The sequence below is a fragment of the Sus scrofa genome, chromosome 6 (genome assembly GCF_054392235.1).
Source record: "Sus scrofa isolate SSC_HxYL_T2T_F1_AM1 chromosome 6, Sscrofa_HxYL_maternal_Yorkshire_Landrace_v2.0, whole genome shotgun sequence".
Taxonomy (NCBI): domain Eukaryota; kingdom Metazoa; phylum Chordata; class Mammalia; order Artiodactyla; family Suidae; genus Sus; species Sus scrofa.
The window spans coordinates 85,061,919-85,332,766 of NC_139388.1; the positions used below are offsets into that span (position 1 = coordinate 85,061,919).

A 270,848-nucleotide genomic window follows, 5' to 3' on the forward strand; every position below is an offset into this window, starting at 1 on the left:
CCTTCTGATTCACCCCCATATGTTCTCCCTCCCAATATCCTCTCAGCCTGGCCCAAGCTCAGTCATGGCACTCCCCTGCTCAATAACCTTCAGTGGCTCCCTACTGCCACTTGGACATAGGCTCTGCCCATGATCCTGGCATTCAAGGCTCTCTATGGATTGGACTTCCCTCCTCTCCTGGACAGAGACTATCTCACTCCACCCCTTTCTGTCTTCTAGGAGAGACCCAGGCTTTCCTGCCTCAGTACCCTTACTCTTGCTGTTCCCCTTCCACTCTGCCTATCTAACCATCCTTCAAAACCTCATTCAAGCCACATCTTCTCCCTACAGCTGGACAATTCCAGCCTCACAGCTCTCATTCCTCTGACCTCCTCTAACCTACTTCTCACTTGTTCAGGTCTGAGCATGCACTGCCTGCATCTGGCTCTTCACTCATGCTCACCCCACCTCCCCTGCTAAGCTGTGAGCCCTTTACCCAGCTCACCTCTGAGCCCCTCCCAGCCCTGCACCTGCTCTCTGCAGCTGCTCTTACCAGCCCCACCCACAAAGACTTTCAACCAATCCTGACCTAAGGTAGGAGGGATTTAACACACCTCAGCCAATCACTTATGGCCATGGCACCAGCCTAGCCTCCTGCTTGGCTAGCCTGTTTCTCAGGATTCCATTCTTTGGGCACAGTTTCTGCCCCATCTCCTGGGCTTCAAGGCTGCTCCCAACCTCAGAATCCCCTACAGGGACCTGGCTCAAGTCTTTTCTCCAGGGGCTGGGCTTTCTTACTGCCACTCAATGCTTTTGGTACAAACTGTCTGCCTGGCCTTTGAGGCTAGTGATAGTTGTTGCAATAATAATAACCATCCAGTTACTATGTACTTAGTATTTTGTGTGCATTAGCTCCCTCACTCTCCACCATAAACCCTGGGAGGCACATATTTTATCTTCATTATAAATAAGAATCTGAGGCTCAGAGAGGACAAGGGATTTTCCCAGGGTCACATGGTAGCAAGTGCACATCCAAGATCGGAGCCTGCTTCTGTTTGTCTCAAAGTTCTTGCTAAACCTGTAGACATACCACCTCCTTGCCACCCTCTCCTGTTGGAATTCCCTTCGGCAAACCCCCAGCCTCTCACCTGAACCAGTCAGACCTCAGGAGTCCACATTCTTGAGCCTCTACCAGTGGGTTTGTCTATACAGAGCTACACTTCACCCTAAGGGCAGATCTGGCTGCTGGTGTTGAGCACATCATGCAGGGCGCCCAACTCACTACAAGGACACAGGCAAAGTGGGCCAAGGTCAAGGAGTCAGAGCTTGTCTCTTGTGCTGCCTCAAGCCGAATGAACTGCTCCAACTCCTGACCCACAAACCCTGACCCTGCTGCCTTTCCTCTACCAGACCCCCCCCAAAAAAAAACACTCAGAAGGGTGCCCCTTTTGTGCCTCCCACCCAGCTTCCAGATCTGCCAGAAACCCAGGGCTGTCACTGCATGTTCAGCCACCCCCACTGCAATCAGACATACCTTGCTTTACACAAACATGAACATATCTAAACCCTTTACCTTTCTTATCACTCTTTTCCACCCCGTGGGGAGGGTTCACCTCTACAGTTCTCAGGAAGATCCCTGAGGTTTCATCACAGGAACAGGACCAAGAATAATGGGGGAGCCTGGCGGTGACCTCAGATGGGTCTCATGTCCATCAATGTCCAGACTTGCTGTTTCCCCTTCGCCCCTTCTCCGAGGGGATGGGGTTGAAACTCAGATCTCTTGGCTAGACTAGCAGTTGGGCAGGGGCAGAAGAGGAAGTGGTCTCCTTAGTCCTATGACCCTTGACCTTCATGCATCCACCTTGACCCTGACCCCCAACTTTCAACATGCCAGAGCCCTTTTAGTTCCAAGTGACAGAAACTTCCTAGAACCAATTTAGGAGAAAAGGAGGGACTTATCAGGAGAGCCCAGAGGTGTCCTGCAGGACCCAGCTGCCCACGGGACGGCCTGGCTTCAATGGACATGGCATTCAGACCTGGATGTCCCCCAGCCAGGGCTGCTGTGTTCCCCTCTGAGACCACTCGGCTCCGAGCCTCTCTCTGCAGATCGGCCTTCTCAACTGTTAAAGCCAGTGGAGAAAGGTGAATGCCCCCAAGGACAGCCTTGACCACCAAGTCAGCCCCCACCTCTCAAGGAAGCCTCATGGAGACTAACATCTCCAATTCCCAGTTCCCAGGAGAGGGGAAGTGATGGGCCCAGCTTGGAGCAAGGATACTCCTGACCCAATCGGCAGAGGCCAAGGAGGAGCAGCCCCATAATAATCGCAGCTCTGGATTATCGAGCTCAACACCCAATAAGTATTCTCTCCTGTTCTCGTACTAGTCACAACAAGCCTTAGGAGCAAGTCTTCTAATCCTGTGGTTCCCAAACTTCAGCAGGCATCGCCGTCACCAGGAGGGCTTCTTAGAATTGGATTTCCTAAGAGTCCCCACCTGCTTCTGCTGCTGCTGCCTGAGCGACCACACGTCAAAAACCATAGATCTAACCTTTTCTTTGGGGGGGTGGGGGTGCACCTGCAGCATATAGAAGTTCCCGGGCCAGGGATGGAATCCAAGCTTCGACCTATGCCACAGCTGTGGCAACACCAGATCCTTAACATGCGCTTCAGCAGCTATCTGAGCTGCTGCAGAGCCAGGGCCAGATCCTTAACCCACTACCCAGCAGAGGGAACTCCCACAGGTCTAATCTTATGGCTACCATTCCAGAGATAAGTTTTGTTTTTTGTTTTTTGTTTGTTTTGTTTTGCTCTTTTGGGTTTTTTTTTTTTTTTTTGGTTTTTTTTTTTTTGGCTGTGCCCATGACATGTGGAGGTTCCCATACCACAGGAGCAACCTGAGCCACAGTAGGGACAATGCCAGATCCTTAACATGCTGAAGCACCAGAGAACTCCTTGGTAAGACTATTGAGGCTCAGGGAGGGGCTGTTTCTTGCCCATGTGACACGGAAGATTTAGGATTTAGATCCAGGCCTATGTACCTCAGGGACCCCTGCGTCCTCCTGCCCAGACTACAGGGTAGGCGGGGCAGTTCCCAGAGCAGTATGGGCATCCCTACTAGATCTGCCACCTCCTGGCTTTGAGCCAGTTAAGAAGAAAGGGGGGTGAAGGCAAAGAAGGAAGATAGGGGCTTGATAAGTAATAATAATAACAGTTCACAGAGTGCCTGATGCTCCGTGACTTTTACAATCATATTCCCCTTTTACAGAGGGGAACCCTGAGACACAGAGCAGTTAAGTGGCTTGCCTGACATTCCACAACTAGTAAGTGACACAAGGCAGTTCGGCTTCAGAGTTACTGCTCCCCGCAGTAGGCAGGAAGCCCCTCGAGGGTCTGTGTGGGGTGGCAGTGGAGGGCACTGGGTCTTGAGTCAGACAGACTCAAGATCCAATCCTGCCTGACTCTTTACCAGCTGTGCAACCACGTCCAGTGACTGCCCTGGTCTGCAGTGTTACCTCTGATAAATGATGCAGTACACATCCTGATACACAGCCGTGATTCTCCTGGATTAAATTCCTAGAAGAGGACTCCCCAGGAGAAAGGATGTACAAACTGAAGCCTTTGAGATGTGTTTCCAAGTGGAAGGATGGGCTGTGAAGGAAGAACACACCGGCTGGCTCCAGGCTTGCTGCCACCAGGGGGGAGCAGACACCAGGAGAAGGACAGCCTGGAAGAGGAGCTGGTGGATGGGCAGCTGGGAGAGGACTTGGAGCTCCTGCCTTCTCCCTCTCTTCTCTCCAAGCCTATCCCACTCCCTGGGGTGGGGGGGGGCGCTACCATCTTCTGGGGTGGGGGAGCACTACCATCTTCTGGGGTGGGGCTTAGCATCTGTTCCAAAGACCAGGGTACCTCTAAACCAGGGTTCCAGCCTCAGTATCACCTAAGACCTTGTTAGAACTGGAGACTCTTGGTACCCACCCCAGGTCAGATGAATCAGAAAATCTAGGGATGGGGCCCAGCAGTTTGTGTGTGTTTTATTTTTTTCTTCTTTGGTATATAGAGGTCCCAGGGATCAGATCTGAGCCACAGTTGCAACCTACGCCACAGCTGCAGCCACACAGGGTATCAAACCTGTGTCCTGGCGCTGCAGAGATGCCACTGACCCCTCGTTGTGCCACAGTGGGAGCTCCCACAGGTTGTGTTTTAAAATAAGCCCTGCAGGTGATTTTGATGCAGCTAACAGCTGAGAATCACTGCTGTAGACCAGGGGCTGTCAAACTTTTTCTGTAAAGGGCGTGATAGGAATTCTTTTAGGTTTGGGGGCCTTACAATCTCTGTGGAAAGTACTCAACCCTGCTCTGTAGCAGGAAAACAGCCCCAGACGATATATAAATAAATGAGCATGGCTCAGTTCCAAACAATCTTTAAGGACACTGGAATTCAAATTTTAGGTAATTTTCACGTCACACAATATTTCTCTTGCTTTTTTTCCAACCATTTAGAAAATGTAAAAACCATTCTTAGCTCGCAAGCTGCACATGAACCTATGGGCTGGATTTGCCGTCCTGCTCTAGACCCAGATATGGCTCCAGGCTCAGACAGGGAAGAACAGGAGCTTGAACACAGTCCACTCCATTAGGCTAGTCTGCCCGGTTCCAACCTTGGGACATTGACAGAAAAATTCTCTGGGCCTAGTTTTCTTTGTCTGTAAAATGGGCGTTGTACTCGCTACCCTGAGAGGTTGGAGGCACTGGGTCTCCAATTTTAGTAAACAACAAAACTCCCTGGAAACTTGCTGGTGTCTAGGCTCTGTCCCAGGTCCCAGAGAGTCTGATTCCTTAGGACCTGGAGGCCCCAGGAATCTGCACTTTTCTCAAACACCTGAGGTGATGCCAATGCAGGTGGCCCTCTACCCCTAGTGAGAAGGCTGAGCTGATGGACGTGAAAGCGGTGACCAGTTGTAGCCCAGTTTCTGCTCACAGGAGTCTGTGGGGTACACAGCGTTGAGGGAAGAAGGGAAACAAGATGAGAAACTCAGCGGGGAGGAAAGCCTGGGGCTCAGGAATTAGAAGAACAGAGAGGCTCTATTCAATCCCCACCTCCTCCACTTACAGGCTGTGTGTTCTCAGGATAATTGCTTAACCTCTCTGGGTTACAGTTGCCTCCTCTATAACATGAGGGTGATAATCATACACATGCCACAAAGTGGTTGAGGGTTGAATGGGGTTCTACGTGAAGAGCCCCTCACACAAAGAAAGTTCTCCGAAAGCATGAGGTATAGTAATTGATGGTGGTTGTCATCAGAACTGGGGTGCCATGATGGTGCATGACTTCTCAAATTTTAATGTGCCTGAAACCCACCCGGAGTCTTGGTAAAATGCATATTCTAATTCAGTGGGCCCAGGGTGGGACCCAAGAATTAGCTTTTCTAACACACTCCCCAGGGAAGTTGATGGTGCTGAACCCAGGACTTTAAGTGGCCAGGGTTAGAGACCCTGGTTCAGTATGTTGATCTGCTGTGAGCTGGAATTCTCTGGATCATGGGCAGCAGTTAGCACAGGAGCTGGCAGCTGGCAAGTGCTTTGTGATAAACCTCTTACTGTTATTGCTCCCATTGTGGTCATGGTTATTATGGGGGTTTTTGGTGTGTGTGTATGTGTGTGTGTGTTTTGTTTGTTTGTTTTTCTTTTTTCTTTTTCTTTTTTTGTCTATGCCCACAGCATGTGGAAGTTCCTGCGTTAGGGATCCAACCTGAGCCTTAGCAGTGACAACACTGGATCCTTAACCTGCTGAGCCACCAGGGAACTCCATGGTGATTGTGCTCTGATGGTGATGGTGAGTTCACAGGCAGACAAAGAAAGGATGAAGGGCAAAGAGTCCATCTCCCTGGATGCCAAGCACCTCTTTCCCTGAGCGCTGTGGGTCTGGCTCCCATGTCTCCTCCACATCCTTGCCTTTCCAGTCTCCTGCTGACAAGGGTGCCAGGTGCCCTGCCTTAACCCCTCACTACCCAACACACACACAAACACACGCCCTCCTTTCAGAGCAGGCTGCAAGCTGTGTTTATTTTTGCACACAGCCAGTAGGCATTCTCACAGACAACCCTGTTGACCAGATGCAGGAGAAAAAGGTGTTTTTTCAAGAAATCCAGCCAGGCCCACCCAGGGAGGGACACCCATCATGAGGGGACCTGGCTGAGCAGGAAGTGCCCTGGATGGGAAGTCAAGAGCTCCCAGCTTTAGGCTAGCCTTGGAATCTGACTTACTGTGTGACCTCAGACAAGTTGCTACCCCTCTCTGAGCCTCAGACTTCCCCATCGAAGAAGGGGGTTGACCTAGATCAACTGCGTTAGTCTAACTTGTGACAGAGATTCTCAGGCCTTCCCCAAGCCTACTGGTTACAGCATCCAGGGAGTTGTAACCCCCGTAGGAAAAGGGAGAAGAGTCATTATGAGGTCACTGACCAGGGATGATGTAGTGGCTAAGTCCACCATCACAGCCAACCTATCCAGACCACAGCCGGGACCCAGAAGGAAAGAGTAGAGGGCAGAAACAGACATGGCACAGCTCAGAGAGCCCAGAAGATGCATGTTTATCAAATGGATGAACGAAGGCACTGTGTGAATTAACGAATTGATTGATGAATCTTTCTTACTCCAAAGAGTCCAGGGACTGGAGAAAGATATATAAGAGAGGCTCAGCAAATAGCTGTTGAATGCAAGGAAGAAAGGCATGCCGGAAGGAATGGCATAATCATTCTGCCCAGCAAGAGGGGGAATGAAATCATGTTCCCTAGACCCTTGGGGCGATTTCCCTGCGAAGGCCTGACATTTCCGGGAGAAACAAAAGCAGGCAGGTGGGAGCAACTTAAGTGAGATCATGAATATCATACAGACATTAAACCATTTAATGCTCATGACAACCCCACTGGGCCCTGCCCAGATGTAGGCATTGTCGCCCCCATTCAGAAGCAAGGAGACTGGGGCTTAGTCCTCGATGGGGCAAAGAGACCCGAGACGCTGGCGTCTCCAGAGATGCACCAGCAGCCGATGGGCACATCTGATGGAACAGATTCTCTTGGAAGTCTCCTTCCTCACTTCTGTTCCAGATCTTCCTGCCTCCCCTACCTACATTCCCCTGTTGTCTTTTGCGGATTTTTCTCATCTGTGCCATCTTGTCATGTATTTGTCCCTATAAGCTCTTCCAGCATCCAGGGAGCGGGGAGAATATAAACAAGCCGACAGCAGAAAGACAGCAGAAGAAGTGGAGTCCAGTATATAAGGTACCTACTGTGCACCAGGCACCATGCCTGATGCTTTGTGTATGTTTCCTCATTGGCTTCTCAGAGCCCCACTGGGTTCAAAGCTGGCTCCTGGGTGACCTTGGGCAAGGAAGTCACCTCAACCCTGAGCTTTTATTTCCTTGGCTGTAAGATGGAGCTGTATTGGCTAATGTTGGCATGAGTGCTAAATGAGCTGGCGCATGTTAAGTGCCTTCTTGGTGCATAGTAGACACACAATCAAGAATGGTTTTTATAGGAGTTCCCATTGCAGCTCAGATACTAGTCAGGCTAAGAACCTGACTAGTATCCATGAGGATGTGGGTTCGATCCCAGGCCTTGCTCAGTGATTTAAAGGATCCGATGTTTCTGAGAGCTGCCATGTAGGTTGCAGACATGGCTCAGATCCTGTGTTGCTGTGGCGTAGGCTGGCAGCTGCAGCTATCAATTGATCCCTAGCCTGGGAACTTCCATATCCCACAGGTGCGGCCCTAAAATGAAAAAAAAAAAAAGTTTTTTTTTTTTTGTTTTTTTTGTTTTTGTTTTTGTTTTTGTCTTTTTCCCATTTATTGGGCCGCACCCGCGGCATATGGAGGTTCGCCACTAGGGGTCGAATCAGAGCTGTAGCCACCAGCCTACGCCACAGCCACAGCAACTCAGGATCCGAGCTGCATCTACAACCTACACCACGGCTCACAGCAACATTGGATCCTTAACCCACTGAGCAAGGCCAGGGATCAAACCTGCAACGTCATGGTTCCTAGTCGGATTTATTAACCACTGAGCCACAACGGGAACTCCAAGAGTGGTTTTTGTAAGAACCACCTGCCACATGGAACGCTTAGTAGGTCCTCAACAAACATCTGCATCCTCATCTGAAAAACGAGACTATTGGTTATTGTGGGGTCCAGAGAAGCTGCAAGAGGCAAAAAAGCTTTGCACATGGAAAAGTCTTGTGCCTACCTTGGGCAAGTTTTCTCCCTCCCCCCAGCCTGGGTTTGCAGCAGGCATGTGGGCTGCACCGAGGTGCGGGCCTGTCTGCAGGCTCCTGCTCCTGAATTTGCACCTCTCGGGGCAGCTCTCCCCGCAGGCACAGGTTTCCATGGGAGAGACAGCTGCGCCCTCGTTAAAAAGTCGTCTGCAGTCCTTGTTTGGAACACGTCAGCTAATGTGATTAAAGACAGGACATAAATGTCAGCCTCGCCGGGACCCGCCCCAGCTGGTTTCCAGGGAAGGAGACCTGAAAAACGTGTCTTCATTCCTCCTGTTTCTCTGCGTTGGGAACCCTACAGGGCCTGCAAGGGGTGATGAGCCGAACGGTCTGCCCCCCGTCCAGGCTGATAATCCTGTGACGTGGAGTCACCTATGTCCTGCCCTTTTCCTCATCTGTAAAATAAGGGTAATAATCTATGTGCCACAGGCTCTTAAGAAGGTACCCAGGATAATGCCTGGCATGGAGCAGGTGCCCACAGCAACCAGGAAAGTAGAAACGTGGACACTGGGGAATTGAGATGCATACTTTGTCTACAGAGATACTCAGAGAATGTTCCTTCAACTGGATCCAAACTGGTAGGGACTGTGAGACACTCAGTAAAATGAGGCTGAAAATAGGTCATGGAGGAGTTCCCTCATGGTGCAACACGTTAAGAATCTGGTATTGTCACTGCAGCGGCTTGGGTTGCTGCTGTGGCATGGGTTTGATCCATGGCCTAGGAACTTCCGTGTGTCTTGAACAAGGACAAAAAAAAAAAAAAAAAAAAAAAAAAGTAAGTAATGGAGGCAGAGTAAGATGCTGGTACCTTGGTCCCAGGATTATTGACCCACTCTGACTGCAGCTAAGTGACTCTACCCTCTGGAACTATAAAATGATGGGCTTATCCCTGTCCTTTCCTGGCTCTTCTTTCTGGAGCACATGATGAGGCTGAAGCTGCCCAGGTCCTTGCTGGCCCTGGTGGACAGGTCATAGAGCTACTCAGATTCTTAGGATCCCTGGGCCTGGATTTCACTCCTGGCCACCCCACCCCATCCCCAGGCTGTGGGCTGTGGGACTGTGGGCCAGTCCCCTCACATTTCTGGGCCTCCATGTGCTCATCAGTAGGAAGGGCTGCTAATTATAGCCAGGCCCCCAGAGGCAACATGGCACAGAGGAATGTACTGGACTGGGAGCCAGAGACCAGGGTTCAGGATCTAACCTGAGCTTGCTGTGAGGGTTTAAGAACCATCCTTTCTCCCTTGAGCCTTAGTTTCCCCACCTGTAACATGAGGAGGCTGGCCCAGATGATCTCTGGGTCACCTCAGCGCAAAGACATTGGATTTCTTCCAGAAAGTGAAACAATGGTTGGGCCTGGGCTGCAGGGAAAGGGCAGCTTAATAATTAACCAAAGGGCAGAATTGCATGTGGGGAGAAGCCCCTGGACACCTTGGAGTTCCCCAGCCAGGCTGAACGATAAACCCAGAGCAGGGAGTGAGCTCACCAGGCTGCAGCCCCAAACCCCTGATAAAGGCGGCCAGACCCAGGAATGGGGGGATGAGGATGGGGAGGGGAGTTGAGAGTCCTTCTCACCAATTGCTTCTTAAGCTCAGAAGAGGATAATAGCAGCTGGCATTGCCTGTGCTCCTCCTTTGTTCCAGGCTCTGTTCTAGACGTTTTCTATAGCTTAATTCCTTCCATTCCCATGAGCAGGTACTAATATTGCGCCCACTCCATGGATATGGAAACTGAGGTACAGGGAGGTTACATAGCTTGGCCAAAGCAGGGCTGGTTCGTGGACTAAGAGAGGGTGGCCCCTGAGTTGCTCTCTTGAAGTACTGATGATGAAAAATCATTTAATAAGCACCTACTGTGTACCAGGCGCTCAGCTATCTTCTGTACAGCATGATCTTCATCAATTGCAAGAGGAAGGTGTTTCATTCATATTTTACAGAGGAGGAAATAAAGGCGCGGAGATGAAGTTATCTCTAGAATGTGGCTGAACAGAAAACTGACCCAGATCTCTGTCCAGGACCTGTGCCCCTTCTATGCCACCAAGTTGGACAGGACCCCTCCCCCAAGCCCCAGGGAGGGGAGAGGATTCTAAAGCTGGTGTCAGGAGGAGACACAACCATGGCTGTGAGAAATGTGACAAAAGCCCTTCAGGCCCCACTCAGGGCCAGGGAGGAGGGGGCCAGGATGTAGCTAGGTGGTGGGGACACCCCCACAAAGGAAGTTCGGGAGCTTCAAAGAACTGTTGTGAGGTTCACATGGCATCTGAGTTGTTGGGGTCAGGTCTCTTTATTGAGCACCTGCTGTGTCCCAGGCACCACACTGAATTCTTTGTATTTATTGTCACCAATTCTTATCTGTGATGAAAGTGGCATTAGTCATCAGCCCCATTTTATGGATAAGGAAACTAAGGCTCAGATTATGGAGTCACTAGTCCAGGGTCACACACTTAGCAGGAGCCAAACTCAGTTCCATGGGTCTCAAAGGCAGTCCCTCTCCCACAGGGCACACTTTGCTATTCAAGTGCCCCACCCATGGAAAGGGCACAGCAGCACAGTATATGGTGCATAGTGGGTACAGCCAGAATGAAGCCTGCCCAGCCCTCTTAGCTCCCTCCCAGGGCCCTTAATGGGTTAACTTCCCTGAGGCCCCTGGTCGTCCCTGTCAGTCTAGCATCCTCTCCCCTGCATTATGAGGACCAGACCCGCTTCTTGCTCCGGGCAGCTGACGGGTTCTCTGCTCAGTGGTTCGCGCTCCAGATATTAAATTACTCATAAAATATTTGGCCTGTCCCCAGAGCGGCTGCCGCCTCCTCCCTGCACCCGCGGCTCACCTCCTACTACAAGGTCAAGTTCTTCAAGTGGAGGGGGGGAATGTGAACCGAACTTCATCTGGAAATAGCCTTCAATGGGGAGCTGGGAGCCCTGGAAGGAGGCTCTGGTAGGGTTGGGATTTTCCAGGGGAGGGGAACCTGCCTGTGACCCCCATTCTGGGTTCTGTAGACCTGGCCTGAGCTGAAGACTGCTCCCCCAAATCCTGATACTGCAGTGTTTGAAGAACCCATAATTCCTGATTGCCCCAAGGTCCTCAGGACAAGGCCAAGGGTGACCGGGAATAGGTTCCCATTGTCTGAGGGGCAAGTGGTCTCTCCTCTTCTCCTCCCGCCTCCACGTGGTTGTCATGGCAACTACAGTGGGGGGTGGGAGGCTGGACCGCTCAGCTCCTGGCCGGGCTACCCAGCATGCTCTGCTTTCACCCAGTTTTCTCCCTCGCTGCCCTTCGGCAGGCAAGGGCCAGGGCGGGGGGCGCGGGGGTGGGGGGCAATCTTGCCCTGTCACCAGCCTGCAGAGGGTTTACATCCAAGGGTCACCCCCCTCCAGTCCCCTGACTTCATATAAGAGGTTTTCCTACACAACCCTCAGGAACGGGACTTTTATGAACGTGGTTGACAGAATGATTTGGGGGGGTGGGTCTCTCTGGAGCTCCCTGGAGCTAATGAAGTCAGTTAAGCCCTGGGATTAGAAGGTCGGGGTCATGGGTACAGCCCATGTTTGCAGAGTATCACCCCACCCCGCCCCTAGCTCCCACCAGCTGTTTCAGAAATGCCTAATGCTGGTCGTCTGGGGAACTGGTGAAGGAGTGTATATGGGGTCTGGAGAGCCCATCCCAAATACCCACATTCACAGTCCTCAGGGACATACCCTGCAGCCTGGTCTTTGGGAGCCTCGACTCCTTCTTCCTCCCCAACAAATAATACATTTTCATAATAGTAATACCTCTATTAGCAAGCTCTCATCACCCTGGCCTGGGGTTTCACAAATTCAACACACAAAGAAGCTGGGCTCAGCCTTTGTCAGAGCATCTCCTTTTGGGGTACACTGCCACCAGGTGGCGGCAGCCACTACCAAGGTGTAGGATTTCCCTGAGATTCCAGAAAGTGATTTTCCAGTTTATATCCCCCCCACCACAACCTATGCAATACAATCCCACTGCTTTTTTTTTTTCACTTTTATATTAAGGTTACAGGGCTATATATATAGCTGAAGCTAAGGAGGCTGTAAACAAACTCCACATTTTGGCAGCATTACAGCAGAAAGCATAAACTCTGGAGCCAGTCTGCCTGAGTTCAAACCCTAGCTCAACAGCTTTCTAGCTATATAACCTTGGGCAAGTTACTTATTCTCTCTGTACCTCAGTTCTTTCTCGGTAAAATGAGGATGATAAAAATTATCTCCCTTGTAGGGCTGTTGTGAGGACTTAACGAGTTAATGCAGATGGAGTGCTTAGAACAGTGCCTGGAACAGCATTAAGCTCTTTAAAAATGTTAGTTATTAATATTTAAAGATGATGCATGAGAGCAAAGTTTCAAAAATAATTTGCATCCTGAGATTCACAGGCATATCTTTCTCTGCTTGGTCTTTTATCTGCTGATTCGTATCAGGGCTGCACTGCTTAGACACCCATAATCTACCCAGATGCCGCCTCCAGCTCCCTCAGCCCCACATTCAAGCCCATATCTTAATGCTTTCACCTCCTAAGTGTCTGTGGCATCTGTCCTCTCCACTCCAGATTCCTGCCAGCCTGATCTCACTCCTGAACCTCCACAACTGTCCCCTGCCTCTCGTTCTGCCACAGATCCAATCTCACTGCAGTCACAGTTATTGTTCTCTCTTTTTTTAGGGCCACATCTGTGGCATATGGAGGTTCCCAGGCTAGGGGTTGGATCAGAGCTGCAGCTGCCAGCCTACACCACAGCGACAGCAATGCCAGATCTGAGCTGCATCTGCGAATTACACCACAGCTCATGGCAATGCCAGATCCCCAACCCACTGAGCAAGGCCAGGGATCAAACTTGCAACCTCATGGATACTGGTCAGGTTTGTTATCACTGAGCCACAACAGGAACTTCCCACAGTGATTTTTCTAAAATAAAAATACAGCCTGCTCAGATGCCCTCCATGGCTCCCCAGCACCTCCAGGATAAAGCCTGGCTCTTTAGCTGACTCCCTCTCCCCTGCATCTCAGTCCAGCCTCCTCTCCCTCCTCGAGCTGTCCAAATGCTATACTCCTACCTTAGCAGCTTCCTTTCAGTTCCCCCAAAACCTCAGGCTCTCTCAGGCTCTAGGGCCCATGCAGGACCTGTTCCCTCTTCCCCCATCTCCCCTTCCCCACCACAACCCCCAACCTGACTCCCTCCTACCTGCTCAGCCTCAAGGCTTGTCTGCTGTCGCTCCTTCTCTAGGAAGCCCTTCCTGATGCCGCTGAAGCCTCCGTCCAGGCGGAGACCCTTCTTGGGATGCTCTGAACCCTCTGTACACCAGATGGGGCCTGTTGTGGTCCATCTGTATCCCCAGAGATGCCCTGCATGCAGCAGGCCCTCTGCGAACCTCTGCAGAGCAAATGCAGGACAACCACTCCATCCTGTTCAGCCTGGCATGTACCCTTGCCCACCTTTGCTGTTCTAGGACCTTCTATTCATCCTTCCAGGCCCAGGGAAATGTCACCTCCTCCAAGAGCCTTTGGTAGCCCTGGCCCCCATCTCCTTCCTGCATGAAAGATGTTACTCCCTCCTCCAGCAGGGAACTATAATGGGCATAAACTTGACTCCTGTAACTCTACCGCTGTATCCTCGGACCCTTGAAGAGCACCTGGCACACACTCAGACCTCAAGAAGCGAGCTGAGTGAAGGAACAGACAAATGACCAGGATAGAGACCAGTGGCTCTCTGCCGAGCTGGTTTCCCTCCTAGAAGACTTTGAGCCATGTCCGGAGACATTTTTGGTTGTCACAGCAGCAGGGAGGGGGTGCCACTAAAATCTAGTGGGGAGAGGTCCAGGAAATGGTTAGATGTCCTACAATGCCCAGGACAGGACCGCCCCCACATCAAAGAATTATGTGTCCCAAGTTGTGAGTAGCACCAAAGCTGAGAAGCCCTAGTCTAGAGACTGCCACATAGCAATCTGTCCCCCTAGCACACTGAGGACCCTCCGAATGGACCTTGAACTTACTTCTCTGTGCCGTTCTCAGCACCCATGAGGAAGGCGATGGTCAATGAATAATTTTTTTTAACCAATGAGGTGGGATCATTCCTGTGCTTTCCTCTCCCCAGTTGCCACCTCTCACTTGGAGCTTGGCCTGGAACATGGCTGGTCCTGGGTCTCCAGGCTTCGGTTTGCCAAGTCTCTTCAGTTTCTCCTGGCCTTAGCTTTCCTTTTCTTGGGTGGAAAGGGAGACCACATTTTCAAGATCACAGGGAGCTTTGCTGGTCATGGGGGACCTGAGAGCAATTCCTGATTGGTTACCTACTTGCTAGGTGATGGGAGGCAGATAAGACACCCTCCGGGCCTGCCCCGCCTACTTCCAGAGAAGCCTGGGGTGTGGACTTCCTGCCCTTCTTGGAACCTGGGTGCTCCCAACTCTCCCACTCACACAGGGTGCCACCGCCGTCTCCAAGGGCGCCGCTGTCAGCTGTGACCCCTGCACCCCCAGAGGCGGCCAAACAAGCAGCCTTTGTGGTCTGGGCACAGGCAGCCATGGGGAGCAGCACAAAGGGTGGGAAGAAAGGCGCCAATCCTCTTAGGACCAGCAGCGCGCTTTCCCACTGCGGCCCATCTGCTCCCGGGGAGCCGGCAGAGCCGGCGCCTGGCCCCACAGCGGAAAGCAAGCAAAAGCTGCCCAGGAATGAAAGACGGGCCGGGCCAGCCCAGATCCCCACGGCAAACACAGGCCTGGCCCGGGGCCTGGGAGGGGGCAGAGCTGATCCCGGGGGAGAACACAGTTAAAAGCACAGCCCCAGGAGGGGGACCCGGGGCTAATCCCCGCCTGCCCTGTGCCTTCCCTTCCCACACCCCTGCGGGTGGCGGGGGCAAGGGACAGGAGGGGGCAGGGACGGGGATCCAAGCTCCTGTCTCAAGTGCCAGGCCCTCAGTGGGCCCCTTTATAAGCCTCCCTTATCTTTTCCTTGCAGCACCCCATTTCATGAATGGACTCAGCAAAGCTAAGTCACTAGCCCAAGGTCACCCAGCTGTTTCATGGCAGAGCTGGAATCTCAACTTGGGGCTGAATATAAATTCATTCATCCAGGTGACTCTCAAGTTTGCTGAGCCTCTCTATGCCAGGGCTCTACAACCATCCCTATTTCTCACTGCAACCATTAGACAGAAGGGGAAACTGAGGCCCAAGAGCAGAAGGTGATTTGCTCAAGGTCACAGACCAGATAAAGTCCTGGCTCTACCCTGCATTTTGGTGCCATCCCTCCTAACTCCGTGTGCAACCTTGGACAAGTTAGCATCTATGAGCCTCAGGATCTTCACCTGTAAAATGGGCGCAAGATTAACCATCTCATAGGGTTGTTGTGAGCATTCAATCAATTAGATCATTACAGTCACTTAAAATGGTGCCTAGTTCATGTTTAAGTGCCTCCAGATGTTAGTTATCATTAGTTGTCGAACTGTTTGCAACAGTTTTGATGAGTTTACAGATCATATGTGTTCCATTTTGTTGATGAAGAAACTGAGGTTCCAGGTGGGGAGGTGACGGACTTAAGGGTCATAGCAGAACAAGACCTGGATTCACCTCGCTGACTGCTCATCCTGTAGTCCGGTGTTGGGGTGTTGCTGGGGAAGAGGGGGGTCTTTAGATTCATCTAGACCCGGGTTCCAGGCCTAGCTCTGCCACCTTCTGGCTTACAGCTTCAGGCTGGTCACTTCAGCCCTTGGAGACTTGACTTCCTGTACATGAGCTTCTATGAAGAGGGTAACTCTGGGGATTTGATAAGCTAATCAATGAAGATTTTAACTCAGGCCTGGCACACAGTAGGTGGCCAATAACAGTATTAAATGGCTCAGAGGAGGATGGAGGCCAGAACTGGAAGAGAAGGAGACAATGAGTTTCTGTCCATTAATGGCTGGTCCGAACACTCATCTTTTCCATGGTTGGGGTTTGTCTGGCAGAGCGAGGAAGGAGCCAGAGTGAGGGCGAGGGAGGCAGCAGCTGGGGCCCAGGCTGAATCCCTTCCATGGAGGGGACTGTGGACCAGCTGCCCCAGTCCCCCACCCCTCTTGAGGCCCAGAGCCTGGGGGTAGTGGAATTCAGAATATCAGAGCCCAGATGCTGTCCCTACACACACACACACACACACACACACACACACACACACACACACACACACACACACACACACACACGACCCAACTCTGACCATTTTACAGATGCCTCAACTGAGGCTCAGGAAGGAGGCTGTGAAGATCACCCAGCTACTGAGCATAGCCCAGGTCCCAGCCACCCTCTCCCCTTCCTTGAGGGGATCTGGCTCTGAATCCATGCCTTCCCACCAAGGAGCAAGCCGGCCAGTGTTTCTACACTCCTGTCAAAACAGGTAGAGTAGAGTTTCGGCTGTGGTGCAACAGGATTGGTGGCATCTCTGCAGGGCTAGGGCACAGATTCCATCCCCGGCCTGGCACCATGGGTTAAAGATCCGGTGTTGCGGCATCTGTGGCTTGAATTTGATCCCTGGCCCAGGAAACCTTCATGCCATGGGGCAGCCAAAAAAAAAAAAAAAAAAAAAAAAAAAAAACATGGCAGAGTGAGCCATCGCCCCTTCCATTTCCCCAGATCTGGAGATGGACTCTGTTCAGAAGATTGATGGTTTTCTTTTCTCTCCTCCCACCCTCAACTCCCTCCTTTCTGTTTTGCCCTGCGTGCTCTCTGTTTCTGTCTCTCCTTCTCTCACTCATACTGTCTCTCTCTCTCCCCGTTGCTCTCCCTGCCCCCACCCCAGCTGGCGACACAATTTACCAGGGAATCTGACTGTGCATCCCTTTCCATGTACCAGGGGCTCTCCTGGGAGCTTCCTTCACTGACGGTGTCCCCCCTCTGGGGCAGGGTTTATAGTCAGTGTAAGGTCATTATCTGGGGCCAGTTCCAGCTCTGTCGCCAAACCCAGGCGATCCCTCTCGCCTCTCGGAGCCTCCATCTTCCTCTGCGCACAGGGCCAGGGACAAGATGGGCAGGAGCCTGCAAACATTCCCATCCCCAAGAAGCACAGCCACGGAGTGATTTGAGGAGCTATGGAAGAACTTTGCTCGCCTTTGAAAATGGTCTTTCCGGAGTTCCTGCCGTGGTGCAGCAGAAACGAATCCGACTGGGAACCATGAGGTTGTGGGTTCCATCTCTGGCCTCGCTCAGTGGGTTAAAGATCTGGCGTTGCCATGAGCTGTGGTATAGGTCGCAGAGGCAGCTCAGATCTGGCATTGCTGTGGCTGTGGCATAGGCTGACAGCAACAGCTCCAATTCGACCCCTAGCCTGGGAACCTCCATATGCTGCGGGTGCAGCCCAAAAAAGACAAAAAAGACAAAAAAAGAAAAGAAAATGGTCCTTCCTCCAAATCCTGTGTCTTCCATCCCTCCCCCCACAAACCTCCCATGCCCTGTGGCCCCCAGGAGCCCCCATCTCAACCTCCCGGCCTTACCGCCAGCCCTGAGCTCTCAGACTGCCCCTCCCAGAGCACAGTAGGGCTGTGGGTCCTGATTCGGATTCACCTTGAGGTGTCACCAAATGACAACGACATTCCTATTTCACTTTGGCCTGGAGGTTACCAGGAGTCTAGTCAACCTGGGTTCAAATCCCACCTCTGTCCCTTCACTGGTTGAGAGTGTTGAGCAAGTTACTTTACCTCTCTTGGCCTTATTTTTCCTCATCAGTGAGATGGGGTAATTACTGATTTGTAGTTGAAATTTAAGAAAGCGATGTCACAGAAGAAACTGGGCCTAGTGTGACATGTTGCTGAATTTGTGGACGGGCTACTTTGCATACCACAGAAAGACTGCTCTGAGAGGACCCTTTATACTTACGGGGAAACTGAGGCTGGGAGAAGGGAGGTCCCCTGCTGAGGATCCGAGAACGAGAGGCAGTGGTGCCCAGACTTGAATTCTGGCCTGGCTCTCAGCAGTTACTCAGTGCAGATTATCAAAGACAGCCGATTCCAGAAGGGAGATCAAAGGCCTGCTTCTTTATTCACAAAGAGAAATCCTCATTAAAACATGGCCAACGGCTGAGGCAGCCAGGGAGACGGGCCACGTATGCACAAAAAGAGAATTAATGATCCCAGGCTGACTGTGTCGAACAGCAAGGGAGCCATTCAGAGCTGGGAGAGCTGGGGCCAGGGGGGCCAGGGCAGGGGTGGTCTGGGAGGGCTTCCTGCAGGAGGAAGGGACTCTGGCCAGCTTTGTGAGGAAGACAGGAGGTCCAGAGAGAGGTGACTGGCGCCACTATTCATTGAGCACCTACTGTGCTCCAGGAGTGATAAAGGATGGGATTCTATTCCCATTTTCCAGAGGCGATAACTGAGAGATAAAGGAACTGAGCGATGCCTCAGGGCAAGCCAGGGCCAGTTTTGCATGCCTGGGGTCCCCACACCTACTAGCTCATGACCAGGGCTATGCTGCCCGTGGAGGAATAGTGTGTTTGCTTCTGTGTTGCCAAGGATGAGAAGGGGATGAGGACGTGGCTTTTCACTAGAGCAATTTGTCAAAAGCAAAATGTTTGGGAAGTGGGGTGGAAATGCCTCAGAAGAGCCTGCCTAGCACAGCAGGTTGGGGCCAGTCTGAGAAAAGGTGCTTTGAAAACACCAGTTGAAGGCTTCACGCTCTCACCTATTCTTTGATTCGACCAAATCTTTCATGAGCATCTACTACGCAATAGATATTATTCAAAAACCCTAGGGACACAGCAGTGACAGAAACAGACGCTAGCTGGTCTCATGGAGCTGATCCCTTGGGGGAAAGGATGGAGAATAAACAGAGAAATAAATAGAATCGTTTCAGATGGTGTGTTAGTCTCCTAGCATGGCTCAAACAAACTGCCACAAACCGAGTGGCTTAAAACAACAGAAATTTATCATCTCAGTTTTGGAAGCCAAAAGTCTGAAATCAAAGGGTGGTGGGGCTTTGCTTCCTCTGAAGACTCTAGGGAAAAATTCCCTCGCCTCTTTTAGCTTCTGGTGGCTCCTGGCATTTCTTGGCTTGTGGCAGCATCCTTCCAACCTCCACCTCTGTCTGCACATGGCCTTCTCTTCTCTGTGTCCTTTCCTCTTCTTCTTCTTCTTTTTTTTTTTTTTGGCTTTTTAGGGCCACACCTGCAGCATATGGAAGTTCCCAGGCTAAAGGTCGAATAGGAGCTACAGCTGCCAGCCTGTGCCACAACCACAGCAACACTGTGTGATCCAAGCCACATCTGCAACCTACACCACAGTTCATGGCAACACAGATCCTTAACCCACTGAGCAAGGCCAGGGATGGAACCTGCATCCTGATGGATGCTAGTCAGCTTCATTACCACTGAGACACAGCAGGAACTCCCTCCTCTCCTCTTCCTATAAAGACTTGCCCCATTTTACAGAGAAAACTGAGGCTCAGAGAAAGGAAATGACACACTCGAGGTCACACAGCCAGGAGGTAGGGAGCCAAGTCTAATTGATTCCCCCAGGACTCAATGGTGGGCACCTGGTGGGCACCCCAGGACTCAATGGTGGGTGCCTGGTGGGCACCCCAGCTCAAGACTTCATGTAGGGGGTCTGGACACTCATGACTTCCACAGGAGGAAGGCCGTCCACTTTGGGGGCATCCACCCTGGGGGAACGGCCCTCACCTGTGTAACTCAGCCCCTTCCCCAGGCAGCAGCCTCCTGGTTTTCCTTTGGGGGAGCCCCCACCCTATTCTCCTCACTGTCTCTGCAACTTGGGAGGGGCTGATTCTGCTGCCCCCACCCATCCCACCTCCTGCTCCAAGACTGGGCACATATCCCAGACCCAGCCAATCCGGATAGGCCATTCTCCTATGGCTGTGGTGACTGGTTCAGAAATGGACACGTGACTCATGTCAGGCCAATGAGAGTCTACCCAGGAATCCTGTGGGTGAATACTGGGGAAAAGGAGCCCGCTTTTTTACTGAGCTCGCTACACAGGAAGCAGATTTGCCAACACACTGGGGAGAGAATGCTTGGAGATAAAGCACTTGAGGAGGAAAACAGAGGTAAGAGACAGGTGGCTGAAGACATCACTGGAGGGCCTGGATTCAGCCATGCCCGCATGGGGCTAGCCCATGGGCAGAACTCACCCCATTGCCTAAGGAAGGATGGGGTAGCCTGGGATTGACATTCTTACAACCTAGACCAACCATAAGAGACCTCCCAGAATGGTATCAGAGCATAGGACTGAGGCCAGGCTCATGGCTTGAAGTGGAAGGGCCCACACTGAGGTCATCTGGCCACCAGGCGGGTGTCCGGATTCTTAAAACTCAGCAGAGGTTCAAAAGTGAGGAGAAGGCCCTTTGGTGTCTTTCTCCCTGACACCCCTAACAGGCCGCTCCCCTGAATTTCCCCACAGCCATCTGGGTACCTTGTGCACTGCCCGCCCCCCCCCACCGCCCCCAGAACACCCACCCAGCTCCTGGGCCTGCAGCCACCAGTTCCTCTCTTGTCCCCAATTCCCCTCTGGGCTGAGCCCTCGCTAAGCCTCTCCTTGGCTGCTCCTCCTTGGAGTTGGCTGGGACTGTGCAGTGTTTGCTCAGCAAGGCCGGGATCAGGCAGACCTGGGCCCCCATCCCTGAGCTCAGCCTCTAGTCTGCATACCTCATCCCACCTCCCTGTTGGTCTCACAACAGCAGTGGGTGCCCCAGGCTTGGGAACCTTCCCCTTGACCCTGGCAGCTCTGTTTTCAGTGACAGTTTCCCTCCCATACAAACTCATGCCCCCTCACAGCCCCATCTCTGGATGCTGCACCAGCGGGGGCCGAGCTGGGGGAGTGTGTGTATACAGACACATTGAACCCAAGTCGTTCCAAACACGATTTACCATCTCCTCCACAAATAGTTCTGGCTCAGAACCCTGGCTAGGTGGCCAGCACTCAGGCACCTGAGCTGGAGCTGGAGCCCCCGCCTGCCTCCCAGTCCTGCAGCCAAAACCATGCCCCAGACCCTTCCTCTGAGCCCCACTAACACCTCTCAACACTGACCCTCCTCTCCAGGCCCTCAGTCTGCTCTCCCTCAGCTCCTGAGGGCACGGGATGCAAAAGCTGCCTCTGCCTCCAGGATCCCCTTATCCTGTTCATCCTTCCTCGAGGTGTGCTCCAGGGACCCCCCTTTCAGGGAGTTGGCAAGGTCAAATTTCTTTCATGACAAATCGGTCATAAAAGAGATTTACAAAAGTGTAAAACAATGCCACTCTGCCCAGGAAATACTTTTATTTTGGAAAATACAGTATCTTTCATTAAGAGGTATTGTTTATTTTAACATAGAGTGGGTTAATTATTATAACTTTGAAATGAACTGATGAATAAAGTTTTCTCAGTCTACTGGATTGAATCCAAGCCTAGTGGCCTTTGTAAAATTCCCTGAAGACGCAGTTTCCTCTTTGTCTCCAGATCTCTGTCCACGCTGTTCCTGCTTTGTCCTTCTTCACCTAGCTATCACCTACTCCTTCTTCAAGAGAAGAGTCAGATGTCATTTCCTCCAGGAAGCCTGCCCTGATGCCTCTCATCTCCCCCGTGCTCCCACCACACTCACACTGACCTCTTTCAGATCACCTGTCAGGTCTGCTATGGTCTTTCTCCTCCACTGGATGGCAAACTCCTTTCTCATCTCTGTATGCCCCAGCCCTGGCATCAAGCCTGGCACTCAGTAGGTGCTCAGTGAATTTTGTAGCTGAATGAAGAGGCTGTGACAGGTGGGTAGATATTATTGATGGGGCCAGAGTTTCTGTGTAGGAGAAGCTTCGAAGCAGTCATCTGGTTGGAAGGCATTTTGGAGGGTGGCTGGGGGATTTGTCTGAAGTTGTAGTGGTTCTTAGAGAGTAAGCCATTTGAGCTCTCTGAGGCTCTGTTTGCGCATTTGTAGATCCATTAATGACCATCCTCTCCTCCTACTTCCCAGAAATGTTTTGTAAACTGTAAGAGCAGTATGCAAGCAAGATTTTCATTGTAACTCTTAGAAATGGGAAGGAACTTGGAGGTGGCAGATAACCTTAATCTTTGAGCTGAGAAGGGTCTGAGCAATTGACTCATCCAAGATCCTCTATTACAGGTGAGAAAACTGAGCCTTGGACAGAAATTACTTATCTAATGTCACATAGTGTCATGGACCACAGATATTTTTCATTCTCCACTCCTAACCCTGTGTCTCTCTCTGTCAACTCAAGGGACCCTGGATTCATGGGAAAACTTGCTCACCTGGGCATCAGCTACTCAGTTTCCATTCTGGTCTGTCCCTAACTTGCTTGCAAAAGAAGCTCTTCCTCTCTTTGCCTGTTTCACAGCTATCAAAGTAAACGGCTAGATGGATAAGCTCCAAAATACGTTTCATTGTAATTGGCCAATAAGAAAAACACGTCCAATGTCCTATAAAGAAATGAAAATTAAATAACAATGAACTGAAAAGTGGTAATACCCAGTGTTAGCAGGCAGGTGCTAAAATGAGCACTCTTGATGCTTTTGATGACAGTGCCAGTCAATACTATTAAACCTTATAGCCTAAGTCTTCTAAGTGTGGTGTGCATATCCTTTGGCCTAGACAACCCCACTTCTGGGATTTTATTGTACGAAAGTAATGAAAACATTGCATGTTGTTCATTGTTTATAATAGCAAGAGAGAGACAGGGAGAGGGAGAAAGAGAGAGAGAAGTGTCCAATCAAAGGACACTGGTCCTGGCAATTTCCAAAGATACACACAATGGAATAATTCTGCAACTACTCAAACTGATGATGTAGCAGTGCCTATATAGACGAAAGATATTGAATGGGAAAAGCAGATGATAAACAGTTTAGGTAGTACATTCCTATTAATGTTGTTGTTTTAAAATGTATGTTAAGAGAGTTCCCACCGTGGCTCAGTGGTAATGAACCAGACTAGTATCCTTGAGGATGCAGGTTCGATCCCTGGCCTCACTCAGTAGGTTAAGGATCCGGCATTGCCATGAGCTGTGGTGTAGGTCGAAGATGCAGCTTGGATCCTGCATTGCTATGGTTGTGGTGTTGGCCAACAGATACAGCACCAGTTCCATCCCTAGCCTGGAAACTTACATATGCCATGGGTGTGGACCTAAAAAGACCAAAAAAAAAAAAAAAAAAAAGTATGTTAAAAAAACAAGCAGGAGTTCCTGTTGTGGCTCAGTGGTTAACGAATCTGACTAGGAACCATGAGGTTTCGGGTTCAATCCCTGGCCTCGCTCAGTGCGTTAAGGATCCAGCGTTGCTGTGAGCTGTGATGTAGGTCAAAGCTGCGGCTTGGATCCTGCATTGCTGTGGCTGTGGTGTGGCCAGCAGATGCAACTCCAATTCAATCCCTAGCCTGGGAACCTCCGTATGCTGCAGGTGAGGCCCTAAAAGGACAAAAAGACAAAAAAAAAGAAAACAAAAAAAAAACCAACAAGCGAAATATTCACTAACATTAAAAGTGGTTATCATTGGATGCTGGGATTATGGGTGAGATATATATATATATACACTTTTGGGGTTGTTTTGCAGTAATTGCCTAATGCTTGTAAAATAAGACTACAAATAGAATCAAGTTCCTTTCAGCTCTGAAATTTGAGAATGTGAGGCCCCTCCCAAGTTGCATCCTCATTAATATCAACTTGTTCTTTTCAGCTCTAGTGTTAATCACGGAAAACAGGAGTGACAGTCAACCAAAGAGGAATGTGGCTTCGGTGGGGAAATGCTTTAAACCTTTGGCCAGGACATGAGCAGTGGAAATTGTCATCACTGAGAAGGCCCTTCTGTGATTGCAGAGGCAGGAAACCAGGTGTCAGTGGAGACCAGAGAAATTCTCAGGTGTGAAAAGGGACTTGGAGCAGGGCCCACAGGGAGGGGACAAAGGGTGGCTGCCCAGCAGGATAACCAGTCCCAAAACGGGGAATTCCAACAACCAGAGCCTCCCAGGGCAATTTGGCTGCAAGGTCTTCAGAGCATTGCTGCTCTATCACCCCTTTCATTACTTTTTTTTTTTTTTTTTGGCTTTTTAGGGCCATACCCGTGGCATATGGAAGTTCCCAGGTCAGGGGTCGAATGGGAGCTGTAGCTGCTGGCCTACACCACAGCCACAGCAATGCCAGATCTGAGCTGTATCTGCAACCTGCAACACCGGAAACTTAACCCACTGAATGAGGCCAGGGATCGAACCTGCATCCTCATGATTACTAGTTGGGTTCTTTACTGCTGAGCCACAACGGAAACTCCTCATTAAAATTTTTATGACCACACCCACAGGACACATAAGTTCCAGGGCCAGGGATTAAACCTGTACCACAGCAGCAACTGGAGACACAGCAGTGACAATGCCGGATCCTTAACCCGCTGGGCTACCTGGGAACTCTGCATCACCCTTTTTTCACACCCAAGGAAACTGAGGTCCAGCAAACTGGATCAGAAATGCCTTTAGACTTACCTGGACAAGAGGGGCCTTGGCTTTAGGCCCTGCGCTTTGCAAGCAGTGCTCTCAAATTATCTACTGCAGGAGTTCCTGTTGTGTCTCAGTGGTGATGAACCCAACTAGTATCCATGAGGATGCAGGTTCAATCCCTGGCCTTGCTCAGAGGTTAAGGATCTGGCGTTGCCATGAGCTGTGGTGTAGGCTACAGACACCACTTGGATCCTGCATTGCTGTGGCCGTGGCTATGGCCAGCAGCTGCAGCTCCAATTTGACCCCCTATCCTGGGAACTTCTACATGCCATGGGCATGGCCCTAAAAAGCAAAAAAAAAAAAAAAAAAAAAAAAAAAAAAAAAATTATCTATTGCAAAGGACCATTTAAAATTTCTAATCTGTCACAGATAGAGCCTTATCTAAAAGACAATAAAAATGAATTACTACAATAAAGGTATCTAAAATAGTCTAATTCATAGAAACAGAGAGTAGAAGGGTGATCACCAGGGCCTGTGAGCGGGGATGGGAATGGAGAATTGTTTAAAGGGAATAAAGTTTCCATCTTGAGGTAAAAAAGTACAAGAGATCTGTTTTACAACCCTGTGAATATACATAACACTACTGAGCTGTACATTTTTAAATGGTTAAGAAAAATAAATTTACGATTTTTTATCTCAAGAAAAAAGTGTCATAGCTTGTAGTGTTATAGATGTCAATACATAAGTTCTATTTTGAAATGACAGTCAGGGCTTCATAAAGCAATGGTACTAAAATTGTGCAGGAAATGAGAGAAACATATTGTTTTTATCTTAGAACATTTTATAAAACAATTACAAAAAATGAATTACCAGGGAAATGAGCAGGAGCTTGGATGGAACCGCAGTGCTAGATGGCTGTGAACGTTTTGAAACACTTTCGGTTTCTGCACAGCTCCTGCACCAGCCATGGTCCACCAGACTGCATGCGTGTTGTCCAAAGACCTGCATGTCACAAGGCAAACAATTTGTTAAGGAACCCTGGCACCTCCATCACTGGGCACAGCACACCCCATCCGCTCTAGTGACTGACACTGCTCAGGTCCCAGGGAGGGAAGGGAAGCCTGCCCATCCTTTGCTCTGTGTCCTCAACACGAAGAATGGCTATGCCCAAATGCCACCAAAGCTTGTGGCTACTGACGTTGCAAATGCTCCCTGCTTTGGAGCACTGGGAGGCTTTGAACAGTGGAAGAAAAGTCTTTGCTCTTCTGTAAGCGAAAAGACCAGTTAACTTAGAGCCTTCCTCTTGGCACAAATGAGGGACATTCCTGGTAGCATGGAGCATCCCTTTCCTTGCTCCTTTTCATGTTTCACTTTGTGGTTCCAGAGGTACTCAGAAAAGGGCAGGGTATCCAAAAGCGTTGCACAAGGCAGCTGAGGAACAGTTTGCAATATTAAATAACTCATATTATTCTTAAATTGGTATATATGCAGGCCCAGACGTAACGTGCTTAAAGCCTGACACCAATCACTTGTGTGAGTGCTATATCTAGCTCTTGCTTTGAGAGACAGTAAAAATTAAGATATACATGGTGGGGCAACAGGTTAAGGATCTGATGTCACCTTGGGTCACTGCTGTGGCGGGGATTTGATCCCTGGCCCAGGATCTTTCACATGTCTCAGCTGTGGCCAAAAAAAAAAAAAAAAAAAAAAAAAAAAAAAAAAAAAAAATCAAAGAAAGAAAGATATATGTGATAGGATTTATATATGAGGAACTTAAGGAGTTTTCAATATTTTCCACATGATCATAATTTATCATATGCAATCCCATGACAACATTTCAGCTTGCAATGTGAAACTCACAGCTCATTTCTAAATCTAAATATTACTTTAAGAATGTTATTGACAATTGCTTCCTGCATCCTCAACAGAGCAAGTGTTTCCCAATTGAAATTAGTTAAAAACTATCTGGGAAGTACAATGACTTGAGAAAGTTTGCCTAATTTCACATTACTATCAACAGAACAGAAATTATGTGGAAATCTTGATCATAACAACACAATTATTGATTTTGCTGAAATAAAGGCAGGAAAAACAAAATTGATAGAATGTGTAATAACTTATGAATCATGTCTGTTTTTATTTTATCCCTCAACTCAAACATCATCAGCCCATCAAGAGACAAGCCAGGCAAGTACAGTCATCTTTGATACTTGGCTGATGTGCAGTGGTATGAAAATGATAGCTTTACCCATGTTGTGTGTTGTGTTGTAATGAACCTATATTTGTCATAACTCTTTTACTATTGATTAGTTTGATTTACAACTTTAAATTATTCAGATACATGGTATACCAAGCTCCATTTATATCTTGCCCTGGACCCCACAAATGTTTGCATGAGTTTGGACAAGGGAACTGCCCAGGGCCACACATGATCCAGATGCCTTGTCTCTTATTCAAACATACATTTAATGAGCACCTACTGGTTACTGGGCATGGGGATTAGGCCAAGGTGTGTAGTTTATAGCCCCTGTTCTCAGGAGTGCACCAGCTCCTAATGGAGCCCAGAAAGGCTTGTATTCAGCCATTGGAGATGTCTGGTACGTGATTCCACATGGACCAGTTTTTTTTTTTTTTTTTTTTTTGTCTTTTTGTCTTTTTTGTTGTTGCTATTTCTTGGGCCGCTCCCGCGGCATATGGAGGTTCCCAGGCTAGGGGTCTAATCGGAGCTGTAGCCACCGGCCTACGCCAGAGCCACAGCAACGCGGGATCCGAGCCGCGTCTGCAACCTACACCACAGCTCACGGCAACGCCAGATCATTAACCCACTGAGCAAGTGCAGGGATCGAACCTGCAACCTCATGGTTCCTAGTCGGATTCGTTAACCACTGCGCCATGACGGGAACTCCGGACCAGCTTTTAATTCAAATGGATGAGGGCTGAGGTGTTGAGTCTACTACATCCTTACTGAGTGGCCTTAGGCAAGTGTCATCTCCTCTCTGAGTCCTGGTTTTCTCATCTGTAAAGTGAAAATATTAACCATACCTACATTCTAGGGTTATGAGAATGAAAAGAGATTATGTATTTCAGTTTTTTTGTTTTGTTTTGTCTTTTTAGGGCCGTTCCCATGGCATATGCAAGTTCCTAGTCTAGGGATCAAATCAGAGCTACAGCTTCCAGCCTACGCTATAGCCACAGCTACAGCAATGCCAGATCCAAGCCACATCCTAAACACTCATCCCAGTCTGCAGCAACACCAGAACCTTAATCCATTGAGAAAGGCCAGGGATCAAACCCGAGTCCTCATAGATACTAGTCAGGTTCTTAACCCACTGAGCCACAACAGGAACTCCCTATACATGTTAGGGAGTTTCTGTGCAACAAATTATCCCCCAAACTTCATGGCTTAAATAACAAACAGTTATTATTTCACAGTGCCTGTGGGTCAGGAATTCAGAAGTGGCTTCGCCGGGTGGCTCTGGCTCAAGGCTTCTCACCAGGTTGCAGTCAAAATGTCGGCAGGGGCTGCACTCATCTGAAGGTTTGACTGAGGCCGGAAAATCTACTTCCCAGCTGGCTCCCTTGTGTGGCTGTTGGCAGGAGCCTCAGTTCCTCGCTGCTGCATAGGAGGCCTTCATTCCTTACCACCCAGGGCCTCCCAAAATGTACCCAAGTGTCCTCAAGACATGGCCACTCACTTCCCCCAAAGTGAGTGATCCAAGCAAGAGGAGAGAGGCATGGTGCTTTTTTATGACCAAGTCTCCAAAGATGCACATCATCACTTCTGCTTTATTCTATTAGCTAGAAGGAAGTCAGAGTTCCCACTGGGATACAGTGGGTTAAGTATCCAGTGTTGCTGCAGCTGCGGCCTAAGTCACAGCTCCAGTTTGGATTCAATCCCTGACCCAGGGAACTTCCATATGTTGCAAGGGTGACCAAAAAAGAAAAAGAGAGAAGTCACTAAGTCCAGACTGCCTTCAAGGGGCGGCAGTGACTAGGCTCCATCTCCTGAAGGGAGGAGGATATCAGCATTGGGGGACATATTTTCAAACCACGAGAGCCGGAAAATGCTTAGAGGATCTGGTAAGTAAGTGGTCACCATTAGCGCCATGATTATTTCCCATGTCTGTATTTCATTTTAGAGTTAACAGGGCTCTTGGCAGCCTTTGCTACCTTAAATGTTCACAAGAACCCCATGGTATCATTATTTTCGTTGTACAGATGAGGAACCAAGCTCAGAGAGAAGTGACTTACCTAGAATCAAACCGACATTGGGGACAGAGCAGGGCTGGAATCCAGCCCACTGTCAGCCTGGTAGGATAGCAGCAAGCCTGGCAGCTGCTCACGCTGCTTCCACACACGATGGGGGTTCAGGTTCTGCCTTCTAAAGCACTGGGAAGGGGAGTTCCCGTTGTGGCTCAGCAGTAATGAACCCAATTAGTATCCATGAGGATGTGGATTTGATCCCTGGCCTTGCGCAGTGGGTTAAGGATCCGGCATTGCCACAAGCTGTGGTGTAGGTCACAGACACAGCTCAGATCTGGTGTTGCTGTGGCTGTGATATAGGCCGGCAGCTATAGCTCAATTCAACCCCTAGCCTGGGAACCTCCATATGCTGCAGGTGCGACCCCCCCAAATTAAAAAATGAATAAGTAAGTAAGTAAGTATTGGGAAGTCCAAGAAGCCATAGAAATCTAGCAGGCTGCTGGCAAAGGCAGCGACTTTTCTGGGAGGAGTCTGGTGCGGGTGCAGGAGGGCTGGGTCCAGACAGGGTGTGACTGGCTGATGCAGGGAAGCTGCCATTGGAGCATGAAGTGCTGGGAGATGAGAGCAGGGAAGGAGTGCTGGAGAAGGAGGTATCAGCAGTACCTGATGACAGACGACGCAAGTGACCACACTGGGGGGTTTCCAGCAGGGTGATGGCAGACTGGATGGGCTCCAGGTTGGGATGGTGCCGAGGTGTAAGCCCTAGAGGGGGCTCCCAGGTGACAGTTTCCCCAGCAGAGGAGGCAGCAAATCTTTTTCTTTTCTTCTTTTGTTTTTTTTTTGTCTTTTTGCCATTTTCTTGGGCCGCTCCCTCAGCATATGGAGGTTCCCAGGCTAGGGGTCTAATCGGAGCTGTAGCCGCTGGCCTACACCAGAGCCACAGCAGCACAGGATCCGAGCTGCGTCTGCAACTACCCCACAACTCATGGCAACGCCAGATCCTTAACCCACTGAGCAAGGCCAGGGATGGAACCCGCAACCTCATGGTTCCTAGTCAGATTCATTAGCCACTGAGCCACAACGGGAACTCCGAGGCAGCAAATCTTGACGATCCACCTGGGACTTGGAGTAGAGCCAAACCTTGAGTCTACCACCTCCAAGCTGTGTGCCGTTGTGTAATCTCTAAACCTCTCTGAGTCTCTGTTGCCACAAATACAATGGAGACTAATACCCACCGACCTCCTCCTTGTGCCCCCCATATCTAGTACAAACACAGCTATCAGGACACCTGTAACACGCAGTGGTGCTTGTTTGCACAGGGCAGAAAAACAGAATTGTCTAGAGCTGTGCTGGTCCAGTGCAGTAGCCACATGTGGCCACTTAAATTCAAATGTAAACTAATTTAAATGAAATCAAATTAAACAGTCACAATAGTCTTATTTCACATTCTTAACAGCCACACAGGACTTAGTGGCCACCGTCCTGGACCAGGCAGAAGAGAACATGAGTAACATCACCGAAAGTTCTATTGGCAGCACTGACATTAAAGCAACGTGTCCAATAGAACTATAAAGCAAGCCACAAGAGTAATTTAAAAGTTTCTGGTAGCCACATTAAAAAATGTAAAAATAGGGAGATCCCATCGTGGCTCAGCAGTTAACAAACCCAACTAGGATCCATGAAGAAGCAGGTTGGATCCCTGGCCTCACTCAGTGGGTTAAGAATCTGATGTTGTTATGAGCTGTGGTGCAGGTTCGACCTCCAGCCTGGGAACTTCCATATGCCGTGTGTTCGGCCCTAAAAAGAAAAACGAAAATAAAAATAAACAGGTCACATTATTTCTAATAACATATTCTATTTAAACCAATATATTCCAAATTCTATTTCAACATACAAATACCATATGATGTCACTTATATGTGGAATCTAAAATGTGGCACAAATGAACCTACCTGCAGCACCAAAACAAACTCACAGACATGGGGAACAGACTGTGATTGCCAAGGGGGAGTGGGGGGGGGAGTGGGATGGACTGAGGGTTTGGGGTTAGTAGATGCAAATTATTACATTAACAATGGATAAGCAGGAGTTCCCATCGTGGCACAGTGGTTAATGAATCCGACTAGGAACCATGAGGTTGCGGGTTCCATCCCTGGCCTTGCTCAGTGGGTTAACGATCTGGTGTTGCCGTGAGCTGTGGTGTAGGTTGCAGATGCGGCTCGGATCCTGCGTTGCTGTGGCTCTGGCATAGGCTGGCGGCTACAGCTCCGATTAGACCCCTAGCCTGGGAACCTCCATATGCCGCAGGAGCGGCCCAAGAAAATGGCAAAAAGACAAAAAAAAAAAAAAAAAAAAAAAAAAAGAATGGATAAGCAATGAGATGCTGCTGTTTAGCACAGGGAACTATATCCAGTCTCTTGGGATAGACCATGATGGAAGATAATATGGAAAAAGAGTATATATATATATATATATATATATATATATATATATATATATGTGTGTGTGACTGGGTCACTTTGCTGTACAGCAGAAATTGATACAACATTGTAAATCAACTATGCTGTAATGAAAAAAATTTTAAAAACCCACTAATGAGATATCTTTACATTCCTTTTTTTTTTTCCTCTCTTACCAAGGCTTTGAAATCTGGTGTGTATTTCACATTTATGGCACATCTCAATTCCCACCAGCCAAATTTCGAAGGCTCAAAAGCCACATGTGGCCAGTGACTAATGTATTGGCAGAGTGATAGAACGCAGACAGAACTGGGTGTGAATGCTACGTCCTCTACCTGATGCAGTGCTGTGTGATTTGGGGCAAGTTACTTAGTGTCTCTGAGCCTCAATGCCCTCATCTGTAAGCTAGCTATGGTATTCTACATGTGATAGTATTGTACAGGCGACACTATTATACTCTACGTGATATCATCATATTACATCATCATTTATATCTTCTTATAGCAGCCAGTGACCACTGAGAAGACTGGTGAAGAGACTGAGTATAAACCTGTAACACGACACCTGCTACAGGGGCAGCTGCTGATAAATGCCACAGTGATGGTGGTAGCTGTCACTAGGACAGGTATGACTTCACCAGACTGTGACTTCCTGGAGGGCAGAGCTTAGGGTCTGTCCCCTCCCCCCATCCTCCCACCCCCGTCCCCTGCACCTGACCCAGAGCTCCCCTCTGTCTGGGCCTCCCTCTGCGATTAGACAAGTATGAAGGCTGTTCAACTTTTGCACTTGCCCTCATCCCCAGGACCTAGCTCAGAGCTCGTGATTCAGGTTCAGCAAACATCTCCAGCCCATGAGGTAGTTGGTGGTTCAGAAATCAATTCCCGGCGCCGAGTGGGGGCTGGAGAGGCAAGAATGCTCTGGGCTGGGAGATGGGAGACCTGCTGGTAATGCCATCTGCTCCCTCAGATGGATGCCTTTCCCTCTCTAGGCTTCAGTTTCCCAAAGGAAAAATGGGCAGGTTAAACCTGATGAATGTCAGGGCCCTCCTGTGGCAGCTGTATGGCTGCTAATGAGGCCCCTGTCCAGCCAGCCTCTGCTCAGGGGCAGGAGCACAACAGACATGTCCTTCCTGACACACCCACTTCCAGGGACCCCAGATCAGAATGCCCAGCCTATGCACTCTGAGGGGAAGCCAGGCCTGGACCCCAGACCTCCTGACCCCAAGGTAATTGCCACCCACCTCCCTCCACTGAGGAAGGTGAGAGATGGCACAAGGAGCCAGTTTGTTCTGGTTTGGCCACTCACCAACTGTGTGGCCTTTAGCATCTTAACTTACCTCAGTTTCCTCATCCATAAAATGGGTCTATGACTACTGACCTCACAGTATTGTTGCGAGCCTTAAATAAGTTGATGTCGATAAAGAGCTCAGAACAGACCCCAGCTCTTTAGGTGTTCTTCAAGTGTTCACTGTCACATTATTTTTCACTGGTGTGTGTGTGTGTGTGTACACAGAGTTTGATGTTCTATTACCACATTATCTTCCTTACTGATGTTATATTACATGAGCTACTGTAACAGGCATCCCACATGAAGCAAGTGGAAGAGGAGGGACACTTGGTACTACTGAGCCATCCCAGGCAGTTAATGGACCTTATCTCACATCAATTCTATGCAGGTGCTGTCACTGCCTCCATTTCACAGATGAGGAGACAGAGGCTTAGGGGTGAAACGACTCCCCTAGGGCCACAGAGCCAGCAAGTAGCAGAATGGGGATTTGAACACAGTTCGGACTCCAAAGGTCTCGCCCTTTCTCCCAGGCCTCTGCTTTCTTGGAAAAGAACTAAGCTCTGGGTTCCATGGCTGGGTTCCCCTGGGAGGACCGGTCCAAGCACCTCTCTGCTAAGAAAACCTACCCTCAGACTCCCTGCAGAAGTTCTGGCCCCAAGCTGGGCTCTGTTAAGTCAGGGTCCTTCCAACCACCTCCCCCATGGTTCTAGTTGCAGCTTTGGCCTTAGTGGGTGTTTAACGCCAGCCAGAAATGGCCCTTTCCATGGTCTCATTTGCATAATCCCCACAATCCAATGCAGACTCAGCTTCCTTTTGTGATATTAATTAAGTGGAGGAAATTGTCCTGGTCAAGGAGAACTGGCTCTTAATTTGCAGCCATTGTCCCCTCATGCCACCCCCTCCCTGCTCACCCTTCCCAAATATACCATGGCTATGGTGCAGAATTGAGACTGAAGATGAGAAATGAGAACTGGCTGCTGTGTCCCCCCTCGCCCCCATTCCTGCATTCCCCTGGGGCTGCCTGGGCCCCTCGAACCACAAACCGCTGGAGGAAGGAAGGCCTGACCCCTGCTCAGAGATCAGCCCTCAGTAGATGTTGAATGTTCAACTGTGTGATAAAACATACTATCTGCATTTTAAAATTAATCCCAGAGGAAAATCATAGACTATTAGTTAATAGGCAGAATTGACAAGCTGGCTACTTTCCAATGCCATGGCAGGCAGTACACTGCTGAGTTCTGCCTAGCCCTTGAGATGGTCCTAGAAAAGTGAAAACCCCCTGCCTAGTCTCCTTGGACTCCATTTGAGCTCCCTGTCTCAGTCCCGAGGTTTGAGTTGGGAAGACAATTGCCAAGTCTGCTCCATAACCTGAAAATCATCTCACCACTGTCACCCACTAAATTACTGTGCACCTTGAATTAGTTGCTTTCCTTCTCTGAGACTCGGTTTCCTCATTTATAACATGAAAGGGGTGCAGAAGCTGATGTCCAGCTCTTCTGAATTTGAAAATTCTGGGGTTCTGTTGTCATTGACATCAAACACTTGCACCGAGGCACAGCCCTTTGCGGGCCTCTTCTCAGGAAGTGTCTGTCCAATGGCAAGTCTGGGAAGGCTGAGAAGTTTGGACTCACTACCTCAAGCCCCCTCTCCTTTCCTCTTCTCAGAACCTCTCCTGGACCCCGATGTCCAGGACGCAGATTAGAAAAGCACCAGGTAGGAGTTCCTGTTGTGGCTCAGTGGTAACAAACCTGACTAGTATCTACAAGGATGTAGGTCCGATCCCTGGCCCTGCTCAGTGGTTTAAGGATCCATCATTGCCATGAGCTGTGGTGTAGGTCACAGATGCGGCTCAGGTCCCACGTTGCTGTGGCTGTGATATAGGTCAGCAGCTGTGGCTCCAAATTGACCCCTAGCCCGAGAACTTCCATATGGTGAGGGTGTAGCCTTAAAAAGACAAAAAAGAAAGCACCAGGTGATCGGTGTTCTTGTCCTGAGGCCCTGGGCAGAGCTGTTCCCTCTCCCATGAGACCCAGGGGCAGCGGACTTTGGACTGACAAGGGACCCATGTGGCGGCACGGATGCTGTGCCTACGCTGGGCTGAAATGCTGGCTGGCCCACCCAATCCCAGGCTTCTCCCGATAAGCACAGAGGCAGCTGGTCAAGGTGTGTGCAGAGGGGAAAAACCTGCAGAGAGAAGAAAGGGCCCTGAAAGCAAGCAGCCTAAGAGCATCTTTTGAGGGGTGAATGGGCTCACATGTGTACAATGCTCAGCACAGCCTCTGGCAGCTAGTCTTATTAATGCCATTATCTCAATGGTCAGAGATGCCTCAGATTCTAAATAATCACAGGTCAGGTTTGGGCCTCTTGAGACATTTGCTGGGTTTTATTAAGGCCTGATTATAGAGATTCCTGTTTTTTTGATTGCCAGGTGTGTCCTTCCAAAAACTCCTGAGTCAATTGCTTGTAATCCAGAGAATTGTCACAGCTCCAATGTCACCACCTCCAGGAAGCCTGCCTGCTTGTCACTATCTTCCCTCCTCTTTATCCATCTATCCAACCATCCACTCATCCATTTGGTAAATGCTTCTATAACACCTCCTTGGGCCTGGTCCTAATTTAAAAATGAACCAGCTGTAATCTTTGTCCCAGTTGGGGCTTCGCTGTTAACACAGAGAGCTCAGCTATTACCTGGTTCTATGACTTCTTTTCCTGTACAAGGGTCCTTAAAGAATGCCTTAGCCTTCTGTGGGTTCCCCCAGCCCCAGAGCCCATCCCACTCTGAGTCTTTTCTGAAAGGGGGCCGCTCTCCTAGGGCTCCACACCCAGCTCACCAGCCTAGCAACCCCACCCCTGTTGCCAGGCACCTATCAAAACAGCTCTCTCAAACTCCAAGAAAGAGGCAAATTGGGAAATGGCCAGCCAAGTGAGCAGCCATAAAACCCTTGTGTACTCCCGTTGTGGCGCCAAGATCAAAGCATCCTGTTATCAAGCTCTGTAGTCAACTGTAACAACCTAACCTTTCACCTGGATGTGGCACTCCACAATTTACAGAAGCAATTCCTATCCCCTGGCTCCTTTCAGCTCCCAAAAGGGCCCCCTGCCACAAGGAAACTGAGGCTCAGGAAGTGACACAACCACTCCAAGCCATGGCCTTGGGATTTGAACTCAGGCCTCCTAACAAGTAATCCGGTGCCACATCACAGCTCCAGCCTCAAAAGGGCCTTTGTCTGGGGGTCAGGACACCTGGCGTCCAGCCCAACATTCTTGCATGAGTCTGTTGAGTGACCTTAGCTAAGTCACTTCCTTTCTTGGCCGCTGTTTCCTCCAGTACAATATGGGGAGGGCTGCCGGGCTCACTAGATTGTTGCAAGGATCAAAGCAATGACGGGTGGGACAGGCTGTGGAGACAGGCTGACCACTGCAAGCCAAAAGCGCCCCCTCTTCCAGGACCCTCGGCTATGAGCTGGATAATTTGGGCCCTCCCACCTCCCAGGAGGAAATGATGCTGGTTCTGAGTGGTAATTCCTATGGCTTAGGGATGCTGAATAGTACTTCACCACCTGTTCCCAATGCCAGGAAGTATTTTTTTTTTTTTCTTTTTAGGGCCGCACCTATGGCATATGGAAGTTCCCAGGCTCAGGGTCAAATTGGAGCTACGGCGCAGGATCCAAGCCACACTGGCAACCTACACCACAGCTCACAGCAATGCCAGATCCTTAACCCACTGAGTGAGGCCAGGGATTGATCCCAAATCCTCATGGATACTAGTCCATGATAACCTGCTTACAACCGGGTTTGTAACCTGCTAAGCCACAATGGGAAGAAGGTTCTTTCTGCCGGTGGGAGAGACGTTTTGGTTCACTATAGCAAGCCCTTACCCAGAGCCTTTGAGCCAGGCCCTCTGGATTCCGAGGTGAACTGGATGCAGTCTGCCACAAAGGGGCTCCCAGCTAGAGGAAGCAGGAGTTATCAGGGAACAAATCAAACGGCTCCTAGGTATCTGCAGGTGGCAGGCGTTTTGTGTGTGTCCTCGCCTACACTCATAACAAACCTGTAAGGATTAGGATCATGTTCACACAAAGAAACTGAGGTTCCAAGAGGCTAACTATCAGCCCTGCTCAAGATCACACAGGATTTGAACATATACCTCCTTAACCCCAAAGCCCAGACTCTTTCCATCCCCTGAGGCTCTTTACAAGAATACAAGATGAAGGAAATTGATGTGTGGGCCAACAGCACGCTGGGGAGCTTTAAAGGATAGATCTATAGTAGGATTCCTGGAGGAGGTGGTGTCCAGGTCTTTGGTGGATGGGGAGAATCTGGTCCAGGGAGAAGCTGAGCATGAGAGGAGCATGGAGGTGGGGAAACGGAGGATGCCCCTGGAGCTCTGAGGTCAATAGTTTGGCTGGAGCAGTGGGGACCTGGAGGTGAATAATGTGAAATGAGACAGGGAAGGTGAGTTGGGTCCTGTTCCTCAGGGTCTCGGGTGCCAGGCAAGAGCATTTGTCTTTATCACAGGGAGCAGTGGGGAGCCATTAAAGACCTCTGAGCAGGAAAGTGGCTCAATTGGAGACTTCACGTTTCAGGAAAACCTTCCAGGGGTTGGAGGCATATGAGCAGAGAGCTAGAGAAAGAGGATGGGGCAAAATAAGACCCACCCTGTACATTGCATTTAATTTCCCTCTGATGTCAAATAATTAAAACATCAAGCACTTACTGCCACCAGGCTCAGGAAGTTTCTTGTATTACCTCATTTCAGACTCAGTACTCAAGGAGACAGACACTATTATTATCCCATGTTACAGATGAGGAAACTGAGGCGGAGAAAAGTGCAGTAGCTACCCAAGGTCCCAGGACTAACAGGTAGGGCTAGAGTTGAACCTGGGCAATCTCTCTCCCAAAACAACCTCCCTTCAAAATGAAAGCAAGAAGGAAGCCCTTCTCCAGAATAAAACCTCAGACTTCCTCCACTGCAGAAGGCTGGTTTGTCACAGAGTTGGGTAGAGACCCAGGGGTCAAAAGCGGAAACCCAGGACCCCAGTACTTCCTGACACAGGCCACCTGGATTGTGCTGTGCTTCGAGAGGGTGCATTTACTTCTAGGACCACCAGGTGGCAGTGGGGAGACCGGCTGCTCCAAGCCAAAGCCCAGCCCAGCCCAGCGTTCTCTCCAGCTCCAAGTCACAAAAGCGCAGGACCGGTAGAGAAGAGTGAGGCATAGTATGGCTTTCAGGGCACCTGAACCTCCTGGTTACTCCTTACTGCAATCCCCGCAATTTCTACTCAGAGGGGTATCTAAAGTAGAGCTGGAATTGCAGGAATTCATCCCTTAAGTAAAGCAGGAAGGTACAAAGGTTTTATGGCCAGTCCTTCCATGGAGTAGTACACAGCCAATAGCAATACTGATGCATGAAGGTTTTTAACAACCCAGGGAGATGCTTGCTCCACAGAGCTGGTGGGAAAAAAGAGCACATAGCACTGTGCATACAGCAAGATTATATGCAGTTATATGCGAAATACTTCTGCCTAGAAAATGCCTGAAAGGAAATGGATTGAAACATTAACAGTGCCTCTCAGGCTGCAGAAATTATGAGTAGTTTGTTTCTCTCTCTTTTTTCTTTCTTTCTTTTTTTTTAAGGCCACATCTGCAGCATATGGAAGTTCCCAGGCTAGAGGTCAAATCAGAGCTGCAGCTGCTGGTCTACACCACAGCCACAGCAATGGCAGATCCGACTCCAATCTGTGATCGACGCCACAGCTTGCAGCAACACCGGATACTTAACCCACTGAGCAAGGCCAGGGATCGAAGCTGCACCCTCATGGATACTAGTTGGGTTCTTAACCCACTGAGCCAAAACAGGAACTCCTGTCTCCCTTCTTTTTTTTTTTTTTTTTTTTTTTTTTGAGTTTTCTAGGGCTGCACATAGCATATGGAGGTCTCCAGGCAAGGGGTCCAAACGGAGCTATAGCCGCCAGCCTACGCCATAGCCACAGCAACATGGGATCTGAGCTGCTTCTGCAACCTACACCACAGGTCACAGCAACGCCAGATCCTCAACCCACTGAGCAAGGCCAGGGATCAAACCACTTGGTTTCTAGTCGGATTCACTAACCACTGAGCCATGACAGGAACTCCCCTGTCTCTCTTCTTAACTCTTCTATATCGCCTTTATTTTTACCAAAGAACACAAGCTACTTTTATCATGGGGTCGATAAAAGTAGCTTGTGTTCTTTTTTTGGCCACACCCAAAGCATGCAAAGTTCCTGGGCCAGGGATCAAACCCAAGCCACAGCAGTAACCAAAGCAGTGACAACTCGGAGTCCTTAACTTCTAGGCTTAGGGAGCTCCTCAATAAGATTTTTTTGTCTTTCAGTTGTCACCTCCTCCCAGAAGCCTTCCTTCCTTCTCCAGGTGGAGGTAGTGACTTCCTTCTCTGTGCCCCTGGATGGTTTAAGCAGTGTTTATAAAAGTGCCTTTTTCACTCCATGGGGTAATTATTGATGACAGTGTCTAAATCCATGCTATTCAATATGGTAGCCAAAGCCACTTGCTTTGTGTGTGGCTATTAAGCATTTTAAATGTGGCTGGTGCAAAGTGAGAGATGCTGAAACATAAAATACACACCAGACTTCAAAGACAGTATGGGAGTTCCCCCTGTGGTGCGGGGGGTTAAACAATCCAGCTTGTCTCTGTGGCTGTGCCAGTTCCGGTTCGATCCCCAGCCCAGCGCAGTGGGTGAAAGATCTAGTGTTGCCGCAGCTGTGGCATATGTCTCAGCTCTGGCTTGGATTCCATCCCTGGCCTGGGAACTTCCATATGCTGCTAGTGCAGCCAAAAAAAAAAAATTACAAAAAAAAAGTTCATGAATTACATGTTGAAATAATAATATTTTGTATATATTCAGTTATATAAATATATTAAAATTAACTTCACTTGTTTATGTTTTTTAATGTGGCTACTGGAAATTAAAAATTACATATGCAGTGTGTATTTGTGTATATATACATATATATTTTTTTAATGGCCTCACCTGTGGCATATGGAATTTTCCAGGCTAAGGGTCAAACACAGCACAGCAACGCCAGATGCAAACCGCATCTGCGACCTACACACAGCTCATGGCAACACTGATCCTTAGGCCACTGAACAGGGCCAGGAATTGAACCTGCATCCTCATGGATACTCATCGGGTTTGTTACCGCTAAACCACAATGGGAACTCCTGTATTCTACTGAACAGTGCTTGTCTGTGAGCTGCATAAGGGTATATCTGAAACTTCCAACTCAGGCCCAGAGAGGGGAAAGGTCCTGTCTGAGGTCACACAGCAGCAGAATTAGAACTGGAGGCAAGTCTCTATTAAGAAACTTCCCCTGCCTTGGCACTGGCTCCAGGTGGGGTCTAACCCACAACTGGCCATGTGCCCTCACCATTCCTGCATCTGGGCAGGGAAGGGGCACTGGGACTGGAATCAGAGACCTGGGTACACTGAGAGGTGACCTACCTCTACATTCTCACCAGGCTCCCACTCAGCATAACACGCGACCCTTTCAGAAGCCCCTCCCTCCCTCTCCCCCCCCCCCCCAGGAGGAAGGCCTCAGGGAAAGCCAAGGGGGCCCAGAACACACTGGCATCACCTGGTGTGGCTGAGATGAGGACACAGGTCCTGTGGTCCCCACCGAATCCACAACCTTGAGAGAGTCAGGGCTGACAGTGGCCTCAGAGAAACCACCTTGGCCACTGCCCTCATTTTACATGTATGGTGAGTGGGGCCCAGAGAAGGTGAGTGCCCTGCCCAAGCTCACACAGCAAATTAGGGGAGGGAGACTCAGTCAAGGGGTATAGAGGCCAGGGCTAGTCCCCCAGACCAGGAAAACGGTGGCGTGGATTAGTTCTCAGGCTGCCGCCAGACCCTCCCTGCTGAACCAGCCTCAGGCTTCTTCCTCTATCTCAGCCAGTTCCCTCTCTACGTACAATCTGCTCCCTATTGTGCTTAAAATACAATCATATTCCTCCTCCATGACCTACTCGCCTCCACACTCCAGGTGCTTGCTGTACTTCAGCTATAATTCCTAGCAGCTACCCTGTATATTCCTACCCCAGGGCCTTTGCATTTGCAAATCCTTCCACCTGGAACTCTTTTTCTACACTTTTGCATAATGGACCCCCACCTCCCAATCCTCCAGCTTTTAGCTCTCATGTTCGTTCTTCAGAGAGGTCTTCTCTGATCCCCCTGGCTAGAGAAGCCCCCTCCTCTCAGTCACCCTCTGTCCCAGCGCCCGTTTTAGTTTCTTCCTAACATTTATCTTAATTATCTTGGCCATATATAGGTCTTTCACAGCGGAATGTAAGTTCCAGAAGAGCAGAGCCTTGTCAGGAAGGTCCACAGCTGTGTCCTTGCCTCCCCAGTAACTGGCATGTAGGAAGTGCCCAATTAGTGTTTATTAATCAAATTTGATTGAAAGCGGCATGGACAAATCAGATCATCGCTGAAGCCTAGTTCCAGCTGCACACTGCCCTCCGCCCCCCCCAACCCAAATTTACCATATGTCCTTGGGCACGTACTTTTTCCCTCTCTGGGCCCCAATTTCCCCTTCTGAAAAATGGAGCTCCCACTGCTGCCAGCCTGGCTGGCAGGATAGGCTGGTTGAATTAGCATCAGTCGAGCTGATGGGTGTGAACACTGCTTTGTAAACTGTTAAAGCGTGATTGCAAATGCGAGTAGCTGTTGTCATTAGACAAATGAAGCTTAAGCCGCCTCTTCCTCTGCTGGGAAGGGGATTGGGTCGGATGCTCTCTGGGGCCCACCTGCCCAGGGAGTGTATTGTTCAGCGTTCAGGCACTGCCTACAGGCAGCTCACTGTCTGAAGGGGCGGCAGAGATAACATGCAAATCAGAAACAAACAATCGGAGACTCCAGCAACTCCGAAGGTACAGTGTAGGGCTCACCATATTTCAGGAAACTGATAACAAGTGCCAACGGTCTGAGGAGGGTGAGGCCAATGTCAATTAAAGCTCTTGGTGGGGGGTGGGGGTGGGGCCAAATCCAAGCCCCTGGAATGGAGAGGGCGACCAGGTGGAGCGCTGCTGGGACAAAGGCACAGCTGAAGGCAGTTGCCACAGAGACCAGTGAGGAGGGGCCACCCTCTGGGATCCCAAATGGGGAATAAAATACATGCAAGGAGAAAAAGGTGGGAGAGAAGGGGGCTTTATGTTATTATTATCATTATTTTTTCTTTTTCGGCCACACTTGCTGCATTTGGAAGTTCCCAGGCCAAGGATCAAATCTGAGCTACAGCCGGGACCTATGCCACAGAGGTGGCAACGCCGGATCCTTAAGCCACTGAGCTGGGCTGGGGATCTAACCTGTGCTGCCACAGAGACAACATTGGACCCTTAACCCTCTGTGCCACAGCAGGAACTCCTATTGTGACTCTTTTTCTCCTGAGCCAGTTAAAGGCCCTGGACCGACATCTGTTCAATTATTTACTGTTGAGAGAGCTACTTTCCTCTTTAGGCCTCAGTTTCCCTATCTGTGAAAAGGGGATGTGGGAAGCTGGGCCCAAGATTGAATCCAGGCTCTGACTTGTTGTGTGACCTTGGACAAATTGTTTGGTCCTCAATTTCATCACCTGAAAAGGTTAGCACCTACCTCATAGGGTTGAAAGAGTAAGAGGAACAATGCATGAACAAAGCTTAGCCTAGTGCGGGTAGCAGATCCTTAATAAATGCCACTGCTGTTCCTGTTTGCATTAAAGAGGGAGGTACGAAACTGGGGTGGGAAGGTGGGGATAAGGGACCCAGAGGATAGGAACAGAGCTGAAAAGCTGATTCCCCCCAGCACATAACAGGTGCTCACGAAATATTTCTTGAATTGGGAAAGGGCAGGGTACCTGGATGAAGGTGTTGGTGAGTGCAATAGCTTGGAGCCACTCTGCCCAGGAGAGGGAGTTTTGACCCACCCAGGATGGGTCCCTTAAACCCCGGGTCCCCTGCAAAGGCTGGGAAGCAGGAACTAAAAATAAAGTCCAGCCACACCCTAGTGGATTTTGACCCTGGTCCTGAAGGAGTCTGCAGCTTACCAGGGGACAACCCCCCGCCCCATTTCCTCCCTCTGCTCACTTCTGCTCCATCCCTTCCCAGGCAGTCTCTTCCTCCAGGCAGGCCTTCCAGGATGCTGCCCATTTCAGTTGGACTCTTGAAGCTTCAAAAGATGACCCACTTTTCCAAACCTTAAATGGGGTCTCAGAGTCTGTGGTATCCTTTTCTTGGTATGAACCATAGGGTGGGCCTGAAGGGAGGGGATGGCTGGGACGTTTCAACAGTTTGTGGGACAAAGGGAGAGGAGAGGTCTGGGTGGCATAGATGGAATTTAAACTATCAGTTCCTCCACTGGGCTCTTCCACTCACTCCACAGGGCGGAAAGCTCCTGTTTCAGTCACTCCTGGTTAAGTCTTGCTTGTTCAGAGGTGAAGCTCCCAAAGGCCAGAAGCCCTGCCTGGGTGATTCCTGGAGCCGCCCTGCAGTTCGCCCACCATCCGGCCTCAGCAAAGCCCCGTTAATGATGACGGTGATGAAGGCTGTCAGAGCAGGGATGGAACAAGGGGTTATGTCCTCCCTGAGGGGACAGCCACAGCACAAAACCATGGCTGCACAGACAGGTCCATTCCAGGGGAGGGGTGGCCGCCTCCCCAGACACCCTCCATCTTTACCACCCCAAACTGCATCGGGAACCAGACGAACAGAGAGGGAGAAATGCAATGTACAGATGAAAGGGTCTGCAGGGAGGAGCTCGTGGGCTCGCTCAGAACAAGCCAGGGAGGGTAGGCCTGGGGTCTGCCTGCCAGGGCCCGGGCCCGCCCCTGCCGGAGTGACCCCCACCCCCCACCTCCCCAGGCCCTTGTGTCAGCGCCAAGGCCCACTCTCCCAGGCGGAGGCCCCAGCCCAGCCCCAGCGCCTGGGAAAGCCGCCTGTTTTGTTCCCATCTCCACTACCCACCCACCTCCCCCCCACCTCTTTTTTCTTCATTCATTGCAGTTCGGTCCCTTTCCGAGCCGCAGGGACCCGGGTGGCAGAGCTGAGGCGAGGGGGTGGCACCCCCCGGCCCTGACAGGTAGGGCCAGCCCCACTTTGGGCAGCCCCTTCCCCCGCCCTCCCCCCGGGTCCCCTTTCCCTGCCCCTGTCAGCCGCGCCAGACGCTCTCCGGCTTTGCAGCATTCAATAAAAATTCAGAAACATTTGGGCTGAAATCGCTGCTTTATCTGGAGGAGCCACAGCGCCGGGAGAGACCACTGCTGCGCAGGGGGAGCCAGGGGTCTCCGTCGCCCCGACGCGCGAGGTGTCCGCGCTCTGGCGCCCGCGCGGCCCCCGGGTGGCCCCGCGGACGCTGGGGGCTGGGGCTCCGGGGGCGCGCGCGGCCAGCTGGGGTCCCGGGCGCGCGCGGGGGGCGGTGTTCCGGCTGGGCTCCCCCCGCGCCCGCGGCTCAGGTGGGCCGCGCCCAGCGCTGGCGGAGCCCGGGTCCCCGTTCTGCCCGGGCTGGATGGCTCATTCTGCTGGCTGCGCGGTGGCGGCGGTTGTGTGTGCGCCGCGCCTCGCCGCTCCCCCCGGCCCCCCGAGCCCGGGGCGCGCGCTCCCGCCCGGGCCGCCCGGGCCCCGCGGCGCCGCGGCCCGAGGCTCCGGGAAGCGCAGCCATGGCCCTGCGGAGGCTGGGGGCCGCGCTGCTGCTGCTGCCGCTGCTCGCCGCCGTGGAAGGTGAGCGGGGCGGGCGGGCGATGGGGGCGGGGAGCGGCCGGGCACGGGCGGCCGCCGGCGCCCACCTCCGCCCCGCGGCCCGCAAAGTTTGCCCCGGGGCTCGCGCCGGGCGCAGGTGGCCGCGGGGAGGTGTGTCCGGCCGCGCCGGGAGGCGCGGGCCCCGCGGGCGCCCGGGAGCGGCGGGCGCTGATTGACTGTGCCAGGAGGAGGCGAAGGGACCATCTTGCCGAGGCTTTGTAGCCAGCCCGGCGAGCGCCGCCCAGGGCCGGGGGCTGCCCACGCGCGCTCGCCGCCCCCGGCCCGCGCACCCCCTGCGCGCGGGCCTGGCCTTGCTCGGAACCGGGTGGAGGGGCGCCGGCCGGGGGGCCCGGCGCGCAGTCGGGGCTGGAAAGTTTGGCAGGGAGCGAGGGAGGGAGGCACTGCGACTGGCCGCGGTGGGGGCTCCGGGTCCGCGCCCCCGGGATGGGATCGGAGCCCCGAAGAGCCGGGACTGGCAGAGTAGAAGTGAGAGCGCCAGCCCTCCGCGCTGGTGCCTGCCCATCGCCCGCGGCGTACAATGGGGTCCCCTCCCCTGGAGGGCTACGGGGGGATGGGTCCGTGGGCATCTTGGCTGCGCGAGGTCTCCGGGCACCCCTGCCGGCCACCGCCCCGCTGGCGGCAGAGCTCAGCGTGGCCGCTGGAGCCCCGGGAACTCTCCAGCTGCCGCCGGGGCCGGACCAGATGCTCTTGCCATGTGTTGGCCTTGGCCAGGGTCGCTGGGCCCTCTCCCCATGGCGTCGTGTGTTGGTCCCACCCGACCCCGGAGGGGACAGGGGTGGCTTCCAAGTCTCCTGAGCCAGTTTGCTCTGGAGGGAAAGTTAGTGGGGTCTGGGTGTGTCCACCAGAAATGGCTGAGCCTGTAGGGCAAGAAATGAATATGAATAATGGTTCTCATGTGTACTGCACTTTACAGTTTTCAAACCGCTTTACAGTTTATGAAGTACTTTACACTATATGCGGCTCTCTGTGGTTTACAACGTGCTGCACAGTTGACAAGGTACTTTAAGCTTTACAAAGTGCTTTCCCACCCACAATTTTGTTGGATTTCCCCAAAATAAGTCTTCCACGGAAGCCAGGTGGGGATGATTCTTACTTCCTTTTAATAGAAAGGGAAACCAAGGCTCGGAGAGTCAGTGTCTCTGCAGTGGTCGTTGGGTGATGAGAATAGAAAGGGATCTGAAGTCTCTGAAGCTTGTGCTCTGTTCTGTTTGCTGGGGTCGTCTTGTTCCTAAACAGAGTGACCTCTTCCAGGATTCTGCCACCATAGGGCTGAGGGGGTACTCTCATCTCGGGCCATTTTGGGGTGATGTGAACCCCTTGCCCTCTTGCAGCTCAATAAATGCATACATACGAACGGAAAACAAACAAAAACCCGGACTGGACCAGGCATGGAGGCCTCTGGGAAAGGCACGATGGGGGAGCCTGGGCTCTAACTTTAGTTTCTCTCTCAGTAATGAGTGCTTTAGTGACCACAGTTCAGGAGGTGGAGGGGTGTCCCTGGGTGGCAGCCATAGTTTCTGGCACCGAGGCAGCTGTTCTCCGGCTCCTCGAGGATTTGGCGGCTGCCTGAGGTTTCCCGGAGTGGGGCCATGGGGGCACGGAGGGTGCTACGGGCCCTGGGTGTGGAGGGCAGCCCCTGAGGCCTGGCCGCTGGCGGGAGCTCCCTGGAATATGGCTGAGGTACCACTTATTAGCTCTGGCTTTGGGGAAATGACTCATGCGTTGGCCCGCTATACATTGGGATGTTTACAGTATTATGGGGAGCTTGGCATAAATATTGCTATTTGGGTTGTAGTCAGCGGTGCTGGAGGGGAAGAAAATTGGCCCCTCTCACGTTGGAAACGGCTTGGGTGTGTTTTTAATTACTGTGAGGTAGATGGAAGGGCCACGTCTGTCCAGCCACGGTCCTGGCCGGGAGTGGTTGGAACCTGGTGGGCTCTGGCCGGACTGGACCCCGAGCCCTGGACACAGGGCTGATGGGCAGCTGACATCACAGGAAGGGATGGCTGCCTGGGCTGCCGCTTGGGGGGCAGGGTGGGAGGAGGGCTGCAGTGGGCACCCCAAACCTTGCTTTAGACTATTCCTTCGCCTCCGGGGACACTAAGGAGTCTAGTTCATTAAGGGTTAAGAAGGAGCTGGCCTCCTGGGGCCATGGTGTGAGGTGGAGGTCAGAGGCCCCACTTCTCATTTACTGGGGGACCCAGGGTCAGCTCCCTTCCTTAGAGGGGGCTCAGTTTCTCTGGATATAACATGCCCGACCTACCCTCTTCGGGTGCCATCACATGCACCCCACCGCCCCTCCCAGAGCCTCCGTTTTCTCCTGTGTCGAGTGAGGGTCATCACGCCAGTCCCGCCTGTCTCCCAGGCATGTTTGTGAGCTTTAGACCCAAAACGGATGGGAAAAAGTCACCTTGAAGAGACGTGTGGCCTTTAGGGGACGGAAGATGGGGATGGGCAGTGCTGCTTGTGACACAACTCCCAGAAGAGACAGGATCCCCTGGGAGCAGCGCGGTCTGTGGAAACAGATCTGAAGCTTGAGATGATGGGAGGGCAGCCCTGGGGACTCCTGGTACCCAGAGACATGTGGCCACCACCCCTTGCCCTTCCGCCTCCTTGTGCCCTGTAGTAACAAGGCTGTCCTGAGCATCAGGGACTAGGAAGTCCCCAGCCTTTGAGAGAGGAGAGGGTATGTGTGTGATTTTGGGGGGTTTCTTTTGGGGGGGTGGGGGTGTAGGTTGGGTTAGGATGGTGAGCATCGTGTCTCCTCCAAACCATGAGACCTTCCAAAGGAAACCCAAGCCTGGGGCACCTGGAATGGGCACATGAGGAGCATGGAAGTGCCCTGGGGACACGTCCCACAGAAGAAGAGGCCAGTGATGATGGAATCCAAAAGCTGAAGTCTAGAGAAAACCAGACTCCTCCGTGCATTTGTTCTTTGGATTTCCAAACAGTCACAGAGCTGCTCCTCGAGTGAGTGTGGTGCTGGGCCCTGGGACGGGCGGGGAGGTAGGGGACAAGTGACGGGGAAACAGTTGGCAAGGTATAATGTGATAAGTGTGTTCCGAGGGCTGCCAGGACGAAGTTGTGAACCACCTGGGGCAGCAGAAGCTGTTGAGGATGGAAGACGATTGCCTTGTTTCTCATGGCTTTCCTCTTTGCCTCACTTTCTCACTTCCCACTCTCTCTGCCACGACACCCTCTCAGCCACCTGTCACTAATGAACTGTGCTCCCTCAAAGTTAAGGAAGTTGTGTTTGGGACCAAGAGGATGAGGGGAATCTTGCCTGGAAGAAGAAAGCGTGTGTGTAAAGACCCAGACGCATGATCAGGTCCTTGCTTGGGTGTACCTGAGGGAGATGGGTGCCGAGGGCAGCAAAGGGGGCAGGAGGCTGAGAATGGAGAGCAGGGCTTGGGTGGAAGGCTGAGGAGCTGGACTTGATGCTGAGGGCAGTGGGGAGCTCTTGAAGGTTCTGGAGCCATTGAGGGAGCCATTGGCTTTGGGATGGTCACTGCCTTCTAGTGGGTGGGCTGTTTAGGTGAACCAGACCTTGTCCTGCACAGTCAAGAAAAGGCCAGCTTGTCTGTGCCTTGCTAGACTGTGAGCTCTCTGAGGGAGCTTGTTTGGCTCATCTGTCTGGCCACAGTTGTGGTAAAAAAGAGCCCTGTTCAAATGCCGTCGCCCAGAGGCCTTCCCTGATGACCTCCTGTGAAACAGACCCAGTTCAGACACTTTCTGTCCCTCCTGCTTTGTTTTACTTCCTAGTACCCACTGCCACCTGAAATGGTATCAGAGATCTGTTGGTTTCCTTGCTGAGTGTCCTTCTTGCCCACTAGACTCTGGGAGGGAAGCGGTTATTAATTTGCCATGTTTGCTGCAACAGCCCAGCGCCTTGAACTCGTCTCAGCCGCATGGGTGGCCAGTAACTGAAAGAGTCAGCTAAGGAACGTTGAATGAATGAATGTTGAGTGAATGAATAAGTGAACATATCGCACTGGGTTATACAGTAAGTTTCAGGAGAGTGATACAGGGGTGGAGGAGAGAGTCATCTGGCCACAGAGATGAAGGAAATCTTCCCAGAGGAAGGCAGAAGGGATGGTGTGAGTGGGGATCCAGGATGCAGGAAGTGCCTGGGAATAATGAAGAGACCCGTACAGCCAGAGCTAAGGGTTCAAATGGGCCGGCAGCAGCTGTATGCTAGGCAGGTCTCCTTCTTACAGGGGTGGAGGGTGCCTGCCTGCACCCTCCCCCAAACACTTCTTGTCTCCCCCACCCCCAGCCCAGCCCTCTGCTGGACCCGCCTCTTGGGCATTCCCTATCTAAGACCCAGCGACCTTCAGTGGGATTAATTTAGAATTGGTTTTCCTTTTATGTTTATTTCTCCTGCTTCTCATTTTTAAAGGAGGCTGCTTTCATGTATTCCTCTTAGCCAGGAAATCAGGGCTTAGATTTAAAGCCCGAACGCTCTAGAATTCAAAAGCCAGTTGACTTATTCATTCATCCATCCTTATATTTTAAAAGAGTCACCAAGCACTTCCTCCATGTCAGGTGCAGGGGTGGGAGAAGGGGTTCTGCCTTTGCTGGGAAACAAGGGCAGTCGGCTTCACAGACAGGGTGGAACAGAGGAAAGGCGCAGCCTTAGGGGCAGTCAGACTTGAGCTCGAATCCCAGCACTGCACACCGTGTGCCCTGGGCCAGGAGCTAGACTGCATTGCCTCAGGGGTTCCTGTGGACACTACATAAAGCCAGGCTCATGGCTGTGGACAAAAGAGGCTGCTCTCAGCCCCTCCAAGGTCCTTATCCTGGGAAGGCCTGGGAGTGTGGTCAGTGGTGGCTGTGTCCTAATTTGCTCCCCCTTGGGGAAGATTTTTTTTTTTCTCCTTTTTAGGCTTGCACCTGTGGCATATGGAAGTTCTCAGGCTAGGGGTCCAATCAGAACTGCAGCCATTGGCCTACACCACAGCCACAGCCATGCTAGATCTGAGCCCAATCTGTGACCTACACCACAGCTTGCAGCAACAATGGATCCTTTAACCCATGGAGTGAGGCCAGGGATTGGAACCGCATCCTCATGGATACTAGTCAGGTTCTTAACCCACTGAGCCACAGTGGGAACTCCTGACCCCCTGACTTGGCCCTTAGATTGTTCAGGCAGCAGATCAGCCCTCAGTGTCTCCCCCAACCCATCACACCAGGCTCCCAACTGCCCCCAGCCTTGGGATGGCAGCCCCACAAGTGTGGGCAGGCCCAGAGCCCCCATCTCCACCTCCTGCTTCAGGGCCCTGTCAGGGGCAAATACTTGGTTCTTGCAATGGCAGCCAGTTGTGTGTGGTGGGGGGTTTTCAGCTGGGGTCCACAGGCCTTCTTAGTCATGGGGCTCTGGGATCACCCTGAAATTATAGTAGAATGTTGAATGTTAATATGGGTTTTCTTAGGAAGAGGGGCCTTAGCTTTCGAGATTCTCAAAACAGTTGTGAAAACACAAGCCTATACTCAGGCTCACAGTGGGGGGCCTGAGTCCAGTGGCCCCGCTGCCAGCCCCTCTGCCCTGCTGTGGCCCTGGTCCCTCCTGGGGGCTGTCCTTACAGGTGCTTTTGGCCCCCTCCACTTCTTCGAGGTTTTGCATTGGCCCCAAAGCAGGGGGCAGGGGGTGGTGTGTGCAGGTTCTCTGGGCAGCTGTGCTGGCTACTCAGCAAGGCCCAGGGTAGCAGCTGGTCAGCTCTGCCTGCCCAGAGCTCAGCTAGGTGCTTCGTCTGGAGCTTGGACCCCTGCATGCAAAAAGACCCCTACAGGAAGGGGCAGATGGAGCTAGCTGGTGACAGGAGGCCTGGGCTAGAGAAGGCAGAGGAGCTCGGCTTCCTCTGAGGCTGGAGGGGTGAGATCAGGATGACCTCCTGGCAGAAGTGGACCTGGCCTGCACCTCTGACCAAGGGCCCCATCCTGTCTCGCGGCCCGACCTGCTTGCCTGACTTAGTTGGAGATTGGGTAGCTTAGGATCGAGGCCAGGGATCTGTATTTTTAACACACTCCCCAGGCCTTTCAATTGGGCAGGCACATTTGCTCCCCAGCGGCCTAAGATAAAACACCGGACTCCTGGGAAAGAGGAAGAGAAGCCTCAGCAGGAAACTGGAAAAGACTGAAATGAAGTGAAATCAATCAGAGTTAGTGCCCACCAGCCCATTCGGCCTGCCTGCTGGTGAACCGAGGAAGGCTGGGCTGGGCTGGGCTGGGCTGGGCTGGGGGGAGGGTGGGGCAGAGAATATTTGCACACCTCTCAGGGGTGGGGGGGCCCAAGAGCGCAGCTTCCTGATTGGGATCAGCTGTCTGATAAGGCTGCCTTGAAAGCATTTTAGGGTTTTAGGACCTTTTAAAGCAGGTGCCTTCCGGAAGGTGGAGGGGGGAGACACGTCTCCTGAGCACATCTGTGTTCCCCGGAGGGGCTTTCTTAGCCCACCTTTGTCTGGGCTGTGCTAAGTGAGCTTCCTGAAGCCATCTGTAGCCCTGCTGCAGCCACTGGAGATAGGGGTGTCCTCAAGGAGGAGACGTCTGCTCTGTGGCCTTGAGCAAGTGATGTGCTCTCTGAGCCTCAGTTTCCTGTTCTGTCAGCTGGAGATACGGCCTGTTGGTGGCCCGTGGGGAGGATTCAGGGAGAACCTGTATAAAGTGGCCAGCAGAACAGCCTGACCCGTGTCTGGGCTGGTATTTGTCAGTTGTCCATTGCTGTGAAATGTCAGCACCCTACTCCTTGCCAGAGGACTTGCTCCTTTCTCTGAAATCCCAGAGCCCTTTGGCCAAGCCTGACCACTTTCTCCCTTGCTTCATAAGCAGCATAGCCTGGGGGTTACAAGGATGTCTGAAGTCGGACTGTCCCTTACTGTGTGTCCTCTGGCCGGTTACTTAACCTCTCTGAGCCCTGGTTCCTTCATCTCAAAAACAGGGATAATAAGAGTTCTTGAGAGGGTTGTGAGGAGTGAATGGTTTAATCCATGAAAGATGACACAGACTGAGTGTGTATATCTCTGTGTGATGAGCACACAGTAAATATTAGCTGTGGCTGTTTTTCGGTACCAGTGGGAAACCAGATTTAGGGTCCAGGGACATGGGTGCTATTTTACTAGAGGACTCTGCCTCCACTCCCCTTGCTCCCTCTTCACTTAACTCCAGGAAAAAGCGAAAGATACAGGTGGGGTTTTTTTGTTGCTTTTTAGGGCCGCACTCATGGCACATGGAGGTTCCCAGACAAGGGGTCAAATCAGAGCTACAGCTGCTGGCCTGCGCCGCAGCCATAGCCACGCTGGATCTGAGCCACGTCTGTGACCTACATCATAGCTCAAGGTAATGTCAGATCCTTAACCCACTGAGTGAGGCCAGGGATTGAACCCACAACCTCATGGATGCTAGTCGGATTCGTTTCCGCTGTGCCACGATGGGAACTCCCAAAGATACAGAAGTAACTTCTGAGTCTGACTCTTGTTGAGTAGATGGCGGGCCCCTCCAGCCTGCCCCTGTAGTTCCCTTTGAGGTTTTCCTTAAGGGTCCATACCCACCCCAATTCGGCCCCCCTAATCCCAGAAAAGGAACAGGATCTTCTGTGGCTCTGCCCTCCTTCTTGGCCCTGTGCCTGCCAGCCACCAGCTTCCATATGTGATAATGATAACAGCTGCCTGTTCTCGTGCCTGATGCTCTGCTAAGGGCATGGTACATGCCGTCTCATGTAGCTGCCCCGACACCTGGTGGCTTTGTATTACACCCATTTTATAGATGTGGAAACCGAAGCTCAGAAAGTGACTTGCCCAAGGACACATAACTAGGGAATGAGAGGCAGTGATTCGAACCCAGGTCTGGGGGGCTTTGAAGCTCATGCTGTTCACTGCCACGCAAGCGACCTCTGGAATGTACCTCCGGGCTCAGAGGAAAGGCTTGGCTCTGGCGGGGGTCTCCAAGGCAGCCATCCAGCCTCTGACTCCATCAACATCCTGAGATAATGCAAGCGGGAGGGTTCTGGAACTCACAAACCTGCCATAAAAATGCAATCTCTGTCATAATGGTCAGAATAATGTTGTTGTAACTTAGACAAATCGAGTGTTAACTCATTGCATTGCGAGGGGCGACTCCACAGAGAACTGGGGCTATAGAACAGTTACAGGGCCATCCGTAGCTTGTATTTCTAAACCGATTAGCTCATCAGCTTTTCACAGCCACCCGGTAAGGGGGCAGGAGCCACGGGTCCCATTTTAGAGATGGGGAAACTGAGGCCTGGGGGGAGAACACAACTCACCCAAGGTCAGTGGCCAGACCGAGCCTGGAGCCCACGGCCAGTCTCAGTGGCCCAGAGATCGTCAATCTAATTTGAATTCTTAGCCAGCATTTTAAAATCAAGAGCATTTACAGTGAAATCCTGTTCCTGGCTTTGTGAAAAGTCAGACAATCTGGCTTCACGAGGCCCACATTCCCACATGGCCACAGTTGGCTGGAGCCGAATAGTGGCTGCCTCTTCAGACAGAACACGTGAACACGGGGGTAGCTCAACACCAGTTTGCATCTCTCATTTGTGTTACTTGTCTGGCTCTTGTAGGGTTCAAGTTTGCCTCCGAGATCTACCCCTGTGTCTCTGTGTGATCGGAGGAAATTGTTTCTTCTCCCGGGGCCTCAACTGCCTCTTCTCTAAAATAAGGAGGTGGGACCCAGTGGTTTCAGAGGCCCCTTCCAGCTCCAAGATCCAACACTCCAGGCAGGGGAGGGGAGAGCTAGAAAAGTCCAGGGCTCTGCCCCGGGAAGTTGCTTAGTTATCTATTGTGCCTAATAAGCCACCCCAAGATTTAGTATCTTAAAACAACTGTGGTTTGTTATTTCTCCCGATTCAGTGGTTGGTTGAGTTTCACTGGGCATTTATTCTGCTCCATGTGGTGTCAGCTGGGATCTCTCATGGGCATGCTTGCACTCAGCTAGGCTGGGCTGGAAGGCCCTGCTGGGGAGGGCTGGCAGGCTGCCCCCCCCCTCTGCCTCACTCCTCAAGATCTCTCACCCATCCTTAGTCCAGATGGAGCTGCTCTCTGTGGCGGCTGGCTCCCAAGACAGTAATGTAGAAACTGGAAGACTTCTTGAGGCCTCGGCTGAAATGTCCACAAAACGTCACCCCTGCAGCTGGAGCAAGCCACAGAGCCATCTCAGATTCATCCCAGGCTTGTGCATCCAGTTCAGGGAGAGCGGAAATAACACTGGCCTTGACTTTCTGTTCAGTCATTAAAGGGAAGTACCGCTTCCTGCTAAGGGTTTACCATACACCTGCCTATGTGTTGCCTGTAGTCTTCAGCAAGTATTTGAAGGTGACGTTCAGAGCTCTGTCCTCCACCTGCCCGCTTCACTGCACACATCACTTCGTACTCTGGGCCAACCTGTGGTCCAAACTTAGCTGTAGGCCCCCTTCGTGGGAGGTGGCTTTGTGTTTAGCAACAGCAGGTAGAGCTGGTGGCCACACTGGGAGACGACCTGCCCCAGGGAGTTTCTAGTCTAGTGCAGGGTAGGGGTAGCAGGAAGCCAGAATCCTCACTTCCTACCTCTCTTCCCTCCTCTCCCACCCCGTGCTTGGTTCCCTACATTGGCTTTGCATGCTCTCTGCCTCTCCTGAGAAGACAGGGTCTCTCCAGTTCAAGGTCATGGCCTGGAGTAGGTCGCATCACCCCTCTGAGCCTCGGTTTTCTTATTGCCACATAAGGAGTCGTAATTTAACCACCTCAGAAGGCTGTGCCAAGGAGCAACTGTGTCCTTCATTCAACTATAAAAGAACCTGTAATGGTGTGACTGTGGTTTGTCACTCCCGCCTTGGCCGGGGGCCACTGTAGAAGCAGGAAAGCCCTGGAGGAAACCAGAATGTCTAAAGGTATTGGTTGGCCAGTTGCTATGAGATGTAAGTGTGAGCCCCAGATTGGCCCAGAGCACATAGTGAAGTAAGTGAGTGGGGGACCCCGAACTCTAGGCATCCCCTCCAAAGCCGTGTGGAAGACTATGGGCAACCCCCAGGCAGATTTTCTGGTCAAAGCATCGGCAGGAGACAGGGCTTTTCTTTGCTGACTGACAGGAACCAAACCTATACAGATACTATCCATACAGATAGGAAACCATCAGAGTCCTGGCCGGAGACCCCAGCCTCGCGAGCTGGCCAGGTTGTGAATTAGTGAAGTGAGCTGATTGCTCCACAGATAGCAGTGCCCCACCCACCCCCGGAGAGGGTGTGTCGTGTCTAAAGAAGGCAGGTGCTGCCCACTCCTGACCATGTTACTGTGCCAGGATCAAGGCTTTGCCAGATTTTCTGATTTCCAAGTTCTGATGTTTGTGGAAAAACTGGTTTTTAAATGTTTGCTCGTTTTATTCTAAAATACAGTCCTGGCCAAACCAAATCGTGTTTGCTGGCTGGATTTGGCGCACTGGCTGGCAGCTTACAATCTCTAGCTGAGGTGTTTGGGGGAGAGACGTAGCGAGGGAGTTGCTACCTCCACTTTTCAGATGGAGGCGTTGAAGTTCAGAGAAGTGAAGTGACTTACCCAGGCTCACACAGCCCGTAGGTGGTGAAAGGGCCTTGAACTTCCCTCTGGGGTTTCTGCTTGCTACCTTCCAGAACAGTCCAGGAGCAGAAGCTCCTGCTTGTAGGCATCTATCATGTTTGAACGCAGGGAGCATATCTTCCTTTAGTTTCTCCTTTGAGGGTAGAGTTGGTGGAATGGAAGACACGTGGTCTTGGATTCGAACCACGCCGGCTTGGACACTTACAGCCTGACCTTGGCCCTTTTGACTCCTTTGAGCCTTAGCTCTTTGAGCCCCAGTTTCTTCCGTGGTATAATGTTAGAAAAGTTTCCTGGAAGAGGTGGCTTCTAAGATGCTCAGGAAGGAATAGCCGAGCAAAGAGGCAGCAAGGCAGGCATTCCAGGCAACGGGACAGCATCTGCACAGATCCGAATGGGAGGCCCATGAGTGCAATGTATTGGGGGAGCTGGAGAGAGTCCTGTGTGGCTGAGAACAGGGCATGCCAAGCACCGGGGTGGGGTGCAAGCTGCCTGGCCCCAGCAGGGAGAGAGCGTGGGGTCAACATTCCCATTATGGCGACGACATATGTCCACAGCACCAACTTGTCACTTGGCCTGAGTCCATGGGAAGCCGGAAGGACAAAAAGCATCTGAAACGTGTAAGTGGGGAGAAAGCGGCTTAGCGCACAGTGGGATGCGTCCCGCCTGAATGGGGCTTCTCCGCCTCTCACAGGGAGGCAGAGCCTGGGAACAGCCTCGGCCAGAGCCTGTGGGGCCTTTCTGGAACCCACGAAAGGCTGTGGCCCAGGGAGTCTGTTCAAGTCAGGGCCCTGGCCGGTGTGTCCTCTTGCCCGTCCCCATCAGTGTCAGCTGTCACTCCCCACAGCCTCAGATGGCAGCTCCCGCGGCTCTTGGGAGAACAATCGAAAGCACTCCTGAGATGCCAAGGAGGCCCTGTCACTGGGTGTCCCTGAGCCGCCCCAAAACCCAGCCACACCAGCAAAGCTTGGGACTCCCTTCTGACCGGCCCCTTCTGGAGTTAAAGGGTTCCGACGAGGCCAGGCCCCTTGGCCTGGGTCCAGGGACATAGGAGAGGCAGGAGACGCTGGAGGGGAGATCTGGGACTTTGGAGATAGGCAGACTGTCCAAATTCTGGCTTCTCCACTCACCAGCTGTGTCACCTTGGGTGAGTCATTTCCCTCCTCGGCCTTGGTTTCTTGTCTGGAACATGAGGATAATATCACCTGCCCCATGGTGGTGTTTCGGGAATTCAGAGAGACAGTGTATGAGAAGCAGGTGTTTACCCAGTCCGTGTTAGTCTCAGTTCCCAACCGTTCAATGATTAGTAATTGTAGCAGTAATAATAATAGTAGCAACTAGCGTTTATTGAGGGTTTAGGTGTTTGCTATTGTTACCTACATCCTGGAGACAAACAAAATTAAGGCTTAGAGAAAGTAAATAATTTGCCCACGGTCATTCAGCCAGTAATGGTGGAGCCAGAATTCCAATTCAGGCAGCTTGACTTCAAGATAGATCAATTACTTTCCTTCTTTTAATCTTTCAGATATACAGGACATTTTAAGGTGTAGGAAACAGCCACACATCCTTCCCCGAGATCCAACAATTGTGAACATTTTGCCACATTTGCACCCCTCTTGTACATGTGTGTGTATATATATCTGTGTATTTTTTTCTGAACTATTTGAACATAAATTGCTGACATCAACAAACTGATGTTGATTGAGAATTGATCCATATTATGTCTAAGACTTAACAGCTATATGATTGGGGTTTTTTTGCCACATCTGCAGCGTGAGGAAGTTCCCAGGCCAGGGACTGAACCCGTGCCGTAGCAGCAACTCATTGCCACACCAGTGACAACACCAGGTCCTTAACCCACTGTGCCCCCCAGGGAATGCCTTAACTGCTGTTTCAGATTACTTTCCTGGCACACAGTAGGGCTTGAATGTTGGCAGCAGCTGGGAAGAATCGCTGGCATTACCTTGGCCTGATCAGAAGCTCCCCCTGTATTGACCTCATTTGGTCCTTGCCGTGGCTTAGAAGGGAACTGGTCGTGGTGTCTTCATTTTCAGAGGGAGGAAGACAGACTCAGAGATCGAGGAACTTAGAGCAGAATGTGAGACTGGGGTTTGCACCTGAGTCTACTCGACAGCAAGGCCGGATCCACTTTTCTCCCTTTTAGGTTTACGCCTGTTTCAGCCACCAGAGCACAGGCCGGGGCGGCACGTGGCAACTTCACTCCCAGCTGTAGTTGGGCACAGCCCTTTCTCTCTGGGAATCAAGGGAGAATTATAGAAGCCAGTGGGCTTGATGAAATTGAGGACCAGCCCACGGTCCACATTTAATCAAGTGCTTATGAGGGACTCAGGTGTCTAGGGATTTAGAGCTTCTAGAATCCACCATGCTTATTCATGTTGCTCCCTTGCCTGGGTATCCTTCTCACCTGCTTTCTCCGGCTAATTCCTGCTGCTTCTTAGGACCAAGCTTGAGTGTCTCCTCCTATTTGAAACCTGCCCTGACCTCTCTGATCCCTCCCCCTTCTGTGTATAGTGTTGAACTGCCCGTGGCGGCTTCTCTGTTCTTGATGGCCCCTTGTATGTACCTCTTTTATATTGCCTAGGTTAGACCATACTGGGTATTGTGTCAGTAGGTCTGGTTTACTCCCCAGCCATACTGGGAGATCCTCAGTCATACTGGCTGAATAGTGTACAATTGGAGAGGTGAGCAGTTGGGTAGGAAATTGAGTGATTGATGGCTAGATGGATAGATGCTGAGTGCCTGCCTGGATGGTTGGATGAATGATGGACAGATTGAGAGATGGATATAGGAATAGAGAGAAATAGAGATAGAGAAGGGATGGTTTGATGGGGATTGCATGGGTCGGAGGGATGGTTAAATGGGTGGATGGATGGATGGTTGGGTGGATGGATGGATAATGGCAACATCGTTGCCTGTTTTAGATTGTTGGATATATGGATGGAAGAATGAACAAACAGGAAAAACCAGAGTGCATTTCTCCCCCTCAGATTCCCTTTGGCATCTAGACTGTGATATTTCCTTATTTTCCACCTTCTGGACTTAGAGAGAACTGGCAAACAGCACACTCCCCAGGTTTCAAGAAACCTTCTGAGCCACTGACTATGGATTTGCCAAAGTTTCTGCACTGGGGAGTTCCAGAGAAGTTGGCCCCCAAAGTGAATTTCTGTAAAGTAAATCCTATTTTCCCATTGACTTGGTTCACACTTTGGGAGCTACTATGTTCCTGCTGTCAGGGGCTGGTGCTCTCCGAGGCTGGTGACAGGTGGGGGAAGAGCTGGAACTCCCGGGGGCATCAGCTGCCCTCAGCTTCCACTCACTCAACCCTGAGAGAAGACTGATGCTGGCCAGGAGCATAGGAGCTTGGAGCCAGGGGGAACAGATTTGGCATCTGGTCCCAGAAGCCTTAGCTGCCAGTAGGATACTGTGTTGCTAGGCTTCTGGGATAGCACACTCAGCCTCCTCCAGGCTTACCCATTTCCATTCATCTGTCCATGCATCCTTCCGTCTTTCCCATCGTCCTAGCTTCCTTCCTTCTATCCATCCATCCATGCTTTCTTCCGTCTGTCTGTCCATTCAGCATTCATTTCTGAAAGCCTCCGGGATGCTGGGGGACCCAGAGGGGAATTGATCAGAATTGACGTTCTCATGTCAAAGAGTTATATCTCAGAGTGATAGGCGATGTCTCCTTCCTCTTCCTCCTTGTCCATCCCTTCTTTTCCTTCCCCTTCTCTTCTCTTTCTCTTCTTTTCTCTTCCATTTTCAACATCATCATCATCATAGCAGCCTCTCACCATCGAGTTGCTATTAAGGACTAGGGACCACACTAGCTGCTTTTCTGACATGTTCTCATTTATTTCCCTCAACAACCCTGCCTAATAGTTACTAACAGTGATTTTGCCAATAAAGAGGTTTAGAGATATTCGATGATGTGATCGATACACACCTGGGTGTGAAATGGAATTTGTTGAGTGCAAAGGGGAAATGTCTTCTAGCCTGGGCAGGCGGAAGGTGTATTTGGCCAGGTAGGACTTTTGACACACAGTGAATGGATGGAGGGCGTTCTTAAAAGAGGGAACAGCTTGAGGCTGGAGAGGAGCAAATTTGTAGAAGTCACAGTGAATGAAGTTGTACAAAGGAAAAAGGGTGATGAGGCTGAGTCAGGTAAGAGAGGCCTTGAATGATAAGCTATGGTGTTTGAACTTGATGCTGGAGGCGGTAGGGAGCCAGGGAAGGAAATCAGACGCAGGGAAGGATGCAGGAGGAGGTCACCGAGGCTGGTGTGGAGGGAGGATACAGAGTGGGGAGAGGCAGGCTCCGGGCTGGGGGGGGCCGTGTGGGTCTGGCCGTGTGGGTCTGGCCTGGATTAAGCCAGACCCTGGGTGCAGGCTAATCCTGCCCACTCTGGTCATGGGAGAGGCGGGAATGTAGGGAACATACTGGGAGGGGGGCTGGAATGACGGGGATCCTTACAGAGTGAACATGTCAGGGAAGGTAGCTGCCTGGTCCCTTGCTCCCCTCCCGGAAGCTCTCCAGCTTCTCCAGGGAGCCCCCAGGAGCCTGCCCCACCCCCACCCACTTCACCCCTTGGTGCCAGTGAAATGTGGTGGGCGCCTGGCTGGGGCTCGGCAATCCCGCAGAGCCTGGGCAAGCCCAGCAGCACGCCAGGAACCATCCCAGCATGCAGGGAGGGTACTAGACCTGGGCATGTGGGGACACGGAGGCCCATAAGGGGAGAGTACCTGCCCGGGGTCACACAAGGCCAGCTGCAGGCCTGGAACTAGGTCTGTAGCTGCTAAAAGTCTTTCCAACAGAGATAAGACCTTTCAAGCCCATGGTTCCCTCTTCGAGCAGTAGAGATTTGGGTGAATAATTTAACATCTGCCTCTAGCCCTTTAGAGAATATGATGGGATAAAAATAAATGATGGACATCTAAAAACTGACTTAACCATTCTGACCTTCAGCTTGCCCTTCTGTAAAATGGCAATAGTGATAGTGACACAAACAAAACATCATTTAGTCATTGTCCTCCCCATAAGAATGTCAGCTTCGTAAAGGCAGGGATGTTTGTCTCTTGTTTACTAGTGTTCAGCGTGGTGCCTAGGACGTAGTAATTGTAATCAGTTTCATTCAGTTATCAATGAATGAATGAATGGATCGTGTACGGGCTCCCTCCAGTGTGCCAGGCACTCAGCCCTTTCCATGTCGAGTCCTCCCTAATCCTCACAACAACCCTGTGGGTAGGTATGATTATCCCCACTTTACAGATGAGGAAACTAAGGCTCAGAGAGGTGACACAGGACTTGCCCATGGTCACAGGGTTCCTGGGTGACGGGACTGAGAGTAAAACCCTGCTCTGGAGTTCCCAATTGTGGCACAGCAGAAGTGAATCCAACTAGTTACCATGAGGTTGTGGGTTCAACCCCTGGCCTTGCTAAGTGGGTTAAGGATCCAACCTTGCCGTGAGCTGTGGTGTAGGTCACAGATGCGGCTCAGATCTGGCGTTGTTGTGGCTGTGGTGTAGGCCAGCGCCTGTAGCCGATTCGACCCCTATCCTGGGAACCTCCATGTGCTGCGGGTGTGGCCCTAAAAAGACCAAAAACAAACAAACAAACAAAAAAAACCCCCCAAATCCCCTGCTCTGTGTGGCCTTGCAGGCTGCACAGTTGCTAGAGTTGAATGAACACTGTGGTGTTTGGGGACCTATTTCAGAGCTTGGCACAGTGCAGGGGCTGGCTGTTTGGTGTTCCTTGCCCCGTTCTTCCCAGGTCCCTTCCATGGACCTCAGTTTTCCCATCTTGAAAGCTCTGGGGCTGGATTCTGATCTTCTCATGGTCCTCCCACATGGACCTGCCACCCTCAGGAGGATGCTCTCGAAGCTGACAACTCTAGATTGTTCCAGGGATTGTGACCAACCCTTACCCCAAAGGGAAAAGACCTGGAGGTTTCTCCACACTCCCTCCCTCTCCCAGGACTGTAGCCCCTCCGTGGTCTCGCCCCTTGCTTCCCGAGGGGCCCCAAAGTGGCGTCCAGACAGATCCGCCTGGATAACCGCACCCAGAGGCCTTCCGGGAGGGGCGTGTTCCCCGCTCCCCGACGGCGTCCGTCCCGAGGTGCGAGGCTCCAGCTGCACGCGGCGGGCCGGGCTGCTGCTCTGTCTGGAGCACTGCTCAGAGAAACAAACACAGCTGTGTTTATTCCAGAAATTACACATCCTGATAATCTGCTCACTCGGGGTAATGCCTCCCAGTTAGGATCACAGGGGGAGCCAGGCCGAGTTTCCTGAATTTCTGGGCAGATTTTAATTCTCTGTGACAACTGTGCTGTGAGGCAGACAGACCTTGGCCAGCGGGTAGACCTCAGCCAGCGGGCACCTCGACTGTTACTTTGGAAGGTTTAGTCCTGAAGATGATGGGTGGAATCACCTGGGCATGAGATGCCGGGAGGAGGGGACCTTTTGCCTGACACCTCCAAATCAGGAGGCTTGAGCCTGATGCCCCCTGCCCCATCCCTGGCCACACTGAGACAGAGACACAGGGACCTCTTTTAGGGTAACATGACCTGGGATTGGATTTTGAATCTAATCATACTGTTTCTCTAAAGCATTTCCATGACCTCCTAGTGCTTTCAGGATAAAGACCCACCCTCTCCAGGGTCCAGAGGCCCTCTTAGTCTGGCTGCTGCCCATTCTCTGGCCCATACCCCTCACCCACCTCAGTCTAGCACTCTCCCCCATTCTGGCCTTTCAGTTCCTTACACCCCCTAGGCCTCCTCCTACCACAGGGCCTTTGCACAGACCGGTTCCTCTACCTGGGACACTGTTCCCCTCACTCATCACCTGGATGACGCTTACCCACCCTCTACTTTTTCAAAGACGTTTTCCCTGAGCTCTTAAAAGCTCTACAGGCTGATCTTTTAAACTCATAATTGTACAATAATTAATGTTATTTTTTTGATTCTCCCACCGCTCCTCTCTCTTCTGCCCGATTATACACCCCACAAGAGCAGGAACTGTGATTCAGTTGCTTCATCACTAGAGGCCTGGGCCTCTCATACTGCCTGGTCCGTAGGAGGTGTTCAGGAGCCATGTGTGGATTGGGAGAGAAGGAAGCAAGGAAGGCATGGTTCTCGGGAGAAGTGAAAGGAGGATACGCTTCTGTTTATTCTTTTGGGTGACAGTTGGCAGAGTGCTGTGACATCCATCATCTCCCTTTAATTGAACAGACTGGTATTGAAGTCTGCGGGGGACTTGGCACAGGGCCAGGCCCCAGGGTGGGGGGTGGGGATCCGAAGTGAATCAGGCATCACGGGTCTTGCCTTCGGGAGCTCGCGCGCTGGATGTGCACAGCCCCCTGGGAGGAAGGCCCGCTGGGATTGTGCTTCTGGATGGACGGATGAGGCTTCTGATACACAGCGAGGGGAAGTGGCTTGGTGGGGCCACTCAGTGGGTAAGTCCATTCATCCGGTGGACATCAAGTCTGCCGACCCTTCCCCGCCTTCTCTCTGACACTCTGATGGGTGGTCCTAAGGGGTCCCTGGCCTCTGGGGCCCTGCAGCCAGCCTGGTGCCTTGACATCTAAGCCTCTTACCAGCCACGTGATGTGGACGAGTTACAGCGGGCCCTGCAGGCTGTCCTGCCCTGTGGTGCTCTCCTTCTATTTTCCTTCCAAGACTGGAAATACTATCTAGCGAGCAGGTGAGATGGTGATGGAGGGAAAGGGAGCCATGACCAGGACGTGGTTTCTACCTTGAGCAAGGCTGGAGCCGTGGAGAGTTTTGAGGAAAGTGGCAGATCTGACCTTTGGATGGAAAGCATTGCTCTGGCTGCAGTGAAAGGGAGACGCTGGGGGCACGGGTAAGGCAGGGGTCGGGGAGGAGCTTCTGCAGAGTCCAGGCAGGTCGTAGTGCTGGGACAGAGGTGGGGGAGAGAGGGCCTTGGTTTTGCTGGTTTGCAGAGGGTAGGGGAACGGGGCAAGGGAGTACCATGCGTCTCTTCTTGCTCTGACCCATCACCTCCTCCACCTGCCCCAGGAAGGCCCGGTTGGTGTTTGTAATGTGGAAGCATCTGTCTTTGTTTCTATCATAGATTAATAATTTATTGACAGCTCAATCCCCTGGCAGCTGTGTTGGCAACTCAGGCATGTGCTGGACCATTCTGGGGGGCTGCAGGGCAAGGGGGGAGGGCATGGGGAAAGGGCCTGGCTCGGGTCCAGGTCCAGCCAGGGTCGGGACCCTCTGGGTGACTTGGCACAAGCCCCTTCCCCAGCTCGGATGATGGTTTGTCCATCTGTAGAATAGGAGGATGAGACTTGGCACCTTCTGCCCTGGCCACCATAACCTCACGGCCAGCATCCTTAGGTCACACATTTTAAGCACCTGCTGTGTGCTGGGATCCTTAGAGCAATGTGGAGAGGACTGTGCCTTTTTGCCATTCTTAAGGAGATCAGAGTCACAGTGAGAAGACTGGGTGAAAAAGACATGTGTTGGGCCCAAGATGATTAACAAATGCATGGCCAGGGGCTACAGTGGAGGGCCACAGGTTGAGGGGCTCTGCACATGCACCAGCTGGGTTCAAGTCCTGATCCAGCTCTTACTCCATGTGATCGCCCTGGAGCCTCAGTCTCTTTATCTGTAAAATGGGGGTAATAGTTCTTACCTATTGAGGTTGTGACACGTAGTAAGTGCTCCGTAAATGGTCATCATTGTGTAGAACGTGGCACAGAAGCAGAGCTGGGAATGGCTTTGTCCAGGCTATACCCCTGACCTCGTCTGCACCCAAGGAGAATGTGCCTGATCCTTGGTTCCATCAGTCCTAGGGTTCCCCGTTGGGTCTCTTGACCTACAGAGCCAGGCAGCAGTGACCCGGGAGATAGCGCCCTCTAGAGGAAAGGACTTGGCTCCAGGGCTGGATAGACCATTGGCAGGCTGTGTGACCTCAGGCTGGGAACACAGCCTCTCTGAGCTCCAGAGGATGATGTGTGTCCCCATCTGTACCTCCCAGGGTTGCTTAGGGATAAAGCAAGAACCCATTTGGAAAGGGCTTGGAGGGTGGGGCTCAGTGAGTTCTGGCTCCCTTCCACCCAGATGTGTGGGCCAGTTGCCTCCCGGGGGTGGGACCTGAGAGCTGTGGGGCCTGGGAAAGGAGTGGGGGTGGGGGTGGGGGTGTGGAGAAGGTGGTGGGCAGATGCCTGGAGGTGGGAGGCAGGAGGATTTGGAGGAGGGCCTGGGAGGGGCCAGAGGGCAGTTCTAACAGTTCTCTTTAATTTTTGAGAAAACCTTTCCCCCATCTTCATATAATTAAGAGTATTTTTAAAATGCTGTGTTGAAATAAAAATAGACCATTTCCATATGACCTCATTTCATTCCACGCCCCCCAACACACACACACACACACACACACACACGACTTGGATTTTAAGTCTGCTTTTTGTGCCTCTACTAGAGGGTTCTTATTTTTGTGCAACAGGTAAAAAACCCCTTTGTGTTCTGATTTGCAATTGGAGACCCTTTGGGGGCCTTTGACAATAGCTGACCGTGCAGCTGTCTGCCGTTTATAAGGTGTGTTCATAGGCACTGTCTCAGTTGCTCCTTTCACGGTCGTAGGAAAGGAGGGTGTCCCTATGATCTGTCACTTGAAAGCAGGACCATGCCAACTCCATCTTTTTATCAGTAGCATCTGGCCCAGGACCTGGCACATTCCACAAACTCATTAGATGTCAACTGAATATACAGGAAGGATGAGGCCCATAACAGAGGAGAAAACTGAGAGGTAAAAGGATTCACCCAAGTGGATTTTTCTTCAGTTTCAAGCCCAGATTCTCTGTGTGCTTCTCTCCTCAACTGCCTTTCTAGTCCATCCTTTCACTTCAAGGCCAGGAGACCCAGCACCAAAGAGGACAGAGAACCCGTGCTGGGTCCCACAGGGAAGAGTGACGATGTGACCCACAAAAAATAATAACACAGCGTCGACTTTACAAAGTGGGTTCCCACCATAGGAACTGACATACCTGCCGCCTCACTCTGTGCTAATGACAGTGCCTTGTTGAATCCCCCACTCTGAGGCAGGACCCTGTTACCTTTGTGTTATCTTCGTGTTATCTTTGAGATAAGTGACTCTCCAGGAGGTTCAGTAACTTGCCAAAGGCCAGTAAGTGACAGCACTAGGATTTGAATTCAGCATCTTCTGACCCTAAAGCTCATGCTCGGGCTGCTGCATCAGCCTGGCTGGACTGGGTGGGGACCTGGCCGGGAACGCAGGACTCCAGACTCTTGGCCTCCTGGTCTCCAAAAACAAAACTACCGCCAAGAGGCCACCCCCACTGGGAGCTACCGAGTTGGGGGTGGCAGAGCCCTGCCCTGCCCTCCCCCCCCCCCGCCCCCGACTCCGAGGCCCGCCAAGGGTGAGACAGGGGCCTGGTGTCTCTCTCAGGTCTGCGTGGAACCTGGGGGCAGCCGCTGTGGTGGACAGGGCGCAGCCTTTTCAGCAGGACCAGGTACCCCTCCCCTCCCCCCAAGCCCTGTACACTTTCACCCTCTACCTCCACAGTCCTGACTGAGCCCCCCAAATATCCTCATGACACAGGCGGTCAGGGATCCCCAGTCTTCGGATGGAGAAACTGAGGCCCAGAGGTGTGCACACCTCAAGCGTGCTGCAGGAATGGCAGCGCTGCATGTCCCCCGGCAGGAGGAGCCTGGAGAAGCTGACAAAATCAATGCACTCTCCACCTCCCAGGAAACTGGACACACACACACACACACACACATCCTTTTGTATGTAAGTTCCAGGGGCTCACAGATTGAAAGCTTCTGTGGTTTTGCCCTGGGGTGGTGATGACAAGAGGACCTGCTACTCTGTGGCAGGCAGGGTGTTTGATGCTTTACACACACTGCTGCGCTGAAGCCTCATACTGTCCCCGCAGGGTGGGGATGCTGAGGCTCAGAGAGGGCAGCGCTCACTAAGCCCGCACAGCAGGGCTCCGAACCAGTTCTGTTCGACCCTGAAGGTTGTGCTCTTCCCGCAGCCGCTGGCCCGGGGCCGCCCATGTGGCAGCACGTCCCTCAGAGGCAGTTATCCAGAGCCCGGGACTCTGAGGAAGTTCAGAGTAATTCGTTTCTGCCTCTGGGAGAGGCGTGCGGGCTTACCTGGAGGAGAGCTGGGAGAGGCCCGCTTCCTCTTCCTTGGGTCCGATTGGAGGGCCTTGGAGGGCAGACCCTCTCGTGGGTCAGTGTGACTGGAAAAAATCTGCCATTTAAACTGCACTCCTTTGGCTTAAATTATGGGAGTTTATCTTCCCTAAAATGCCCCTCCCACCCTGGACAGCCTGCTGATGGTCATAGGGCATCCAGAGCTCTTTGGGAACAAGTCTGCCCTGAGGTTGATGAGGTCATTGAACTTGGAGCATGTTCGCCTCTTTGCCCTTTGGTAACAGCATGTGGTGAAGAGTATAGGCTCTGGAGTCTGGTGGTCTTGGGTTTGAATCCCGGTTTAGCCACTTCATACTTTGACCTTAGGCTGCTTTTCCTCTCTGAGTCCCAGTTCCCCCCATCAATAAAATGAGGATGAGGGAGTTCCCATCGTGGCTCAGTGGAAATGAATCTGTTGAGCATCCATGAGGACACAGGTTTGATGCCTGGCCTCTCTCAGTGGGTTAAGGATCCGGTGTTGCCATGAGCTGTGTGTTGGTCACATCGTGGCTCAGTGGTTAACGAATCCGACTAGGAACCGTGAGGTTGTGGATTCAATCCCTGGCCTCGCTTAGTGGGTTAAGGATCTGGCGTTGCTGTGAGCTGTGGTGTATGTTGCAGGTGCGGCTCAGATCTGGCATTGCTGTGGCTGTGGCGTAGGCTGGCAGTTGTAGCTTTGATTCAACCCCTAGCCTGGGAACCTCCATATGCCATGGGAGTGGCCCTAGAAAAGGCAAAAAGACAAAAAGACAAAAAAAAATAAAATGAGGATGATGATATGATGCACAGAGGCATGTTGCACCGTGCCTGGCACAGAGGAAGTGCTGGAGAAGGATGGTAATCATAATTACTGTTGCTGTAAGCAGGTGTGTGTGCATGCGTGTGTGCGTGTGTGTGTGTGTGTGTGTGTGTGTGTGTGTAAGGGAACACACTGCCAGCCTCTAGAGGTACATGTAGACAAGTGTCTGCAGGAGGCTGGCGAGGCCCTAGGCCTCCATTTCCTTCTTGGCAAGACTGTACCTGGAGGGGGTTGGGTGAGGAGCAGACAGGCTGGTGGGGGGAAGGCCGGAGATGAGGCGGCGCCTCTTGCTTGGTCGGTGCGGGGGAATGAGGCCCTGGGGGCTGGGCCCAGAGGCACAAAAGCCTCTCCCCTTCAGCTTTCCTCCCAAATAATTCTGGAGCCTGGACAAAGAGCTCCTTGGGGCCCCCTTCCCAGTGCATAAGCAGGGGCTCTATTTAGCGGTCCCCCACCCCACAAACCTGCCTTGGTCACTGTGCTGGCCAGAGCATGATTCCTCGGGGGGTGGGAAGGGGCCTGGGAGCATCAGTGGGGCCTGCGGGCCGCAGTCTGGTTCCCATAGGCCCCAGGAGGAGGCCCCTTCACAGCTTCAGCACGAGGCCCTTTTGGGGGTGGGGGCAGCCTCTGCAGGCCGACACGTTTGTGCCGCTGACACTGTGGCAGGGTCACCGTGCATAAAGGCGCTGCCCAGACCCCGGGCCCAGCCTGGAAAGGGGCTTTCTTGTCAGAGAGGAGCTTTTCTTCCCAGTGCACGGTGGGGCGGCGGCAGGGGGTCACCCGGCCCCGGAGGATAATGGAACTTCGTTGATGGAGACACAGGGCTCAGGCTGCCCCCCACCCCCACCCCTGATCAGAGCTGGTGGGGTTGGGCGGGGGGGCAGGGGGGGAGGCTAGGGAGGCTGGTTGGCTCAGAAATCCTGGCTGCCACTTTGGCCATGGCTCTCTGGGTGGATTCTGAAGGGGAGACACAACCAAGAACTTGGGACTCCCCCCAGAGGCCTCCGGGCATCTGCGAATCCTGGGCCAGTCATCTTGTGGCTTGTTTCCTAGTCTGGTGGCCTTGTGGATGTGGGGAGAGAGCGCCTGGGCCAGAGCCAGTCCAGTCCTTGTCCTCCGTGCTTCCCTTTCTCCCCGGCTATTCTGACTGCTCCCCGACTCCCCATCCCTCCAGCCCGTACCTGACCTCAAGGCCTTACCCTTCCTCTCCTGGACCATCTTAGTGACCTCTCGACCCCATAGAGCATTACCACGAAGTCTTCCAAACTGCAGCACAGATCACACTACTCCCCTGCTCAGACCTTGGGCGTCTCGTCATCTAAACCCCTTGCCCTTTTTTACTAACCCAGCTGCTCGGTGACCTGGCCCCTGCTGACCTCCCTGCCTGTCCTTGTCATTCTCTTTTGTAAGCTCTAGGTTTCGTACATCCATGTCATAAACTCCTGAGCCCCCAGGCTTTTGTTCAGGCCCTGGTTGCTGCAGAGAATGAGTGCCCTCCTCTTGCTTTTCTGTGTAGTGAACTCTTAGTCATCCTTCAAAGCCCGACTCAAATGCCCCCTCCCTATTATATCCTGCTCTGTACCCACCCTCAGCCCTTTAGCCACAACTCTTTTATAGATGACCCTAGGATGCCAAGTATGGCTAATCTTGTCCTCCTCCACTAGACTAGAATGTGGACTTTCTGATCTCATTCCTGGTTGAGCCGCCAGAGCGTAGCACAGGGTCTGTCCCAGCAGGCTCTCAAACCCATGCTTTATGAATGGGGGAATGAATGCATACACTGTCTGCCCATAAAAATAACTTCTTCCTCTATCCTGGAAGCTTTTACAACTCAGCGTGACACCCTCTCAAGACCTTGGAAGTGGGAGGAAGTGATCGTCATGCACAGGCTGTTCTGATGCTTCTAAAACTAGGTAGAATCTGGAGAGAGACGGGAGCTGGGTCTTGAGCCAGAACAAGGTGGCTCTTTTATCAGCCTGGCCCTGAAGAGGTCTCTGAGTTCATGCCCTGCCTTGAAGCAGGGCCCGATGAGACCATTTATAAGTGAGAAACACCAGCTCATCTCAGAGATGAGAAATCCCCACTTTGGAGCCAGAAGGATTCCTGGGGCCCCAGCCTGGCCCAGCCCCCTCTTTGATTTACACAGATGGCTTTATTCACTTGGGAGTCTGGTCTTAGCTTCCCTTCCTCTCTTTCCTTTATCATTTTCTTGTTCCTGAATATGCCTGGCTCTGTCCATGTCTGCCTTGATGATCTTGCCAAAGCCAGGAAACCTCAAATGTTTTGGTCCCAAGCCCTCAAGCCATCAATTGTAAATAACGATCACGGTCATGAGAGTAAGTTTCCATCTCTGAGCCCGCCTGGGTGCCAGGTGCGATGCCAAGCTTTCCTGGTACCTTATTCCATTGCATCTTCCTAACGACTCCTTGTGGTAGGTACTACCATTATCCCATCTTGTACTTGAGAAAACCAAGGCTCACGGAAGCAAAGGAATTGCCCTGAAATCTCCCGGCTAGTAAGTGGCAGAGCCAGGATTCAAATCTGCATATGAATCTTGGACTTTCCTATTCTAGGACCACGCTGCACCCATCCATCCATTCATTTACTCATTCAGTGGCCATTTATGGCATGCATAGGCTCTTATTAGTCATTTTGATCATTTGTTCTTTCCTGGCATTTAACAAATGTTGAGTGAGGACCTACTGTGTGTCGGGGCTCTGCTGCAGAGTTTTCTAGAGGAGATGAGACCTGAGGTTGGCAGAGAGGAGGAGAAGGCTTCTCAAGCTGTGATGGAGGAACTCCCAGGGCTGAGGTGTTCCCCAAAGGCCTGGAAAGGTCAGACCTATGGCCTTGAGGGATGGCATACTGTGGCATCAGCAATGAGCAGGCATGATCAAGGGTCTTGGCTGGCATACTGGAGCATGCTCAGGGTTTCAGAGACCAGAGCTTCTTGTCTCCGCTGCCATGTTTTCCTTCCCACCATGTCACCCCCTCCCTGAGCCTCATGTCTGAAGTGGGCTGACCAGCCCTTGCTCAGCTAGTGATCCCCAGGACTCAGTGAGCTCAGTCCTGTGGAGGGCCTGGCGTGGTAGATCAGACCTAACGCCATCTGGGGATTTCTGGTGTCACGTGCAGATGGCCCTCGAGGAGTCAGAGTCAGAAGAACTGGTCCAGGCCCACCTGGCACAGCAGCCCCGCGCCGGAGCTGAGAACGGAACGCGGGCCACCCTCCTCCCACGCCCAGCCTGGCCTGGAATCAGACTTGGATTTGACGAGTGATTCATAACCTGACGTTGCAGAAAGTTGTGCTGGGCTGCAGCAGGGCTGCCCAGGGTTTGTGGTTTTGAACACAGGGAAGAATTCCCTCATCGGCTCAGGGTAGGATAACTTACTTGTTGAGAGAGACATTTTCACAAAATAAATCCTTAGAGAAACCAGGCGCTGAGGCAGGGAGGCCTGGGGAGGGATTATCTAAATAAACTCTGTTTTTGAAGCTTCAGGCCCAAATGATTTGCCTGAGCATTATGGTGCTTCCCTGTACTCGGCTTGAGGTCCCCAGTGACCCTGAGATCTTTTTCACTGGTACCAGTACAACCAGGTTCTTTCCATCTGAGTGATGTCCCCATCGTTTGGCCTCATTCAGCCACAGTCACTGGAGTACGATGGTTCTTTTGGCGGGTGGGTCTTGTGATGAGTCTAATCTACCTTTATTTTTTTAGACAAGGTTGCCCTCTGTGTTTGGGGTGGATAATTTTTCCTTTTGTGGGACTATCCTGCCCATTGCCGAATATTTCACACTCTGTCTCCAGCCAGTGAAATGCCAATAGCATCCCCCTCCCCCAGGGTCCTTGTGCCTCCACTGTTCTCAGAAGGTCGGACCCCTGGCCCTGGGTTCCTGCGGTCTGGTGGGTTTTGGGTGCTGCTGCAGAAAACAAGCGTGCCCAGGAGTCTCCATTGTCATTTTTGTTTTTTTTCTGTCTTTTCTAGGGCTGCACCCATGGCATATGGAGGTTCCCAGGCTAGGGGTCCAATCGGAGCTGTAGCCGCCGGCCTATGCCACAGCCACAGTAACATGGGATCTGAGCCACATCTGTGACCTACACCACAGCAATGCCGGATCCTTAACCCACTGAGCGAGGCCAGGGATCAAACCCGCGTCCTCATGGTTCCTAGTTGGATTTGTTAACCACTGCGCCACAATGGGAACTCCTCCATTGTCATTAAAACAACCCAGACTGCCTCCAGACATTTCTAAACCCGGGCACATGGGTGCCTGGCTGAGACCCACTGCTCTCGCCATAGCCTGACGTCTCCCAGTCAGTGTCATTCCTCGCAGTCACCCTGCTGCGTCTTAATGCCTGCCTTTGCTCCTGCTGGTCCCCCCACCAAGCCCTCTGTTGGGAGGGCAGCACTGTGCTGGCTCCTCCACCCTTGGTGCTGTGTGGCCTTGGACTGTTCCTCCAGCTCTCTGAGCCTCTTTTTCCTCATCGGTAAGATGAAGGACAGGGCAGAACATTCCTCCCCCTGTAGGATGGAGTGGTTCAGGCAAAGCTCTGAACCTGGTGCTGGGTCAAGCAAGCGCCAGGTGAATGTGAGCGGCCCCTGCCGTGGCCAAGCCTTTCCTGGCTGGACTGCCTGCTGCAACCCATGCCCAGGCCTCCCTGGCCAGCCAGGTGGAGCAGGCCGTCCCATTCTGCCTGGGCTTCTCCTCCCAGTCCCCGCCACTGGCTACAGGCCAGGAGGGGGCCGTGTGGGCTAAAGGTGGGGCTGGCCCTCGCACCATCCTTTATTGCCTCAGATGTCTCTTGAGAGCGGCAGCCTTGGGAGATGACTCTTTCACCCTGAGGCCCCTGGGACTTGTCTTCCTATCCTGACACCTCAGAGTCCCCTCCACTTGATCCTCCTTCTAAGTAAAATTCCTTAAAACCACGTTCCTGGAGCCCTCTGTTTTCCCTCACCTCCCGACACCTGGCTGTTCTCCCCCCAGCCTGTGTCCCCCCAGTCTCCCTCTTATCTAAATCTCAAGCTTTCTTGTCTCTCCTGGGGAGATAAGGGGATTCCCTCCCCCATCCCACTACCCCCACAAATACCATAGTTACACCTTAGGTGCTTGTTGCCTGACACTTAGAATAACTCCCGGCACGTAGTAGGCTCCTAAATACTTGTTGAGTGAATGAATGGACTGTGTGGCCCATTCTTCCTCTTTCTGGGAGATTCAGAACCTCTAAAAGCCTCGGGGAAGGCAGGATGTACTTGCTCTGACAGCCTGGTTTTCTTCCCAGCAAGAAAACTCAATCAATTTCTCATGTTGGCTCCATAGGTTCTGGCTCAGTGTAGTAACAGTAACTACAAGAGAAACAAGAATAGTTAACCTGCGTGAGAGTGTAAAACCCGCCACACCTTCCATGTCCCTCTCAGGCCGGCTCTCTCATCTGCTCCCTGATTTAGAGACGAGAAAGCAGAGGCTTCGTGTTGGTTAAGGCACCTGCTCCCAGAGGAAAGAGGCAGAAACCTGCCAGGCCCATGCATGTCGATGCCACCCTACACCTTCTCTGCACATTTTATTTTCCTTGCACACCTGCCCTATTACAAGCAGGAAAACTGAGTCTCAGAGAGATGCCCTTGCCACCAGGTGAGTGGGTGGGCAGGAGTCAAGCCAAGGCCAGACCCAGGGCCGCTGCTCCTGGGTCCATGGACATCACCTTCCTGGCCCGCGTGAGCCCAGGGGTCCTCATGGTCTTGCAAAGCTCAGCTCGGGCTGTGGGCGGAGTCGCTGACACTGAGACTGCCCGGCTGATCCGGGAGGATGCCCGGGAGACAGGCTGGAGTCAGACAGCATTTCTCCTTTCAGAGCAGACCTAGGATGACTGGGAGGAATGGAGGAATGGGGGTGGAAAGAGTTGGGGAGGTGATGCTGGGATCTGTAGCTCTACACAGTGTTCCCGACCCCTGGGCCTCCCAGATCCAGAGGGAAATGGGGCTTCCTGACTCTCTATTCCAAGTGCTTTGAGATTGTCTTTCTGGGCAGACAAGTTCAACCCCCAGGTTTGCCCAGGGTCCTTGTTCCACTCCCGATTTGCCTCTAGCTACACTCACTTGGCTGTTCAGTTGCCAACAAGCCTCTGTTAAGCACAGACTCTGTCCTAGGCATTGTACTCTTGAGGACACATTGGCTATTAATGGTCACATCAGCCCAAGGCTTAGGAATGCCCAGCCCATCCCTGCTGTCCTGATAGGCTACTGACCTCTGATACCAGGAGGCCCCTCTTTCCATACACAGGCTTCCTGTGAGACCCAGGCCAAGGCGCTTTGCCTCTCTGAGCCTCAGTTTCCTCCTCTGTAAAATGGGATTGTCATTACTGCTTCACAGTACATTTGGGAGGACTAAAGGAGATGAGAAAAACAACAAAGCTCTGAGTACAGGGCCTGGCACATGATAGGCCTCTTCCTACACCTCTGCAAATGGTAATTACATCGTCTTGTGGACTGGGAGCCCTAGGCTCTGAGTCAGGAAGCCTGACCTGGTGTCCAGATAACTTATTAACAGATCCGCATTTATCCGAGCCCTCAGATTGCCCAGAAAAAGTCTTACAAAGAGTTTATCATTGATTTATGAATTTATTTCTAATAGAGATCATTCACTAGTATTAAAAAGAATCAAATCACATTTCATTATTAACACAATAAATCACCTCTATCCAGAATATGAAAATCACCCCACCTCGTGATTTCCCTGAGTCAAAGATTGGGGCAGTGAGGTGAATAAAATCAGTCACATAACCTCTTCAGAAAACAATTTTGCGGTTTCTAATACAGCTAAACATATGCCGATCCTATGGCCCAGTAGTTGCACTCCCTGTTTGGTATGTACTTAAGCGACAGAAATACACATGTTCACCAAGGCAGGTACCAGGCTAGAATGTTCATTGAAGCTCTGCTCGAAATAGCTCCAAACGGAGGAAGAGCCAAATGCTCATCCACAAAGGCCAGGCACAGAAATCATGAATTGTGGTGGATTCACACAACAGAATACCACACAGCAATTAAAAAAACAAAAACAAAAACAAAACCACAAACTGCTGGTAACACAAAGCATGATTGGAAAAAATCTCAAAATCATGATGCTGAGCAAAAAAGGCCAGGCACCAAAGAATACATGCAGAATGGTTCCGTTTCAAAACTTCAAAAACAGAACTCATCAGAAGTCGGGACAGTGATTGCATGTGGTGAAGGGGGTTTATTGAGGAGGAGGAGACATGAGGAACTTTCTGGGTGGTAGTTTCTTGGGAACAGCCATTTGAGAAACTCATCGAGCTGAACGTGGGTGACTCTGTGTGCAGTTTACTGTATGTACGTCACGCTTTAACTGAGAAAATAACGAGTCCGAACCAACATCCCTCTCTCCTTTCATAGAGTGTGACCTTGAGGGAGGGCCTTCACCTCTCTGAGCCTCAGTTTCCTTCATCTCTAGAAGAGGGTGACCATGGCCCCGTGATGGGCTCGTGACAATTGAATGAGATAACTGCAGGCTGGGCAGGGTCAGCAGGGTCTTGGACGGGTCAGCAGCTGTGAGCCTCGGGGGAGCCTGGCACTTGCACCCATGGATGTGACCGGGGTGTCGAGCTGGCACTCCTCTGGTTTCTGTGACAATCTCCAGCTTACCTTCCAGAGTCTCTCTCTCCTTTCATAACTCTGCTAAGCGGGGACAAAGCAGAATTCATTTAGCTTCTCTCTGTGCCACCAAGGCTTGGTGAGAGGGACCTCTGATCCTGTCATCATGGGCTCTGATCAAAATCTAGTCATGACCAAGAGCCTGCTCTGGGCTGGGCCAGGGGCTGGGGTGTAGCCATGAGAAGACCATGCAAGATGCCTGCCCTCAAGGAACTTAGAGCCTGGTGGCAGCAGACAGTCATCAGAGAACCTCCTAGACTTGGGAGCTCTGCATCTTAGCTACTCCGGCAGAAGCTGTAAGGGCAGCTTGGCTCTGGTAGGGAGGCCAAGGAAGGCTTCCTGGAGGAAATGACACATGGTGTGGCCTAAAAGATGAGTTGGGAGCTGACCTGGCTGAAAAGAAAGGGAGCGGGCCCCAAGCGGGGGAACAGCGAGGGCAAAGGCCCAGCAGGAGCATGGCTCGCTGGCGGCTGAAAGGACCTGGAGTGGCTGGAACTGAAGGTGAGGAGGGAGAGGGGCGGCTGAGGCCACAGGGTCCTGTGGGCTCCGGTCCAGCCCCACCCTGTATCTCCTCATACCTGGAGCAATAGGAAGCCAGCCCTTCCAGAGCTTTCTGCAGGGGCAAAGATGAGATGGAAGAGTAATACAGACTAATGCAGCGATCCAACTGACCACCTGCCATGGGCCACGCTCTGTGCCAGGCCCTCCAGCCCCACCCCTGGTCCTGACCACCTCCCACAAGGGGTCTCACTCCCAGCCTTCAAATGGAGAAGTCAGGTCAGGAAGGTGTCAGCTGTTTTCTTCATGACCTTTCAGCTGGGAGTGGCGGAGTTGGGATCCAAACCCAGCTCTGTCTGAGGCCATGTCCACATGCTTCCCGCTGTGTCCTTCTGATCTAAGTCAGCCTCCGGGTATAAATTTCTAGAAAGGGGTTAGCACCGGCCCTGCCTCCCTCCATGGGGGTGTTGCCAAGTCAGATGAAATAAAGGATGAAATGACACGAGCCCCTCAGTCCAAGCCTCTTCTAGAAGGGGAAACTAAGGCCCGGAGAGGAGGACTGGCTGCACATGTGGCCACCACCACCCATGCAACTCCCCCACCCCACCCCCACCACACACAGCCATTAGAGACAGGGCTGGGATTGCAACTCGGGTTTCTGCACCAGCTGCTGCTACCAGGAGCCCAGGTGGAGCAGTGGATGAAGCAGAACTGCCTGGTGGCTGTGACCACAGTCACTGGGCTGGTGCCCCAGTGAAGTGGGCTCATGTCTGTCAGGGTGGTTGTGCCCCAAAGATAGGCCCAGGCCAAGCTAATTGTATTAGTAATAGCTAATTTATTGAGTATTTTCTGTGTGCCGGACACTGTGCTAAGTGCTTTTATTGAATTATGTTGTTTAGTCCTTGACATTGCCCCCCGCCCCCGGCCCCCACTAATGAAGTGACTTGCCTGAAGTCAAACTCAATCAAGGTCTGTTGACGCTGGACCGACCAAGCCATTCCAGGAACTCTTTGTTACCCAGAGCAGGGCAAGTGGAGAGGGGCTCGGCATCCTCCAGATGCAGTCTGTCTACACTTTCACACAGACACAGCCAAGGGGTGGGGGCTCTGAGGTGACTCACCCACCCAGGGGAGCAAAGCAAACACTCCAGAGTGGCATGTGGCTTGTGAGCTGGCATTGCCAGACCCCCAGTCATCGGGGACCGCTGCCGGCAGGGGTGGCCCGTGGGAGAGTGGGCAGGTGAGCCTCGGGTATCCACTGCCTTCAGGGGACTCGGGTGTGGCCTGTCTGGTGCCCTGGAATGAACTCTTTGTCTCCTTTTGTCAGTGGCGTGTGCTGTGGAGCTGAGCCTGTCACCTAGAGGGAAAGGACGGGGGGGCCCCCTCTCTGGTTCAGATGTGCTGTGTAACTTTGGGCAAGTCACGCCCCCTCTCTGTGCCTCAGTTACGTCATTCGGCAAATGCAGGTAATAACGGTCACCTGGTAGAGCTGTGCAGCACCCATGAGAAAGAGCACATAAAGCGCCTGGCAGAGTGGCATGGTGGCCAAAGGCTGGGGTGACTCTGGAGCTACATTTCCTTGTTCAAATCCTGGCTTCACTGTTCAGTAGCCACTTGAGCAAGCAACTTATCCTCTCTTGCCTCAGTTTCCTCATCGGTAAAATGGGGCAGTTAGTCTTGAGTGTTTCACAGGGTCACGGTGAACATTCAGTCTGTTTCCACACATAAAGCTCTTAACGCCCAACCTGGACAGCATTCAATAAGTTTTAAATGGCCCGTTGTTCTTATTTCCCTTTATCTTCCCCTCTGAACCTGCTTCCTTTCTCACTTAGGCTGCTGGGAAGCTCTAAGCAAACATGACTTCCTGAGTACAGGCATTATCTCAGCCCAGATTCATGGAACAATTCACTTTTCCTGACCTCTACAGCTTTCTGGATGCTTTTTTTTTTTTTTAACATAAATATAATTCCAATATCATATATATTTTAAATTATCAAATAATCTCCAATTCTTTCTAGAAATAGCAGAATATGTAGTAATTTATGAAAACCACCAGGGTAGGCTACACATGGAGCCTCTTGTCTGTGAGCTCAGGGCCTGTCCCATTCCTTTTTGCCTCTGACTTTGCTGGATGTCCGCATATCTTGATGTCCTAGTAAAAAAAGAAATGGAGGACAGGGGCTGGGATGTGTATTTCCTTCGGAATCTTCCTCCCCCACACTGCCTGGCCCAGGGCTGGGCACATCCTAAACATCCAGCAGAGACCTGGTAGTGAACAGAAGGATTCAAGGTGTCCAATTTAGTTCCACTGGTGACAACAGAAGGTGTCTTTTTTTGGTTGTCTGATGTCACAGATCCAGGCTGGCATCAGCTCCCACTGAGGAAAGGTGTCACTCCTGGTTTCTCTTGGGGGGAAGGGGAGAGGAAGCTGAGGGTCTGGGGTCCAGGTTGGAGAAGGGAAGGGACACTTCTTCCTCCCTGTCTCTCAGGTAGCTTAGGTCCACCTGAGCCATTACTGCGCTCATTCTTTCATTCATTCATTCAGCAAACAGTCAGCTGGGCCTCCAGCCCTACACTGCAGGCTGCAGGTCCTGACCAGAATCATCTGATCCCTGCCCTCATGGAATACGCAGAAAGACAGATAGAAGGATGGCATGAGGAGAGAATGCAAAAAGTGCTACAATTTCTGTAATCGAGACACGTGGTTTGACCAAGGACTTTTTCTCAATTTTTTTTCTTTCTTCGTCTTCTTTTTTTTGGGTGGGGGGGCAGGCTCCCTGTGGCATATGGAATTCCTGGGCCAGGGATCAGATCCCAGCCCTAGTGGTGACCTGTGCCGCAGCTGCGGCAAAGCAGATGCTTAACCTACTGTCCTGGGCCAAGGACCATACCTGTATCCCATTGCTGCAGAGACGCCGCTGATGCTGCTGTGCCACAGCAGGAACTCCTTTTTCACAAATTTTGAATTTATTTATAAAAACAGTAACAAGTATCCTTTCTTGAAGTGCTAGCTTTGTGCCCAGAGCTGTGCTAAGCCATTAACCTTTCATGTTAATCATGTTGACACCACCCCATCGGATCCCCCCATCCCCACCCAGGTAAGTAGTTTTATCCTTATTTGGCAGAGGAAGAACTTAGAACAGAGCAGGGAGATGATTTGCCTTAGGCAGGTCGGAAAGGGGATTTAAAGTTCAGAATCCTTACTCTTAACCTTGACCACATACCATCTCCCTGTGCAAAGAATTGGAGTTTAAGTGGGGTCTGACCAAGCAAATCCAGGCTCAGTGGTGTTTGTGGCAGCAGGAGAGGTCTCAGCAGGTAAGGCAACAGGAGAATGAAGGGACACGGTGGAGGGGCTGCCGTGGACGGAACTTTCCGTGGCATCAGAGCTCTTCTCTCTTCCTGGAGCCCCAGGTCATCAGCGCGAGACTTTGGACGTGCTTTCGTCCCATGTTTACCAGAGTGTCCAACAGAGGAGACTCTGGGGGGACACGGAAATGGCATTAAATAACGCTGAATCATACGGTAAGAAAGTTCCCTGTCCCTTCTCCTCCACGCCTGCTAATTACTCACGGAGAAAGTCTCAGTTTCCTGCCAACATGTGTCTAACACCTCCCTGACAGCCCCTAATCTCCCTTTTCAATAGGGAAAAAACAGGCCTCAGGCTCAGCCCGACCGAGGAGCTGGAATGCCAGGGCCCCATCTCACTCTGATTGTGCAGAGTTTGTTTATGTATTTTTTATTGAACAAACACATATACAGCACTTACTGCGCGCTAGTGCCTACGCGTATTAACTCCTTTCCTCCTCGTAACAACTGTGTGAGATAGGCACTGCTGCTGTCTTCATCTTACTGATGCGTAAGCTAAGGCACAGAGAGGTTAAAGAACTCGCCCAAGGTCACACAGTGTCAGGGCAACGATTATGAACTCAGGCAGCAGGCTCAAGAGCCCATGTTCTTAACCACCTTATCCAACTACTTCTGGTTAAAGGGGTCGCTGCTGGCTTTCTTCTAATTGCACTAGTAGCCGAATGAATTTACTAATGAATTTATTTCCGTGAAAGTGGGTGAATCAATTTAAAGGTAAAGTGTAGTTCAAGTGATTATGTGCTTATGGCCAAAGTCCTAAAAATAACTGAAGTTTGATGGATCTGGTCTAGTTCAAGCCCTTTATATGCCAGAGGGGAAGCTGGAGCCCAGAGAAGGATGGGACCTGCTAGTGTCACAAGCGCGTCTGTAAGCCGCCAGGGCTGATGGGGCACGGGGCGGCAGGAGTGCTGAGATGTGCTCCCCTACCTGGAGGTGTCTGGTGCTGTAACAGGATCCCCGCTGCTCTGGCACAGCTAGGTCCTCAGCCCGAGGCATTTAGGCCACTGCTGAGCCACATTTTCTACCTTTTCTCCCAGGTCTCACTGCAGCCTGGAAGGGGTCCTCCACCTGCTCATCACCTTCATACCTTTCCATAAGATTCTGCATGTCTGCCTTGCAGGGACATGGGCTGACTTGGGTTCAAATCCTGGCTCTGCCGCATACCCACCCTGGGCAGGATGCATAGCCCCTCTGAGCTTTGCTGTCCGAGTGTGTGAAGTGCGGGTGAACGAGATCAAGGGTGTTGGGTGGGAGGTGGCGTGAGGTGAGGTGTGTCTGCTGCACAGGAAGGCAGGACCAGATGTCGCTGCTCAGGTCCTTTTGGAGTTCCCAAGCTGCAGAGCCACTTCTTTGTCCCAGAGGGAATGGGGCTCCACTAAAAAGGAGAATCCGTTGGGTCCCCATCACAGAGATGAGAAAACCGACACCCCAGGTTGGGGGCCAGCCTCTCCCTAAATCAGGTGCTGGTCTGGAATTGTGCTCTGGGGCTCTGGCCCCGCTCCCAGGCTTTGGACCCTGGCTGGACACTGGCTCCTGTGACCTTGGGTGGGTCGTTTCTCCTCTCTCGGCCTCAGTTTCTTCATCTGTCAAATGAAACCTACCACATAGGGTTAATGTGAGACCTCACTGTGTCGGCGATGGATGTTCTTTGTAATGTCTGAGGCACGCTACAGCTGTTATTTATGACTCTTCCTTGTGTAGACAGGAAAATCGCTGTGTGACACTCCTACTGTGTAGATAGGACATACAAGGGAAATGAAAATCCCCTTTCCAGTAAGAGCCTCTAAAAGGGCCTAGAGGAGCTGGATCTAGGCTGATATTTTGTTTTCCATTCATTCTTCCAGCCAACAATTGTTTAACGTCCCCTATTAGGTGTGGAAGAAAGAGCATGAGCCCTGATGTGGGGCAGCCCTGGGTTTGCATCCCGACTCCCCTGCTTCCTGGCTGTGTGACCCTGGGCAAGTCACTTCATGTTCCTGAGCTTCGGATTCCTTATCTGTAAAATGGGGTTGATTGGAGTTCCCATTGTGGTTCAGCGGGTTAAGAACCCATCTAGCATCCATGAGTGTGCAGATTTAATCCCTGGTCTTACTCAGTGGGTTAAGGATCTGGTGTTGCCATGAGCTATGGTGTGGGTTGCAGATGCAGCTTGGTTTTGTGGCTGTGGTATAGGTGGGCAGCTACAGCTCCCATTTGACCCCTAGCCTGGGAACTTCCATATGCCTTGGGTGAGGCCCTAAGAAGATAAATAAATAAATTAAGTGGGGTCATCATAGGACCTGCTTAACCAGGTTGTTGTGGGAATTAAATGAGTCGATGCTTATGAAAGACTTGGTGCACATCCTGGGCCTGGAATATTCTTATTGTCACACTGGGCTCTCCGGGCCAAGTCAGGTGGGTTTGGCAAACATCCAGGTTGGTTGGTCAGACCCCTGCCCAGGTGGAAGATGCCTGGCCTGGCAGATCAGGGAAGGCTTCCCTGCATGAGTGCAGGGGAAGGAAGGGACGTAGCAGACAGAGGGATCAGCACAGGGGGAAGCTCGGCGTCCTGAGAGGCAGCCGCATTCGGGCTGTGTGGGAGCTGGAGACAGGAGATGAGGCTGGTGAGTAGCCAGGCCCCCTGGGGACAGTTTGTCGGGGAGCTTGACAAGGTTAAGGATCTTCCCCGAACATCCTTTCACTTCCCCTCAATAACCTGGCGGGGATCTATCATCCCTGTATTTATCTAAACCCTTGCTGGACCCATTTATATCCTCAGCCTCTCCAGCTTCGTGGAGTAATGAGCTCCAGATGTGGTGAGGAGGCTTTCCCGAAACCTCTACCTCGAGCCCAGAGGGTGCCGAGAGTGGGGGGCCACAGGGACAGACTTAGGGGGCTGCTCCCCGACCCTGGCTTTATCCGTACGTGAGCCTAGGACACAGATTAAAGTGGGCACTGGGCCCCTGAGGGTTCCAGGCCACTGGGGGACCCCAAGTCCTGGGTGCGAGTGCTCTGCAGGCCAGGGCACCTGTGGGCTCCTCAAGGGGGTACCCAGAGATATCAGACCCCCTGTGGCCACCCAGGAGAGAGACGGGGCAGCCAGGAAGCTCTTTCCACCCACAAAGATAGCTGGACTCTCCCCAAACCAAACCAGAATGCACAGGCTTGAAGGGGCTCAGAAACCTTTTGTCCTGGCGTTCCCAGTTGTCAGTCCCAATTTCTGCCGGCTCGAGCCGTGTTCTTGCTCTCCTGGCTATGACTCACTTTTCTACTTACTGGAGTCAGTGTATTAGGAAGGAAAGCCCATATCCATGCCATAAATAAAACACCAATATCTCTTGACACAAACAGAAGGTAACTAACTATAAATACAGCAGACGCAGGACAGGGCCGGTTATGGTCCAGCTTGAGCCTGACACCCGCTCTCTTGGCTGGGGTCCCACAGAAAGGAAGGGAGCCCAAGACGGGGTTGAAGGAGCCAGAAGGGCACAGGGATGCGGGCGAAAGTGATACAACAGTAAGTTCCAGAGCTGTGCCACTGCTGGGGCCACTGGGTTGCGGTTTTCCCAGGACCTGGTGTGGAGTTGTGGAGACGGACCTCAGAATGGCCCCCTGCTGTCACTTGCCAAGGCTGCTCACGGGGATGGGGTGGGGTGTCCCCTTGCTGTATGTGAGAGGGAGAGGCCACCCGCAGACACTTGGGTGGAAGCAGGAGGTCGACAGGTGAGGTGAGGAGGAGGTAACAGGTGAGATGAGGAGCAGGTGAGGTGAGGAGCGTGAGCCCCAGGGGCGGCTCTGTCCAGCCCCTGAGCAGCGGCCCGCCTGCCCCTCCCTGTTAAAAAAAACCTGCGCATTTCAGAGAGGTGTTGAAGTCTCAGCAGCCCCCAGAGGAGACTTCCTCTTTGAGGGATCAGGGGATTCAAGAGAACTGAAGAGGAGGAGACGTGTTCACTGCATAACCTTCTAGAATGCAGTGTTGGGTCTCACCGACTCCTCTCAGACTTGCCTCCATGAGAGAACAGGTCCCATGAGGAGAAGGGACTTGTCAGAGGCTCATGGGAGCTAGAAGCCTCGGTTCTTTTGCACTGCGCTTCCCCAGGTTCATGTTGGCTGTTCAGTTTTTCAAAAAACAGACCAGGAAATATTTTTAGATGGATGCAAGAGAGGGGATCCCCAAAATTCAATGGACAGCAGGCTACCGTTGGGCAGGCTGTGGTCTGTGGAAAGAACCAGAGGTTCAGAAAGACCCATCTGTACTGATGGTCTCCCCTCCTCCTCACTCCCACCCCCACCAGGCTCTGTGCCCTCAGGGTGAGTCTCCAAATTCCTGTTATTACAGGAATGAGAGTGGAGAGATAGGAGAGCTATCTCACTGGCTTGGAAAGGGCTTCCTGGGGAAGCTAAATGCATTAGATTCAGATCTTCCTCCTGTTCCCCCCCCACTGGTCACATGACCTTGGATCATTCCCTCCCTGCTCTGGGCCTCAGTTTCCTCATCTGTGGAATGGGGATAACATAGTACTTACAGGAGTGTGAAGGAGATTAAATAAGGCGATAACATGCAAATGCTCCCACCTGCCCTCGCACAAGCATGTGTGTGTTTGCTGATAGTATTATTAAGTACAAGAAGAAAGGAAGGAGACTTTTATTTGGTTCTGAAGGGCACTGTACCTGCTCTTGGCATAGTTCATCCCCTGCAAGTCCTCAGCACAACCCTGGGAATGTCGTTCTTTGTCAGCTGAGCAGATGGGGCCACGAGAGCATCAGAGATGTGCTCAGGACCACACCATTGTGGGGGCGCAGCCTGCGTTCTGTCTGGGTCCCTGCATGGACTCCAGCGAAGTGGGGAGGTGGGGACATGCCATCAGAGGAGCTGAACCGGCGGTGCAGTAGAGGGTCCCGGGGCCAGGGGTGGGAGACAGGCTGGCTCAGGAATTCCGGGGGAAGAAGTTTGCACTCTCTCCCACAGGCACTGGGGAGCCACCAGCAGGCCACAGGCAGGGAGTGACATGATAAAAGGGGTGTTCGGGAAGGGTCTACGCGGCTGCGGTTTCAGGATGGATGGGCCGCAAAAAGGTCCAGAGGGGAGGAGGCGGCTCAGCCGGGTGGCTGGACTGGAAAGGTCCCTGAGACACACACGGGGACCCTTCGACTGACCCCCAGGACCCCGGAGAAGGTACAGCCTGGCCAGGGCCCAGAGCCTGAGGTGCCGACTGGGCCCCAGAGACCCCGCCCTCCTTCCCTTCGCCAGTTTTCGCCTTTATCTGGGAGTCTCCCGAGGGCGTCCCGGCCGCCTGCAGATTTATGAGGTGTGGGGGAAGTGGGGGCGGCAGGGCGGGGGGAGACAAGCCTGGTGGGAGAGGGGAGGATGTTCCCCGGCCTTGGACACGCTGTGACCCCACTTCCACCCCGGAACCCAGCAGGCCTGCAGCACCCTGACCCTGGTACTCTGCTCGCCGTCCCCGGGAGACTGGCCCAGGCGGGGCCAGGTGCTGGCACCTGCTGCCTCAGTTTCCCCTTGCAGACGCCCCGGGGCGAGTAGAGAGGGGCTACATAGGAGAGTCTTAGACACCCCAGCCAGATTGCCAAGCCGCCAGGAGAAAGAATGTGCCAGAACCTTCTGTACCAGGGTCAGAAGATGTCTATGAAATGTCAGGCGTAGGTTATAAACAGTCTGCTGGCTCTGACTCCGTTTGTGACTTTCACAGGCATAAATGCATATTTATGCCTCTGTATATGTTTTGTGCACAGTGAAATGTCTAAATGATGTCTAATTGTGACTGCCTGTGGAGAAAGAGCTGTGACTTTTCACTTTCTACTCTTCTGCGATGTTTTACTGTCTGATAATAAGCATATACCTTTTTTTTTTTCACTTAAAAACTATGTTTTTAAAATTCAGAGTAATGGCAGGAGGTGATGTCAGGGAGAGAAGGGGGGGCCTTCTCCATGCTCGTGGGTGGTGGGTGGGCTGCTGCTGCTGCTGCTGGGGCCCGAGGGTGATGAGCTTGGGTCATTCTCTCTGCGGAGAGCCCCCTCCCCCCAGACCCCAACTGCAGCGGCAGGGGGACATGCCGACCCACCTGCAGACAGGCTGTAAAGAGCATGGAGCTAAGCTGGGCCAGTCGGAGAGGGTCTCCCAAAGGCAGTGGCCTTGAAGTCTGATAAGATTTGACTAGTTGGGGAAGACAGCTGAGGGCGTTCTGGAAGAGAGGCTAAGAAGGGACTCTGGGGTCTAGAGTCTGGTGTGAATCCCAGTCCTTGCTCTGTTACTTCCTAGCTAGAAGACCTGAGTGAAGGTCATCTCACTGAGCCCCAGTTTTCTCATCTGTGTAATGGGGATCTTAATGTTATTAAAAATCAGTGCTCAGTATGAGTAAGCTATTATTTTTTAGGCGTGGGAATTTCAAAAGCTGGGGAGTCCCCCCTGAGAACTTGAAAGTCCCCTGCCAAATGTCAGGGGAAAGTTCCCCTGCCAACCTGGAAAAGCAGAGAGTCTGGGAGGATTGTGTGAAAAAACACAGAGGGGAGGTGATTCCTTCTAGGAAGGGGCCCAGGTGGCTGGACAAGGGCAGGGAGGCTGCTGCCCCTTAGGGGGGTACCAGCAGCCCTTGGATCGAGGCTTCCCAGATCTGGGCATCCACTGGCAGCTGGCACTCATTTGCATGGGCACTGCCTCCCAAGCGGGACTCTGAGACATCCACAAAGCGGGACCCCATGGTGCCATCCGCAGGTTAGCTGACGCCCTGGCACACAGAGGCAGATAATGAAGACTTCCTCCGCGGGGCCTTTGCACTTGTTCTTTCTTCTGTTTGGGACATCTTCCCAGTTCCTTTCCTGTTCACCTCTTCACCTGCCCCAAGGCGTCCTGAAGGAGCCGAGCAGAGCCCCTAATCACCAAGGCCTTGAACAAAAAAACCCTTGGCCTCACTGAACCACCATTATGTCAACCATGAGATGACACTGAAGCTGCCTGTTTGCTGGGTGCCTCCCCTGCCTGTACCCCCGGTTGTGGTACCCGTTACCCTTGATTGCACTTGATGGTGGGCTGTCTATCCCTTGTCCTTCTTGTCCCCACCCCCTTCGTTATCTACCGTGTCCCAGGAACTGGCGCTCCTCCCTCCAGCCTGAGGCCGCTTGTATAAAGCACACACTCTGTGCAGGCCCATTGCGAGGATTGCAGACAAGCATCAGACAGGGAAGGAGAAGGTGACTTGCAAACTGTGAAGCACTGTGCTGTCATCTTCAAGGAACCTTGGGCCACATGGCCAATGCCCACACCAGCCACACCCTCTGTGCCTCTGTCTTGGCTACCCTTCCATGTGTCTCTGAGCCTTTGGGCAGAGAATTCAAAGCAGCGTCCCCACCCCCGTCCCAGCATTGAGTTCTGTGATACACCCAAGAGGAGGTGTGGGGAGTGCTGTTCTCACAAGGGGTGATGGGAAGCTCACCTTCCTTGGTGACAGCAGCATCCTCTGGGGGCGGCGGGGCCGGGGGGGGGCGTCACCACAGTCACACTTGCCTGATGGGTTCTGCAGGCCATGGCCCGCCAAGCCGACTTTGGGCCCAGCTGACCTGGGGTGTGTGTGTGGAAAGGGGGCCATAAATTCCTGCCCCAAGTCCCACCCATGCACTACTATCCCCATCACCCGAAGGCTTAGGCCCTTAACAGTTTGCAAAATACAGCTACATCCTCTCGTCTGCTGTAGATGCCAAACCTCTGAGGCAGGTGAGCCATCTTACAGCTAGAAACACTGAGGCTTGAAAATGGTCAGGTTTGGTTTATTCAGACAGGGTGTAATCTGACCAGTCCTGCTCTCCTAGACCCCACAGTTTGGTGGGGGTGGGCCACTCAGAAACAGTTATGTCCCAGTGCGGGTAGAGGTGGCAACACACAAAAGAGGGTTGCAGGAGCCCAAGAGGTGACCTTCCAGTCAGGCCCTGAAGGCTGGGCAGTTTCAGCAGGTAGGGGAGGCTTTTTGGTTGAGGGCAGGTCTGGGCCTGGCAGTGGGGGCCTGCTTTTGTTTTTTTGTTTTTACTTTTTAGGGAACGCACCTGCGGCCTATGGAAGTTCCCAGGTTACAGGCCAAATCAGAGCTACAGCTGCAGCAATGCAGGATCCTAGCCGATCCTGCGACCTATACCACAGCTCACAGCAATGCTGGATCCTTAACCCACTGAGCGAGGCCAGGGATCGAACACGAGTCCTTATGGATACTAGTTGGATTCGTTTCTGCTGCACCAGTGGGAACTCCTGGGGCCTGGTCTTTAAAGACAGGAGTGGCTGCTGTATGGAGTAGGAGGGGCAGGCAGGAGTCAGGAAGGGAAAGACAGGGGCTTCATTTGGGAAGCTCAGCATGTGGTAGGTTTTGCTAAGTTTTGGTGGAAACCACCACCAGTCTCATTGGGACCTTTACCTGTGTGTGTGGGGGAGCCACCCATGATCCTTGAGTGACAGGGTCTGACTTGTGTATGAAAGCAGGTGCTCGGGGAGGCGGAGGCAGGGTCTTACTCAACATCCACTGTGGTTTTGCTTCTCAGAGATCCTCCTGCCCCACCTGTGCCCCCTTCCCTGGCTGCAGCTGGCTCCCCCTGTCCTCAGGGAACAGCTTCTCACCCTTCCCAAAGCCTGAGCCCTCAAGGTTTTCCTGGGCCACAGGGGGCTGGCACAAGCCTGTGGCTCATACATGCCCCCTGCCAGGCTGATGAAGGGGGAGATGGGACAGATGGAGCCCAGGCCACCTGGGCGCACCCTGGGGCCTGCGGTGGATGCATACCCCCTTTGCAACCCATTTTTCTCCTCTGGGAGCTTTTCCACTGTATCAGCTGCACCCCAGGAAAGTGGCCTTAGGCTCCTTATGATGGTGGCTCTGGGACAGTTATGATGACAGCCTTGGGAGGGTAGCAATGTCTCAGATGAGCATAAGATGCTATTTGGCCTTTTTCTGTCATTCTCTTCACAACCCTGCAATGAGCCGGGTCTCATTTTTCCAGATGAGGAAACTGCAGCTCAGGAGGTAAATTCACTCACCCAAGGCCACAAACCTCAGCCCATGGACCAGCCTGGTGGCTCCAGTAGTCTCGAGCCTGTGGCCTTGCCAGACACAGGTCTGTGGGCTGATCCAGGCTGGCTGCCTTGGCGTCACCTGGGAAGCTTGTTAAATATATAGATTCCTGGCTGTCGCTGGCCACCCTACTCCCAAGATTCTGATTCTTTCCATCTTATGGGGCTCGGGGGGAAGGGTCAGCCAGGATTGGTGTTTTTAAAAGGCACTGGGGTCCATCATGGTGCACAGCCAGCTGCTGCCATGTGCCACCACCAAACAATATGAAAAGCATCACAAATTATGCGAGGGAAGAAAATAAAGAGCGGAAAGAACTCTCTAGAATGTTGGCCGTGGTCGTGTCGGGTGGTAGGACGCCACGGGGCGGAGCTTGGATTATTTTGTATTTTACATTTCCTTCTGGCTTTCCCGCATTTCCCAGATTGTCTTTAATGAGCACGTATTGCTTTTATAAAGAGAAAAATTAATAGCAGAGCATTTGGAGAGGGGTGAGAAAGAGAGCGGGAGCACGGCGTGCTCTCCAGACCTGGGTCCGTGGCCCAGCCCTGCCCCTCCCTCGCTCCTATGCTCTCCGGAGGGGCCCGTGACCTCCTGAGCCTCAGCTTCCTCATCTATAAAATGGGAAAGAGAAAACCCTCAAGGTGTGGCTGGAAGTGTGAAGCCCCCGTGGCCGACGGTCGTTCTCCCTCTCTCTCCCACACCTCTCTTTTCCTGGCCCTGGTGCCGCCTTACATGGGACCCCGCTGGCTGTGATATTCAACGGGAGCCACCTCTTCTATTCAGGTCCAGACCCTCGTAGACCGTGGGGCTGGCCAAGCTTTGGGGGCCACCTCAGCCGATCCGTTTTACAGTGGGGGAAACTGAGGCTCAGAGCAGCGGCAGGGCTCCGCTGAGGCTCCGGCTCCCCAGGCGCGGGAGGGGCGTACACGTGCCTGCTGCACACCGCCCCCATCAGCGCCTTGCTGTGTGTGTGAGGGGCAGCGACTCACCATCTGTGTTTTCCAATAAAAGAAAATGAAAATTGAAGCACATTAAAAATAGCTCAATTGGGATTCCGAGCAGGGCTCTGAGGCCTGCTGTGGCAGAGACGCCCAGCCTGCCTCCTCCCGCCTCCCAGCCTGGCACCGATGCCTCCAGGAAGTCATCTGAGGCGAACATCTCCTGGGAGGGGCCAGGGTGCAGGCAGCGTCCCTGGGGCACCAGGGGTCACTGGGGACCCCCAGTTCTGCCTTCCCCGTCTCCTCACTGGGCCAACTCTGGACCCAGGTCCCCAGGGACACCCCGCCGCTGGGGCCCCAAGGAGGTCATCTGAAGGACACTGTGGCTGAGAGGAAGGCAGACTCCGGGCCTGCAGACCTGGGTTCCCAATCCAGCCCCACCGCCCACTGCCCGAACTTGCTGGGCCTTGAGCAAAAGCCAGGAACCCCTGAGGGCTCATCTGTCCTCTGCACAGTGAAGCTCTCAACAGGCTGAGGGGGTGGCGGGTGAGTGGGCTTCTGAACCCCAGGGGCGAGTTGGAAATGAGGGTGCAGTAGGGGTTTCCTCCCCGGGTTGTGTTCGAGGACAGCAGGCTCTTAGCTCTGTGCCTGGCATGGAGGGGTGTCCACGAAATGGCCATGATGATAACTGCCCTCACTGTTATCTTCTGTGAAATGGGAATGTGACAGTAAGCGGTAGGGAGCCGAAGGGAGGTCCTACAGCAGGGCTGGGGTCCATCAGGAGCACTGGTTCTTGCTCTGGTTCAGAGCGGCTCTTCTTCCCCGAGGGCTCCAGTTCTCCGCAGGGGCCTCCTGCACCTGCGACCTCAACACCTGTGTACACCTCTGGGAGGCAGACAAGGGAGCACGATGCTCACCCCCAAGGCCCAGAGAGTATCAAGGCAGGGGGTCCCCCCAGGTCCCCCAGCCCGCCTGCAGCAGAGGTCCACTGCCTGGTACGTCTGTCAGATTTGAGTGGCCTGGGGTTAGACAGAACACTTAGGGAGGCCCGGAGCTGCCCATGCCAGGCCTGTGCAGGTGGGAACCAGACCACATCATGCTGGATGGCTATGGGCAAGTCGTTTTGAGCCTCACTGTTTTTCATCCATCTGCAAAATGGGTCTGATAACACTTCCCATGCTTTGGGAATACTGGGTCTTGGACAGGGTTTGGTACATGGTAAACACTAGACAGATGCTGGCCATGAGCAGCCCACCCCCACCCTGCTCTCCCACCCATCCAGAACAGAGACTGTTGCTGGACCTGTGAGTGCCCAGTTACGTGGGACCGGCACCTGCCCTGCCCCAGAGCCCCAAGCTTCTAGATGTGGGTCTGGAAATGCTGCAGGGGAGGGCTCTCCTCAAGCACAGCCATGAGCCCCCAGCCCCCACCACTGCCCTCTCTCAGCAGAGGGGCTGGGGTTTTCTCAGTGATGAGGCATGAGCTCCTGGCATTCTTGAGGCCAGAGCAGTTCCTAGGGTGCAAGGAGTGTCCACTTTCTCTGTTAAGGATGGTGTATTAGTTTTTTTTGCTGCTGTAACAAACAGTGGCTTAAAACAGCACAGATATATTGTTATCTTCACAGTTCGGGAGGTCAGAAGCCTGCAATGGATTTCACTGAAATCAAGGTGGCGGTGGGGCTGCCCTGTCTCCAGAGGCTCTGGGAGAGAATCTGCCTCCTAGCCTTTTCCAGCTTCGAGAGGCTGCCCCCATTCCTTGGCTTGCAGCCCCTCCCTCCACCTTCAGTGTGCGTCTCTGCCCCCATCCTCACACTTGGGCTCTTACTCCGACCCTCCTGCCTCTCTTAAAAGGACCCTTTTGATTACACTGTACCCCGCTTGGGTAATCCAGGATAATCTCCCCATCTCAAGATCCTTAGCTTGGGGAGGGTTAATCTCATTTGCAGAGTACCTTTTGCTATGTAAGGCCACATTCACAGGTTCTGGGATTAGGATGTGGACGTTTTCTGGGGACCATTAGTCTGCCATGGGCAGAAAAGGTGGCATCTGCCTTAGCCTTGACCAGAGGAGCCCGGCTAGTGTGGATAATAATAATAATATCATAACCTCCATTGATTAAGTGATTGCTTTGTGCTAAGGTGTGTAGAAATTTGAGTTGTAATAAGGCCAGTATTTTACTGAGCACTCAATTTTGCTGAGCCCAGGCCCAGGCAAAGCACTTTCTGGGCACGATCTCAATTCATTGTCATGACCACCTGCAAGGCAGGTACTAATGGGGTTCCCATTCCACAGCTCATGGACCTGTGAGCTGTCTTAGGAAAGGAAGTGTCTTGCCTGAAGTCCCTGGGCTAAGAAATGGGGTTCAAATCCAGATTTGACCACTGAACCCCCACTCTTGTTTCCTAGGATACACCACGGCCCACACTGCTTCCCTGGCATTGGGGCCCAACACCTGGGTTCCACCAGTAGGTCCCACGGCCAGGCTCTCCTGCCCATCTCATCCCTCTGCCCAGCGTCTGCTCCCCACTCTCATGACAAGTACCAGAACGGCTGGCTCAGTGTCACCCACGCCAGTCTGGTTTCGCCCAGGCAGGGGCTATAGGTGTTCTGTGAGGGGTGTGCGGACATCAGAGCAGAGGAGATGGGCAGGGGTGTTGAGGGCTGCGTCGGGGGAGGGGAGTGGGTGCACATGCCTGAGGGAGTCCGCGTCTGGGTGGGAGGTGGGGGACTGGGAACCAGACTATCTGAGTGGCCACTGGGCCCAGACCTTCCTTTCTGAGGCTTTTCATCCATTGCCCTCCATCCCCGGCAAGGCCTTCGAGGAGACACCGGCCCATTGAAAACCTCAGATCCATCCTGTGGGACGGTTACCCTCTGCTCAATCCTGAGGGCTCTTCTCCACTTCCATATTCCTGCTTCTCAATGAGTTTTGGGGGTCCTTTAGGCACTCTGAATTTTAGGCCCCACGCACAGGTGCCTGCCCTGGGATCTTGGACCAATCCCCTGGCTGCCTCCATCTTCCCATCTCTACATCAGGCGCTTAACTGCATGTCTCACCCCATAGTGTGAGCCCCTCACAGGCTCTGCAGGACTGATGGGAACCTGCCTGCCTTGGGGCAGCCCCTCCCAGCACCTCCTGTGCTGGCCTGGGCAGCTCCCTGGGGCGAGAGTGGCAGGGAGAGAGGCCCAGGTCCGGGAAGAGACACGTGTCCTCTGTGCTCATTCAGTCCCAGGCTCAGGGAGGATCCCTTAGAAACTCTGTCTTCCTGGCATCCTCCGTCAGGGTCTCTGCACCTCCCTGGAGAGCTCAGTTGTAACCAGCGGGAAATGGGACAGATAATTGCAACTTTAAATAAGGCCAAGTGAATGCTCCCTGCCAGGCCCAGCGCGGGGGACTTTCTGAGCTTTCATGGGAGGCAGCGGGAAGCCCTAGATGGCACTTAGAATCCCAGCGCTGCCACTGACTCCCTGGTGAGCCCGGGGAAGTCACTGCCCTTCTCTGAGCCTCAGTTTCCTCATCTGTGATTGGGGACCAAATGGCATCACCTGTGAAAATGAGCAAGTACAGGGCCTGGCACATGCAGGAGGAGGTACACTCAGCTAGAAGTCGGGGTTAGGATTCCTACCTCCGTTCAAATGCAGCTGTGCATCCCGCCCCACCCCAGAGGTTTCTCTGGGAGCTGTTCTCAGTCCCGTTGGCCTCTGGGTAATGAGGGGTGATAAAAATTGTGGTACTAACCTCCTGGGCTAAGCTGACTGGGCCAGGCCTGTGCTAAGGGTTCTGTATCTGTACTCGTAAGTCTTGCTTCGTGCTCCCATTTCCCAGATGAGGTCAGTGAGGCTTCAGACTTGTAGTGGGTACAGAGAGGAGAGGGCCAGCAGGGAGGAGATCAGGAGAACTGGTCAACATGAGGGGACCACCCACCATACACCATAAGCCCATCAGAGAAGCATCCTGTCCCTGTGGGGTACTCACTAGCCTGGTGAGATTCTTGAGGTTCCAGATCCAATTTCTGAATTAGGGCAGGAATTCCTGACCCTGCTCTCAATGGCAGCAGGTCTGCCAGGGCCACCCCAGGTTTCTGCTGCCGCCACCACTACCATGGAATTCCTAGCGAGGAGGTGCCCCGGTGTGGGCCAGAGGAGCTGAGGGCTGATCTGTGCAGGGAGCTGGGCCAGTGATCCTGTGGTCCAGCCCCTAGTGGCACAGCGGGCAACTGAGAAGCCTGCTCCTTGGATTGGCTCTAAGGCAGGGCCGGCCTGTCATGTCTGTGTTCTTGGCACAGACCAGCTGCTCACATCTGACCTGGCTTCTCCTCGTGCCCGGGGGGAGCTGTCTCCTGGTCACACGGGGCACCAGCAGCTACCCTATTCCACTCAGCAGCCAGCAGTGCAGGACTCCTGCCCCATCCAAACGTCAGGCTAGGAAAGGGCATCAGATACCCTCTGGGGAATTGTTGCCCAGAGAATGGGCATCTAACCCAAGCTAGAAAAGCGGGTATAGGGGGTATTGGTCATGGAAGGCTTCCTGGAAGAAGAGATGCCAGAGCTAAGTCTTAGGGTAAGGAGGATTTTTTCCAGGTGAAGAAGGAGGGGCATGCTGGGCACAGAAAGTGACTTGGGCGGGTGAAGGGAGGCAAATGGAGCTCTAGAATATTTAAGGAATCATCTTTTCTGCCCTGAGTCTTGCTCCTACTGCTCTGCCTGTCTCTTGTGGCCCCACCCATCTTTTCAGAGGAGGTGTTCCAGGCAGGGGCAGGACCAAGAGCAAAGGCTTGATGGTGGAGACGAGAAGGTGTGGACCCTGACAGTGAGCAGACTGGCCCTGTGGGGTGGAGGGAGGTGAAGTCAGGGCCAAAGGCCAGGGCAGCCCATAGAAGGCCTTACAGATCAGGCCAGGCTGGACTGTCCCCTTGGGGCAGGTGACGGAGGAAGTGTCTCTGCCTGGCCCAAGAGCACCTGGTCAGCTTCTCAGGGCAGCACTGGCCTGGAGGAAGAGGGCTGTGCCCTCCCAGGACTGTGACTCACTTTCCCGGACACCTGCGACTTTGTGGAATGATCACTCACGCAGGCAAAACACCTTGCCCACACTGGAATCTCAGAAAAGCCCATGGCAGTTGATGGAGCTGTCACAGCCCACCTCCTGGAGCAGGCACTGTTCTCCTCCTGACACTCTTCAGGCTGCAAAGGCACCAGAGGCTGTAATGGGAAGAGCACAGGTCTGGGTATCCAGTGGCCTTGTCCCTTGCCCCCTCCCCATCCCTGGACAACCTCCCACCTCCAGATCAGGCCACTCCTATTCCCTGATACCATGCTGCCACCCTCGGACCTGGAATCCCCACCCCACCCCAGCACACACAACCCTACCCCTTGTTCCAGCCCTCACCCGAGACTATGAACTCCTAAAAGGCTTCTTGGGGTCATGAAATGAGTTTGGGTCACACAGCCCAGAAATCCAAGTCTGCCTTCCTCACCAACTTGCAGGAGTGAAGCCTACTGTCTTGTCCTCACTGAGCCTCAGTTTGCTTATCTGAAACATGGGGACATGTCCCTTAAGGGTTTGGGGAGGCTCACATGAGCTCAGATGCACTCCTAGATGTCCATTGCAGGGCACCATGTCTGGCATAGAGTAGGGGCTCAGTAAACAGTCTCTGTGATGGAGTTCCCACTGTGGCTCAGCAGGTTAAGAACCCGACTAGTATCCATGAGGATGTGGGTTCGATCCCTGGCCTCCCTCAGTGGGTTAAAGATCCGGCGTTGCTGCAAGCTGTGATGTAGGTCACAGATGTGGCTGGGATCAGGCATGGCTGTGGCTGTGGTGTAGTCTGGAGCTGCAGCTCTGATTTGACCGCTAGCCTGGGAACTTCCATATGCAGCCCTAAAAATAGTGGAATATAGATGGTTGGGGTAAATGAGAGGGTGGATGGGTGGATGGGTAGGTAATTGGGTGTGTGGATGGCAAGAAGGCAGAATGATTTCATAAATAGTTACTTGGATTGGGTGGTTCAATGGATGGATGGGTGTGAAAATAGGTGAGTGGATAGATGGGTGGGTGGCTTACTGGGTAAATGGCTGGATGGCTGGATAAATCAGTAGATAGCCATGCAGATGAGTGAATAGGTAGATGAGCGGTTGGGTGGATGGTAGGATAGTTAATGGGTGATTGCGAGGGCGGGGTGGTTGGAAAGGTAGATGGATGAGTGGGTGTGTGGGTCAGTGGGTGAATGAATGAAGAGTAAAATTTCATGTGGCTAAATGCCTGACATCTTGCCCAGAAGCAGAGGGGTGGTCAGGATTCTGGGATTTGAGTTAATTGTCCTTCACTGGGAGAAACCAGTGCCAATTAGGCAAATAGATCTAGTCCCAGCAGGTCTTGCAACAGGCTTCCTAATTGACTCCAACCTGACAGACCCCGGCGTGGACTAACAGTGGCCTGTGTCTTATTGATTTGTAATTTACACTCCACACACATCCAAAAGGATTCGAGGTGACTTTTATTTTTTTTGTTTTTGTTTTTGTCTTTTCTAGGGCCGCACCCGCGGCACATGGAGGTTCCCAGGCTAGGGGTCGAATCGGAGCTACAGCTGCCAGCCTCTGCCACAGCCATAGCCACACCAGATCCAAGTGTGTACGTCTGTGACCTATACCACAGCTCACGGCAACACCAGATCCTTAACCCACTAATCGAGTCCAGGGATCGAACCCCCAACCTCATGGTTCCTAATCGGATTTGTTTCCACTGCACTATGACGAGAACTCCTGAGGTGACTTTTAATATTAAGCTTGCCTGCAACAGGACAGCTAAAAATGAAGTGAGAAAGTGAGAAGCCACATAGTAAGGTGGTTAAAGGTGCCTGGTTCAACTCCTGGTTCTGCTGCTTACTAGCTTTATGATGTTAGGTTGCTTAACCTCTCTGAAGCTCATTTTCCCCCATTTTTAGGAAGAAAGGGAAAAAGAGATGAAGGCAGGGAGAGGAAGTTGGTTTAATGGGGGAAATTGTGCGTGTAATGATTGGCTACTTAGGTGGGATGGGTGGGTGGGTAGATGAATGGGAGGTGGCTGGCGGGATGAGTGGAATGGCAGACGGATGGGGTAAGTGAGAGGGTGGATGGATGAATGGGTAGATGGATGGATGATGGGTGGATGGCTAAATGGGGACAATAATAATTCTGTCGCAGAGGGTGTTGTGAGCATCACACTGTGGTAGCTGGCACTAGGTAGACGCTTTGAATTATATAATATATGGAGCCATCTTGATAACAGTAACTATATTTCCTGGAGGAAAAATCCAGACACCTAAGTGGTGTAAGCAGGAGAGAGCATTTGATGCCTGAGTAGGCTGGGGGTCCGGGCGAGATGGGGGCAGGGGGGCCTAACAGAGGCTGAGGACTACCACAGTGATCCAGACTCAGCCCTGCCCACAAGATGCTTACAGTCCAATCTGGCTGATGAGTTAAATCTGTAGGGCACCTACAATGGGTGACAAGGGGAGATACACATAGGACTGTGGGAGCCCCAGGGTGAGGTCATCAGGAAAGGCTTCTAGGAGGAGGTGACATTTGAGATGGGTCTTGAAGAATGTGTATGAGTGTCCTGGGCAGGTCACGTGGGTGAGGGCCACTGCAGGGAGAAGGAACAACGCCTTGAGTGCTGTACTGTAGAGTGGGAGCTCCTGTGGGCAGAGGCAAGAAGTAAAATATTTAGCAGCCACTCAGAAAGGGGACTGACTGTAAAAAACCGCGGAGCCTGGGCTCCTGGCTCTCTTAGCCAGCCCAAGGCACATCCCCAGGAGTAACGGCCTCTCTGAGTGTCTGCTTTACAATGGCTGACAGATGTTCTGAACTAATCAATCACTGTTAGGATCTCACGAGATAGTCAGCAGAGCACTTGGCACATAGTAGGTGTTCAGTAATGCCAGCTACCATCACTGGTTTTTTTTTTTTTTTTTTTTTTTTTTGTCTTTTTAGGGCTGCACCCACAGCATATGGAGGTTCCCAGGCCAGGGATTGAATCAGAGCTGTAGCCGCTGGCCTACACCACAGCCACAGCACCACCAGATCCTTAACCCACTGAGTGAAGCCGAGGATCAAACTTGCGTCCTCACAGATGCTAGTCAGATTCATTCCACTGAGCCAGGATGGGAACTCCCAAAAGAGTCATTGTCATCTTTTTTTTTTTTAGGGCCACACCCACGCATATAGAAGACCCCAGGCTAGGGGTCGAACCAGTGCTGCAGCTGCTGAATCTCTGTCTTTTTTGTTATCTGCTTCCTAGGTGGGAAGGATGGATGGATTCATTTAGGTAAAAGGGCTTTAAAAATAAAACACACCGGACAGACAAATACTGGCTATGGAGGCAGCCTGGTGTGTCAGGAAGGCTCCGGGCAATAGACTTAACGTTCAGTTTCTGACTTGCTGTGTGATCTTGGCCAAGTCACCTAACCTCTCAGAGCTTCCATTTTTTTTTCCCATACAAAATGGGACCAGCATCCCTCAGGGCTGTCTTGAGGACTGACGAAGCTCTTATGTGTGCGGGGCTCTTCCCGTCCCTGCCTCCCTTCTTCCCCTTCCCCAGCAAGCCCTGGTGTTCATTTACCGCCCACCCCACCCCCCAGCAACCCCTTCCCAGACCCCCATCCATCATCCTGTCCTTTGCGGAGGTTAAGTGGGTCCCCAAGCAGCGAATCCAAACTCTCCCGAAGCCCCGGCCGCACAATGCGGCCCGCTGTTTGCGAGCACCCCGGCTGGCCTGGAGGATTGGGTTTCAGCCGGGCAGCCAGCGCTGGCGGATGCCCAGGCCAGCGGCGGGCAGGCAGGGGACAGCACAGGAGCCGGCGCCTCGGGGACTCCTCCACCCTGGCCTGAGAAAACAAGAACAGGCTCCAGGCAGGCAACCGAGGCAGAGAAGGGCCTTGGAGCAGCAGGAGGACAAGGAGGGATATGTGCTACACCAGTCCTGGGACAGAGGATTTTACATTAGCCTGGTCCCCTTGCCGTGAGCCTGAGGGTGGGACAGGGGGCCAAGCTAGAAAAACATCATGCTGCCTCTTGGCAGCTTTCACCTTCGAAACTCCAGAGTCTTCCCAGAGCCGGCCCAGGGCTACTTCCGCATCACCACCCCCGACTTGGTTGCTTTGGGCCAGTGGCCCCCAGGACCATCTTAGTTACTGACCCTCACCTGGTTTTCAGAGGCGAGGCCCCGGGAAACCCAGTTGGCCTGATGGTTCAAATCCAGCTTTGTTTCTTCTTGGCTGTGTGACTTTGGGCAGGTCTCTTAGCCTTTCTGAACTCGATTTTCTCATCTCACCGTGGAGGTAACAGTGTCAACCTTGCAGGGTGTGCAGAGTGATTGCTCAGGGCCTGGCACCAACAGCATGGTACCTAAAAGCCTGGATTTTTTTCCCTCCCATTTGCAAGGCAGCATAGCCTGGCGGTTTCTGGGATCAAACCAAACTGGTCAGATCCTGCCCTGCCTGTTACCGGCCACGTGGCCTTGGAGGAGTCCTTGATATCTCCACGCCTTGGCTTCTTCATGATTTGCTCTGGGATGTCAATGAGAACGTCCGTGAAGCGCCCACTGTGGTCCTCCATGAGTGAGTGTGAGCAATTTTCACTGTGGCTGTCCCGTGGCTCAGCCTTTGCCTGCTATAAAGGCCCTCTGCCTCCTTGGATCCTCAAAGCAACCCTGTGAGATACAGAGCGAGGATTTTGTGATCCCCATTTGGTAGATGAAGAGACTGAGGAGTCTCAGAGAGGTGAAGCAACTTTTCCGAATCACTTAGCTCGAACTTTACCTCCTAAAACCTGACTCTTGGAATTCTAATAGGGACCATAGAAAGACTGCACCAACTCCCAGCCGTTGCCAGCCGGGGTCTGGCCTCCAGGCTGAGGCTAGCGTTGCACCAGGCCGTGGTGGAGATGTGTTCGAGTCATCTCAGCCTCCTTAGCCCCAGCAGAGCTGCCAGAAAGGGTTCAGAGTAGCGCCTGTGGCCGATTGACTGCCAGGGCTGTGGGCTGCTGGCCAGTCTGGAGCAAAGACCCCAGGGAACAGCTATGAGGTGTCTGTCTATTCACAGGGCAGACCATGTTCTCAGGCCAGACCATATCACTACCCTCCTCAGGAATCCTCCATAGCTCCCCATTGCCTTTGGGACAAGATCCAAACTCTTAAGTCCCACCTTTGAGGCCTGAGGGGTGTGGTCCCCTCCTGAGCTACCAGATTCAGCCAGGAAGCACTTGGCTCCCACCCAATGGGGCAGACACGCCAGCATGATGCAGTGGTTAAGAACACAGCCTTTGGAGTTCCTGTCGTGGTGCAGCAAAAGTGAATCTGACTAGGAACCATGAGGTTGTGGGTTCGATTCCTGGGCTTGCTCAGTAGGTTAAGGATCTGGCTGTGAGCTGTGGTGTAGATCACAGACGCGGCACGGATCATAGCCACGCATTGCTGTGGCTATGGCATAGGCCGGCGGCTACAGCTCCTATTTGACCCCTAGCCTTGAACCCTCCATATGCTGTGGGTGCAGCCCTAAAAAAAAGGGAACATGGCCTTTGGTGTAAGGTAGATGCAGCTCCACCACTTCCTGGCCATGAAAACCTTAAACAATCTCTCCTAACTTTAGTTTTCCCTTCTGTAACGAGAGATTAAATAAAGTACCTACTTTATATGTAGTTATGATGACATGAGGTAGTGAATGCTAAACACTTTGCCCAGAGCCCGCCACTGAAAACCAGTCCTCAGGTTTCACCGTTGCCCAAACTGCCCCTGAAGTTTACTGTGTCTGTGCCTTGATTCTGCTGTGCCCTTTACATGACACGCCCTTCCCCTCGTCTCCCAGCTCACATGCCACCTCCTCTGAGACGCCTTTGCTAAGTCCCCGGTCAGAGCTAATCCTTTCTTTCCCTGGGTCTCCTGGCTTCCGGGCCAAACCAGCCATTTCACTCTGCCTCTCCCTGTAGAAAGTTCATGACTTGGGCGCTAGTCTGGAAGCTCCTTGAGGGAAGGACCTGCTGATGTGTTTCTCCATTCCCAGTGCTCAGCACAGGGCCTGACACATGGTGGAGGAGATGTGTGTCGAATGACCATGATCTTATTACTTAACCCAGGAGAATTCAGGGACAGCTGCCAGGAAGAAAGAGGCTTTGAGTTAAATTTTGGAAGAGAAGTTAGCCAGGCTCCAAAGCTGGAAGGGCCAAACATTCCAGGCAGAAAAATCGGGAGTGGTCGAGTCACCAAGGCCCCAGGCACATCATGCCTTTTGCAAGCAGAAGGACATTCAGACTGTGGACGTGGCGAGGAGGTGATTAGCCGGCCTGGCCAGCAGGGGCCTTTGAATGCCTTGCTGAGGAGCTCAGCAGTGGGAGCTCTGAAGGGCATTACGTTCAGTTAAAACATGATCAGACATGGGCTTTAGAAACCTCACCCAGGTGCCATGTGCAGACGGAATACACGCACTGCCTATCAGAGCCAGTTCTCAGTGCTGGGGCTACAGTGGTGAGGGAGGCAGACCCAGAGCGCCCCGAGAATGAAGGCCCTGGGAGATGGCAGATCACCGGGACTCACCTACATGAAGTTACTTAATGCTCATGTGACTCATTTTACAGACGGGGAAACTGAAGCCCAGAGAGGAGCACAGGCTTGCCTGCAGTCCCAGGAGAGTGCCAGAGCCAGACAGCCTGTGCCCCACTCCCCTGCTGCCCTCCCCTCTTTCCCCTTCTGTCTATACACAGGCCCATGTGGATGGAGAGGATACAAAAAGGGGTGTGTGTGTGTGTTTTAAGGCTATAGCTGCAGCATCCTAAAAATAACACATAAAGAATGAGACAGATGTGGGTTCAAATCCCAGCCCTGCCTGCGTGCCCTCGTGTAGGCTGCATCACCTCTCTGATGTCCATTTCCACATCTGCAAAATGGGGCTACTGATGTGTACCCCACAGGTTGCCATGAGCCCAAGGCCTTATTTTGAGTGCCCAGCGGCACACACTAGGTACTTCTAAAAGTTCCTCCTGTCTCTTTGGAACTCTCAGCTGCTGTCATTAGTGGCAACAGACAGTGTCTGTGTGCCCGGAAAAGTATGACCCAAGAGGGGCTCAGACAGGGCAGACCAGGATGGATGGTGGAGGAGAGAACGACCACCTCCCCGCCCCAGCCTGGAAACGGGGCCCCGTGCAGCCACCCTCTTGTTGGCCCAACGCTAACGACTTCAGTGTGTCTCCTCTTTTAGCTCAAATATTTCTGAAATGCACACTGCTCGTTCACACATAGCCAGAGGGGTCTCCGGGCCTCCCCAGCCTGTGCAATCGGGGCCTCCTGATTGCTTTCTTCTGTGCAGTCTCCAGGAAGGAGAGGGGGTGCGAGAGCGGTGGGGTGAGGGCCAGAGCCGTTTGCAGAGCCTGGGCCCTGTTTTCCCACCAAGGAAGGCATTCGAGGCTGGTGGCTGGAGGCCCTGGTTCCAGCTTGTCCCTGGATGCTCAAAATCTTGCCCGCATAGCCTCGCTTTCCACGTTTTTCTATTGGGATTTTTTTCATGGTCCTTTAGAGCATCCAGGGCTTAGGAACCGGACATTTCTAGGGGTAACTGGGGTGGGAGTGCCCAGAGGTGGGTGAAAAGGAAGTGTTAGGGTGTTAGGCAGGTGGCCCCAAGGGGACTGGGAAGGATGTGGGCAGGTGGGCTTAATGCAGCAAGGGGACCTCAGAGAGCCACTGACCTTTGCTGGGCAGCCCCTGCCCCACCTCAGCCCTCGGCTCTCCTCACTCCCGGCCTCAATCTTCCCTCACATCAGTTCCCACAAACCAGGCTGTTGTCACCTCCGTGCCTTTGCCTTTGTTGTTCCTTCTGTCTGGCACACTGTTCCCACTCAGCCTCTCTTGACTCCCTTCAACCTCATTCTTCAAGCCTCTGTCCATGTCACTGAAGCTGCCATTTTTTTTTTTTTTTTTTTTAGGGCCGCACATGCGGCATATGGAGTTCCCAGGCTAGAGGTCAAATTGGAGCTACAGCTGCCAGCCTGAGCCACAGCCACAGCAACTTGGGATCTGAGTCATGTCTGTGACCTACACCATAGCTCACGGCAACGCTGGATCCTTAACCTGCTGAACGAGGCCAGGGATTGAACCTGCGTCCTCATGGATGCCAGTCAGATTCATTTCCACTGAGCCATGACGGCAACTCCAGAAGCTGTCTTTAAATTGGTTATTTTCTCCTTTTCCTTCCACACCCGGTTCCCGTCACACACAGTGCCCCCAACACATCACTGTCGAAGTCTTTGTCACGTCGTGTGGTGATTAATTATCTGTGTACAGCGAAAATGGTTTCCCCTACATGCGGGATTGTCATTGTCACAGTAGGGATGGGGAGGGGGACATTTCTAGCACTTCAGAGGCAGCTTGGTAGAGCCTAGTGGTCCCCGAAGTGTGGGAAGTGAGGTGATATTAGGTGGTTTGCAGGTGAACATTTTTAATTGTAATAGTCGTATGTTTCATTTCCTTCCTTTTATGGCAGGTGGTATTGGTTTCCTATTTATAATAATGTTTTCCTCTTTAAAACGTGCTTAAGAAAAACAAACAAGAAATTTTGTAATTAAATAATAGTGTATAAAATAAAAATAAATAATAGTACAGGCTGTAGGTGGAAACGGCTGACGTCATGATTGTTGTCCTGATGGAGCAGAACACTAGCACGTGTTCAAACGCAACCGGTTGAGGGGAAGGAAGGGGATTTCAGCCTTTGACTGAAAACCTACTATGTGCCAAGCCCTGGGCTGGGTCTTGGGGCAGTTAAAGAAGCCGTGGAGAAGATGAAAGGGAACAGTGTATGAGAGAGAGTACCATTCTGTGCAGCAGGAGCTCAGCTTGTGGATGGAATAGTTGTGTGACCTTGGGCAAGTTCCTAAGCCTTTGCAAGCCTCTGTTTTCCCATCTGTGAAATGGGATAGAATCAACCATCTCGGCCTCATTGTGAGAATGTTGGTGGCGGTTTCTGACTCCTAATAGGCAGGGTCCCTGTCTCAGCGAACTAGAGTTCTCTCCCTCTGTAGACTTTTTGAGATTTCAGGGGTGAAGTCTGGGGTGTTATCGGAAAAAGGAGAGAAGTGCTGATGATGGAAATAGGGCTGGGCTTTCTGAACCCACCCAGTTTCCTAAGGCAGGAACTACTGACCCCAGATTCCCTGGGAAACTGTGTTTGACTCTGGTGCTTGCTTCGAGAGGAACAAAAAGGAAACCGTGGCATCCTAGGAAAGCAGCATCTGATGGACCAGGACGGGCTCCCCAGAGGCAGCGGCCCCTGAGTGAGAGGCTGATGTGTGTCAGATGTTGGCAAGCACGGTCTGGGATTGGGGGGCGGGGTGGGGGGGAGCTGCTTGGACTCCCCTTCACTCGCTGGGGCCACCTAATGAGCCCAAAGGAAATGGTGTGTGTGCAGGCTCTGGGGCAGCCAAAAAGCACCACACTCGTGTCAGAAAGAGTAGCTGCCACTTCCTGGCAATCTGCTTTGTGCTGGGCTCATCTCATTCCGTCCTGTCTACCATCAGGTGAGGAAACTGAGGCTTGGAAAGATGGGTCCAAGGTGACGAGGCAGGTGGGTGGCAGAGTGGATACTGGAATTGAAGTCTCCCTGACCTTCCGACCCCAGTTGATCTCCTCTGCTTCCCTGCCTTTTCCGCACAAGGTGGAGGAAGGTGTTGGCGTGGAAAGGCAAGAGGCCGTGGAGACGTTGTGGGGAGAGCCCCCCTGGGTTCCCTCCTGCCATGGCCCCAGGGGTAACAGCTTTCCCAGAGGCGGCCTTCCAGGCAGAGCCCAGGACCAGCTTGGTGGGAAGGGAGCACAGGAGGCACCAGGCTCCTGCATCCTTCCCAGGGGACCTGCCGGCGAGACCCTCCCTCTTAGCCCCTTCCTGTCTGTGAACCAGCCAGCCCATTGACTTCCTGTCCTGAGATCCTCCTCTTGCTGGTTCCAGATGTGGTGGGAGGCAGAGCGGAAGGAGGCAGTAGAGACCCCCACCCCCAAGCTCCCCAGGAGCCTGGGGTGTGAGCACCAGCTTCTAGTGTGTGACTTTTGGCAGGTCGTTTGCCCTCTCTGGGCCTGAGTTTCCACCCAGGCAATGAGGATGTCAGTTCACAGCCCCTCCTCTGGGCCGTGGAATCCTCTAGTGCTTGGCCTCTGGGTCAGCCCAAGAATCCAGCCAAGGGGCGGGGGCCACCTGCTTGGCGGGCTTGCCTCCCCCACCCGACCCCTTTCTGGTCCCAAGCAGTCTCCTCTCTCCCTTGTTCCACACAGCTCCCAGCAGCTGTTCCTCAGGCCCAGGCAGAGAGCCCGGCTTGGCGCGTCTCTGGCTGAGACCGATGAGAGAAAACAGGTTAAAAGTTCAGCCCTTGTTCTCTCCAGGAAGAAAAATCTGTAGCATTCGGAGTGTGAAAAGGAACCCTTTTTTCAGCTTCAACGCAGCACAATAGCACTTCCCTCCAATTTGCCATCAAAAAGACGCCCTTGGCACTGGACTCCACCGTCCCTGGCACCCTCCTCCCCCCTCTCCAGCCCCCGGTGCAAAGGGACACAGTGACCGAAAACACAGTCCACAGGCGGTCATGGGGACATTGCCGCAGCCTCTCTTGTCAGCTCACGGGTCTGCCTGGGGTCACCTCTGGCTCAATACTTACGCCTGTCCCCACCCTCCCACCCTCACCGCCCCTGCCCTAGTTCAAGACCTTGTTACTCCCATTTTGACCTTCACAGTGGCCTGACACGGGGCACCCTCCCCTGTCTCTGCTTGCCCTAATTCATCTAGCCTAGGCCATCAAACTAAGTGTCTAGAAGCTTGTGGGGTAGGAGGCAGGAGACCCTCACCTCCTACTCTGCCACCGACTCCTGTGTGATCTTTAGGAAATCTCTTCCCCTCTCTGTGCCTCAGTTGCCCTATCTCCAAAATGAAAGAGTTAGGCTAGACCAGGGAGAGCATCTCAAATGGTAGGCCTTAGTTTCTTGGAGCACTGGCCTGAGCAGCATCGGGTAGCCACAGAGTGTGGGGATTGATTAGTGATGTCTGTCCTGGCACAGACTTGGAGCATAGCAGCAAAGGCTACTGCTCAGTCATTCTTGCTGATCCAGGTGATATAGAAGGTCCAGCCTCGACCCTCTAGGTCTCTCTGCCTACCCTCTCACAACTATTTGTATTCACACCTCATTGCCACTCCCAGACTGTGAAATGCCTTGCTATTTACCATTTTCTCCCGCAGGGTACCCAGCACAGTGCTTGGTACCTAATGGGTGTCAAGATATATTTGTCGATTGAATGCTTGAGCAGTTTCTCTCCACTCAGTGCAGTGCAATTCAGTTCAAAAAGTATTTTGAATCCCCTGTGGCAGGGACAGGGTAGAGGGGAGGGGTGCTGAGCCTGATATGGGAGTGAATGGGAATCTCTCTAGTCCCGAGGGTCTCCTTTGTCATTGGCTGTGTGGTTCCTTTCCTCCAGCTGCTGGAATAAGGGGAGGCTAGTGATGCCCTGACTGGTTCAGAAGCTGATTCCTGAACCCCTGGAGGACAGATGATGGACTGGCCCCACTGGGCACAGTGTTCACCCCTCACACCCCTTCATCCCCAGGGCCCTGTCCTTGGGGCGGAGTTGGCTGAGCCCTGGGGGCAGGGGCCCAGGGCTGAGGACAGGATGGGCAACTGCAAGTTCCTGGAGAAGGGAGAAGGCTATCCCTGACTGGAGGCATGGGCCGAGGGCCGAGGAGGAGTAACTGATGCGGCTTGGCTGGGACCCAAGGGAGGCCCCTGTAAGGCCAACATTCCAGTTTTTGAGAATTTGATGCACACTGACAAGTGAGCAGAACCCTCAGTTTGCAGTCAAAAATTGAGGTTTCCTGAGGACCCTCTGAAGCCCCTTCAGGAGTCCCCTTCCCCACCAGTAAAGGAGCAAAGGGCCAATACCTAGCTTGGTGGGTGGAACATGATTGCCCGAGAGGGTGGGCATGACCATGTGTAGAAGGGCTGTAGCTGGGCCTTGAGGGTTGGAGCTTAGAGGAATAGAATCTGATGATTGGCCAGAATCTGAGAATAGGTGGGATTAGGGAGTGAGAGGCAGGATTTAAAGGGGAAGGTATTCTATAGGGTTAGATCCTAAGGATTGCTTAGAGTAATGGAAGCAGGAGGCACCTTGTAAAGAAGGCCTCGGGGGGTAGGTTCTGGGGGTGATTGACCATGCTGGGTAGGCAGCACCGTGGTGACCCTTTGCTCTCTCCGCAGAAACGCTGATGGACTCAACCACAGCGACGGCAGAGCTGGGTTGGATCGTGCATCCTCCATCAGGGGTGAGTGAGAGGTTCTCAAACCTTACCTGGTCCCCCAAGATATCTTGGGTCCTACTGCACCCCCACATTCCAGCCCCTTTCCCTCCTTTGGGTCCCAGGACCTAGCATCTCATTGCCCTACCCTTCTGGTTCCCTACTATTGATGGGGCACCAGTTACCATGACAACATGCTGGATGCTTTCAGCCTTTATCCCATAGAATTCTAAAAGCAAGGCTGAGACATGGGTGCTTGTGGTATCCCCATTTTACAGATGAGGAAAGTGAATTGTGACTTCCTGAGCACCCACTGTGTGTCACACTGCCTCAGAGCACCTTTACACACATCCTCTCCTGTCCTATGGGGAGGAATCACCTCTACTTTGCAGGTGAGGAAACTGAGGCACAGAGAGCTGGAGCCACTGCCAGGGATGCGGGCTCGGGTTTGTGTACAGGGCTGTAACCTAGCCCTCTGGGTCCCCATAACACAAAGCTCCCCCTTCCTGAGCTCTCATCTTTTTTTTTTTTTTTTTTTTTTTTTTGCTTTTTAGGGCCACACCTGCAGTACATGGAAGTTCCTAGGCTGGGGACCGAATCAGAGCTATAGCTGCCAGCCACAGCCATAGCAACGCAGGATCCAAGCTACGACTGTGACCTATACTGCAGCCTCAAGGCGATGCCAGATCCTTAACCGACTGAGCGGGGCCAGGGATCAAACCTGTGTCCCAATGGATCCTAGTCAGGTTCCTTACTGCTGAGCCAGGACAGGAACTCCTTTGAGCTCTCATCTTCACACCTCCTTGGGTCCAGTGGTCTGAGCCCATGTGGGCTGTGAGCTTCCTAAAAAAAAAGATCAGGCCCAATTTGAGATTCTTCTTTCAGCCCACCACTACCAGCCTACATTCGGGCTCTTGGGTTAGACAGTCCTGAAATTCTGTCCCAATTCTGCCACTCTCCAGCTGTGTGGCTTGGGGCCAGTTCCTTAACCTGACCAAGCTTTAGTTTCCTCATCCCTAAAATGGTGACAAAAGGACTGTTGTGAAGCTTTCCTGCACAGTTTGTAGCACAATGCCTGACGCAGAGTGGGCTCCTTGGCGCAAAGAGCTGTGGTCGCTGTCATCAACGTCATTGTCCTCGTCATCAGTTCTAATATCATTCACTCCTCATCCGCCTGGGCTCTGGGGAGGGCTCTGGCTCCCACGGCCCATCCCTTCTCCTCATCCCAGCTCCTCCACAGGGACTCAGCTGCTGCCCCAAGGAGCTGCATATCCCCCACCACCACCCCCAGGTCTGTGCTCTCAATAGGCAGGGCCCCAGGGTCAGGCCTCTTTCTGTGGCTCTTTCTTGTCACCAATTTTCCATCTGCGAAGACGGCTGGGCCCACGGCCCCACCCTGCCAGTAATGAGGCCAGGCTGGGCTGCAGGGCCCCCGGACGCAATTATTTGGGGTGTTTAGGCTGCAGGGCCTCCGCATGTTAATTAGAGAGAGGGGAGAAAGGCAGAGTGCTCTAATTAAGTGCTCTAATTAAGTTCTGAAGAAGAGCAGTGATTGTAACAAGGGGCTGACTTTGTCACATGGTGCTACCAAAAAAAAAAAAAAAAAAAAAAAATTACATGCAGCGTAGGGAGCTTCAGAGCCGCCATTGAAGTAGCGGCTGAGCCAGCTCGGCCTTCCCCACACACACCCACCCTTCCCAGCGTCGGCCCTCCCAGGCCACCAGCCACCACCCCAGCCCCTGCAGACTTGGCCCAGAGGATCTGGCAAAAGGACAAAGAACACCTACCTGAGGGTGACACTCTCTCATCACTCACCCTCCCCCGGCAAGCACATTTGGCTGCTGGGGAAATAGAGGCTCAGAGAGGGGAGGTGACTTGTCCGAGGCCACACAGCAAGTTGGTGGAGCTGGGACTGTTGGGTATCTCAGGATAGCGTGGGCCAGTGTAGGAAGGGGTCTGTGTCTGTGTCTGTGACCTCGGCCAAGTGGCCTCACTTCTTTGGTCTCTACTCCCTCATCTGTAAAATGGGGACAGCCCTACTTACTGCATGTGATCATTGGGACGAAGAAATGAGATCCTGTTACAGCGCCCACTCTGGGCCCGGCTCAGGTGCTGTCGCCCTGCTCGTGGGACTCTTTCTGAGGCTACCTTTTTGGGGTCAACTCCAAGTGAAGCCAGCCCAACAGCAGGGGGACACAGGAGAAGGAGGTGACTGGTGGCTGCCCTCAGCAAGCTCTCAGCCCCACTAGGGAGACCAGACTAAGAGGTCTGGGCATGCCTGGCACTCGTCCAGGAAGATTGTCCCCAAAGGCCCAATGGAGAGTCAGTAAATGCAAACCCTGTGGCTGCAAGGAGAACCTGCCGCAGGAGGTTCAGAAGGATGGGCAGAGGGGACGAGAGGTGCTTGAGGGGGCAGAGAAGTGTGACCAAAGGCTCAGCCTGCTGAACTTGGCCTGTGAGGCTCTGAGTGGGGAACATGGCCTGGGCCCTTCCAGTCCCAACTGTCCATGGCTCTGCCCAGCCCCCTCCAGCAGTGGGGCTTGGAAATGCAAAACCGGGTGGTGGAGCCCAGACTGGGGCCCAGTGAGGTCTCCCTCCAAGCCCTGTCTTGGCCACTTCAGACCTCAGAACAGAGCTGCTCTCATGGGGAAGGGCCTTATTTTCCTGTTAGAGAGGTAAGAGCTCTTCTTCCATTAGACTGGGAGTCCCCAAGGGCAAGGACTGGGTCTCTGTGGTCAGACAGGGCGCTCCGGCAGGCAGAAGCCCTGTCTCCCCCATCAGACTGGTAGCTCCCCAAGTGCAAGCTCTGTCTGCTCTCAGCAGGGGAAGCTCCCTCAGGGTGGGCCTCTCCCTGGTTTCTCTTCCAGGTGGGAGCTTCCTGGAACCGAGGCCATGTCTCCTTTATCAGACTAGTTACCCCTGGGGGTAACGGTCACATCTCCTGTATTGACTAGGGGAATACCAAGAGCTGGGTGTGTGCCCTTCCCACTAGATGGGTGTGTCTCCCTCACAGACCAGGGAATTCCTTAGGGCCAAGGCCACATCTGCCCCCCACTTGGAGTCTTCTGATGGAAGGAGTCCCATCTACCCCCATCAGGCTGGAGGATTCCCTAAGGAAGAGTCTGTGCCTCCCCATTAGACTAGGAGGCCCCTGATGGTGGGCGTCCCATCTAGCCCCATCAGATATTCTTCCAGTAGGGACTGTGTCTCCATCTTGGGGTGTTCCCTGGGGCTGGCCCCTACCTCCCCCACCTGACCAGCATTTCACCCACAGTGGGAAGAGGTGAGTGGCTACGATGAGAACATGAACACCATCCGTACGTACCAGGTGTGCAATGTGTTTGAGTCGAGCCAGAACAACTGGCTACGGACCAAGTTCATCCGGCGCCGTGGCGCCCACCGCATCCACGTGGAGATGAAGTTCTCCGTGCGTGACTGCAGCAGCATCCCCAGTGTGCCCGGCTCCTGCAAGGAGACCTTCAATCTCTATTACTATGAGGCTGACTTTGACTCAGCCACCAAGACCTTCCCCAACTGGATGGAGAACCCGTGGGTGAAGGTGGACACCATTGCCGCCGACGAGAGCTTCTCGCAGGTGGACCTTGGAGGCCGGGTCATGAAGATCAACACTGAGGTGCGGAGCTTCGGGCCTGTGTCCCGCAGCGGTTTCTACCTGGCCTTCCAGGACTATGGTGGCTGCATGTCGCTCATCGCCGTGCGTGTCTTCTACCGCAAGTGCCCCCGCATCATCCAGAACGGGGCCGTCTTCCAGGAGACACTGTCGGGGGCTGAGAGCACATCGCTGGTGGCTGCCCGGGGTAGCTGCATCGCCAACGCCGAGGAGGTGGACGTGCCCATCAAGCTCTACTGTAACGGGGACGGCGAGTGGCTGGTGCCTATCGGGCGCTGCATGTGCAAAGCAGGCTTCGAGGCCGTGGAGAATGGCACGGTCTGCCGAGGTAAGGGTCACAGCAGGGCAGGTGCCCCTGAAGTGCACGGAGTTGATATGGGCTGCAGAATTGAACCTGGCAGCTGGGAGGTCAGGCTGGTTGGGGCAGAGGCCTGGAGCTGACCGTTGGCAATGCTGTAGCCAAGGTTTCCAAATCTGCAGCCGTTGTTTAGCTGTAGGAGCAATGTTCCTAGGAAGAGGCATTGAACAACAGTTCTTGAATGGTGCTGTGTGTACGTACTACAGGGAGCCTGCAAGCTGATTTTAGTTGATAGGAGGATAAATGTTTCTCATTGTGATAATTTTGTCAATATTGATCACAAGCGGCACTGTATTTCTTCGTTTACAAAAGTGATAGTTTCCTTTTTAAGAAAATACGTAAATCATAGTAAATAGCATTTATTGAGCTTTAGCTGTAGCCGTCAGTATAGGGCAGGGTATGCTGTAGTGACAAAACAGTAAAAGTTGGTTTCTCACGTAATGTGACTGGTTCAACGTTGAGTCAGCTTGGGATTCCTCCCTCTGGGAGCCAAGCCGATGGAGGAGCCACAATTTGGAATGTTGTGATCACCTGGGGAAGAAGGAAGAAACAAGTGTGACGGATTGTATAGGGCTCTGAATCTTCCCCTGGAATGGCCCACGCATCATCACTCTTCTGCACATTTCGATGGCCAGAGCCGGTGATGTGGTTACTTCCAATTCAGAGAGATGCGGGAAGTGCAGCCCCACTGCGAGCCAGGCTTCCTGACTCCACTCTTACTGTGTACTGAGCGCTTAATGTTTAACTCATTTAATCCTCACAAGAACCCTATGGGGGAAGGGCCATTTTATGGGGAGACATCGCGGCTCAGAGAGCTCATACAGCAAGTCTTATCCAGGTAGTTTGGTTCCAAACCACCACGTTGTTTTTGTTGTTGTTTTGTTCTGTTTTGTTTTTTGCTGTGCCCATGGCATTCAAAAGTTCCCAGCCCAGGCATCGAACCCAAGCCATAGCAGTGACCCAGGCTGCTGCAGTGACAATGCTGGATCCTTAACCTGCTACACCTCAAATCACCGTCTTCACTGCTATGCCTCTTAAGTCTATTTAAGGAAAAATATTACATAAACAATAGTACAAATGGTGTTTAATTATGGCAAAAAAATCACATAGGTGGGTTATAAACATAGGGAGTTTGTAAGAGGTACAGCTGTGAAGGCAGACGGACAGACCTGGGTTCAGATCCCGGCCCCTGCTAGTTACTAGCTGGATGCCCTGAGCCGAGTGTGAACTCCTCTTTCATGGGGTGGTTGTGAGGATTCAAGGCCTTAAGACATGTAAAGCGCTTATGGTGACTTCTAGTCCACAGGAAGCGCTTAATAAATGTTAACTAAATGAGATGCTACATATAAAACCCAGTCTGACACAGGTTCTCTGCAGTGTGAGCTGTGACGGTGATGGCGGTGGCAGGGGAGACTCGAAGCTTTCTTGGTCCACTTCCTCTTGTCCTCCCAGGTGGAATTGGATCCTGGGCTGTGCCAAATGCCACAATGAGAGTTTGGACTTTATTTCCACGGGCCTTGAAGAGCCAGTTCAAGTTTAGCCTGGGGTAGTTGCGGTGATTTCGCCTTTATAAAAGTCTGTCCCATCCACCATCTCCGTGGCTCTTCCCTCCAGGTCTCTGAGACAGCATTTTAAAGATCACTGGGGGTGTAAATGGGGGTGTAAGAGACAGCAGCAGTGGCCTGTGGGGAAGCTGGTACAGTGATCTCAGAGATGGTGGCTGGGCACCCACAGCGCTGGGGACGAGGAGGGGTACCGTCAAGGGATGCTTTGGCAGTGAATCGACTGAGATGTGGGGACAGGTTGGAAAGGGAGGAGGAAGAGAGATCAGAGAAAACCAGGAATTCCAGCTTCTAGGGTGGCAATGGTCTTGGGAAAGTAATGGGGAAATTGGAAGGAAAGGCTGTTTCCTTGGGGAAGACAACCCATCTGGTTTTCTCTGCTTGAGTGTGAAAGTGCATAACCTTGGAGATGGCAGAGATGGGATGGGCCGTCCAGGGTGCAGACTCAATACCTCACTGCTGATTGGTTATTCACTCATCAAACCTTACCTGCACCTCCTCAGTGTCAGACTTTGTACTGAGCACACGTTCAAGACAGCAAAGAATCTGACTGTGGCCCTGCCTTCTAGGAGCTCACAGTCTAGCAGAGGAGACTGACTGTAAACGAACAAGGCTGGGAATGCATGTGACTTGCTTTAATAGGAACTGCTTAGGCTGCGGTGGGCACAGAAAAAGAGGGGAGGCTTCACAGAGGAGGTGACATTGGGGCGAGTCTTAGAAGAAGGATACATTGATCAGGTGGCCCAGGCCTTCTGGAGGTTGGATCAGCATCACAAAAAGTCCTGGGGACCTGAACTGGTATGGCCCATGAGGGACACTGCTCAGTTGTTTGGTGTGGCTTTCACTAAGGGCACAAGGAGAGATGTAAGAAGAACTGTAGCTGGAGGGATGCTCTGATGAAGAGATGTGTTAGTTATCTATTGCTGCATAAAAAGTTACCCCCAAATTTAGCAGCTTAAAACATCAAGCATTGATGACACCATAGTTTCATTGAGTCAGGAATCAGGTATGGCTTAGATGAGTACCTCTGGCTCCAGGTGTCTCTGGAGGTTGTGGTCCACTGGGGCTGCAGTTTCATCCGAAGGCTTGAATGAAGAGGGATCTGCTTCCACGTTGCCTTGTGTGATTATTTTCAGGCTTCAGTCCCTCGCCTCCACGAGGGCCTCTCACATATGCAGTGGCTTCCCCAGAGCATATGATCTGAGAGAGGGAGTGTGAAAGGAAGGGCACCCAAGACAGAAGCCACAGTCTTATGATCTCATCTTAGAAGTGACATCTCATTACTTCCCATGTGGCTCAGCAGGTTACAAACCTAACTAGTATCCATGAGGAGGCAGGTTCCATCCCTGGCCCTAAAGGGTTAAGGATCCAGCGTTGCTGTGGCTGTGGCGTAGGCTGGCAGTGCAGCTCCAATTTGGCCCCTAACCTGGGAACTCCCATATGCCACAGGTGTGGTGGCCTAGTGGCTTAAGGATGCGGCATTGTCACTGCTGTGGCACAGGTCATGGCTGTGGTGCAGGTTCCATCCCTGGCTTGAGAACTTCCAAATCCAGTCCACACTCCAGGGGAAGGAATCACACAAGGTTTAAAGGCCAGATGATGGGTGTCCCTGGGGCCGTGGCGGAAGTTGCCTGTCACAGGATCCGAATCTGAGCTGTTTTCTGCAAGTGGTAGGCATCAAGGTAATGCTGGGGCAGGGGGTGTCCAACACGCCACCCCCCCACCCCCACCCACTGATCTCCAATCCCCGGCCCAGGCCCAGCCGGCTGCTGGGTCTCAGCGGAGGCCATTCAGGGTGTGATTAATGAGCTCAGGGAGCCAGAAGGACACCAGCTGCTGCTGTGGCCTGTGTGTAGCCACCCAGATGTGGGGCTGCATCAACCCGAGTCCCACAGGCACTGGCCCCGCCAGCCCAGGACGTGTAGGAATGGTGATTACAGCTCACATCTGAGTGGTTGGTTGGCAAGATGCTCTCTCCATCTCCAGCTCAGGGATTCTCAGCCTTTATTGAGCCTCAGGAGCCACTGGGAAGTTTGCTAAAATGCAGATCCTTGGGTCAGGTGCAAACCTCTTCCCCAGGGCTGGTCCTCTGCCTCTGAAGTGGGGCCAAGAATCAGCATTTTTAAACCAGCAGCCCTAATAAACCAGTAACAGGAGCATGAGCTCAGACACATGACATATTAACACATCCTTGGCCAGACCAAGCAGGACTCAAGGCCAAACAATGACCACAGGCCTGCTCCCCTCTCCCCCCAAGGGAACATCCACCCTAAGGGTTGGGAGGGGACTTGAACAGAGTCTCTGGGTGTGGTTTGGAAAGATCCATTTAATACTGAAACCTAATTTGATGGGGGGGGGGGAATCCATTGCTTTCTTAAAAACAAATTAGAGAAAATAAGGGTGGAAAAAGCCTTCTTGGCGGGGGCGGGGGAGGGGACGGGGGGGGAATAGGTGAGTTCTCGTGGGGAGTGGCAGCCATCCCAGGGGTGGGCAGTGGTGGCTAAGGATGGGCTGGGCATTCCCAATGCACTGAGCGCTTCTCGAAACTACCAGCTACACTGACTCAATCAGACCAACTTCCTGTGGTGCCTATTGTTTGCAGGGCACAGTGGGGAGGGGAAGAGCCCGGAAAAGCCAGTTGACCCCTCAACAAGCAGGTATTGCATACCCTCTGTGTACCAGGTAGCCTTCTAACAGATATCTGTTGAGTACCTGCTATGAGCCAGGCACACGCCAGTGCTAGGGGACACAGAATTGAACGAGAGGGTACATTCGCTGCCCTCCCGGCGTTTTTGGTCTGGGTGAGTGGAATCAGGGGAAGATGGGGGCAATAAAGTTAATAAACAAATAAATAAAACAGTTACAGACTGTAATGAGTGGAAAGAAAACTATAGGTGCAACAATAAGGATCAAAAGGAGGATGAGCTTCAGCTGGGTGGTTCACGGAAGGCTTCTTGGAAGAGGTGTCATTTGAGGTGACTGAGGCTGTCCTGGAAAGGCTGAAAGAGAGCACCTGCAACTCAGGGTTTGGCCTTAAGGGGCTCCTGGGTGAGCAAAGGATTCAGACACAAGGGAACAAGGCAGAGCCTGGTCCTTCCAGAAATGAGGTCCATCCAGGCTAAGCACTTTGACGATATGAGGAAGAAGCCATCTTTTCTGACCAAGCCTCTGGGAGGGCTTCCAGAAGGAGGTGGCATTCGAATTAGGCCTTGAAGGAAGGGAGGGAAGGAATGGTAGGTCGAGAAACCGCACGAAGGCCTGAGGGGTGACATATAGGTGGGTGTCCAGGGGCTGCCCGATGCAGGGGCCAGGGCACAGCTTTCCGTCTTCATACATCTAGTTGCTGTTCACTGAGTGCCTACCCTGGGCCTGCCCTGGCCACAGCTGCCAGGTGGGAGACTCCTGGCATTTCCTTCAGAAGAACTCTGCCCCCCTTTCCCTACCCTGGTCCCCAACCTCCTTAGGATCTCAGTGCCCCCTGGGGCTTGCCACCAGCAGATCTGCTGGGGGTGGCAGGAGAGTGGCCCTGGAATTCCCCTGCAGCAGCTGCTCCCACCCAAGCCCTGAGTCTGTTTCCCTGACCCTTTCCCGATGTTTCTGGGCCTCCCTGCCTCCATTTCTCCAAGTTTGTCTCCATATCCTTGTTTCCCTTAGTCTCTCCTTCCCTAACGAAGCCCCTACGTGCCCCTCCCCACCCATCGGTTGGAGCCCCCAGCCCCGCGGTCACTGGGGGCCCTGGCATCCTCTCTCTCCGTGGCAGCCATGTGTCTATAACGGATCTGGAGGCAGCTCCACAGTGAGCGTGATTGCCGTGATACTCTCAGGGCGTAATGGGATTTTTAATATTTAGCTTGGACAGAGAGAGGGGCTGCGAGCCAGCGGGTGGGGTTGGGGGGGCTAGGGGGTGGGGGTGGTTGCACGCACATGTTGATCTGCTGGCTCAGACTTCCCAGTTCCCAGCTGCCGAGCTTCTCCTCCCAGCCTCTCCCCATGCCCTGCTTGGCAGCCCCCAGCCCTGCTCTCACCCCCACCGTGGCCTCTCCTTGACCTTGGCTACGGAGACCCGGTTTCCAACCCCAGCTCTACCTCTTCTTCGCAGTGTGACCTTGGGCAAGCAAGGGACCCTCTCCCAGTCTTTTGTTTTCTCATCTGCAAAACAGAATAAACAGATGAGCTGCTGTGCAGAGTAAATGAGAAAATACTTAGGAAAAGTGTTATAAAAATAGGGACCTTCACAAACAATGTCTTTTTGCCTGTGAACTTTTTTCTTTTTTCCTGCCGATGAGCTTTTTTATTTTGAGGCAAAAAGAACTTTTCCTTATCACAAAAGCGATACAAGTTGTTTGTAGAATCTTTAGAAATTACGATAAACCAAAAGGGGAATATTAAATTCATACAGAGAATAACCGCTGTTAACAGACTGGTGTAGGTTCTTCTAGGTGTATTTATGTGTATTTACATATATTGATTTTTGTAAGAAAAAAAAATAGATTCCTGCTGAGAATATATAAGGGCGTTTGACATATTAATATTTTGTGGGCATTTTTCCATGTCAGATCATCATTTGCAGAGGCTCTTAGCAAAAAGAAAAAAAAAAAAGAATTCCTTAGGATAGATGTACCATAATTTATTTACCAATCCACTAGTGATCAGCATATGCATTGCTTACGGTTTTTACTCTCTTAAATTCTGGGATGGACGTCATTGTCCCTCTGCCCTTTTGCACGCTTCTGATATTTGCGTGGGATATATCTCCAGGCGTGGAATTGTGGGGTCGCAGGGTATGTGCTTTTTTTAGAGCTTTCGATGTGTGTCAAACACATTGCCAAATCATCCTCTAGAAAGACTGGGCCAAGTTACCCTCCTGGCAGCAGCCTTCCCCACATACTCACCAGCATGAGATATTATGCCTGTGGCTTTATTTTTCTGTTTTACTCCCAGAATCCTGTGTTCCCCCAGCCAAGGTGGGGAGGGACCAGGGGTCCTCTCTGGGCCCTCAGCGTTGGATTGTGGGCCACCCTCAGGGTGGCCTCCTTCCCACTCTGCTCTCAGCTCCAGGCCTTCCCACAGAGGCTGGACCAGTGGCCCAGATGAGTCTGTGGGGGTGGGGTGCGGTCAGCCTCGGGGAGAGGAGGAGGGAGGCCGCCAGCTGGCAGAGCCTCTGCTGGCTGGGGAAAGGGGTGTGAGGACTGGAATGCTGGGTGGGAGGAGAGGCCCAGATCCCCCCACAGAAAGTTCTGCTGCTTCTCTTCAAGGGAAGGGTGGAGACGCTGGGGGAAGGGCAGTGATCGATAACCCCTCCAGACCCCCCCAGCTCAGGCCAGGGCTGAGACCACACAGGCCAGCCTTTTGGGAAGGGATTGGATAAGGACCCTGGCCCGCACACTCAGACAGTTCAAGACTTTGCTCTTAAAAATTAGAAGTATCCCCTCCCCACTTCCCCTTTCCTGTATGCTCTCGAAGCGTCTATTTTTATTCACAGCTATCCGTCCATCTCTCCATCCATTGGCCCACCTGTTTGTCCATCTGTCCAGCCAGCCAGCCATCAGACAGTCACGGAACTCCAGTTTCTGGGGTGTTTTTTTTTTTTTTTTTTTTTCCGCTTCTTGGAGAAATCAGATGATGTCTTTACAGAGGACCAGGAAGTTAACACATGTGGAATAACACTCCCCAGGCACCTCCTCTGCGCCAGTCCCTAGACCATATGTGGGCACTGTGGACCCAAGGAAGGCCCTTCTTGCCCTCCTGGTATAGGAGAGTTTGCTGCATCTGTAACTTCAGCCTTGGGGCACTTAGGAGTGAGTAAGGGGACAGCTGGGAAGGCTTCCTGGAAGAGGAGCTATTGTCCCACAGCTTTGGTGAATGGGAGAAAGTGGGGGTAGGAATTAGTCCAGAAATAAGATCGAAGTAATACTGACTGTTTTTTTTTTTTTAAACCCTGGCCTCCTGCCAACCCCCAAACAAGATGGCAGCCATTTGGGGGACAGGGGGATACAGGAGAGGTAGTCTTAACCAAGGCAGAAGGGTAGAGGGGCTGCCAGGACTTTAGTTCCCCACACAACATGTATTGAGTACTCACCTCATGCTCCCTTTCAGCCCAGTTACCTTCCCTTTTGTTGGCCACGCCCATGGCATGTGAAAGTTCCCAGGCCAGGGATCAGATCCGAGCCACAGCAGATCCTTAACTGCTAGGCCACCAAGAGAACTCCCCGGTTACTTTCTTGAATCCCCCAATCAGGTTAGGAAACAGACTGAGGGCTGGCAGTCACACCCCTCATAGGTGGCAAAGGCAGGTGTGATCTTCTGACCTCCTCTGCTTCTTGGAGATGTCAGGAAGGCTTGGGATCAGGGCCCCCGTGCTTACGGGCATCAGGAGCCTCCCTGGACCAGGCAGCTCCCCACTCAGCGTCTCAGTGACTCCCAGTCACCCTCGGGGTTAGGCACCCTCACCCCTCTTTATAGAAGAGGAAACAGGCTCAGAGAGGTGAAGCAGCTTGACCAAGGTGACACCGTTAGGGAGGGATGGGCTTTGAACATGGGCCATCTCACCCTGGAGTCTCTCACCCAGACTGGCCTCGGACCCTGAAGGCATCAGGTTGATGGGTTTGGTTGAAGGCTGCTTCCAGAACACTCCGGCAGGCCCATAAACAGCTGGGGAAGTTCCCCTCCCTCCAGCGGCTGCCTTTTCATCTGGCTGGGCTCCGGGATCTGGCGAGAGAAGCCCGTTTATTGAGGAAGTTTATGCATTTAACAGTTTAAGCCTTTCTAAGCCTGTGGTACAACAGGATTTGGGAGCCGTTAACAATTCTGTGTGGTTAAGAGATTTTCATTGCTGCGGCAGCTGGCTCAGGCCCCACAGGCCCGTTCTGGCCTCCACCCCGCCCTGCTGGGGCACCTCCTCCCTGGGGCCCTTTGTCCTCAGCTTCCATCCTGCTGCTTCTCCTTGCTCCCCCTACTCCTGGTATCTAGGTGTGAACTTTGACCTCAGAGGGGAACTGAGGTCCAGAGAGGGAAAGGGGGTTTCCTAAGGCCGCACAGCAGTTAAGAGGGCTTGAACTGAGACCTACCTGGCAAAACCTGGGTCCCTTTGCACACCCTACCCTGCCTTCCTTGGGAAAGGGGGTTGGTGGGGGGACATGTTTATATTGTTCATTGCTCCTTGGTAGAATTTACAAAACTCCTCTAAAAATCAACATCTGATCTCTGCCTAGGCTTTAGGGCTGAACAGGGGAGGGGTGGCTTGCCCAGGTTTATTGACCTGGTCAGGTACAGAGCTGGAGTCAGAACTCAGGCCTCCCGAAGTCCTAATGAGAATTCTTCACACTCTACCAAATGGGTTTTTTTTCCATAGCTTGGAGGGGGTGGGGGCGGGGGTGCCATTTGTAATTATAATGTCTTACATATGTACAGTATTTATTTACTTACACTCTGCCTCATTCCAGAAAAGATTAGAGGCTGCTTTTGTGTAGCATTTGGTCTCGCCCTATGAGATACTTTGATCTGAATGATACCCGCATGAGAGACGCAAGGCGAAGGTTATTAGCGCCAATTTAGAGGCAAAGAAAACTGAAGCTAAGAGGGGACCCGACTTTCCCAGTGCTCTTGCTTTCGTGGCAGAGTCCGGACAAGAACCCAGTGCTCCAGCCTCCTAGGCCCAGGCTCTCTCGGGAGCCCCCTGATGTCCTGTGATGTTCAGCCAGGCAGCCCCCACCCTTTGCCTCTGCCTCTGCAGGGACGAGACCCCAGGGTTCCCTGAAACGCCAGAGGAGGCCTTAGTCCCCATCTTGGGTGAGAGAAGTGGCCTGGAAGAGTTCCTCGTGGCCCAGGACGCCTGGTTTGTGTGAACAGGAAGGCGTGGGTGGGGTTTGGCAGGGTGTGAACCAGCCCCCGACAACCATATGGAGCCTTGGGCCTCCTACCGTCTCCGGTACCCTGGGCTCTTTGCCCCCTCACCGGGCCTTCCCCGTCTTTCTCCGTGGAGCCCCGTGCAACTGCGATGATGCTCTTGTTTCAGCACAGGGATTTGTTTCCTGATGGTGGTAACCTGTCTGCCCAAACAACCAAGCCGAGAGGGGGTGGCAAACACACAAGCATAGTAGTCCCATGTCACTAGCATCCAAGCACAGTCTGTGAACTCTGTCTCTTGTCCTCTCTGCATCCCCCAAACGAAGGGGCCAAGGCCACTGACCACCAACTTCATGCTTATAAAAACTGAAGTCCTGGGAGTTCCCGTCATGGCAGTGGAAACCAATTTGACTAGTATCCATGAGGATGCAGGTTCGATCCCCAGCCTCGCTCAGTGGGTTAAGGATCCAGCATTGCCGTGAGCTGTGGTGTAGATCGCAGATGTGGCTTGGATCCCATGTTGCTGTGGCTGTGGTGTAGGCCGGCAGCTGTAGCTCCAGTTGGACCCCTAGCCTGGAACCTCCACATGCCACAGGTGTAGCCCTAAAAAGACAAAAAGACCAAAAATAAATAAATAAATAAATAAAGGCAGAGTCTCCTTGCCTGCCTGCTTGCTTGCTTGCATCTTTCACAAGTGTCCTATTTTAATAAAACTATTTCTTGCCTAAAAAATCCCAAACCAAACCAAAACAAAAAAACTGAGGTCCAAAAACACTAGATGGAAGGGCTTAAACAGCAATGAAATCTGGGATCAATGAGACCCTCCCCGCTCCCTGAACCCCTTGCTGGACTTCAGTTGTAAATAACAGAGACCAGAGCCCAGGGAGGAAGGGACACGGATTGGTTGGGTGCCCACCATGCGCCAGGCCTTATGCCCGAGGCTTGGTATAGAACGCTGGATCCCTGCAGCCCCCAGAATTTGGGTATGGTTGTTATTCTCGTTTTATAGAGGAGGAAGTGGCAGCTCAAAGAGGTTAAATAACCAGCTCAAGATCGCACAGCTAATGGCTGGTGGAGCCAGAAATGAAATCCAAAACCTGCTGCCTTCCCACTGGAATATTTACACATTTCGTTGGTAGTAAAAATGTTGCACCATCCTTATCTCATTTGATGCTCGACAACCCCAGGAAGCAAGAGGGATATTCTCCCCATTCATCAGAGGAGGAAAGTAAGGCTCCGTGAGGTGAGGCGCGCTGCCCACGGCTCACGCTGGGAAGGGTCGAAGCTGGGCCTAGAGCTGGGTCCCTGGGTCAGTTTGATTCCGACACCCAGGCTCTGACCCTCCCAGCCCCTCTGCTGCCGAATCCTGTTCTGAGACCCTCTCTTGAACCTTTTCGTGTCAGACCTCTGCCCCGTCATTCCACTAAAACTGCTCATAATCAAGGCCTCGAGTGACACCTGTGTGGCCAGCCCAGGGGTCAGTGTCCAGGCTTCAGCTTCCCTGGGGAGCATTGGACGAGTGACCACTGTCTCTCGGGGTCCCTCCTGCCTCACTGGGGGCTTCTGGCCCGTCCCCGCTCCCCTCCCCTCCTCCACCTCGAAGGACCCAGTGCTGAGTCCTTGGCCTTCTCTTCTCTTCCTCTGGGTGATTCCGCCAGGCCCGTGGCTTCAGGTGGCCTCTCAGGGCCAATCTCCAGCCGGGACCTCTTCTCTAAAGTCCAAGTTCACATGTCCAACTACTGACTGGACATCACCCTGCTTCCTCCCTGCCCCCTGCAGCCAGCGGTCCCTCTAGAACATTGACCATGCCCTTCCTCTGCTCAGGACCCCCTGCAGCCCCTCATCCTTTTTTTTTTTTTTTTTTGTCCTTTTGCTTTTTCTAGGGCCTCTTCCTTCAGCATGTGGCGGTTCCCAGGCTAGGGGGCTAATCAGAGCTGTAGCCACCAGCCTATTCCAGAGCCACAGCAACTCGGGATTTGAGCCACATCTGCAACCTACACCACAGCTCACGGCAACGCCGGATCCTTAACCCACTAAGCAAAGCCAGGGATGGAACCCGAAACCTCATGGTTCCTAGTCGGATTCGTTAACCACTGCGCCACGACGGGCTCCTGCAGCTCCTCATCTTACATAGCATAAAAGCTACAAGGGCGCGCCAGGCCCTCTGCGACCTGTCCCTCCCCTCCCTCAGACCCACCTTTTCCCCTTTCCTCCTTGTCTCCGCTGCCGCAGACACGGGGCCTCCGTGCGGTTTCTTCTGCCTGGAGTGTTCTTTCTTCACACGCCTCCATTGACGGTCCTCTCCTTATTCAGGTCTCTACCTGAACGCCACCTTCTCACCAAGGTCCCCATCAGGCTCCTTTTCAAGAGGGTACATGTGGATTCGCGTGCACACATGTGCACATGTGTGCCCGCAGCCCGTCTGCCTTCCTGCTTTTGTTCTCCCCATCGCCCTCACTACCGGCTGACATACTGGGGGGTCAGTGCTTTGCTCCTTCACCATTTGTCTCCCCACCTGGAATGTAGGCTCCAGGATGGCAGGCATTTCTGTGTTGTCCACCACTGTTTCCAGGTTCTAGGTTGGTGTTGAACTCATGGAAATGACTCCATAAATAGTTGCAGCAGAGCCCGTTCACCCCAGTCTCACACACTGTCCCCTCCCAACCCCGAAGTGAGCAAGGATGCTAACCGAGGCCCTTGGGAGGCTGGGTGTTCTTCGTGCTCTAGAGGGACCGACATGGCCAGGAGGCCCAGCAGGTCCCAGGACAGATGTTTCTGGGAATGGGTTGAGGGTCCTTTTTCTTGAGACTCAGCATTTCCCGTAAAGTCTTAACGCCTTAGAGCTTGGGGCCTCTGAGAGCATCTTTCATGCTTCTTGCAGTTTCACATTGACAAGCCTGATCTTAGCTTTTGCTTGCTTGCCTGTACTGGCCAGACAATGTTTGAACTCCCTGGACAGTGGTCCTGGACCAGGGCCTACTGGGGGCCCATCTCTCAGCACCAGCTTCTTGGGGCCAACCACGTGCCCAGGTCTGTGCAGACACAGAGCAGGAGGAGGCGCCCAGCCCGCCGAGTGTCCTGATCTGAGGTTCAGACTCCAGGCCCGTTGCCTGACTTAATTGAGGAAGTCTCTTCTCTGAGCTTCAGTTTCCACATTGTTAGATGGGGCCTGCAGGGTTTAGAAGAAACCCAGAGAGTTACGGGGGCTCAGAGGGCAGGAGAAGGATTGGCGAGGGGAGTGCTCTTGCTCCAGGAAGGAATGTTTCTTGGGGCAGGTACCTGCCAGTGCCCTGGCAGAGCACCTGGAGAGCAAAACCATGAGTGTATAATTAAGGGGACTGGTGAGTAATTGGTAGTCCTCTCTCAGGTGCAGCCAAGCCTAGATATACAGCCAGGGCCTAATATATGCTTGTGGCATGACATCGTTTGTTTGCTTTTTTGGGGGGGGCGGTTTTGGTGTTCCTGGGCAAGGGATCAAATCCAAGCCACAGTTGCGATCAAGGCACAGCTGTGGCCACATCAAATCCCTACCTCTCTGTGCTGAGCTGGGGATCAAACCTGTGTCCCAGTGCTCCCAAGATGCTGCCGCTCTTGTTGCACCACAGTGGGAACTCCCATGGCATTGTTTTAACCAGACCGAGTGCTTTTATTGAGCAGCACAGGAGCAGCTCACAGAGTCAAGGTGCCTGGGTCCACATAGGAGCTCTTGCCCCCCACCCACTCACTCTGGGACCTAACAGAGCACCCCCTTTCCCTCTCACCTCTGGGGTTCAATGCCACCACTTATAGAATGACTTAGGCACCAACAGCCTCTGGTTCTGTTCTGCGTGGTTCTCAAAGTGCCCCTCTAGAGGTCAGCGGGGCAGCCGTGACAATCTGTGACACGAGAATGAGGACTGCAAGTTACCTGACACACCCTCACGCCCTCAAGCAGGAAGGTTTAGGGGTGTAGGTCAGAGCCAACCACGTGAGTTGTAATACTGGCTCTGCGTTTGCTATGTGACTCTGGCAGGTGACTCACTTCCCAAAGCCTTGATGTATTCCTCTAAGTAATGGGTATAATAATAAATGGAATGTTACAGGCAAGTTGCAAGGCCTCAGTGGGATAATCAGAGGAAAGCATCGGGCACAGCACCCAGCACGTGGCGTGTGGTCAGTGCTGATCTGAGCCTGGACCTTGCTAACTAAATGTTCAGGTTGTGACCATCCTTTTTTTGCAGTGGAGGAAACTGAGGTTCAAAGAGAGCGAGTGACTTCCTTGCTCCAGGCCACACAGCCAGTAACATGCATTGTCTGCTGGAGCACAAGCTGCGGGCTGGGTGGGACTTGGGGGCCAGTCAGAGCTCTTTCCCACCTCTGTCCTTTTGTCCCCAGCAAATTCTGGGCCCAGAGCCTCGTGTTATGTTGGCTCCTTCCAGGAAACCAGACTCAAGTTTCTTTCCTTAAAGGCGTCACCATTTGATTAGCAACATTTTAAAGATCTAAGAGTGGTCGCTGGCCTTTTTGCGCTGCCTGGGCGGGCTGCGCAGCTTTGGGAGCCCCACATCCGTAACCCTGGCAACTGCAGCCCTGGGCTGCCCTCCCCCCACACCCTGCTGTCAGAGCTGTCTGTCTGTGGGAGCTCCCTGGAGGCCTGGGAGGGATGTGCACGCACGCGTGTGCTGGGTCAGGGCTGAGCATCCCCGACACACTTGCAGGTGAGCGTGCATAGGCTCCATTACGTGTGGGAGAGTGTGTGCTCGGCCTGCTGGAAGTCTGTGTTCCTGCAGGTGTAGAAGTGTGCCCACCGACCCAGCATCCATCCACGTGTGTGGTTAGACCATCTCTTGGACATTAGAGCGTGTGCGTACATTTCAGGGGTGGGACACATATGTGCCCTTGCCCACACAGCTCGCCCTGGAGCCCACTCTCGGTCATTACTGCCCTTGTGTTTGTATGTTCCTGCATCTGTCTGACCTGTCCTGGCACACGTGGGGAGGAGCATACACGTGCATGAGCTGGATCAGCTGGACCAGTGCAGGTAAAGGAGCGTGGGTACCACAAAATGAGTGTGTGCACCTGTCATTGCGCAGGGGAATCTGTCCTTGGGTACGCATGTCCTGGGTCGAGTAAGTGTGTATACATGCATGCACATCAACCACTAGGAGGTCAAGCCAGAGAGCACACATTTATATATACTCTGTTAGATATATATATACTTCAAACCAGATGTACGTGCTCCTGGAAAAAGGGTGTTTGTGGGCATGTGTGTCCATGTGCATGCCCTGGACCCTCTAGTGGAGTATGTGTACTGGAGGGGGATACACACACACACACACACACATGCATTTTCTGGGGGCCAGAATGTCAGGGCCATTGATTTTCTGTCTCTTAGAAATTCCCTTTGAGGTCCTCTTCATGTCTCTTTCCTGAGCCAAAGTTAGCAGTTCCAACGTCCTTAAAGCAAATTGGACCTGTTTTGTAGCAAGCCTCCGTGCCTGGCCCGGCCGCCTTCCCCGCTAGTTGTGTACAAAACACATACATTCAGAATCTGCATATGATTTACAGGAAGGCATGGGGGGCCCTGGAGGGGTGCAATGACGGTGCTGGGCTGAGGTCAGTTCTTCCCCAGTCTCTGCTGTTTTCCAGTCGGTGGCCTTGGGCATGTCCCTCACTTCCTGGAGCTTCCGGTTTCTTCTCTGCCAGAGAGGCCGGGATGGTGGTGAAGACGGGAGGGCAGAGCCCATCCCAGGCTGGGATTGTCCTTCTTCTCACATCTGTCCGGGTGTATCGTTTATGCAGCACTTTTGCCTTCTCCCTGGGGAGAGAGGCTTGGTCTCCACGAGACCCCAAAGCAAGGCCAGTGGTGGGAAAGGCCAGCAGAAGAGCCGTCGTGCTTCTAGGAAGAAGGGACAGGGCACATGTGAACCGGGCGCCCCTCCCCCACCCCCTGTACCCCTGCTGCCCTCCAAGCTAACATCACCGCATTGGATCCTGGCTGCAGCCCTCTTGGGTTGTCCTCATTCCACAGAGGAGGAAACTGAGGCCAGAGAGCTGCCGGGGCCTGCCTGAACCTCACAGGCGGTAGCAGGTGGCAAGGCTGGATTGGGACCCAGGTCCAGCCAACTCCTCGAATTCCGAGCATGCTTCCTAGAGTGGGTGGGAGCAGGAGGTCTGGCCTCCAAGGATGCCCGGGCTCCAAGGATGTCCATTCCCTATAGCGGGCGGGATGGTGGATGAGCCCAAGGTAGCGCATGAGCAGAGGCGAGGAGGCCCTGGGCTGGAGGGAAGCCGGCTCTCCAGCCTCAGCCTCCTGCTCGCCTGCCCCGGCTCTCCCGGCCCTGGCCCCCTCCAGATGGGCAGACCCTCGCCGGGGTCCCCTCCCGCTCCCCGCGCTGCAGTCTTTGTGGCCCAGGAAGAATGCCTGTCTTTATCTCCCGGACGCCCCTTCCCTTTGATTCCCGTCTCCCCAGCGTTTCTGCTGACCTCTGCGTGTTGGGAATCCAATTAGAGGAGCGGACAGAGAGAGTGACAGCCGCACTGAATCCCGCCTCGGCCCCTCCGAGCACGCCCGGCCGAGCTGCAGGCAGCACGGGGCCTGCTTGTCATGCTGGGCTCTGCACTGGGCTTTGTGGGGATTAGCTGCCGGGGGGTGGGGCTCTCTCTTCATCGATGGGACCAGAAATGATGCTGGTGAATGTTACATCCTGGCAAGGGTGGAGGGGGCCACTCTGTGGATCACACCCCGGGGAAAGGGGGGGAGCAGGCAGGGGACAGGCTGGCCTTGGCAAGGAGTGGGCCACCTTGGCCTGGGGGCGGGAGAGTGGTGCTAGAGGAAGTGATGGCCCAGCCTAGTTGGTCTGTCTGGTTCCCATTTCAAGTCCAAAGCTAGACTGAAGCAGAGCTGGCAGCCAAGCTCAGGTCTGCCTGCTGTGGGGGGAGATACCCAGATTTCCACCCAGGAGGGGCTGTGGGGGTTCATGTGCTCTTGGGGGTGGGTGTTATCTTGAAGTTTCATTTGATTGGGAAGGGGAGACAGCAAGGAATGGGAGAGGGGCAGCCACTGTGTGATGGTGTCTGAAGAACTGCCCACCACAAGCTCCTTTGGGGGGTGGCCACCAGACTAAGGCCAAGATGCTGCCCTTCCCCACCCACCACCATGAAGCTACCCTGCTGGTTTACTGCCAAGGCAAATGAGGCTCCCAAGGGCAGAAGGTCAGTCGGAGGCAGAGCCAGCACTTCTCTTCCCTTCTTCCTGTCCCCCTGGTCCCCCTGCTCTCACCCACCCCCAACCTCCGAAGTCCAGAGAGTCCTCAACAGCCCCTCCCCAGGGAGGGGTTTGGTGTCCGAAGAAGTGGATTTCTGGCCCCCAGGGAAAGCAGCAGCCTCCTCCCCATCCCCAGGAGCACCAGGCAAAATATGGACCAACAAATGCCCCAGCCCCTCCAGAAATGCCTGGCGCCTGCAGTGCACTGGGCCTTGTGCCGGGTCCAAGCACAGAATGGGGATTTCCTCTGCCTCTAGGAGCTCACAGTGGGAAACCCAACTCTGTGAGGATCCAAAAGAGGGACAGAGCTGGGGTGAGACCACACTCAGCCTGAGAGTCCCCGAGGGCTTCCTAGAGGAAGGGGCACCTGAACTGAGACCTGGAGGAAAAGCAGAAAGAGCATGAGGAGGCCCAGAATATTCCAGGCCTGAGGGGCAGGGCAGGTGTGGGGTTTCCAGGGAGGGGCACCCGCCTACCCTCATCCCCCTCCTCATTCCACAGCTGCCTGGGCTGGGCAGGGCCGACCCTCCTCCTACCCCAGCTCCCAGGGGGCACTGCACAGCTGCGACCACCTCCTGGGCCTGGCAGAGTTGGCAGCCTTGGATGCTCAGCATCTTCAGTAAGAGTCATCATGGGGGGTGGGAGAGCCAGCAGGAGTGGTTGGGACGCCCCAGTGCCTGAGAGCACACAGGAGAGGAGCGGCTTCTCACCTCCTTGCTCACCTTGCTCACCTCCTTCCCTAAGGCTCCATCTAGATACCCTGTCTCCCGGGATCCCACCTCAACCCCAGGGAACAGGAACCTCCCCCCCCCCCCCCATTGTACAAGCAAGAAAATGGTTCAGAGAGGCAAAGGGACTCACACAGCACGTTAATTGATGGAGCCAGCCTTTAAACTCAGGCCCCCATGGAGCTTTCCCACCCCTCCGGGCTGCCACAGCCAGTGCAGATGTGAGCTTATTGTATTTCTGGTTTTGGTACTCCTGCCCCAGCACAGTGCCTGGCACATATTAGGTACTCAGTGGGTGAGTATGACGCATAGATGGATGGATGGATGGAGAAAACCGATCAATCAATGGACCAATTCTTCCTTACCTGGAGCCTTTAAAAAAATAACAAATTGGCACCAACCTCCATTCTGCCAGTAAAGACCACATTAAATATGAATTAATCTCTCAGCTCAGTTCCCATGAATACAAAATGAGAAGGGTGAATGGACCCAAAAGAGCAAGAAAAGACACCCCGGTCTGCTTCCCATACCTGCGGGGCCTGAAAACACACATGCTCAGTCACACAGACCCACTGAGACTCACACATTCTCGCCTACTCCCATCCTCCTCCCTCCCAGCCGACGCCGCCACCCCCCCCCCCCCCGGGGCTTCCCCATCCCACCCCCTCCATCTTTCTGCTTCCAAGTGGAGGGAAGCCTCTCCAGGCTCAGTCCCGGCCCTGCGCGCATGTACTCATGCCTCTTCTGGCCCCTCTCCTCCTCCCCTCCTGCCTTCCCTTCTCCTCCCTCCTTTGGTTTTCCCCTTCCCTCCTCCCTTGTTTTCTTTCTTTTTCCATCTCTTGGTGCCTCCACCTTAACTGAGCTTCCTGTCTCGGTCCCAGCCTCCACCCGAAGGCCCTTCTTGCTGTGCTGTCTGACTATCCTCTATGTCTCGCTCCCCTCCCCCTCTTCCTTCCTCCCCTCCTTCCCTACCGCCCTCAGGAGATCCCTTGCCCCTCTTAGACGCGCCAAGGGCTCAGGGGGACTATGGGCTGCCGAGTGAAGCCTTTCTCCCCATCCCAGACACAGGGATCAAGCCCGGGTCCAAAAGCAGCCCCCCAAGCCTTCCGCCATAGGGGGAAGGTGGTGCACACATCCGGGGTGGCTGCCAGGTCTCCTCACCTGCTAGCCCAAGGAGTCACCTGGCCAGGCTGGCACACTCCTCACCGCTCCATGCAGTTGCTGCCCAGGTTCACTGCCCACCCTCAGCCCCACACCCTGCCACATGCAGTGGGGAGGAAGGCCCCCAGGTTCACACAGCCCTGGTTACCCCCATTCCCCAGGCAGGTGCCTCCACCTCTGAGTCTCAGTTTTCTTGTCTGTAAGAGGGGGCAGGAGATTTGGCCTGGAAGGGCTGTTTGCAGCACAGGCGGACATCCAGTAGCTGCTCAGCAGTGGCCGTGGGAGACAAGGCTCTGCCTTCAGAAGACTGAGAGCCCAGTGGATGGCAGGTGACTGGGAAAACACCCCCTCAGGCTCTAGGGAGCTGGTAGAGCCACGACCAGAGCCCATTTGCCCCCAAGGTCAGTACGTGAGGGCAGACAGGGGGGCCAGGGTCAGGGGTCATAGGGAAGAGGTCAGCCTCAGTCCTGGGTGATGCTGGATGATGTTCCCTCAGTCCAGGGAACCACTGCGGTGGTGGTGGTGGTGGGGGGTTCAGCCTAAGACCTGGCCATCCTGGAATTTGTCTGTCTTTCTGTCTTTGTCTGTTCTTGAGCACCCCTGGTTGGCCCCTCTCCTTCCCACCCAGGCTAGATTCCTATAGGTTTCGGTTGAGCCCACATCATCCACCCATCAACTCTGCCTTGTGCTGGCCACAGGGGGCCTGGCCTTTTGATTCTGGAGGGACTTCTGTGGTGCCCTGGTTTGGCGTGACCCCATTTGTGTGCCCTTGAGGCATGCCCATCGTCTCTGAGCTTGGGTTTCTTCATCAGGGCCTCTGAATAGCTTAGTCAAGGGACTGTGGCCCCGCGTGGGTGTGGGTAACTGTCCCCCAACCTCCCGCGGTGCTCCCCATGGTGGAAATTCCAGACCTGCCCCTCCCCTCATGGCCTGACTCAGCCCACCCTTTCAGGAGCTGACCTCCCCTCCCCTGCCTGAGAAGTCTGGCCCCAGGATGCTCGTGCCCTCTGCCCCCTCCCTCCACTGCCCTGCGACCACCCAGCCCAGCCAGCTGGGCTGGAGGGGATCAGAGGCTGCAAGCGGCAACCTCCCTCCCACCCACCCTCGACCCAGGGTCAGCGAGCCTTCGAACGTGGGAGGGGGATGGAGGCAGATTCTATCGCTGGGGGTGGGATGGGGGTGAGGCCGAGAATCGGGCAGGTGCACATGTGTGTGTCTGTGTGTGTGTGTGTGTGTAGGAGAGAGGGGGGGGAGGGAGATCACCAACGCATATGTGCCTGCTAGGGGGGCTGCAGATGTGTCTGAGGACTGGGGAGGGTGAGCCTGGGGAGAGAAGACAAAAGAAGGGCGTGAGCTGAAGAAGCTGCTGCTGGGTGGGAGGCTGAGCCCATTTGTATGCAGCCGAAGCAGGCGCCCGCTTAGGCCAGCTCTGCAGAGGAGCCTCAATTCCCAGGACACTGGAGGGAGCACTGCAGAGCCCTGCCTCTCCCGCCATCCTGCTCAGCCCTGATTGTACAGGTGAGGAAATTGAGGCTGAGCTGCTCGGCGAGTGAAAGGCAGGGCTGGGGCTGGATCCCAGCCAGCCTCCTAGCCAGGGTTCTTCCCCACCATTGAGTCCCTTGGGGGCTGCAGCTAGATACAGAGTTGGATCAATGAATGAGGAATGACCATTAATGTTTGTAAAGTGCACTGGACAAAGATCTTATAGCTCATTGATCCTCACACAACTATAAAATATGTGTTTCTCATCCCCATTTTACAGATGGGAAAACTGAGGCGGGAAAGGTAAAGTAACTTGCTCAGGATCCTACAGCTAGTAAGCAGCACAGCCGGGGTTCAAGGACAGGCCAGCTGGTGCCAGCATCCATGCCTGCAGTCACTGTACCATGCAGCCTCTTTGAATGGGATGTCCCTTGAAACACAAGGACTGTTAAGTCTCTGTCCCACCAGTTATGAGCACTGGCCCAGCACATAACAAGTGCTCAGCGATGCTTGCTGAGTGAATGAATGAATGAGAGAGGGGCTTCTCCACGGAGACATCCTCCCAGGCCCCAGGAGCCCAGCACTCTCAGTACAGTCCTACTGCGTGGCCCCCATCCCCGCCCCCACCAGGCAGGTGTTGGCTGTGCCCTCCACAGGGCCAGGCCCCACAGGGACAAAGCCGGGGGCGCGCCTGGGCGGCCCAGCCCCAGTGCAGGCTGAAGCTGCTAACAGGCTGGAAATCTCTTTTGTCAAAGCCTGCGCTGCCTCCAACCTCCTTTAATTAAAGACAATTAGTGCTTTCAGCCCCTCTGCACAGCTCAGCTCCCCTGTTTGCAAACACACAGCTGCGGGAGCTTTGTGGCCCCCCCCCTCACTGCCGCCCCCAGCCCCGCTTCCCCAGAGACACACAGAGGTGCCTTTATTATCAGCACTCAGGCTACAGCACCAAGAGGCAGGCGCCTCCGCTTAAGAGAATATGGGAGCGCTTCCCAGCGAGGCGTGAAAAGCTGAGGACCCTGGGGTGGCCTGGCACACGTGGGCCATGGGTCTCACTTTTCGAGGAATAGCCTGTGGGTGCCAAGTCCAGCTGGGACACCTTGCAGGGACCTGCTGCCTTCCTTCCTCCCCTCCTGCTCCTTAAAATTCAAGCCGCTCTTGTGTTTTCTTCTGTCTGACCTGGGCACTGCAGGGCACAGATGCTGCCCCTGAGTGTTCGCTTAAGAAGGAAGGAGGGAGTCCCCATTGTGGCACAGCGGAAATGAACCCGACTGATAAGACATGGATGCAATCCCTGGCCTCGCTTAATGGGTCAAAGATCCGGCGATGCTGTGAGCTGTGGTGTAGGTCACAGACACGGCTTGAATCTGGCGTTGCTGTAGCTGTGGCGTGTGCTGGCAGCTGTAGCTCTGATTTGACCCTTAGCCTGGGAACCTCTATATGCCATGGGTGCAGTCCTAAAAGAATGCCCCCCCCCCAAAAAAAAAAAAAAAAAAAGAGGGGAGGAAGGAAAGGGGATAAATGGCTTTTACTGCTTTTACTGAGCACCTGCTATATACTAGGGCCCTTGCTAGAGTCTGACTGCACAGCATAATTGTGAGGTCTCCCCAGCCGAATGGTTTGGTAACTTGGCCAAGAGGAACCAGGAACTGGCAGCACCACCTCCAGTCGAGGCCTTCTGGCCTTGAGCATGCTGGTTGGATCTAAGCAGACCAGGAGCCCAGCCTCTTAGAGTTCACAGGGTCTTCTGGTACAGCTCTCCACCTTCCTTGGCCCCATGGACTGAGCCTGTGCCACATGCCAGGTGATCTCTGGCCCCCCTGGGTGTTGAGGAGGGCACAGAACCATGCCCTCCAGGAGCTCCTAGTCTAGGGGAAGCTGCCATGAACAGACCTGTGCCCAGCGACAGTGCCCTGTGGTAGCAGAGGGCTTTGCAGACTTGTTCAGCAGTGCAGAGGTGAGGGTGGCTGTTTGCAAGCAGAGGTGCTCAGGGAATAGTTATTCTCAAAAGAGAGGACAGCAGGCAAGAACATTCTAGGCAAAGGCCAGGAGCATAAACTTCAAGAAGCCAATTTCAAGAAAAATGAGTGGCTTGGCGTTCCCGTTGTGGTTTAGCAGGTTAAAAACCCACCATAATTTCTTTGAGAATGCGAGTTTGATCCCTGGCCTCGCTCAGTGAATCCAGGATCCGTGGTCACAAGCTGTGGAATGGGTCACAGATGCTGTTCGGATCTGACGTTGCTGTGGCTGTGGTGTAGGCCGGCAGCTGCAACTCCGATTGGACCCCCCTAGCCTGGGAACTTCCATATACTGCATGTGCGACCATCAAAAGAAAAAAATTAATTAAAAAATTTAGAAAAAGAAAGATGAGTGGTTTGGGTGAGAAAGGGATCACTGTGCCCATCATGGTTGAGGGGACAGAGGCCCAGGCGGGCCGAGTGACTAATGTAAGGTCACACAGCACACCCATGCTGGAGGAGGAGCCTGGCCCCCCTCTGAGAGCAGTACTGCAGTCAGCTGATAAAGGTCTTCCCCCCTGGACTCGACTCTAGTGGGAAACCCTGTCTGCTTTTGCTCACCTTTGCATCCCAGAGCCTTGCCCAGTCTTGATCTAGGCAAGAGCTCAATAAATATCTGCTGAGTAATTGAAATGTCCCAGCAAAGGCTTGTGAGAGGCCTGCCAGCCTCCACTCTCCCTTCCCAGGCCCAGGACAGACATCACCCATCCATCACCACACTCTTCCGCTCAGTCCAGAAGGGCCATAGGCAAGACTCCTTGAAGCTGGTGTGTGTGGTGAAAAGTGTGTGTCACTACGGAGTCAAGTCCAGGCCTCAAATTTGCAAATGAGAACTTCCAAGCAGGATGCTTCTGAATGAGGAGGAAGGTATGATAATAATAGCTTAGGAGTTCCCATCATGGCGCAGCAGAAACAAATCCGACTAGGAACCATGAGGTTGCGGGTTCAATCCCTGGCCTTACTCAGCGGGTTAAGGTTCCGGCGTTGTTGTGAGCTATGGTGTAGGCCGGCAGCTACAGCTCCGATTAGACCCCTAGCCTGGGAACCTTCATATGCCGCAGGTGTGGCCCTAAAAAGACAAAAGACAAATAATAATAATAATAATAATGATAATAGCTTAACATTTACTGAGCGGTTTTCACATATGTGGCTCAGTTCTCAGCTCAGTATGTGTTTTGAGTCCCACAACACCCATGACATGGATATTTTTCTTCTCATTTTGCAGAGGGGAAGCTGAGGCACAAAGAAGTTAAGTAACTGACCCTAGAGCACACATCCCTAATTTGTGGGACCAGTATCCAAACCCAAGGAGCCTCACCTCAGAGCCACGCCCTCAGTGGCAACGCCATCTAGCCTCTCCTCTACTGGCGTGGGACCTCCAGGCCCCAGAGCTGGCTACCCTGAGGGCTGGTGTGCATCCAGCCTCTCTGTGAGGCCCTGGCTTCCTCCCCCACAGTGGAGACCCAAAAGCTTAGTCAGAGCCTGCAAGGCCAGGCTGGGCCTGGGATCCATCTGCCTTTCGGCAGCTCCAGGCCCACTTCCTCCATTCTGGACAGCTTCCCAGTGGTGCCTCTGCAGGCCCTTTCAAGTCCCCTGGCACCCCCGGCCCCACTTCCTGCGACCCCTGGCCCTGGCCCTGACCCGCTCCACTCAATTTCCCAAGATGAGTTGCAGAAGCTGCAGGGTCTGTGTGCAGAGTCGGGAAAATTAACGAGCTGCTCCCCAGCAATTGGCGGTTTCCAGGCACCAGCTGGCCTGGAGTATTTACTCGGCACCCTCAGAGCAAGACAATTAAGTGGAGCTTAGGCTGGGGTGCAGAGATGTCTACAGATCAGACGGAAACCCTCCTAAGATGTTTTTCCAAGGGATCAGTGCCTGAGAGCAAGTTTCCAGGAAACTGGGGTCTTTATTCACCCTTATTAGTTTATTACATATATGTGTGTAGTCATTCTTTTTTTCCTTACCTGAAGTAGCATGTTGAATCCTCACCTTTTCTCTGCAAGGTAGACATAGTTATTGTCATTTTGCAGATGAAGAGACTGAGGCTCAGCAAGGTTAGATCACCCAGGGGGCCTGGGATTTGAGCTCAGGTCTGTCTGACTCCAAACTTCTGCTTTTTGCCATAGAATGGTCTCTGTCCCGGTCTGTGAATGTATGTAGCACAGTATTAGGCACCAAACATGAGCCAGATGCAAGAGAAGACCTGCTGAGTGCTACGTACCTGCTCTGTGCCAGGCACAGAGATGAGTAAGACCATGAGATCTCTTTCTTACCTGGGAGGTGCATGTTAGAGGTATATGCTGTATGGTGCCTGAGGCCGAGAAGATCTGGCCAGCATGAACTGGTTCTGATGATGGGGCAGGGCTTCATGGAGGAACACACTTCACTTGGGGCTTTGAAGGCTGAGTAGGAGTCTGCCAGGTAAAGATGAACCAAAGAGCATTCCAGGGGGAGAATTCAGCATGGACACTACAGAGCTTTGTATGCTAGGGAAGTGGCCAGAGTTCAGTCCGGTGTTTAGTGTGATCGTTGGGGTGGGGCCGGAGGAGGAGCAGAGAGGGCCGATAAGACAGTTGGGACACATAACAAAGGACCTTGAAGGCCTAGCTAAGCAGGTTAAGACTGGGCAGCTCTTTTGGAGACCTGGGTACCAGCGAAAAAGGAGAGGCATAGGAGATGGGAGTGGGAGCCCCATTGCTATGCCATCCCAGGGTACCCCCAACCCAGCACCACACTGCAGGGGTCCTCATCCCTCTGGCTTCTTCTCCTATTCCCTGGGCCTCATCACAGTATCATGGTGGCTGCAGGGAGTGACGGGGGTAGGGGGGACCAAGCTGGTTGCTTGTCCACTGAGCCGCCTCCTCCTTGCCATCTTCCAGCACCTTCAGATCCACCTGTCCTCACCCACCACTTACAGTGGGCAATTACTAGCTTACTCTGCACCCTGGGGCAAGATATGTCTCTCTGGCCTTCAGTCTCCCCCAAAAGTCAAAGAAGGAGCTAAACCCAAAGGCCCCAATGCCCTTTAACCTCTGCATCCCAGAGTTCTCTGGGAAACTGAGAAAGTTCTGCCTCTTGGGAGTTTCCCAGCTGGTGGGGATGGAGGCAGGGAGTTTGGGAATTTCCCATGATGAACGACCCCAGCAGAGCTGTCAAGGCAGGATGTTTATCTTCAAACTCCTCTGCCTCCCTGTCCCACCCCCATCCAGGCCCCTTCTTATTCCTTGTCACCCAATCTCTCCTGATGTGTCACTTAGTCCTTGTCATCCCACCTCAAGGAAAGCTCAAATAGCCATCCTGACACACCAAAGAGGGTATATATTTGGGCAGGGGCTCTGGCAACCCCACGTTCCTCTCCCCGACCCCACTCAGCCCACGGGCAGCCCCTGTGTGGCCTTTTATTAAAATGCCCTAGTCCCTGCCTTTGGGGTCACATGACAGGGCCTAAACTGGGGGGTCTGGCTTTAGCTTGAAAATGTACTTGCTGTGTGACCCTGTGTAAGTTCTTTGCCCTCTCTGAACTTCTGTCTTCTCATCTGTACAATGATGGGGTGTTGAATAGAGGTTTGCTTCTTAGCCCCTAGAGTACATGAGAATCACTCGGGACACCAATCCCATTTCTGATCCCTTGGGTCTGAAGAAGGGCCCAACCATCCTGTGCTTGAACGCGGCTTGTCTAGGAGATCCCTGAAGGTCAAGTTCATCTCCAACACTGTGAACTCTGCTTCTCTGTTTGCCCCAGGCTTGACCCCTTGTACCCTGATGTGCAGGACCACAGAGCAAAGCAGTGTTGTCCCTTTAGCCCTGCCACTCTTGGGGTGTCCAGGCCAGAATGTCATCTTTTCCCCTCACTTGCATTCTCAGCATGGCAGTCCCCAAGCTACTCTGTCCTCATGGGTGACCTGGGTGAGATAGAGGCTAAAAGTAACCCATCCTGGGTACTGGAAGCAGAGGGCAAAAAGTGTATAGGAGGCCGAGGGGAGTGAGCCTGCGGGGTCAGGGCCAGGCTTAACCTCCCGGCCCCAGCCCTGCTTAGCTGTGTGGCCCCGGGGCAAGTCAGCCCACTTCTCTGCCCCCCTGGACATTGTTGTAAAATACAGGTGTGCCACCTCCCTCTCTGGAAATGGAGACAAATACGAAATAATGGCAGATTTAGGCACCACCAGTCAGTGTCACCTTACCCCAAATGTCCTGCCTGGCAGGGGAGGGAAGGCAGCCTTGCAAGGAGCAGTGAAGCTGCAGGGGGCAAGGGCTGGGTGGGCACACAACTGCTGGGGGGCCTGAGGGCCCAGCTGGGGATTTTCTGCAAGGCTTCCACTCCTAGTGGCAGCAGTGATGTCAGTGAAATCATGGAACACTTTTGTAAGGAAATTACTAAGGAACGGATGGGGATGGCAATTATGAGCCCTTGGAAGCTGGAGGGAGGAGACGCATGGTTGGTACTCAGAGATGCCAGATCCACCTGACTGAGGTGGGGTTTCCTTCAGAATGAAGGGAGTTGGGTGGGGGACAGTGGAGAGTAAAGTGATCATAAAACACATGAGGGGATGTTGCCAGGGAAGGAGGGGACCTCAGAGCCAGCTAACAGGAGAGAGGGATGTGACACCAAGGTGAGAAAGGTCGTCCATGTCCCTGGATCTTGGCCTCAGCCTCTCAGGGCCTCAGCGTCCTCATCTGTAAAATGGGTGTGAGGGTTAAAGGAGGACTAGGGACAAGCCTGGCATCCCTGGGGCTCTGGGAACAGAAGCTGGTATTGATCTCCATCGTGGGTGGGAGTGGTGTTCTGCTCACCCCATCTGAGACTTGGCAAGCATCCTGCACCCAGCAGCAGTTTATTTGATGCGTGTTGGTAGAATGGCCAGACTGATGGATTGGTGGATGGACAGACTTGATGGACAAAGGGATGAATGGATGGCTGCAGGCCATGCTTACTAGGCTCAGGCGCTTACACCTACGTGGTGTATTTTTCTTCTGTCACCCCAAGGTCTCCTGTCAGCTGCTGCCATCTACTAGCCTTTGGATTGATGATTTGTAATTTATTATCATTAGGCATATTATATCATGTGCTTATGTTATGGTTCGATACCATAGTCCATTACAGTTCTTTAATTAAATCCACCACCTACCTAGTGCTTTTCTGTTTACAAAGCACATCTGCATTTGTCAGTCTGCCTCATCCACCTAACAACCTGCCAGGCAGGTCCTCTTTTCCACAAGAGGAAATCAGGCTCAGAGAGGTTCAGGAACTTGTCGGAGGTCATAACAGCTCATAAGTGGCAGGGCCAGGATTCAAACTCTGGGTCTTTTGTCTTCAGGGGCACTGGGCGGAACGTTTCAGATGATTCAGAGCCTGACTGGAAGGTTAAGGGAGGGTGAGGGGTGAAGTGGGGCAGCAGAGATCAGAGGCTGAGGGTGGGAATAGCTTGCTGCCTATTCCAGGGTGTGGTCCAGCTCCTCGTGGGGGCATGAGGGGCCTGTGCCACAGGAGGGTGACCTTGAGACTGGCACTTGAGGTGCGTACCAGTGGAGGGAAGAAGAGAGGGGTGTGGCGGGAGGCGAGGTCAGCAGCAGGCAGCACAGGCCTTGGCAGATGGGCGGGCATGCCCAGATTTTCCCAAATGAAGTGCAGGAGTGCCAGCATCTCTGTCCCCTGGTTGTGTGAGCCCAACACGTGACTTCACCTCCCTGAAACTTGATTTCCTCCTCTGCAGAATGGAAGCTTCCTTGGGCGAAGTCAGGGAGCCTTCGCATCCAGAGCCTTTTGCACAGAAACACTCAGGGCACCGTGGCTGCTCTGCCTGTGAGTTGCCAGTCTCCACCCCTGGCTCCTCCACTCCCACCCTCTACCCTGAAATATGCCCCCTGGCCCTCCTCAGACCACACCCCTAGAGCCGAGGTTCAGAAACAATCGTCACCACGTTTATTGGTTTGTTCTTATTTATTTACTGAGGACCTGTTGCGTGCCAGCCTTGACCTTGGCTCAGCGAAGACAGTCGAGCAGTGTCAGTTATTCAAGCTTATCTGGGAACTAAGTAAATAGACTGGCGCAGTCCAGCGGGCTGAGTGCTGTGGCGCAGGCAGCACACAGGGTCTGTAGGTGCAGGAGGAAGGGCCCCTGGCATGGCCAGGAGGAAGTGGCGCTGTACACCTACGCAGAGGTCATGCTGAGAGGGGGGGACGGCGGCACATGCAGGGAAACCAGCACCTACTTTGCACCAGGCGATACCCTTTCTGTCCATCTCAGTCAGTCCTTGTAACGTGTCATTGTAGCCTCATACCCACTTTACAGATAAGGACACAGATGCTCAGAGAGGTGAATTCACTTGCTAAAAGTCACACAGCCAAAGAGCTGACTCCACCTGAGGGGCATCCACTTTCCAAACTACCCTGCTAGGGTGGGGGGGCCTGAGTAGGGCCCAAGGATACTGGGAGGAAACAGGAGCTCCAAGCCCAGCAGCCCAGAAACTGTTGACCAGGCCAGCCAAAGCCATGGGCAGCTGTGGTTTACAAGGCGTGGGGCTGACCTGAGGTGTTGTACTTCACAAATACACATGGCTCCTCTGGGGTGAGTTGGCGCCTTTATGAGTGTTCTTCAAAAGCCCAGCTCGGCTCCACGCCCATCGCCATGGAGACGGCTCTGGGCGGCTGAGACCAGCTGCCCTCTGCGGCTATGCGTGGGCTGCCAGGTGCTGGGGCCAGCCCCACTTTGGGTGGGGCACCCCCTTTCCTGAGAGATGCTTGAGGAGGGCAAGGAGGTAGGGGTTTAAATCCAGCTCCTATGGAAAACGAAGGGGTCAAGTCCACTTCATTGGCAGCAGAGCCCTGAGGGCTGGGGGCTCGTCACTTGGCCCCCCAGCCATGTGCCTGCCTTCTCCCAGGAAGCAGTACCTTTCCCCAGCCTGCCACCCTTGGAATCTGGACAGGCTCAAGTTGGGGGGTCCGGGGGCTGGATTAGAACGCCAGGTAGGCTGCACACCCACACCCCAACACGCTCACGTAGAAATCCCATTCTGTAAGGAGGAAACCAAGGCCCAGGGAGAAGGGATTTGCCCAAGGTCACCCATCAAGGCAGAGGCCAGGAGCGGCCTTCTTGCTCCCTCCTCTGAGCCTAGAGCTCACTGGCCACTAGGAAGCTGCTCGGTCAGACCCGAGGTGTGACTGGACCCCACTTCAGGCCAAGACCGAGTGCAGCCAGCCCACATTTGGAGGAACGCTTGCTGGCTGGGAAGGCAGCCTGAGCCCCGCCTTGGCCCTGGGCCCTCCTTGGCTCTCAATTTTGGTCCAAGTCTCGGGGGCTGTTCAAAGATTCCAAAGGCATTTGAACATTTTGGAAGCAATTTGTCAGTCCTGGAAGCTGTTTGGAAGCTCCAAAAACTATTTAAAGTTCCAGAATCTGTTGCGTTTGCAAAGGCTATTTATTGTTCATGGTTTCCAGTATGGTTTGAGGTCCTGGGTGAACATCTCCAAGGCAGGATTGGGCTCTGGGGCAGAAGCATGCTGAGCGGTCTGGGTAGCACTGGAGGTGGGGCCTCTGGCAGCATGAGCTCCCAAGTTTCCCTCCAAGGACTCAGCCTGGAAGCCGCCAAGCCCATCAGGACATCTGCTATTCTGAGGAGCAGAAGGTGTGTGGGTGCTGGCAGCAGGCGGGCAGAGTTTAGAACCCAGCTTTACCACTCACAGGCTGTGTGACCTGAGGCCAATTGCTTAACCTCCCTGGGCCCCCTCTTCTGCCAGCTGTAACATGAGGGTAACACTACCTCTTCTGCAGGCCCTCTTGTCCCCCCTCTCATCTCAGCCCAGGCATTTGAAGGATTAGTCAGAGAACAACCCCCTCCAGGGCTGGTTAACTTTCCCAGCTGCTCCTGGATATGGCTTTTTTTTGGGGGGGGGGGTCTTTATCCAGGGTGGAAGCCTGACCTATAGCAATTGGCCTGCCAGTCCTCCTCAAACTAGATCTCCTTGAACCTGAGGCTCAGCCCTGCCATGTCATGGGGGACAAGGCATGGGCTGAGCTGAAGGCCCTGGTTGACGAGGATGCTAATTCCTTCCCAGGCCCCATGGAAGGTTCCCTCTGGTTCCCTCTAGTCCAGTCCTGCCTTTGCCCTCCCTATAGATCACTGCCACCCCTGGCATTTTCCCCTCCAGTCTTTATCATGGCCCAACTACCCTATTCCCACCCACCTGCACCTTATGCCTCACGTTGACTATTCCCTTTGCCCAGAATGTCTGTACACACACACACACACACACACACACACACACCCGCGACCCTCCTGGATACTCTCAGCTCCTTCTCTAGCCCCCACTGTCTTCTTCATGTCTCTAACCAGAGTGGTACCGTCCAGGTCTATCACCTCCTGGGCTAAAACTCTTCTGCCCAGTGACTTCCTATGGCACCTATATGGGGTAGGCAGACCCCAGCTTGGCTGGGCCTCTGCCTAGCAGTGTGACCTTGGGCAGGCTCGTGACAGAGCCCTCTGAGCCTCAGCTTCCCGCCTCTGTGAAGTGCTTCCCGACTCCCAGGGTTGTTGTGAGCATCAAAGGAGATGATGCATAGGAAGAAAGCATAGAAACTCTAAAGCAGTGGGGTTGACAGTGGCTGAGTGATTTGCCTAAGGTCATCCTGGGGAGTTGGGGGCCAAACCAGGACCTTAATCCAAGGCTCCGATGAGGCACTGATGAGGGCCTCCACCCACTGGAGCCCCAGACCATCCTGGGAGCCCCTCTGAGAAGTTTTACTTTCCTGCATCTCCCTGACCCACTTGCAGAGCTGGAGGCGAGCGGGCTGGCTCCCAGCTGGGATGACCCACCGGTCGCCGACTGATGCGCTAAATGCATCATGCCTTCCTGGGAGACAGGAGGATCGATACTGCGGTGGACCGGCAGCTCCGCTCAATGCCACTGCCAGCCCCCAAGGGTGAGAATGGGCCAAGAATAAATATAGCCAGGCCTGCCCCCTCCACAGGGTCAGTCCAGGCCAGACCAGGATGATGCGGGTTTGATGTGGCCACCTGTGGCATCATCACTGTCATCATCGTACCCGGCACATACATGCGCCACTCTCTGCTCTAAGAATTTTTAACATGTTAACTCATTGGACCTTTACAACCACCCCACGGGCCGGGTACCAATCATATTCCCATTTTACAGATGAAAGGTGATGCAGAGAGGCTTAGTGACTCACCCAGGGTCACAGAGCTAGAAAGTAGCTCCCCAGGATCAGAACCCACACTGCCTGGCTCAAAGCCCATGCTCTTGCAAGAATATTCTGCTTTTTCAGTTGTGTAGAACACTCTGTGGCCACACACAACCACAGGCTCCTTCCCCCTCGGCCCCACTCGGGGCCTTGTCCCCAACCCCCTCTGTGCTCTGGGCACTGGGGCTTTGCCTCCTGAGCTGTATTTTCATGGCTTGGCATATGCTCTGCAGGTTCTCCTTGACAAGCTGAGGGAGGCACCTACCCAGCATGCTCAGCTTCATTCTGTCAGAGCTCAGAGCAGGCCAATCAAAGGTGGGCCTGGCCCCTACAGTCGCTGTGGACATGGGAGACCCCCTGGCTGGCATAGATTCTCAAGGACTGAAACGCTTAGACTAGAGAGGTCCCAGCCTCACCACCCACCTGCCAAATATGGCATACCCATAGCCAAGGGTGGGCTGGCCTGAGGTTTGGCCAGCTCCACTCCTTACAAGCGAAGCCGGAAAAATGCCAACCTCAAGTGGGGATGGGCTGGGAGGTGGGACAGATGCTCACTGTACAAGACGTGGAGCTGTGGAGTGGGCCCAGCCCTACGATCTTCTCCCTCGAGGGCAGCTCGAATGGTAGGAAACATGTGGGCCTTGGTGTTAAATCCAGCTGGACCCCTCTGAGCTGTGTGATGTTGGATAAGACGTTTAACCTTTCTGAGCCTGTCAGTCACCTCTCACTGTTCTCTAAACTGCATGATCCATCCGCATTCAGGGTCATTGTGCTCATTGATTCCATCCCTCCAGCCCAGTACACCTGGCCAGTCCCCCACTGCCTCCCCCCTCAGGCCCACCCCCAAGTCATCCTCCAGCCCTCTTCCCTCACCCTTGTACCTTCCGGACAGTCAGACCCCAAATCCTGTCCATTTTCCCTCCTAAATATGTGAGTAGTCCTTTCCCCTTCTGGCCTCCCTACCCCCTGCCCTAGTCCAGGCCTTCTTTTTCCCGAGTGTACGCAGCAGCCTCCTAACTACCCTCTGCCTTCCTCATCAACCCATTCCCCTCTGGCAGTTCCAGAACCATCTTTCTAAAAGGGAAATCTGTGGCTTAATGGGTTAAGAACCCAACTAGTGTCTACGCAGATATGCCAGCAAGCTACAATGTAGGTCTTAGACACCACTCGGATACCAGCATTGTTGTGGGTATGGTGTAGCCCAGGACCTGTAGTTCCAATTTGACCCCTCGCCTAGGAACTTCATATGCCACAGGTGCAGTCCTAAAAAAAAAGAAAAAAAGTGGAAATCTGGTTGTGTTATGTGACTGCCTAGACACATTCTGATTGCATGCAGGATAAACCTTCAACTCCTTCTCATCCTGCATAGCAGCCCCGCCATCCCCAGCTGGCCCCAGCCGCCTCTGGCCTTAGCACCTGCTTCCAGTCGCACTGGACGGGTGTGCTTGGGCCGACTGCTAAGCCTTTGCAAGCTCTGTTCTCTCGACCTAGAATCCTCTTCTGTCTTCAGCCTCCCCCTCACCGTGTGTCTCACGCCCATTTACCCTGCAGGTCACAGTTTTGACATCACCACCTCCATGAATCCTTCCTCCACCAGCATTCCCCAGAACTGGGAGAGGTGGCCACCCTGTGCTCCCAACCCCATTATAGCAGCTCTCCCTCTGAATTGCCATTGTCTGTTTACATGTCTCCCTGCTCGCAGATGGGGTCCCCAGTTCCAGGCTCAGAGTTGGCCTCCGTAAGGGAGAGTAAATGTTCCCCAAACCCACCCCAGGCCCTCCTGCCCCAGGAAACCTCACTTCCCAGCTCCCTGGACAGCTAGCCAAGGTCTAGTCCCAGCTTCCCTGGGGCTGCTCTGTGAGCCTTGAGGCCAGTGCCTTCCCCTCTCTGTGCCTTAGCTGCCAAGGATCTATTAAAAGGCAAGTGGGAGCTAGATGGCTTTCCAGGGCGCTGCCAGCTCTGCAATTCCCCAGCTCGGTCTCCTAGCAGAGGCCCCTCTCTACTCATCTTTGTGCCTTTTCATTCTGTCTGGAAACTGTGTCTCTAGCCACTGCCTCTCACAACCTCTGTTTTGGCCTCTCGGTGACACTTTCTCTCCCTCTCTGCCCCCAGACTTCCTGTGAGGACTGAGGCCTCCTTTATGCAACTCCAGATCTAGGTCGAAGGGCAGGCCTGGACGCCTCCCCAGTCCTTACCCATCCTCCCATCCCAGAGCCCACCATCTGCATGGCCCCGATAGGGCCATTAGCTCACCATGAGTCAAACGAAGCTATAAATAAGTAAACGGGCAAGGGTCCCAAGAGGGCTCAGCCCCAGCTGGCTGCCCCATCTCTGGCCAGATCTGGGGTCTCGCCGCCCCAGGATGGACTCAGCCTGACAGATCTTGACGTGTCATCGCGGTCCCCAGAGAGTGATGGGGAAATCTCCAGGCCTCTCTGGCTCCCATTAGTGTCAGTAATTGCCAATCAATTTCCTGGGATCCTGGTGGGGAAAAGGCCCCTGGGTGCCTCTGGTGGGGAAGCCACCTCTAATGGCTTTTATTTGGATTGTCGCAAATTGCTTGGGTTTTTTTTTTTTTTTCTTTTTTTAATGGAGCTTTGGTTTTTTCCCTTGCATCCTAACTATCCCCTCAAGGCCTATTAGGCCAAAAGATGAGTGATGGTATGACTTTACTCTCCAGAAGAACTGAGACCAGAGCTGGTCGTACCCCGCCATTCATGTGTCCTCTATTCAACAGACACTTCCTGAAGCCGCAGCCTCAGCTCCCCTTTCTCTGGCAGTAACCCCATCCCAGGTCCTTCCCAAGCTTACCAGGTTGAAACCTCACAATAACCCCAAGGCGATCTGCAGGGAAAGGTGAGAAAGGTTCAAAAAGGTCTCAAGGCTTGGCTAAAATCATACAGCTAATAAATGATGAGTTGAGATTTAGACTCAGCTCTTTCTGGCATCAAAGCCTTGGTCTCTCTATTTTTACATGTATCTTCCAGAGGGTCACATATAAAGTGACGGTGACTCCCTTCAAAGCTATAGAGCTACAGGAATCACAGCTTTCATGGAGCTCCTGGGGAAGGGACTAGCTGATGATAATAATGGCAGCCATGGAGTTCCCGTCGTGGCTCAGTGGTTAACGAATCCGACTAGGAACCATGAGGTTGTGGGTTCAGTCCCTGCCCTTGCTCAGTGGGTGTTGCCTTGAGCTGCAGTGTGGGTCGCAGACAAGGTTTGGATCCTGCGTTGCTGTGGTTCTGGCGTAGGCCGGTGGCTACAGCTCCGATTCGACCCCTAGCCTGGAAACCTCCATGTGCTGCGGGAGCAGCCCAAGAAATGGCAAAAAGACAAAAAAAATAAAAATAATAAAAAATAATAATGGCAGCCACAATGGCAGCTATTTTTTACTGGGTCCTTAATTATAAAATAGAGATGATGCCAATAGCTTTACATCTATATTTTGTTTCCTCCTTAAGCTACGCTGAAAATATATATTATTATAACCATTTCACAGGTAGGAAAACTGAGACTCAGAGACCAAGTGACTTACATATGATCACTCAGATTTTTAGTGGTAGAACTAGGATCAAATTAAGTATGTTTGAAGCCTCAGCATACATGTTTAACCATCTGTTTCAGTTGGATTGGGAGTGACAGAAAATCAAATAGGAGTGACTTAAGATGGGAAGTTATTCCTCTCTCAACCAAATGAAGTCCAGAGGTAAGTAGTTCAAGGCTAGTGCGGCAGCTCCACAATCACAAAGGTCCCAAGCTCCTTCTCTCTTAATCTCATGATCTAATTTGGCTGCTAGAGCTCCAGCCGTCACATCTACATTCCAGCCAACCGGAAAAAGACAAGGATAAAGGCAGACACGCACCTTTCTCTTGAAGACACTTCCCAGAAAGTGTACCTAACATTTTGTTAATATCTCACTGGCTGGAAGTAAATCACATGACAAAAATACATCTGTAAGACAGGCAGGAAATGTAGACTTGATTCCAGGAGGCCATGTGCCCAAGTAAAAACGAGGGACTGTTATTAAGGAATGAGGAGAGATCAGATACTGGGACAGTCGTCAGTGACTTCCATGAGCATTACTCCAAACTGTCCTCCTGGGCATATAGACAGCGTTTCACAACTCGGTCTGCTAAGTCACCAACCGAGCTTCCTAGCATCTTGGAGGAGGAGCCCAAGGTCCAGAGAGGGGAAATACCTTGCCCAGGATTGAACAAAATACCAGAGCAGAGCCAAGTTCTGAAACCTGTCTTAGGAACAGAAGTCAAGCTCTTGGCACTATGCCCTCTGTCGTGCCAACATTCTGGGACCTTTCTTCTGGTTCTTAGATTGTTCCTCTCACTTTCCCATTTTCTCCTCTCCTTTTTCTGGGCTTTAGGTAACTGGCACTTTGGGGCATTTTTCATCTATGAGTTGAATAACAGAATCTGATCCTGTTTTTAACATCTATACCAAAGTCTGACCTTGGCCATGGGTGTTGTGGTCTGAGGCCCTTGAAGGTCTCTCCTGCTCTGAGAGTTTATGAGAGAGTTGGAAGCTAAGGGTAACTTTTGCTCAGCAAATGTAATCCCAGGGCCAGTAGAGCCATACATTCCTTCACATATGAGCCTCAGAGGTGACACTTACGGGAGGGGAGAGCACTTGTGGAAGGGGCAATGAATAAGGGATGAGGGGCAGTCCTTGGAGCTGCTAGGAAGAAAGAATAATCTTTGTTAAGCATTTACTATGCACCAATTAAGTACTACAATAAGTGTGAAGAGGTTATGTCTCCTTATGAGTAGACAGTGACTCTTAGGGTTAAAAAAAATAGAATAAATTCAGCTTCCTTCTCTTAAAAAAAAAAAAAAAAGACATATCTAAAGCAAAATAGGAGTTCCCATCGTGGCTCAGTGGTTAACGAATCCGACTGGGAATCATGAGGTTGCTGGTTCCATTCCTGGCCTTGCTCAGTGGGTCAAGGATCTGTTGTTGCTGTGAGCTGTGGTGTAGGTTGCAGACACGGCTCGGATCACGCGTTGCTGTGGCTCTGGTATAGGCCAGCGGCTACAGCTCCAATTCAACCCCTAGCCTGGGAACCTCTATATGCCATGGGAGTGGCCCAAGAAATGGCAAAAAGACAAAAGAGAAAGCAAAATAATGAAGGATTAAAAATAAAGGCATGGGGGAGTTCCTGTTGTGGCTCAACAGGTTAAGAATCTGACTAGTATCCTGAGGATATGAGTTCAATCCCTGGCCTCACTCAGTGGGTTAAGGATCTGGCATTGCTGCAAGCTGCAGCATAGCTTGCAGGTGCAGATCAGATCCCACATTTCTATGGCTGTGGCATAGAGTGGCAGCTGCAGCTCCGATTCAACCCCATAGCCTGGGAACTTCCATATGCTGCAGGTGTGGCTGTAAAAAGAAAAAGAAATAGAAAATGAAAATGTGAAGAAAGAAAAGAAAGGGGGAGGGGAGGAAGGAAGGAAGAAAGGCATGGAAAAGGCTTAACAAGCAAGGCTAAAAATTAACTAACTAAAGAAATAAAGGCAGGGATACAAAGTGAAAGTAGCAATATTGTTATCATCCCAATTTCACAGCCAAGGCTCAGAATAGTAAGATGACTCATGGGAGGTCGTGTTGCCCCTAAAAAAGTCAGAGATATGATTTGAACCCAGGCCTTTCTCCTTCCTAAATGTATGCTCCTCTGGGAATGTCTAGTTTCTTCCATTGAAGCCAAGCAGTGGGGTAACCTTGACCTGATGGGGGTACTGATCTGCAGCCAAATCAGAACAAAGCTGGAGTGGGTGAGAATGAAAGGAAGGCCCAACTGGCCCATAGTGAATAGCCCTGGGCAGGGCAGAGCCTGGGCCAGAGCCTGGACTGACTCCCGTCTGCCATGCATTCCTCTGGCCTGCTCTCAGCTGGTTCCAGTGCAGCTCCAGGTCCAGAGCCCGCAGAGGCTTCTGCCCCTCCTTCCCTTTACCCAGCCTCGAATGGACACGAGAATGAGGGAGGACCTGTCCCCCAGAGCCATGTGGCTGGAGTTCATGCCTAAAGGGGAGCTTCCTCTGCCTGGTGGAGGACTGCAGGCCCAGGGCCCTCAGGAGTCAGTCTGGCAACAGTTAGCACCCAGCCCCTGAAGCTGAAAACCTCTGAGGCCTGATGTGGCCGAGCCAGTCCCAGAGGCAGGTACTCCTTGTTTCATAAGAAGAACTGAACAGAGGACCTGATCCAAGTCTTAACTCCCCCACATCTCCCGAATACAGCAGGATCCAGTCACACCCCAGACACACAGACCCCCCACGCATGCAATCCCCAGAAAGCACCCTCAGCCACCTGTCTCTGCTAAGCTTTGTGCGTACAACACGATATTGGCCTCTTTTCCGCTAACCCTGCCCATCCTTCACAACTCAACTTGGCTATCACCTCCTCCAGGAAGCCCTCATTGGCCCCTCCTCAGTTCTGTATTATACTGTCTAGAACACTGGACCTGGTGTTCTAATTTCCTGTGCTTCTCCGCAGCCATCACCGTGGACTTGAAGGAGATTTGTAAACTCACAAAGGTTGTCCACAAAATGTTTTCTGTGTGTGCTCGTGTGCAGTGGGGGGAGCAGCAGCAATAATGACTGTCATCAGATTCTCTTGAGAATCACTGCTCTAGACTGTGATGCTCTTATAGTTAGAAACTCTTTCTGTTGCTTGAGTGATATGTAATCAGCAGGCAATCCAATAAATACTAAATGAATGAATGTTGGATGCATAATTTGATGGATGACCTTAAGCAAATAACTTTACCTCCTTTGATCCAGGTTTTCTCCTCTGTAAAGTGAGGAGAGAGTAAAGATTCCACTTTCTGACCCTTTCCTCGTTTCTCTATTTCTCCTTTACTCTAGTGCCCAGCACAGTGCCTGGCACATAGTAAGTGTTCAGTAGGTGTTTGAGAGGAAGGGATAGGTGGGTGATTTGGTGGGTGGATGGAAGAATCAGTATTTATTTGAATGAATGGTGGTGAATGGCTGTTATCTGCTGAGATTAAGTACACGTATTGGTAGACTCATTGGCTAGATGGATGAATCCGTGGGTGGGAAGACTGGTTGCTGGGTGGATGGATGAATATAGTGAAGAGATGGTTGAATGTCCAGATGAATGGATCAGCAAAGGGAAGAATTGATGTTTGGGAGGAGATAGATAAGTAGGTGAGTTTTTGATAAAAGAGTCAGTAGGTAGGTGAAAATTATAAATATGTGACTAGATGGATCATGGATGGATTGTAAATGAATGGGTGGTTGGATGAATGGATGGATGGGGAGATGGAGGAGGGATGGGGATGGGGGAGGGATGGGGGATGGATGGATGGATGGATGGGGGAGGGATGGATGGGTTGGGGGATGGATGGATGGATGGGTTGGGGGATAGATGGGGGATGGATGCATGGGGGATGGATGGGTGGGGGGATGGGTGGGTGGGGGTATAGTCAGGTAGATGAGGGGACAGATGGGTGGGTGGATAGAGTGAAATTGTATACCAAATTTTTATGTGTGCATATAAGGGATTATGGGATATTTAGATGGATGAACTGATGGACAGCTGGATAGATAGACTAATAACTGGATGAACTAATAAATGGATGGATGACAGTTGTACACAGGAAGTTCCTTTGTGGGGCAATGGGTTAAGGATCCGGCACTACAGCAGCTGTGGTGCAGGTCACAACTGCAGTGCAGTTTCAGTCCCTGGCTTGAACTTCCATATGTTGCAGGTGCGGCTCAAAAAAATTGTACACAAAACGTGTGTATGTTTATGCATATAGGGGGCTATAGATTGTGTGGATGGAGGGACTAACGGCTGGATGGATGTGTGGACGGATGAATAGAAGGAAGGAAGGGAGGGAAGAACAATGGCCTCCACCTAACCCAGGCCAGAGAGTGATGAGTTAGGGACAGAGGGTTTCCTGTGCCTGACGCTGGCTTGCAGAGCAGATAAACCACCTTTCCTCCAGAGCCTCTGTGTATGGGGCCCCAGCTGAGCTCTTCCTTCCCATGAGTCCAGGGTCTCGCTGGCAGTGCCAGTGCTCCGCAGCTGATGTAGGAGGGAGACAAAGGGAGTGGGCAGATACCAGGGCCAGAGGGAAGGAGGGAGGGAAGAGGGGCGGGGGCCAGGGCTGCCATTGGGCAGCCACCCCTATTTACTCGGCTGCAGAATGAAGCCCCAGAGAAGGGCTGTTCATATTTCTCTCTTGAACAGGGAGCTGACATTAATGAACAGCTAATTAACATCTTGGAGTGCGATGGTTCCAGTGTCAGTGTCCCTAATTAGTCTCGCGCTAATCTGCTTTAATTAACTGTCCCTGTCGTGGGTTTAATTTAATTTTCAGCTCCAGCCCAGGATGGCAGCCCTGTGAGCATTCTGTCCCAGGGCGCCTGTGACCGGGGCAGGGTGGGCTGGCCAAAGCCAGGTTCCCCGGGGGCATTGCCAGGCAGCCCAAGGTTGGGCAGAGGTGGTGACAAAAAGCCTGGCTCCTCCCTGGTCCCGAGGGCAGAAAACTTGGGGAGGAGACATTTTCCTCCCATCTCAAGGGAGTGTCCTTCGGTCACCAGTTGCTCCCAGAAAGAACATTCATGCGTCAGGAGCAGAGTCTGTGGCTGCCCCTTGGACTCAAACAAGCCCACACTTTCTGGACATGGGCTCTGGGTTCAGAAAGACCTGGATTCAGGTCCTGGTTCTGGTACTTTCTAGTCATGTGGCTAGGAAAAGCACTTGATCTGATCTCCCTGATTCCCTGTTAAATGGGGCTGACGGAGTTCCTGTTGTGGCACAGCAGAAGCAAATCCAACTAGAATCTGTGAGGATGAAGGTTTGATCCCTGGCCTCGCTCAATGAGTCAGGGATCTGGCTTTGTCATGAGCTGTGGTGTAGGTCGAAGACTCGGCTCAGATCCCACATTGCTATGGCTGTGGTATGGGCCAGCAGCTGTAGCTCCAATTTCAACCCCTAGCCTGGGAACTTCCATATGCCACGGGTGTGACCCTAAAAAGCAAAAAAACAAAAAGAAAAAAATAAAAAATGGGGCTGACATCTAGGTGTGGCACCCTGCCCCCACCAAGGATGTGGTTTTCAGGGGTGATCTGTGTGCCTATGGTCCAGGCAGAGCAAACCCTGTGACCGCCACCCTTCGGTCAGGAATGGAGAGGGCTGTGGGGGAGCCTGTAGCAGGGAGTGAAAAGAGCTCGGCCCGGGATTTAGGATGAAAAGGTCCCAGCTCCAGCTCTTTCAGCCAGCCTGGGCTTCTGCCCTGCCCCGACCCATAAGTTGGAAGAGGCGGGGGAGGGGAGAACAAGAGGCTGTCTGAACCCCCACCCCCAGGCTCTGACCAGGGTTGGAGAATGGATGCACAGGTGGCTTAGAACCCAAATCTCAACCGGAGGTCAAGGGGAACCAGTTTAGGGAGTCAGGTGAGGCTACTGCATTTTGCAAGGCAAAGCACGCACTCGTGGGGAGGATGTGGCTGCCTTGGTTACAAGGTCCTGCTGCAGGTGGGAAACAAATCAACAGGCCTTCCCTACAGTGGGAGCCAGAGAAGCAGCTGTCAGGATAGACAAATGAGGATCGTCGGAGGGGAGGCTGGCTGCTGGCAGAAGCAGAAGAGGAGACCCCAGAAGCTGAGGCAGAACCCCTTGTCCAAGGGTGCAAGGAGCTAAGAGCTCAGGGCATGGGCGAGGGCTGAGGCTGGAAGAGTAAAGAGGACCTTTCTGAGGCATGGATGCCAGCTAGGGAGTTTAGCTGCAGCCCTGGGCACTGGGGAGCCATGGCAGGCTTCTGAGCGGGAATGTGGCATGATCCCGTGATGGGCCACAGGCAGTGAAGTAAAGTGAGGGGACAGGAGGCAGGAAGGGCTGTGGGTAGAGGCTGCTGTCTTACTCAAGGCAGTTCAGTCTTGCAGAGGTTGAACAGAAGCAGTGAGCTAATGTATGTAAAGTTCGGGGTTGGAGTTCCCATCATGGCGCAGTGGTTAACAAATCTGACTAGGAACCATGAGATTGCGGGTTTGATCCCTGGCCTTGCTCAGTGGGTTAAGGATCCGGTGTTGCCATGAGCTGTGGGGTAGTTTGCAGACGCAGCTTGGATCCCGTATTGCTGTGGCTCTGGCATAGGCCGACGGCTACAGCTCCAATTGGACCCTTAGCCTGGGAACCTCCTTATGCCTCAGGTGTGGCCCTAGAAAAGGCAAAAGGACAAAAAAAAAGGCAGGGTGCACCTCCCTCTCCCTGCAGCCTTGGGCTTAATGAATCTGTTTGGAGTTGCTTTTCGGCACCAGCTCTCCCGAGGCTGCATCTCACTCTTTTCTCAAACGGGGTCTGCAAACACCAGGATGGGGGGAGAGGGCAGGAGGGTGGTCCCAGCTTCAGGGGTCCAGCAATTCTAAGAGATTCCAAAATTTCTGGGTTTAGATTTTAATGCTGATTCCAAAAAAGAAAAAAAAAATCGACCACCTCTAAAGCAACACGAATTTCGCAGTGGTTTCACAAAGGGGAGCATCGTTGTTTCCCAGCCTGGTATCCGAGGTCTGGAGAGAGAGTCTCCAAGGTCCACAGAAGAACGTTTTCCTCCCTCTCCCAAAGGGCCCGAGCCTCTCAGGTTCTGAGAAATGCTGTCAGACCCGCCTTCCCCCAGGATGCCCAGCTCTTCCAATACTGGATCCATTTCTGGCTTGTTTCAGTGTCCCCACGGCCTGACACAGGTCTGAGCCCAGGAAAGGTTTGTGACCAAGGTGGATTCTCTCTCTGGATGCCCCACAGGCCCCCTCCCCCTGCCTTTGACCTTCAGTTGATCTTTGTTTTCAGTCCAGTGGAGCCAAACCAGTTTTTCCTGAAATTCTCAGTAAATTAGTGTGGAATTCAGAGCCCCTGCCTCCTCTCCCCCCTCCCTAACCTCCACCCACACACCAGTGCACAAAACTCCTAAGAGAGGAGAAAAAAACCTCACGTTTCTCTACTTCTGTCCCTCGCCCCATGGCAACCCTGCATAGTTCTCCAGATCCAGTTCAGATCATGTCACCTCCAGAAAGCCCTCCTGGGTTTCCCCCAGACAGATGGGTCCATCAGACCTTGGAGCCCTTGGAGCATGGGCCGCTCCCTGGGCCTGGGACCTCTCTTGATTCACACACATACAAAGACCCCACACACCAGGGACATGCACGTTTGAATCTTGGCTGTCCATATTCACAGCCAGGAACTGTGCTGTTCACATCTGGGTCCCCTCCTCCTAACCCATCCTGGGAGTGCCTGGCTCACAGCAGGGAGGCTGCAGAAGAGATTTACCCCTCGCCCCCAGGTTGGTGGATGGACATGGTCCCCGAGTTGTATCTCAGCAGAGGGCCCAGGGGCCATCAGCCTGGCCTCTAGAAGAATAGTCATGGTTGTGGCTTTACTGACCATCAAGTCTGGATTTCAGCTGCAGCTCCACCCCTAATCAGCTGACGACTTTGGGCTGCATCTCTCAAAGTCTTATTTTTCTCATCTGGAAAATAGGTAATGATAGCACTTACCCCATGGAGGTCTCTGGAAGGACTTAAGTGAGGGAATCCAGATAAACTACCTGGGACTGGAACTCCCTGGTGGCTCAGCAGGTTAAGGATCTGGTATTATCACTTCTGTGGCGCAGGTTCAATCCCTGGCCCCGGAACTTCTTGATGCTGCAGGCTCGGCCAAAAAAATAGTGATAATAACACAGCCAGGACATAGTAAGTGCTCGATAAAATGAGCTGTTGCAGTGGTGAAATACTAGAGCCTTATGCCAGAGCTCCTGCTCCCCCACATCTGGAGGCAGAGTGATTCACACAGACATTAAGAAGCCTCATTCTCAGTTTAGGGGTTGGCCCCGTGGGAGAACCGCTCACCCTCCTTTTCCCTCTCTCACTCCCACCAGGAAACAGCTGGGCCAGGGCTCAAGCTACTGCACGGATGACCTGCCAAAAGGGGACCAGACCCTTGGCCTTGTCCCATAGGGCTTTAGCATCCACACACATACAGAGACCCACACACCAGGGACATGCACAGCGATACCCATGAAGACAGACCACACACACACACACACACACACACACACACACACACACGGAGGAGGAAGCCACTTTTGATGACTCCCAGGCAAATGCAAACAATTTAAAGCAGAAGTAGATGAGGCAGACACCTCCATGCTGCTGCTTCCCTGACGCCCAGGGTGGGTTTCAGCCACACCTGCTCAGTTCTATTGGAGCCATTTCTGAGATCTGTGTCAGCGCCCCGGGCTGGCTTACACCAGGGGCTCAGCTCCACAGGGTTTGGGACAGACTGCATGGTGGTTTGACTGTGTCTGATTTGGGGCTCACGAGGGGGTGCTCATGCCTCTGCATGGACCCCAGTGGGACACAGCAGCAGCAGCAGCAGCAGCAGGGCCTGGGCTCCTCTGTGACCCTCCCCCACCCAGAGCTCCAGGGGCCTCTTCTATCTACATCTGCACCGATGAACATTTAGTTGACCCGATCCTTGTTCTGGCAGGAAGACGCCAGAGGGTCCAGATGCTAAGGAAAGCAGAAGACCTTTCTGAGGGAACGGTGTGTCCTACTAGAACCACAAACAGCCAGGGGCCGGCAAGGGGGAAACGTCGAAAGGTCAGACAGCCCGGATCACGGACTCCCTGGATGCTTACGGCCCCCACCTATTATGGCCACCGAATTGTGCAGTGTTAAAAGCACCATCAAGCAGGAATTTTAGAATGTTACAGGCCTAGAAAGGTTATAATCATAGAATTATAGAGTGTCACAATCATGTAATCATAGTAGCACCGAGAAGAATAAGCACATAGAAGACGAAGAAGCAAGGGTTTTAGAATGTTGCAGGCCTAAGAAGGTCATAATCACACAATTATAGAGGTTTACAACCGTAGAATATTAAAATTTTAGCTTTACAAGCAGGAATTTAGAGTGTTACAGCCATGGAACTGTGGCCTGTTAAACACACACACACACACACATACACACACACGCGCGCGCGTGCGCACAGAATATGCATTTGTAGACTTAAAGGCAGGAATCATAGATTTGCTGTAGTAGCAGGATGTCACAGTCAAGAACTGTGGACTATTTCAATCTTCAGGTGTTATAGTGTCACATTCAAGAATCCGAGAGTGTGAGAGCTGAAAGAACATTTTACATGTATTGCGCCAGATCTATGCAAACTGTGGGACATGAGTTAATTCATTACTTCTCACGGCAGCCCATGAAATGGGCTGCTCCAAGAGGGGCAGGGAGGGCTAGGAGGCAGCAGCCACATGCAAGCCACCCAGGCCCTGGAGGTCTTGGCAGGAAAGGTGGAAGCAGTGGCCTGCACCTGTGCTCAGCCCCACTCCCCACACTCGGCCCAAACCCAGAGGACAGACGTGGCACGCAGTCCTTCTCCGTTTGTTAACTTGTGTCTTAAGGGTCTGCTGGCTCAGCTTCTAGTGTGTGGGCAGGAAACCTGCAGCCTTACAAGGTCGGCCCTGCAGGCCCCACCTAGATTCCTAGCTAGGGTGTGAGGGGCTGTGGGCCGTGATTCCCGAAGGCCCTCCTCCACCTGCCCTGACCCTCACCTGCCTGTCTAGTGCACAGGTGACCATGCCGATTTTCACCAAACACCCTCCATCCACTCCATCTGTCAGCGTTTTCAGATCACCTTCTGAGGGCCAGGCCCTATTCCGGGCCCTAGGGAGGTGGCTATGAATCAAGGCAGTCCTCTGTCCTAGGAACAGAATCATGGGGCTGTTTGTTTATAGTGAGAAAGTGCTGTAGGGTCCGAGTAGAGAGAAATGACCAGGGCATCATGGAGGCCTTCCTGGAGGAGAATTGGGGTTTTCAAAGTAGGCAGAATTGGGATATACCCCTGTCTGAAAGTAGCGTGTTCCTATGAAATCTTTCATAAGCTGAAATGGCATAAAGCAAAAGAAGCCATCTTCTTTATCATAAAAGTGAAAAGCCCCCTCAGATTTCTTTCTTTTAGCAAAAGCTGGTACTAAGGTACATCTTTCGTAAAAGCGAAGTGGCATAAAACGCACTTTTGAAAAGCAGGGGATACCTGCCGAGGGGTGGTGGGAAGGGCATTCCAGACAGAGGAAGCAGAGGGAGCAATGGCCCAGAGGCGGCCATGTGTGGGGTGTATTCAGGGATTGTCAGGACCTTTGGCTCAGGCAGTGGGAAAGGGGTCAGATGATGGACATAGGGTGAGGGAGAAGTGGGTTGAGGTGCTGGGTGGCAGCTTTGAGAGCCAAGCTAAGGAGGTTGGGATTTGTAAATGGTAAATGGCCATGCAAGTTCCTGATGATGCTTGAGTTTGACGGGTGGGAAGGGAGGACGAAGCACTTACAGTTTGCTTGTCCTCCCTTTAGAACTGAGAAGCTGCAAATTCCTTCCCAGGGCTGGTGGGCCAACCCTGGGCTGGGCTCCAAAAATGCGAAGAAAGGGCTTTCGCGGGAATTCTAGGGCTGTGTAAGGGGTGCCGGCTGCATAGCCTTTGTCCACGGAGGCTGGCAGCAGACACCAGGCTCTGAGAGCAGGGGCAGGGGCGGTGCTCAGGCACTGCGCGGGACCCACGTGGGGATCACACAATTCCTTCTGGTTCTTTGCAGTCTCTGCAATCATCTTCTCAGAGCAGGAGACCATGAACACCAGCAAAAGGGCCAGACAGGCCTAAGCTCAAATCCCAGACTGACCTCATATTGCTGAGAGAATTGAGCATGTGACTCAGTTTCCCCATCTGTAACATGGACTGATAACAGAACCTCCCTCACAGGGTTCCTGGGAGGGCATGGGTGCCTGTCCCCAGTAGGTTTGCCACTGATGTTTGTTCCCTTTATGCCAGCAATCTTAGAATCAAGAAGCGTTTAGTCCAACTGCCGATTTTACAGATAGGCAAGCTGAGCCTGAAAACTACAGCAGACATCTCAGAGGTGGAACGACCAGTCGTTCGGTCCACTGGCAGTGGGGAAGTAGGTGAGCCCAGAGGTGACTATAAAGTGCGAACCCCCCAAAGTCTGAGCCTGGGATGACAGGATAGGGTGTAAACCCAAGGGCTCCCCAGAAAAACTTGGCAGGTACTGACTGCGGCTTTGCAGGTCCGCACTGGCGGCCTCTCTACTCCCTGGTGAGGGCAGGGCAGCAGCTTCAATGAGGGTGACAGGCAGCTGCAGGGCTGGCAGTGGGTGTTAAGCATGGTGATTTCTGTAAAGCTCCTCACAGTGTGTCCTGCACATAGTAGGTGTCTAGGCTCTGGGAGGGATTATTGTCGGGGTGCATGAGCACTGGATATAAACCAAAACTGGGATGGGAGTGACTACCCACCCCCCACCCCCACTGCCAAGCCCACCCTGCAAAGCAGCAGCATTTTACACAAAAACTCAGCCATAGGCACTGCCTACCCTCTTCAGAATAATAACAGTTGTCTATTCAACAAATAGTTATTGAGTTCCTACTATGGGCCAGGCCGCATGCTAGGCCCTTTGCAGGAATCACCCCATTTAAATCCATCAACCCTTATGGACAAGTCCATTATTATTTCCTTTTTTTACAGATGAAGAAACTGAGGCTCAGAGAATGTCTTGCCTAAGGTCAGGCAAATCAGGGCAGGAATCCAGGGTTTTCTGAATCCAGAGCCGTAACCTTACACCACACCGCGCTGCCATAGCTATGCAGACTGAGATGTTTGAAAGGGTGGGTCCAGAATGAACACTGAAATCAATTCCCCGCGGTGGCTTCTGGTGGGAGATGCTTACCTGGTCTCCCTCAGGAAGGTGTGCAGTGCTGCCTCCTGTGGGCCATTCAAGGGCTCAGGAGGGGTTTGTAGGGCAGGGATGGAGACAGAGGGCTGACCATGGTGGGTTCCAGAGGGGGTCTACACACACCCCCTAGCCAGAGGCAGCTAGGATTCCATTAACCTGATTCTCTGCCCCACATAAACCTGCAGAGGGAGCCCCAGGAGGGAGGGGCGCTGGGGAAGAGAAGAACTGGGCTTCCCCAGGCCCCAAATGGAGCAGACAATAGCGTCAGTTTCCAGTCTTGTGGTCCAGGAGGACCTCTGAGGCCCCTGGCTTTTTGCAGAGGGAGTGGGGAGAGGGATGGAGAGCCAGGAAGTGGGGAGAAGAGAATCCGGGCTAGGCTGCAGCCGCAGGAGCAGGGCTCCGGGCCATCAGGGCACAGAGCCTAAGTCCCGGGGCCTGTCCCGCCCCTGAGTGCTCTTGGACAAGTCATGTCACCTCTCTGATCTTTCGACTTGTCCTCACTAGTAGAGGCAAACCAATGCCACCTCTTCATTTCATTGGGCAGACTAGTAACACTGCAACCCGCAGTAGGTACTCAGGAATGATGGCTGTTACTAATGCCTTGATTTTACAATCTTGGCCCCTCCTGCAGCTTGCCGAGCACATTCACATCCATTTTCTTGTCGGAGCCTCTCAATACCTCTTCAAGGAGTGTGAGAATTCTTATCAGAGAGGTTAAGGAACGTAGAATCACACAGCTTCTAACTTGATCACAATTAGCCCAGTGAGCCACCCCAGCCTGGCCACTCATCTTCAGGCTACTTGTCTGTCAGGATTCAAGTCAAATGCCTCTTCTTCCAGGAAGCCTTCCTCGATCACACCGCCTGCTTAAGTACCCCTCTTCCATTCTCCTACAGCCTTCTGGACTTCCTCTGTCAGAGCATTTATCAGCTATTGTCACAGTTGTTAAGTACTCCCACCTAAGAGTCTCAGGGCCCAACCAGTGCTCTCTAGGACGGCAAAGAGCACAGGAAATATTCTGGTAGTGACTGCAGCTGCTCCCACACAGAGGGACATGCAGGTGTGCGTCGACTCACGTAGGAGTACACAGTTGAGCATGTACACAGTTACACACATGTAGGTTCGTCACAGAGAGAGGGTAGCTTTGTAGAACATGGTAGATTAAGCTGACACGGATGCTCCCATCATCCCACATCTACACAATTATATAAAAATACTAGAGACTATATAGATATAATTGGAAGGAAAGAAAATCTTTGAATAGATTTTTTTTTTTTTTGGCTTTGCTTTTTTAGGGCTGCACCCGTGGCATATGGAGGTTCCCAGGCTAGGGGTCCAGTCGGAGCTGCAGCTGCTGGCCTACACCATAGCCACAGCAATACCAGATCTGAGCCACATCTGCAACCAAAACCACAGCTCGTGGCAACACCAGATCCTTAATCTCCTAAGCGAGGCCAGGGATTGAACCCACGTCTTCATGGATCCTAGTTGGATTCGTTAACTGCTGAGCCAAGAAGGGAACTCTGAATAGTTTTGTTTTGTTTTGTTTTTTAATTTAGGCGATTTTTTTAAATAATAGGTGGAACAAAAATAGCCATAACATATAAGATAGGAGGAATAAGCTTGGAAAAAACACACTAAGATTATTTGAAGGTAAATGGGAATGTCAGTTAACTTTTGACTTGATTAAGAAAATGTATGTGCTAAAAAGGTAACGGTAGGGAGTTCCCTTTGTGGCACAGTGGAAACGAATCCTACTAGGATCCATGAGGATGTAGGTCACAGACAAGTCTTGGATCCCATGTTCCTGCGGCTGTGGTGTGGGCTGGCAGCTGTAGCTCCGATTCTACCCCTAGCCTGGGAACCTCCATGTGCAGCGGGTGTGGCCCTAAAAAGAAAAAGAAAAAAAAGGTAGCCATAAAAGACTAGAATATATAACTTTTGAGCCAGTAGAGAAAATAAAAAGGCACAAAGAAAACTAATTCCACAGAAGGCAAGAAAGGAGAAAAAAGTTTTAAATGCATGATAAATAAAACACATAAGGTAGTATAGATAAGTCATAATATATGAAAATGGATTCAACTCGACTGTTCAAAAGCAGAGATTCTTCGTTTAGTGGGGGGAAGTCCAGCTCTGTTTACAAGAACCACACCTAAAACATAATGAGGCACAGAAGGTGTATGTAAAGGGATAGAAAATGATACATCAGCAAATATTCTCTGTGATAAAACTGGTACAAGATGAATATCAGCGAGTAAAAAGACTTTAAGGCCAGAAGCATTACTGGGGACAAGAGACGGTTATTACTGAATGACAAAATGAGTAATTCACCCGGAAGACGTAACAATCCTAAACTTGCATGCACTTACAATATAGTCTCAAAACAGTTAAAAACATCCACACAATATGCCTGCAAAACACATGCATGATAAATAAATAAATAAGAAAGAAATCGTCAGATCCACATTCTTAGGGAGCTATTTTAGCATAGCTTTCTCAGAAATTAAGTAGACACAAATTACTAATTCAAATGAGCAAATTAATAAGAACCTCTTCCTAACAAATAAAAGCTGCATATTTTATTATTTATTGCACATTTATTAGTATGCACTTTTTTTTTTTGTCTTTTGTCTTTTTAGGGCTGCACCCGCGGCACATGGAGATTCCCAGACTAGGGGTCCAGTCGGAGCTGCAGCTGGGCCTATACCACAGCCATAGCAATGCAGGATCCGAGCTGAGTTGTGACCTACACCATAGCTCACAGCAATGCCGGATCCTTAACCCACTGCGCAAGGCCAGGGATCAAACCCTCATCCTCATGGATACTAGTCAGGTTAGTTAACCAGTGAATGAGCGATGATGAGAACTCCAGTAGGCACATTTTTATTATTCTGCATCTTGACCCATGGACTTGCCCCAAGTATCTAAGCACATAGGGAGAGAGAGTGACAAGCATGTAGGCACAACTGCAATTAACATCCACAGAGACACTCAGAAGTGGGAGGGGGTCTGGTATGGTGGCTGGGTGTTTAGCAAATTAAACACTTCCCTGATGCATGTGACCTCGGACAATTAAATACCCTATCTGCGTCTCAGTTTCCCCACATTAGCAGTCAGCAAACTGTAAAGATCCAGAGAATTAATATGCAACTCAACTCTGCTGTTGAAGTGTAAAACCAGCCCCAGACAATACACAGACAAATGGTCATGGCTGTGTTCCAATAAAACTTTATTCTCAAAAAACAACTGGCAGGTCCAATTTGGCCCCTGGACCAGAGTCTGTGGACTCTGATATAAATAACACCATCGGCCTTGCCAGGATTAATGATGATGTAAGGAATAGCAGTTGAGGTAAAGCATCTCACACAGAATGAGCTCGATAAATGGTCTGTACTGTGAAAGAAGACAGGGCGTGAGGGCATGTACACACATGTCTGTCCGTGTGTGTGCAAAGACATAGACATGTTTGAATCTGGATATGTAAGGACAGAGGTGTACATACGAGCACATGTTGTGCACACGAGTAGACATGCCTGTGGATGAGCAGGTGTTCATACATGTAGGCAGATCGTTTCGCATATGGGATAATAGCACATAGACCCATTGGGTTGTGAGGATAAAAGGAGGTGATGCTTGGTGGATGGCCTGGCACATGGCAAACACTCAGAAGGGAGCTTTTATTATGCATGGGAACAGGTTCTGGAGACGCAGCGAGGGGTCCATGACACCACACACATCCACACATGACCCCATAATGCGATTTTGGTGAGCTTGTTTCCAAAGGAAAACTGGGCTAATGAGGAGGTCGTCTTCATAGCCAGCAGGTGCCGGGAACAGTTCTGACGGGGATGCAATTTAGCTTTCTCCTGAGAAGTTGGGCAAATGAGGAGAAAAGGCGTTTTAATCCCTTGTCACGTCTCCAAGGACTGGAGGACATGTGCTGAGTTGGAATTTTTCAACTTCAGCCTTTCTTTTTTTCTTGACACATCCATCCCAGAAACATCTGTGAGATAAAACAGAGAAGGCCTTATGAATTCAGCTCATACTCGGCCTGTGCTCCCACCCTGGGCAAGCGAGACATGAATCACCGGCCCGGGGGCCCAGCAGCCCCGCAGAGCGGCCTCTCCGGCAGGGCCCCGGCCTTTCCTGAGTAGCTGCTTTTGATTTCCCCGAAGCCTTCTGATCGGCTACACTCCACAGATCGTGTGTGTCCGAGGGGAGGCATGCTGAGAGCTCAGTTCATGAGCTGGGCTGGGGGGTCAGCCACTCATTCCCGGGGCTCGGCTAGGTGCTGCTCGGCACCAGCCACTTGTGGGTGCAGAGGTGAACCAGACAAGAAGTCGAGGCCCCTGGGTTGTCCCCATTTTCCCATTATTTGAAAAGACTGCAGACGAAAACCACTGTTGCGACCTTGTGATAGGTGCCTTGATGGCACGTTGATCCCTGGAATATCGTGCATTGGAGGTTTTTATCCTGCCAGCAGGAGTGCGTGATGGCTGCTGTTGGGTCAGGGATCAACCAGCTAAGGTCTTGGAGCCAGCCATTAAATGAACTTGACCTTCTATAGGCCCTCTTGCGCCGCCCTGCAGGCTTGGATTCTACTGTAGTTAAACACCTGAGACCTCTCTGCCTGGGTTCTCATTTTATCTCACCTCTTCTGCATATGCATCAAGAAAACAAGTGGATTTCAGAGCCGTGGCACCCCCCTTGGCCTTCCATAGCTTGCTTCTGGGCTCATGGAGGGGTGTGACCCACCCTCTCACTCATTTCTTCCATCTAGTGAACAAACCCATGTTGGGTACCTGCTGTGCCCCAGGCCCTGTGCTGAGCACTGTGGAGGCTGAGAAGGATAAGACAGGGCCCTGCCTTGAAGAGCCAGCAGTTCCAGGAGGTAGACAGCTTAGGACACCGATAAGAAAGGCAGAAAGCTTTTCGTGTTCTCTGAGATGTAGACACAGTCTGTGGGCACAGGGGGTGGGGGGAGAGGTTTGTAGTTGTGGAGGGTCGGGGCAAGACGGGGTGGGGGATGCGTCACAGGAGAGGGGGCCTCTGAGCGGGATTTGAACATGAGATGCTGCTGGGTAAGCAAAGGCGTAGAGGTGGGAAAGCGTTCAAACACTGCCCCAGGGTTCCTGCTGCAGCTCAGCGAGTTGAGAACCTGACATAATGTCCCTGAGGATGTGGGTTGGATCCCTGGCCTCACTCAGCGGGTTAAGGATTCAGTGTTCCCATGGCTGTGGCATAGGCCAGCAGCGGCAGCTCCACTTCAACCCTGGCCTGGGGACTTCCCCAGCCAGAAGTGGCTAACAGTGATCTCCCGGGTGTTGGAAAGAAAGCAACCGAGGCCTAAAAAGAGGTGGATTTCCCACTGTCACAGGGGCCCCTAGGATGCCCGTCTAGGACCATTTCCATGGTCAGGGCTGAGAGTGATTGATTTCCCTATACACACAGGCACATGCTTCCTCTGGGTTGGTTGGTTGCAGTGTGGGGTGGAGAGATGTGATGTTTACAGTGTCACTATTGCATAGGAGCTGCTCCCCCAGAGGGACAAGTATCTCTGGAGAGGGTACAGATGGGGGAGGCGAGGAAAAGAATTCTTTAGTTCTGAAATATTTATCCCTAGGCCCATTTTACAGGTGGAAAAGTTGAGTCACAGAAGACCATATCAAATATCCAGAGTTGGACAGTGTGTAGGATAAGATGAAAACAGGCTTGTATGGGGCAGGAGAGGGGGAGAGGGCGGATGCCAGACCAGGTCCAGCCATTTTCCCATCCGTTTCCATGTCATCTCTGTCTTCCCAAGGACAGTCTCAGACCAGTCTTTCTGTGTGGCCGCTTCTGGGCAGCTTCTCACCTTAGCTTTGTCTGCCTCCTTCCCAGAATCTTTAGCAACAGACAGGCAGTCTGAAAGGGGCAGGAATGCCCCCTACCCTGGGATGGGGCTGGTGCCTGTTTACCCAGCTGGTCTGAGCCCAGGCCGGGGTCACGGGGAAGGCCCGGAATGCCTGTCGTCCAGCTGGCACCCCACTGCTCAGGTCTTCTGACCCCTTCTCTCCCCTTCAGGGCCCCCCTTCAAGGGGTGGCCCAAGGTAGGGCTCGGCCTCATGGGAGCGGGGAGCTTGGCTCTTGTTACATCCCCTTCTTGCCTCTGCTCTTTCATCCTTTCCTCGAAACGCAGAGGTGGCCGTGAGGAAAGAGGGAGAGCGGTGGAACGTGGGAGCTGGTTAGTCAGGGGCAGGTGGCTGGATCATGGGGTTGGAACTCGAAGACCTGGATTTGAGTCCCAGCTCTGTGTGACCTAGCAAATCACATGTCCACTCTGAGCATCCGTGTCCTCATCTGCTGACTGAGGGCAATGGTCACCCCTCTCTTGCCAGAATCCTTGAGAAACTCAGGTGCAATAATGAATGTAAAAATGCGCTGTGGAGTCAAATGCATTACTTGATTGATTCAGATAGATCCAAGCAAGTGACTGGCCCAGGAGTCAGAAGACCTGGGCACTGGCGTGGACTCGGTGTGGCTCTGGGCACGAATCTTCACTTCCTCACATTGAACTGGAATAATAAGTCCCCTCCTCTCTACAGAGTCTCACTATAACCAAGGAGGATTTTTCATCCAACCAGCATTTACTGAGCACGTGCTGTGCACTAGGCCCCGGGCTAAGCTGGCATGTGGCTCCTGTCCCCAAAGAAAAATCATCCTAGACAAGGATGTGGGGCTCAGAATCCTAGCGTGTCAGATATAATTGAGTTGAGTCTCCTTGTTTTACAGATGGGAAAAACAACGCCTTAAAGGAGACAGCAGCTTTCCAGCATATCAGAAATTAGGAGCACCCATTGGTACTCCTCCTGAATCCAAGGCAGGCATTACAAATCAATCGTGTAGCCCTCTTTCCATTAAACCCGATGCTACTTCAGGCTCCTTCTCAGCACAACACTCCAGGCAGCTACCAACCAGTTGACCGAAGTCAGGGGGTGAGACGAAACTATTTGCATACCAACCCTAAATCCTAAGCATGGGCTTGTCCAAGGCCATCTGGCCAGGATTATCAATGCTGGGACTCAGACCCAGGCTTTCTCACCCACTCTGCCTCTCCATTTATTCCTGAAACCAGCTTCTGTTGAGTAACCACCATGTGCTTCACTTTTTATTAGGTTCAAAGATGAGTAAGGCCTGCTTACAGGTTCACAGTCTGGTAAGGAAGAAAGGCAAAGGGAAAATAATGATGATATGGGGGGGTTGTTGGAAATATAAACAAGGTCCTGTGGGAACCTGGAGAAGATAGGAAGCTGACTGCTCTCGGGCAGGTGGTGGCTGGATGGTGGTTAAGGAAGACTTCCCAAAGGCAGGTCTGTTGCCATGGATTCCAGGGTAGGGTCCAGATACATTGGGCTTCTCTGGGGATGAAGGACACGTGTGACCTATGAGATGACAACTGGTGTCATAGGAGGGGCCGTCAACGCTGATGGATGGTAGCTTGCAGTGCTGAGAAGGGGCAAAGATGGGACTTTGGAGGTAGCTAGGAGAAGTTTCCTCCAACTACATGCACTGTCAGGCCCCTGCTGAACTCACCCATCATACCCTGCACTCCTTTGCTCGTGACCCTCATGATGCTGCTCATTGCTTACTGGAGGTCGGGCTTCGCCAGATACTGGAGGCCTGATAGGGCAAGGACTGGGTCTCTGGTTACCAGCTGGGACTTGAACCCAGCCCTGGTACAGTGCCTGCCTGGCTCATAGTAGATACTCAGTAAATCTTGGATGGATGGATGGATGGATGGTTGGATGGATGGATGGTCAGTCATGAAGCCTCCCTAAGCCTGTTTTCTCCTCTGCAAAATAGGGAAAATAGTGCCAACCTCATAGGGATGTTGTAAGGATTAAATAAGATGATGCGGCTCAAAGCCCTAGAACAGTGTCTGGCATTCAAAAAAAAAAATATATTAAGAGTACAGACAGTCTTGACAGCTAGCTCTTAACCAATGCATTTTGCATACTCTCTGCCAGAATGCTTAAGAGAGGAGGGAGCCTGGGACACAGCTGTTAGAAACAACCCAGCAGTTCCCATCGGGTCAGTGAGAGCTCGGTTGGGAAATCCTCCACATCCTTAAGAACGTGGAAGGACAGAGCGAAGCACTAACTCTGTGCAGACACACCATTCTAAGTGCTTTACACACGTGAACTCAGCCACCCTCCTCAATGACCTTGGTGGTAGGCACCATTATCCCCATTTGTCATCTGAGGAAACCAAGGTACAGAGAGGAGAAGTAAGCTGTCCAAGGTCACACCACCAGGACATGGTCTAACTCCCAAGGCCACTCTTTTAACCACCTGAAAAGCTCCCAGTCCAGTGGAAGAGACAAGTGTACTACTGGGTAGCAGTTACGAAAGGCTGGGACCATATCAGACCTCTTTCTGTCCTGGCAAGGTGGCTGCCACAGGGCAGGTTCTCAATCAGTGTCTGTGGAATGAATGAGTGAACGAACAAATGAATGAATGAATCCTACCACAGGGTGCCAGGCTCTCATCATGGAATTGGTAGACAAATGGCAGGGGTTAGTGCATAAATCATCTGAGATGACTGTCATTTCTCAGCGGATGTCATGGTCAGTTTTAAAACTCACCTAAGACATGTGCTTTGCTGTCCATTCCTGTCTGTCACTACCCATAAATGGCTTTGTCACTTACCCCTCTGATCTTAACCAGAGCCCTCTTCTGTCATTTCTGTCCTTGTAGAGCAGGAGGGAACCCGGGTGGCAGAGAGGGCTTGGTGCCAAGGAGACCATGCTCAACTCCAAGTCGGCGGTAGAGACCTTGACCCATGCATCTGTGTGGCCCTGGGCAGTCACATCCGTCTCTGAGCCTCTTTTTCCTCGTTGGCACAAAAGGAATAAAAACCACACCCTCTCACGGGTTGTTGTGAGGTGCACCCGCAGCCATGCTTAGGAAGCAGAAGCAGGAGGTGTGGTTGTTCTGGAAAGTTGTGCCTTATAAGCTAAATTCAAGAGCAGGTGGAAGCAGCAGGAGATATGAACGTGGGAGACAAGAGCGGCAACCTAGTGCCCTGCCAGCCCAAAGGCCACCCCCACCCACACCTGACACAGTGCTTGAATTGTCCCCATCCGATGAAGTCCCTTGAGGAAGGCCTGGTGCCTGCAGGAGGATCCCTTCCGCTGTAGCGCACGCAAGGTGCAGTGTTGTGACTCCCTGGCAGAGACTCATCCTTGGCCTCTATTGGCGAGAGCTGAGTTCAGAGGGAATGAGACCCAGCTGAGGGCAGGGGGTTAGATGCCAGGAGCTGGGCAAGATCTGAGACCCTGAGCAGGGTCCCCTGGGGCCTCGGGGCAGCTTAGGGAGCCACATGCCTGGAGTTGGGTGAGGGCAACAGGCGGACCCTAAGAATGGAGCAGGGAGCTGCCCAAAGCTGCCTTCTTCCCTTTCAACTCTCTGCCAAGGAGCAGCGTGGCCACCGGCTCCATGCGGCTCAGGGAGGAGGTGCTGCCAGCCCCCCGGGCACCTGTCCCAGAAGCCTAATTACGGGCTCTCGCTGGGCAGTCAGCTGGCTGATTGAGAGTCCTGGGGGAGAAGGCAGTGCTGAAATAGGGAAATACTCAGAAGGAAACACTTCTTTCCTTCGCAGAAGCAGAACACGGCATCTTCGCTCTCATGCTCATGTTCGCGTGGGGCGTTCCATGGGCAGAAGAAACTGCTCACAGGCCCTCCTTTAGTCCAGCCACCTCTCTCCACCCTCAGGGCCACCGCCCTGGCCATCCACTGTCATCTCGGCCTGGCCCTCAGTGCAGCCTCCCTGCTCCCCTCAGCAGACAGAGGGACCTGTTCAATCACGGGCCATTGCCCAGCCCTGCCCTCTGGGGGTTCACATCTCCTTTCTGTACCCATGGGCCTGAGACAGAGGCTCCTTCCTGCCACTTTGCCCCTGTCTCCCACTCTTTCCCCCTTGTTTGTCCCTCTCCAGCCACACTGGGCTTCTTTACTCCCTCGTGAGGAAGGCCTTTGCATGTGCTGTTCCCTCTGCCTGGAATCGCCTTCCCTGTGCTTTCCCCATAACCAGCTCCTCCATGGCCTTCCGGTGTCAGCTCACATCACCTCCTCAGAGAAGCCCTCCCTGGTCACCCCAGCTGGAACTGTCCCCCCCACTCAGCATCCTCCAACACATTACCCTGTACTTATTTGCTATCTGTTTATTGTCCATCTTCCTCATTTGATTATAAGCTCTACAAGTAGGGACTTCACTTGTCCTGTTTGCTGTCATGTCCCCAGCAGCTAGAACAGTGCCTGGCACATAGTATGGCTTCATTTCTGTTGAATGAATGATCCCTACAGGGAGAAATGGGTAATGATAACAGCTACTTAATGAGCCCCTGCAGGCACATGGCATCGTCCAGCTGTAACTTCATTTTGTCCTCACGGTAGAAAACCCTAGAAGGGAGCGCCCCCATTTTACAGCTAATGAAACTGAGGCCCTAGGGGTTCAAGCACCTTTCCTAAGGTCATGCTTAGAGAAAGAAGCAGAGACCCAGGTCTATCTAAGTCCCTATTCTGACCTCTGTTATTAAAATAAGGGTTATCACCCTTGTTTTATAGACAAGAGAATGGAGACTCAGAGAGGCATGCTCCTGTGCCTGAAGGCCTCAGCCAGAAAGAGCTGGGGCTGGGATTTGAACCCAGGGTGATACTTTCTGTCCAGGGACAAGGTGGGGAGGAGGTCTGGGCAGTTGGGAGGCTGGCCCAGCCAGGTTAGAGGTCTGTAATGCAGGGGCCTTCAGCGGTGGGCAGAAGTTTTAGGGTTTGGTAGCAGGGTGCAGGGCATACACCCCCAGGAAGAGCAGACCATGGTAATAGTAATATCTAATATTTATTAAGCATTTATTGCATATGTGGCAGTGTTCTAAGTGCTTTATGTGTATTATCACCTCAACAAACATTACTATACCCATTTTGCAGATGACAAAACTAACCACAGAGAGGTTATGTGCCTTATCTGAGGTCACCCAGCTAGAAGTGGTACAGCTGAGATAAGCTTTGGCACTAACCACTGCCCTGTACTGCCTCTCGAGGAGATGACGCGGGGCAGGACTTGAGCGCCCTCAGCTTCAGAAAGGGGCTCCCAGCCCGGCAGAGTAAGTGAAGCCTATAACCTGGGGCCACCAGATTCTAATCCTTGGAACCCTGACTGATCACAGCCTGGTCAGATCCGGCAACTGGGTCCAACCTCAGTGCAAGGTGCCCAGGCCCAGTAGCCAGGCAGTGGGGGCGACCCAGCTCTGCCACCCTCCTTGTACGCTCTTGGCAAAGACACGCAGCTTCCTGGCCAGGAGTTCACCAGGATGTTGTAACAGGAGGCGAGGCGAAGATGGAGGTGAGTCAGGCCCCACCCAGCCTGGAGCCCAACCCCTTGGATGCTGCGTGAGCAGTGGGTGAGGAAAAGCACACGGCTTCCCCCTCAGCTTAACTCCCTGCTCTGCCACGCACTGAATCGGCGGTGTTTGGCAAGTAACTTACTGCTCTGCCTGTATCCCCTGTAAATGAGAATTATAGTATAATTTGAGCTTATATAAATTAATCCACATAAGGCACTTAAAATAGTGCCTGGCTCAGAGTAAGCTCAAAGTGTGAGCTGTTATTTATCGGAAGATTACAAATGTTAAAATAGTGGTTCTGGCCTCTCTTGGAACCAAGGAGACTCTCTCCAACAGGGTTGCCTTGAGGTCGAAGTAAGCTAGGAAGCCATGCTCTCAAGCCCTCACTTGGTGACAGCATGGCTTTCTCCGCAGGCTGCCCTTCGCCAGAAATTGCCTCCCCACTCTTCACCTCCAGTTTTCTCAAGGATTGGAGTCCTTCCCTGTGGGTGCTAGAACTAAGGGCTTGTCAAGTTTATGAGCTTTCAGAGCCGCTTTTAGTGACAACCAGGCCTCCCCATTTTTATAAGGACTGAGATAAGAGGCGAGTTTATGAGATTAGAGGGGCTGTCAGCATCCTCTGCTTTGAAGTCTCTCAGTTCCCTCCTCTTTTACAAAACCAAAGCACAAGCTGGAAACAGCAACTCTAGGCCCCATAAACACACTGTTCAAACAAAGGAGACATTTAGGGGAAGGTCAAAGTGCCATTTAAAGGTGTTCGTTCTAAAATGACTGTGTCTGGGCAATTTGTCATGAAGCGTACCGGCTGTTGGCCAAAGATCACTTGTTCTGCAAATCTTGCTGTTGGCTCATAATTTTCAACTTTCAACCCTTTAAAACTGAGAAGGTGTGGGATTTCTGGGAGCTTTGGGGATAGGAGCATTTTTTTCAAATAACTTTTAAAGAAGCCATCTATCTCTGGGAAGGTTTGGGCTCAGCTAGACTTGCAGGATTCTCCAGAGGAGGCTAGGATCCCCAGGTCCCTCCTCTGCCATGGGGGACTTTATGATCCAAGAACGTTCCACTCCAGGGACTAAGCAGACTTCTTCCTGGTTTTCTGTGGGTTCACAGGCTGTCAAGCTGTAGGCAGAGCTCCTTGATCTGCAGGCAGTGGGCATGTAGCCCAGGACTGGGTGGGAGGCTAGCTGCTGTCCCCACTGCCTGCCTGTCCAGCCTCGTGCCTGCATGCCTGCACTCCCAGACATGGAGTCCTAGCTGCAGGTCTCGGCCTCGCTATGTGGTTTCATGTCTCCACACCTTTGCACAAGCTGTCCGCTCTCTGCCCAGCACGCCCCTCCTTTCGTTCTTTTGTCTCGTCCTTCGGTATCTTCCAAGGCAGCTCAAGCGTTATCACCTCCAGGATACCAGGCCAAGCACCTCCCCATCCCAACCCTGTGCACCCCCTGGCAGTGGTCACGCAGTTTGGAAACTGCCTATTTAATTGGGCATCTTCCCCACCAGGCTGAGAGCCTCCTGAGCCTTGGGTCCCTTGGCCCAACGCAGAGGTGAGGCCATGGGATAAAGTAATTAATGCCCCATTTTTGGCCGCAGAGGTAGTACCCCAGTGCTCCCCTCCCAGCTCTGGGTGGGTTAATTATCCTCACAAAACCTTAATCACCTCCTCTATAAATGGCAATGTCCCTAGTACCTGCCTTGTAGGATTGCATGCGCCACAAGGATTGAATGCTTATAAACGCTATGGTATTAATTCTGAATCTTCCCTATAAGTTCAGTCCTATTGATAGACCCATCTTCTAGATTAAGACACTGAGGCACAAAGAAAAACTTTAGTAACCTGCCCAAAGTCAGTGGCAGAGCAGGGTTCAAGGTCAGCTAGACCCTGACGCCAGAGCCTGAGCCCCTCACCACTGTGGTGCACAGCCCCACTCCCGTAACTCGCATGAAGCCATCAGCCTGGCTCATAGCAGGTGCACAATAGATGGTGTTAATGGTTGTCGTTAATAGTTGCTAATGGCTCAGTTCATTTTTAATGATGGAAGAGGTGGGACTGGTTAAACAAAGAAGGAAAGGCTCAAGAAACAGGGAAACAGAGGAGACAGGAAATGGGAAGCAGGAGGGCTACAGTGTGAGGAAGCAAAGCCCTGGGCAGGCTGCTGAGAGGAAAGGACTAAGGGCACATGGCGACTATTTGAGCAGTGGCATAGGACCACCACTGGCTTCCCTGCTCGTAGAGAATAAAATCCCAGACTTCATCACTGAGCACATAAAGCCATTGTGACATAACCCCAGATCACCTTTCTTGCCTTGTGTCCCACCTTTTCTCCCACACAGCCCATGCTCCAGCCACCCTACCCTGCCCTTCACCCATCCCTGCCCTTGAACACACTGTTCATCTGCCTAAAATGTCCTTTATTTCTTTTGGCCCTGATAGACTCCTACTCATCCCTCAATACCCAGTTCAAATGGCCCTTCCTCTGGAAAGTCTGCTTTCCAGCTTATCATGTTCACTTTCCCCTTCTAGACGGTGATTGTCAAGGTCAGAGACTGTCTTATTCCATTCTCTTCCTAGTGCCCAACATGGGGCTGGGCACAAAGTCATTACTTAGAATGTTGGGCTTTTTTATTGAGTAAGTCTGACCTCAAGTTGAGGGCAGGGCACAGTGAGACCACACATATGGTCTCCCAATATCTAGGAGGGCTAGGACGTGGAGGCAGAGCTGAGCAAGATCGAGGAGAGAGTTTATACTTCCCAGAAATCCAGGCAAGAGAATACTCCAGGGCAAGTCAGGCTCCAGAACTCCGCTGTGTGCCTAGAAAATGCCTCCCAGAGAGTTTGAATTTGAGACCCTACTCCAAGCTTTCTAGCACCATCCAAAGATGACTGCAGATAGAAAACCAGCTGGACGCCTGCGATATCCTGTCTGCTAGCACTCATTGGGCCTCCTTAAAATGTGGAGCTCAAACTGACCCAGCCTGAGCAGCAGGGAGGATGCTGGGCTGTCACTCTCCTTCTACTCTTACAGCCTAAGACCACATTGGCTTTTTCAGCAGCTTTTGGCTTGTGGTCAACTCAAACCCCCAGATCTTTTTCACTGGGATAGCTGCCAAGCCACATCTTGTGCATTTGATTTATAGCTTGGGTTAGCTGAGGCTCACTCCTGCTCCCCAGAAGCCGACAGGAGAAGGGCAACAGTTTCTGTACCCCTAAGAGAGAGAGCGATTGCAGGCCCCCCCAAACTCCGGAGCCTCCGTGCGACTGTGGGCGAGCTCCCTCTCCCTGTTTGTGCTTCCTGATCCCTTCTCCTGACGTGCCAAAGGCCGGGACCTCGAGTGGGGTTTTTATCAGGTCACAGGCCACCAGGGCTCAAGAGGCCCAACCTTTCAGGTTACTGGGGGAAGTGGTAATTCTGGGAAGCACCCAGAAGGGGAGAGAGAGTGACAGGTGTTGGAGGCCCAGACTCCCGACCTTGGTGCCCACATGTCCCAGGGAAAGCAGTGCATTGCTCAGAGCCTCATTCTCTCAGCTGCAGAACAGGGGTGACAAATCCTGACCTCATAGCATCTTTAAAAAGGGCCCAGGCAGAGAGTGCCTTCCCAGACATGCTGGTGTCTGTCCCGGGTCAGAGACAGCTGGGGACAAGCAGATGGGTACCAGACACCAGGTGAGGTCCCGCTCTTACCCCCATTTACATGAAGAGGAACAGAGGCCCTGAGCTTGTACCGCCTTTGCAAATTCTGTTCCTGCTCATTCTTCTCCCTGGGGATTGCCTTTTAAATGCCACCTTCCCGAGAGGCCTGGCCTGACCACACTCCCTAAGGTGACCCCGTGTGGTCCTGCCTCAGCCCCTGACTGTCTCCTTCGTGGCATCACGAGTCACGTCGACTATTTGTGTCTGCTCACTGCTTCTTCCCCTGTGTCACTCTCACTAAACCCTCAGCTGCAGAAGGCAGGGACCACATCTTCCCTGGTCCCCACTGTCCCCCTGGCCCCTGCACATGGTGGGGACTTGGTAGAGATGGTCAGTGACCATCAGGAAACTTTGAAGACATTCCTTTGGACGTCGGCTACAGCCTCTGAGTTGTGTTTATCGAGCTCAGGCATCCAGACAGAACCAAAAAAAGAAGCATATGTATATATATTTCCCTCTGCCACAACCAGGTCACTTCCTGTCCCAGGGCCTCAGTTTCCCCAGCAGTAAAATGAGGTACAAAATGAGAGGTTGAACTAACTCGTTTCTCTCACGTCCTTCAAGCTCTGAAAGACTCTGATGGCACAGGAAGGGGGAGGAAATTGTATTGAATTGTATTGCCTGTTGGGTTGAAAAAAACAACTTCTGCCAGGAAATCTCTCTTACTCTGTCACTTTCTCCACTGGCCTGGAAAACACAGCCCCGCGCAGGCCCAGGCCTGTGGAACCCACGCTGCAAAAGTCATAGCCCCTCCTGCCCTAGACCCTGGGCAAAGGGGCCCCTGAAAGGCGTGTGGCAGCTGCTTCCCTGGGGCTCCAGGGTTTGTTGCCTTAACCGAGCTCAGAGAGCAGGTAAAAAATTCCAGACATGTTCTCCGCTGACAGCTAATTGTGTCCTTTATTAATGACCATGGCTTTCTCGGGGCAGGTGGGAGGAGGGAGGAGCCCAGGGGGCTCCCTCAGGTAAAGCCAAGGACCACATTTCTGGATCCCATAAAAGAGGAAGTGCTCCGTGAGGTGACCCAAAAAATGCATGTGTGCGCGCGCGCGCGCGCACACACACACACACACACACACACCAGCTAGAGAGGAAAGGGGGCTTTCCCAGGCTCCCCAAACCCCCGTCCGGGCGGCCGACGCCAACACAGTGATGCAGGGGTTTTGGAATCTGGTGGCCCAGGTTCTGGGTCTTAAATTGGCCTCTCAGAACACAGCCCCAAAATACAGTGGATGGTCTGGGGGAGCAGCACTTTGGCCCACGGGCACCTTGGAAGATGCTCCCAGCTCTATCCGGTCGTCACCCGCTTTGTGGTATGAAGACCGGGTGTGACAGGCCCTTCCTCAGTGACCTACTACAGCACCTGTCAATACAGCAGCCAGATGTGCCGGGAGACGTGGGCCTGCCCTGCCAGATGTGTCAAGCTTTCCGAACACATCCGGCTTCCCCTCGGGCACATCGTGATTATTATTTAACACTCGCTTTTCCAGCATCCGCGAGTCCTGAGGATTACAGGCAGCGAGGCTCCACCATGTCCATCCAGTTTAAGGTCTGGGAGCCTGGAGCCCACTGCCCATCAGGGGACCTGTTTTCTCAGGGGAACTGTTTTCTCAAGGGCCCAGTGAGGACCTTTACGAGCCCTGTTGCAATGACAGCCTGGAACTGGAGGGAGGGCTTTTGTGGCACTTTATCTGTCCCCTGTTTTTTTGGTTTTTGGTTTTTTTCACTAGGATCCCCCATTAGCCTGGGGGGGAAGGTGGAGTCTGCAGCATTAACCCCAATTATAGATGAGGAATGGGAGACTCAGAGAGGGACAAAGTGAAGAAGGAACTGAGCTAGGACTTGAACCAGGCAGGGGAAATAGCGCGTGCAAAGGCCCTGAGGCTACAGGAGGCCTGATGTACTCCTGGAGAGCCAGGAAGCTAGTGTAACTGGAGGAAGGATTCTAGGAGGAGAGTTCAGAGTGATAAAGGGGATACACTCACATCAAAAAGAATAAAATATCTAGGGATAAATTTAACCGGAGAGGTAAATGGGGTTTTATAGGTTATTGGTTTTTACTCCAAGGAAGTGGGAGCTATTGAAGGGCTTTAAGCAGAGAAGCAAGGCGCCACTGATTCCTGTCCTGCAGGTTCCCTCTGGCTGGTGCGTTGAGAGCAGACTGCAGCCAGAGCAGAGTGGGGCGCTGGGAGAGCAAAGGCAAAAGCCAGGAAACCCAGTCAGGAGGCTGCTGCTGCAGTGAGCTGATAGCTACTGCTCCCCTCCCCATCTTTCTTCCCTTCCAATCTGGGTATCAGGACTCCTGGGCTGCAGCCTCAGCTCCGTCAGCCACTGACTTGCTATGTGACCTTAGGCGCGTTACTGTCCCAGTCTGGGTCATGTACTCTGTAGTCATAAAACAAGGAGCTTGAATCAGAAGATCGTGAAGATCCTTCTGACTTCCCTTGACCCAGACCCCACCTGCCTCTCCAGCCTTATCTCCCACCTCTCCCATACTTGAACTTCATGCTTCAGTAACCCTGACCTATTTGCATCCACACACACAGGCACACACATGTGCTACTCCAAGCCTCCGTGCCTTTGCACGGGCTGTCCCCTCTGCCTGCAGCGCCCTCTCCCACCAGCCCCCCTGCACAAGGAGAGCCTGTACTCTTCAGTAGCTCTCAAGCTTGCGGCCTCTCCTGCCCAGGCTCCCCCTGACCCGTGCCCTGTCCTCAGTGTTTCATGGCACTTGGACAGGCCATGCTGGACTTTAAGGGACGATTGATAAAAGGGATGTGGATTCAAAACTGGCTTCAAATCCCAGCTGCATCTCTGCAGTTGCCTAGTGTTTTTGAGCCTCTGTTTCCTCTGATAATTGTATTTCCTACTCCCAGGGTCAAGGTGAGGATGCAGTAAAACTGTAAAGCGCCTAACCCAGCACCTGGCACATGGTCACTGTCTGCAATCTGTAGAGCCAGGTTCTAGCTGAAGAGAAAAGGCCTGAACAGGGGTGGGTGTGGGGGTCACCCTGGACCGCTTGGCCCAGATCCCTGGAATAGTCCTGGTCAGTCCCAGGACAGCCTCCCAGCAGTCCCATGGCCCAAGGGGATTCCTGTCCACCCCTCCTGTCACCACCCCCTCCCTCTGCTCACCTCCTCCATCAGGGTCTGGTCAAAGCTGCCTGCCGGCAGCCACACAACACTTGGAAATGTCCTTAATTGCTTCACCAGAGTGGGGAGTCACCCTGCAGGCAGATAATTAAAAAGTTCAGAGCTTGATTAATTGGGAGGAAATTGGAGGAATGGGGCTGCCTGCTGGGCGGGCGGGAGTTCTCAGCCCCTACTGTGGGGATGGCGTGAAGGGAGGCAGGCCAGAGCCGGGACGGGGGCCTAACATAAGATCCAGAGGCTGGAGAGCCCAGAGTCAAACACCCGAACCCACTTCTAAGGTTGCAGGATTCAGGGTCTGGCTCCCCGAGAGGACCGAGAGCTTGCCCCTCCCCCTCACAGCTGGGGAGGAGACATCAAGAAGTTCTAGTTACTCCAGCCTTGGGGCAGTGTCACAGAGGGCCTGCCCCTCGAGGGTAGTGAACACGGGCTGCCCTCGCCCTCGCCCTCGCGGAGCTGTCACGGTTAGGCAGGTGGGAAGGCAGGAGGGAGAGAGACATGTGTTAACCAAATGCCAAGAAGGATGAAGGTAGGATGCCTTGAGAGCCCCCTCGGGGCACGGGATGAACTCTGAGGACTCTGACATAGTCCGGAGGCCTAGAACAAAATCTCCAGTCCACACAAGCTGGGTGACCTTAAGCACAAGATTCCACCTTTCTGGGCCTCAGTCAGTCAGTCAGTCAACAAACACTCCCTGAGGCATCCTGTCCATCACCCCTCAACCAGACCCAGGTGCTGAGAGGTGCCAGACATTACAGGTACCCACTGCCACCTGGCTCCTGACCTTGTGCAGGAGGTAGTCACACCCGTATCATTGTGCATTGCCAGAGGCAAGGGACTGGGGTTTCAGGAGCACAGAAGAGAGGCCCCAAACCCAGCCCTGCCGGGGGGTGGCATCCCAAAAAAAAGACCAAAAGCTGCTTTGAGCTGGAGCTGAGATGTGAATGATAAAGAGGAGTTAGCAGGCTGGAGCTGGAACCAAGAATCAGGCAGAGGGAACTGTCTGAGCGAAGGCTGAGAGCTGGTCCCGAGCACAGTCCACTGGGGAGCTGGAAGCTGCCTCCTGTGGCCAGAGCCCAGGGCACAACTGGGAGGATGTGGAAGCTGAGGCTGGTGAGGGGGACTCAGGAGGGGAAGCCGAACAGGCCGGACTCACCACAGGTGCAAGGGAGCCACTGGAGGGTCTTGAGTAGGGGAAGGACTCAGTAGACGGTGGTGGGGAGACTGGCCTGGGGAAGCCCTGGGATCCCCACTCAGGCAAAGAGGAGGTGTGTTATAACACAGTTCCGGCCGCTGTCTTCTGACTTCTGTAGTCCTGCCAGCTGCTGGCAGGGATCCACAGAGCCCTGGGCCCAGCAGGGGCAAGTGGGGGAGCCTGGGCATGTGGGGAAGGGGGGCAGAGTGACTGACATCCCCTGGGTGGCCCCAGTAGGAGCTACCACAGCAAGGAGATGACCCAGAAGCCCTCTCTGGACTTAACTTGGAAGAGCAGGGCCCATGATGGGGGAAAGGACTGGGAGGGGGGGCGCCCTTCATCAAGCTGGATCACCCAGGGCCTCGGAAGTAATAGAGACGAGTCGATGTTGGGGGGCAGGGGCACAGGCTTTGCCCTTAGGTCTGTGAGTGACTTTGGACGAGCCTCTCCTTTCTGTGAGCCTCAGTTTCCTAATCTCTAAAATGGGGCCAGCCCCTCCTACATCCCCGGGATGATGGTGAGGACCGATGCAGTTATGGGTTCTGGAAGCTCCTGGCCCAGCACCAGGCAGGCACACGTCAGGCACACAGCGATCAGAAGCTCCTCCTTCGAGCCCTGGAGCTTGCCGCCTGCTTCCAGTGTGGCTTTGCCCCTGGCAAGGAGGATCGGCTCCCTGCCCAGACCAGCCCAGGGCCACTGACTCCACTGGCTTAACTTCAGCAGCAAAAAGCAGGAAGCGTGCAAAATGCAAAAGCTGCTTTGCTTGAGGGAGACCCCAAATCCCCGCCCACTCAGCCACAAGAACACCGCAAGCTCAGCCCTGTCGTACGCTCAGCATAAGCCCCTAAAAATACACAAATCGATTCTTTCACAGTTCAAGGAGACTGTAAGACCCGGTGCTGAGTGCCTGAGCCTACCCACAACCAGGGTTCCGTGCGTGGCTGGAAGAGGCCACAGAAATGGTCCCAGCCACACTCAAAGTAGGCAGAAAGTGGCCCAGGTTCATTGAGCAGGGGGCTGAGCAGTCAGCTGAACCCTGGCCTCGCATCTCTGGGCCCAGGACTCTCCTCTGTGCAGACTCCTCTCCCCACCCCAAATCCACAACTTCCTGGAAATCCCAAGGCAGGAGGGTAAGCCAGCTGCCCTTCAAACCTGGCACTGCTGAACCCTCCCTGGCCCCTCTGCCCACAGCAGCCAGCAGTCAGGCCTGGTTTTTTTTGTCTTTTTAGAGCCGCACCTGCAATGTATGGAGGTTCCCAGGCTAGGGGTCAAATCAAAGCTACAGCTGCGGGCCTACGCCACAGCCACAGCAACGCCACAGCCACAGCAACGCCACATCCGAGCCACATCTGTGACCTACACCACAGCTCACAGCAACACCAGATCCTTAACCCACTGAGCGGGGCCAGGGATCAAACCTAAGTCCTCATGGATACTAGTCAGGTTCATTACCACTGAGCCACAACGGAAACTCTAAGGCCTGGTTAAAGGAAGGTGTCCCTAGCCCCCTGCTGAGCCATGGCCTCTTACAGTCAGGACTGGGGCCTTCTGTCTCTAGGACCCAGTGCCTAGTACACATTACAGGCTTGATAAGTGCCTGCGGAGTAAATACATAAGTCACCCTCTCTCTAATTGGATCCGCACTCCTGGGGGCAGGAACTACATCTTTGTATCCCAGCACATAGCAAGGGGTGGGCCAAGAACAAATGAATGTAACACAATGTTTAGCCCTTCATGTGAACAAGCAAGTCCCTTCTCTACATTAACTCATATCATCTTCCCAGCAAATATAAGGGCGGTGTGACCATTAACCCCATTATACAGACAAGGAAACCGAGGCACAGAGAGTTAGGTCATTTACCCACAGTCACACCGTTAGCAAGCAGCAGGGCTGGGATTCTGCCCTGGCAGCCAGCTCCGCAGTTCATGCCCATGTTCAATTTCATCAGCTTCTCGGGAGTGGGAGCTAGACTGTGGTGAGCCTGCCTCTGCTCAGAACCACAGACAGATGCCTCTGGCCCACAGGACCCCTAGGCGGATAGACAAGTTCCTGCCTCACCACCAAGGCCTGGCACACCAGGCCTGACAGCATCTGACTCCACTGTGGCACCAGTCATTCTGGAGATCAAGCCGGAGCCTCTGGGAGGAGAAGAGGGAGCAGAGCTGCAGGTCAACTCGGGAGGCTTTGAGGATCACCCGGTGCCAATTAGCAGCCCCGCCATGCCAGGCCCAGATGGAGCCCTGCCTCGGCCTGACTCAGGGCTCACTCGGTCAATTATCACCTAGCCCCGGAGCCCAGGGGCCAGCCAGGGAGGAAATCTGTTTCCCCGTCATCCTCTCTCCTCCTTCCCAGCCAACTGCCATCCCTGCCTTGGATTGCCTGGCCCAGGGCTCTGGGCATCTGCAAAAGGCAGGTGCTGGCTGGCTGCTTTGGCTCCAAGTCCTGAGTTTGGGGCCCAGGCTTTGCTTCCACCTTGCAAGTGACCCCCGCAAGCCCTGTCCCCTCGGGAGGCCTGACAAGATAGATGGCCTCCAGCCCTGAAAGCCAGCCAAGCCACGTGATAATTTCTACATTAGGAACCATAAGGACCTGGAGTCGAACCTCAATTCTGCCGTTTAGTAGCTGTGTGACCTTGGGATGTTCACTTTACTCTCTCTGAGTTTCAGTTTCATCATTTGTAAAATGGGGATGATGATGGTACCTACTCCTATAAGCGGTTGTGCGGGATTTCTATAAGTACCACGTGCTGACCCGATTGCACCACTGGAGCTCCAGTTGTGTGGATTTAGTGAATTTAGTAATTTAGGGAATTACTTGCACTGGGCTTGGCACCTGGAGAGCGCATACCAAGTGGGAGATATTATTGTCCTTACATGCTAGATGAGTAATAATAGCTAACATTTGTGTGGCACTTGCTGTATGTTCTAAGCACTTTATAGATAGTAACGTCTCAAACTCACAGCCCCTGACCTCAAGTTGCTCAAGGTCCAGTTAGGGAGATAGACCTGTCTTCGTTCTGCAAACTGAATTAACTGAGCACCTGCTATGTGCCAGACCCTGTACTCGGTGCTCGGAATGTAGAGATTAAAGCCCTAGCCCCTCCCTGAACCAGGATTTGCCAACCAGTGGGTGGTTTCCTATGGATGAAATCCAGTGGTGAGATGGGCTGGTTTGTGCTAGCTTAGCTTGCAAGAGCTGACCTCGGGCATTTCTTCCCAACTCAGTGTTCAGTTATCTCAAATTGGTAGCTCGAAATTTGCCCTGATGGGAGAAATTGGCAAAGTTATTTTTTTTTTTTTAGGGCCACACCTGTGGCATATGGAAATTCCCAGGTTAGGGATCAAATCGGAGCTACAGCTGCCAGGCGTACACCACAGCCACAGCCACTCAGGATCCAAGCTGCATCTGCAGCCTACACCACAACTCAAGGCAACCCCAGACCCCCGACCCACTGAGCAAGGCCAGGGATGGAACCCACATCTTCATGGATACTAGTTGGATTTGTTTCTGCTGCACCACAATGGGAACTCTAGCAAAGTCAATTTTTGCCAGAATATTTTTGGTCCCTCGCCCCCCCTCAAAAAAAGTCCATTTACCAGCACACTACCGCCTGTGGAACCCATGTCTACTGTGCCTCAGTAGAGTCTGCTGTGCTGTAGCGAGTGGAGGGCAGGTCTCAGAGGTGCACACATCAGATTCAGCAGCCCTCAGGGCAGGAGGGCCAGGAGAAGGGCATTCAGGCACAGTGTTTGTGCAGCCAGGGCATCCAGAGAACAAAACAGCAAGGTGACGGAGGGGGCTGAGAAGCACACAGGAGGCTGTCTGGGACTTAGGGCATTTTCTGGGATGCAGAACTTCCAGTGTGAAAACTGGGGGTGAGGGAATTCCCATCGTGCCGTAGCAGAAACAAATCTGACTAGTATCCATGAGGATGCAGGTTCGATACCTGGCTTTGCTCAGTGGGTTAGGGATCTGGTATTGCCGTGAACTGTGGTGTAGACCGGCAGCTGCAGCTCCGATTCAACCCCCTAGCCTGGGAACTTCCATATACCGAGGGTGGATGACTGAGGATGACTTAGTCACCCGGGTGGACGGGCCCATGGGAGGACCATGGAGAGAACAGTGAGATGGGGAGAGGGATCTGAGCATCCATGCAGCCTGATCAAATTGACGTGCTAACCGAGGTACCAGACTTGGCCTTTACTTGGCAAAGTATTTCCTCCCCCACTTTCTCATCTGATTCTCACAACCCCCTGAAAGGGGCAGATTCATTCACTCAGCAAGCGCACATTGAGCACCTACGATGTTCCCACCACTCTGCCAGGAGCTGGGGAGCCAGTGAGAACCAGACAAACATGGTTCTTCTTTTCCCCTCCAAGTACTTCCCATGCAGGGAAAAGACAGACAGCACACAAGTGTATAAACTCTTTTCTAATATAATTACAAATCGTGGGGTTCCCTTTGTGGCTCAGTGGGTTAAGAACACTACTAGTATCCATGAGGATGCGGGTTCGATCCCTGGCCTCACTTAGTGGATTAAGGATCTGATGTTGCCGTGAGCTGTGGTGTAGGTTGCAGACATGGCTCAGGTCCTGCATTGCTGTGACTGTAGCATAGGCCGGCAGCTGCAGCTCCAATTCGACCCCTGGCCTGGGAACTTCCATATGCCACAGGTATGGCCCTAAAAAGAAAAAAAGAGAAAAAAAAATTACAAATTGTGATGAGGGTCAACAAAGGAAATAGACTGAGACAGCCTGAGGGAGGTGGCAGGAAGGGGCAGGAAGACCCCAGAGCCACCCTTGCAGGCCCGGGGGGCCAGGGCGAGGTGTGTGCATTCATTCTGCATCCACGAGGAGCCCCCAGTGAGTCTGACTCGTTCTCATCAGGTCACTCCAGCCACTGCAGGGGATTGGCAGGAGGCAGAGGTGGAGCAGGAGACCCATTCAGAGGCTCTCACTGCGTCTGCATCAGGCAGGTATTATCAGCTCCCTTTCCAGAAGAGGAGACTGAGCTCAGAGAGAGCAGGGACCTGTCTGAGCCCACACACCTGTCACAGGTGCAGCCGCCCAGGTCTGTGACTTCAGCTTTCATTGTTTTCTTCCCATTCCTGTATGTGAGACTCAGGTCCCTTCCCAGCTGAGAGGCCAGCAGCAGCGTGACCCCTGGGGCCCTGGGCACCAGGGGTGGGCGGCTGCCCTGGACTCCTCTCTGTGGGAGGAGAGGTGGCTGCTGGGAGCTGAGGCCCCAGCTCACCCCAGTTACACAGTATACCTGGGATCAGAATCTGCCGTGGCTGCTAAAAAGTCACATGTGTCTCCTCCTCTCTGGACCTGAGTTTCCTCAGAGGTCACTCCCTCCATCCATCACTCACTAGACACCTGACGTCGTATTCACAGTTTACAGTCTCACCCGGTACTTACCGATGCATAAGTAATTAAAACAGGCACCTCGATCCTCTGTGGCAGCTTTGGAAAGACTTCCGGGAAGGGGAGATAACTGTGCTGCCTTAAAGGGGTGTGGGAGTTTTCCTGGTGACAAAGGGAGGGCGTTCCAGGTATGAGGGCAGGAGGGACAAAGGCCAGAGGTGTGGGTGGAACTAGGGGGGCACCATGTGTGGTTGCCTGTGTGGAGCATCAGGCGCACAGTTTGGGGTGGTGGGTATTGAGAGGTGGGCAGGTGCCGGCCCTGGGGTCCCAGGTACCTTGAGGAGTTTAGGGAGCTGTTGTGGATGTTTTTTTAACAAGAGTTTGATTATGATACAATTCACATACCAGCGGAGTTCCCTGGTGGCTCAGCAGGGCAAGAATCTGACGTGGACACTGCTATGGCACAGCTGTGGCCTAAAGAAAGAAAGAATTCACATGCCATACAAGTCACTGATTTAAATCATACAATTCAGTGGTTTTTAGTATTTTCACAGAATTGTGTCACCATCACCACCATCAGTGGTGAACATCAGAACATTTTATCACTTCAGAAAGAAACCCCATACCCAGAAGCAGTCACTCCTCCTTCTCTGCTCACCCCAGCTCCCGGCAACCACTAATCTACTTTCTGTCTCTATAGACGTGCCTATTCTGGACATTTTCATATAAATGGAAGCATACACTATGCGGCCTTTTGTGTCTGGCTTCTTTCACTAAGCACAATGTTTTCAAGGTTCATCCATGCTGCAGCCTATATCAGTACTTCATTCCTTTTTATGGCCAAATAATATTCCATTGTGTGTCGTTGCAGATTTTTAAATGACACAGAAAGGTTTGCACTTAGAAAGCTGGCTCTAGAGGGTGGGCAGGAGGAGGCCAGATGGTCATGAGAGGCTAAGAGGGAGTGGGTGGGAGGAGCTTTCTGGAGGCCCACAGGGATGGGAGTGTGGCAGAGCAGAGCCAGGACCAGGCTCTGCTGAGGAGGGCAGACCTGGTAATTGCCTGATGGCAGGGGGTGAGGGGAGGGAGGAGGCACCCAGGGTTCCTGGTGACCAGGTGGAGAGCAATGCTACTTCCCAGGACAGAAGAGTGGGTTTTTGAAGCATGGTGCCAAAGGATACAGAAGGCGTAGAAAGCCCCGTGGGAGTGTGCGACACACCTAGAGGGCAGGCTTCTGCTGGAGGCAGCCTGGGGAGTTAGGGAGGGAGCCAGGGCATGGGGAATGGGAGAGGACAGCTGGGGGGACGGTCCAGATGGAGGGGCTGGCACAGCGTGGAGGGGAGAGTGGGCAGCCCCCCACCAGCCAGGCCCGTGGAACCGCCAGCAGATGGAAGAGGCATGCTAAGCCGGGCAGGCTCTCATCTGAGAGGGAGCCAAGAGGATCTTGGGGCTAAAACCTCTTGGCCTCTGTCAGGATGGTCCTAGACCCTCACAGGAGCCCCGTGTCCCCATGCTACAGCAGAGGAAACTGAGGCTCAGAGAGGTCAACCACTCAACTAGAGCCCAAGCTGCAGCCTGCATGTCTTGACCAGACGGTGCCAAGATGGTGGGGCTCCCTCTTCGTCCAGCCACCAGGGAAGTGTTGGTGCTTAAGAGGAAAGGCAGGCAAGAGGACTCAAGGGCTCCAGAACCGGCATGGCCAAGTACCCAGAGCAGGAGCTGCCAGTTCCCACCCACCACTCACGGATGGTTGGTGCAATGCAAGTCTCTCAAAGGCAGAATAGTGTGGTGGTGAGAGAAGCGGCCCCTGGAGGTAATCCCAGACCACCTGGGATCAAATCCCAGCTCTGCCAGTCTAAGCCCACATCCTCTGAAAGTTACTTCACCTCTGTGCTTTCTTTTCCCATCAAAAAATGAGGGTGACAGCACCACCTCTGTCAGAGGGTTGGATGAGGCTTAGGTGAGTTACTGTGGGTTAAGTCCTTAGAACAATGCCGGCATGTAATAAATACTCAATAAATGTTGGGTGTACTCATAAGTACACCCTGGAGCCCTGGCGTCCCTCTCTGTACAATGGATGCCCTAGTAACTCCCCAGAGGCACTCACTGCCATCTTCCTCGCTGGTGTTACTGTAGCCCGATTCCTTGCATCAAAGTACTGTCTCACCCTCGACTGGCAGCTCTTTCAGATCTGGGCTGAAGCTGGTTCTTCTCCAAGATACCAGCAAGGCCTGATCAGGGTGCGATTAGGAAAGTTGCCACTTTCTGGAAGCTTCTTCCAAAAGGCAGGCAAAGTAGGGCCCCAGGGGAGTAGAGAATGCTGTTTCTAGCACCCCAGGGGGAATTGTCTTGGCTTATTTACTGAGACTTCTCTGAGATTGGAACTGCCACCCCTCCCTGATACTGTGCCAGCCACTATTCATCACATGCAATCCTCACAGCCACTTTATAGGGTTGATGATCTCTTACCAGTAAGAAAACTGTTGCTCAGGAGTTAAGTATGGCACAGCAGGTTAAAGATCCACCATTATCACTGCAGCAGCTTGGGTCCTTGCTATGGCGCATGTTTGATCCCTGGCCCAGGAACTTCTGCGTGCCATGGGCATGGCCAAAAAAAAAAAACAAAAACAAAAACAACAAACCATGAAAACTAGCTCAGAGAGGTTGAACTGCCTGTCTGAGATCACCCAGCAGATTGGTACTTGAACCAGATACAGTTTAATAATGTCAGATATTTTTCTAGGCAGTTCTGCCTGAATTAACCAATGTAATTCTCACAACTCTAGGAGGCAGTTACTATTGTCCCCACTTTACAGATGAAGACACAGCTTCAGTGACTTGCTCAAGGCCAAAGAGCTGGCACAGGTGGACCTGGAAATTTCTAGGCAGCTTGTGCACTAATTACCATCCCTCACCGTCTTTCTACTAAAGGTCTCCAAAGCCCAAGCTTTTTCCACTTAAGCAGGCAGCTTCAGGAAGTATTTATGGAGCCTCAGCTGAGTACCAGGTTCTGTGCTCAGCACAGGGGCAGGAGCTATGGATCAGACATGGCTCCAGTCCTGGGAGAGCAGAGAGCATGTCCAAGAGATCCCCTTGCTGAAGAATTATGGCAGGAGAGTGAAGCACTCTGACCTCAAGTCATCTAAGACCAAGGAGGGCCTCATCTCTGAGACCGGTTGAGGGGTTGGGAGGAAGCCATGTTGCTAAGACTTGAACTTGGAAAATAAGCTTGAAGATTGGGGCTCCAGGAGTTCTGTTGTGGCTCAGCAGGTTAAGAGCCCAGCGTAGGAGTTCCTGTCATGGCGCAGTGGAGACGAATCCAACTAGGAACCATGAGGTTGCCGGTTCAATCCCTGGCCTCGCTCAGTGGGTTAAGGATCTGGCATTGCCATGTGCTGTGGTGTAGGGCACAGGTGTGGCTTGGATCCTGTGTTGCTGTGGCTATGGCATAGGCTGGCAGTTGTAGCTCTGACTCAACCCCTAGTCTGGGAATCTCCTTATGCCATGAGTGCGGCCCTAAAAAGCAAAAAAAAAAAAAAAAAAAAAAGAACCCAATGTAGTGTCTATGAGGATATAGGTTTGATCCCTAGCCTCCTCGCTCAGCAGGTTAAGGATCCGGTGTTGCTGCAAGCTGCAGCATAGGTCACAGATGTGGCTCGGATCCTGCATTGTGGCTGTAGAGTAGGCCAGCAGCTGCAGCTCCTATTCGACTCCTGGCCCAGGAACTTCCATATGCTGCAGGTGCAGCCCTTTAAAAAAAAAAAAATAGACTGGGGCTCATAAAATGATTTAGGAACACTTATGTGAGCCGTTTACATATGAGGAAACTAATGCTCAGAGGGGGGAAGTTGCTTGCCAAAGATCACACAGCACTTGGACATGGAATGTGAACCAGGTGAGAGCCCCCAGCCTATGGATAGTTCAGCCACATTTCATCCCCCACCTGAGGCACCACAGCAGAGCTAAGATTACAAACCCCAGTAAGCAGAAGAAACTGAGGCCAAGAAAGGGACAGGACCTAGACCCTAGGCCTCCTGATTCCTAGCCCCAAGACCAGCAGGAAGGGGTGGGTGGATTTGCACACAGGCCCACATCGGAGTGGTCACCTCTTAAAGAACCTAACCCCTGAGCTTCAGGGCCCAAATCCATCCCGAGCATCCCCTCAGAGCAGGGACGAAGGCCAAAGACCCTGGGAGAGCCGGGATTGCTGAATGTCCACCAAGCGCAAACACTGCCCTCCTCAGGCTGTCCCCAGTACTGCAAGCCCTCTTTATTTTCATAAATTGATCAAACACCTGCTATAACAACAGCTACTATTCATTGGGCACCTGTACTGTGCAAGGCCTTGTTCCATGTGCCTTACACACTTATGCCAAATGCTCCCAATGGCCTGCAGAAATGAGCCTTAGAATCATAATTTTACTGGTAAAGAAACCAAGTTTCAAGATGGTTAAGCCACATATCGGGGCCACACGGCTAGAAGGCAGCCAAACTGGGACTCAGACCCAGGTCTGTCTGCTTCCAAAGCCAGAATTCTTTCCTGCTCTATGACACTGCCTCTCTACATACCCTGTGCTGTGCTAGGACTTTTCTGCTCTGGTGTGTAATCATCTCAATCATCTGGAACCCAGGAATCGAGTTACAAGTACCAGGGCCCAGCCAGCCATTAGTAAACAAGACCAGGTCCTGGGTACTGCCACTGACCTCTTCAGAGGCTTCAGACTAACCTGGGACTGCTCCCAGAAGCTGTGGTACAGCCAGTCTGGAGTAGGGAAGGAATGAATGCTAGGGGCCCCAGCTGAACTCACAGACAACTTCAGAGACAAAAAAACCAGGTAGCCTGGAACCTTCTGGGCACAGCTAGGACTGCCACATTGGGGCCTGGAGGACCCCCCCATCCCCCGCAAGAGCTCAGGAGGTGGGGCTTCTCATCAGGGACACTGTGTGGCCCTTCCATGATGCTGCACGATCCTTCCAGGCGTTGTGGCCTCTCCGAGTCCCCATCTCGTTTCCCCAGTGACTCTCCTTGTCTTCTCTTCCAGGCTGCCCATCTGGAACCTTCAAGGCCAACCAAGGGGACGAGGCCTGTACCCACTGTCCCATCAATAGCCGGACCACTTCGGAAGGGGCCACCAACTGCGTCTGCCGCAATGGCTACTACAGAGCAGACCTGGACCCCCTGGACATGCCCTGCACAAGTACGTCCAGGGCCCCAGGAGGGCAATGCCTGACAGGGTCCTGGGTCTATCTACAGAAAAGCTCAGAGCAAGGGTTGGGTGGCTGTCCGGCTGGAGTCGGCCTTTCCTAAGTGAGAAGCAGCCAATTACCTGGTGGGAAGGGAAATAGAAAACTAGCTGGAAAGGGTCATCCTGGGGTAGTCGTGCTGCCAATGTGCAGACACCATGGAGCTGGCATCTGGCTCCTTGCCCCCTTCTGCTAAATCACAAGGAGGATGAAGTCAGGTCTTGATTGACAACAGAATAGAGAATGGGAAGCTTGACAGAGGAAGAACCAACACAGGTGGTGTCTGTAGTAGAAAAGGCTTCCCAGTGTTCTTTCCTGGCTGCGGCTGCCTGAATCACAGGCCAAGGTTCTCCAAGAACAGGGTGACCAGGAGGGCAATGTCACCACCCCTATATCAGACAGGAAGGGCAGTCAGCAGCAGAGACCAGAGACCTGGCCCCAGTGGCTTAAACCATAGGGATTTATTCTCTCACATAATAGAAACCCAAAGATAGGTGGCGCTGGGGTAGTATGGTAAATCCTTGAAGTTCCCTGAGCACTGGCACTTTTCTTCTGCCCTGCCATCCATAGCATGTGGTTTCTACCCTTCAGGTCCCTTCATAGTCCAACATTGCTGCTGTAGCTCCAGCCATCACACACATTCTCAGCAGCAGGAAAAAAGGAAAGATCCAAAGGGACATGCTACAGCTGTCTCCTTTTAAGAAAAAGTTCTAACCAACAACTTTGGTATATATCATTGGCTAACACTTAATCACAGGAAGCAGGGAAATAGTCTTTAGCCGGACATATTGCATCCCTGAATAAAATTGGGTTCTGTTATAAGGAAAAAAGGAGAAATAGATATCAGCTGGAAATAAACCCCAACAGAAAAAGGCACAAACACCTAGGCACAAACACCGAGGAGCTTGGAGTCTGGGGAGGAAGGTTTAAGCGGGTATGTGCAGCAGGAAGAGAGTTATGTTCTAGAACCGTGTCTGCTGGGTGGAGAGAAGAAGGGATTTGGAGGAAGCCTTTGAGGAGGCCTAGGCTGGAGCCAGGGCAGTGGGCACAGAGCGGTCTCTTGGGGAACGTACCCCACACCACCCCCGTGACCGACACCTCTCCCCCTCCCCAGCCATCCCCTCCGCACCCCAGGCCGTGATCTCCAGTGTCAACGAGACCTCCCTCATGCTGGAGTGGACCCCACCCCGCGACTCTGGAGGCCGTGAGGATCTCGTCTACAACATCATCTGCAAGAGCTGCGGCTCCGGCCGGGGCGCCTGCACCCGCTGCGGGGACAACGTGCAATACGCACCCCGCCAGCTGGGCCTGACCGAGCCTCGCATTTACATCAGTGACCTGCTGGCCCACACCCAGTACACCTTCGAGATCCAGGCCGTGAACGGCGTCACCGACCAGAGCCCCTTCTCACCGCAGTTCGCCTCCGTGAACATCACCACCAACCAGGCAGGTAAGCGCCTCACACGCAAGCTCCTAGGGCAGCGCCGCGTCCCGCTGGGCCAAGTGGGTATCCTGCCAGCCCTCGTTAAAGACGCCCTCACATCGGTGGAGCGCTTTCCTCTTCCAAGGCTGCTCGCGTGATGCAGCCCTGTGGGAGAGTAAGTGTTCTCTCTCCATTGTGGTGGCATTTAGAATAATTGCTGACATTTGTCAAACATGTGTCGTTGAAGGAGAAGGTAAAGCTGCTATAACAAAAGGGCCCAGGGTCCAGTGGCTCAGAGAACGCAGACGTGCCTTTCCCTCTCAGGCAGGAGTCCAGGGGTGAGCAGTCCAGGTCATCAGGGAATGCTGATCCACTTGGAGATTCAGGGACCCGGGTTTCTTCCACTTTGTCTCACGAGCCTCTGTGCTCCTCCTCTGCATGGTGGAAGCTGAGTCACAGGTTCGTCTGCGCTCCAGCCTGCAGGAAGGGGCAAGACAGAAAACCCAGGGCAGCAATCACGTTTTAAGCAAAGCAGGCGGAAGTGGCACCCATCACTTCTGGGCACGTTCCATTAGAAAGACCTTGGTCACGTGGCTTTCCCCCGAGCCACAAAGGGGGTTGGGCGATGGACTCTCTCCCAGCCTGACTTCAGCCTCCATGACAGTGGACGGTGGGGAGACAGACTGCAGGAGACATCAAGCAGTTTCCATAGGTGCTCTCTGAACCTTTTGCTCCCTCCAGTCTAAATTCAGCAAAACTCTTCTCCCCGGGCTCATCTTTAATCCTTTCTGTGACCCCACGTGCCCCCACCCCATCCTCTGCCTGATTTCCTTTATAACAAAAAAAGTGGCCAAACGATGCCATCTTACCCCCTCTGCCAGCCCCACTTCAACCCACTGCACTCAGGCTTCCGGCCCCACCTCTCCACCAAGACCGATGTCCTCAGGGTCACCTGGGACCTCCGTATGACCAGGTCCAGGAGACACTTCCCAGCTCATCTCCACCCAAGGCCACATGAGATTTTCAAGGACCTGTGATTCCTGTGGTTTCTATAGAAGACTCTGTGGCTGGCACTGTAAGTTGCCCTTAGTTATTCACTCGACAACTTTTGCCAAGGCCCTGCTGTGAGCGTGGTCTGGACCCCATCTAAGTAGAGCCAAGGGAGGCCAGGCTCCAAGACAGAAAATGAGTGGAGCTGCCCAGCCTATCTTTCTGATGCCAGTTGGGGCCCACACAGTAAGTGCTCAGGGCATCCAGAGATGGAAGTCCAAGAAGGCTTCCTGGAGGGGGCAGGATTTGACCTGCAGTCTGAAAAACTAATAGAATTTATTTTTGGTCACTCCCATGGCACATGGAAATCCTGGGCCAGGGACCAAACCCGTGCCACAGCAGAGACCCAAACTGCTGGAGTGACAGTGCCAGATCCTTAACCCACTGCGCCACAAGGGAACTCCAAAAGACTAATAGAATTTTGAAGGGAGCAATAGAAACAAATGGAATTCTGAGAACAAGGACACGGAAGGAGAGGGGACAGCCAACTTTGCCTGGTTGAGGGGTGCTTTCATGCATGACCTCACTGCCACCCCCTGAACTCCTAGAGTAGGAGGTACCTGTGTCCCCATTTCAGAGATGATGCTCAGAAAAGCTGAGTCACAAAGCTAGGCAGGGTCCAAGACAGGAAGTGGCTAGGTGTGACAGACTCCAGTGTGCAGCACGGTCCAGGCTCTACCCAAAGAACTGTGGGTCTGATGAGCATGCACGTGTGAACATATTTGTGAGATATGTGGTGTGTCCTTGGATATGCCTGGGTGGCCATGTGTTTGTGATCACATGTGTCTCTGGCCGTGTGGCTCCTTACACATACATGCATTGGGAGCATGGGTGTGTCTGAATCAGAGGGGCGTGGAGGGGGCTGTGTCTGAGCTTGCGTTTGTACATCTCGAGGTGGCCCTGCCTGTCAGTGTGTTTGTGTCTGAGCGTGGTTTTTTGGGGGAGTGTTTATGATGTTGCTGGGCCGAGTGGGCACGTTTATGAGTGTAGGCCCATGGGTGCATTTAAGCCCCACTCAGATTGGGGTCCGGATGGAGTTTGACTCCAGGCGGCAATCTGAAAGAACACTCCAAAGCCAGCAGCTGTCAGCACCGACACCTGACAGATTATGCAGCCTTGGCTGTGAGTCTCCCCAGATGACAAGGCTCTGAGGTAGGGAAGCCCAGACTCCCAATGGGAGTGGAGGGGAAGGAACTCTTTTCAACTGGGAGAAGCTAGAAATTCCCCAGAGCCCCTGGAGTTCTTTCTCTAGCTGTGGAGGCCTCCCCCGCCTCCATTTGGGAGCCCTGAGGGTGGAACTGCCTGCTTAATAAGGCTCAGTTTATTAGCAGCAGGGGCTTCTGGGAAGGAGCCCTCCTGTCTGGAGCTGGAAGGTCCCAGAGAAAGGTGATGGGGCAGAGTGGAAGCGAGGGTTCCCGGAGAGGAAGATGTAGGGGGAGCCCTTAGGATTGAAAGGCAGAAGCAGTGAGAAACAAGCACTGTGGTCAGGAGCAGGGGACTGGAGTTTGAATCCCAGTTTTGTCATTCATTTGCTATGTGACCTTAGTGTATTGGTCAGTTATTGCTGCAATAAGGCTGCGTAACAAAACCACCCCACCCTACCCCCCACATACACACAGTATTTTATAACTGTAACATTTATTTTCTCACTCACTAGTCTATGAGTTAGCTAGGGTCTGCTAATCTGCACCAGGCCCTCTGAGCTGGGCACGGCTCCAGAATGTGGGCTGGATTCGGTCTGTTTCATATGTCTTCTCATTTTCCTTGGATGAGCAGCTTCCCCCCATCCAGGCTTATTTCTCTTATAGTGAATGGGGGGTACACAAGTGGCCGAGCCAAGCCAGGCCATGTAAACTCAGGACGTTGCTTGTGGCACAGTTGCCCACAGCAAATCCACAAAGAACCCTGCGGATTTCCTTGGCAGGAGATGCAGGTGTGTGATCCCGTTACAAGAGAGGCAGAGCTGAGATCCCCCACCCAGCCTATCACACTCAAGAGAATCACTCCCTCCCTCCAGGCTTCAATTTCCCCATCAAATTGAACACCAGATATCTATGAGAGGAGTTCCCATTGTGGCTTAGCGGGTTAAGAGCCTGACATAGTGTCCATGAAGATGCAGGTTCAATCTCTGGGCTTGCTCAGTGAGTTAAGGATTCGTTGTTGCTGCAAGCTCTGCTGTAGGTTGCAGATGTGGCTGGGATCCAGCATTGCTGTGGCTGTGGCATAGGCCTCAGCTGCAGCTCCAGTTCTACCCCTAGCCTGGGAATTTCCATATGCTGCAGGTGCAGCTGTTTAAAAAAAGGAGAGAGGGAGAGAGAGTGAGTGCTTTCTCAGAACACAGTTTCCCAGACCTGATAAATCAGAACTCTGGAAATGAGCCCTGGGAATCAGGTTTTTTTTGGTTTTTTTTTTGTCTTTTTGCCTTTCCTAGGGCTGCACTCACGGCATATGGAGGTTCCCAGGCTAGGGGTCTAATCGGAGCTGTGGCCACCAGCCTACGCCAGAGCTACAGCAACTCAGGATCCGAGCTCCGTCTGCAACCTACACCACAGCTCACGGCAGCACTGGATCCTTAACCTACTGAGCGAGGCCAGGGATCGAACCTGCAACCTCATGGTTCCTAGTCAGATTCGTTAACCACTGAGCCATGACAGGAACTCCCAGAATCAGCATTTTTAATAAGTGGCTTACCATCATACAGATTTGGGAAAGGCAGGTCTAAATAAGCCCTCAAAGCCCCGAGGCTTTCCGGGTCATATCCACCCTCCCCCTCCTCTTTGTTCTAGGCTCCTTGATAAGCCCCACTCTCCTAGATGCCCAGAGCCCACACACCTTCACCACATGACCGCTTTTTGCCAAATGAGAAAACAGAGGCCCAAAAGAGGCGTCATTTATGCAAAGTCCCGCTTCTAAGTGGCCTCAAGTCAGGTGTAAATTCAGGACCGCACAACCCCAAGTCTACACTGGAGAAGCCATGGTTCCTGCCATTAAGGATTTATGTGCTGGTTGGGAAGGTGAGACATGGACAGAGTTTACATACAAGATGGCATGAGTGAGGGCCCTAGGAGGGGTTGGTGAGTCAGGGAGATCCCAGGCAGAGGAGATCATTTCCTATGGGGAAATGGGAAAAGGCATGTCACGGAAGGCTTCCTGGAAGAGGAGGCATGTGAGCTTGGCTGTGAAGAATGGAGCGGTTTCTAACAAGCAGGGATAGAATCTTGAAGGGAGGGAAGTGCAGGAGGCTGGCTGGAAGGAGGGTTCTTTTTATTCCTCCTGGGCACCAGGCTCCACTACCACAGAGTCTTTGCCTATGCTGTTCCTGCTGCTTGGAATGCTTTTCCCCTTTAGCCCATCCCTTGGACCTTAGCCCATCTTCATTGACCTTCCTGATCTGGTCGCATGCCCCCAGCACCATGTCCCTCAAATTCCCGTGGCTGAGACTTTAGCCTCATATCTTTGATCATTTCAGTCCTGTCTCCCACTCGGCAGTACACGATGTCCCCTTTCCCTCACTGAGGTTTTCCTGGCACCTCGCCGGGGCACACTGCAGCTCAGCGAGCATTTGCTGAAGGATCCAGAGAAGCATGGAGTGAGGTGGGGTGTGGAGGAGCAGGATGAGGCTGGACAACAAGGCCAGGAACTTGATTTCCAGACACATGCATTCAGTGCTCGGTTTTCATCAGACCCTAAAATTCAATATATAAATATCTAGCTCACTGCCTTAAAAGGAAAAAGTATTTCTTTGGGGCAAGTGACTGGGCCTTGCTCGCAATCCCTTGGCATTCGCCGGGGCCAGAGCCGTCTTCTGAATTCATAAAGCCATCACGCCGCCTTCGAACCACACTCTACCATTCCAGAAGGCCTTTCTGCCCCGTGTGCATGAGTACTCTCAGGGCCCCCAGGCCAGGAGGCCAGGCTGAGCTGTGTATCCTCGCTTGAAGGATGAGGAAACGGGAGCGGTCAAGCCGGTGCCAGGCCTCCCTCAGCTGGGAAGGGACAGACGCAGGATTCAGTCCGCTGTGCAGCGGCCGTGGTCCCCAACCTCAGAGGATCAGAGGGGGAGCCTCTCTGAGGAGGTGGCACATGAGCCGAGATCCGAGGGACAAGGCAGAAGCAGCTGTGCAGACCTTGGCGCGCCTGCAGCATTTCAGCAAAGCGGGACTCATCCTTCGGGTCGCCCTGGTCCTGGAGGCGGAGAGAAGGGTCTGGGCTTTGGAATGGGGCAACAACAACAAAAAAACTTGGCTTTGAATCAAGCCAAGCCCCTCACCCCAGACATGTCGCTCAGTTGCATCTTCCTTGTGGGCACTGCCACCTCCCCCTTGTGGGACTACTGTGGGCTTTGAGTTCATGCTCTCAAGGCATTTCACGGGCTGCCTGGGATGGCAGGCTCTCAAAATGCAGAGCTCCTTCTCGAGCCGCCGTGATCATCATTAACAGTTCTCATTTGGCAAGTGTGCAGGTGCCAGACACCATTCCAAGAATGATGAATCTTCCCAATGCTGTGAGGTGGGTCCTATTATCCCCCTGTCTTACAGGAAAGGAAAGCGAGGGCTTTAAGGGTTAAGCAACGTGCCCACAGCCACTAGGCAGCCCGTGACAGAGCCCAAATAATTACATCATGCATACTCAGGCCCAGTGTCGGCCAGAGTCAGGCCTTCCGCAGAGGCAGGGCAGGCTCTGCGCCTGGACCAGTCCACACCACAACCTGGCTAAGCACATGCAGCCTTTGGGGCCACCCACACTGAATGGTAGATTGACCCGTTAGGAAGATCCCCCGACGTCGTATCCTTGTGTGTGGTGTGCAGGAGAAAAAGGCATCCGTGCTGAACTTGACACACCTGCCCTCATGCAACATGCTCCTTTCCAAGCTGTGGGATCAGGCTGTCTAGGGAACCTTACTTCCCTGAGCCTCAGTGTCCTCACCTTCCAAATGGGCATATGTCCATCATCCGAGCTGTGCAAGGTGGTTGCCAGGTGAGTGATAAGGAGGACAACGCAGCCAGCACATGGCCGCTGGGCGTAAAATGAAATGAGAAGGTGTGTCATTTACTGACTGCCCCTACAACAAAATACCACGAACTTAGCGACCGAGAAGGACACACAGTTCTTATCAGACAGCCCCATGGGTCAGAAGTCTAGCCTGGATCTCGTCAGGTTAAAATCAAGGTGTCTGCAGGTCTGCATTCCTTGCGGCTCTAATGAACGGTCCGTTTCCACGATCATACAGCTGTTAGCAGAATTCAGCTCCATGTGTTTGTAGGCGTGAGGGCTCCGCTTTCTTGCTGACTGTCAGCCAGGAGGTCCCCTGGGGCCAGGGGCCTCTCCCCAGTCCTTACCCGAGGCCTCCTGCATCTCAGAAGCGGCAGCAGGGCGTCCTCCTTATACTCCCGCTCTCTGGTCTGACTCTCATCTGGGAAAGAGTCTTCTCTTTTAAGGACTCAAGTGATTAGACTGAGTCTACCTGGATAATCCAGGATAATCTCCCATCTCAAGGGCCATAACCTTAATCGCATCTGCCAAGTCTCTTTTGCCTCCTAAGATAACTATTCAGCCATGTGGGGGATTAGGTCATGGACCTCTTCGGGGGTGATTCTAAGACTCATGGAAGCTAACCTAAGTCAAATTAAAGCACCTCAGGGTTCATCCCATGCAAATACCTCCTGTATAGACAGGAACATTGAGGCCCAGAGAGTGGCTGCCCAAGATGATACAGCAGGTCCCCCGCAGAGCTGGTCTCCAACACCCTGGCCAGGTGTCACAGCCTCTGTCCATGACACCACTCCACATGGCTCTCTCACAGAAAAACTTACAACTTCGCAAAGCCTTTTCTGCCAGCTGTGTTCTCCTCTGATCCTTTCGCCCTCCTGTGGAGCGGGCACACAGTGGCTGGTCTCTAGAACTGGCATGAGCGTGTACTCACCTACTTCTCTCCCTGGGGGTGGAGAGGATCAGAAAGAGATGGGCCAAGAGAGCCCCCATGGAGGCTCATGCCTGGAGAAAGGAAGAGAGAGGGAGAGGGCACTTCCCTCCCCAGGCCGAGCCCTCTGCACGCATCGTCCTCTTTGATCCTCCCAAGCATTCGGCAGAGGAGGCACTGCCTGCCTAGACGCTCAGCTAAGATTGGGTTTCACTGCCTGTAATGGGAAGAAAAAAATCACAGATAGCTGCTGCCACTGTAATGCTGTTTAGCAGTCAACCACAAAAGCAATGGCGTAAAGCATGAAGCACTTATCTAGTACATGAGTCTTCTGGTTGGATGGGTCGAGGCAGGGAGCATTCGTTTGTTTGCACTTCAGCTAGTCCGGGTCACTTGGCGGCTCTTTGGGTCTGGTCAGGGCTCTATTGCATGTTTGGGGTTGACTGCTGTCAGCTGGTCAGAAATAGCCCTGATGAGGACGACGGGGGCAACACCTCTGCTCCACGTGTCTTGGCCTCCAGCAGGTCGGCCTGGGCATGTTCTCTTGGCAATCACAGGGCACCTAGACAGCCAACAGATACATGGAAGGGCTTTTTCAAGCCTCTGTTTATATCATGTTTGCTTATATTCCATTGGCCAGAGCAAGTCACATGGCCAAGCCCAGAGCCAGAGTCAGAGGGAGACCATACAAGTTATAGGGCAAAGGGTGTAGATACAGAGAGGCAGTTAATACAGCCAGTCTACTGCAGTGGCGTAGACAAAATTGAGGTTTATTTTTCTTATGTGTAAAGGATGTCAGAAAATAGAAGTTATTAGAACTTAACAGAAAATAGAAGTTAATAGAACTCTGTGGAATCATTAGGGATCTAGGTTCTGCAGCACACAGCTTCTTGTCCTTCTAGGCCAAAATGGCTGCAAGAGCTCCAGCTATCGCATCCATGTCTCAGGCAACAAGATGGAAGAGGAGAGCGACAAGGGTAGGGCCCACTCCCTTTTAAGGAAACTTCCTAGAAGTCCCACATTTTAGCTTATATCTCGTTGGCACATTAAACACGTTGTCACGTGGCCACTTCTGGTTGCCAGAGAGTTTGGGAAAATGTAGTCTTTTATTTGTGTACCATGTGCCCAGCTAAGATCCAGGATTTTGTTCATTTGGAAAGAAAGAATGGATATGTGGTAGGCAGTGGTTATTGTCTGCCACAATCCATTTTACGGGTGTGGAATGTGGGCTGAGAGAGAGGCTTAAGTCTCCTAAGGTCGCATAGTCACCTGAGCATAAGAGAGCTGGGATCTGAACCCTGGATGCTGCTTCTCCTCCCCTCTTCCACCATCACCATCACCATTCACGAGCCTCTGCTGAGCCCTCAGCTACTCACAGTGCAGTGAGTGGCCCAGACAGCTACACGTGGCTGATGTCCCCTGATCCCTTACTCTAGGCCAAGTCCTGTGCTAAACACTTTACATGCAGGCCTTCATTTAACCTTCCCAGCATCCCCATCACCATCCCCGGCAGCCTAAGCCGCCTGATTCGAGGCCCATGCTCTTACTACCTTGCTAGTCCAGATGCTGGGATGGGACTGGGTCCCACTGGGCAGCCCCAGATGAGATTAGGATGGTTCTGCAGCCCAGTAGCAGGGGGAGCCATTGGGTGTTTCTGTAGCACAGGGCCCAGGGCCTGGCTTCAGCCTGCACAATTCCACTTATGGATAGGGCCAGACATTCAGGGAGAGAAAAAACCAGCCTGGGCTTTCATGTCAGGCAGGCCGAATCCTGATCCCAGCCCTGACGCTTATGAGCTGAAGCACCCTGGGAAAGAGGCTTGATCTGATGCTCACTTTCCTCATCTGTAAAGTGGAGGTGATTAACCCCTAGTCCATCTGATTGGGGCACCTGGGAGGCACAGCTAAACCTACACTGACTCAAGGCAAGAGTGGAGGAGTAGATAAACAGCCAGCTGCCACCCCCAGTTCTTCTCAGGTTCAGAAAAAATTAATAGTTTATCTCCTGCTTTTTTTTTCTTCCCCTCCAAAATATGTCCCTCAGATTGCTAGTGCCAAAACATAGAAACTACTATGTGAAAAAAGGGTTTTGAAGCCGACTAAGACAGAGACTGCCAGGTTAAAACAAGTTAGCTGGGTCTCTCCCCTGCAGGACTTCTCAGAGCCTGGAATAAAGGAGCATGAGGCCTAGAACTCTGTTTCTCAAATTTTTTCTTGGCCACAGAACACCTAGTTTCTATGAGGAAAAGTGCCACCCTAGCCCCATTTCTCAGCTTTTCCTTTTTTCTGCCTCACACCAATCTCTAAGACCTTTGGTCCGATCAGAAAGAAACAAAGACCCATTTTCTGAAAGAATTTTATTTGTGAAAATTCTGCTGTGAGAGTTATCATCGGGTCACCCAGAATCCCAGCCAAATCATCAGGAGTGAACTGCACTGCTGCAGGTTCTAGAGACAAACACTCAAAACAGCTATCCTGTCTTTAGCTGGAAATTTTGAGTCCGATCACGGGTACAGTGTTCCTGCTACAGACCCTGGAGCATGCAAGCACAATAGTAAACAATTGTCATGATGTTGCAGGCTGGCTGGTCAGCAAGAGGCCCCATGTCATAGCAGCTGGTCAAGTCACAGATGGGCACAGGGTCTGGGGAAGAGTGAATTGAAAGTAACTATCAGAGTTCCTGGTGTGGCTCAGCAGGTTAAGAACCCAACCAGTAGCCATAAGGATTCAGGTTGGATCCCTGGCCTCTCTCAGTGGGTCATACATCTAGCGTTGCCACGAGCTGCAGCGGAGGTCACAGATGCTATGGCTTGGATCCCACACTGCTGTGGCTGTTGCATAGGCTGGCGCTGCAGCTCCGATTCGACCCCTAGCCTGGGAACGTCTGTGTGTGGCAGGTGTGGCCCTAAAAAGAAGAAAAAAAGAAAGAAACTATCATACAGGATATGCTGCCTTCTCCTGCCTACTGGCTGAGGCCAGGTTCCTTAAAGAGCTAAAAGGGCGCCTCCTCTAAGCCACACACTGTTCCAGGCACTAGGGACATACTGCATAAGAGACACAGATCCCTGCCTGCAGATAAGACAGTGTAAACCGTATTAAAGAAAAGAAAGAGAGTGTGGGATGGAGAGTGACTGGAGCAGGGATTGGTGGTCAGGGAGGGCCTCCCTGAGGAGGTGATGGTTTAGCTGAGACCTGAATGAAGAGGAGGTGCCGGCCATGGAAGATCTGGGGCAGGAAGGTGCCAGGCAGAAACGCCATGGGCCAAGGTCCCAAGAAAGCAATGACCGCGGTCTGACTGGAAACGGAGAGGCAGTGTGGGTGGCACTTGAGAGCCGGGAGGCAAGTGGAGGGAGGTGGCCGGCGGGCCTTGCAGGCCACGAGGAGCACCCATGTTTTATTCCTGATGCAGTGGGAAGACGCCGAGGGCCACCAGCAGGAGTGAAGGTGTCAGGGAGGCTGTGGGGTCTCAGATTCCTGGTGCTGGTGCCCGCTCCCGACTCCCTCTGAGCTCACGGGGTCTTCTGGTGACAGAGTTAAAGGCTGAGTGTGGGCATCCATCCTTAGAGCTCAGGGCTTTGGGAAGCTGAGACACGAACCCACACCCTCTTGCAGTAGCCAGGCTCACAGGCCACCTGACTTCCTGCCCTAGTCCTGGAGGACCCAGGAGGCCACCTTGTTCTATGCCCTGAGGGGAACAGGGTTCCCCGGAGGGAAGGCTCCTTCTTCAGGTCTCAGCTGATGGAGAGACTGGAAGCTCCCCCAGGGCTCGCTGGGGGCATCCGGGCCCCTGGCCACCTGCTCTGGTCAAGCAGGCCTGGCCAGCCTCCCCCTTCCCCTCTTGGCCACAAGCCTCCTTTGTGCTGGCTCCCTGGGGCTCCATCTCCTTGCAGGGGTCACGGGGCACCACTGACCCCATCCTCCTGCCGGTGTGCCCGGCTGGTAATTGAAAATACCAGAATTCCCTAAAGACCAACTTGCAGGGAAACCCGACACCTCAGGGTGGGCGGCAGGGCGGCGGGAGGGCTGGGAGCACATCCAGCTGTTCCCTTTTCTCCACCGTTAATCCTCCTGGATTCCAGGAGAAAGGCCAGCCCTGCTTGGCCCTCACTGGCCCGCCTTGATCATCTTCCCAGCAAATGCCTCCTCCTTGCCACGCCCAGGGTTACGGGGCTTATGGGATCAGAGCCGGGGTGAGCTGCTGGTAACCCAAGCCTGCCAGCTAAGCCCGCCAAGCCCAGACCCCCATGGCCGTGGGAGACCTGCCTCCACTGACAGCTGAGCGTCCAGAGCCGGGTGGGCGGTGGGTGAGTCAGCCAGAGCCGGCCAGAGTTAGCTTTGCAGCAGCAGGATGGGAGCTGGACCAGGCTGTCCTCAGAGGCCCTCTGAGGCCCACTGGTTTCCAGACCTTTCTGGTCAGCCTGATTAGCCGAAGCCAGTGGAGGGCAAAAGATCTGTTGGATCTTGGTGGGCCTGGGTTCAGATTCCAGCTCCACTGCCTGGTAACTTTGGGCAAGTCACCTCATGCCTCAGTGCCTCCATTTCCTCAGCTGTAAAATGGGTATAATAATAAAACCAGCCTCATAGGGTTGCTATGAATGTTGAATGAGTTAATTGACGTAAAGCCTCTGGAGAAGGGCCTGGCAAAGCGTGAACAAGGGAGTGTCTCGTGTTAGCTGGGGGGGCTTCCTTTTTGTTATTGTTTTTTGTTGTTGTTTTAAAGGCATCATGGGGCATCCAGGGGTTGTCCAGGTGACAAGCTTGTGTTTCAGTTGAGGAGCGGGTTGCCACCTTCACTTCAGTCCTTCTGTGACTCCCCAGTGCCTCCAGGACAAATCAACTCCTAGGTCTGGAGGTCTGCCCCCACCTGCCTGGGCAGCCCCATCCCTGTGCCTCTCCTGAAACTAACTACTTGTACCACTGAGTGAAGACTTTCTGAGCCTGTGGGCCCCAGAGGAATAGTCTAGACTGAGCAGAAGCCAGGCTGTGAGAAGCAGCAAGGTGGGTGGAAAATATACTAGACCAGGACTCAGCCGATCCAGACTCTAGTCCTGGCCCCACCGCTGCCTGCTGTGTGCCCTTGGGCAGGCGACTTCCCTTCTCTGGCCCTGAATCCACTCATCTTCAAAATGTGGTCCACAGGCCAGCAGCATCAGCCTCACCTGGGAACTGGTTAGAACTGCAGATTCTCAGGCCCTACCCCAAACCAGCTGAATCAGAATCTCTGGGGGCGAGCGAGGTGCCCAGCAATGTGGGTTTTAACGGCATCTCCCGGTTATCTCCTTATGCCCCCTCAAGTGGGAAAGTGGTAGATACATTCTACCGCTTTCTCCTTTGCTGGGAGGTGCAATTGCAGAGAGAGATGTGGAGGGAGCCGCTTCACCCCTGCTCGGCACTGGATCACCTTGGCCAAGTCCCAAAACGGGGGCTTGGATCCAGGAGCTCCATGCTAAGTCCAAGTCTCAGGGCTTCTCCGGTGCCTCGCATGGTGCCCAGCCTGGAGCAGGCATTCACTGGATTGAAACAGATATGCCTTCCCCTATTAGACTGCCTGTGCCCCCCACCCCACCCCACCACGGAAGGCAGAGACCCTGCGAGGTTATTCTCTTAAGCCCCAGCGCCCAGCATCCTGTGTGTATCATAGTGACTCTGAATTGACATTTTCTCAGCTTTCTTGAGATCTTATACAGCCTATGCAGGTTTAAGGATTACAGTGTGATGTTTTGATACATGTGTATATTGCAGAAAAATTGCCACAGTAAAGCTAAACAACTTCATCCCCTCACATAATTACCTTTGTGTGTTCATGAGTGTGTGTTGATAATATTTAAGATCTACTCTTAACTTCCAAATACATAATACGGTACTGTCAATTATACTCACCATGCTGTACATTAGGTCTCTAGATTTATTTATCTTATAGCTGAGAGTTCATACCCTTTGACTGGCATCTCACATTCCCCCAACCCCTAGCCCCAAGCCCCACTCTCTGGAAATATTCTCTTTTTTTTTTTTTTTTTTTGCTTTTTAGGTCTGCACCCGAGACATACGGAAGTTCCCAGGCTAGGGGTCGAATCAACTGCAGCTGCAGGCCTACACCGCCACAGCCACAGCAATGTGGGATCCAAGCTGCATCTGCGAGCTACACCACAGTTCAGGGCAATGCTGGATCCTTGACCCAGTGAGCAAGGCCAAGGATCAAACCCGCATCCTCATGGATACTAGTCAGGTTCGTTTCCAGTGCACTACAACGGGAACTCCTCTTGAAATAGTCTGGAGTTCCTGTCACCGCTCAGTGGTTAAGGAATCCGACTAGGAACCATGAGGTTGTGAGTTCGATCCCTGGCCTCACTCAGTGGGTTAAGGATCCGGCGTTGCCGTGAGTTGTGGTATAGGTTGCAGACACGGATCAGATCTGGTGTTGCTGTGGCTCTGGTGTAGGCCGGCAGCAACAGGTCCAATTGGACCCCTAGCCTGGGAACCTCCATGTGTCACAGGTCTGACCCTAGAAAAGATGAAAGAGAGAGAGAGAGAGAGAGAGAAAGAAAGAAAGAAAGAAAGGAAGAAAGAAAGAAAGAAAGGAAGAAAGAAAGAAAGAAAGAAAGAAAGAAAGAAAGAAAGAAAGAAAGAAAGAAAGAAAGAAAGAAAGAAAGAAAGAAAGAAAAGAAAAGAAAAAGATTCTGAATTATATATTCCTCCCAATGGTGCCGAGCATCACACTTAAACCCTAACACGCATTTCTTCTTTCATCCTCATGGCATCTTTTCCAGGTGAGCTTCTCCATTGGACAGGTGTAGCAACTGAAGCTCAGAAAGGCTAAGAAAACTTGCTCAAGGTCACAATATTAGGGAGTGGAGGGGTGGGAGTTGCATGGAGGTCTGTCTGATTCTACCTCTGGCCTCCCAAACAGTGACCCAACTGCCCTTCCAGGGGCTGGATTGGAATCTCCTCAGCTGAGCCTTCTACAGTTCTAAGCAAGAAGCATTAGGTAAAATGTATTTCATGGTGGCTTCCTGAGCACCCCCCTCACCCATCCCTGGGGGCTCAGTGCACTTCTGATGCTCCTCAGACAGGCAGTGGCAGCATGCCCCCACCACATACAAGCCCCTCCCACCTTGGCGAAAGATCCCAGCATTCCATGGAGCCCAGGAGATGACCTCATTCGGCCCCTCCCACCAGAATTATCCTCAGAGCCTTGGAGGCAGGGGGTAACCCTCCCCGCATCTCCAGTGGCTGCGTTGAAAGCATCCCCATTGATTTCTCAGAGCACACGTGTGTAGGCGCGGGCACACACACACCCAGAGTGGTGACTGTTCTGTGGGTTGTCTGAGAGGGGCCAAGAAGCTTGGGGTGGAGGGGGTGGGGGTTGTTTCCTGGGCCAGCAGGAAGGGTAAGCCCCCAGCCAGGATCCCTCAGATTGGCCAAGATCTGTGAAACTCCAGAAGGAACTAATTTTGTTGTTTTCAGTGAGGAGCTGACTACGACAGGCTGGAGAGAGGGACGACGGCTCGGGGGCGGGGGGCCCTGTCCATCCTGGAGCACAGAGCACTCAGCTCCACACAAAGGCTCAAAGGGAGGGATGGGCTGGGGCTGGAGACAGGGTTAAGGAGTGAAGGGAGAGGGCCAGCACCGAGCAGAGCTGGGGCAGGATAACAAAGCTCCAGGCACAGCTCAGCTCCTCACTAGCTGTGTGACACTGGGACGTCACCATGCCTCTCTGAGCCCCCGTTTCCCCTTCTGCGATTGTAGTTACTGATGCCCGTCCAACATTGTTGTTGAGAGAATCAAACAAGATGATGCAGGTCAGCTGCTCAAGGCATGGTGGCAAGTGCCCCGTGACACCTGTGAACACACAGCAGTGACCACGTGCCAGGCACCACACTGAGCAACTGAAGTGTTTTCACTCCTTTGTCCTCACGACAGCCCCCCAGGCATGTTACAGGTAGGCTCACTTTACAGATGAGGAAACCCAGACACCAAGAGCTCTGACCAGCCCTCCAGCTGGGTCTAGCAAGTCCCTCGTTAATTCCTAGTGCGCGTTTACTTAGAACCAGGCGGACCACGGTAACCAGGGCTGCGCAGGTGCAGAGCCACCAGGTTCAGGTCTTTGCCCTCCATTGCGGTGCTGCAGGACTCATGAGCAGATCACTGAACAAGCTCCTAGCGTCAGTTTCTCCATCTATAAAGTGGGGGTGTCCATAGCCCCCAGCTCCTAGGGCGGTTGTGAGGAGTCTGTTACCTCTGTGTTAATGGGCGTTGAGGGGCTGGAACACTGCTTGGCACAGAATAAGAGCTCAGTAAGTGTTAGGTTAGCAACTTTATCCTTGTTATTATTTTACATGCACAGCCCTGAAGGCCCTTCAACTGACTTCATGGAGTGTGAGAATATGTTGCCTTGTCCTGCTGCTTATGTAGCTTCAAGCAAGTCCCTTTACTATGATTCTCAGTTTCCCCATCTGCAAAATGGGCTGAAGGAGGTCTGCTTCCCAGGTCATTATGCGGATTAAATAGGTTAAGGTATGCTGAGGGCAGAGCCCCGCATTAGTAGATGCTCAATAAGCCGTGGGTGGTGGGGCCCCTGCTTTGGCCTGGATATCCTGGGAGGGAACAAGGAAGACAGAGTCTCCTCATTTGACTGAAGAGGACACTGCAGGGAGCAGGGTCCTTGATCTTTCCAGGAGGCTCGCAGCCCCTGGCGGGGCGGGGCGGGCGGGGCAGGGGGAGCCAAGCTGAGGGACAGGCAGCCCTCCCCAGGGTTGGGGGCGCGGAAAGAACAGAGGCACTTCAGGGACACCCTGACCAGGGTCCACGTCCTTCTTTATGGTGGTGCCACCCCATCTGGGGTCAATTTTCCACCACTCCTTGTGCTAGAGGGAAGCCTGGACCTGCTCAAGCCCCTGAGCTGATCCAACTCCAGGACGAGGGCTAACTGCAAAGGATGGGCAAAGAGCGTTCATCTGCAAGACCTCAGGGATCCCCCAGCTGGACTGTGACGCAGGGAAAGAAGTCAAGTTCAGAGAGGGGTGCCACTTATCCAAGGTCACCCAGCCAGCTCGCAGCAGGCCGGCAAGCAGAGTCTGGGTCTGGGTGCTCCCCCTACCCTGGGGACAAAGGGACACGGACAGAGCAGGAAGCAGATGAGGTATCACAAGCTCTAATCCTCCAGGAGCCCCTACAGGTCCCTGGCCCATGCTCATGCGCCGTCAGAGCCCCCTGCAAAGCAGGATTTGGGTGGGAAGAGAAGGCCCAGCCTCAGCCTCCTTTCACCATCACCGTGATGGACAGAACAGGGCATCTGCTTTTCACAGACCTGCCCAGGAGCCAGAGAGGCTGCAGGAGGTGCTCCCTTGTCCCTGTTGAGTCCTCAGCCCCTACTTGGACCATGAAAACCTCAGGCCCAGAGAGACAAGAGACCAGGTCAGGACGCGTGGACGCATCTGCTCTGGAGAGCCGCAGATCTGGGTTCAAACCCCAGCTCCTCCGCTGACGGGCTGTGTGATCTCAGGAAGCCCCATGCCTCTGCGAGCTTCAGGGTCTTCATCTGTTGGCGGGGCCAAGACTGCCCCCTCACGGACACTCAGCTCAGGACACACACCTGTGAAGGGCCCAGGGCCGTGGCCAACACATAGTAAGGCTTTGTGCAGGTTTATTCCATTTGAGAAGAAGGCAGAAAACAGGTTGGGGGCGTCTGTAAAGGACAGAACCACGGAAACGGCTGCCAGCTCCAACTGCAATCCTGGGCAACTTGCAACCCTCTCTGGACCTCAGTTTCCACATCTGTAAAAGGAAGGAATGGAACTAAATTCTTTCTAAGGGTCCTTCTAGTACTAAACACAGCCTCCCCCAACTTCTGTCTGCTTCATCTAATCACCCTCCATGAGGGCACTAGCGATGCTGCAGGGAGGGACGAGTAAAGTTCCCATAACACACAGTTAGCCATGTTCACACATACAATTCAGTGGCATTTAGTACATTCACACTGTTGGGCAATGACCGCCTCTCTCTGGTGCCAGAATATTTTCATCACCCCCCCCCAAAAAACCCAGACCCAATATTCCCCCATTTCCCTCTACCCCCTAACCCCCGGCAGCCACCAATCTATTTAGGGTGTCTCTCAACTTACCCGTTTTGAATATTTTGTATAAATGGGACCATACAGTTATGTGACCATACAATTTGCATCTGTCTTTCACTTGGTCTGTATTTGAGGTTTAGCCTCATTGTAGCATATGTCAGTACTTCATTCTTTTTTACGCCTATATAATATTCTATTTTATGTGTATATCACAATTTGTTTATCCATTCATCTGTTGATAGACTTTTGGGTTGTTCCCACCTTTTGGCTGCTGTGAATAGTACTGCTATAAATATTCACGTACACAATTTGCTTGAGTACCTGTTTTCAGTTTTTTTGGGGACTATGAATAGGACTTGAGTGGCTGGGTCATATGCTAATTCTATGTTTAACTTTTTAAAGAACTGCCAAACTGTTTTCCTTAGTAGCTATGGGTTGGTGTTTTGTTTGTTTGTTTGTTTGTTTGTTTATGGCCAGATCCACAGCATATGTAAGTTCCTGAGCCAGGGATTGAATCCGAGCCACAGCTGCAACTTATGCCAGATACTTTAACCCACTGCACCAGGCCAGGGATCAAACCTGTGCCTCTGCAGTGACCTGAGCTGCTGCAGTTGGATTCTCAACCCGCTATGCCTATGGGTTTATTTTTATGTTATTTATTTTTGGCCATCAGCTTTACTCACTGCTCTCTCCTTGCACATACAAGGCACTTTGCCAATTTGTTGAAGGAATGAATAAATTTCCCAACTTCTCTGCTCCCCTGTCCCAGAGCCTGTCCCCATGTCTAGGATCTGTGTGTCCCTGGTCCAATAGACTGTAAGCTCCACGTGAGAATGAATGACATTTCATCCATCTCACTCGGGGCCAGACTAGAGAAGGGGCTTAGTGCATCTGTCTTGACGGGATGTGGCTGAGCTTCCCCAGTGATGGCTGGAGGCGCGGGTGTCCCTAATCTGAAGGTGCCCCATGAGAGCACCACCTGTGACCCTCCAAGGGTCCCTGTGCAGCCTGTCACTCCCCAGGCTGGCTCTTCGGCCTAGACCAGATGCCTTTCCCTCTCTGGTCCCACGGCTCCCTGTCTGGGCACCTCCCGAGCTGTGTCCTGCCCAGCCCCTGACCTCTGACCTCTCTTCCAGCTCCATCTGCTGTGTCCATCATGCACCAGGTGAGCCGCACCGTGGACAGCATCACCCTGTCCTGGTCCCAGCCCGACCAGCCCAACGGTGTCATCCTGGATTACGAGCTGCAGTACTACGAGAAGGTACCTGTGCTCCCCGGCACTCTCCCCTTGGCACCCACCTCCCTCAGGGCCCCCCTCCCCTCAGCACCCACCTCCCTCAGGGCCCCCGTCCGAGGCAGGGTTCTGGGGTTGTACCATCCCGCAAGATGGGACATGCTGGTGAAGCATAAAGAGCACTGGCCTCGGCTCCACGCCTCCCTGGCTGTGAGACCTCAGGCAGGTGCATTGACCTCTCTGAGCCTTGCTTTTCTGCTTTAGGGGATCAGGCACAATCTCTGTCAATTGCAGTGGTCACAGCCCTTTCCCCACCTAAGACCCCTTTCATCTTGACTTCACCGGGCCTGAGGTTCTGGAAAAACTGGCTTTCCAAAAAGCTGCATTTCTTAAGAACAAGTTGTTTACCCGTTCTGGAGCAGACATGAGAAACTGCCCCAGAGCGCTTCTGCACAGAGGGAGGGGGCGCATCCTCCCCACGGTGCCCTGATTCCAGCTGAGAGTTTTCTCGCTTGCCTGAGTGCCTTTGCAGGAGGAGAGAGGGACTGCTCTTTGAGCTTTTAAATCAGACCTTCATTACTCCCTTCAGGGACCCAGGGTTGGAAGCCACTGGTGTAGTAGAAGGAGCACTAGATGAGGAATGAAAAGCCGCAGGTTCAAATCCCAACTCCATCCATAACCAGCCATGTGACCTTGGGCAGGTATCTTTCACTGAGCTCCGCTTTCTTCCTTGTCAGTTACAAAGAACACTACCTCTCTCCCTTGGGGGCTGTGCAGGTCAAGGACAAAAGGCAGGTGAAGTGCCCAGTATTGCCTGGCCCTCAACAGAGATGATCAGGCTTTCCCTTCCTCCCTCTTCTGCCCTGCCTGCTTCTCTGCGGGCGACGGCTACAGGATGCAAGGCCAGGTGAACTCAGCTCATCTGAATGAGGGCCCTGCCCAGGACAGAGGTGGCAGGGGATAGAGCAGCAGCACATCAGAGGCCCAGGAAACTCTTTTGACCCATGACTTTTTCTACCTGCTTCCTGCAGCACCAAGTAGCCCCCCTAGAGACTGCAAGGGTCCCTGGAAAGGGTGTCACTGGACTCCCATTCAGACTAAGGTGTAAATGATTATAGGAAGTGCATTAGTTGAAGCCCACTGGGAAACAGAAAAGACTTGAAAGGCTCTTCCTAACTACTGAGAGGAAGAGGCGGAGGCAGCTGTAGGCAGCCCCGCTGAAACCCCCGCCCCCGCTCCTGGGGCCCAGCCTGGCCCTTCAATTTTATTAACTGCTGCATCAGCCAAACTCTGGTGAGTCTCAGAGGTTCGTCAGACGCCTGTCCATCCGCACACAGCTGGTGTGTGATTGTTTCCTTCCTCGTCCCCTCCTCTAAACGGTGCACTCCCCGAGGCCAGGGGCCACAGCTGTCCCGCTCACCACCTTCTCCTAGAACCCTGGGCCTGGCACCAAGGAGACACTTGGTAAATATTGGCTGAAGGAATAAGTGAGTGGCCTTGGTAGAGCGTGGAGATCTTGCCTTATCTCTGCTGTGTCCCCCGCCTGGCACACAGTAGGTGCTCAAGGTGTGGTTGGATGACCTGACTCGGGGATGATGTGAGGGAGCAGCTTGACCCTGGAGAGCCTGGAAGGAGCTGGGTACCAGCTACCCCAGGCCCAGGAAGCTCCAGGCCTTGCAGAAGCCAACATTCCGGCTTCCTCTGGTGGGGACAGCTTAGCAGCTCAGAATTAAAAAAAAAAAAAAAAAAACTAATTAAGAAGCTTTATGATTAAATGAAACTGAAAGTGTTTGTCCCCGAAGACGGGAGCGGAAATGAGAAATCCCGGCGCGGATCCTGCCTACGACCCATTTCCTAGTGAGATGGGAGGGGCTGGGGAGGCCGATGGAGGTGTGAACCGGGAGACAGCCCTGCCCTACTTTCCGCTGCTGCTAGGGCATCCCCAGGCCCCTGCCAGAGGTGGCCCGACCAGCAGGCCCTGCAGCAGCTGCAGTCACCACCTGCTCACATCTCCTGAACGCTCACCATGTGCTGAGCACGTCACCGCCGTTATCTCATCCATCCTCACCACAGTGCTGCCCATCCTGTTGGACAGGAGGGGAAACTGAGGCACAGAGAAGTTGTATAACTTGTGCAGGAGCACCCAGCTGCTAAGTGGCTGAGCAAGGATCTGGAGCTGTGCTCTCACTCGTCACCTGGCCCTCCTTCCGCCCAGTTTTCTCCCAGGGATGTTCTGGGGTGACTGTTAAGAGGTGGACAGGACCAGGCTCTGATGGAGAATTTAAGGCACAAATAGGGGGAGACCTGAGGTACAGCTGTGATAAGACACAGCCTTACACTTGTCTGTCCCTCCTCCCTTTCTGCCTGGGTGCAGAAAGAGGCAGCTTGGTTCTGCCATTGGGGAGGTGGACATTGGTTCATTTGAGATTCAATGTCACCAGCTTTGGGCTGGGCCCTGAGATGGGTGCTGGGAATACTCAGAGCAACCACATGCCTGGAGGCCTCAGAGACTTCACAGTGCAAGGGAAATGATGGGTTCAGACACAAATGGCCATTAGACAAGATGTGATACGAGCCACAGAAGGACGAGCAAAGGTTTCATGGGGGAACCTAGGAGATGCCCATAATCCTGGCATGAATGAGAGGAAATCTTCATTTAGGTGACATTTGAGCCAAGCCTCAAAAGATGCTAGGAGTTCACCAGACAGACAAGTGATGAGAGCAGGGTCATTCCAGGTGGCAAGAACAGCACAGCACGTGCAAAGGCCCTGGGGCAGGATGTGCCAACTGCATTCAGGGAACAAAGAGAGCAGATGTGGCAACGCAAACAAGGGAGAGATCAGTAGGAGAGGAGTTTGGAGAGGGAGGTGGAGTTTGGTTGTGGTGGACTTTCTCAGCCTTTGGAGTCTGGATTAAATTTGACAGAATATGATAGGAAGCCATTGGAAGGTTCTGGAATGATGTGATCAGACTCAGATTACTTAAAGATTCCTTAACTTGCTATGGGAAGAAAAGACTGCAAGGGGTCCCAGGGACACGGGTAGAGCCAGCACAGGACTCCCATGGGACACCAAGTGAGAAATGATGCTGGCAGCAGAGATGGTGAGAAGCTGACAAATTCGGACAATATTTTGGAGCTCAGGGGACCAGGGAAATGGGAAGGGTGACTCCCTGTAGACAGTGGTGCCTTTTCCTGGGGGCAGATGTGGGTTTGTGATGTGCAGGTGTAGGTGCTGTGCTTGCCAGGCTAGGGAAGTGTAGCCAAGCACAGACAGGAGAGCATGCAGAGGAAGCACAGAAGTGAAGGACAGAGTCCAAGAAAATGTCCAGGATTTGAGGAGAGAAAGAAGGAGTTGATGAAAGTGTCAGAGGAGACGCCACTGGAGGGTAGGAGGAGAACCAGGAGTGGTTTCTGTCCCTGACATCTCAGGCAAGGCTGTGACATCCCATCCACCACCCCTCCCTTCTGGAGCCAGCCCGCCTTTGCTGAGGAACAGCCAGGCTGCTGATGGTGAGGTTTCTTTCTGCCAAGTCTACAGCCGGCTCTTATCTAACACTCCGGAATCCTCCTGGTGCCTGCAATTGACTTCTTTAACGAATGCTCCAGATCCTCCCAGGTAGGGAAGTGAGGAATGGAGCCCTGCAGTCCCGTGTGGGCCCCACCCCCTCCATCCTCCCCACTTCTCCTTTCCTTCTTTAAAAAGGGCTCTTTTGGAGCAGGCTCTCCGTTTGGCCTTTCCCCAGCTCCACTGGGACTTCCCAGCCTGCCCGGAGCCCGGAGCTGACAACCACTTTGCTGGAAGGCTTCTGGATGCTGCTGACAAATGGTGTTAGCCAGACCAGGCCTGGCCGTTCCCATTGGTTCTGGCATCCCAGGGGAGGTGGCCTCCTTTGGCAGCTACCCCAAAGCACACAGGTTCACGCTCCCTTTGGCTCCCCAAAGCTCAAGAAGAGTCATTTGTGAGGCGGATGGGCCCTTGTAGGCCACATCGATTTTATGTGTTTATTCAGCAGAAACTTGTACTTGGCAGAAGTGAAGGGGAAGGATATTCCAGACAGAGGGAGCAAAGGTTGGGGGAGGAGAGGGCGAACTATGAAAGTCCAAGCTATATTCAGGTGGTTGCCCAGTGTACAGGGAGGTTTGTTCACTCATTCATTCACAACTGCATTCATTCATTAATTCATTCAATGAATGCTGAAGGCTTATTCTCTCACAACGACCGTTGTAGGCAACATTTACTGAGTCTTTATGTGTGCTCAGGACTATGCTAAAAGCTTTGCCCTTTTTTCCCATCAAATTCTATAATCACCCTGAATGGTATATAGTAGAGTTATCCTACTTTAGACATGAGAACACCAAGGCTGAGAGGGCTTAAGAAGTGCACCCAGTGCCTCATTGGTCTGTTGCATAAGGACTCTAAGCATTAGTAGTGGATTTCATATAAATTTCTTCCTGTAATCTGGAGTTCCCATCATGGCTCAGTGGAAACAAATCCAACTAGTATCCACGAGGATGCAGGTTCAATCTCTGGCCTCACTCAGTGGGTTAAGGATCCAGTGTTGCTGTGAGCTGCAGTGTAGGTCACAGATGCAGCTTGGATCTGGCATGGCTCCAACTGTGGTGTAAGCCAATGGCTACAGCTCCGATTTGACCCCTAGCCTGGGGATCTCCATTTGCCGCGGGTGCAGCCCCAAAAAGATGAAAAAAAAATTTTTTTTAATTTCTTCCTGTAATCAATTGGTGCATAATCCTTATTCAGATAACGGAACTTCAACAGGGAGAGAGGGAAGGGAACTGATGGCTGGAAAGCACCTCCCACGTGCCAGGCACTACCTGGTCAAATTGCATCTTCACAACAACTCTAAGAGGCTGGCATTTATTGTTCCACTTTCCGGAATAGAAAATAAGGGGCTCAAGGTCACAGTGCCAATAAGTGGAAGAACTGGCATTGGAAATGACTTCCAATCCCCTGCTCAGTCCCTGTGCCTGGCTTTAGAGAAGGGATCCACCCAGGCTAGTTCTTCAATTTCCCAAGGCACCTATGCCACCAGCAATTTCCTCCTATTTCCCTGATATAATCAGAAACTTTAAAACTTCAACCTGCAGAATCCAATCCCCTTGTCAAGCCTTGACCCCATCCCGTGCTGGACGGTGGCCTCTAGTGTCCGCCTGTGGTACTGCATCCCAGGTTCAGTGACTGAATTGTTAGTTCATTCCTGTCAGTAGTTAGTGAGCATATACTATAAGCTCAGCCTGGGGGGGGGTGTCCTGGAAATAAACCAGACAAGGTTCCTGCCCAGGAAGCCTGCAGTCTTTAGAGAAGACACATGTATATCAGAATAATGAGTGGGAGAGGAGACAATGGACCTGCAGTCTCTGGCTGGGTGGTATTGTGCTGAGTCTTGAATGATAAGTAGGGAACTAACAGGCAAATGAGGAAAAGGTATTTCAGACAAGGGCAACGGCAAAGACTGGGTGTTCAGGGAAGGTTGGATTGCCAAATAAAATACAGGACATCAGGGTACATTTGAATTTCTCAAGTTAAATTTTAAGTATGTCTGAAAGAATGCATGGGACATATTTATACTAAAATTATTCGTTTATCTGAAATTAGATTTAGCTGAGTATTCTGGGGTTTTCTTTCTCTTTTTTCTTTTTTTTTTTTTTTTTTTTTTTTTTGCTTTTTTTAGGGCCACACCTGCAGCATATGGCGGTTCCCAGGCTAGAGCTACAGATGCTAGCCTACCCCACAGCCACAGCAATGCAGGATCCAAGCCGCATCTGCAACCTACACCACAACTCACGGCAATGCCAGATCCTTAACCCACTGAGCGAGGCCAGGGATAGAACCTGCCACCTTCATGGTTACCAGTCGGATTCATTTCCACTGTGCCACAATGGAAATTCTTTTTTTTTTTTTTTTTTTTTTTTTAGGTCTTTTTATAGGGCCACACTTGTAGCATATGGAGGTTCCCAGCCTCGGGGTCGAATCAGAGCTGTAGCTGCCAGCCTCCCCCACAGCCACAGCAATGCCAGATCCGAGCTGCATCTGTGACCTAAATCACAGCTTACAGCAACACCAGATCCTTAACCCACTGAGCAAGGCCAGAGATCGAACCCATGTCCTCATGGATACTAGTCGGGATTGTTAACCATTGAGCCACAATAGGAACTCCTCTGGGTTTTTAAAATTCTGTTTGTTTTAATTTGTTTTTTTCTTAATTTTATTTTTGAGACTAATCTTTTATATTACACTGCAGACTTTTTTTTTTTTTTTTTTTTTTGGTCTCTTTAGAGTCGCACTTGTGACATATGGAGATTCCCAGGCTAGGGGTCAAATTGGAGCTGTAGCTGCAGGCCTAAGCCACAGCCACAACAACACAGGATCCATAGCTGCGTCTGCGACCTACACCACAGCTCACAGCAACGCTGGATCCTTAACCCACTGAGTGAGGCCGGGGATCAAACCTGTGTCCTCATGGATGCTAGTCAGATTCCTTTCTGCTGAGCCATGATGGGAACTCCGATTCTGTTTTGTTTTGTTTTTCTAAATCTGACACCTCTACCAGGGAAAGGGGAAGCAGCTGCTTATAGCTGGAGCCTACAGGACCCTGGGGATGTGGCAGAAGAGAATGGCAAAAGCCAGGTCACAGAGAGTCTGGAATGCCAGGCTAAGGAGTACGGGCTTCACTTTGTGATCATTGGGAAAGGCCTCTGCATGCAGGCCCTGTGCTTTGTGCAAAACACAGCCCCATCCCTCTGGAGTTTACAGTCAAGGCAGGGCCCAGGATGATGGGACATAGCAGAAACCCCCACCTGTGGCACCAACTGCAAATGCTCCAAGGCACAGAGAGCAGGGAGGCACATCTGGCTCGGACGTCAAAGTGGCTTCCTGAAGGAGGGGTTGAGCGATCTGGCTCCTATCTGCTGGCTCAAGACTTTCTCTAGGCTGCTGCCCCCACATCCCAAGCTCCTTCTCACCTCCTTGCCTTTGCACCTGTTGCTCCTTCTCAGGAACACCCTCCCCCTTCTTTGCCTGGGTGACTTCTATTTGTTCTTGAAGATTCCATTCCAGGAGTTCCCATCGTGGCTCAGCGGAAATGAATCCGACTAGGAACCAAGAGGTTTCAGGTTTGATCCCTGGCCTCGCTCAGTGGGTTCAAGATCTGGCGTTGCCATGAGCTGTGCTGCAGGTTGCAGACGCGGCTCAGATCCTGCCTTTCTGTGGCTGTGGTGTAGGCCGGCAGCTGCAGCTCCAATTAGACCCCTAGCCTGGGAACCTCCATGTGCTGCAAGTGTGGCCCTAAAAGGAAAAAAAAAAAATTATGTAAGATTCCATTCCAGTTTCCCCTACTCTCCAGGGAGCTTTCCTTGATGTCATCGGATATCCCCCACCCAGGCCAGGTCACCTATGATTATTATTATCCCCATTTTAGGGATGAAGGAAAAGAGGCAGAGAGAAGTTAAGGAACTTGCCCAAGGTCACAAAGGTACTAAGTTAGGGTTTGAACCCAGAAAATCTGGCTCCAGGTTGTGATCTTAACCTCTACAGTGTAACAAATTGTAATTACATTATTACAATGTCATTGTGCAATTACATAATAGAACAGTAGTGATAATTCTTATCTGTAATAACACTGGTCACACTGAATTTGTTTCATGAGTTTTCAAGGTCTCTGGGTACCTGGACGTGACCATGATTAACATGTACAATCAGGTGTGCATTTTCTGCATAAGGGTTCACAGCTTTTCATCAGTTTCTCACAGGGGTTCATGATCCTCAAAGGTTAAGATCTCCACACGATTTGCTTTTCTAAACTGGGCTCTCCAAGGAGGCCAGGGCTTGTACTTTACCCGCTATGGGTCCCTAGTGCCCAACCCAGGGCCTAGTGCAAAGAGGGCATTTGGGGAAGGTTTGCTGCGTAGCCAACAGGTACTCAAATGAGTTGAGTGCATCAACTCAAGCACTTCTCCACTGCATCAGCTGGATCTCTGTCTTGCCTCAGACTCTTCAAGCCACCCTGGGCAGTGCTCAGGTCAGAACTGGCATTCTGCATCTCTCAGAGGAGGGAACACTAGGTCCTGGGTACCCTAAGCCATGGATAGTAGAGGTGGCTTCATGCAGGAGCCTGATTTTGTGTCCCAAAGCAGCCACCAACTGATTTCTGTCACTTTGAGCATCATTTTTCCCTCTGGCCCTTAATTCTTACCTCACTCAAATGTGCTGAGATTGAAAGGGGCTTCTTCCACTTAATCCATAGAGGCATGGGGCAGGGCAGGGGGACAGAGGTGAGTAAAGTGGGCCCTCTCTCTGTGGTCTCTAAGAATCTGTCTACTCCTCAGGGTGTGCACACAGTGCCCACTCAGTATATGTGTATTAGTCAGCTGTTGCTGAGATGATGCTGCAGAACAAACAAGTCCAACAGTCCAATGGCTTACAAGTGGCCATTTTTCTTGCTTATAGGTTTGTTTCTGTAGGTCAACTGAGGTGGTGCTGTTTCAGCCTAGAAATTAGGTCAAGGTCTTCTCCACATGTTTCTCATTCTGGAACCAGCTATTACCCAGGTTAAGCCTCCCCATGGCAGATGGCAGAAGTACAAGAAACTAGGTCAAATCAACAAGCACATGTAAAAGCCTCTACTTGCATCATGCCCTCTAGAATATTCCAACAGCCAAAGCAAGTCGCGTGGCCAAATTCAGCATCCACAAGGCAAAGAAATGTACTCTGCCTTCTTTCATGGGAAGTGTTGCAAAACCATATGCAAAGGGTTTGGGTGTGTGATTCCATTACAGGGAGGGAGTGAAGAATTTGGAGCCTCAGATGTCTGTCCAATAGGCACACCTGCCCCAAGTGGCAGGAGTGCTCAGTGGACTCTGGACAACCACCTCACTAACTGTTTTCTCTGTTCCTCGGCAGGAGCTGAGTGAGTACAACGCCACAGCCATAAAAAGCCCCACCAACACAGTCACTGTGCAGGGCCTCAAAGCCGGCGCCATCTATGTCTTCCAGGTGCGGGCACGCACCGTGGCGGGCTACGGGCGCTACAGTGGCAAGATGTACTTCCAGACCATGACAGAAGGTAAGCAGGGTCAAGGAGGCAGGAGGAGGGTGTGGACTCTACAAACAGAACAAGGACCATCATTCCTATAAAGTGCCTTTGTGCAAATTAGAAAAGGCATCCCCCCCATCTTGTAGATGTCAGTTCTCCCTCCTTCTCTCCTGGGAGAGAACCTTTGTGCACTGTACAGACTGCACAACCATATAGAGAAGCACTGTTTCTGTGGCCCAGAAGGGATATGGGCCATTACCATCATGTCCTTTCCCAGGACTCTTAGGAGCACAGCCTAACTTGCAGAGCCATTCTGAGCAAGCTACACCATTCCCAGATCCAATTTTTCTCAACTATAAAATGAAAGTATCATAGTCAACCTGAGGGAGCAGGTTTTATCCATACACAACTCGAATGACTTGCATTTGGATTGAGAAGAATTCTGAAGCCATGCCTGAGCTCAGCAGGGAGAAGTGCTGGGATTGATTAGTAATGTCTGCCCTGGGCAAGCAAATGGGAGGTTGCAGCCCTTGTGCTATGAGTCTCTGAGTCTGGGGCCACATGGTCCCTAAGCACCCTTCCTGCTCTCATAATCTTTGAGAAGCAGCATAGTTAAAGAATATGGGCTCTGATGCCTGACAGATGGAAGTTATAAGTGCTGATTTAGCTCTAGCTGTGTGGCCCTAACCAACTCATCTTACCTCTCTGAGCCTTAGTTTTCTCATCTATAAATGGGGACAGTAACAACTATCTCATTATCATCATCATCATCAAACTAATGCAAGGATTGGGGAGAAATGCAAAGGACCTAGCACAGGCTAGGACTAGGTCTCACATAGTTAGGGCTCACCAAATGGTAGTTAAGGTCATAGCTGTCATTGCTGTAAACCTGGGGACCCTTTCCCCAACCAGCCAAACTCCAGGGAAGAATATTTAAGACCAGACTCCAGCAGCCCTTCTTAGCATCTGCTTCAACCCCTGAGGTCTGCATGGACATCAACCTTTGCCTAATCTCAGAGGCTCTTGGACCCCTGAATCCTTGTCTTATCACAGAAATCCTCTCTTATAGCTCCCCCATCTCTCCCAGTACTCAGCTCCTCTGTAAAATCCCTCTTCCCCACGGTCAGCATTCTTCACCTCTCTAGGCCCTCTTGCACGTTGAGTGTCACTGACCTAGGAACTAGGGGACTGTCCTAAGATCTTTATTAATTCAACAAGTACATAATGGTGCTGAGGACCCAGAAGTTACCTAGTCCCTGACTTCAACTAGCTTCCGTCAGGTCATGCAGGCAACAAGAAGTAGTAATAATAAAATTTTAAACAATGAAGATGTTGATGGCAGTGAGAATGTACCTACTGGCTTCTAAGAGTCAGACCAATGTAAAATGAGATAATGCATTTTACACATTATCTCATTTAAGCCCATGGCCTTGGGTCAAACAGACATGGGTTTAAATGTTGGCCTTGGCCACTTACTGTGTGACCTTAGACAAGTCACAGTTTTGCTAAGCCTCAGTTTGCTGATCTATTAAATGGGGTGATTACAGGCAGTGCATCATAGGACTGTTCTGAGAATCACACAGGTACTTAGCGCCATGACTGACACTTAAAAACAGTAAGAGTTAATACTTGCTGAGTGCTCACTGTGTGCTTCAAGCTATTCTAAGTGCATTACACAGAAACCCTATGAGATGGGAACTATTATTCTCCCCATTTTACAGATGAGAAAACTGAGCCACAAGAGGTAAGCCACATATAGTAAGTGGCACCACTGAGACTCAAACCCAGGGAGTTTGGCTTCAGTCTGTGCTTTTAACTGCCTTTGTATATTTGTCAGCTTATTACTATTATTGATTCTCATATCAACATTGAGAAGTTTGGTATTATTATGCCTTTTTTTTTTTTTTTTTTTTTTTTGGCTTTTGAGGGCTGCACCCATGACATATGGAAGTTCCCAGGCTAGGGATCTAATCAGAGCTATAGCTGCTGGCCTACGCCACAGCCACAGCAATGCCAGATCCGAGCCACGTCTACAACCTACACCATACCTCACAGCAACACCGGATCCTTAACCCACTGAGTGAGGCCAGGGATCGAACCCACAACCTCATGGCTCCTAGTCAGATTTGTTTCTGCTGCGCCACGATGGGAACTCGTTATGCCCATTTTATAGATGCGAAAATTGAGGCTTGGGGCAGTTCCTGGACTTGTCTAAGGTTACTTGTGAGGGAGTGGCAGCCAGTTCACCTGAGCACAACAAATGCTCCGTCAGGAATAGAACACAGCCTAGGGATCCCTAGACCCCGTGCAGTGGGGATGCAGTGGCTTATGTCCCCCAGAGCCAGGCTGAGAACACTGCACTGTGCTTTCTCCGCAGCCGAGTACCAGACAAGCATCCAGGAGAAGCTGCCACTCATCATCGGCTCCTCGGCGGCTGGCCTGGTCTTCCTCATCGCCGTGGTTGTTATCGCCATCGTGTGTAACAGGTGGGTGGTGTCCCCTGACCTGGTCCAGGCCTGGCTGTCCAAGAGGGCTGTCCATCCATTCTGCCATTCCTGAACCGTGTTTGTGAACAGAGGAGGCCAGAGAGGTCTGAGAACCATGAGTGGCCTCCCCATCTTCTAAACAGCCTCCTTTGGGCCAGGCGTTGCCCTGGGCAAGTCCACTGTTCGAGAAGGTGGCACATTGAGACACTCATGCTTCAGCATGAAGGGACATCTCAGAACAGTGGGCGAGCAAGACTGCAGGATGCCAGGGGCTAGGGGATGGGGGAGAGGGAGTGCAGGTCTGCCCACTTTCCGCTCTCGCAGGGCCCCCTTCATGAACAGGGCCACAAGCAGGCTGAGGGACTCTAGTAAGCCCCCTGGCCGAGGTGGCTGGAAAGAAGGAGAGAGGACAGAGACAGAGAGGTGGAGGAAAGGGCATCCCCAGCGGCTGGCACAGCCTGTGCAGAGGCAAGCCGTGGGACTGGTTCCCAGACGTCTGCCAGGCATAATGCAAAGACAGACCGTCCGGGAGTTACCGTCGTGGCTCAGTGGTTAATGAATCTGACTAGGAACTATGAGGTTGCAGGTTCGATCCTTGGCCTCGCTCAGTGGGTTTAGGATCCAGCGCTGCTGTGGCTGTGGTATAGGCCGGCAGCTATAGCTCCAATTCAACCCCTAGCTTGGGAACCTCCGCATGCCGTGGATGTGGCCCTAGAAAAGACAAAAAAAAAAAAAAAAGGTGGACCTTTCCTTCCTCCTTAAACAGCTCCCCACTCTACAACAGACTAGGTCATAGGTCAGATGAACAGAAGCCCCTGGGTTTTGGGGCCAGAGGGAGAGAAAACTTTGCTCTTTGAAAGGGGCTTTTAAAAAATTATTTTTAAAAAATGAATTAAGTTCCCACTGTGGCACAACAGAATTGACGTGTCTCTGCAGCATTAGGACTCAGGTTCCATCCCCAGGGGGCACAGTGGGTTAAAGGATCTGGTGTAGGCTGCAGTTGTGGCTTGGATCTGAGAATCTGGCCCAAGAACTCCATATACCTCTGGGTGGCCAAAAAAGGAAAAATAAATAAATAAAAATTACTATTTTCTGTTTTGTTTTTTCTAGGGCCGCACCCATGGCATATGGAGGTTCCCAGTAGGAGTCTAATCAGAGCCATTGCTGCCGGCCTACACCAGAGCCACAGCAACATGGGATCTGAGCCACATCTGCAACCGACACCACAGCTCACGGCAACACTGGATCCTACACCCACTGAGTGAGGCCAGGGATTGAACCTGCAACCTCATGGTTCCTAGTTGGATTTGTTAACCACTGAGCCACGAAGGGAACTCCAAAAACTATTTTTTTAAAAAGAAGTTCCTGATATGGCTCAGTGGGTTAAGAACCCGACATAGTGTCTGTGAGGATGCGGTTCAATCCCTGGCCTCACTCAGTGGGTTAAGGATCCGTCCTTGTTACCTGCTGTGGCATAGATGCGGCTCAGATACTGCATTACCATGTTGGGGCTGCAGCTCCAATTCAAGTCCTAGCCTGGGAATTTTCACATGCCACGGATGCAGGCATACAAAAAAAAAAAAAAAAAAAGAAAGAAAGAAAAAGAAATTAACTACACTTAACATAAATAAATAAATAAAAATTTAAAAGCCCAAGAGTTCTCTTCATGGCTTAGCTGTTAATGAACCCGACCAGGTTGTGGTTCAATCCTTGGCTTCGCTCAGTGGGTTAAGGATCCAGCACTGCTGTGAGCTGTGATGTATGTCACAGATGCGGCCCGGATCCCGAGTTGCTGTGGCTGTGGTGTAGGCCAGCAGCTGTAGCTCCGACTCCACCCTAGCCTGGGAACCTCCATGTGCTGCGCGTGGCCCTAAAATAGGAAAAAAAAAAAAAAAAAAAAAAGCCAAAGAAAATAAAGGGACTTGACTTGGGGGACAGGGGAAATAGTGAGCCTGGGTTTGAAGCGGAAGAGGTGGGACGGGATGGGCGGGGCCAGGGAGGGTGCCGGGCCAGGGGCAGGGAGGGAGCCCTCTGGCAAGGGGATGGTTTCAAGGGCCTCCCCACCCCCTCCCTATCACCCACCTTGTGGCTCCCAGTGCCCTGGGTGCCTCCGGGTGGCTCCAGCCCTTTGCTCTTGTTCCAGAAGACGGGGGTTTGAGCGTGCTGACTCTGAGTACACGGACAAGCTGCAGCACTACACCAGCGGCCACAGTACGTACTCCCCAGCGGGGCCGGCACCTGGGACCCTTCCCTCTCAGCTCCCCAGCTACTTCTCAGCCTTTTCCTCCGCCTTCTCCCTTGCTGCAGGCAGACTCAATGTCCGGCTGTTCCCTCTGCCCGGGGCAATGTCCCTTTCTCTTCACTGGGTAACCCTCCCTCTCCCTCAGGCCTCAGCACATCCAGAGCCCTCTGAGAAGCCTTCCCTGACGCCCACCCCACCCTGGAGTTAGGGGGTCTGTGCTTGCACAGCGCCCCCACCTGGCTGCATTGTGATGGTGGTGTCCTTGTCTCCGCACCCTTATAGTGGGGGCACCGAGGGACCTGAAATTGTGTCTGAAGTTCACCACTGCCTCCCTGACACCAGCACACTGCCCAGCACAGATCAGGCACTAGACACAGATTTGCAGAATATATATGTGAGCTGAATAAGATGCTGAGAACCCCAGGCTCTGGCCTGGGAGGTAGCAGAAAGGAGGCGGGAGGTCCCCTGCTGTGCCTCCCCAGTGACTTCTGTTGCCACTTCCCCCACCCACTGCCTCTACTTCCCTCACTGTCCTGTCCTACCACAGGCCAGGCCGGTGGTGCATGGGCCAAACCCACCCAGAGCAGATGTCCCCTCCAGGGGGCAGAGCATAGATTCCTCTCCATCAGACCCTGGCAGACCCAAGGTCATGTGGTGACAGTAGATATGGGTCCTCACTCCAGCTCACTTAGCAAACAGAAATTCCAAATAGGTCCAATAGAGGTTCTCAGACTGCACTCAGTGGGGTACCCTAGGGCTCTCATATAGCCACTGAGTGAGGGGGGTCATCAGCATCCCTCCATTTGTCACATATTTATTGTGACCCCTTATGTATGCCAGGCACTGCTCTAAGTGCTGGGGACACACAAGTCAACACACCAAATAGCCCTGCCCAGGTGGAATTTAATTCTAGTGGGAGGGTCAGGGGTTTTTTTTAAAACACACGCAATAAGTGAGTAAAGCGTATGGTGTATCAGAAGATGAAAGCACCGTGGAAAAAAGCAAAGTAGAACAGCGTGATCTGAGCGCTGCAGGGGTCAGGACTGTTTTTAGATCAAGGAGAAGGGGCTGGCCTCATCGAGGTGGTTTCCTTTGAACAAAGGAACAGAGGAGCTGGGGAAGGGAGCTGTGTAGAACCTGAAGGAAGAGGCTCCCAGGCAGAGGGAACAGCCAGTGCAAAGGCCCTGAGGCCAGAGCGTGCTGGCAGGTTCAGGAACAGCTAGGAGGCCAGAGTGACTGGAGCAGTGAGGGGGCAGGAGCTGGAGGTACAAGGGGCCACAACATGCAGATTCTTGTCAACCATAGCAAAGCCATGGTTTTTATCCTGAGTGAAACGAGGAGCCTCTAGAAGGGTCTGAGCAAAAAAAAAACCTGATGTGCTCTGAGTTACCGTTTTCATGGGATTTCTGGCTGCTATGTGGAGAATGACTGAAGGGGCTGGACTACGCCAGGCAAGGACGGAGCAGGGACAGGGAGGTGGCTGTTGGAATAATCCAGGGAAGATATGATGGTGGCTGGACCAGGGTGGCAGAGGAGGAGCTGGTGGGAAGTGGTTAGATTCTGACATCCTTTGAAAGTAGAGCCACTCAGTTTCCTGCAAGGTTGGCTATGGCGATGCAAGAAGGGCAGGGTCGGAGTTCTCTTGTGGTGCAGCAGGTTAAGGATCCAGCATTGTCAATGAAGCAGCTTGGGTTGCTGCTGTGGTGCAAGTTCGATCCCTGACCTGGGAATGTCCACATGCTGTGGGCGTGGCCGAAAAGAAAGAAAGAGCAGAATCCGGGAGTTCTAGGTATTTAGCCTCTGGGTAAGACTTAACTTGAGGAGTTCCTGTTGTGGCTCAGTGGTTAACGAACCCGACTAGGAACCATGAGGTTGTAGGTTTGATCCCTGGCCTCACTCAGTGGGTTAAGGATCTGGCGTTGCCATGAGCTGTGGTGTAGGTTGCAGATGCAGCTTGGATCCGGCATTGATGTGGCTCTGGCGTAGGTCGATGGCTACGGCTCTGATTCAACCCCTAGCCTGGGAACCTTCATATGCCATGGGTATGGCCCTAGAAAAGACAAAAAGACCAAAAAAAAAAAAAAAAGACTCAACTTGAAGTAAAAGTTCCTGCTCTTAAAAATCATTTTAGACATAAGATGTAAAAATAATTAAACCATTAAAATTTCCAGAAGACAATTTGGGTAGCTGTTTAACTGATATGTGGCTGGAAAAGCACTCTCTCAACATAAAAGCAATGGGAGCACCACAAGACGAAGGTGGACAAATTTAACTCCACTGAAATAAAAATCCACCTGTATGTTAAAAATAAAAGCCATGAATTCTACCACCTCATCCTCTTCCCCAAGTAGTAAAATCCTGATGGTAGATGTAGCTAAATGTATTGTGGTCTGTGTGCCAAGAATCGTTTTAATGCTTAACATGTATTTATGCATTTCATCCATATAATTTCCCACTTTGAGGGTGAGGAAACCGGGGCACAGAGAGGTCCCGCAGCTGCGCAGGGTGAAAGCTGGGGTACGATCCCAGGGTGTCCGGCTCCAGAGGACACACTCTCAGTCAGCCACGCTGTGCTACCTGTAATCTTCTGGGCTAGAACACGACAGGCTCGCACACTCTGTCACCTGGAGCCATTTGAGAGCATCACTATTTAGAGTGTGAGTCAGCTACAAGGAAACAGGTGACAGCAGGGATGTATTTTAAAAATAGACCCCAGAATAGAGAACATGTTGTTCACAGATCAACACATGCTCAGGCCCAAGCTCCTGCTCTGTATCTGAGCAGGTTTTTTTTTTCCCCTCAAAACACCACCAGCCCTGTGATCACTTATCCACTAGCAGCCCTGTGTGGCTGGAACAGAGGAGGAAGCTGAGACCCAGGTCTGTGTGTGATGGGCTCAAAGTCACTCTCGAGTCACTTTTCAGTTGTTTAGCAGGTGCTGAATGAGTATTGAGGTCTCTGGTGCCTGGGTGTGGAACCAGAAGGACTCAGTCAGTTTTTCAACCTTACTCTGTTACTGGCCAGCTGGGGGACCTTGCGGAAGCCATCAAACCTGGCTGAGCCTTGCTATCTTTTTTTTTTTTTTTTTTTTTTTTTTTGGTTTTTAGGGCCACCCCCGCAGCATATGGAGGTTCCCAGGGTAGGGGTCCAATTAGAGCTACAGCTGCCGGCCTACGCCACAGCAACGCAGGACCCGAGCCGCATCTACGACCTATACCACAGCTCACAGCAACACCAGATCCTTGAACCCACTGAGCGAGAAGGCCAGGAATCGAACCTGCTGCGCCACGACAGGAACTCCCTTGGTATCTTTCTATGGGAAGCAGCAGAAATCATACTTCGTTCACAGAATTGTGAGGATGAGATGAATTAATGGATATTAAAATGCTTTGTAATAATAATATTTAATAATAGCCAACTCTTCTTTAGAACAGTTAACAATTATTCATTGCTTTCTATTTGCTAAATATTGTACTAAGCCCCTGAAAAGATTCTCATTTAATCTTTGCAGGCTGCATATGATGTAGGGGATTGACTGATGTATTATCTCCATTTTGTAGCTGAAAAAAAAAATGCATTCAGAGAGGTTAAGTGACTTGCCCACAGACACATAGCTGGATCAATACAGTGGCGGATCCTGAATTCAAACTCATAGGGCAGCTTATCTGTGACCATTATTACTGGCAGATGCAGAATTCAAACCCAGGTCTCTGGATGCCTGCTTCCTCTTCCCTCATCCTGAATTTCTCATGTGGCTTCAGGATGGCAGTTGGTGACCCTGACCGTCCTAAATCTTTCAAACAGTAGCTCCGCATTTTCTGAAGACTCCTGCCGCAGAGGTCCCTATCCAACTTCAGTTCAGCAAATGCCCCTTCTGGGAACCAGGCCTTGTGCAAGGCTCTGGTCCCAGAGGCTCACATTCTACTCCAAGAGACAGTTGGGGAAGCACCGGTAGCCTAGAATAAACCGGTAGCCTAGTAGTTATAAGTGTAGACTCTCTAGCCAGATGACCTGGATTTAAACTACTTCCACCACTTATTAGCCATGTCCATGTCCCCTTGGACAGGTCATCTAACCTTTCTTACACCACAGTTTCTTCATCCAAAAAAGAGGGATAATATTAGCATGGACCAAATGACACTGCCACTTTTATCGCTGGAAACAATCAAATACTGAATTTCATAGGGCTCAGCCTAATAACAGTATTTATCTAGGAACATTGTCAGGGAGGCGTAATTGGGTTGATACCTGTGACGTGCCTAGACCAGGGTCTGCTGAGTGGTGAATCCACGCTAAACTGTGAGCCCACAGTGTTAGTAATGGTGAGGTGAAACCAAAGGGTCACTGAAGCGGGGATGGGAAAGCTCAGAGCCACACATTCCGAAAGCATTTATTAAGCATCTACTGTATGCCACCTACACTTATACTCCAGAGAGAACATTCTCAAACAAGGGCTCGTAACTTGGGGTTCACAGATTTCCATGAGCTTCAAGGGCCTGGGAACATTCCAAAATTATATGGATTTTGACTATGGACAGGTGCACACAGGTTATTACCTTTCCAAGGGGCAGATTCATCGCTTTCATCAAATTCTTAAAGGTGTTTATGGCCCCAAAGGTGGAGAGAGAAGAAGACGTGTTAGTAAGAAGAGCCCTACCATTCCTTTGGTAAGCATTTACCGGGCACCCTCTATGTGCCAGGTCCTGGGATTTAGCAAGAATGAGACAGGCATGGCCTCTGCCCCCTTGGGGGAGAGTACATAAAACAAGCCCTCACAGACAAGAGAGTGTTCCAGAAAGGATGGCAGGAGGCTGTAGGCCTGTGAATCTGGGAGCCCTGATACCAGGTAGAAGAGCCATGCAGGCATCAGTGCCACAGGAGTGGGTGTGGAGACAGGGTGGCAGGAACCTGAGGAGAAAGCATCGGTATCCACTGATGCTAATCCAGGCAGGCTTCACAGAGGAGGTGGCTTTTGATCTGAACACAGCAAGGAAGATAAAGGTGTTACAGGTGGAAGGAACCACATAAACAAATGCATGGAGGTGGGAGTTCCCATTGTGGCTCAGCAGTAATGAACCCGACTAGTATCCATAAGAATGTGGGTTTATCCCTGGCCTCGATCAGTGGGTTAAGGATCCAATGTTGCCATGAGCTGTGGTGTAGGTTGCAGACATGGCTTGGATCCTATGTTGCTGTGGCTATGGTGTAGGCTGGCAGCTGCAGCTCCAATTCGACCCCTAGCCTGGGAAATTCCATATGCCTTGGGTACAGCCCTAAAATAAATAAATAAACAAAAGCATGGAGGCAAGAAATTATGAGGTGTGTCTGGGATCTCTGGGTAAATAATTCCTTGTGCTGGCATATGGAGGAGCAGGGAGCAGTAAGTGGGGTCCATCATGGAGCACTCAGAATGCTAAAGGCACTTTGTCCTATAAGCAAGAGAGAGCCCCCCTGACTAACACACCTGGCCAAGGCTTGGGGACAGCATCTGATCTGTGAGCAGCACCCACACAGGCTTTGAGCACCTGCCGTGCTTCTCTTTTAACTCCCTAAGCTGACCCATTCCCATCCTCCCTTCCCAGGTGGCCCCACAGAAAGGGCTTCCCCTCAGTTCTGTCGGGAGGGAGGCGGAAAGTCAGTCACCAAGAACCACAGGCCAGACATGAGTCTGGGCAAAAAAAGGAGCATCTCCAGGGACCTGGCGCCCAGACTCTAAGGAAGGCTGACTTGGGGAGGGAGTCGTTATGACTGAATACTCCAAGAGGAGGAGGCATGGACCAGATCTGGGTGAATTTCCTCTAGGAGGCAGTGAGCAACGTGATTAAGAGCACTGGCCTGGGAGTTCCTGCCATGGCACAGCGGGTCAAGGATCTGGCATTGCCACAGCTATGGGGTAGGTCACTGCTGTGGTTTGGATTCGATCCCTGGCCTGGGAACTTCCATATGCTGCAGGTGCAGCCATTTAAAAAAAAAAAAAAAAAAGAGTCTCCATCGTGGCTCAGTGGAAACAAATCCAACTAAAAACCATGAGGTTTTTGGGGAAAAAAAATGTAATTGTAATGTATACATGTAAGGATAACTTGATCCCCTTGCTGTACAGTGGGGAGAAAAAAAAAAAAACATGAGGTTTCAGGTTCAATCCCTGGCCTCGCTCAGTGGGTTAAGGATCCGGTGTTGCCATGAGCTGTGGTGTAGTTCGCAGATGCAGCTCGGATTGGTGTTGCTGTGGCTGTGGTGTAGGCCAGCAGCTGTAGCTTGGATTAGACCCCTAGCCTGGGAATCTCCATATGCCACAGGTGCGGCCCTAAAAAGCAAAAATAAAAAATTAATTAAATTTTTAAAAGAGCCCTGGCCCTTAGCTAAATTCTGATGGACCTGGGTTCAAATCCTGCTGTGCCATTTGCTGGCTCTGTGGCCTTGGGTAGATTACTTAGTCTCTCTGAGCTATAGTTTTCTCACATGAGAAATAAGAATAATAATCCCTGGGAGTTCCCTTGTGGTGCAGCAGGTTAATGATCTGGCACTGGCACTGTAGCAACACAGGTTCAACCCCTGGCTTGAGCCCAGCATACTGCTGGGCACAGATGAAGGGCTCAGTAAGTGGCAACTGCTCTTCGTCCTCTACCTCCAGCATCTGGATTCTGTCATCTGATTCTACAGACACTGAGTGTCTATTGTGTGCAGTGTGCCAGGGAGGGAGGAATGAGGAAAACATGCACTGCCCCCCTCCTCCCAGGCTTCCACAGCTAAGATGGTGGTTCTTAACCTCTTCGGGGGTCTCAGGCACCTCTGAGTATGATCCTATGGCCATAGAAACACAAATATACATGTGTGTGTATAAAAAAAATTATAAGAGTTCCCATCATGGCTCAGCAGAAACGAATCCGACTAGGAACCATGAGGTTGTGGGTTCAATCCCTAGCCTCACTCAGTGGGTTAAGATTAAGGATCTGGAATTGCCGTGAGCTGTGGTGTAAGTCGCAGACGTGGCTCAGATCTGGCGTTGCCATGGCTATGGTGTAGGCTGGCGGCTACAGCTCCAATTAGACCCGTAGCCTAGGAACCTCCATATGCTGTGGGTATGGCCCTAAAAAGAAAAAAAAAAAAAAATTTTTTCAAGATAGAAAAATCCAGAAAAAACTCTATACTTGGGGACAGACTTTGGAGAACTTTTACTTTCTACTTTCAACAAGTAAAAGTTACTTACATGATCCTTAAACTTTTTTTTATTTTTTTTATTTTTTTGGCCTTTTAGGGCCACACCCGTGGAATATGGAAGTTCCCAGGCTAGGGGTCGAATGGGAACTACAGCTACTGGCCTACACCATAGCTATAGCAACGCGGGATCTGAGCCTGCTTCTGTGATGTATGCCACAGCTCACGGCAACACCAGATCCTTAACCCACCAACGAGGCCAGGGGTTGAATCCACATCCTCATGGATACTAGCTGCATTCATTTCTGCAGCGCCACAATGGGAACTCCCTTAAACTATTTAAAAGGAGTATAAGTTATTTTTCTTACTCAAAGAGGCAGTAACAATAATAAATGCATTCCATTTCAGCAGCCCCACCAAACCCATCCTGGGACTGCCAAGTGGCTCATAGACCCAAATTAAGAAAACTCTGACCTAAAGGGCTAGACAGACACCCACACAAATAATCCAAAATAAAACTAATGTGTTAGAGCAGCGGTTAGCCAGCTTTTCTCTAAAGGGCCGGACGGTAAAAATATTTTAGGCTTTGTATGCCTTAAAGTCTCTGTTGTAACTGCTCAACTCAGCCACTGCAGCAGGAAAGCAACCACACGCAAAGGAAGGTGTGTGGCTGTGTCCCAATAAAACTTTATTTATGACACCTTATCACAAAACAGGCAGTAGGCCATTGTGCCAAGCCCTGTGTTAGAGGCTCCAACTCTTAGATGGCTGGAATGTCTGCATTAGAGGCTGAGAGTGGTCAACTAACATGTCCAAGGTCACACAGCTAAGCAGGGTTGTGGCTCCACTCACTGGCTTGTCAAGTCTTATTATGGCCCAGAGACTCCAGCTCCTGCCTCCCTGAGCTGCTGCGTCCATAGTCCCAGCTCCTGGAGCAGGGGGAGCATGTGGACAGGGAGCTGGGAAGCAGAGGGATCTGAGAGGGCCAGAGGGTCTGAGAAGTGGAAGACTAGTTATCGGGGTGGGGGAATGAGGGACGGATCATCTTTCCCTTCCTTCAAAGCCTTTTGCTGACTCAGTGATGGGGTCAGAGTTGGGTCTTTAACATCCAAGTTCCAATCTTCTTTTCTGCCTCAGAAAATAAAAAGCCACCTCAGGTCAGGAGTCAAATTCATATGGGCTGTGTCCAGCCTCATGCTGATCATCAGGGAATCTGAGATGGAGAAAAGTTTAAGACTTGGCTAGTGGGGGACCTGGGAGGCAGGCCCAGGAGCCGTGGGTACGCAGACCCTGGCCAGGCAGTCCCTCCAGTGCCTGGGAAGGCTGAGGCAGCAGGATGTCTCCTGAGGGGAGAGGAGGCGTGGGTGAAGCCTTGAAAAGCAAAGCCATCTCCTTAGCAGAAGCCCAAGAACACAGCTGGTGGCCTGCTCTTTCTGTATTTTTGTCCCAATTCTTTCTTCCTTCTTGACTTCCTTTTCCCTGCTTTGGTCCTCAGATTCTCTATCACAAGAATGACAAGCCTATCTATCCTCTTTGCCCCAAAACAGACACTGTTACTCAATCCTGACAGTCTTTTAGCTGCTCCAGGAAGCCCTTACGAATCACGTAGAGTCAGAACAAAAAACCCAATTTCTCTGCTGTCTCTGCTGACCTCTCTGTCCCCCTGGCCCTTACTCAGGATCAGTGTCCACCTGCGTACTGAGACCCCGAGAGGTCAAGTAACTTGCAGGGGGTTACTCAGTTCTTAGGGGGGCCACGTAGGAGTAGATTTCCCTCCAGGGAGGGACTGGCTCTCACTTTTCCGTCTGTCCACATGACTTGAGTCAGTGCGTGTGACCAAGCCTGGTCTTCTCTCCCAGTGACCCCGGGCATGAAGATCTACATCGACCCTTTCACCTACGAGGACCCTAATGAGGCAGTGCGGGAGTTTGCCAAGGAAATTGACATCTCCTGTGTCAAAATTGAGCAGGTGATCGGAGCAGGTAGGTGGCCGGTACCCTCCCAGGCACTGTGGCCTCAGTGTACTCCTGGGGCAGAGGGCAGGATGGAGGGCGGAGCCTCAGAGGGCCCTCCAAGGCCTGAAGGTCCAGAATGCCCAAGGTGGAAGGGCCCCCAGAGATCGCCTAGTAAACCCACCTCGTTGACAGATGAGGAAACTGAGGCATGGGGCTGGAAGGAGCTTGCACACTGTGCAGAGATTGAGCTAAGTCTGGAACCCAATTCTCTGGCCTCCATCTAGTGCTTTGTCCTTCCTCCCATTCATCCCAGGTCCCTCGCTTCATCTCCCCGGGTTCCCCTACATCCCACCCCTCACCCAGCCAAATAAGGGATGGCCACGAAGGGTTTACTCTTACTCCCAAAGATGGCTGGGACTCTTCTGGGCCCCTCCAGTATCCACAGGGGCTCTGTGTCTGAGAGGATGAGTTGACCATTGAGGAGGAGAAGCTCCTATGGGCCAGGAGCAGAGGCGACAGGGAACAGGGAGGTGGCACTTCACCTGGTGACATCGTGCCTCTTTTGGTGTGTCTGTCCCAGGGGAGTTTGGTGAGGTATGCAGTGGCCACCTGAAGCTGCCAGGCAAGAGAGAGATCTTCGTAGCCATCAAGACACTCAAGTCGGGCTATACTGAGAAGCAGCGCCGGGACTTTCTGAGCGAGGCCTCCATCATGGGCCAGTTCGACCACCCCAATGTCATCCACCTGGAGGGCGTGGTCACCAAGAGCACACCTGTGATGATCATCACTGAGTTCATGGAGAATGGCTCCCTGGACTCCTTCCTCCGGGTAGGAGAAGCCAGGAGGGGTGGGGCGGGAAAGGGGGTGGCTGACAAGGCTTCATACTCTCAGAGCCTGAAAGGGTTTGGGGAGAGATCTAGGTCAGGAGCGGCTTGCTTGTCGCCACTTTCCATTCTCTTACGCACAGACTCACTCCCCCTGGACACAGAAACCATCTCAGACTCCTTCTTAACCCATGAGCTGTTGGTCAGAGTTGGTGTACCACCTGAAATCACGCTCTTGCCATCCAGGTTCTTAGCTGGCCTCCACATTAGGCACAAGAGAAAACTGAGGCTCCAAGAGAAGTAGAGTCCCAAGGTTGCCGAGATGGTTGAGACAGGGTCCTAGGCCCACCAGGGAGACAAAGAGCACTGACTTGGAATCAGAAGTATGCCACTAGACTAGCTGCTATTTAACAAATATTTCTTAAGCACCTAGTATGTGCCAGGCACCTTCCGTGCACCTTCTTGTTGAACTCTAACAGTCCTAGAAGGTGGGCGTTAACTTACCCAGATTTAACATATAGTTGAGAAAAAAGACTCAGAGAGGTTAGGTCACATGCCCAAAGCTGCACAGCCTACAAGGGGCAATCCAGAATCAAACCAGCTGTGTCTGCTTCAAAGCCCATGTTCTCTCCACTGTCCTGAAACTGGCCTTTCTTGGGCCCCTCTAAGGTCCCTAAGGATCGAGTCTTCCCACAGGGAGCCCAGGCCAGGGTGGCAGAGTCCTGTTGTGGTGTCCCATCATAAGAAGGCTCCAGAGATCTCACTCATGCCCTTCCATTTACTCTGTGTTGCCTCTACTTCTCCCAAAGCAAAATGATGGGCAGTTCACAGTCATCCAGCTGGTGGGCATGCTCCGGGGCATCGCAGCTGGCATGAAGTACCTGGCAGATATGAACTACGTCCACCGCGACCTGGCCGCCCGCAACATCCTTGTCAACAGCAACCTGGTCTGCAAGGTGTCTGACTTTGGGCTCTCACGCTTTCTGGAGGACGATACCTCAGACCCCACCTACACCAGCGCCCTGGTAAGATGGAGCCTGGGAACATTGGAGTCACAGGGCCACCACCTCTCCCCACAGTATGTTTTCACCGAGCCCTGCTCATGCCAAGCTTTGCGCTGGGCCTTGGAGACCTAGAGACATAAAGTACATTGTCTGCCCTCTTGGAGCTCCCAGGCTCATGGGGACCCAGATGTGCAGAGCAGCACGGAGTGACCGGGCTGTGAGTTACGCACCCGCCTGGGGAGGCAGAGGAAGGCTTGCTAGAGGGAGTGATAGGTGAGCTGAATGCCAAGTGCCAGTAAGTTTGTCATATGCCATATTCTCCTGGCAAGGTGTGACTGGACCGCCGGCTGTCGGGGAGGGTGGTGAGCACAACGCTGAGAGGAAGGCTGAGCCAGGTCTTGGAGGCCCTAGAATGCCCAGGCTTGGGACTCTCTCCTGAAAGCTCTCGGGGTGGTTGAAGGGTTTTAGACAGAAAGGAAGAGGCTTCAGAGGGCTCCGAGATAGTTCAAGTAGAGCCAGGCAAGAGGCATGTGAGGAGTGCTGGTCTGTATGAGAAGCGCCCCCTGGATGGAGCGGATGGGGCACAGTTGGAGTCGGAGCGTGAGCAACTCTCTGGGACTCAGGGCAAGATTTTCAGAAGGACTTCAAGGGTGAGGCGGAGGTTACCAGATGGCGGGGTGCGAGAAGGCACTTCGTGCAGAGGGAATGGCATGTGCAAATGCCCGGAGGTCTGGAGCAGCAAGGTGAGTCTAGGGAAACAGTGAGGCGCTTTGTGGGACCGTGCAGCGCACAGCATAGGGTGGGGAGCTTGGTGAGCAGAGGCCATTCAGGTCAGCCTCCCACTCATTAACCTTCCTCATTCTGTTCCCCAGGGTGGGAAGATCCCCATCCGCTGGACGGCCCCAGAAGCCATCCAGTACCGGAAGTTCACCTCGGCCAGTGACGTCTGGAGCTATGGTATCGTCATGTGGGAGGTGATGTCCTATGGGGAGCGGCCCTACTGGGACATGACCAATCAGGATGTAAGTCTCCAAGGGCTGGGCAGAGCCCCCCTGGTCAGCCAGCCGGGAAGGGAGGATCCAGAACTCCTGGCCTTTCACCCACCCCAGGGCGGGTGGGAGCAAGGGCTCCAAGATCCTGGGCCAGGGCAACCCCCAGCCCCACCCCCACATCTGCCCAGGACCCTAGACTCTCTAGGGGTCAGAAGTAGGCAAGGCCTACCCAGCCACAACGTGGCAAATCTTCAGGATGTATTCACGTTGTGGCCAACCCTGAATGAGTCTGTATCTGTCCATGTGGGAGCCAAGATAATTATTCTGGGTACCAGATGTAGTTATCAGGTGCTATGTATCAGGTACCAAAGAGAAGGCAGGTGTCATGCACCAGGGGTATTCGGGCAAGGGCACTGCAGGCAAGACCAGCCAGGAGGTCTTTCCAGGCAGGCGGGACTCAGACAGTAGTGGGACGTGGAGACAGGAGAGCTTTCGATGGGAAGAACTGTGCAAAGGCCCAGAGAGGGGTTGATGAGGGGTCATGTTGGAGAGCAGTGGAGAGGAAAGTTGGCCAGAAAGGTTGATGAGGCTCAATGATGGGGTGCTTTAAGGTCAACCCAAGGATTTCTGATTTGCCACAGTGCAGAACAGGGTTTTTTTTTTTTTTTTTTGGTCTTTTTGTCTTTTTATGGGCACACCCATGGCATATGGAGGTTCCCAGGCTAGGAGTGCAATCAGAGCTGAGCTACCAGCCTACGCCAGAGCCACAGCAACAGGAGATCCGAGCTGTGTGTGTGACCTACACCACAGCTCATGGCAATGCCAGATCCTTAACCCACTGAGCAAGGCCAGGGCTCGAACCCTCGTCCTCATGGATGCCATTCGGGGTTGTTAACCCCTGAGCCACAACAGGAACTCCAAAAACAGAGAATATTTGAGAAACTTGAGCAGGGAAGGTGACCCACAGTCAAAGTGGGGAAGATGAATTTGGCCCTGGTGGCAGCACAATTTGGAAAGGTGTTTAGGCTCCTGTCCCTGACAGAGGAGCCAGGTAGGGTTGCTCACAGTAGGGTCAGTCTGGTGGAGAGCATCTTGGGGTGCTGGGTGGTGGGGTGCAGGCACCCAGCTTCCAGACCAGGCTGAGGCCACGAATGGTGGGAAGCCAGGTGAGGCACATCCTGGGGCTGCCTCCAGGAAGTGGAGACAGTTACCATGGCAACCAGATAGCTCTGTCCTGCAATGTACTGAAGCCAAGATGGGCCAAGCCAGAGGGCAGATGCTCTTACCTCACCCACCCTACCCCACTCTGCCCCTGTCCTGTCCCCAGGTAATCAACGCCATAGAGCAGGACTATCGGCTGCCACCACCCATGGACTGCCCAAGCGCCCTGCACCAGCTCATGCTGGACTGCTGGCAGAAGGACCGAAACCACCGGCCCAAGTTCGGCCAGATCGTCAACACGCTGGACAAGATGATCCGCAACCCCAACAGCCTCAAAGCCATGGCGCCCCTCTCTTCTGGGTATGGTCCCGCCCTGCCCCACCCCTTCTCCCAGCTCTGCCCTGGCCCCGCCCCCTCCCAGTGTGGCTGAGTTGGGATGAGGAAGGACAGCACCAGTGTTTGCTGGGAGACCACCTGCCCTGGAGTACAGAGTGCAGGACAGACAGTCCTGAAGAGAAGGAAGCCCAATCTGGGTAGCAGAAGAGAAAGCATCTTTCAAAGCGTGATCAGAGAGGACCACCCTTAAGGGAAATCATTAGAGTTTTGGTGAATAGACCTACTCATCATTCAGTTACCTCCCTCACACTTAGACCTGGACCCTCTGACTTGCATCTGCATCCTTCTCCATGTGGCCATGCTCACACACACATACACACACACCCGTAGATGCACCCACAACTGGGCACAGATGCTCATGCTTATGCTCACACAGTCTCACACACATAGGCACACCCAACACTCCGGCTCTTGCACTGACACACATCCATAAGCCCCTAATAAGCACACACATTCAGAAGTGCATACCACACACGCATGCATGACCCCACACCAGGGTAGCCACCCTTGCATCAGAGAGTCTGGCTCTGCTGAACGTGCCTTAGCTCCAGGGATCCCAGGGCTTCCCTTCTCCCAGAGGGCCTGGGGCGCCCTCAGTCAGGCCTGCAGCCACCACTGCCTTGCTGGGGCGGCTGCAACAGGCCCCAGTCCTGGCCCTGCACCCTCTTCCTCTTCAGGACTCTCGATCACACAGGGTTTCTGAGGGGCGTCCGGCCACATGTCCTCAAGGTCCAGGGCTGACTGTGTCCAGAGACTCTCTGGGCCCAAGTCCTTCTCCAGTCAAGTTCTGAGGGCCTCTTGCTCTTCACCATGACCCTACACCAGCCACTCCCGATTCTCCAGGTAAAAACCATGCAAAGATTTTAGCCTCATGAGGGTCGCTTCATGCCATCCCTACCAGGAAGTCACTGCCATTAGCGCCACCAGCTTTGTTTGGACTTTGGAGACACAGTCCACATGATCAGCTTCCTGTAGCACAGCCAGGGTAGAGAGGACAGAGCAGCACTGGGGAGGATTCGGCCAATAATCAGCATGGCTGAAATCCCTCCTCAAAGTAAGAAGCATGGAGAAGTGTCTCCCGCCTCACCACTGAGGTCCAGCCTCTCAGCAGTCCCCGTAGAGGGTTCCCTCGACTTTCCAGGGAGCCCCAGCTTTGAGTCATGCACACACACTCGCTCTTGCATACTCACACGCATACCTGTGCACATCCCTGTGGGTACAAGCTCACTCCCACTCTCACCTAGAAATACTCACATATATAGATACTCACCTGCCTTCACACAGATGGATGCATCCATGCAGGTACACGCCACCTGCAAGTGGGCCCAGGCTCATGCCCAGGTCAGCCCATGCCCTGACTGTCCCTGTTGCCCACCCCACCCCCAGAATCAACCTGCCGCTGCTGGACCGCACGATCCCTGACTACACCAGCTTTAACACGGTGGATGAGTGGCTGGAGGCCATCAAGATGGGGCAGTACAAGGAGAGCTTCGCCAACGCCGGCTTCACCTCCTTCGACGTCGTGTCACAGATGATGATGGAGTGAGTGCCCAGCCCCCCACCCACCATCATTAGCCCCCCACCCCACCCATCCTGCCAAGTGGGGGGCTCTGGAGAGTGAGAAATAGTGTCCCAGCAGGGATGCGGGGGGACCGAGGGGCATGACGGCCAACACGGAGTCACGTTCAGGTCTACCCCTGGGCCTCCTGCCACCCGCTAGCTGTGACGTTGGGCAAATCACAGAGCCTTCCTCAGCCCTGGTTTTCTTCTGTAAACTGGGGCGTGGCAGGAAGACCCGTGAGTGGGTATTTAGTAAACGCAGGTGCCCTTTCCCTCCCCCGCAGCAGAGGAGACAGGTGCACCCAGGTGCCCTGACTCCTGATCCCGTGCTCCATCCTCCCCTTTCACTCACTCTGGCTCCACCCCCTGCCTTGGTTTCTCCAGCAGGAAACCCCTGGAGCAGCCGGGGCAGCTCTACCGGACAGAGCCCCTCCACCCCCACATTTCCCTAACACATGCGCTTCTCTCCCAAAGGGACATTCTCCGGGTTGGAGTCACCTTGGCTGGTCACCAGAAAAAAATCCTGAACAGTATCCAGGTGATGCGGGCACAGATGAACCAGATCCAGTCTGTGGAGGTTTGACGTTCACGGGCCTCGGCTCACCTCTTCCTCCAGGCCCCGCCCCCTCCGCCCCACATGCCGGCCCTGGTTCTCTGGCCACCGCAGGGTCAGCCACCTGCCAGGAGGCCACAGGCAACAGGAAGAACCCAGCAGCGCTCCAGCCACGAGACGTCACCAAGAACATGTGCCACTCAGATGATGGGAAAAAAAAGGGAATGGGGACAAAAGAATATAGATCCTGGGAGGGGGCGGGAAATACAAGGAATATTTTTTAAAGAGGATTCTCATAAGGAAAGCGATCCTTGTTCTGGGGGGAAAAAAAAAGGGCTTGGGCGATCCATGTGATTTGTCCACTCGGAGATCAAAAGCAGTTTCTCTCCAACTCCCTCTGGGAAGGTGACCTGGCCGGAGCCAAGAAACACTTTCAGGAAAACAAATGTGAAGGGAAGAGACAGGGGCCACCCTTCTCTCCCATCCCGGGAGTTGCTCTTCCAGGCCTCGCTCAATAGCCACGTGCCAGGCGGACGGGCGGGCAGACGGACAGCCGCCCCCGGGAACCACTCTGGGAAAATCCAATCCCGCTGCCACTGGGCAAACAGAAGAATCTTTCCGTCTTTGGAGACTATTTTAGAAACTCCAATGAAAGAGACCTGCTTCTCCTGTCAGCTCCTGGGGCTGAAAAGGAACTTCTGTCCTCCTGGGTTGGGGACGCCAGAAAGGTCAGCCTTCCTGAGGATGGCCGGCCCCCCAACCCCCGCCCCGGTCTGCAGCTCCACGTCCATGTCACGTGCACAGCGGCCCTGGCCCCGCTGGGCGCCAGCCCCCACCTGGAGGACTGATGCGGCAGTGACTGCCATCAGCTACGACTGCCACTGAGAAGGATTGCTCCTGCATCTGGGTTTGTTTACAGCAATTCGTGGACTCGGGGGTATTTTGGTCAGGGGTGGATTTGGTTTGGGGGGTTTGTTGGGTTTTTTTTTTTTTTTTTATGACAATGAAGTGACACTTTGACATTTCCTACCTTTTGAGGACCTGATCCTTCTCCAGGAAGAAGGTGCTTTCTGCTTACTGACTTAGGCAATACACCAAGGGCGAGATTTTATATGCACATTTCTGGATTTTTTATATGGTTTTCATTGACACCTTCCCTCCCCTCTGCATAGCGTTCCCACCTGCTGCCAGGCCCCACCAAAGCCAACGGCCAGGGAGCCATCTGGGCCATTCAGAGACTGAGGGAGATTTGGGCGGAGGGTGGGGGCCGAGGTGGAGGAGCACCCCACCCCAGGACTGTTTTTGAAAGCAACGGATTGAGAGGGGAGTAGAGGCTGCAGGGCCAGAAGTCTTGGCCCACTTCTCTCTCCTGTCCCAGTCTCTCCAGTACTTTCCGGGGAAATAGGCCCCTTCGAGGTTCCAGAGTGGCCTCAGATGGCCACAACCCAGTTTCATCTCTGAGAGCCCAGCCTGGGCGGCATCAGAGGCCAGCACCCGGATCATTCACTGTGATGTGCCAGCCCTCCAGAGCGTCCCCCTCAGACCACATGCAGGTGTGCTCCTTCCCCCCACTGGGGAGAAAGTGTGTGACTTCTCTCCCACCTTCTCCCCTCCATTGGACCTTTGCCCAGGTCTGAAGGTCGTGGCCATGGGAGACCCATCAGCCAAGGAGGTCTGGCCACAGACTCTCTCCTGAGAGCAAACACGGGCACCTGATCGGAACAATCGGTTAGTGAACTGAATGGAAATAAATGCTTTAGTTAGAAAATGACCCCGGTTCTCTGTAAGTTCCAAGAGGGACCCTGGCATGCCTGGGACATGTCAAGTGACCCATGATGCTCTTCTAAGGGGCCCTTCCTTCCTCAGGGTTCTAGAAGGCCCGGGGCTAAGAAAATACGTGGAGAACTCCAATGGTCCATGTGGCCCTTCTGGCTCTGGCTTGTCAAAAGCACAGGCAACGAAAGAAGTGAGTTGGAAGTGGCTTAGAACTTGGAGTCTGATGCCCTGCAAATCACGGTAAGCCACTCCAGGGTGCAGCAGGAGCAGGGAGTAGACAGCAGTGCATGAGGGAGAACCCACCGACCCTCGGTCAAAGCCACAGATATTGCACCTGAACCTGGGCAACTCTTTGAGCAGACGGGCTTCTACTCACATACAATCAAAATTTCTCATGTGGAAGGAGGAGGCTGGGGAGGGGGAGCCAGGAACGCTGCATCTCAGGAGCCTTCCCTTTGTCCACTGGAGACTGACCAGTGAGAAAGACGTGGGCCGCAGGTGGCCAACCAAAGGCCCCTCATTCAAAGCAAGCATCCAGCACGGACCAGCCTGTCATCTGTCACTCACCTGTTCTCAGAGCCTGAGAGGCAAAGGGAAGGAAGGGATTAGAAGGGAGAATGGACCCCCAGAGGGAACAGCAGAGCGAGCCACCAGGAAGGCATTGGCTGGTTTCCCATGAACTGGCCGGCCTTGGCCCAGCCAGCTGCCCTTTGTGCCCCAAAGATGCCCAGCACGGATGGCAGCTGTCCCGGCTCACAAGGTCACCTTCTGGAGGGAGCTGCCCTGATGCTCTGTAGATTAACCATCTCCCCAGCCTGCCCCTGCCCCCCACACACACACAGCCCTGGGGCCCCACAGGGGGCTGGCAATCGGTGCTTCCTGTCAGATGGCGTCCTGTCTTAAGCCGCTAGGCTGGTGTCTGCTGGCCAGCACGTCTGCCCATCCACCCTTCAAGCCCAAGTCCTCAGGGGTCCTGGGCCCCCACGTGCCTGCTTCTCAAGAGGAAGGGCGCTACCCAGACCCTCTGTCTCCACTTCAGGGTAACAGACAGACGTCACTGTGACCATCCCGGATGCAGGTAGATGCTCTCCTCTCCCTGCTTTGGGGGTACACCCCCACCCCAGCTCTTGCTCGCTTCTCAGTGGGGATGGTAGGCCGCGCTGCCAAGCGCCTTTCACAGACGCTGCCCGCTCGCCCAGGCACACGGCGCTGAGCCACCCGCTGCCTGGTTACTAATCCCTTCCTGGCTCAACCTCCCCAAGTGCCAGTCCCCACCTGCCCAGCAGTGTGAGAGGAGTTTCTGGCTGCTCTGCCCACAGTGGGTACTTGAGGAAAGAAAGCTGCCCTGTAAATATGGGCCAGGACACTATGGAAATGGGGACCAGCTGCTCTGAGAGGGTGCACAGGGCCAGGCTGGGTGATAGAGAGCTGTGCCATCGCCTCCCTCCTACTGCCGCAGAGGCTCCCCCACCCTCCGCCCTGGGTTACTGTTGATGATCAGCGGCCTCTTCCTGGGTAATGATATTCAAACGTCTATCAACTGCTAGGACGTGGGCGGGCCAATCAGAATAGGTGGCGGCTTTAGTGTGAGACCAGAAAGCCCCAGAATAGGAGCGAGAGTGGTAGGTGCCTTTGGGGATCCTTAGGGACTTGGGGCAGTGGCTGTTTACTAACCAGTGGCTGTTTACTGCCCAGATGGCATCAGCTGGACTTTCCCTGCCATGTCTGGGCGGTCCCTCCCAGGGGGCTTTGCCACTCCTTATGGGCGGTCTCTAGCCTTGCACCCCTCTCAGGTTAGGGGCTCATCTCCAGACTAGGAGCTCCCACCAGGGGCTGGCTCCCCCGCCTGGCTGAAGCCCTCACACCCTAGCCTCAGTGCTGGGCCCTCAGCCCCTGAGCCCCTGAAGTTCCAAGTTCCAAGGCTGGAAGACTTGCCAGAAGAAATAACACCACTGCAGTCCTGTCAGGAGGGGCTCAGAGAGAGGAAGAAGCTTGCTCAGGATGACACAGCCAGGGAGGGACACAGCAGGGCTGTTGACCTGCATCCAGGCCCACTCCACGCTCAACGAGGCCATAGGAAGTACCTGGTGTCTGAACGGGGGCTGGTAAGAGAAGAGAAAGATCAAAGCAGCTGGAGGTGTCAGGAAAGGCTTCATGGAGGAGGTGATCTTGACAATAACAGAGGTGGAGGGAGAGGCCATGCCGAGTGGGAGGTGCAGGGTTCCCAAAGAGGCAAAGGCCAGACTGGTTAACAGGGAGGAGCTGTACGTGGACGGACCAGAGCCGTGCTGGAAGGTGAGGGCTGGGTTAAGGGGAAGCTTAAACCACAGCCTGACACAGCGCACCGTCTGGCCAGGGCAGGCGCTTGAGCGGAAGAGGGTCAGAGTGAGCATCAGGTTCCAAAAGGAGGAAGCAGTTTCACCATCAGACGGGAGCAGGACGCCTCCCAGCTCCCCTCCCCCAGGGGGAAGAGCCCCCTGGAGAAGCCCTCATTTCTTCCCAGAGAATCCAGGCCCTGCTGCTCCCTCTTCCATCCTCATTCAGTGATGCAGATAATCCAAAGAGTCATTTCAGCTGCTTGCAACAGCAGGGTTGGATTTTGTGCTACCTGATTCGGCTGCATTCAACTGAGATGCCCACCCCATTCCCTCCAGGCCAGGCACTAAGGGAGCTGAGAGGATGCGGGTGGTGGTGAGGGCCGGGGAGGCAGGGATGCCCCGAGGGGACTGAGCAGAGGGAACAAGCGAGCAGGGCTGGGGGCTGGGCAAGTGGCATGCAAACTGCTCAGAAAGGTGTCTCTGCCCTGTCGCCCTGGCTAGAGAGAGGTCACCCAGACATGTTGGATGGGGGCTGGGGTCCTGCCCTTTCCACTAGCGTGTCACACCGGGGAACCCAGAGGGAGGTTAGGGAGCCACACCACCTGCCCACCTTGATCCAGCCTCCCAAGAAACGGCTCCTACCGTAGTCGGCAGGGGCTACGGCCTTGAAGCTGGCCACACTCCCCTTCAGAGACACTAGAGTCAGAGTGCTGGTCTCCAGAAGTGACTTGGCCTTTGCTCTGTGACACAGGAAGGCTCAGGGACACCGCACCGGAGGCTGACGCCATAGGGACTGCACTAATCGCAGTCACTACCCTGTGCCAGGGTAGTGGTGACCTTACAGGTGTCACCATCCCCTCTCTACAAAGGAGGGACCGGATTCTCAGAGGCGATTCCCAGAGGATTCCAGCCAGGCCCTCTGCCTGCTCCACTCTGACCCCCTAAATCAGAATAGCCAAGGTAGGGCTTCGGAGCCTCTGCTTTTAACAAGCTCCTCCAGGAGATTCCTCCAGACACTAAAATCCTCTCTTCACTTCCCCCGCAGTGAACTGTGCCCTGATGTCTGCAGCGAGAGAGGGCCTGGCGTAGACAAGGATTAGGAAAAAGCAGGACATTGTCAGATAAGATGCCCAAACACAGACATGGATTAGGACCCAAGAAGTCAGGGGGAAGGGCTGACCCTCAGGAATGTATTAAGAACTAAGCTTTCAGGAAAATTACAAAGATACCCACCCCCCTCAGACCCAGAGTCTGTCTGAGTTTAGTTTCACAGCATGAAGGCTGCTTCAAGAAAGCTGATATAGCAAGAAAGAGCAGGAACTTAATACTTCAGAGGGGCCCAGCAGCCCGCCCAGGGCCACCCTATGGAGACCCCACGGACCTCAAGGCTATGATCCATGCCTGTTCACTCCATACCTGGCCAGGTGGGCCAGGCAAAGACAAGGTGGGGCTTCCAGCTGGACCTGGAGCTTCAAAGAACTCCCCCCACCAGCCCCTGCCCCTCAGACTAAGACCCGGCTTCCCCTGGAGGAAGAAGAGGGAGTGAAGGTCCTTGTCTTCACTCAGGGGCTAACAGCCCCTGGTGGGGGAGGGAGGAGGTCTAAACCAGTACCACATCCACTCTGGGGGGTCCTGCTGACCCTGCAAGAGTCCAAAATTCTAGCATTCCATGGGTGAAAGATTCCAAGATTCTAAGGTTGCAAAACCTCATAATTCTCAGATTCCAAGAAGAGTTCAGTGTTTTTAAGATTCCACCACCATATGATTCTATGCTGCCAATTCCTGAAATTTCAAGTCCCACTGCTCATCACTGATTCCCCAAACTTGAGAGTCCCAGCAGTGACAAAGCACAAAGAGAGAGCAAGAAAGACAAAAAGAGATGGGGAGGGAGACGGCTAAAAACAAACACTAACAACTCCATCCTTGACTCTGAGTTAAGAGATGAACCTCGGCAAAGACCAAGGATGCTCCTTCTGAGCATGATGCTGGATTTCTCTCCCTGGTTAAGGAGTAGAACTGTCAGCACCTGGCCCTGCCAGCAGCGATCGGGGGCTGAGTGTCCCAAGCTACAGCAGAGCTCCACACAGGTCACAGTGTCTCCTGGCCAATAGGTTAGACAGCTCCGTTCAGGAGCCCAGGAGGGACGCATCTGGGGTGGAGAGCCCTGCCCCCTTAGGAAGGAAGCTGCAGGGCCAGGATTAGCTAAAGAATCATCCCCAAGCACCCCAGCCTTGCCTTTCAGAATCAGAGGCTTAACCCTGGGCATCCACAGGGTCTTGCCGCAAATCCCAGAGGAGGTGCCTTCCCTCCAACACTTCGGATGCGGCTCCCACAGCCACGCAGTCCCAGCCCCCATATGCAGGAGCCCCTCACGTCCCAGTTCAGGCCACTGCCTATGGGGTCTGGAAGACTGCTGGAGGAGGTGCCTCTGGATTGGGCTCAGAGCTCAGTAATCAGTCTGGCTGCTTTCCCCTCCGTGGACAGGGACTCTGGTGGGCAGAGGGCATGAAGTCAAGCCCCTGAGGCTGACCTGGTGGGGGGGGGGGTCTGGCAGGGCCACTCACTCACAACCAGGCTCTTTCAGCTCCAGAGAAGAGCAATTGGTGGTTGGCCACGCTCAGCCCCAAACCCTAGTCATAGCTGCTATTCCTTGAGTGCCAACAATATGCCAGGCGCTGTGCGTAACTTTTCACACACGGTGTCTTGCTTAACCCTCACACAGCCCTGGGGGACAGGCACAACCATCCTCCCCCTCCACAGACTAGGAAACTCGGAGACGTGGGTGGTGCCCTTCCCGGTTCCCACTGTTGGCCAGTGGTCTCGGACCCAGCACTTGCCCTCGCATTCACTATGCTGTGCTGCTACCTGTGGTCCCCACTCAGCCCCTCTCCACTGTCGGACCCTTGCCCATCAAATCCAGATCCCCAAGGAGCATTCTGGGGGCACGAAGACACCCCCTCTGACCTTGGCCTCCTAGAGCTGCTGTCCGAGCCATGGGTGGTGGGGGTGGGCACCCGGAAAGCTCCCAAGGGGTTCACTCAAAACTCTAACCCTGGCCATGTGGGCCAGAGCTTTCAACTGGGGCCCGTGGGATGTGGTTTCACAGAATTTCTGTTTCCTCTGGTCACAGGTTTTCCTGAAAATGCTGGGGAGGTGGGGAGGGGTGCAGCTGGGGTTCTGATGGTCATAGGTCAGACCTGGCTTCCCGGACCCACACTGTTGTGACCAATGAAATCTCACCAGCTGTGTCCACGAGCAACCCTGACCTTGTTACTCCAATGCCTTTGTAGGAGTATTTTTAGCAGAACCTTTTTTTTTTTTTTTTTTCAAAATAAATGTGAATTGCAAAAATTATCTCTTGGACTCACAGTATTTTTTCCCCCTGAGGTTCTCCAGGGAACAAATAGGAGCTCCTAGAGGTCCTTATCGGGGTTCTGAAGAGTACGTAGGAGTTTTCCTGGGCTAAGGATGGAGCCAGGGCTAGGGGTGTGGGTGAGGTTGGGGCTGGGGAGGGGCAGCCGCGGGGGGATCTGGCCTGTTTGAAAAGTTTGAGCTCTGCTGTCAGAGGTCCTGGGATTTGAATCCCAACTCTGCCATTTGTTAGCGATGTATCTTTGGAGAGGGCCTCATTTTCACGTCTCTAAAATGGGGCAATGATGTCTAACTCCCAGGAGACCGGTGACAATGAAATGGGACGAAGGACATCAAGTGCTGGGCACTCATGACCGCTGGCTTTCAGTGTCCCGCTGGGAGGAAGCAGTGTCCACAACCATGACAAAGCTGGGCTTGTAGCAGGCTCTCTATAAATGTTTGTCAAATTTACAAAAGGGTATTTGGGGAATTTGTATGTTGGACAAATTCTGGGCTTGGGCAAACTGATCCGATTTCTTTACCTCAGGATGTGGCCGACTTTTTTTTTTTTTTTTTTTTTTTTTTTTTTTTTTTTTTTTTTTGTCTTTTTGTCTTTTTAGGGCTGCAACGGAGGCATACAGAAGTTCCCAGGCTAGGGATTGAATCGAAGCTGTAGCTGCCAGCCTACACCACGGCCATGGCCACAGCCACAGCCACTCAGGATCAAGTCGAGTCTGCAACCTACATCACAGCTCACGGCAACGCCAGATCCTTAACCCACTGAGCGAGGCCAGGGATGGAACCTGAGTCCTCATGGATACTAGTGGGGTTCGTTAACCACTGAGCCATGACGAGAACTCCTGTGGTCGACTTTTTTTTTTTTTTTTTTGTCTTTTTGCCATTTCTTGGGCCGTTCCCGTGGTGTATGGGGGTTCCCAGGCTAGGGGTTGAATCGGAGCTGTAGCCACCAGCCTAATCAGAGCCACAGCAATGAGGGATATGAGCCGCGTCTGCAACCTACACCACAGCTCATGGCAACGCCAGATCCTTAACCCACTGAGCAAGGCCAGGGATCGAACCCGCAACCTCATGGTTGGTAGTCAGCTTCGTTAACCACTGAGCCACGACGGGAACTCCTGTGGTCGACTTTTAAGTATGTTAAACAGGATGTGAATCTCTAAAAGGCTGTTATCACTTGCAGGGATTCCCATTCTGGAGGGAGCGTGTCACGGAACACCGGGAAGGCATTAACCAGCATCTGGGCAATGCCCAGGTGGTTGGGGGCAGAGGGGGGCTGAGGCTGCTGCCAGGCCTGCAAACGTGATGGCGCAGAAGTCATAGGGGCATGGGCTGGACTGACTGGTTCCTCTCAGCCTCCTTATGGGCACCCACAGGCTCTGTCACGTCACAGGGAAAGAAGCATTATCACTGCCATGAAAAATGTCATCAAGGAGAAAGCAGGCAGGAGGGGCTTCCCAGTCTCTCACTGAGTTTGGTATCAAGGCTAAGGAGCCCCCCAACCCCACTCCAAGTGGGACTGCAGAAATAGTCCACTCCCACCCCAATAATCCCATCCGTCCAAAGTGTCTGCCGGGACCAGCCTTGCCCCAGAATCCCTGAGAGCTTAGCACGTAGAGTCCTGGAGCCACCAGCCCTGCCACACACACACACTCCCGGCACACTGCTGGTAACCCTGTTGCCCCCAGACGGTACAATGGCAAAACTTGAGGCCCTACAGCTACAGCTGCCACAGCCTCGCCTCCTCACTGATGATGAAGGGACCCGGGCAGCAAGGTATTGGCGGGAACCCACCCTGATCCCCTTGCTCCAGTGCCCACCCCTACACACTCACACCTATGCAAAGATACACAGACACATTCACCCATAAAGCCATAATATCCCACACATTCATGCACACACACATATATACGTAGGTACTCGTTTTCAAACTCACCCCACACACTGATCAAGCCACATATACACACACTCACTCCTGCATCATGACAACAGATGAACATTCTCCAAACACTTCCTTTCTATGAGGCACGGTTCTAAACGCTCTGCTTAATCTATTACCCAGGCTTCTTCTCAAACTAAAAATGCCGTAAAAGACAGGGTTTGGATTTTTTGTTGCTTTTAACTTCCAGGGTTTTGTGTGTACCCACTATGTGGTCTGACTGTGACTTCAACACCCACACTTGTTGGTCACATGCTCTCATGCGTGGATGCCATGGCAATGTCATGATGCCATGAAAGTTTCTCAAATGTCTGAACTTATCTTGTCACGGACCAGAAACATACAGTTCTCAGACGACATCAGCCCTGTCTAGATTTTGCATAGATATGCCCTAAGCACCCCAGAAGGTGAACAACTGCCATTATCTCCACTTGGCAGATAAGAAAACCGAGGTACAGTATTTTGCAAAAAACTTGCCCACAGTTACACAGCTAAGGACAGGAGCCAGGATTAGTGCCCAGGTGGTCTGCTCCAAAACTATGCTGTGTCTTAACCCTACTCAAGTGGGCACAGAGTTATATCACATACACAGCAGAAGACACACAACAGCAAAGACACACACGGACGAGGGCCCCAGACCCAGAGGTGCTTGTACCTATCCGCTACAGTAAACACATATATCTGTGCCCAGAGAAACCGGCATAAACACACAGGTGTATCTGTTTTGCTAATCAATATGTCCCCAGTGCCAATACAGTGGGTGCCTGGCACACAGCAAGCACTGAGAAAATATTTCCAAATGAATCGATATCCTTGCGCCCATTCACATTCCTTCTCCACAAATACACACAAATACACATGTATAGACACTCACACACGAAAAGACTAGAGCAGCTGGTTAAGAGCACTGTCTCTGGGTTCGGGCAGAGGACAGTTCAAATCCTGTCCCTGCCACTAATGCTGTGTGACATGGGGAAGTTGCTTCCCCTCTCTGAGGCTCAATGGCATCATCTAGGAAATGGCGATGCCTTCACTATTTGCTGAACGAGTATTTGCTGACAGCTACATGTGTTCCTCAGGTGCTAGGAATGGAGTGATGAACAAAACAGACAAAAACATTTGTCCACACAGAGCTCCTGTTGTAGTGGTGGCAGACAGGCACTTAAGCAACTGAGCACAAATGTGTTATGTGGGGAAATCATAAAAAAACATTAGTGGGAGAGGGGTTTGTGGAGTCCTTGAGGGGATGAGTGGTAGTAAGTTCCCCTGTGGTACAGCGGGTAAAGGATCTGGCGCTGCTGCAGCTGTGGCACAGCTTTAATCCCTGGCGGAAACTTCCACCTGCCGCAGGTACAGCCAAATAAGTAAATAAATAAATATTTTTAAAAATAAAGTCAAATAGAGTAATGGACACAGGACTGCACAGCATCTAAGCTCCTCTGGTCAAACGGTCAAGCACAAATTAACCAATGGTGATAGAATTCATAAGAGTGGAGCCTTACGGAGGGCTGGAAATGTTCTATTTCTTGATCTAAGCAGTGGTTACAGGTGTAGGTAAAAAAAAAAAAAAAAAAAAAAAAAAATCATCCAGAGTAAAGAGCAGTGTACTTTTCACACTTTGCTGTGTGTATTACCCCTCAGTTCACAGATGCGGGGTGGTCAGCAGAGGACTCACTGAGAAGATGACATGTGGGTAAAGAAATACCTGAGGGGGTGAACGAGCAAGAGAGTGGCTCGTGGGACAAAAAAAACTTCCCAGGCAGCGGGGACGGCAGGAGGCTGGAGAATGCCCTGCACATTCGAGCACAGAGAGAAGGCTGGGTTGGCTGGAGCAGAAAGAGTGAGAGGGAGAAGGGGGGAGGAACTGCCCTCCTGCGCAGGCTGGGATGAAGACTTCGGCTTTTCTCGCAGTGCGATGGAGGTGCCTGGAGTGTCTGAGGATACAAATGCCGTGATGGGACTTCGGAAAGGATCGCTCTGGATGCTCTGGAGAATGATGGGTGGGAGTGTGTCAGGGTTCTCCGGAGAAACGGGAACCACTGGGGTTTATGTTAAGAGATTGCAAGGGATTGGCTTATACCATTTGGTGGTAGATTCAAAATCTGGAGGGCAGGCGGGCAGGCTGGAGATTCTCGGGCAGGAGCTGATGTGTGGCCCAGGGCAGACATTTCCTCTTCCTCCGGGAAACCTTGGTTTTGTTCTTCAGGCCTTTCACTGAGGGACTAAGGCCCACCCAATGATCCCCAGTAATCCTGAAGCCAACTGACTAGAGATGTTCACCGTGGCTACAAAACACCCTCAGAGCAACACCTAGAGGAGGAGGGGGTTAGAGCCTAGTCACACTGACACATGAAACTAACCATCCCAGGGGGCTAAGGTAGAAGTGGGGAGATAGGAAATCACTACTCTAACCCTGGAGGGACAGGAGGATGGCTTGGAACGGGGGTATGAGTCGTGGGGATCCAGGAGTCTGGCCTAAGGAACAGCAAAGACGGAACTGCCACCAACTGAGATGAGGCAGACTACGGCAGGAGCAGACCTGGGGTGTTGAGACCTAAGTTAGAGATGCCTTTTAAACATCAAGTGGGCAGCTGGAGACATGAGCCTAGGGTTAGGGGAGGAGATGGGATAGATATAAACTTGGGAGCCTGGGGTTTGGCCAGGCGAGTGTGGTAGAGCCGGAGAAGGAACAAAGAAGATGAGAGTAAACGCAAGAGCGAGAAGGGCAGAGGATTTGGGGCCAAAGCTGGTGCAGAGTGCGGTGTGGCAGGGCGGCTGCGACAGCGCAAAGGTGGTGGGTCCGACGTGTGACTGTTGGGGTGGGGCAGGAAGGGAAGTGTTGGAATGAGGATCCTGGAAGAAGTGACCTAGCAAGATGACAGGTAGTGGTTGGAAAGGAGGGCACTTAACATTAAGAGTACGGGAGTTCCCATCCTGGCGCAGTGGAAATGGAAGTGGACTAGGAAACATGAGGTTGTAGGTTCAATCCCTGGCCTCGCTCTAGGTTAAGGATCTGGTGTTTCCATGAGCTGTGGTGTAAGTGGCAGATGCGGCTCGGATCCTGTGTTGCTGTGGCTGTGGTGTAGGCCGGCAGCTACAGTTCCAATTCAACTCCTAGCTTGGGAACCTCCATGTGCTGCAGATGTGGCCCTAAAAAGCATTTTAAAAAAAAAATTGAGAGTATGGAGGGATTGCTTTTGTCTGGGTCAAGGGAATGACCATGAGAGGTAGCAAGAGGGGTGGTCATGGAACTGAAGGGCCAAGGTGTCCACAGCATCCTCCCACGTGGTTAATGACACATCAGGAGTCTCGTGTTGGAGAGACTGGAAGGCACGGCAGCAAGGCAGGACCTAAAATATTCAAGGCATGAGGGGTAGGGTCGCCCAATGAAAAGGGTAGTGGGAGGTCTACCTGATGGCCTGACATTCAAGCAGGGAAAGCATAACAGACCCCACGCTGCCAGACCTTCATGAGGGTTAAATAGCTAACAGGTGCCAGAGCGCCCAGCAGAGAGTCTGGCACATAGTAGGGGCTCAGTAGGAGCAGCCTGGCAGCACCTGAAGGCTGAGCTAGGCCTTCCTTCCATGGAGCCACTCTGCCCCCTGGGGGTTGAGGCTGGTAACAGGCCAGACCTGAGCCCCAGAGGAAGCCTGGCATCCTGGGCTGGTAGGGTGTGGTTTTTGACTCCCTGCCCCCTGCTCCCCACCCCAGCTAGGGTCCAGGCCAGCGGGTGGGGACCCAGAGGCACAGTGATGGGGCAGGAAGCATAGAAGTTGAACCAAAGGTCATCCCCCCTTACTAACTGCCTCAGATGCCCCTTCCCAACTCCCAACTCCTGACTTTTGTGTGTGTGTGCTTTTTAGGGTCACACCCATGGTATATGGAGGTTCCCAGGCTAGGGGTCCAATCAGAGCTACAGCTGCTGGCCTATGCCACAGCCACAGCAATGCAGGATCTGAGCCTGTCTGAAAGCTATACCACAGCTCACGGCAACGCCAGATCCTTAACCCACTGAGCGAGGCCAGGGGTCAAACCCACAATCTCATGGTTCCTGGTCAGATTCGTTTCTACTGCACCATAACGGGAACTCCCCAACTCTCCTGACTTAATGATAAAACTATGTCTCAGGTCCAGGCTGTCGACCCCAGAATTTATAGAAAGAATCCAGAGAGTTCCCTGGTGGCCTAGCAGTTAAGGATCCAGTGTTGTTACTGCTATGGCGCAGGTTCTATCCCTGGTTTGGGAACTTGTGCATGCCGTGGGCACAGCCAAAAAAAGGAAAAAAAAAAAGACAGAAGGAAACCAGGAGCAGCTAATCTGGTTGAGATGAGGAACCGGGAAAATTTTCCTGAGGCTGTAGTTAACCCAGGCAGTACGCTATCTGTCTGTAGATTTCAGGTGTATTGGGAATGGCTCAGGAAGGAGGACACTGATGAAGACTGCCACCCTTCGGCACTGCCACCCCCATTTTATTACTCAATGCCCACAACCATCCAGAAATGCTTATTACCAGGGGTATGGTGTTCAACTCGCCAAGCATACCTCAGGAATGTTGACGGATACTTCCTTTTGAGTCAAAAAGCAAGATAAGAGTGAAACAATCGGGGAGAGGAGTTGGGGGGAGGGACAAGATAGGGGAAGGGGATTAAGAAGCACAAACTACAAGCTAATAAGATGCAAAAATACAATGTATGGCACAGAGAATATTACCAATATTTCGTAACTTTAAATGGAACATCATTCATAAAAATATCCAATCACTGTGTCGCACACCTGACACCAATACAACATTGAAAATCAACTACACTTCAATTTTTTTTTTTTTCTTTTTAGGGCCTCACCTGCAGCATACAGAGGTTCCCAGGCTAGGGGTCCAATCGAAGCTACAGATGCCAGCCTATGCCACAGCCTCAGCAACGTGGGATCCGAGCCATGTCTGTGACCTACACCACAGCTCACGGCAACACCATGATCCTTAACCTACTGTGGATCAAACCCACATCCTCATGGATCCTGGTCGGGTTCGTTAACCTCTGAGCCATGAGGGGAATGCCTATTCAAATTTTGTTTAAAGTGAAACAATGAAGGTTTACACTGCAACTTCACTTGCTCCACAACATGGGTGACTTCTTTGCTGAATCAGATAACAGTTTTCAAAGACGGGAAGAATATATCCTCAAATTTTTTGTGCTATTCACCACGTCACATTTTAAGATTTAATCTGCATTAACATATTACCCGTTTCTTTCTTAGATCTAGACAATCAACAAAACGATAAATAAATCAAGCCCTGATATGTAGCAACTGCCATTTTCCATGGTGTAAATATTCCCACCAAGGCCAATTTGAAACTACCAGTGTAAGTCACTGAACAATAGACTTCAGAAGAGATGGTCACTAATCTATCAATTTTTACTTTTGGCTTATAAACAACAGAAATGTTCTCCTGACAGTTGTGGAGACCACAAGTCCAAGTTCAGGGTGTCTGCCTAGCCCTGGTTCTGGGGAGAGTCCTCTTCTAGGTGCAGGCTGCCCACTTCTCATTGTGTCCTGATGTGACAGAGAACAGAGTTCAGCAACACATCATTATGTAATATTCACCCAATTCAGACACAATAGATGTAAATAACTGGAAAAACAGTAAAATAATGAGGAAGTGATTTGAGTGTCATCTTTGTTTTTAATATAATTTATGCTCTTGTAAATTTATTTAATTTAATTTTTTCTGTCTTTTTTTTTTTTTTTTTTGTCTTTTTAGGGCCGCACCTGCGGCATATAGAGGTTCCCAGGCTAGGGGTCCAATCGGAGCTAAAGCTGTCAGCCTACACCACAGCCACAGCAACATCAGATCTGAGCTGTGTCTGCGACCTACACCACAGCTCACGGCAACACCAGATCCTTAATCCACTGAGCAAGGCCAGGGATCGAACCTGTAACCTCATGGTTCCTAGTCAGATTCGTTACTGCGGTGCCACGATGGGAACTCCTATAATTTAATTTTTAATGATGGCATTGTTTAACGACTGCTTCACAAAATTCCTGAAAATGTAACAGCTGGCTCTTGCTGGCCAGTGTACTGCTTCAGTACGTCACTGGGTCCTTAACCCTGTTTTACAATAGTGGAAACTGAGCCTCACAGAGATGGGGTGTCTTAATTGCTCAAGGTCAAGATGAATGGGGCTTGGTTGGGGTAACACTCGGGTATATTTTATTCTAAACCTGAGTTCTTTGGATTGTCTCCTAGATTTTCAAACTCCTTGCTCAGGAAGATCTGGCATCTTCTCTCCCCACATCTTTTCTGCGTCTCTGGAGCACCTCAGCACAATACACAGAATTTCCTATTCCCTCTTCAAACCCAATCCTAAGGCTGGAACCCTTCTGCAAACTATTCCATAGACACTAGACCCCAGAACCTCTGAGACCAAAGAAGGAGCCCTTGGGTCCAGGGGAGAGGGAGTGATGCCCAGCTGGCACATGCTCAGGTGACCTGCCCCCCTGTTCACACCTCTAAGTGCCAGAAAGAGCTGTGGAGCCCTGCAGAGCTGTGGTGGAATCCCACAGATAAACCTGTGACCTTGGGCAAATCATTTCACTTCCCAGAATGAAATGGGGCTTATAATCCCTATCTTGGGGTTGCGATGCCAATTCTCTAAACACTGCCTGATTTCTTCCCCAGTTTCCTTAAACGGTGTGATTCAATGGATGCCAGGGAGCCCCTCGCTTGTCCCAGAGAATTCTTCCATAAAGGGCTGTACCTTGGGTTTTTAGCACTGCCTTCTTCCAACTGTTCTTTTTTTCTTCCCTCTTTTTTGGCCACCCCACGGCATACAGAATTCCCTATGCCGCAGCTGTGGCAATACCTTATCCTTAACCCGCTGTGCTGGGCCTGGGATCGAACCTGCATCCCAGTGCTCCAGAAATGCCACCGATCATGTTGCACCACAGCGGGAACTCAACTGTTCTTTATTAATTCCATTACACTTGGAGAAACAACTGATCCTGAGTACACCTTGCACTCAGGAAGGTGTCTGATCGGGCCCCTGGCTTGGGCCTTCCCTTCATGCAGTCTTAATCTTACAGAAGGGAAATCCCACTGCATATCCTGCAGTCCCTTCTAGGTCATTCTAGAGGCTCATGGTTCACTACAACCTGTCCTTAATGTGTCTGTCCCTGGCCAGTCCTGACCCCTCCCAGCTGCCCACACGACCACTAACCCTGGGCCAGTGACTGACTCATGGAAGATGTGAGTTGACTTGATTTGCATCGTGGCTCTGCCACTATATCCCTGTGTGATTTCAGCAAGTGGCTTCCCCGCTCGGAGCCTCATCCTTCCGTCAGCAGACATTCTTTGAGTGTGTTCTCACGCTAGGCACTGCACCGGGCATGGGGCTATACCCGAGAGCAGCAGAGACAAGGTCCCAGCCTTTGTGAACTCCACAGCCCTTGTTTAAGCAAATAAAGGGAATAATAAAAGCAAATTGTCACAAGTCCTGCAAAGGAAACCAGCAGTCTCCATGACGCCAATCAGAGAGGGTGGCAGACTTTACAGAGTGGCAAGGAAGGTTTCCCTGGGGAGAATTTGAGTAGCGAGCTAAGGGGTGAGAAGGAGGCAGCCATGTGAAAACCAGACGAAACAGAAACACAAAGGCCCTCTGACTCCACACCATGAAAGGAGACTGGGTATTCTTCAAACGCTGTGCCCTGAGTTCCAAGGGGGTGCCCAGCGGACCTTGTATAGGAGAAAAGAGACCACCTGATGGGCCAGGCTTTGCCTCCCAGTCTCCGGAATGATTCTGCTTTTAACAGTCTTAAAGATCGGATTTGGATGTTTTTGAAACCAAAATCACAGAGCTTAAAGATATCCAGAAACCACAAGAAACTCATCTCACTCGTGATGAGATGATGGCTAAGGACTCTTCCAGATCTAAATCTTAGGATCTCTGGAGTTCCCTGGTGGATCAGTGGGTTAAGGGTCCAGCATTGTCACTGCCACGGCTTGGGTCACTACTGCGGCACAGATTTGATCCCTGGCCCAGGAACTTACACATGTTGTGGGCATAGCCTAAATAAATATGTAAATCTCAGGATCTCTGCATTCATGAAATAAAAGGGAACTGCTTGGTTTACAGAGGAGGGAATGAGAGGTTTGCAAATGCCCTTGGAAGGACAGAGCAGCACAGATAAACCTCTTGCCCATGGCTACTTGAGTAGTGATTCTGGAACTCAAAAGAGCTTCTAGCTGTGCAACTCTGAGTGAGTTGCTAAACCTTCCTGGATTTCCATTTCCTCCCCCTAGACCTGCAGGGTGTATAAGTTTCCTGTTGCTGACATAACAAGTTACCCAAAATTGCTAAACAATTTAACGGCTTAAACTATACACATTAACTGTCTTGCAGCTACATAGTTCAGAAGTCCAACACAGGGCCCACTGGCCTAAAACCACATGTCAGCAGAGCTGCACTCTTCCTGGAGGCGCTTGGAGGAAATCTGCTCCCTTGCCTTCCCACCTTCCAGAAGCTGCTTGCACCTTGTCTCCTGACCCCTTCCCCACCATTTTCAAAGCCAGCAATGTTGCATCTCTCTCTCTGAATAGTCTACCATCTCTTTTTTTATATTATAACATTTTTTAACAATTTTCCCCCATTATAGCTGGTTTACAGTGTTCTGTCAATTTTCTACTGCACAGCAAGGTGACTCAGTCACACACAGACACATTCTTTTTTCTCACATTATCATGTTCCATCGTAAGTGACTAGATATAGTACCCAGTGCTATACAGCAGAATCCCACTGCTTATCCATTCCAAAGGCAATAGTTGGCATCTATTAACCCCAAATTCCCATCCCATCCTCCTCCCCCTTGGCAACCACAAGTCTGTTCTCCATGTCCATGATTTTCTTTTCTATGAAAAGGTTCATTTGTGCCATATATTAGATTCCAGATATAAGTGATATCATATTTTGTCTTTCTCTTTCTCACTTGCTTCACGTCGTATGAGAGTCTCTAGTTCCATCCATGTTACTGAAAATGGCACTATTTTGTTCTTTTTTATGGCTTAGTAGTTTTCCATTTGTGTATATACCACATCTTAATCCATTCATCTGTCGATGGACATTTAGGTTGTTTCCATGTCTTGGCTATTGTGAATAGCACTGCAATGAACATGTAGGTGCATGTATCTTTTTCAAGGAAAGTTTTGTCTGGATATATGCCCAAGAGTGGGATTGCTGGGTCATATGGTAGTTCTATATTTAGTTTTCTGAGGTACCTCCACACTGTCTTCCATAGTGGTTGTACCAATTTATGTTCCCACCAACAGTGTAGGAGGGTTCCTTTTTCTCCACACCCCCTCCAGTATTTGTTATTTGTGGACTTATTGATGATGGACACTCTGACTGGTGTGAGGTGGTACCTTATGATAGTTTTGATTTGCATTTCTCTAATAATCAGTGATGTTGGGCATTTTTTTCCATGTTCTTATTGGCCATGGTCTTCCATATCTCATATTTCCTCTAACTCTCTTCTCTTTTCTTCCACTTTTAAGAGCCCTTGTGATTACACTGGGCACCCCACACATGAGACAATGAGCTGTCCGCCCCCAATAACAGGCATGGCCTGGAGCTGCCTCCCCTTCTGATCCAAGCCCAACTTTGGTGAGGCCCAAAGAGAGCAAAACATCTCCTTCACATATAGCCAGAATGACCACAGTCTCAGTCCACCAGCACACGTACAAAAAAAAGGACACATCTTTATATCCTTTGAAACAATTTGAGCCCCTATCCCACCAGGCTGGTCAGCAAGTTGACATTGGTAACTACTGGACTCCTCCCCGGACTTGTCCAAAGATCCAGGGGGTATCTGTATGGCCACCACTGACCCATATGGTGCCTTGGTGTTAATCAGACACAGGCATCCACTCTGGAGGGGACACAGATTAATACTAAGGCACATGACAAGTGGCACATGGGCTGGAACTGGGTCCTTACATGGCTACTCAGCCCTCAGGGCGCTGCTCTGGCAGTTGTCCACCTCCATCCCCTCTCCAGCCTAGACGATGTCTCCCTTCTCTCTTCCCAGGGATGCTCACCTCCCCTTCCACCTAGCACAGGCTGTGTCTGCCTTTAAGCACCTTCTGGTTTCCACCAAGCAAAATTCCCAGAGAGAGAAAAATACTAAAGCCTTGGATTCCTTTTTAAAAGTAGAGAGAAAAATATGATAAGCATGAACACATATTAATTTTTAATATATTATCCAGCCCTACACTCATCTCCATAAGAACAAACAGGAGTGTCAAAGTTCAATGTGATTTATTTTTTAAAGTAGTAAAGATAGATTTTATTCAATAGCTACTGTTTAATGTGATTTATAATGGTGTTTTCAAATGTGGTTCCTGACTCAGTTTCCTTTGGGTGCCTTATGACTGACTGTTCCAGTTTTCTCTTGCTGTATAACAAAGGACTCCAAAACTTGGTTGCTTAAAACAACTATTCAATTGTTAATTAACAATTCACGATTATTATTATTTTAATTTGTTTGTTATATTATTATTAATTTTAGTTAGTTATTCATTTTGCAGATCGGGGATCCAGTCAAGGTTTGGCTGGGAAATTCTTCCATGCCACATGGCATTAAAGGAAGTCATGCAGGGTGTACACAGCAGGTGGATACTCCACTCCAGAAATCCAAAACAGCTTCACTCATAAGGTTTCACTAGAGCCTTGGCAGGAAGGCTGGACTCAACTGGAACTGTAAACCCTAAGTGTCTACATGTAGCCCCCAGTACAGCAGGTCTCCAAGCAGTCAGACTATAAAAGGCCAAGAAAGAGTATCCAAGAGAGGAAGTGAGGAGTTCCCATCATGGCGCAGCAGAAACTTATCTGACTAGGAACCATGAGGTCACAGGTTTAATCCCTGGCCTCGCTCAGTGGGTTAAGGATCTGGCGTTGCCATGAGCTGTGGTGTAGGTTGCAGACATGGCTCGGATCCCGCGTTGCTGTGGCTCTGGCGTAGGCTGGCAGCTGCAGCTCTGATTGGACCCCCAGCCTGGGAACCTCCATATGCCACAGGTGCAGCCCTAAAAAGAAAAAAAAAAAAAAAAAAAAAAAAAGGAGCTGCAAGGAATTTGGGATCACCTTTCATTCACCACACCAATATATTTTTGTCAATGCAACAGAATTAAAAATAACAGAATTCCCAACTTGATCTATAGATGCAATGCCATGAAATCAAAATCCCAGCAAGCCATTTTGTGGGCATCAACAAACCAATTCTGTAGTTTATATGGAGAGGTAAAAAAAATCCTGAATAGCTAACGACAGTGAAGAAGAACAAAGCTGGAGGGCTGACACTACCCAACTTCACAACTTACCATAAAGCTACAGTAATCAAGAGGCAGTGAGGTACGGGCAAAAGAATGAATAAACTGATCAGTGGAATAGAATAAGAAGTCTGAAACCCACCCACATAAATACAGTCAACAGGTCTTTGACAAAGGAGCAAAGGAAATACAATGAAGAAAAAAAAAATCACCTTTTTTACAAATAGTGCTGGAACAACAGGACATCCACATGCAAAAAAAAAAATGAATCTAGACACAGACCTTACACACTTCACAAAAATTAACTCAAAATGGATCGTCAGCCTGAATATAAAATTCAAAACTATAAAACTCCTAGAAGATAATATAGGGAAAAACTCAATGACCTTGAATATGGCGATGCCTTTTTAGATATAACACCAAAGGCACCAAAGACATAATCTGTGAAAGGAATAATCGATAAGCTAGACAATTAAAATTTAAAACTTCTGCTCTGTGAAACACAATGTCAAGAGAACAAGAAGACAAGCTACAGACTGGGGAAAATATTTGCAAAAGACATATCTTATAAAGCGTTGTTACCTAAAACATACCAAAACTCTTAAAACTCAACAATAAGAAAACAAACAACCCATTTTAAAAATCTGTTCAAAGATGTGAACAGATACCTTGCCAAAGAAGGTATACAGATGGCAAGTAAGCATATAAAAAGATGCTCCACACCATATAATCAGGGAACTGCAAATTAAAACAATGAGACAGCACCATATACCTATTAGAATGGCCAAAATCTAGCACACTGACAACACCAAATGCTGACAAGGATGTGGAGCCACAGGAACTCTCATTCAATGCTGGTAGGAATGCAAAATGGCACTGCCACTCTGAAAGACAGTTTGGCAGTTTCTTACAAAACTAAACATACTCCTACCATATAATCCGGAATTATTTTCTTTGCCAAAACTTGGAAGCATCCTCCATGTCCTTAATAGGTGAATGAATAAATAAACATTCAACATTCAAACAATGGACTATTATTCAGTGCTTTAAAAAAAAAAAAAAGAGCTACTGAGCTGCAAAAAGACATGAAAGAAACTTAAAATGCATATAACTAAGTGAAAAAAGCCAATCTGAAAAGGCTATAGATCATTAATTTGCAAGTGCATGATGTTTGGGAAAAGGCAATAAAAAGATAAGTGGTTGCCAGGATTTGGGATGAGGGAGGAATTTTAGGGCAGTGAAAATAGTCTGTATGCTATTATAATGATGGATACATGTCATTATACATTTGACTTAACCCATAGGATGTGGGATACCAAGGGGGAACCCTTATGTAAACTATGGACTTTGGGTGATGACAGGCCAATGGAGGCTCATCAACTGTAACAAATGTAGCATTCTGGCAGGGGATGTTGATAATGGAAGACCCTATGCCTGAGCAGGGGCAGGGAGTAAATTGGAAAGCTCTGTACCTTCCTCTCAACTTTGCTATAAAACTAAAGCTGCTCTAAAAAATAAAATTAACTCAAGGAAAAAAAAATAGAATTTAAAAGATCAAATTCTAGCTACATGCAACAAGAGTAAATATTGTTGTATTAAACTTATGTCAGTTATATGAATGTATGTGTGTGTAAAATCTACCTTCCGCTGAAGTTATAGGTCAAAAAAGTCGCAAAAAACTCTGGCTTAATCCAAACCAAACATTCAAGCCAAAAGGCACTCACAATAAAGCTACAAAACATGTGAAGTAAAAACTGACAGAATCAAAAGGAGAAACAGACAAATTTATAATTATAACTGGAGACTTCAACTTCTCTCTCTGGACAATTGACATACCAACTATATGAAAAATCAGCAAGGATAGAGAAGGACTCAATCCCACTAAGAACCATAGGATCTAACTGACCTCTACATAACACTTCACCCAACAGCTGCAGAATACACATCCTTTTCAAGTGCACACAGAATGTCTACCAAGATAGACTATATCCTAGGCCACCAAAAAAACCTCAACAAATTTTAAAAGCACTGCAATCATACAAATTGTGTTCCTGACCACAGTGGAGTCAAATTAGAAATGAAAAGCATAAAGATAAAAGGGAAATCTCTGAAAACTCAGAAACGAAACACACTCCTAAATAACCCATATGGAGAAAGAGGAAATCTCAAAGGAAATTTAAAAATGCATTGATCTTGGAGTTCCCTTGTGGCACAATAGGTTAAGGATCCAGCATTGTCACTGCAGTGGCTCGGGAGCTTCCACTTACCAAGGGTGCAGCCAAAAAAAATGTGTTGATTTTAATGAAAATAAAAATACAACATATTAAATTTTATAGGGCACAGCTGAAGCAATGTTGGAAGGATTTATACCACAAAATGCTTACATTAGAAAAGAGGGAAAGCCTCATATCCATAAAGCAAGCTTGTGCCTCAAGAATCTAGGGAAATACTTCTAATAAAAAGAAAAGCACAATAAATCCAAAGCAATCAGAGGAAAGAAATAATAAAATAATAGATGAAATCAGTGAAACTGAAAACAGAAAAGCAATAAAGAAAATCAGGAGTTCCCATTGTGGCTCAATAGGTTAAGAACCCAACACAGTCTCTGTGAGGATGCGGTTTTAATCCTTGGTCTCACTCAGTGGGTTAAGGATCCAGCATTGCTGCAAGCTGTGGCACTGGTTGCAGATGCAGCTCAGACAGTGTTGTGGTGGCTGTGGCACAGGCCATAGCTGCAGCTCTGAGTTGATCCCTGGCCCAGGAACTTCCATATGCCACAGGTGCAGCCGTTAAAAAGAAAAAAGAAAATCAATGAACCAAAACGTAGTTCTTTGAGGAATTCCTGTCATGCCACAGGAGAAACGAATCCAACTAGGAACCATGAGGTTTGGTCCCTGGCCTTGCTCAGTGGGTTAGGACCCAGTGTTGCCATGAGCTGTGGTGTAGGCCGCAGATGTGACTCGGATTTGGCATTGCTGTGGCTGTGGTGTAGGCCAGCAGCTACAACCCCAATTCAGCCTCTAAATTGACATTCTCAAATGAAATGGAATATCACCACGGACCCTGGAGATGCCAAAAGGATAACAAAGGAATGCTATGAACAACTCTACATGCATAAACTTGACAACTTTGATGAAATGGGCCAGTTCTTGAAAAAGCACAAATGACCACAACTTGCTCATATCACTCATATGAAGCAGCTCATTTGACTAAGCACTATAAACATTAAGGAAATGGAATTGATAATTTTTTTTTAATTCCCAAAAAAGAAAATCTACAGGCCCAGATAGTTTCACTGGAGAACACTACCAAATGTTTTAGGAAGAATACCAATTCGATGCAATCTCTTCCAGGAAACAGAAGAAGAGGAAACACTTCCCAGTTCATTTATAAAGTTAGTATTACCCGATAGCAAAACCAGACAAATATTGTAAAAAAGAAACTGCAGACCAAAGTCCCTCCTGAATACAAATGCAAAAAAAATCCTTAACAAAATATTAGCAAATAGAATTTAGCAATATATATGCTATAACCAAGTTTATTTATTTTAGAGATCCAAACCTGGCTCAATATTCAAAAACCAATCAATGTAATCCACCAGAGTAATAAATTAAAGAAAAATTACATGAGCATATCAATTTATGCAGGAAAAATATCTTACGAAATTCAAACCTTTCTATGATTTTCACAAATACTTTCAGAAAATTAGGAACAGGAGAATCTCCTCAACTTGAGAAAGAGCATCTGCAAAACACTTATAGTTAACATTGTATTTCACAGTCAAAGAGGGAATACACCGCTCAGCTGGTTAAGAATCCAACTAGTCTCCATGAGGATGTGGGTTTGATCTCTAGCCTTGCTCAGTGGGTTGAGGATCTGGTGTTGCCACAGGCTACGGCGCAGATCAAAAATGCAGCTCAGATCCTGCATTGCTGTGTCTATGGCTGTGATGCAGACCAGCAGCAACAGCTCCAATTCAACCCCTAACCTGGGAACTTACATGTGCTGCAGGTGTGGCCATAAAAATAAATAAATAAATAAAGACTAATGCTTTCTGCCTAAGATCAGGAAAAAGGCAAGGACATCCATTCTTACCACTCAACATAGCACTGGAAGTTCTAACCAGCAAAATAAAGGAAAACAAAATAAAAGGTATACAGGTTAAAAAGGAAGAAACAAAAACTGTCCCTATTGGCAGGTGACATATTTTGTCTCCACAAAAAATCTAAAAACAAAAACAAAAGTAAAAACAAAAAAACTTCTAGAATGACCATATGAGTACAGCCCAGTCATAGAAAACAGGGTTAACACCCAAAAAAAAAATTGTTTTTAATGAATATGTGGACATAAAATTAAAATATAATACCATTTATAAACACTCTTCCTAAAATGAAATTTTTTTAAAAAAAAAAGCTACCATTCAACCCCTCAGTTACATTCTTGGGAATTTATACCAGAAAAATAAAAACTAGTGTTCACATGAATACATGTAAACAAATGTTCCAAACAGCTGTATTCGTAACAGCCTAACAGCTGCAAGTAACATAGATGTCCTTCACCAAGTGAATGGTTACATTAACTAGGGTGCAGCCATACCATGCAGCCACTACTATGCAACAGAAAGAAAAATTTTTTAATTTATTTATTTTTTTTTTTTTTTTTTTTTTTGCTTTTTAGGGCCACACCTGTGACACATGGCAGTTCCCAGGCCTGGGGTTGAATTGGGGCTGCAGCTGCCGGCCTACACCATAGCCACAGCAACGCCAAATCGGAGCTACATCTGCGACCTACACCACAGCTCACAGCAACACCGGATCCTTAACCCACTGAGTGAGGCCAGGGATGGAACCTGCATCCTCATGGATGCTAGTCAGATTCGTTACCGCTGAGCCACCACCACGACAGGACCTCCAAGAAACAAACCATTGATACTTGCAACAATGTGAATGATCCCCTGAGAATTACACTGAGTAGGGGAAAAAAAAAATCCCAGAGATTACATCTTGTGGGACTCCTGTTCATGTAAATAATCAATAACCAATCTATTATAAGAATAAAGGAGAGTTTTATTTGAGCCAAATGGAGGACCAAAGCTCAGGAGACAGCTTCTCGGCTCCAAGGAACTGCTCCAGAGAAACATGGTTTTCAGCACAGTTTTATATCTCATCAGAACAAAGAACATCAAACATGACAGGAGTACATTCCTTCAAAATTCCCCAAAAAATACAGATTAGCACATACACAGCAAGTCAGTTGGTGCTTGTATCATCAAAGGAGTCATAGCATTGACACCCACGGAAGGGAGACATTTATCTCTACCTTCAAAAGGGACATTACTTACTTCTGGACAATGCACCCTTTTCTTTAATGTATGTTTGATAGGCCACAAGGCAAGTTAGCATCAAGTTCAAACTAAATCATGTATAAGCCAGAATGACTTCCCCAATGCCTCAATATGTGAAAATTTCTTCCATCACTCCACTTAGATAATATTCTTGAAATGACAAAATTACACAACTGGAGAACAGACTGGTGATTGCCAGGGCTTAAAGACAGGGCAGGGTTGATAAACATATGGGTGTGGCTAGAAAAAGGCAACAAGAGGGATTCTTGTGCTGATGAAAATGTATCCTGACCATACCAAAGTCAGTAACTTTCTTGTGATACTGTACTATAGTTCTGCCACGTTTCCATTAGAAGTAGGGCTGACATATGGAGGTTTCCAAACTAGGGGTCCAATCAGAGCTACAGCTGCCAGCCTACACACCACAGCCATAGCAATGCCAGATCCAAGCCGAGTCTGTGGCCTATACCACAGCTCACAGCAACGCCAGATCCTTAACCCACTGAGTGAGGCCAGGGATTGAACCCGAAACCTCACGGTCCCTAGTGGGATTTGTTTTCACTACGTAACAATAGTAACTCCAACAATTTTTTTTTTCCAATAGGTGTTTTTCTTTTATCAATGTTATAATGTTGGGCTACACAATCGACAATGAAAGGCCAGGAAGGGGGGAGCACTGGCCAAGGCAGGGAGAGGGGTGCAGTGCCCTGGGGAGGCTCCTGACCAGCCACCAGACCAGGTGCTGCTTCTGTATGACTCAGGAGTGGTCAACAGAAAACTGGGGCCTGGGGACCAACAGGTTATTTCTTAAAACTGCATGTGAATCTACAATTCTATCAAAATGAAATGTTTAATTTTTAAAAGGACATGCAAAATGCAAGCCCAAATTTAGTATTAGAGTCAGTAGGCATAAAATTTATCAAATGTTTTTAAACTTCTGCTATCCAAAAGACAACATTAAGAAAAGGCAAGCCAAAGACTGGGGGGGAAATCTTTGCAAAACTTCTGACAAAGGACTTCTATCCAGTGCATTTAGAGAACTTTTACAATGTGATAAATACAGTGCAATTAAAACCACAGTGGGATAGGACTTCACAACCACTAGCATGACTAAAATTGAAAAGACTGACAAGGCTTAGTGGCAGGAAAGATGTGGAGCAATGGAACTACTGTATATTGCTGGTGGAAACATCAAATGGCACCAGGACTTTGGAAACCTGCATGGCGGTCACACCTAGATATTTACCCAAAAGAAATGAAAGCATGTACTCACAAAAAAAGACTTATACGAGAATGCTTTTTCATAATAGCCCCAATCTGGAAACAACCCAAATGTCCATCAACAGGTGAATGGATAAACAAATTGTGGCATATCCATGCAACCAAATACTGCTCAGCAATAAAAAGGAACACAATGTTGATATACACAAAGACATAAATGAACCTCAGAAACCACATTATGAGCAAAAGAGGACAGACACAAAAGAATACTCTATGCGATCCCATGTATATGAAATTTCAGAACAGGCAAAACTAATCTAAAGTGACAGAGAAGATCAGTGGTTGCCTGAGGCTAGGAGCAGGGAAGAGGACTGACTGCAAAGCAGTAGAAGGAACATTTGGGGGGGTGACAAAAATGTTCTGTATCTTGACTGGGTATTAGTATTTGTCAAAATCATCAAACTGTGTCCAATAGTATGTGAATTTTTATGTAAATTATAACTCAATAAGGTTGATTTTCTCTTTTTTTTCTTTTGAGGGCCACACCTGCAGCATATCGAAGTTCCCAGGCTGGGGTGGAATCAGAGCTGCACCTGACTGCCTATGCCACAGACATAGCAATCCCATATCCAAGCTACATGTGCAAATAAGGTTGATTCTTTAAAAGACATAATGCTAGGGAATTCCTTTTCGGTTCAGCGGATTAAGGGTCCCTCATTGTTAGTGCAGTGGCACAGGTTTGATCCCTGGCCCTGGAACTTCCGCATGCCACGCCTGTAGCCAAAAAAAAAAAGATACAGTGCTGGACCATGTTCTGTCTCAGATTCAACAGACACAAAAGTACTCTGTCAACGTGATATTACAGTTTCTAAATGCTCTGTAAATTTCTGTACTTAACTCTTCCTCTCCCATGGATAATGGTTCACAACTAGCTGTGGTCAGTGGACCACCCTTTCAGTAGCACTGCCTTACCTGACTCTGCCAACTCCTCAAATTCTTTAACAGACATCCATGCAGCCTTACCTTGCAAAAGGAGGTTGGAAAGCTGGAAGGTGAGAGAAGGCTCCAAACAGAACCCGGAGTCACTGGGTTTTGAACACTGGCTTGTGCAGCAGCCGCAACACTCGGTACGTGTTGAGGCCCGGCACGTCGAAGCCGGGGGACAGCCCGTGGCGGTCCAAGGGGTAGAAGTTGACTAGCTGCCCGTGCTGAGCCTCTAGGGACAGCCAGGAGTCGCCCAGCGGAAGCGTGCAAGGGAACTCGCGGGCCACGTGCAGCTGGAAGACACGGCCACGCAGGTGGCGCAGCGCCAACGTGCGGAACGCCGGGGGCACCAGCGCCTCCACGCGGGGCCCGAACTGGCGCAGGCGCAGCTCGCCCGCCGGCCCAGCGCGCACCTCGTAGAAAGTCAGGTTGGAGAAAGTGAAGTAGCCGGCAAAGGGGCGCGCGCTGGGCGGCGGAGCCGGGCTGAGCTCTGCCTCCCGTAGGGCCCTCTCCATGGCCGGCAGGAGCACATCGTAGGCCTGCGCCACCAGGTCGGAACCGGGTGGCCTCGGCCCGGCCAGGAGCAGCACGAGGCCCAGGCGTAGGGGCGGCACCAGGGAGAAGGTGGCAGCGTAGCCGTCCAGGTCGCCGTCCTTACGCACCACGCGATAGCCTCGCTGCACGTGGAACTCCCATGGTGTGCCCGTCTCGTTGGCGAAGTAGGCGCCGGAGCAGGCCAGCAGTGGCGCTAGCAGCGTCTTGGCCGCGTCGGGCCGCAAAAGCCGCTGGGGCCCGTTGCCCAGCAGCGCCACCGCCAGCTTGGCCAGGTCAGCCGTAGTGGAGTACATCTGCCCGGACGGGCGGTACCAGCCCAGGTCATAGAGCGGCGCTGGCCGCCCACTGCCATAGAAGCCAGCTGCCAAGCGGGCGCGCACAAGGGGTGTAAGATCGAAGCCAGTGTCCACCATTCCCAGCGGCTCCAGTACGTTCTCCAAGATCCAGCGCTGGTAGTCACCCTGGGCCGTGTGGGCTGCCAGGACATGGGCCAGAAGTGAGAAGGCCAGTGTGCTGTAATGGCATCTGAAAAAAGAGGGGTAGAGCTGGGATGCAGCCTAGAACGGACATCTCCAAGCTCTAAATAGTCCCTTGCCACCTGCTCAGACTGTCTGAAAAGCCACCAGAGTTTCACCAGACTGGGTGGGACAGAAGAAACCAGCTTCACTTCATCAGAGATGGTCAGAGCCAGCAGAGACTTCGGAGATCACCAAGTACAACTCACTATTCTACACCTGGAAAGAGGAAGGCCCCGAGAGGGGCAGAGAATTGCCCACAGTCACACAGCAGGTTGGAGGAGACCTGGGCTTGGCAATGCAGCTGAGAAAATGGTAAAACAAATCTTCTTGATCCTTTACACTTTAGTATATTTACTTTTATCAAATGGAAAACTAGGGTCTCAGACTGTTGGGGGCAGGGGCGGGTAATGATTGTCATCACAGAGCTCAAGAGAAGCAGAATTTCATCCCTTTCTTCTTCCCAACCATGGCAGGCCAGTAATCAGTAAGCAGTTGCAGTTTCAGAATCCTTCAAATAGTGCCCCAGGAAGACACAAGAATGGATGAAAAGGCACAAATCCTCTTAGAAATTCCTGAGATAAAATGCCTCTGCTGAGGTCATACAGCAAGATGGTAGCAGATGGAGTTCCCATGTGGCTCACCAGCTTAAGGATCTAGTATTTTCACTGCAGTGGCTTGGGTCGCTGCTGTGGCAAGGGTTCAATCTCTGGCCCAGCAACTTCTGCATGCCACAAGTGCGGCCAAAAAAAAAAATTTTTTTTAAAGATAGTAGCAGAGCTGGATGGAGGACTCTAGCCTACAGATACCCAAGTATTACCTAGATCCTTTCTTCCTTAAGAGGAGTGGGGTCTGAGGTTCAGCACTTGGAGAAGCAGAGGGGCAAATTTGGAAAAAAGGCACTGCCCTGGGGCAGGATAGTGCCTGCTGCCCTCTGTCCAGTTCTACAGCCCCACTGCTCCAGGAGCTGGGCTTCTCCGTTGAGTGGCTATCCTAACTAACCACTCCCTATCTCATCAGCATCCCATTTATCTTCCAGCACTTGGCAAAATCTGTGTGTCTTATTGTCTTTTGAGGGCCACGCTCTTGGCATATGGGGGTTCCCAAGCTAGGGGTCGAATCAGAGCTGCACCTGTCAGCCTACACCTCAGCCACAGCAACGCCAGATCCTTAACCCACTGAGCAAGGCCAGGGATCGAACCTGCAACCTCATGGTTCCTAGTCAGATTTGTTTCCGCTGTGCCGTGACAGGAACTCCCAAAATCTGTATTTATCTTGTTTCTGTTTGCTGATAAGAGTGTTCATTGTTCTGGAGTTCCCTGATAGCTCAAGGGGTTAAGGATCCAGCATTGTCGTTGCTATGGCTTAGGTTGCTGCTGTGGCTTGGGTTTGATCCCTGGCCCTGGAACTTCTGCATGCCACAAGTGTGGCAAAAAAAAAATAGACTCGTGAGGAGGGACCTGATTGAATTCGTTCCCTACTATATCTCAGTTTAGCACATTTCAGGCACAGAGCAGATGCTCAACAAATGTTGAGTGGATTGACGGAAACGACGGGAGATTCAAACAGGACTGGATCTGGGCCCAGCTCTCTGCTGCCTTGCTCTGCTATCCCTCTGTGGGCCTCAGTCTTCCCAGCTGTGGAATAGGGGCTGCAGTCAGTGATCCCTGAGGTCTCTCCTCTTTCTGACCACCTTGGATAAGGTGTCACAGGCTCTTTCCCAGGAGGCATGTGTCACCTCATGAGGTTCCTAACCTTAGCAGGGCATCAGGGCTCACTCCTCACCTGGTTCCTGGGTCTGCCACCAGCACATCATCCTTGAGCAGGCTCAGGGCCTCTTGGGTGCTGCCCTTCCACAGCAGAGAAGTGGAGCGAAGCCTTCGGGGCAGCCCTAGGGAGGAGCAGTGGTCAGACCTGCTGGGTCCGCTGAGGGTGGGATGGAGGACCCCTGGGTGCACTCCCTCCCCCACTTCCATGAACTGAGAAATAACACCAAAGTCACCTTCGAACCAACAAAAAACTCTTGCATGGACTCTAATTCTGTCTGTGTTTCACTGGGGAAGCCATTTACCCTCCCTGAGCCCCAGAACCCTCATCTGTAACATGCAGGAAATGATTCCTATGTCAGAGGGCTGATGTGAGGAGTCAGTGAAATAGAATGTTTAGCATCGTGCCTGGTCATAGTAACTGTTCAAAAAATTGTTATTATCATCAACCATAAGTGTTCGATTCCATAAAATTCTTGAGGTCACTGCCCACGGAGGTTTTTTTAGAACTGGCCTGGCCCCTCTAACCACTTGGAATTTTCTGTTTATTGATGTGACAAGTCTTAGAAGGATCTCAGGACTAGGATTCTTTCCACCCATTCACTCAACAACAGTTTTCAAGCATCTCTTTTGTGCCAAAGACTGTTCTGGGTACTGGAATTCAGTAGTGAACAAAACAAAGTCTCTGTCCTTGTGGAGTGTGCATTCTCCTGGAGAGGACAGACAAGCAGCAAATAAATATTCATGCGGTGGAGGAAAACAATTCCATGCATGAAGGGAGGGGTTGTTATTTTATACAAAGCGGTCCGAGGAGGGCCTCTGGGAGAAGGTGATCCTTAAGCAGGTGAGAGAGAGCCATGCCTCAGTGGGAGGAAAGAATGTCTCAGGCAGAGGGAACAGCAGGTGCCAAGGCCCCGAGATGGGAATGTCTGGCATGTTTGAGGATCAACAGGAAACAGCCAGGGTAGCCTGAGAGAATTGAGAAAAGGGGAGACTCTGGAGGTGAGAGATACTGATGGTGCAGGCACCAGATTCTGTAGGGTGCTATAGGCTACTGGAAAGACAGGGGTTTCAGCAGAGTGATCTGCTGAATAATCTGATATATGTCTTCATTGCTCTGGCCACTATGTGAAAATAGACTTGATGGACAATGGCAGCGGCTGGGAAGCCTGTAAGGAGACTTGCAAAAATCCCTGTTTAAATGATAATGGTCTGGATGAGGATGCCAGCAGTAGAGGTAATGAGGAGTGGTCGGATTGTGAACATATTTTGATGGTGGGGCCAACAAAATTTGCTCCTAGAGGTGATGTTGAGGGTGTGGGAGTGAAAGTTACCAGGGATAACTCCAAGGTTCTTGGCCTGAGCCACTGGGGGATGGAGTCCCAAGTGCTAGGTTTAAATTCTGACTCTAGGAGTTCCCATCACAGTGCAGCAGAAACGAATCCAACTAAGAACCATGAGGTTGCAGGTTCAATTCCTGGCCTTGCTCAATGGGTTAAGGATCCAGGGTTGCTGTGAGCTGTGGTGTAGGTCACAGACGAGGCTCGGATCTGGCATTGCTGTGGCTGGTGGTGTAGGCCAGCAGCTATAGCTCCAATTCAGCTCCTAGCCTGGGAACTTCCATGTGCCACGGATGCGGCCCTAAAAAGATAAAAGACGAAAAAAAAAAATTTCCGACTCTAGCACTTCTTGCTGTGTGGCCACAAACCATGTGTTTTTCCTCTCTGAGCCTGTACTTGCTCACCTTGAAGTGGGCTGAAGCAGCTGCACTGGTTTCCTGAGGTGTTGCAAGACTTAGAATAGATGAAAAGTTCCAAGAATGAGAGAAAGCTCTAGATTAGGATGAGAGCCTATGACAGAGTTATTCAGGCAGCTGTATGCTCAGCTGGCCCTTTTGGGACTGAGAGGGAGACACTTTCGGTGTTTTTAAACTGACCCCAGGCACAGAGCCCCCAGTGCTGGGTTCCTTGGGTATAAGAGGCAGACAAATCCAGTGTACCCCTAGAGGGCGCCCTGGGGTCAAATTATAACTAGGAATGGGTTTAATAGGAGGCTGGTGGAGCAAAAGGCTCAGGGCTCCTCCACCTGCATGACACCTTCCAAGGCCTGTATTCAAGTTTGAATGTATAATATTGTATTTTTAAAAGGACCCCCAAATTATGTCTTCATCAGAGCCCAGTAAACCTAGATCTGACACCTGGCTGTAATAACCAGAGCTAAATTGACAAGTACCTGCTGTGTGCCAGGTACTCTGCTACATGCTTGACATTCACTAGCACATTTAATTCCCCAAAGTAGCATGAACCAGTCATATTAGAGGAGAAAAGCAAGGCTCAGAGAGGTTACATGATTTACCCAAGATCACACAGCCAGGAGGAGGCAGAGCTGGAATCTCAGTGCTTGTGCCCTTAATCAATGGGCCACCCTCTCCCAAGGCTCTGATCCTGTCCTGCCTGGGTGACTTCAGGAGGCTCCATTCTCTCACTGAGCCTGAGGTTCACCATCTTCTCACAGGAGTGACAACCAGTCATGTCCGTAGACAGAAACTTCAAGCCTAAACATACTTTGTAAAAGGATGAAATAGTAGGCACTCGCAAGGGATTCCTGCCATCTAGAGTTGGTGGGTTGATGACTGCAAGTAGGAACAATAGGAGGCATTTCCAGGCGTGCAGATGGTGCCTGTCTTCTCCCCCTGGACTGGGTCAGTCATCACACAGCACAGCCCCCCACCCACCCACATGCACACCTTCTCTTTAAACAGCCCTCCTCATTCGCAGGTGGCAGATGGAGGGTTCTTCAGAAGCTTCCAGAGCAACCTTTCAGCATGCAGCCCATTCCTGATCCAATCCTGCCCAATTCCCGACTACTGGCTTCTCTTTCAGCATCCCAGCCTGCCCTTGCCCGTCTGCCATGCAGACTTCATCCTGGCTTGTTAGCACATCTGTCATTATCATTATTATTATACAATAATTTATTTTAAATAAGTAATTCATTTACATGATTCAAAGTTCCAAAGACACAATGAAAATTTTTCTTCCCATTCTTCACCCCAGCCACCAATTTCCCCTCCTTAGAGGCAACCCAGTGATTCAATCTCTTTAGTTTTCTTCCAAAGATATGTGATGCACATACATGTGTGTATATGTGTTGTGTAATATGTATATTACACATGCATTACACATATGCATTTGTATATGTATATATCATACATGTATGTATTATTTTATTTATTCACGCAGTAGCATACAATCTATGCTGTTAGGAGCTTTTTTACCCGCATCCATCACAGTACATGAGAAACATTATTACCCTTTTTTTTAGGGCTACGTAGTATTTGATTGTATAGCTGTATCATAGTTTATTTCGTTACTACCCTGTTTGTGTTTAGGTTGTTTCAATCTTTCTTTTTTCTACTATTATAAATAGTGTTACAGTGAATAACTAGGTACATGCTTCATACCACATATGTGTGGATACATCTGTAAGAGGATTTCCTAAGTGTCATTGCTGAGTCAAAGGATATATACATTTTCGTGATAGTTTTATCAATTTCCCTCCACACAGGTTGCACCAATTTCAATTTCTGCCCCTGAGATATGAGATCTAAGAGGGCCTATGTCACCATAACGTCACCAACCTAGAACACCCACCATTATCGCCTTTACCAATCTGAGAGGAAAAGTCTCTCAGTAGATTTAATTTGCATTTATTTTATTGTGAATGAAGTTGCACATCTTTTAATATTTTTTAATAGTCCTAAGAACCATTTGTATCCCTTTTCTGTGAACTGTCTATTTTGTTCCTATCTTTTACCCATTTTTTCTCTTGGGTTGTTGCTCTTTGTATTGATTTGCAGGTGATCTTTATATATTAAGGGAAATCACTAATGTATAATTGTAGAAGATAGTATATACAAATTATGTGTAAAATTTATAAT

At 51.9% G+C, this 270,848-nt stretch overlaps 2 protein-coding genes and 2 long non-coding RNA genes across 14 annotated transcripts in view; 1 reads left to right on the forward strand and 3 right to left on the reverse strand.

The window, feature by feature from the left end:
- The first annotated feature begins 43,517 nt into the window (after nucleotides 1-43,517).
- EPHB2 (EPH receptor B2) lies at nucleotides 43,518-243,255 on the forward strand. 11 transcript variants are annotated; one of them, XM_084963285.1, is made up of 17 exons: nucleotides 45,849-46,040; nucleotides 47,150-47,330; nucleotides 105,676-105,740; nucleotides 108,988-109,672; nucleotides 186,529-186,684; nucleotides 187,845-188,180; nucleotides 206,331-206,455; nucleotides 215,440-215,509; nucleotides 217,857-217,965; nucleotides 220,112-220,176; nucleotides 229,222-229,344; nucleotides 229,898-230,145; nucleotides 230,951-231,166; nucleotides 232,018-232,167; nucleotides 233,465-233,658; nucleotides 235,081-235,236; nucleotides 235,729-243,255. In XM_084963285.1, the coding sequence occupies exons 3-17, from the start codon at nucleotides 105,684-105,686 to the stop codon at nucleotides 235,835-235,837; spliced, it is 2,799 nt and encodes a 932-aa protein (XP_084819411.1). In that variant the 5' UTR covers nucleotides 45,849-46,040; nucleotides 47,150-47,330; nucleotides 105,676-105,683; the 3' UTR covers nucleotides 235,838-243,255. The 11 variants fall into 11 exon arrangements, with proteins under 11 accessions (XP_084819405.1, XP_084819407.1, XP_084819410.1 ...); XM_084963283.1 differs by having other exon boundaries at nucleotides 45,902-46,040; nucleotides 47,139-47,330; nucleotides 215,347-215,509; XM_084963279.1 differs by lacking the exons at nucleotides 45,849-46,040; nucleotides 47,150-47,330 and adding an exon at nucleotides 43,518-43,683 and having other exon boundaries at nucleotides 215,347-215,509; nucleotides 220,109-220,176.
- LOC110261112 (uncharacterized) lies at nucleotides 191,862-195,727 on the reverse strand. Its single transcript, XR_002344939.2, has 2 exons — nucleotides 194,130-195,727; nucleotides 191,862-193,388 (listed from the first exon to the last, which is right to left on the reverse strand). It is a non-coding gene; the product is annotated as an uncharacterized LOC110261112 (long non-coding RNA).
- On the reverse strand, nucleotides 197,373-201,796 carry LOC146402597 (uncharacterized). Its single transcript, XR_014807274.1, has 2 exons — nucleotides 201,587-201,796; nucleotides 197,373-201,088 (listed from the first exon to the last, which is right to left on the reverse strand). It is a non-coding gene; the product is annotated as an uncharacterized LOC146402597 (long non-coding RNA).
- Nucleotides 243,256-261,169: 17,914 nt separating the features above from the next.
- Nucleotides 261,170-270,848, reverse strand: part of LACTBL1 (lactamase beta like 1) — a 14,294-nt gene continuing 4,615 nt past the window's right edge. The window contains exons 4-5 of the mRNA XM_003127694.5: nucleotides 266,931-267,036; nucleotides 261,170-265,155 (exon numbers count right to left, since the gene is read on the reverse strand). Coding sequence (XP_003127742.3) covers nucleotides 264,174-265,155; nucleotides 266,931-267,036 — 1,088 coding nt within the window. The 3' untranslated portion in view covers nucleotides 261,170-264,173. The remainder of the gene's footprint in view (nucleotides 265,156-266,930; nucleotides 267,037-270,848) is intronic.

Excerpts from the sequence above, each read along its gene's own strand:
- EPHB2 (XM_021095499.2), top strand. The coding sequence starts at position 44,261 with ATGGCCCTGCGGAGGCTGGGGGCCGCGCTGCTGCTGCTGCCGCTGCTC. Across the intron at positions 44,322-105,675 it reads GCTGCTCGCCGCCGTGGAAG|AAACGCTGATGGACTCAACC; the intron begins GTGAGCGGGGCG and ends CTCTCTCCGCAG. Across the intron at positions 217,966-220,108 it reads ATCGCCATCGTGTGTAACAG|AAGACGGGGGTTTGAGCGTG; the intron begins GTGGGTGGTGTC and ends CTCTTGTTCCAG.